Genomic DNA, 288,358 nt, shown 5'->3' on the forward strand with positions numbered 1-288,358 from the left:
TCAAAAGTAGCTATCCAAAAATATCTCATTAATCAAATAGAGAATATTCCAATAAAACTATTTTGTTAAAGAAAAGTAATGCATAAATATAAAAATATAAAGAATTGTAAATTTTCACTCTCAAAATAAAAATTAAAATCGTATAATTTTAGGCTTAAATATGTTTTTGGTCCCTTAACTTTCAGCGAAAATTGGAATTAGTCCCTCTTCAAAACTTTGGATTAATTTAGTCCCCAAACTCTAAAAATGTGTGAATTTAGTCCTTTTAACCAAATTTTGTTAACTTTATTTGATGTTTCAAGTGCGTTTCATGATAGCATTTGAGTTGTTTACACCGTTTGACACATTTTTGCTTCAACGTTCACTGATAAATGCGTTTGAAACATCAAATAAAGTTAACAAAATTTGGGTAAAAGGACTAAATTCACACATTTTTAAAGTTTGGGGACTAAATTAGTCCAAAGTTTTGAAGAGGGACTAATTCCAATTTTAGCTGAAAGTTAAGGGACCAAAACCATATTTAACCCATAATTTTAAGTAATATAAACTTGTTTATGAAATTCTAAAATTTGGATTTCTGTTGCATAAATCATAACAAAATAATGAATTTTGAAATCCTCCTATCCATTTCTTTGAAATTAAAAGTTATGTAAGAGATACAGTTAAGATTTCAACAAATTTTAAGCATTAGCCACGCAAAATTATACAAAGAAGTTAATTTGAAAAGGAATTTAAAGATTACATTATTGAATAAAAAGTTATTTCACAAATTGTTTAAATTATTAAATAATAATAACAATAACAAATATGATAAAGACTTAAATATGATTTTAATTATCAAAATTTTTCAAACTTTGATATATTTTAATTTTAGAACTTTAAAAATTATTGGATGTAGTATTAGAATTTGTTGTTAATTTTTTAATGTGACAAAAGATATTATACGTGTCTTTTCTATTGTTTACACATATTACTATTGTGTTTGTGGGTTTTTTTATTTTGAAAAATCAGGTCTTCATAACCATCGCTTTTGCCTTTCTCTCTTATTTGCTTTTTAATAATAAGAATTACATTAATTATTTTGAAATGTCAAGATCAAACTGCACAAAAATCTGAGACTGAAATAAATTTCATTTTGATATTATAATTTTAAACTAAAAACATATTTAATTTATAATAAATAACAATAATAAAAGAATGAATAAGCAACTTTGCATCCAGTGAACACTCTTACTAAATTTATATTCTGAAAATAAAACATGCATGGGTGTTTTGGAGTTTACGTATTGGTTAAATTATTTTATAAATTCTACCAGTTTCATTAAATTTTCAAATAGGTTCTCAAGCTTTGAAAAATTTATCATGGTTTTGATATATCTTAGAAAAAATAAATACGTTCTTACCTGTTAATTATTGTTGTTTTTCGTAATTTGCAGTAAGTTAAACTCATTTGGATCACCTCTGAAACGAACCTTTCTACTTTTATAACTTAATAAAGCTTATCAAACTCTTAATAATTGTCAGCGTCTTTGTTAATAAGAGTAATTACTGGTAATGAAGACTCATTTATTTGTTTCTTAGAAATACAAGACTCTCCTTGAAAGTCTTTAAATCATAGAAACCACTTGAAATTCGAGGAAAGCAAAATTTAAATTATGGAGACTATTCATAATTTTATTTTTTTACACAATTTTATTAAATTTCCGAATAATAGTGTAGTATAAAAAAATAATAATAAAAGAAAACAGGGAGATGCACATGTCGTGTAAGTTAGTACTGTATTTGGATATAGAGGTCACGATCCAGGCGCCACATAAATCCACGGTAATCTATAATTCGCGGGTTATCAGCATTCGTTAATCCTAAACTCTGCGTTTTGATTGGACCACATCGACAAGAAACTTGCTCATTATTAGGAGCCAACCGAGTTTGGCTTTTCCACGTCGTCGTTCTTTAAATACTTAATATTTTCACCAATAACAACAGCGCCTTACAATTTCATTCAGGAGGATAGTATCGTAATGCTCGTTTAGATTTTTTCCGGAACGCTTGCTTTTCTTCTTTCGTCAAATTCTCTTCTTTCTTCAAATTTTCTTCTTTCGTCGAATTCTCTTCTTTCACGAACACTGAGTTGTTTTCTGTAGCATCATTCAGGTTCGTAGATCTCAATTTTCACTTAATTGTGTATTGTTTTCTTTCTTTGAAGGCTCGTGAGGTATGCTCAATTAAGTGGTGTTTTCACCCTTAAAAGCTCACGCGGTAATCTTTGTTATAATCTTGACGCGACAAATTTAGGGTTTTATTTCTTTTCTTTTCTTTGCCTTTTATTCGTTCCGAAGTTAAATTTATCTCAATTTATGGGAATTGGACTGTGATTAATTCAGTTGCTGAGAATTTGTCCAAAGATAAAGATTGCAGTGATCTGTTCAGTTTTTTTTTTTGCTAATGTTATTGTTTGTTTTCTTGCAGGTTTTTGTTTTCCGTGGACTTTTGAAACGTTTCCTTTTTTTTGTAATTTGGTTTTTGAGAACCCGAGGCATTGGGTTGAAAGGGAGAACTGGCTTTCAACTTCGAACTGCAATTTCAAGATGGTCTGTCCAGGTTCAACGCAGCTGTCTCATGACGTTAGGCTCAACAGTAATACTGGATTCTGTGGTTTTCATCGTCATGTACGCGGATATTTAGATATTTTTCTACAGTTTCCTCTTCAAATTCAAGAAATACTGAGTTTCATTTCAATCATTTGACAGAATCGGATGGGGGTTGGTCGATTACATTTGGTCACCATAAATCTTTCACCGGGTAGCTTGGTATGGTTCTTGTGAATTAAAATTTTCATGCATGGTCTCTTTTCCCTTTCCTCCCCTCTTTCGCCTCTATGTTTGATGGATGATTTAATCCTTTCTTGCTTGATTTCCTCTGTCCATGGGGTGCTCAATTGCACACGTGCATAGTTAATGTGGAATAGTATTCTGATTTGATTAAATTTTTAGACTTAAGAATGACAGTATGTTCGGACCCAAAATTTAGGCAAAATGTGCACCTTTCGATACTATGCTGGCTAAGGCCAAAAGTTTATATGTGGAAAAATGGCATTTTAATAACGTGTTTCGTCAAATAAATTATTATATCAATGAGAATGCTATCTACTTATCTTGTTATGCGTAAGACATAAAGTCTAGAAATTAGTAAGCTTGGCCAACTTAGGGTGTTTTTGTAGTAGAGGTGTCAAAATGATCTAACTCGGCCAGCTCAAAGGGATTGCAAAGCAGGCTGCGCCAGTTCAAAAAAATGTGGCCTAAACTGATCTGAGCGACTTTTGGCCTGACTCGCGTAGTCTGCAGTCCATATGGGCTCAGGTCGGGCCATTCTCTAGGCATCGGCCTGGACCAGGTCTAGAAGAATCATAGCCCGTTTAAACTCGTGCCTGATTGAGTCGACACCTTTTACATCTTAACCTGTGGCCCTAGCCGAGTCACCTTTTTGACACCGCTACTTTGTATATCCGATTAAGTTCCCACATTCCAGAAATAAACTTGACTGGATGTTTTTTTCATTTCTTTTCAATGAAATTTAAGTACTTAATGAAATACTTGTAAAGAGTGCAAAATATATCAGGTTTAAATTTTAGAATCCAATTCCAGCCCAAAATAAGCTGAGACCGGTTGGATGGGTCATTGGCCAAAATTTGGTCGAGTACCCCTACACTTTTCATATATTTGGTGTTTTTCTTTCGTATGTGCTAATATTGATTGTGTTCATTTTTCTAAACCTCTGGAGATATTTCGTTTGGAAATAACAGAAGCAAGACTCTTCGGCACTCCATCTTTTAAGTAGACTACATGCTCCAATAAGGCACGTGCCTTCCAAATGTAATGTTTTTATATGTCGGTCTGTCCTAAAACCGGGTGGAGGGAGTGGAACTCTGATGAAATCTGCTGGTGTTATTTTAACAAGGTTGGCTTCTCTCTCCTTGTTAATTTAGAAAGGTTCCCCAATTCAGTGGATATGTATGCTCATACCTGTATTTGGTTTCTCACTTGTTCACCTTTTTCTTTTTGTCGTATAACTTATGTTAACTTGTTACCTTGATGTTCTGTTAGCCTTTCTAATGATGTCACGCATATGTACAAAAATATCTGAATTTTTTTGTAATAAATTTCATGTTAATGAATCAGCTTGTACTTATGATTCAGAGGTGTATAATTAGAGAAATTCTAACAGCAGCCTCTTTCATATTGTTTGAAATATGGTCCAAAATCCTATTTAGTGAAGTTCTGATAATCGTCTAGTTTCTGATAAATTTCAACTAATGAGAGTCTCGGAGAGAGTGTATGTCCAGACTATTATGTTAGAAAGTGTGTTCCTAGCTCTCTTCATAATTATATATCATATTGTGGTAAATAATTATGTTCTCTTTTATTTCTTAAATATTTTTTTCACTCTGCTTTAAACCACTGTTTTCAATCTTCTAGTGCCTAATAAAGCTGCATGGTGGTTAAACTGCCCTTCTGCCCTGTCTGTTTTTGGTTTCTATTTATTTAGGTTGTGAACATATGTTCTGGAATAATGTCGACTTGTCAAGTGATATGTTTCTATTTTATCTGCAAGATGATGTTATAATATTTCTAATTTGTATATCTGAAGGACAAGGTTTATGATTTTCTACTATTCTTGTTGCTTCTCTCTCTTAATCTGTTATTTAATGCATAACTCTATGGAAATATTATTTATTTTTAGATATTTATTCAGGTCATATGATGCTTTACAAAGGAACCCCGTTTTGCTTCAATTGATCCCAGCCCTTGGTATCATTGCCTTTGCTGCTTGTGGTCTTGAGCCACTCATTCGACTTAGCAGGGTTTTGTTCCTTCAAGTAAGTTTCCTTTAATTTTTAATTATTCATTTATCCCATATCTGATTGATTAATATGATCAACACCTTTTCTGATTATGAAAAAAATATTTTCAGAGAACTGACAGCAGTTGGAAGAAAAGTAGTTCGCGATGTATTATGACATCTTATTTTCAGCCATTGTTGTTATGGATTGGGGCAATGCTCATATTCAGGTTTGTTCTTTGTCAAGCATAGACTGTAGAGTTTGAACAGATAAAATAGAAGATTTTATATAAGAGTTTTGGGATTGAACCAGAGTTTGCAGAACATAACCGTAACATAGGCCTAAGCCCAAACAAGGAGTCTCTGCCATCAAACAAACTTCAGAAATTTAACACAATAATCTGGAAACTGTTGCACATCCTGTTTAAGAAAAGCGCACTTAACTTCCGTACTACTGTATTACAGTTGTCAAACACACATAACTGTCCTATCAGCTGACAACTATATCTCCCAAGAAGCTCTATTGTTGTTGATCATAGAATTATTTGTTTCAGGGCATTAGATCCAGTAGTCCTACCATCTAAGTCCTGCCAGGTTGTGAAGCAGCGGCTTCTGAATTTTGTGAGATCTTTGTCAACGGTGATTTCGTTTGCTTATTGTTTATCAAGGTATTGATCATTTGTTATTTTTTTCTGTTTATACCAGACCAAAAAACAGTGTTTTTCAGTACTCTCTCTCGCTCTTTTAATTTTTAAGCGTATTGGGTCCCACATAGTGGTTAAATTATAATGTTACAAGGTTGCATTTTTTTTTTCAGTTTAATTCAACAAGCACAAAAATTCTTTGTGGAGGCAAATGACTCCAGTAGTTCAAGAAATGTATGTCTCTATTACATATTCATTTACTAGTATTGCTTGTTCTTGTCATATTTTAATTGTTACATCAATAACATGATGGACTGATTTTTGTTTAGGGCATTTGAATGAAGCCTTAGTTTCTTTTTAAATATAAATTTAAATTAAGAATATACTCAATGTATAAGAAATACATAATTGTTTGTTTATATTATTTTCACTTTTTTTTGTAGTATATGGATGGAATGCATTTTTATCAAGTCATTCTTCATATCCTGTTTGGATCTTTTTGTGTGGGAACCAAATTTTTTTAATTTCAACCAGCTTCTCATTTAGGAAAATTTGACTAACAGGTGGCCTTTGATTTTGCTGGGAAGGGAGTATATGCTGGTGTTTGGATTGCTGCCGTATCATTGTTTATGGAGATGTTAGGTTTCTCCACACACAGGTGGTTAACTGCTGGTGGTTTGGGCACTGTATTGCTCACTCTGGCAGGTCGTGAGGTACAACATTGTTTTTTTTCGCACTGCCTACCAGTATTGTTTTTTGTTCATTGTATGTTGTGAATCAATAGATATGTCAACTTGATCAAGTTCTGCAAGAATAAGTCTTCATAGTCAGTACCCATATTCAATCAGTATTTTGCATATAAAAAATGATTATTTAACACTCTTGTTTGCTATTGTCATTCTAAGTTCATGTTTGCGATTAATCCAGATATTTACAAACTTTCTGTCAAGCATGATGATCCATGCCACTCGGCCATTTATTGAGAACGAGTGGATTCAAACGAAAATTGATGGATACGAGGTTTCTGGCACAGTAGAGGTTTGTATCTCTAATCTACTTAGAATGAAATTTTACAAATATAAGTATCTTGGTGGTCCGATAGAAGAACTATTACCATGGTAGAATTTCTTATTTTGCAACTCCAATTCTCTGGAATTCAAATTTGTTTTTTCTCTAGCATGTAGGATGGTGGTCACCGACCATTGTTAGGGGCGATGACCGTGAGGCAGTTCATATTCCTAACCAAAAGTTTACTGTAAATATTGTGAGAAATCTGACCCAGAAATCTCATTGGCGTATCAAGAGTTACATTGCTATCAGTCACTTGGATGTTAACAAAATTAATGTGAGCATTATTGGATCACATGCTTAAAAAATATGTTCTGTGACTCTGATATGCAATGAAAGCTGATGCTATCTTGGTACCCTTTTTCTTAACGCAGAATATTGTATCTGATATGCGCAAGGTTTTGTCAAAGAATCCTCAAGTAGAGCAGCAAAAATTGCACAGAAGGGTCTTTTTGGAGAATGTTAATCCTGAAAATCAGGCTCTTATGGTTTGTGTCTGTTTTGTTGATTTGTTTATATGGCACGAGTCTTCAGTTTTTAATTTGCAAATTTTGATTTTTTTCTGCAGTGTCTCAAGAAACATATTTTGTCAGAAGTTTCCTTTTTAACTTTTTTTTTCTCAGTATATATTCTCTTACTATTGGTCCTTTTTGTTTCAGATATTGATATCTTGCTTTGTGAAAACTTCTCATTTTGAAGAGTACCTCTGTGTTAAGGTAAAATGATGCCAGCAGTAATTACAGTTGCTTATGGTGAAAACTTTTTTTTAAATGTCAGGAAGCATGCCATTAATTCTATTATTAGATCATCATCATTCTTTATGAACAACAATGTTTTCTTTTTGTAACACTTTTTGTATGTGAAAATAGGAGGCAATCCTTTTGGATCTTCTCAGAGTCGTCGGTTATCATCGCGCCAGGCTAGCCACTCCCATCCGCACAGTTCAGAAAATATACAGTGAGGCTGACTCGGACAATATACCTTTTGGGGACTCAGTTTTCACTAGATCTAGAGCTGCAAATCGCCCATACCTACTGATAGAACCAGCATATAAAGTTCATGGTGAAGATAAAGTTAAACCCTCAACCGGTGCAGCTCTCACAAATGAGGAAAAGGATTCCAAGATTGATGAAAGCATGGCATCTGACACCAAAGGAGATGAGAATTTTGGAGCAACATCTACCTCGTCAGCTGATGTAAACAACTCCAGGGATAAATCCCAGTCATTTTCTGAATCACAGACTAAAAGCGAAAATTCAGTAGATGAACGAAAGGGAAGTACAGTTCCTGTATCTAGAAACCAGGCTCAAAGTACTGAGCTTGAATCCTCTCCTGTTGCTACCATGAGACCATTGCTGCTACTTCACAGTCAAAGCAAGATGAAGAGAAATCTTCCGTCTCTTCGTCATCGGTTAGACCTTCCCTGGAAGAGAACATTTTTCTTGGGGTTGTCTTAGAAGGTTCAAAACGAACACTTCCAATTGAAGAAGAAATGACTCCATCTCCCATGCCCACGGATTCACAAGAACTTGCTGTCCAACGGAACGGTGGTGGAACTCCTGCTAGCAAGGATAAGAAGGATGGTCAGTCTTCATTTCCAATTGATAAACAGAATGACTAGAGTAGTGGCTGAATTAGGCCGGATTAGAAATTGATATTTCAGTATATACCTCCGATAGAAGTTAAAAATGATCCAGCTGTCTTTTTATAAGTTGGAATTGTGCATTGTATTCTCCCTAATTACCCGTGTATGTACATAATTGTCAATTCATGGTTCACATAACTTTCAGAATCTATGAACAGTTCTGATTGTGGCTTGTTCCCCACTCCGATTATAGGCCATAAAAGGTAAAATGTATCACTGGCATTTGATTTAGATTATGGTTTATGGTTCGTACTTTTACAAATAAATTGATTGAAACTTTCGTACAATCAAACTTTCTTAGGTGGAAACACTTGTGGAAGGGTAATAAGGTCGAAATTAGCCAAATCAAGCTCAGTATTGAAAATGGTTACTCGATAGGCTCCTTTGGCTTGTGTACACTCTTAGACAATTAAGCCATTGGTTTGGCTTGAACAGGACCTCCAATAGATGGTCATTTATAACTCTTTTCCATGTAGAGGCATTTTGAAAGAATCCAATATTGCTTTGTAGTCGCGATGATAAAAAGGTAATGATTGTTGTGGTGAACTTCTCAAGCATGTATGGGCATTTTATCCCATTTCCATCATCTATATTCATCCTGACTAGTGAGTGACCTTTTCTCTAAGTCGATTGATTTTATAATATACCTATTTTGATTATTCGTGAGAGTGAGGTCCTATTTTCATGACATTTTATTTTAACAGCTCACCATTTTAGATTGGACCCGTGAGCTGAGAATAAGGTCGACCAAAAAGGCGACTTGCATTGGATGCTTTCCAGAATATTAGACATGTGGTGGATATATCCCAACTGTACGACTTTCCAACTACCTTATGATCATTTTAGAAATAATTATTTGATTATTGATTATTAAAGCTATTGGAGTGTACTGTCTGTCAAATTATTAGTCAGCCAAACCCATACATATCTCATTCAATATGAAAGCAACCCATTTCCTATTATTTGAGCGTGTGGGTTTTGTATGTTACTGTCGCTGTTGGGGAAATTTCGATTCATCAGAACACTTATGAATGTGTTTGTCGGTGAAGAAACGGAAATAACTTAGAGGAGTTTTTTTCTTCATAAAAATCATTCATATAGTTGATAAATAATCTCATCTCTAAAAAATGTCAGCTTGTTACTTAATCTTAGAGTACGTGTAACGCGAATGGTGCGCACATTGTTTATCCATGAACCAATATTGCACTGTTTGTAAGTACCATCCTTATATCAGCAATGCTATATAAAAAATAATTGAAAGTAAATTATTTACAATATTACCATGTATGCCTTAAAATTTTAATATATATATTTTTTTGTATTATAAAAGGTCCTAACAACAGTCACATAATCTCATAATTTTTAAAATTTCATTAATAAGATAATGATAGCTTAATAGATAAATTAGGTAATAAAATATCAGGATGCGAGCTTTAAGGTGAGACCCACTTAAGAGTTCAAACAAAGGTATTGAAATGGAGATAATAGACACTGAGAAGAAATATATATATATATATATATATATATATATATATATATATATATATATATATATATATATATATATATATATATATATATATATATATATATATATATATATATAGACACACACACTAAAAAAATAATCTAAGCATCTAAAAGGATATTCCTTATTCAATATACTCTCAGACATTCGCTAAAGAATATCTTAATTTGATAAAAAGAAAACTATTATCATATAAAATTGATTGATAATACTATTTGATAAATTATAATGTACTAAAAATTTGTAATTTTAATATTGTGTACCAATCATGAATTAACAATCGCAAAACTAATACATTTTGTAATAGTTATTCTGAAAGAAGATATTTAAATTGATTTCCAATTAGTTATAAAAGGAATATAAAATTAAATAACATATTTTAAATGTTTAATATGAAGTTTTTTTAAAATATAAGTAAAAAGACACATAATAAAATCACTGCTTGCTACCAATTCTTTGTATAAAATATTATTAATCAGAGAATATAATAGGGAATAACTCGTGATTATATAACACTTTTTTTAAAGGAAAAAAAAAAGTTTATCGCTAAATTATTGCTGACTGAGGAAGGTTGTGTGCTGATTTTGACTTGGAAGTATACAAATTTGCGTTTCTAACAATTCGCGATTCTTCCGTTACTGAGAAGAGGATTATTTTCTTTCTTTTCTCCCACGTCTTCGGAATATTGTCAGTATCAGACATCAGCGTATCTCTCTGTCCTAGTCCCTTAGGAACATCATGTATGCATTTGCTCTGAGAACTTCTAGTCTCTTCGCTTCTAACATTACCGGGTTTGTCTCTCATACAGGTTAAGTAGGCAAAAGTTAAAGTAGTTTCGATTTGTTGGTAAGATGTTGTGCTCATCGCATAACCTTGGACTTCATTTCACTTCAATTGGACTGTCTCGCGACGTTAGGCTGTACAATAATCATGGAAGCTGTTGCTTTTATACGGTATGTGGTTACTTAATTTATTTTTTTTTCATGAGATTTCCTCTTAGTTGTAGGGCATATTTGAATAAGTTTCTCCATTACAACTTTTAGGCTTTTAGGATAGAAAAAAAGTGAAATGAGTTTCTCTGACGCATGATATTGTTTGTAGAAATTTTCTCATTGAAATATTCAAATCTTTATTTTTAACTTTTGAAAACGATAATTCTAGACTGCTGCAATTTTTTTCTTCTGCGAATGTTTGTGGAAAAAATCTATCCAAATAGGCCCTTACGATGTACAACGTTTAGTTTCAATTTACTTGTCTCTTGGCATAAGCGCGTCCATGGGGATAGATTATGTTTTGTTGCCATTAGTCTTTTACCACATGGTTTGGTATGGCCTTCATCTATGAAAGTTTCCTGTTTACTGTTTTTTCCTTCCAAGGATTTAAATTGTGGTCGCAATTTTACTTTGTTACTTTATGTTATTGAATATAACCGACAAAGGAGTGCCACAACTGTGCTTGTAGACACTTAGGTACAATTCTTTAGGTGTTGATTGTACTATTGTCTAATCAAAATGGAGTTTCATCCTGGTATTAAACATCAATTCTATTTGGAGAATTAAACGAACAGCATCTAAGGAACTGTATTTAAGTTTTTCTTTTTCTAAAACCTTGGTTCCGTCCTGGGATAGCTATGTTTGCTAGTTATCTATTTGTCTTTGAATTTTTTTTTGCTGGCAGTTTCATTTGCAATTTTCCATGCTTCAGTGATAACAGTTACTGTCTTAGATGTGTGTTTTTCTTTTATTTATAGTCTATATCCATGGAGAGCTTTGTGAATTGACAGAGGCTAATGGGAGTAGTAAATAAGGCAACAGAAATCAAATATAAAAAAAAACGTTACTTTTAAATCAAGAAACTATTATTGACTGGTAATGTGTCAATATACAAAACCAACCAACCAACTAATACATTATTTATGAATGACACAGGTATCTCCAATTCTATTAACCTTGTCTAATTTAGTTACTTCTCTGATCAAAGTTTCTGCTATGACGAGCGTACACAGCACTTATCCTATACACTCAGCAAAAGATATAACAAAATGAGCCATTCCTTAATTCACATTTGCTAAAAGAGTGCAATTCTCCTTGGTGAATATGAGGGTAACTGTAGCAAAATGATTCGATGCCATCACATCACTGGGATCACGACAACACATAGTACTGTAAATTTTTATATTAAGCATTAAAATTAAAAAGCAAAGGGTAATTGCAGGACTAGTTACATTACTCAGAACCATGCTTACCATATTCTTCTACTCTGTGAAGAGCATCAATGAGAACATCAGTTGTCCAATCCTTTACATCCTCCTTTGCACAGCACGTGAGGATTTCGTTCAGTCACTCGTAGTGTGTTTGGATTAGGTTCATGGTTAAAAATTATCAATTAATTTTTCATGAATAAAGTAAAAAAACAAATAATTCTACTTTTTCTTGGTATCACCATGATTTCATAGGATGATAAGATAGAATTGATTTGTGTTATCTAAACACCTTGTAAATCTAAATGTTTCCTAACTCCAATGCAAGTACTTTTGCTGATTCTAAAGTTAAGTAACTTTAAAATAGCATTAGAACAAATGAGTTCTTAAAGATGTTGCATATGTAAGAAACTACAACTAACAACATTGCTTAGCATTAAAAAAACATTTTTTCAAGTCAAAGTGAAAATCTTGTGAGCAGAGAGGTAAAAGAAGACTTACTAAAAGCAGCTTAAAAACTCAGGTTCAATTTTATTATGGTAATTTGCATTTTATTAAATACATTGCATATTACTAAGGGAAACTCTACCAAACAAATCGACGAAATTAATCATCTCTCTTTTCTTCCCCCTCCTTCCTACCAAACAAACCTTTAGTCATGTTTAGTTTCTTATAAAATGAGGAATCGGTTTTGAAAACACAGAAACAAAAATGTTTCAGAACCCATTTCTCTCTTTTCAAGATACTAAACATGAATGGGAGAAATTGTTGGATTCAGAGATTGAACAGTTTTGCAAACACTTGCATTGAAAATGCTCATCTAAGCAAGTGATAGTTGCCTATATCATGTGCGATGAAGAATATTTCATTTTACCTTTCACTTGATAGATGTTGACAAATCTAATTAAAGTATCAGAGAAGTTAATTTCAGCCATGGTTATAAAGTTCTCTATTCAAGATTTATTTCATTTGAGAAATATGTTCTCATGGAATATAAATCCTACACATATAAAGAGAAAGAAAGTATAGAATGCAGTTAGGTGAGAATGATTACCATCCAAATTGAGTCCGGGGCTTGATCTCTCAACTTCTCACACTCCTCTCTGGTGATCATCATTCTAACAGTGCCTTGACCTTTAGGGACACTCTTTATCTAATGCTCCAGCAATTCTTTGGTCAAGATTCATTATACTGTCACCAGTTACATCCATTAGTCACAACTTCATTTCATCAAACACGTGATGTGCAACTAGATCAATCACTATACCCCTCACATGCATATATTTGTTTGTGTTAAACTCTAGGGAAGAGAGAAAAATTGAGATGAAACTATGTGTTTTTGATACAGTATGAGTGCTTTATTTATATTGAGAAACAGTAATCAATACAATAAATAGGAGATTTGATATCCTCTAATAACAAAGACATGTTAAGTGAATAAATAAAAATGTTCCTAATAATACATTCATAATCTAAATATTCCTGGTTATATATTATTTCTATGATTATAACTGTTTGTTTATGTTGTGAAGTTTGATGGTGGCATACCTAAAATCATGAGGAGATTGACAAGGAGAGCAATCATGAGGAGTCTGACAAGGAGATCGGTCCCCACGATGGCGATGACCATGGACATGGTGGCAATGTCAAGGTGGGACTAGGAATTACGAACTGGGCATAGTAGTAAATGTTGTTTTGCTTTATTATTATTAGGTTAAATTAAACTTTTTTTTCACATTTTTATATTCATATTATTATCTTAATTTCTAAAAGATTCAATTTAATCTTTTAAACTTTTATAATGCTTTAAAATGATCTTTTTGTCAATTTATTATTAACAAGTTAGAAACACCTATGTTGTTGTATGTGTTTGCATTTTAAATTATTTATGAGTTGAAATATTTGGTAATATTTGTAAAGAAAAATAAAGGAATTTACAAAGAAGTAGGTGAGGTGATGTTCTGAGATTTTTTACTGATTAATAGAACCTCAAACCCTATACCTTAAATTGTAAACCTCAAACAAATATCTTGAAAGCTAAAGCTACAAATTGTAATTGTTTTAAACTTGTTAATTTTGAATTCTTTTAGAAAAGTTTGTATATAAATTGATATAGAATTGATCTAATCTATTATATTTAAGAATAATAAATTGTGGAAACTCAATATGAACATCCTAATCAATTATGTCTACAAATAATGGTTTAACACTATTCAAATTCTTAAGTGGACTCTAAGTCTAACTCAATCCAATAAAATTGGTTTATAATGTGAAGTTTGCACCTACTTATATAATTAAATTTTCTTTATTTTTAGCCGATATGGGATCTTCAACACATCTCCTCACGTCGAGGTATATGCATCTCGAGCGTGACGCTAGATATCTATGGATGGTCTGATAGTAGCCTGATAGTGGGTGACATTATAGGTTTAATAAACAACAAACCTCACTATGATATGTTTTTAAATGGTTCTAATACCATCTTAAGAAGTAAATTTTAAGACTAACTCAAATTCTACAAAACCGGCTTGTAAGTTGAGTTTTGCACCCACTTGTATTGCTTAAATTTGCTTTATCTCTAGTTGATGTGAGATCTCCAACACAAATAATCAATTATTTATAGGCATAATCGATTATCAATGAATTGTATACCTGAACCAGGCTCCAAATAGTTGATTACCAACTAAGTTTGTATTTGAATCTAGATAATTGATTATCTCATTTATGATAGTAGATTATTTGTGAAAGCACTATAGTGTAATCATTTATATTTTAACATTAACTGATTAATATGTTACAAAACACTTTTGAAAAGATTTTCGAAAAAGATTTAAGTTCTTCTCAAAGGCATATTATGAATATGAATCACATAAAGGGATGTGAACTTAAACTAATGCATAAATCACACACATTTTCACATGAAAGCACAATGACATTCATAATAGTTTCAAAGTCTTATTCATATCTTTCGTTTTACATCTATCTATTTCTGAATAAATGTCTAGGGTAATTTATTTTTTAAATCAATGTAGGTCATATAATATAGCAGGAAAACCAATCGCGATTCCATTCATCCCTGCCCTTGGTATTATTGGGTTTGCTGTTTTTGGTCTCAAGCCTCTTGTGCGCCTGAGCAGGAAGATGTTTTGCCAAGAAGTTAGCATCTTATTGCATATTTGTCAAAATCATTTGAATAGTATTAATTTCTGATTTTCTGTTCCATGATGTTTTCAGAGTACTGATAGAAGTTGGAAGAAAAGTAGTTTATATTATATTTTGATATCTTATTTTCAACCTATGCTGCTGTGGACTGGAGTGATGCTCATCTGCAGGTATCTTTCTGGACTAACGTTTTTTCCAGTGGGAGTTTGCCGTTGTTCATGAACACCTTAGTGTAAAATGTTTCAGGGATTTAGATCCACTAGTCCTACCATCAGAAACTAGTCAGGCTATGAAACAACGGCTGCTGAGTTTTGTAAGATCTTTGTCAACCGTGCTTACTATTGCTTACTGTTCTTCAAGGTAGATTTAATTTCTGGCATAATTATATCTCCCATTTGTTCAATAAACTAACAAAGTTACTATTGTGTTTTGTCAAAACCGTGGCGCTCAGTGTATATTTAAGGAAATTTTATTTTATATTTTATCCTTGCTGTAATTATATTCTTTATAGAAATTGTATCTCACAATTAATACTAGGTTTATTTATTTAAAAACAATACCATAATCACAGGAGTTGTGTCCTTAGAATTAGCTGTCCATATTTCCTAAATAACCAACAGGTTCATGTATTTATAGTCCCAATGACATGATAATTGATACAGTAAAGTAGAATATTGTTCCTTTAAAATTTGAGAGTATTACAGTTTTTCGTATTAAGAAAAGCTTTTTGTTTTCTTATTGTTGGAAGTAGAAGTAAAATACACAGCAATGTAGATTGATATATGCAAATTATTATCTAAAAAAAACAGGAAGAAGAATAAACTACGGTGCAGAACAATATAGAGTTTGCTATATAAGATGATTTTGTTTATTTTATTTTAATTATTCAACATTTCAATTATATATTTATTTGAGACTTTTTATTTATTTATTCAAATAATATGCAAATAAAATATCGAATCCTCTTTATTTATTTTTGTAAAATAAACATTGTAGTAGTTAATTTCTTATTATTATGGGTTTGGAATCTTCGTATCTTGTTCAACATATAATCCAATATGCTTCTGCTGCCTATTTTCAGCTTAATTCAACAGGCACAAAAATTTTGTATGGAGGCAAATGACTCCTGTGATGAAAGAAATGTATGTTTCTGGTACAGATCCTTGTCATGTTTCCATTTCTGTTTCCATAACATTTCGCTTCAATAAAGCTTTAGGTTGATATCACTTAAATAAGGGTTTAGATGTTCCCAATGAAAATTAGAAGAAGGTAGTCAACATTTAGGAAATAAAAAATCAACTACTGAATATGATTTAGCAAATTTGAATTTGTGAGTTGCATATGGTATCGTTATAGAATAATATTCCTTGTTTTCATGTTGGATATTATAATGAAGTTGTTAATTTAGTTTGTTGATCCCTGAGGGCATTCCTGAAGTGTATGAAAACACAAATCTTATTCAATATGTTGCCAATGAATGACAGATGAGCATTGATTTTACTGGGAAAGCTGTATACACTGCAATTTGGGTTGCTGCTGTGTCATTGTTCATGGAGTTACTGGGTATCTCCACACAGAAGTGGTTGACTGCTGGTGGTTTGGGCACAGTATTGATTTCCCTTGCAGGTCGCGAGGTATGTTATAGGTTCTTTAAATCTGTCTACGTGAATAATCAAGTCACATTTGTCATTAGATTTTTTATGAATCCTCCATAACATCAAATTCTCAAATTCTGGTAGAGTAACTCTACAGGGTATGAGCATTACCAATTAGATAGGCTCCTCTTTGCTGTCATTCTCACTTCATTTTTGTGGTGTCTTCAGATATTTACAAACTTCCTTTCAAGTATAATGATTCATGCAACTCGGCCATTTGTTGTGAATGAGCGGATTCAAACAAAAATTAAAGGATATGAGGTTACTGGTAAAGTTGAGGTATGTATTTATTATATAACCTGCTGAGAAGGTAGTTTAGGGGAGCAGAAAATAATATAAATGAGTTCCATTATAGGTGATATTTTTCCCAAGCATCTTTATAATATTTCATTGTAATCAAATTTCATATTTTCTCTAGCATGTTGGCTGGTGGTCACCAACAAGAATTAGAGGTTCTGATTGTGAAGCAGTTCATATTCCTAATCACAATTTGAGTATAAATGTTGTGAGGAATCTTAGTAAGAAATCTCATTGGCGTATAAAGACTCACCTGGCTATCAGTCACTTGGATGTTAACAAGATTAATGTGAGTATTCTTTCCTTTAATAATTGTTTAGTTACTATTTGATGACTATCTCATCATTTGAAAACTTAAGTAATCTCTTTCCTGATTTCTTTATGCAGAGTATAATAGCTGATATGCGCAAGGTTTTGGCCAAAAATCCTCAAGTAGAGCAAAGAAAATTGCACAGAAGGGTTTTTCTAGAGAACATTGATCCAGAAAATCAGGCTCTTATGGTTGAAAATCTTTCTTATCTCCCCTTTTATTCAATTTTTGCTTCGAAAGGTTTTTTAAAGGTTCCTTTTGAGATGCTGCATGTAGCGTAGTTCTGAGAATGAAAATGAGCTTGTTCAAAATCTAGAGTCTACTTTCGTTTGACACTTATATTGGTCAATTGAATGAAATCTGGGGCATATTTTTATTCTTTGTGGTATTCTTTATCATTTAAGAACTGTAATTTTTACTATCAAATTGTCATGAAATCGAGAAGTTTGTTATAATTTTTGAACTTCTTTTAGAGAACAAAATATATTAAAAAGTTATTTCTAAAGAAAACTTAAATTTATAACTTCCGACATTTAGCTTTATGCATGATCATTACAATTTATCTTTGTGTTAAAAAAGAATTCTCGTCCATTAGAAAATTATCTCCAAAGTATATATGCAGAATATTCTTAGCACTGTCTATTTACTGCCTTGCCTGGTGATGGATTAGCTATGCCCATGACAGGATTAAAGCATTTTTCCTTTAACATTTTGGAATATGTAGAATTTGAGTTTCTGCATTTTGATTTCTCAGCCACCATTATCTTTTAAAAGCCTTTTTATGTTACAGATATTGGTGTCCTGCTTTGTTAAAACTTCACGTTCTGAAGAGTACCTACGTGTAAAGGTGAGACTAGATTGTTTATAATACTTGTTGATGCATGGAGCAATGATTCATACCTCCTTGTTATGGAAGACATATATAGTAATGCTTATAAATATTTACTTAAACAATTATTTCAACTCATTTGTATTAGTAATCTCCTCACCCATTTTTATGTTTTGAAACTCGGAAGTATTTTTTAACTGTTTCAATTGTGGATGCGAACATATAAGTTTCTCTGTTTTTGTGAATTGTGCGTTTAGTGACACAAACCTTTTATTAGTTGTACAAATGATGGCGATCATCTTGACAGTATTGAGGTTGCCTAGCCAAGACGAGCAAAAAAGTGTGGTCGCCGGTTGGAACTAAAGCTTCAATGATGGTGTTGGTGGCGGTAGCAACTCTAACGACAGTGGCAAGTGTAGTGGATAGGGGCAACGAAAATTTTTCAAAAGAACCTTAGGTTTTAGATACCATATTGAATATAATGAAAAACTATAAAATTAATCTCCCTTGTATAGAAAATACACATAGGCTACGGTATTTATAATAAAGGAAATATGGGCTAAGCTCAAAATACAAATAAAGAATAATAACAAAGTAACTAAAGATAAAAGATAAAGATAAGATATCTATATAAGATATTTAATAATCTAACATATCTAACAACCCAAAGGATTGAATAATGTTGCTGAACTTTTTGAACAATCTAATATATCTAACACATGTGGAGATTGCTTTAGATCATAGAGAGAGTGGAATAACTTATCAACCATGACTGCCATCACATTCTCCACTAAATCCTCCATTGCAACAACCACGATGAGAGGAGTGTTGGAAGTCTCACATCGACTAGAGATAAGGCCAATTTATAATATATAAGTGGGTGCAAACCTCACCTTACAAACTAGTTTTGTGGGATTGAGTTAGGCTTAAAGTTCACTTCTTAACATGGTATCAGAGCTATGGTTAGAGTCTATCCTAGCGATATTTGTTATTTGTTGGGTATGTTGTTCCACCCGCTATCGGGCCGTTATCAGACCACCCATTAATGTCTAGTCTTACGAGATGATGTCTATTATACCTCAACATGAGGGGGGGTGTTGGAAGTCCCACGTCGACTAGAGATAAGGCCAATTTATAATATATAAGTGGGTGCAAGCCTCACCTTACAAGCCGGTTTTGTGTGGTTGAGTTAGACTTAAAATCTACTTCTTAACAAGGAGTAAGAGACTAGGGTAGATGAATCCACGATAGTTGTTGAAGTGCTTTCAAAAGTATAAGGAGTGGGGAGTTGTAAGAATGGATATTGCAACAACCACAATGAGAGTAGTAAGAGACTAGGGTAGATGAATCCATGGTAGATGTTGAAGTGCTTTCAAAAGTATAAAGAGTGGGGAGTTGTAAGAACGGATTTTTGAACCACATCCTAGATTGGAACAATAGAACTCGATAGAATCTGATTACGAACTATTTCACGGTCTTGTGGAAGTCCAATAGGAGCAAGTACCATGAAAATTGGACATGAGAGTAGAATATTCTGCAATCAGGTGTTCAAAAGTTGATGACTGCATTGTAGAAATGGTGAAACGTTTGAATAATTTTTCTTGTCCTTTGTCCATACATCATAGCAAGTCAAGTCATAAACGCCTGGTAATGTGCCTGAAGTTTGGGGGCAAGTTACAACCAAAGGACACTATATAAAGAGGCATCAAGAGGTGTCAATTTGCTTCCAACAAGGTTGTCAGAGTTGGGAATAATGAAGGTCAGAGTTGTCAAATGAAGATCCTGCCTTGGGCTTGAAACCTCTTAAGTGATGTAATCTGTTGTGCGTAAGTGTTTTTTGTATGGTATCATGGTAAATTGGTGAAAGTCACCAGACATTAAGCAAAGCTCAATTTGAAGAAGTCATATAGTCAAACAGAGTCAAACGAAACCCAAAACTATTCATTGAAGGAGATGCATGACAAGGAGGTAGCCAAAATTTGAGGGCGGTGTGTGAGACAAATGTGTCAAAGATAGGAGGCTGGATGGTGGTGAATGGAGGCTGCTTGTTGCTGAAAAAAAATAGGACAAAAATAAGGAAAAGCAAAACCTAACTTTATGATACATAATAAATCTGTTTGTGAATTGTGTGTTTAATTACAAATGTAAATCCTTTATTCATCTGTACATACTTTCCTAGTTACTATATCAAATCACATCTTTTACATAACTAGATGTTTTCAACTTTGTGGATCTTTAAACTGTTGACAACTATATTGACCCAACTATCCAATTTATCAAGTTACTGCTTCCAAGCAATTCTTCATTAAAGATCATTATTATTTAATGATTTAATTACGTTTTTAGTGCCTGAAATTTAGAATAATAGCCCCTAAATTAAAGTTTTTAGTTTATCAAAGTTATAAAAGTATGTTTTTAGTCTCTAAACAAAGTTAGACTAGAAGTAGCTTCAAAACAAATCATTTAGTTCTTCAAATTTAATGTATTAGGACTAAAATAATATTTTCCAAATTCATGGTATTATAATAAACTTTTTAAAATTTGGGAGGGTAAAAGGATAATTAAGTCTTATCTATTTTATATTCAGCATTAGCTTTTGTGAACAATACTTACTATTTTATAAAACAGGAGGTAATCCTCTTGGATCTTCTCAGAGTTATAAGTCATCATCGAGCTCGGCTAGCCACACCCATCCGCACAGTTCAAAAAATGTGCAGTGATACTGATTTCGATATTGATCCATTTGATGACACAGTTTCTTCTCGTTCCAGATCAACGAAAAACCGTCCTTTTGCACTGATAGATCCACCTTATAAAGTTAAACCGTCATCTCATTCAACTATTACAAATGAGGACAGAGATAGTAAGACAGATGAAACCTTGCCACCTGACTTCAAAGTAGACTCTGATGAATTTTCTGTGACACCAAGTTCGGTCCAGAAGACCTCCAAATCCAAAAAGTCCAAAAAGGAAAGAACAGGAAGCACTGCAAAGGAAACATCCAAAATTTTGCCAACATCCAATGAGTCTGGTTGTGGAGAGACTACAACACCATCAAAGCTAGATGATGAGAAATCTGTTGTTTCAGAGCCTTCATCATCATCATCATCATCACTTAGTCATTCTTCAGATGAGAATATTACTCTTGATGCTGCTCTGCTGGGCACAGAGAGAAGAACTATTGCAGTTGATGAAGAATTGGTTGATTCTATCCCTTCAGAATCACAAGAAGTTGCATCCCATCAGAATGGGAGTGAACCTCCTATTGGCAAGGATAAGAAGGATGAGCAGAATAGATGTTGATGTTTAAATAGAGTAGCTACTTTTTTGTTGATGTTAACACAAAAATGATCTAGCTGTCTTTTTTTAAGCTGGGCATTGTGCAATGTATTATCCATTTGTAGATTAGTGGGAAACAATTCTCTTTTGTACATCACAAATTATGTTCATACCTAAATCTATCTCTATAATATTTTAAACCGTCCAACCTATTTATTGTCTATAAAGAAAAAGACAAGATTTAAACATGAGCTTGTCACATTCACTAAGAGTACATAACATAATAGTGGGTTTTGTAACCCCCATTCTGAATCTCTGAACTGCAATAATCTTTCTTGGCTTTATTTGTAGTTGAAGAATTATCTATCAAAAAACTTTCCAAAGGTTCAGGAACATCAGCTGGGCAACATCATGGTGGGAATTTAAGTATGAATTGAATATAAATGTGAAAGTTCATATAAGAAAAATAAAACTCAAAAACATTAAACCTTGATGAAAGTAATGTCAGATTTTGTAATGAAAGAAATGTCAAGTTTTGTGATGAAAGTAATGTGAATTTCCAACATAGCGTAGAGGTCATGGTGGTGTTTTATTGGTTTATTTAGATGAAGTATTGTTAATTTGTTTGTCATCTCCTATCAATTCTTATAGTTTTTTATGTCATAACTGAACGATATCATTTTCGAATTTAAAATAATTTATTGAAATGCAAAAAATATTAACCTAAATTTAATAAAGCAATTTGCAATATAAAAACAGAAACGAACTCAGTCAAATTACAATAGACAATAATAAGAAAAACATGAGTTTGTAATCGTGTGCCCCTTTTCCTTCGTCCCATGTACATGACGAATTTCAAGTGAAAATTTAACTTTTTTGAATCTCAAGGACGAAATTCACTAAATTAAAAATTTAATAAAAATGCATACCATTGTATTCAATAACAATAACACTATAACAATTGATAAATAATGAGAGAAACTATTTTGATTAGTAAAAACATACCAACAAGACATAATGCAAATAAAAAATTAAATAATTGATATAATAGCAATTTAACACCGTTTTAATGTATTAATATCCATTATAGTTTATGATGTTCAACTATAATTACTTTTACAAAAAAAAAAATCTTTTAAATAATTTATTCATTGAAAAAATAATTAATATATAAATTTAAAATATGAAAATTTATAATGAATATATAAAAATATCATTAAACTAAAACTTAAAACAACAATTTCCCTATTAATAAGTTTGATTATACTATAATTTTAAAATATAATACAAGAATGTTTTTTTATATTTAATTGATTTCAAAATTAAAAAAGTAGATAATAAAATCATTTTTGAACAACAAACATTTGAGAAATCAGAATTTGAAGACCCAACTTCTCATCGGTACAAAACAAAAGAACACTACCTTGTAATAGGGAGTTTAAAAAACACTTCGGTGTCTATCTTAATTTCACGAATTGGAAAACTACTGGAACATATCTGCAATTAGAACTTGAGAGAGAAATAAATGAATTTTGCAGAAACTAAATATGGAAAATTTGTAATAAAGTTAAAGATCAATATATAACTGCCAAAACTTGTTTACATTAAGCTCTACACATGCAATCAGGAGCAGGATACGTATAAATTGATTGCTTCTCCTTCCTTAATCTTATTTGCCCTTGTCTGTTCTTATGTCCATTAAGAACTGCACCTTGAAATTCTGTCCAGCTTATGCTTTTATTCTGAAATAGATGCCCCAACAATCCCATGCTTGGTCTGATAGTCTTCAGATTCATATAAGCACGATGCGCCACCTAAAGAAGAAAAACATGTTCCGTCGAAATGATACATTTTGGGAATTTAATTCAATTCTTGAGAACAAATATAACTAGGTTCCTTTAAACCTATAAGTCGTTATGCAACAAATTATTTATGACAGTGCAGTTTGAAATAGAATATTCAACAATGATTCTTTTACCAGAGCATTGTGCATATTGCCTGGAGAAGCAGAAATGAAGATGTCACTGTGCATGCTCACGTAGTAATCAACAGAAGCTAACATTGATGCCTTTCCTTTAACTTTGGCCAGTTCCTCTGTGGAGGCTAAGCTCTTCTTATCTTCCATAAGAGGAAATAACTTGCTTAAGGTTGCTAGCCTAGCTTCTCCACCATAAACCTGAAAGCATACAATCAATCCAGACCAAGGCATAAGTCAAAGCACGGTGCCAATCGGTGAAAGTATCAGAAGGTATTAGATTGTTAATCATTATGCATAATTACAAATATCAGAATGAAATCTATGCTGTGTAATCACAAGCCTTCCCATCATATGTTGTTAACGAACCTTGTGGGAAGCAAGATAAAGCCGTGTTCTATTATTGAAACCCAAAGCTGCCAGGAGCAATCCAATTTCTTCAGGAGTCAGTGGGCAGCGCCCCTGACTTCTCAACTCTTCATCGGTGAATTGAGAGTTTAATACCCTTCCCTGCCAAAGCACCTGCCGGTACTTTGCTAGAGCAAGCTTCTCAGCTTTACCCCCACCAAAATCACAGGCTGAATGAGCAGCCATATCCTGCATGGGCAATGTGGAATCAAAGTGTTAAGGACTGAGATATGTAATGATGACAAAAGCAATAGATACAGGATCTTAGGTACAAGAACTCAAGGATAACACTCTGAAATTGCAGAAACAACAATGGAAAAGAACACAGACAAAATAACAACAGGATCCGTGACACCAAAAAAAGGCACCAATCAAACCTACTTTTCTCTTAACACCCGCCTAACCCCACAATCCTTTAGATTTTCCCCACTCCATACCGATTCTAAGTCATTCTTTATGAATCTCCCATTCTTAGTCCTGTGAAAAGGAAGAATGAAAGGGTGATCAAGGACATCGGAAGAGGTGGTTACAAAGGAACTCATGGTAAATAATGTTTCTTCATTTGGTCTTCAACCAAGTTGATTGGCGTCAAGTGACCTCACCCAGTGGGACAAGACTTTGTCATTGTAATACAAGGTTACATGGAAAATTCAAGATGAAATATGCACCTCCTTGCAGTTAATTTAAAGGGCTTAATAAGATATCACCCCTTTTGTTCAATAGAAATGTGTTAACTAGTAGTGCTTAACTACAGAAGGATGAATCATAATTTAAATATAGGAAACATACTCAGACATCCACGTTGCACACATACAGGCAACATAAATATATAGTTCCTTGAAGCCATAATTGCCCTAAAAGTTCTACACAACAGAGTCAACATAATTTCTATATATGAGCATGCATTATTGGCAACTATAATATAGACGCATGGACTATCATTTCATTATTCAAATAAGTGCAAGAGCAATCACATTAACAAAGGAAAAATATTTACGTGTTAAGGATATTTGAATCAATCATACTACTTCAAAGTTCAAAAAAATAAAGCACTTAGTCTAATACCTGTTAATTAATTATCAACGTATACACAGCATAAAAGATTGTGTCCTCAATGCAATAACTAAATAATAATAAGTGACCTAGAATTTCAGGAAGCTACAAGCATAAGCTTCGACTCATAATAAACCACTCAAACTAAAAGGAAAACTGTACTTTGTCAAAACGCAGATGCAACACAACAAACTTTCCAGTTTGCAGTTTTCCAACCATGCCAGTTTCCTCCAGTGGAAAGTCTTTCACTTCAGCTTGGTTCACAACAGAAGTGTGGCGCAGACGATGAATAATGGCATCTCCTAATTCCTTGATATGTGGAACAAAGATCAGTGCTTCAAAGTTGACCTTGCAACGGAGGCGCTGAATGTCTGATGGCAGGTTGTTGAATGTCAAGCGATGAGAAAATGGTGCAATAGCAGCAATTCCATAACTGTATCAACCAGAAAATCTACAACAATTGAAAATAGATATATATGTAAACAGTATATCTTATAGGAAGACATTGAATGGTTTATGGCTCCAGTGAAAGTCAAAGATTCATGCCTGCTACATAGGTTTACTGCTCATGGAAAGAGTTGGAAAAAAAAATGTTTTATTCAATCTTAGGGTTCGAACATGTGTATCCATATATATATACAAATAAATTTCTATCTTTCATCTATGGGCATAAAAATTAAAATGACTATCTTTTGGTTTATCTTATATTGAGATAAACTAATCTAAAAGATAATTTTTTCTATCCTACATATCAATTATATTTTCAACACTCCCCTCTCAAGTTGGGGAATGGATATTAATTGTCCCCAACTTTCCAATAAACCCCTTTAAACTTGTTAAAGGGAATCTTTGGGTGAACATGTCTACCAATTGGAGTCCCACACATACATGATTTGTACGTGACTAAAGACCACAATCTAATTTTTCTTTGATGAAACGTCGATCAACCATTATGTTTTTTGTCTTGTCATGCTGGATTGGATTGGACAACATTAATAGTTGAATTGTTTCCACAAAACAGTTTCACAAATATCATGCCTCCGCTGAAAATCCTGCACTAGCAATGGACTTAGCAACTACATTTTGCTTCTTATCCCTCCATGTTACAAGATTTGCTTCCAGAAACATACAATATTCGGAGGTGGACATTTTTATCTACAACTGACCTACTTTAATCTGTATTTATAAGTACCTTTATGGACAATGTGCCCTCTTCCCTTGAACAAAAAATCCTTTTTCCTAGACTTGCCTTCAAATATTGAAGAATTCTATCAAACTCTCTGCCGGTGCCTTTCATTGGGATCATGCATAAATTGGCTTCCCACACTAACAACTTCCCCTCCAATCTCTAGTATTGAGAATTTTCTTTTGTTGGACTTTCTTCACTTCCAATCTTGTGTCAAGTTGGTACTTCAGATGTCTTACATCTAATTTCCTTATTTCTTTGAGAAGATCAAGTATATACCCCCTTTTAGGAGATAAAGATACCCCTTTTGGAATATCTCCAGAGAAGTACTTTAGCTTTTCCAACTCCTTCATTTCAAACTAGGTTGTCAGCTTCTTTTTTCAGAGCTCATTCTTCTATCTAATCATCACCTAGGAGGATGATCATATCATCTAGATATACCAGGAGAAGAGTGACTTAGCCACTAGGGGTGATAGGATATAATATGATAAGTTATAGTGGGTAATAGGTGTGCAGGAGAGAGAAAACAGTTTAGGAATTAATTGTTCAGTTTAGAAATTAATTGTTGTTGGGTAGTTAGAAGTGGGTTGCCTTTATAAGAAGGCAAGGGGGGCCTGGTAGAGGGGACAGTTTTTTATATCAATTGTATAGACAGGAACCTTGATCCTGTGGAGGGGGATTATGCTCCCAGTTATGGTTGTACACGTGCTTCACTCCTTCCTCCCTTGCAGCCACCATTCGGTATTAGTGTATATACCGTTCGGTCTATACTTCCCTACTCCCTTCTGGCTACCGCTCGACATCTACTTCCCTCCTCCTTCCAGCTACCGTTCGGTACTTCCCTCCTTCCTTCTAGCTAGGCCTTTGCTTCCATCCTTCCTTCCAGCTACCGTTCGGTAGTTCCCTCCTTCCTTCCGGCTACCGTTCAGTATTCCTCCTTTATTCCTCCGCTCATGTATTTTTAACTTCCTAACAAATTGGTTGATGTGAATACATATTTTCATTCTTTTCTTACCATTTGGGTGCTATTGTGTGAGTGTGTGCTGTGAGACAGTTAGGTTTCATACCCAGAAACCTAACAAGGGGAGTGTTCTATACAAAAAGGGTGTGACTACCTTGACTCTATTGTATCCTAGGGATGTCATAACCTAGGTGAATCTTCTAGACCATGTCTGAGGAGATGGTTTGAGCCACACTTGCCCTTTTCACCGTGAGTATTGAATCATAGAGGAGTCTTCATGTAGATTTCCGCTTCTAGATCTCTACTAAGAAAAGTATTTTTAACATCAAAGTGCTTCAAATCCCAGCCAAAATGGGTGGCCAGGGAAACTATAATCCCTACCATATCCATCTCTGCTACCAGGACAAATGTCTCCTCATAGTCTATTCCATAGATATGAGGGGGAATATTAGCATAAGTGCCATGGAAAATAATAAACTCTGTTATGCTAGACTTGTGCTGGGTCGACTATATTGTTACTGCACCTATTAGGTAGATTAGTTACACGATTAGCTCCCTCCTAATTCTAAACCTACAAATGAACTCTCCCTAGTTTGTATTCCATAACTAGCTCATTTATTCAGCCTTCTAATTTTCCACAAATATAATTCTCACAAAGTCTCCAGACCCTCTCTGAACATTTTGTTCCTTTTATCCCTCATTCTAACAAGCTTTCTAGTGCACTATAGATTCGTCTTACACAAAAATAGCACTTATCAATTGTATTTTGAAAAACCCTCTGATAACTAGTGTAAAAAGCGGTAAAGTCAAAATTACGTAACACAGAAGCCATCTAATGACATAACATAACAAACCAGGTAAAGCAATGATTATAGTGGTAAAACCCAGGTCCAATACGGCAAGATCGGGAGCGAGAAGAAGGAGCACATCAGAATCTGAGGTTAAGCTATGTACATACCTCCGAAGTACAGGCAAGACATTTTCTATGTACCAATCAGCAGTAGCATGAATGGGTGCAGTTTTAATTCTAGTCGCTCTTATGCCTGTGGCATAGTACTCTCTTGTGCTCCAAGAATAGTCACTGGGAGGTTCCTTCACTATGGAGACTTCATCACGGAGGGCATCAATAAAGTGATCCAAGTCAAATATATCTTCAAATGAACTGCAGAAACAAAACAAATTCACTTAAGCAGAAACTTTCCAGTTTGAAAATTAAACATATAAAGGTTGAAAAAATAGCAAACCCTCTGGATATACCTTGAATCTTGCCAGACAGGGTTCACTTCAAAATGTGGGACAACCAACGTTGCATTCAAAATCTTAGCAACAGCAACAGCATCACATATCTTTTACAGAGAAAAGGGGGGAATGATATTAGACAAGTGTCAATTTGACTTTTTAGGCAAATGCCAGTGAAATACATGATAGAACACTATTCCTTTCCCCCCAATTTATCTCTTTAATCAAATTATACCCTTTCAAAACAATATCATCATTCACATACCCCCATCTTCTGCTGGTTCAACCCTCCATCAAGGAAAACCTGGATATAACCGCTTGACTTTTTAGGTAGTGCTGCAAGAGATTATAAGCATAAGGAAACATGTAAAATACCAAGCACTAGTAAGTAACACACAATACAGCCCTCATTTTCAAGATAAATAAATGTCCAACGTCTAAAAGAAAATCAATTCAATATACTATATGAACTCACAAGATGGTTTCGGACGCTCGGTACAGGGTTTCCATCCTTGGAAGGCCAGGGGAGACCAGAGACTAGTTTGAAGTTCAACAGACTGAAAACAATAAAAAAAATGTTAATCTCGAAACAGCTAGATACACAAAAAGCATGTCAAAATCAACCTAATCTTTAGCATTTAAACATAATTAAGATTAACGTGTACTTGTACTCACAGTTTGGCGTTGCAAAGCACCCTCTAGCAAATCTACGTGCATAGGCCTCGGAGCAATCCACTCCTGCAATGGCAATTCATCAAAATTGGTTCTTCATCAAATCAAATTCGGCTTTTCTTTCTTTCAATTTTCCCACATGAAAAGTCACAATCAATATGTCAAAATTTAAGGAATTGAAAGAAGTTGAAGATTAGAGTTATACAGAGAACATAGAAGGTGAGGCACGACCAAGAGGTTGGAAAAGATCGGGAAAGAAAACTGGCAAGAGAATGACGAAAACCACGGCGAAAGCGGATTTTTGAGAGTGGTTTAGTTGGGTGAAAATCTGAAGCTTCATTGTTCACAAAGGAGAGCTTCGCCGTTGATGATTTAAACGCTGCGTTTTTGCACCGATGAACTCAGAAGACAGTGTTCCTTTAACTTCATTGGGTTCATCTTCATCTGCCGGTGAAGGATCCAATTCTTGGTGCTATAGCCTTCAGCCTTTAATCGGTAATAATCCAATTTGTGTATTTACTTTTATGTTTCAAAGTTTATATATATAAACTTTTTTCTAAAGATTGATAATTATTAGCTTTGAGATCAAACTGTTTTCACTAATTGGATCATTTATCTCTTGCAAGAATGAATTGATTTTGCAATGATAGAATTAAGGTTTTCCTATCTAATTAAAATTAAAGATGTATTAGTTTATATCCATAACAAGAAAACTAAATTCACAATACTATTTAATAACACTGATTTTATTGATCTCCCAATACTTTTAATAAAATGGGTTTTTTATTAATTTTGCAAAACAAAACGTAGATATGATAGTGATCTAACAAAAAGTAAAATGTTAATCTAATTAAAATATTTCATTACGTAAAGTAAAAACGAAAAAAAACACTTATATTTTAAAAATTATGTATTTTTTATTATATAATATATATAACCACGCATACAATGAAATATATGAGAATGTTATATTGGATAGTTTATGTTTCATCCATGTCTATACATGCATTTTGTGTCATACAAAATATTTCATATATATTTATCTTTCCTTCTTTAAATATTACCCTCATTTCTATATTACCAAATTTTCAAGACAATAGCTACTTACATTCTTTTTCATATTTGATTTTGTTTGTCATTTAATTGCATGAGGGTGAAAGTGTTGGAAGTTAACTATATAATAGTTATGCACTGGATTCACTACATAAATATTTCTCTATGAATAATGATTTTGACATTTTAACATCATTCTTGTGTCATTTTGTGATTGGTCCAAAATTACTCTATAATTAATAATAATAATCATAAACAATAACATGGATCAATCACATAATGATACATAGATGATGTTAAAATGTTATCAAAAGAATATTGTTAAATTATTGTTATCCTTCTCGCATATTTAGACTACTTTACAAGAAAATTAAAATATATTTGACACTCTCTTCACTTCTTATGAAGAACTCACATATTATTGTCTAACAGTACACCCCTGACTACTAACTTTTCCTTTGTTGCCACCTTATCCAGCAATACCCTCCACCCTAATATTAGTGCCTTCGGAATAACCTTCACTCCAAAATTTAATTTTATCACCTTCACATACTCTCCACATTACACTATTTTCAAACCAATTACCTTGCTAGTTGCACCCACTCATCATACATTGATCTTTCCACTACCATGATCCATTTTTATCACTATTTACTCCATTTAAGTTCTTCCAAGATTCATACTTAGACTCTAACACCCCTTTCCACATACCTTAGTTTTTCACACCTAGTCTCCATTTCCATTTTGCTAGAAGGATTTTTGTTAAAGTTTTATATATCTTTTATACACAGACCTCTTCCTTCTTTTGATTTGCATAGAGTTTTTCATTTAATTCAAGCTGAAATTACAAATTTGATTAGTCATACACGGCCAACGAAGGACAACAATCTACCTTTTCAATTAAATAATTTATTTTTCTAACTTAGTCTACCATTTCTTGCCAAAATTGTATTTTTCTTGGATTCCTCCCTATTGTCATACCTAAGTACTTAAATGGCATTTCATATATTTGTAGTTTAGAATTTTAGAAAATTGTCACATTATCAAACTTCAACTTTATACCTCCTATTTTGATTTTATAAAAATTAACCCTAAGTGTAGACACCATCTCAAAACTTCTCAAGATAGCTTTTATAACCATAACATTTTCAATGGTAGGTTAACATACAAATATGGTGTCATTTGCAAATTGTAAGAAGTCAATTTCAACATTCTTATTGGCCATTCTCACTTCTTAGTATAATTTTTTCTTAGTCGTCAGTCTCACTATCTTTGCTAACCATTCAGCTACTATTAGGAGTTTCTTTGGTACCAATACTATAAATGATGCATTACAACTGGTTGGAATATACCCAAAACTATGAAACCATTTTATTGCTTGGATTACTTCATTCTTTATTGACCCCAATTATATTTAACGAAGTAAAAGTTAAACCCATTAGGTTACTTTATCATCCATCTTATCGAGTTCACTAATCTTCCTAATTATTTGTTGTTTTTTGGTTGTCATTATCCCGAATACATCTTTGTTCCATAGCTGTAGATCATGCTTCAGCTTTTCCAATTAATCATTCAATATCTTTTACAGATTGTTTACATTCAGGTCACTTTTTCCAACCACTTCTACGATACTAAGACTCTATATCTATTCTACTCTTATTTTCATTTCTAAGTTTGTCCAATGCTCTCATAGAGTGTCCTGTGTCTTAACTTCTATCCAAAAAGATAAGTACATACTAGATAGGTTAAGAGTTATATGGTCCATAGATTTTATAGCTAAAATATTTGACTGTAATTTTAGTAATAATATAATTTGAGACGATAATATTGTTAGTATTTAAAATAAAATATTCATTTCTATTATATTCAAATAACAAGAATAAATATATGCTTAAATAAAAAAAAAAGGCATCAAAATTATGTAAGAGTAAAAGTTATCCAAATAATCACCTAATTTTAATTGTAATTTGTAATTAAAAGAATATTTGCATAGATGTATATAGTACTCAATTATGGTTTAAATTGAATTAGATGTATGTAGCTTTTAAGTAAATGTTAACAAAATTTAGGACGTGTCATGGTTCCTTTTCTAGAAAAATTATTTTCAAATATATTAAAAAGGATGATAGAAAAACCAAGGTAAATATTAATGTATGACAATTAAATGTTGAAGGGTTAATAATATTAGGTCGGAAAAACACCCATCCTTTAAGGTGGCTTTATCGTTAGGGTGGTTCCCTAAATGGTACTTAAATATTGTGATTCTTATTTTGATTGAGTTGGTTTCACAAAAGTAAGTCAACCTCTACATGTGTGAAATTGAATTTTAGCTATTACAATTTGTTGTCAACGAATAAGATAAATATTAATATTACTCATAATTCTCTAACTCATCATTTACTCATAGCTGAAGTTATTAAAATATCATAAACTTTTATTAGTATTATATATATATATATATATATACATATATAATATTTATTGGTACAGATAAAATAATTAAATTGATTAATTTCACATTATAATTTTAAATTTTATTTCTCGAAAACTCAACATTAAATATTTTAAAGAATAATTAATTTGATGTCAATGCTCATATTTTAAAATTTCACATAAAAATAAGATAAATAATTTATAAGTAAAATAACCTGTAAATCTACCTTAATGTTTAGGGTTAAATGTAGTGTTTTGATATTCTTATGAGTTCTTTCACAACTTAAAAATTTAGTTCATTTTGTTGACTATTGGTATAAGTATGATATAAAGTGGATAGGTAAAGAATCCTTGTATTGAGAGTCATCCATTCCAGAAAAGTATGTTTCATTTTGAATGTGTGAGAGACTCACTTTTGAAGGGTTTTATATAGAGTTGTTTATGACTATGTGTGGAATTCCTCCAATGTCTCCACCACCAGAAAATCTAAGACATTTAATGATGCATTCCTGACAGCTATAAGGATATGTGAAATGTGCATAAACACAGACGTGATGAACTTGGATTTACTTCTCACATTGGATTTACTTTTGTTCAATTTTTTAACAGGTTTCTTTTATATTTTCTTTTTGAAAATTTGAAGTTGGTCAACACATATGAAAATGAACTAGCATTGCGGTCTCAACTACTTCTGTAATAGCATGCAGTTTGTAGGTAAAGCTATAATAGCTATTGCAATGGCTAACCTAAAATAAATTTACACATTAGCTAACGTGCTCATTTAGGTTCTAACTTCTAAGCTGGGAGAATATGAATCATACCATGAACATTAATATCGCCTCCTCTAGCCCCTATCATCCTCTTTACCTGGCCACATATCCTTATATCGTTAAGTTCTTGAACTTGATCTGCCAATCTATGCTAAATAGATTAACCATTTACCTAATCAAATCATGTACTTGATCAGTTAACCTGTATTTTAACATCAGAATACCTGTATTTTAATCCAACTTGTTCAATATAATAAAAATTATGTATAAGATTAATTTTTTTTATATTAAATATACATATAACTACTCTATTTATAATAAAAAATATAAAATAAGCTTAAAATATAAATAAAAAATAATAAAAGATAAAAATAATATATCTATTAACTATTATCTAATAACCTGATTAAGAGGGTAAACATCTGCGCAACAAAATCGATAATTCACTATCCAACAATCTGAAGTGTGATTTTCTTATGAACAGTTAGAAGATACACTATCTTCTACACCCCTCACTTTAGAGGGCAAAGGCTTTAAATAATAGAGAACTCACAATAATGTAGACTGTGACTTCACTTTTAGCCTGTACACTCATCTATCATGGAGCATTCGCCAAGGTTGCAGTATAGATACACCCAATGAATGCAGATTCGAAACGGAAAATAACCAGAAAATCTTCCTTCCAAAATTGAAGTACAAGGGGAGCTATAATTCACAAGAGAAAAGAATGCCAATTTGTAAGGATAATCTGGCTTGGCCTCTTGTGTACTTACAGTTAGTGCCTTGGGATTATTAATTTCAACATACTTGTCCTAAGCTAGTTCAACATCAGTAAAACAGGCTCAAATTGTAAAACTTGAAATACAGAAGAAATCAATTGGAAAAAATTGTTTCCAATACCTAAAATGAATCTCAATCTCAGATAAGTGGAACTACCCAAAACAGCAAAAATTACAACGAAACTGATCCCTAAAAACGCTTGGCAAATTAGCCAAGGTATTCAAAATTAACTCCAAAACCAAAATAACGTGGCAGCCTCAACCGAACGACGATGACAAAAGGACGCAAATGCGCTTCCAAAAAAATCTTTGAAGTTGAGTATATTCATATAAACAATAGAAAAACGTTTCCCAAATCCATAAACGCTCAATGAATTGAAAGAAAATAAATGATACGGAGCAACATTAATCTACTTTGAGATTGAGATATAGACATCAGAGAGCTACATTAATAACATGAACCACCAGAAAAAAAATTATAACGAACAAAAACTAATTTAGGTTAAACAACTAAAGAAAACGCTACCTCCATGGGTTTCTGCTTTTCAATTGCTCTAAGCGAAACACAAGCCAAAAAAACTCACACCCCCTTTTGAGGCCTTCCCTGCTTCCGCGCAGAAAGAGAACCCAACTCCGAAGCAGCCCCATTCGAAACAGCATTCGGGCCATTCTCAGGCACAGACCCAGGCCCATTGGAGCCCAAAGTTCCAAACACAAAGCCCATGGGCAAGCACCCCCAGTTACAATAATAGGCCTCCTGGCCCGGCACGAGCGGAGGGAGCGACGGAATCGAAAGCCCGTGGAACGACCTCTCGCAATTCTGGCACCTCAGGCAACACCCCTCGCAATCCGCAGGGTACTCGAAGAGAAAGTAACAGTACGGACATGCGGTCCAGAAACTCGCCGTTTCGACCGAACCGGCGACCTCTCCGTCGTACAAGGCTTTCTGAACCGGGTCGGATAAAACGGCCCATGCATCGGTGACAAGCTTGAAAGCGTGGTCGGCGAGGGAGAAAGGGTTCTTGTCAGGGTGAAGGAGAAGACCGAGTCTGCGGTACTGTTTTCTGATGAGATCGAGGTTCTGGCACGTGCGATCCACTTGGAGAATGGCGTACCAATCGAGTTGGCTGTTGTGGATCGGCTTCTCGGCGGCGACGAGGACGTCGACGATGGCGAGGATCTGGTCGGAGCCTTCGAGGAGCGGCTCGGCTTCCTGCGCGAGAATGGCGAAGTCGCGGGAGCCGCTCAGGTCACGGCTCTCGAGCAGCTTCTCACCGATGGCGAGCAAGCGTTCGGCTTCGGCTCTGTTTGTGTTCATTTTTTATCTTAATTTTTTGTTTTATTTTATTTTTATTTTTGTGAGGATGGGATTGAACTGCTAGGAGTAGCAGCAACAGCAGGAAGAGCGAGCATTAATGGCTTATTAAATATTGACTGCTTCTTCCGAAGACAAACCAAACACGGTCTTGTTATCACTAGCTAGCCATGCGCACAAGTGTAGATGTTAGATTTGTTTTATCTCTTTTTAGATATCATAACAAAGTCACGTGATTTTTAGTCCTCCCAAAATTGCCTTCTTTTATTAAATTCGATCATAAATGTTTAAATGTAAGTAAAGATTATAACTACTTGAAAAATAACTGATTACCGTCTATCCTTTTCGTTATACATCATCGTCTCTTTATTCTTCCTTACAAGTTTAATTATCTAATTTTTTGAATTAAATAATGTAATTAAACGTATTTGGAAATACTCATTAAGAGAAAAATGTAGTTCGAACCACTTTTTTTTTTTTTTTATAATAGGTTTTCACAGCGAGCTCTTAACCATGAAAAAAAAAAGGTATTTTGAAATACATTTTCAAGCCTTTCCCTTATGTTGAGTAACATCAGTTCTCGTAAAGAGGAAAGGATCATCATCACGAATAACTGGAAGATCCGAAAAAAATAAGGGCGAAAAAAAATAAGGATAATAAAAATAAAATAGTTTTAAAATTTTGGATTTTTATTTGAAAATTAGTGTTTTTATTATAACATAATTGTTATATTATTTTTATATTTTTTCAAAGGGTAAAAAGATTTTTTACTTTTATTTAATTGGTGTAGAAATTAATTAAGGAGTGATCTAGTGTTTAAAGATTTTAAAAACTCTAAATCAGAGGAAGAAAACAGAGGAAGAGAGAAGATTGACTTTTTGAGAGAAGAAGAGAGTGACGGGAACTCTTAGTATAAAGGAATATTAGTGGTGGTTTAGGGTTGTAGATAAAGTCTTATGATTGACCAAAGTATGTGGAAGCTTACCTTTTGTTTATGGTTGTATAATATATGTGTTATTGATTATCTTGATTGGTAATTGTTTTAATACATGTTATATGATTATGATTATTTGTGGTTTTTGTTGGGTAAGAGTTTGTATGTGAATGGGCATAGGGTTTATGTAATATCTGTGATGAGATTTCCCTATGAATGTATTATGTATGTTTTGTTGGGTTATCCTAACAAAGAGTTTGATGATAAGGGAGAATAAAGTTATGATATTTGAGAAGTTCCTTGCAAATATATGTTGTAAGTGGTGGGTTATTGAGCTTCTTTCCCAGGTGAAGAATAGTCCAAATAATGTGGACCATTATGTCTCACTTTGTTTTAGTGTTGGGTTATTGAGCTCCTTCCTATGTGGAAATATGCTAAATAATGTAGACCATTATGTCTCACTTTGTTTTAGTGTAGATGAGTTAGATTAGTAGGGCACATTGGATTCATTTGAAGAAAGGGAAAAACCAAATGAGAGAGAAAGGAAGAGATGAAGTCATTCTCGCATAACATAAATCCTACACTGGTGTTTTCGTCGTTGTGAAGTTGTTCACTGTTGGATCGAGTTGATTTTTGGGCAATGGGTTTCATACACATGGTTCTTCATTATAACCGTTTGGATCGTAAATTGAAGGTCTAGTTTGGGAGAAAACAGTATCGCATTAGCAACTCTGTTTTGGAGAATTTCAGAAAACCTATACTGATCTTTTCATCGTTGTGAAGTCGTATACCGTTGGATCGGGCTAATGTTTGGACAGTAGGTTCCAGACGTATGGTTTTTCGTTTTGACCGGTCGGATCATCAATGAGAAGTTTAGTTTAGGAGAAAACAACTTCACGTCAACAACTCTGTTTTGGAGAATTTTCATTTTATCGGTTCTCATTTGTAAACATTATGCTTAGTTTGTTTGGTTGATTGAAAACCTTATTTGGTGTTTTTATCGGAGACTCTTTTGCACCCTATTATTGGGGGTATAACATGTCAATGATTGGATTTGGATGATTCAAGTGATGTATTATACGTGTTTGAGTATTTTTACATGGGTATGTGATGCTTGAATGCATGTATGACGTGTTAACTATGTTTCCACGTGATCTAAGAGATATGTATGTATGTTTGAATGCTTGAATAATGTCTAAGATGTGTTTCGATTCGACAATAATCAATTATCATTAGTTATAATCGATTATCTGCGCATTGGTTTTAAGTGTGGTATCAGAAATAATCGATTATCTGGGATGATAATCGATTATCCCTTTCTGCGTGATGTTTTTATCACATTGCATTTTGGTGAAAAATGACGAATTTGATGAAGAATGGACGTGAACCGAGCCTGAAGAGCTGTGGACATGGTGATAATCAGATATTGAAGTTAGTGGTTATGTTTAGGGTCAGTTTGTTTTGTGGTTGAGATTTGAGCATGAGTGAGTGTTGGAATGTACCTAAGTATGTGATTGATGAGCACGAGGGTGGAGGATAAGTTTACTTGTGTTATCTCGTAAATCCTGGTTCTATCTATGGATAAGTGCTTCCTTTTGTCTTGTGTGCATTGGAAGGAGATGATCTGTAGGGGAGACTACAAATGTCCTATAGGAGAGGCTACATGTGGGCTGTAGAAACGGCTACCGTCGGTGAGGTAGGGTACAAAAGTGATATGGATTCTTTCCACTATGGTACTTGATGCTCATGGTGTTGTTCATGACTGGGATAATCATGATGGTGGTGCATCTATGATGATGATCATGGTACTTGAGATGTTCCAGATTATGTTATGTTGATAGTGATGTTACTATATAGAATTATTATAGTAAGTAGTTAGCATGCATGTTAATAAGTGGATAGACCAAGGGTCTATGTGTGAGATGTTAGTGATTGAATTTTTTATGTTAGAGGATTATGAATCCTATTGTTATTACTACTATGTATGGGATGTTTGATTATGATTGATATAATAAGAAGGTATGTATCTTGTGTGTTTGATTATGATTGATATAATTGGAATATTTCGTTTATTATTTTATTATTTGAAATAGTATAATTGGAAAAAATTGTCTTTTATAAGTTTTTGATAAATTTTAAATTTTATTAATTTTTAACAACATGTAACACGTCAGAAATCGAGTGTTAGAACCACTTTCAACAATGATAATGACCACCCCTACAATCATGCAAGACTACCATCAAAACCACAAATACATCACAGCACTACGAAGAAGCATAGGAAAGAAAAATGAACCAGAACGAGGGAAGGAGTGTAATAATATTGAAGAGAGGTTGGTGTCAAATCTGGTTAACATTCAATATTAGTCACCGATATAATGTTTTTTCTTTTAAAATTTCGGGAAGTACTGAAAGAAACACTCGTATATCTTTTCATTTGGGAAAATTCGTGGAAACCATCCATGTGGAGTGAATTGATAGCTTTCCATGTCAATGGAAATTCATTTATAAAAAGACTCACTTTTGTGTTTTTTTGGGGGGAATACAAATTACAAATTTCTATATATAGATCTCACTATATATAAATATAAAGAAAATAATATAAATATAAAGAAAATATGATATGCTGCATGACTTAATATACAACAGTATGCAACGTCTTTTTACATGATTGCAATATATTTTAATTATATTTATCATAGAATAACAAACATTTACATGTTGATAATACTATAAAGTGAAGAAAAAAATATCAAACGAAATAATGTACTGTAAAAATAATTATTGAGATGTAACAGTAGGTCAGACAGACAGCATGCTCACCATGTACGAAAAGCAATACTCCACAGAAATATTGAAAGTATTCATTGAAAGAATAAATAGAAATGAAAATTGTAGATAACAACATACCTTCTTCACATTATAAAGTGGAAAACAGAGCACTAGTCAATCACGCGTTAGTTTGCACTTAAAATGGAAGAATAATGTTCCACTTCAAGTTAATTAACCATTTAAAAAAAATAATAATATTTTCATAATATTTTTTATAATATTTTAATATCATGTATCGTGATTGGTCTAATAATAATAATAAATACTAATATAAACCAATTACATAATGATATATATAATGTTAAAATATTGTCAAAATATCATTTTTTATTTTAAAATAGATGCCACTCCCAACACTTCGTTTTCTATTTCATATTAACAAAATAATGATTTTACTCTAAAATATAAAATAATTTAGAATAAATCAATTAAAATACTTATTAGGTATTATATAAAAGTAAAAAAATGGAGAGGTGTTAAATGAACTTTTTTTTTCTTTAAAATATTATTGTGTGGTATGGTATTTAATAATATTTTTAAGTTTTATCTTAGAGTACATTTTACTATATTAGAATAAGGAAAACACATTTATATATTATTTTTTGTTTCAATTATTAAGTCATGGTAATGTATAGGAACAAAAATATCAAAATGACACGGACGTGATGTAATAAAACAAATGAAAAATATTATGTTTAATATATAAATATGTATATATTATTCTCAATAACCTTTCAATATTCTAATATTATATATGATTAATGATTTATTTTTCTTTAAACTATTTCACGTTTTTCATATTTTTATTTAGATTATTTTCCTTTGTTTCGATAGGGTTGGGAGATTCTTGCTAAAACACTCTTGTCTGTACTTAAGACTGGATGAACGTTGAAGATCGGGCGGACTCTATTCGAAACGCTTCAGGTTGAAGACTGGGCGGGCTTTGCTCCAAGCGGGCAGACGTCACTCGTTCTCGCTAAGACCGGGCGGGCTTTTCTCCAAGCGGGTGGATGGGCTTCCTAGTTGTCCTCGCACTCCAAGTTGTTCGGTCTCCCTCCTCCTTCTCTAAGCCGAATGGGCGGATACCTGTTAAAGGCACTCCGACGCTCAAGTCAGTAAAGTGACCGAGCGGTCAACACAACAAGTAATGTGTGTGTATTATGCATCATGTGCAGCATGGTCCATAAATCATACCTAAGACTCTTATTTATACTGGTTGTAGTGGACTTTTACCTTTCGTCGACCTAATGACGGGCCAATCACACCTTAATCTTCATTAGGGGCTTTAATGAGCTATTTATCATTTGCAATGATAGGACTGGTGGTTGGTCGGCCAGAATGATCAGCCGGCCTGAGTGGTCGGCCTGGTGGTTGGTCAGTCAGGATAGTCAGTCGTGTGGTAGGCCGGCCGGCCTGAGTGGTTGGCCGGGTGGTACGATACACAAATCATTAATTTATTCCTTTATAATTAAGTCATTAGTTTTTTTATTCAATAAACTACCGTTTTTAATTGGTAAAATGGGTAAGACGTATGTTTTATATTGGTTTAATTGATTTGGAGGTCCCTATTTGTGCAGTTTTTCGTCAATTAGGTCCCTGTATTTTGAAATAACTCAATTTGGTCCCTATTCATGAAAAATTGAAACAATACAGTCCCTGCTGTTAAATTCTGTGGATGACGTCAAAGTTATTGTTTGGTGGCTAGATGAGGTGGCATTTCATTTGAAAAGTACGTAGCACGTGTCATCCCTTCCCCACCCAAAATTAGGGTTTGCCAAATTGGGAAAAAAGAACTTGTGCCGTCAGGAAGTCTCTTCGCGAGAGAAAGAATTCTGCTGATGGAGATGAGGTAGTCACTCATGGTGTTTAGCTGGTTGCAGGTTTGGTTGTGCGATTGGGGTTTCTTCTTCATGGCGGCGTAATTCTTGGAGGGTGGTTGTTAGGTCTCTCTGTTGTTTGGTTTTCTTCTTAGGTTTTCCTCTCTTTGCAGGTGCGAGACAGAAGCTCATGGTGGTGGCCTCTTGCGGATGGCAATTCAGAGTTCGAAGTGTTTCTTCGAATTGGGTCTCTATGTGTGTGATGGTTGTTGGTCCTTTAGTTTTCTGAGTGTAGGTGGTGAGGATGGCGGCACGAAGCGTCAATGCAAGATGGCCATGGTTGCGCGTGAATGAAGAAGTGGCGCTGCTCATGGTGGTGGTCTGATGCGAGCTTGGAGGATGACGAGGTGTTGATGGCGACCTTGCGATGATGGTCTACGTGAGTGAGACTCGAAGCTTGCGCGATTTTGGGTCGTGGTGGCGGAGTGATGTGGCGACGCTGTGGTGGTTTTGCTGAAGAAGATGAAGGTGCAAGATGGTGGTTCTGCGACGGCGATTTGGGCGTTGATGATGCGTTGGAGAGGACGGCTGTCGGCGAGGATGGCGGTGACGGCGCTTTGGGCTATCATGGTAGCTGGATGAAGAAGCTTGTGTGTTGATGGTGATGAGAGTGGTAGTCGCAGCGGCTAGGGTTTTGTTTTTGCGATTCTGTGTGCACGTTGGGGTGGCTCTGCGACGGGGCGGCTTGGTGGTAGTGCGGTTTGAGTGTGGCGGCTTGGTGGTAGTACGGTTTGAGTGGCGACTCTGTCACGTGCTTTTCAAATGCCACCTCACCTCGTCACCTGGCAACAATTTTGACACCGTCTACAAAATTTAACGACAGGGATTGTATTGCTTCAATTTTTCATGGATAGGGACCAAATTGAGTTATTTCAAAGTACAGAGACCTAATTGACGCAAAACTGCACAAATAGGGACATCTAAATCAATTAAACCTATTATATTTATACATTGATGAAATATTTGGATAACTCAATAAAAAAACTCAGGTAGTCTAATAAGATGTACGGAGAACTTAAATAATTCTATAAGAAATTAAGATAGCTTTGTAAGATGTATGGAGCTTAATTGATTCGGTAGAAAGTTTATATAATTTGTTAAGATGTACTAATAATTTAAATAGTTCGATTGATAGTGTACCTAACTCGAATATTTTACTAAACTATTTAAACTTTCCACTAAATTATATATGTTCTCTGTACCACTTACCAGACTATTTAGATATTTTCTCAACTTAAAACACAGTACACTTACCTTATTAACCTTATCAGCCTGAAAACGCAACACATTAATTGATACCGAATTATCTGGCCAATTTAAGAATACAATACATATGTATTAAATAAGTTAATAACATAACACACTATCACATAAAAAATAATAATAACGTTAATCATAAATTTGTTTAGAAAGAAGACCTCAATAATAAATGTGTTAGTTAGAGAATAGACAAAAAGACAAAATCATAATTAACCGTATTATATATTTAAATCCCCTATTGTTTATCATTGAGCGTGTGTTCGCTTCTACGGATGTTACTGTAGACAGGAATTATCGAAGACGAAATTGAGTGTGACGTTGTGTTCGCTTCCACGGATTTGACACGATGGAATTGGGTGAATTTGCAGGATATGTGATTTTAGTATCACTCGCATATCTGAGATGATTTGTGCGGATTGTAAAGCAAATGTCATGTTTGCCCCTTAGTCTTACCCTCACTGGGAACCCTCCCTTCATCATCAACGTCAAAGAAAGCAAATGCGCTGGACACGTGTCTCTATCCACTGCCTCAATCTCAAACTTTTCCACCACTGAAGCTGCAATGGACTTCATCTGAACGTAAGCCATTTGGACCGGCGTGAAACACCGGAAAACGAAATGGACTCAGCGAACTCGTCGTCGTCGTCGCGAGTGTGATCCTTGGCTTCCAATCTGGACCGTACAATGGAGTCAGCGAACTCGCGGACGGTGGTGATTGAATCTCGGAGCCTCCTTTATGATCCAAAGCTGAACAAATTTTTGTTTTCCACACGAAACGTGTCAAGCTCAGGAACCTCTCTGAAATCAGCCTTGTTGCATCCTCGAACGCGCTCATAAAATCAGTAAACTTAAAAAAAAAAGCTTTAACCCTTGCGGTTAATATAGTATTTTCAAAGGTTAACATATTTTATTAAATATTAAATTAATTAATTGTTATTATTATTATTAGTATTAATTAATTAAAAACGTAAAAAAAAACCGTAGTTAGAAATACTTGGTAGTAAATTATATTACAAACAAATACTACATTTAAAAATAAATTCATTTTACTACATTAATTTTTTTTAATTTTTAAAAATTAATTATAATTATTATTTATAATTTTAGTCTTTTTATATACATTTTTACAATTACATATAACATTAATAAATAATATTTTATATTACTTTAATACCTAGGGATATTTTGGTAATCTTTAATTTTTACCAATAAAACAAATTTTTTAAATCTATCACATTAATCAAATCATCTACCCAAATCATATCTTCCAAATCACTCTAAGAGAACAAAGTCAGAATGAGGGTAGTTTTAAAGTTATTTTAATTAAAGCATTACAATTATATATTTATACACAAATAGTTCTAATTAAATGAAAATAACAATTTACATCATGTGCGGGGACCAAGGCACGTTATGACGTGGGGCCTATGCCCAATGACTTTTCAGTTCATTTTTTATGCACATGTTATTTATAAATAACGTTTTTATTTATGAGGTAGATAATAATATTATGCGCTATTTTCATAAAAATGGTTTTTTTTAATATTGATTATAAAATACTTACATTGTTTTTATTTTTTAGTAGTAATTTTTTCTTATATCGATATATTTTCTTATCCTTTTAAACAAAATATTTGAATATCATATATTTATTTTAATATTATTTTTATCATCTATTTTAAAGACTGTAAAAATTGTACTTACAATTTTTATTAGCTTTTTTATTTTTACTTATTTGATTATAATTAAAAAAATATTTAAACTAAGTGAGCTTAATTACAAAAACTGATAAGAAACCGATGGTTTAATTTTTGAAATATTTTCTTTTCACTTCCATCACTTGTTTATTTATTTTTTTCCCCTCTTAATTTTCTTTTATTTGAGAATCCAACATAATTTTTATTTCAATTCAAACATAATATAAATAATTATCCGAAAAACAAATGAAATATTGAGTTGTACTAATAATTTATCAAACTTTAGTTTTTGGTACGTAGTCACGTTTATATTAATATTAATATTATACTGACATTTAGCTATCTGAACAATAATTTTCATCAATTATTATTTGATGAATAAGACAACTCATTCAATTAAGTACATTTTTAACTTTTCTAATAAATTCTTTTATTGCAGATACTATTCATGGATTTCTTCATGATATATGAAATCGTCATTCAATTGGATCTTTAAAAATATTAACTCCAAAGTATTTTCTATTAATATTTTAATAAGCCATTAGTATAATTATTTACATATATATATATATATATATATATATATTTATATATATCTAAAAATTTATTATAGTTTGTAGATATATATATACTAACTTATTGTGCTTAAAATAAACAAACGTGTAAAAGACTGAACTGAAATTCCTTTCACATCGATCTCTGAATAGCCAATGGCGTTCTGAAATATCTATATCCGATTTTGACTACTAGTCAACTTCATTATTAATTGTTTAAAACGAAATTGAGGTAAGAAAAACAAAATTAAAAAAAGAAGGGATAAGATAAATAACTAATTAGTAATGAAAATAGAAAGAGCTGAGCATATTTAGCTATCTATAAAGGGAAGGGTTTCTTTCCTTTCTTGATACGAAGCCAGCATCCCAATCAAGGTTATCTCTCTTTCTCTCTCTTCTGTGTCTCTCCCTGTGTTACTGACTCCTAAAAGTTCTCCTTCTCTTCACACTTTCTTTCTTTGTTACTAAATCTGATTGGAGCAACATTTTCTTAGTTTTTCCCCTTTCAGTACAAATCAAAAATAGTGCTACATACACTTCTCCACTAGGTTCAAGCATATCAATCAACCAGTTGAAATCAAAACCCACCAATCAAAACCTCTCAAATCTTGCATGTTCGCTAACTTCCCTTTGGCTGGTAGGTTCCTTTTTCTGTTCCCGTTATCCAGATCTGAAACTGGGTGTGCCTTTTATTAGGGTTTTTTTTTCTTGTTTTTCCAAGTTGTGTTCATCATTCCATATCCTTGTATATGTGTCATGTACAACTATTTTTGTGTTTTGAGACAAGTGTGAGAGTGTGTACTTTAAAATAGTTCTTCTAATTCAGTTTTGTGCAGCTGAAAAATGACGAGGGCGAAGATAAAGATAAAGAAAATCGACAACATAACCGCTAGGCAAGTAACATTTTCTAAGAGAAGGCGAGGGTTGTTCAAGAAAGCTGAAGAGCTTTCTGTTCTGTGTGATGCTGATGTTGGTCTCATAGTTTTCTCATCTACCGGGAAGCTCTTTGATTATAGCAGTTCCAGGTACATACGGAAATAATATTGTATTACAAAACTGTGACTTTTCTCTCAGTATTTGTATACATACATGTATGTATATACATGTATAAAGCATAATATTCTTACGTTGTTTTGATTAATACGTACATGTGTGTTTCTCTGTGTGTTTGCTCTCCTTCCTATATCCTAATTCCTGGCTAAGCTAGAGTGCCTGTAGTTTCTGTACGGAATGTGTTAGAGAGAGAGAAAGAGGGACAGTGTATTAGGTGTGATCTCATGATGGGTTTGGAACAAAAACCTCGTTTCACTCGCTTGTGTTCTCATTTTATGGGAATTCAATAGTAGTCTATTGAAGTTTCCATGAAACGTTGTGCTGATGAGAGGAACATAAAAGAAAGTGCAGCTGCATAAGTTTATAGTAATTCCTAGACTTTTGTTTGATAGGTATAGTTTGGACTATCTTTTGATGTTATAACAACTGATTAATAATAGTTTAGTTCACTGAGTGTCGAATGTTGTATTGTTGTGCAGTTGATGCACTTTTCCCAAAGAATCATGTGTGTTGGAAAGAAACTTCAGTTTCGACGGTTATTTGAAGCTATGAAAATATCTGGTTGCTTAATCTAACCCGTTCAAAGAACTCGTGTTTCTTTTCTGACCCTTTGAAAGAAGCACGAGTTTATCTTTATGTATTTTTTTTCATGTACATGTATATGAAAAATCATTCGACAAACACCAAAGAGGCAAGAAATGTTATTTCAAAATTAGTATAGTTGTGCAAGAAAAACAAATTCTCTTGATTGGTAATCTCTAACTTGTGTATCAATGTAGCACATTCTTATTATATTAACGACAACTTTACTTAATACAATTTCTGAAAAACGGAATTGGTATTCTTGTTATATGTCTCAAAGTATAAACAAACGATCAGAGATCTAAAGAACTGTAAGCCTTTGTGTATATGGTTTCTCTTTTTCTCTTGAACTTTTGCTAATGTCAGACATTGATGCTCATTTTCCGGGTACAAACAGAAATTATAGGATATAAGAGGAAAATGCTTTGTCTGAATTCGAAATGACACAATGAGTGTGCTTGGTTGGGACAAACAAACTGGTCAATAGAGTGATAAAATAATATTTGGACAAAAGGTTAAACAACAATTTTCTCCCCACTCATGAGTGAGTTTTGAGAAAATATTACAGTCAACTTTTTCATTTAGAACGATATTTTATTTACTTTAATATTTTTTGCTTATTACCTTATATATATTTTCCTTCATCACATGATTAATCTTTTTCGCTTCTCTCTCTATATATTTATCCTTATCTGTAAAAATAAAATTTGAGTAGCACACATGGTTGAATATGCATCTCCATTTGCAATCTTTGACATAGGTTTTAGGAAGCAAGTGAGGGCTACGGTTTCAGGAGAAGTGTGCCATATATGACACAGACATTTTTATGTGTTTTTTCTTCTATTGTTTTGGTTACTTGGTCCTTAATTAGAGGTCGGATTAGCCACTCTATTTTGTTCTTTTGTTAATTTAAATCAAATCAAAATATAATAAACTAAAATAATAGTAATGGAAACTATACAGTATTTAAATAAACATATAAATATAACATAAGAAACTGAATCAAACATATTATATTATATGATAAACTAAATAATAATAATAATTGAAATAACAACAAATTTCACAATTAATAGCAATTATCTCATTAGTAGTTCTGGGGCTGGTCACTTTGCATTGTGTATTACTATTGAAAAGGTTTATAACAACTATTATTTATAAATGGATTGGGATACCTTGTATAACCTTATCTAATGTTATGTGTCTTTATTGTAGATTTTACTATTCAAAATTGATAAGTATTATGTATTGCTTCCATATGTCAACTATATCTTTCCTTAACGATGAAGTTGAAATTCAAGAATTTAGAATAAAAAATATATATTCTACTATAATTTTAATTGTTTTATAAGCTAGAATCTTGGAACTTGGACGACATGCATGGGTGAATTGAATTAAACATGTACTTGAATAAGAGCCCTAAATTCTCAAAATATTTCTATTGGTGAGGGAATTTTTTCCTAAGTAAAACTACATGTCAGTAATTTCGTCATTATCAGAAATGAGCAGTGTGAGAAATATACATTTAGTTATATTGATTTAGAAAATAATATAATTGCTTTCTCGAAAAATTGTCTTTTTCATGTTTGGTTGAAGGGAAATATGCCCATACTATAATTAACTTTCTGAAAAAATATTTCTAATAAAATTCAAAAAACAAGTAAAGTATATATGTAAATAGTTCAGAAATAAATAAAGAAACTACATCTTGGTACAGTGACATTTACAGTAAGAACAGAATAATCTCTATGTATCTAAATAAATAAATCTTGTGTATTTGAAAACATAATAATAATCACTAATATATAAAAGTAATATAGGTTGAAGTTGCTTTACTCAAATTTGAACGTGAAGGAATTCGATATGAGGTTTAAATTGGTTGAAGCTCGTGAAAATAAGTGAATAGAGAGACTGTGTCAAACGATAGATAACTTATGCTGCATCAATTTTGCTTTATGATAGTGAAGATATATATAGTGTTTCTCTTATGTGTTACTTTTTCAATAGTTATCAAATGTGCAACTTTTTATATTGATTAGTTAATAAATATGTATAAAAAGTTTAGATTATACATAAAATATTTTTCTTTAAGTGAACTTTTTATATAAGTTAACTCATATACTTTATACATATATATTAATTTAAAAATTGATATATAAAAAGTATTTTTTTAGTTGTATAAAAAGTTTTTTCTTGTGTTTAGCCTCTATTTTTCAAGAGAAAAATCACTTTTTCCTGCATTGATTTATCATGTTCCTCCCAAAAGACAAGGTCTTACTTACAGGCTCGTGTTCTTTAAATACTTCTTTTCTTGGGTCCATTTTCATGAATAAAGAAAAAGCATTGGATAAAGTTGTCAAATGAACGTGAAGCAGCAGATAAAGGAAGATAAAAGAGAAAATTTAACAATTTAACTTGTTCCTTTTTTTTATACTTATTGGATTAGACATTTTTAATAGGTGGTCCAATAACGGTCCGATACCATGTTAGAAGCTAACTCAATCCCACAAAACTGACTTGTAAGATAATATTTGCACTCAGTTATAAACTATGAATTGACATTATCGACTATACGAGACTTCCAACCGTGTCCTCAAAAGTTTTACTCTCAGTACAATTTTCTCCCTATTTCGTAACTTTTCATTCCTAAATCTGTTTTATGCCTAATAGTACCTTTTTTGCTGCTTATATGAAATTAATGTAAGAAGATTTTATCCCTTTGTTTATGTCCATAAATCTTAAAATATTATTGATTCTGGCTACCACCTTGCTCATCATACACATGGTCTAACTTTACGAGTTATAATTTTCTGAAACACTAGTGAAAATTAACGCAATTCATATATATATATATATATATATATATATATATATATATATATATATATATATATATATATAATTAAGTCATATGTGAGCATCGTTCATTCCAAATATGTATACTAATTACTTTATGTTTCTGTGTTATGGGAAGATTTGTTTTCTTTTTTGCTAATGTGAATATCAGGAATAAACTTTCAGAATTCTTTCTCTATACAGATAAGATATTTTTCATATGAATGTCGTGCTCCTTCTGCAAATTGCATAATGAATTTATTATACGTATGCATGGATTAATTACGTAAACCAGCCAATTCACCCATAAAAATCAGTCTTCATATATGCAATGCCAACTTGTATATACCTATATCCATTATTTCTCTCTCGAGAAAATGCATTTTATTTAAACTTCTCTGCTAACATTTTTTTTTTCTGTCTCTTCTTGTTTTGATCTTGTACAGTATGAATGACATAATTACCAAGTATAATACGCATTCCCCTGGCATGGACAAATTGGACAGGCCATCACTAGAAATGCAGGTTGTACAAAAAAATATGTTCTTATATTTTGCTTTTCTCTTTTTATTAGTTGCTATTGTGCAGAGACTTACACCACAAAACTTCTTGGAGAGCAAAGCATATATATTATGTAATTGATCTAATTATTCTTATATACTATGTTATTATTATTATTACTTCTACATTTGAAAGAGGTTCAAAATTATAGGCTGAAGTAACACTAATTGCTGATAAGTAACTGCACGAGTTTAATTGTTGATTTCAGCTAGAGACTGCCACCAAATTGAGTAAGGAAATTGCAGAGAGAACCCAAGAACTAAGGTATATATATATGAATTTTGTGAAAGAGAAAAAAGAGTTAAAAAAAGGAAAAAAGAAAACTTGAAGAATAACTGGATGAAGTAAAATACATTGTGTTTATGTTTTGAACGATTAGTTGGATGAAAGGCGATGATCTTCAAGGACTAAGCCTAAATGAGTTGCAGCAACTGGAGAAAAAACTTGAAAGTGGACTCGACCGTGTGATTGAGATAAAGGTAAGCACATAATGTCATTTGGTTAAGGTGCATGTTTTGATGAATGATTCATATATACCAACTCATCTCAACTTTTTCCTTCAGGAAAAGCAGATGATGGGTCAGATTTCTGAACTTCAGAAAAAGGTTTTTTTGATATAACTTGATGATGCATGTAGTTAGTATCTTCACTCAAATTGAAATTAATACACATATTAGTATAATTATCTGGTCCTCTTTAAGATAATCTTCCATAGTTCTTGCTGCATGAATATGAATATCAGTTAGTCCTTCCTTTTAGTGAATACCAAGAATTCGATAACTTGGTCATGTTATATTAGAATTCTCACATTAATTAGAGATAAAATCAATTTAGAGTATATAAATGAGTGCAAAATTTTATCTTACAAATTAATTTTGTAAAATTGAATTAGATTTAAAATTCATTTCTGAACCTGCTATAAGCATATAACTAGAAATTAGTGTTTTAATTCTATCATAATGTTCGTACTTAAGTTAATTTAGGACTAGATTTATCAAGGTTTTATAAAATTGAATTAGGTTTAAAATTTATTTCTTAATATGCTATAAACATATAATTAAAAATTAGTGTTTTAATTCTATCATAAGTTGATACTCAAGTAAATTTAGGGCTAGATTTTTCAAGGTTTAGTTAGTAACTTTCGAATTTTGAGGATTGTTTTGCTTTCTTTTCTGTCTGCTAAAGGGAATCGTGTTGGAAGAAGAGAATAAGCATTTAAAGAAAAAGGTGAGAACTCAATGACTCACTCAATTTCTTTTAATCTGTTTACATAAGAAAAACTCAAGATTATGAAATAATGCAACGCATCTGTATCCTGTATAAACAATGTTATAATTTCACTCTCATTTATGATAAACGTGCTAAAAACAAAACTGAAAAGATATATATAATAGGTAATATTGTCTTAAGTTTTTAATTTACAAGTAGATAAATAATTAAAGTTTTGAAAAGGGTACTACAGATGTTTTAGGTTAATTAATGTAATTACTTTCTTTTCCTATGTTTTTATTTTTTCTGAGATAAAATGTTACATTAATTAATCAGCTAGCGGAGACGGAGATGGAGGCTGTGCTGCGTAAAGCAACAATGCATTTTTTGATGGAGTCAAACATGGGAATGCAAGAAGAAGGTGTTTCATTAGAGTCTACAAACAACGTTAGCAGTTGCATCAGTGACCCTCCTCTTGAAGATGGTTCCTCGGACACATCTCTCAAGTTAGGGTAAGCAAAACCACCAAACACTAACAAGTATATATATTAAAGAAAAATGTTTTTTGACACCACGAAAGTATTTCAGTCATTAAAATAGTTCGTTTTTATATTTATAAAAAAAGAAAGAAATTGAAAGATAACATAATCAATGCAAAATATCTGTAAAAATTTATTGAGTGTGAAAATAATACTACTAAATTTGCAAATACCGTTACTTTGAACAAGTTCTTTGTTGTGTTTTTTTTCAGGTTACCCTTCTCTAACTGAAGATATGTAACATGGTGAATGAGCCATGTTCGGCTTCAAGTTTGTAAGAATTTCTCTTGAAATCTGTAACCACTTGTTTTTCTTGAATATTTCGCAAGTGAGAAATGTATGGTTAGCTATCAAAAATCAATGAAATATATATATATATTTTAATAATATATAAATTACGATATCTTTTTATCTGTATTAATTGGGCATGATGTGAATAGTATGGTTTTGTGGCTCTTGTGGAAGCAACCCAAAAGCATAATTGTTTGTATCCTTCGTGATGAGATGAAAAAAATGATTTTTGGAAAGTTATATATGAGTGAAGACTTCAACAAAAGACTCGTGTTGAATAGAGAAAATACTTCTATTATTAATGGTATAATTTACTGATTATGTTTCATAAAAATGGTCCCTCTTCATAACATCATTATTATAGTTTGTTCTCAATGAATTTAAATTTGAAATTCATAATTATTTTAGTGTAAAAACTCTTAAACTTAATTTCCAGAATTTACTCTAGAATAGAATGAACATATTATTTGGAACTCACGTTTCTTGGTTTTTTTAGCAGAATGAGAGGACAAAATCTTTCTCAATCTCATTCTTCATTCACATATGTATTCAATGGTAAGGAATTGAGATTAAATATATGTTATTATAGTGCAAAATCTAAAAATACCCATATTTGAATATTTCCATTTATCTAAAAACTCTGAGATATGAATAGAAACATTGTTTAACCTTATTTATTTTTTCAAACAATAACACTATGGTAATTAAATGAATATTGGACAAATAATGCTTATTTTATTTTATTCTTAAAATCATTTACAAATCCTTATAAAATTTTCTTTTATTTTTCTCCTCTTCTCTTTATTCTTTAATACAAACAATCTTATTTTACACTTTCTCTCTTCTTTTCTCTCATTTTTTTTTACTCCCTCACTTTCTTCATGCTAACAAAGACTTGATGTGTAGTTTGTCCACGTCCATATACTTGAGATCATTTATAAGGTGAGTTCTTCAAATGCAAAGCCATGAATATTTTCACAATAAATTAAAATATACTTTTTGAAAAAAATCATAAATACTTTTAAAATTTACAATATAAACTAGTTTATATATAAATTAATCTATAAATTAATACTGCCTCAATTAAATTTCTTATAATAATTTTTTTTAAATTACGTATAAATTAGTTTTAGTTTATGTAAAAATTATTCAAACTAGCGGTCTTTCTCACATTTTGCTTCATCGTGTATTTTGAACTGCATATGGTTGGACATACCTAAGCAATATGAGTATCTTTATCCTAATATTTTCAAATGAAAAAATTAAAATCACATTTTTACACAATAAATTTATCTGCTTAGCCTATTTAAAGTAATTATACGGTATTATTTCTCTATTTCTGTTTTTTAGTAGAAAACCTCTTTATATGTTTGTATAAACAAAATATATTTTCTGGGTTGTCAATACCAGTTTGTGTATATTTAATTATTTTTATCTATATATATATATATGTGTGTGTGTGACAGTAGTTTACAATACGTATAGCTGCTATTATAATTTACTTAATTATAAGTTTTGAACGTTTTCCTTAAGTTGACTATAAGTTTACGTGAATATTAAATATTTAAATAAAAACTACAAAATTTAAAGCATGCAAAAACATTAGGCCAATTGAGAAATGGAATAATTAAAATAAGATTATTTTGGAGTCACTATAGTGTTACTATGGGTTTATAGTTAACGGATCGGGTAAAGTAACGAATTGGATGAGAAGGACCGAGCGAATGTCGTGAAAACATCTCATGACCGTTCCGTTCCGACAACCATTGAGACAACATTGAGCAGAGTTAAGACGCAATTAATGTCACAATGTTGTTAAGTGATTAAGGTTTGCATTAATGATTATTAAGAGATAAATTAATTGGTCACCCTTACACCGATCGGTTACCAGAGCAAGGAGTGGAGAGACGTTCGGCACCCCGAACTTTCAGACAGACGATTATCCTATAGAAAAGGATAAAATTAATTTAGGCGTGACAGGAGGTGTTCCTAAATCTAAATTTCATTTTATAGTTTCTTGTGGTACTATGTTTTTGAAAATCATAATTCTCTTTAATGATTATGCTTAAATAATTTTGTTCTAAACAACTTTAAGAAAAGGTAAAATGAAAAGAGAAAATAAGTTTTTCAAAAATTAGAAGTAATCCATGTAAAAAAAGAAAACAAAACTGGTTGTAGGGTGAGATTTGCACCCACTTTATAAATTATAAATTGGCTTTATCTTTAGTCGATGTGAGACTTTTAACACTAATAAATATATTTAATGTTATTTTATCATTATAAAAGTTATATAATGTTACAATTCTCATATGAACTAAAAATAAAATTGAATTATAAAGTATAAAATATAAGTACAATTTTTATATTATAAATCAATTTTATAAAATTAAATTATATTTAAAATTATTTTTTTAATATAATTCAGAATTATTTAGAGTTCATTTTCATTTTACAATTTCTTTTATAAAATTAAATTAAACTTAGAGTTCATTCTTTTAAGATCTAACAACAAATCATAAAATATTAAAACCTCCCATTTTATTCTCTTGAACTTTCCTTCTTTATGTAAAAGTGTTGACATAATGCATTCTCAGTATTAATCTACTTATAACATGTTTTTTCTCATCAAAGAATTATTTATTTAAGAAGAGACTCGTATCCAAATATTTTCTTTTCAAATATCATACTACACGTAATCTTTAATTACCGATTTCAATTTTAGAATAATATACCAGAGAGTGTCCAAATAAATTTGTTAAATTATAGGAAATTTGATGTGATTTAGAAGTATTTAGATAATTTCTTTTAATAAAAGTTTTTATGAATTTGTTTTTCGTTGGAGGATACAAAAAGGGCTGTGATTATTGAAGAATAGAACTTATTTTCAATATTCTTTGTATTTTTGTTTGAATAAAAAAAATTCAATTTTTTTATGAAAAACATAAAATTTCAATATTAAGTTCGTATTTATAATTTTCCACCAAATTATTGACAATTAAAAACGATTTTTTTTTTCATAATAACATGGGATATTAACATATTTTTATGTTTGGATGATTTCACTGTGAATAAGTTTCATAATTCTTTTTTACTCGTTTTAGTGAATATTGATTTGTCATGCGATGGATGTATCATTCAAATATGTCTCATTTATTTGAAAGTGTTGTTACGGATTGGTTAAATATCGAGTAGGATTTTTTAATCTACTTCCTTTACTTACTTTTTTTTTTTTTTGAAATAATACAAAAATTTATACTTTTTTTACTATTTTACTCTTTGATTTATATCAAATAAATAAATATAAAAGTGTGTTATTGTGTATTCTTACTTATTTTAAACTGGTGAAACGAAGGTGTATAAATAAGAGGTGTGCATCTGTGATTTGTGGCAGTGAGGCAGCAATCCCTATCAAATTCAATCATAGAGGAAGTTACCGGTGTTTCGTCTGAAAATGAACGACGCAGATGTCTCTAGGCAAATCCAGCAGATGGTGCGGTTCATCCGCCAGGAAGCGGAGGAAAAAGCCAATGAGATCTCTGTCTCCGCCGAGGAGGTATCTATTCATTTGGCCGTGTTTTCTTCTCATTCGCTCTTCATTCATGCTCTTAAACCGATTCGTACTTTTCCTTCGGCAGGAATTCAATATCGAGAAGCTGCAGTTGGTTGAAGCCGAAAAGAAGAAGATCAGGCAAGAGTACGAACGCAAAGAGCGCCAAGTCGAAATTCGGAAGAAGATGTAACTTCGTAATACCTTTCTATACTCTTTTTTATGCGGTTTTTGTCTGAGTTTGAAATTCGCTAGGATTTGTCCTCCGTTGAGATTGCTTAAAATTAAATTCTGGAGACCGAGTTCTACTCGCATAGATCTTGATATTTGATTCTTACGGAATCGGATTCGGTGCAGTTATTTTGTCATGTAATCACTCATTCAGTGTATTTATTTATGATTGAAATACTGTGACAGAGTCTTTTAAGTAGTAGAAGATGATGTTTCGGATCTATATCGAACTGTTCCGAATTGCTGAATTCCCTAATGCATTCAAGTCAGATCAATCAACGATGAAAATCAGTAATTAATGTTAGAAAATATGACTGTAGGTTTAGTTTAGTCCTTTTTTGTTAATTTTCTTTGTTTGTGTTTGAATACTTCGGTTTGATGTTCAATTTCTTTCAAGTTGTTGACGTACTCAAGTATATTGCCAAAGTTTGACGGAGGGAATGGAGGATTTAGTTTCTGAGATGCTTTTTGTTCAGTTATGTGAAGTACAGAGCTGTGCGTTGTACTTCAAAGTGACAAAAACAGTGCTACTTGAGATGGTTTATGTTTTGAGACACAATTGATTGTTTGTTGCAGCGAGTATTCAATGCAGCTGAATGCTTCTCGAATTAAAGTTCTTCAAGCTCAAGATGACGTCATCAGTTCCATGAAAGAAGCTGCTTCCAAGGAACTTTTGAGTGCGAGTCATCATGATCATGTGTACAAAAACCTTCTGAAAGATCTCATTGTTCAGGTCCGTTAAATATTTTAATATGGTACGTCTACTTATGAATTGATAATTTGATTTTGCTGTTTTGCTAAGTGATATCAGATTATTCTTTCCATCTTTTTCTAGTAACAACTGTTTTTAATGATATTTACTTATTGTATTCTACTTTTGTATTATTTAAGATGATGGGCACAACATTTTATCTATAACTAGTAATTTTGCTGCAAATTGCTATTACCCAGTGCGCCATTGTATCAACATTGTTGATCGTTTTTGTGATAGGAACTTGGGTATTATGGGGGTGGGTGGAGTATTTAACTGTTTGGTTCTCCCCTTTGTGGTAGCTACTTTTATAGAGTTGGTTCCAAAGTGTTGGGTACTTATCAATTATTATGAGAGCTAGTTGTGTGTCTTGTAATGGGCATCTTCGTAGGATTCACGGGCTCACATCAGTATGGAAGTGGAGTGAAGTGTCACCATATGAAGTGTTAGAATGAAACCTGCCAAGATGTCGTCTCTTAGAGATGGTATTATGGTAAGAACTTGGGTATTATGGGGTGTCTAAGTCCCACATCAAGTAGTATCGGATCCTTGGTGGAGTATTTAAGTGATCGGTTCTCTCTCCTTTATTGTTAGAGCTTTTGATAATGGGTTCACCGAGTGCTTGGGTCCATATAAATCATAACTATCTCCCAACATGAGGACCTGTGTTCAAAGGCATGGGTTCTATCTCCTTAATAGTTAGCTTTTGAGGATGGGTTCACCGAGTGCTTGAGTTCATTTAAATTATAACTGTCTCCTGACATGAGGATCAACCTTTGTGTCCATGGTGTGTTCAATCTTTCTTACCCTTACCTCTTTCCTTGCTTAACATGACCCTTTTAATCTTTTGTAATGATATATATATATATATATCCTTGACTGCTGTTTATAGACTTCCTTCCTTCTATGCGTAAGTATGTGGACATGCAGTATAATGTTAGGACTCTGTGTTACAGTGTTTGCTAAGACTGAAAGAAACTTCTGTCTTGTTGAGATGTCGGAAAGAGGACCTGCACTTGGTAGAGCATGTGCTGGATTCTGCTGCACAGGAGTATGGTGATAAAGCAAATGTTGAACCCCCAGAGATCATTGTTGACAACCAAGTCTATCTTCCACCTGGACCCATTCATCACAATGATCATGATATCTACTGGTAAAGTTCATATTACAACAATTAAATCTTAACTAATTGTTTGGCCTGGCCAGTCAAGGATTTGCTTTATTTTTTCCTCTTCGTTAATTGTAATTCAACATTATCTTCTGAGAAAAGTGCAAATTCAAATCTTCTGTGCATAGTAATTCTTTCCCACAACAATTGAGGATGCTTCCTAAAATATTATTAACTGTTAGCTGCTTTGATATTTAAATTGCAGTTGTAGCACACTTAATTATTTTTATTGATATTCAGTTCTGGTGGGGTGGTGCTGGCTTCTCGTGATGGAAAGATTGTGTGTGAAAACACTCTTGATGCACGACTTGATGTAGTGTTCCGTAAAAAGCTCCCTGAGGTAAATTTTTTATGCACATTAATTCTTACTCTATGATTTTGAATCCTTTGTTAGATATATTCTACTGAATTTCATATTATTTCCAAGTAGGAAGGTGGGTTATTTTTTCGATAGTGAAACTTTGCCATTGAAATAAATAAAAAAAATACTACAGTAAAATTATATCTGATGGGCTACTAGGACATGTAATGGAATGTACCAGTGATTTTAAGAGAAAGAAGAAGCAGGACTTAGGACTTGTTTAACAGAGAAGAAAACGCATATTAAAAGAGAAAAAAAAGCTGGACTTTCATTTTTTAATATCAGAAGCATTACCATTTTTAAAATTTAATGAATAACTACCCACTAACACAGTAACAACGTGATCCTTCGAATAAGCTATGTAACGGACTCTTTAAGACTAGGACAGCAGCAACAAACAAAAATTACATAAACAGACCGTGGAGTATAGGGAGTAGTTAACTGATGCTCAACTCAATGCCATCTTCCTCACAAAAAGAATTAAGTTTTTCCTTGCTATTATCAAATCTTCTGAAATCATCAATAAAGGCAACGTGATAACAATTCCCTGCTAATGAAGGAGTTCTCTATGGACCAACTGTGTGACTCACTTAATGAAAATAATAACAAATTAGTATTAAAATATAGAAAGTTAGAAATACAAAGGAGACCAAAATAAAATGGAAAGGAAACAGAGAACGGATAATATTTGATACTTCGAAAATTCTGTGATAAGTAGTCTTGTAAAGCAAATAATTCATATTTGATTAATAGATATACTAGATTAGAATATACACCCACATATAATGACATAAAATTAAGAATTGACAGTAATTATTATGTTAAGGGAAGGAGAAGCTGTTAAGATTTGTTAGAGCCAGGAAAAAGACAAAAGTCTTCAAACTAAACTATGAACTTGGACTATTGCTCTTACTCAAATAACTTGTATGTAGAATTTTGATTCACATCCACTTACGTGTTTTATTGGGTTGTTCTACCACGATATTATACTAGTATATACACTTTCTATTGATTGCACTGAAGTAATAGCCAACTATAATCGATTCTTAATTTAGTTCCAAATTCAAAAAGTCGTTTTGTTCCCTGTCTATTTCTCTGTGCCTTTGTTTTTCTAGACTAGTCTAGGAATTCCTTTTCACTAATATTTTCTCACACTCTTTCTCCTTCCAGACGAAATATATACTGTAATGTTCCATTATGGGCAACTTTCTGTCTAGTATGTTTACTTCAGATATTATTTAGAATGATAAATTTAGTAAAACAGTGGAGTAGTCGAAGTTGTGATAACCCCCACATTCTTCTTTATTTTCTTTCTTCTTGGGAAAGGGTGGAATTGTTTTGAGATGATGAACTGGTTAATCACGTCAAACCACTAGATTCTTATGAAGATTCTTGCTCTTTGTTGCAGATTCGAAAGCAGCTCTTTGGACAAGTTGTTGCTTGAAGGTTTCAAATGTATTGTTTCCGTACCCTAGAATGTTTGTATCCCGCAGCATAGGCGTGTCTTGGACCTGAATAGGTTTGGTGCCGTTGAATTATAGTTGTTGTCTTTTGAATAAACACCATTTTTCCGTAGTTCAGCTGCTCCCGTACCGTTTATTATGGGCCACGTGGTGTTCTAGAACTTCTCTGGCTCATTGCCGCATTTTGTTCATTGGTAAAATATATATGCATATATACTGTCGACAGTGTGAGGGAAATATAAGCGTTCTGCATTGTCGTGTCTGGTGCAAGTAAAAAAAATAAATTAAATGGAAATAGTGAATTGTGGGGTCCATGTGAAGGGAGGGGGATTGGACCGCTTTCTACGTGTAATTACCATGGATTTGGTCTCCTGACTGACGGACAAAAATAAATTTACTCGTCTTGATGATTATATTCAAATAGTTATTTAAAAAAATCTTTAATTAGAGGTAAACAAGTACAAGTTATATATAGTTTTAATAAAATATAGGAAATAAAGATATAAAAATGAGTATAATAAATTTATAATATAAACTAGATTTAGTTCAGATTGGTTTTCATAATGAAATCTGAAATTCAATCCAATAAAGGAATTGGATTTTCTTTTTGGTTTTTTTCGCTTTCTATTTATTCAGTTTCATGGTCTTGGATTGATTTATTCTTACCTTGTTACACAGGATTGAATTAATTTACGAACATACCAATTTGATATTAAATAGAAGAAAAATATTTTAATAAACTGTCATCAAACAAAAATTTCATACATTATAAACTTATTTATTGTTAAGAAAAATGAACCATATAATTAATTTTATATAAATTGTCTACTTGTAATTACACTTTGTCAAATTAAAATAGATACAAAAATAATGTTTTTTTTTTCACTAAACAAACAATTCCCAACAAAATTAATCAAGCTTGAATGAGCTTAGAAAACTTGATAAGATGAGAATAAGTAGGCTTAGTGAAAATAGATAAGAAATAAACTGAAAATTTGTATTGTTTTATTGAAGAGAAAAACAAAACTGAAGAAACATGAAGAGATTAATAAGAATATTTGGAAAAAATACTGCGAACTCTATCATTTTTTATAAATAATTTCAACTAACATTGTTCACCAAACCAATATTAATTCTTTCTTCATCTATTTTCTCTCATTCCTTCAACTAAACCCAAGAATTTCAACGAGATTAAGGGTCACATTCCTCCGAGAATAACCTCGATTAGTTTTAGATCCATAAAACCAATGTGGACTTAGCAGAACATTTTGCAAATCCCGATCACAGTTCTGTAGTATTGGACCCTGAGTGGAACGAAGGAACAATAGAAATCGTTCTACACATTTCAGTATACAAAAAAAGACGAGTCAATATCTAAAAGTGAGAAAATGTATTTCCTTACTATAATTTGGAAATAATCTTTTTCGGGTTTTCGATAGACACCGCAATTAAAGAAAATAAGCGTAAAAGTCGTGACAACAAAGAAGTTGCAAAATGTTAAGGGACCTAGAGACAGCGAAGCAAGAGCACATAGACCAACAACCACGCAAAAACAGAGACTCTATAAAAAGGTTAGATGTGCAGACAACTGCAGAGACGAAAGGATAAATTATACATGAAAGGTTTTAGGAATTGTACGTTGCCATAATTGTCCGATTTTAAGCCATTATCCATATTCATTTAGCCTGCTTAAACTATTGATTAGTCGTAGCATAATCCATAGCCAAACCTAATAACTGATCTATTGGGGAAGGAAACCCACGATTAATGTGGCCGACTAACTAACCTAGAAATAAGTAGTCGTGTATTGTGCTTTTGCTTTGTTTTTTTTTTCTATTTTAAGTCCACTTTTTACCTCAGTTCGTCCCTTCAAATATATTTTTATTGTATTTCTCTTAAAATATAATCCATACTTTCCATCAAATGACATAGTTTCCCAAATCACCAAAACATGAGGAATGTACCTGAATGCGTGGGCGCCGACATTTCACTGTTTCCACTTGCCCCAGACACAATGGAAGAGAACACTTTATTTCTGTCACAATGTTCACAATAATGTACTTATGTTCAATATATAAATATCTGCTACATGATTTACCAATAAGCTAAAAGCAGGAATGAGAGAGAAATTATAGCACACCACATGCCCCATCATAAACGGTATGGGAGCAACTGAACTACAGAAAAATGGTGTTATTCAAAAGACAGCAACTATAATTCAACGGCAGCAGACCTATTCAGATCCAAGACAAGCTTATGCTTCGGGATATAAACATTGCAGGGTACGAAACAATACATTCGAAGAAATCTTCAAGCAAAAACTTGTCCAAAGAGCTGCTTTCGAATCTGTAACAAAGAGCAAGAAACTTCATAAGAATCTAGTGGTTTGACGTGATTAACCAGTTCATCATCTCAAAATAATTATACCCCTTCCCCCTTTCCGAAGGAGATAGAAAATAAAGAAGAATGTTGGTTATCACAACTGCAACTACTCCAATGACTTACCAAATTTATCATCCTAAATAATATATAAAGTAAACTGTTAGGGTACAAGATATATGAGAGAAGAAGATATAGGAGAGAAGGAGAAGGACACGGTGGAAGATGGGTCCCCCGTTTTCGGCCTGATCGCTCTCTACCTTCCACCGGCCTGATCGTTCCTCGTCTTCCACCGTTCGGTGCCCTTCTCCTTCTCTCCTATACCTTCTTCTCTCATATACCTTGTACCCTACATAAACATACTAGGCAGAAAGTTGCCATTAATGGAATATTACAGTATATATTTTGTCTGGAAAAAGAAAGGAAGTGTGAGGAAAAATTAGTGAAAAGGAACTACTCCCAGACCAGTCTAGAAAATACAAAGGCACAGAAATATACCGGGAAAGAAACGACTTTTTGAATCTGGAACAGAATTAATAGTCGATAATATTTGGCTATTACTTCAATGCAATCATTAGAAAGTGCAATCAAATGGGAAATGAAGCGATCATATGCAATAGCAAAAATAAAAAACAAGGGGAAGAAACCAAGCTTGTTGATCAAGACAAGGAGGCTCTACTCTGTGGCTATGTATGTGTTTTGCAAACCGTGAAGTAAGATTTGGCTCAATGACAGTGGTTGCACTAATCAAATGACCATTGATATGGAACTTTTCAAAGATTTAAAGACAATCAACATCACCAAAGTCAGAATAGGTAATGGTGAAGGCTTCAAAGTTGCTTTTGAAGACAATCTTTGCCTGATTAGAGATGTAGCTAGTCATGATATCTTTAAAGGAAAAATGGAAAGGAAAAGTTTTGCTATAAATCCATTAGAGGTAGAGCAAGCTGATTTTCCAATCAAGGAAAATATCACAGATTTTTGACAAAAGAGGCTCTGGCATTATCACTACCAATGGCTGCTACAAATGAAGCCCAAGAGGCTGGCAGCTGATTTCCAAGAGCTTGATGATTACACACCAACTTAAAACACTTGTCTATTTGTGAAGCAAAACAGAAGCCTTTTCCGAAGTCAACAAAAGGAGCCACTTGTAAGCTGCAGTTAGTCCACACAGATATATCTAGACCTCAGAGAACTCCTTCATTAGCAGGGAATTCATGTTATGTTCCCTTTATTGATGATTTCACAAGTGGCAACCAAATTCAGATTCTGACATTTGATAACAGCAAGGAGTATACCTAAGAAAACTTCAATCTGGTTTGTGAGGAAGCTGGCATTGAGCATCAGTTAACTACTCCCTAAATTCCTCCTGCTTATGTAATCTTTTGTTTGTTGTTTCTGCCTTAGTCTTAAAGAGTGTGTTAGGAAATCTTAGATACTTTGTTATTCCAGTTTGTATTCACAGCTTATTCCAAGGATCATATTGTTAGTCAGTAGTTATTCGTTAAGCTTTATAAATTCTAATGCTTCTGATATTAAAAAATGAAAGTTCAGTTTTTTTCTCCTTTAATATACGTTTTCTTCTCTGTTAAGCAAGCTCTGTTTCTTATTTTCTCTTGAAAATCACTGACACATTCCATTACTTGTCCTAATAGCCCATCAGATATGATTTTCATGAGGATTTTTTTTTTATTTCAATGTCATAGTCTCAATATCTCAAAAACAACCCACCTTCCTACTTTGAAATAATATGGAAAGTTCACAATCAATTCAGCAGAAAATATCTAACTAAGGATACAAACCAGACTAAGAATTACAACGCATAAAATTTTTTACCTCTGGAAGCTTTTTACGGAACACTACATCCAGTCGTGCATCAAGAGTATTCTCACACACAATCTTGCCATCACGAGAAGCCAGAACCACCCCACCAGAGCTGAATATCAAAGAAAATAATCAGGTCTGCCTTAACTGAAATTTAAATAACAAAGCAGCTAAGACAGGTAATACGATTTTAGGAAGCCTCCTATTGTTGTGGATAAGAATTGCTATGATCATAAGATTTGAATTTGCACTTTTCTCAAAAGACAATGTTGGATTATAATTAACCAAGAGGAAAAAGTAAATTGTAGAGTGAGAAAGCAAATTCTTGATTGGCAGGGCCAAACAATTAGTTAAGATTTATTTTTTGTAATATGAACTTTACCAGTAGATATCATGAGCATTGTGATGACTGGGTCCAGGTGGAAGATAGACTTGGTTGTCAACAATGATCTGTGGGGGCTCAACATTTGCTTTATCAGCATACTCCTGTGCAGCAGAATCCAGCACATGCTCTACCAAGTGTAGGTCCTCTTTCCGACATCTCAATAAGACAGAAGGTTCTTTCAGTCTTAGCAAACACTGTAACAAAAGCCCTAACATTATGCTCCAAGTCCATATACATACGGATCTAGGAAGCTCTGTCTGCGCATTGTAAACCCTAAGACGGCAGCCTGCATTGCTGCTGCATTTTTCTTAACCCTAAGACGGCAGCCTGCATTGCTGCTGCATCTCTCATAACCCTAAGACGGCAGCCTGCATTGCTGCTGCATCTTTTCCTATATTCATTACATTTTTTTTCCCTTGCTATTGCAACCTTCTCTATCGCTCAATCTTCTGTTGCTGCTGTCTTCTCTGTGCCTTAATTGCACAGCCTTTCCTTTTTTCCGCTCAGCCATCTTCTTGCTATGATGTCAAGGGAAGCGGAAGTTGTGAACCCAACCCCAGAAACAGGGAATTCCCATTCCCAGCTTCCTGGAGAACTGCAGAATATCCATTCTGCATATCGACTCAATGGAAGAAATTATTTGAAGTGGGCCCAACTTGTTCGTACAGTGCTGAAGGGAAAGGGGAAGTTGAGTCACCTGATGGAGTCTGGACCCAAACAGGAGGATCCCAAGTTTACTACATGGGATGAGGAAGATTCAATGATCATGGCGTGGCTGTGGAATTCAATGATTCCAGAAATCAGCGACACATGCATGTTCCTTAATTCGGCAAAAGAGATTTGGGATGCTGTAGAGCAAACCTACTCTAAAGCCAAAGATGCTGCTCAAGTATATGACGTAAAGGTGAAAACTTTGGCAGCAAAACAAGGGAACAAGACTGTTACAGAATATGCCAATCAGTTGAAATCATTATGGATGGAGCTAGACCATTATAGAGTCATAAAAGCCAAATGTACTGAAGATTCAGCACTTCTCAAGGAATATATCGAACAAGACAGAGTTTATGATTTCCTTGTTGGTTTGAATCCTGAATTTGATCAAGTTAGGATTCAAATATTGGGGAAGCAAAAGGTACCATGCTTCAATGAAGTGGTGGCTATTGTGAGAAGTGAAGAAAGCAGAAGGGGTCTCATGTTGGAGAGTCCAGCAGTAGTAGAGAACTCAGCAATGGTGGCTGACCATAAAGGAGAACAGACGTTGGCCATGGTAGCCGAACAGAAGAAAGGAGGATCAGCAAATGTGGAGAAAAAAGGTGATGGTCTCTGGTGTACCTACTGCAATAAGCCTCGTCATACCCGAGAGAAGTGCTGGAAGTTGCATGGGAAGCCTTTAAATCGAGATCGAGAAGGGGGACACAGAGGAGGCCCCTCAAGGAAAGGAGGACAAGTTTATGTTGCTGCTGGAACAAATGAAGGAAATAATCCAGAAGCTGCTGCCCATCTTAATCAAGAGGAGATAGAAAGGGTGAGAACCTTTCTTAGTAAGCTGGAAAAACCTACAGGTGTGTGTTCTTTGGCATATTCAGGTAAGTTTCCACTTTCTTTTGGATTAAATGTCTCAGATACACCCTTTAACAATTACTGGATATTGGACTCTGGAGCCACAGACCACATGACACCATTAGCCAAATACTTCTCCACATATTCCCCATGTCCCAGCAACAAGAAAATTGCCACAGCAGATGGAACCCTTATAACTGCAGCTGGTCAAGGAAATATCCAAATCAATTCTTTAATAACCTTAAAAGATGTTCTCCATGTCCCAAAGCTGTCCACCAACCTAGTCTCTATACGAAAACTTATAAAGGATTTGTCATGTAAGGTTGTTTTTTACAACGATCATTGTGTATTTCAGGACAAGGATTCGGGGAGGATGATTGGACATGCTAGAGAATGGAATGGCCTTTATTATCTTGAAGATCCAAATCTGTCCAACAAAAACAGAATCTCTCATTCCTTCATATCTGAATCTTTGATGACCAACAGAGAAAAAATCATGCTTTATCATTGTCGGTTGGGACATCCCTCCTTTGGAGTGATCAAAATTATGTTTCCCTCTCTGTTTACAAAGTTAGATGTTGAGAGTCTTCATTGTGAGGTGTGTGAACTTGCTAAGCACAAGCGTGTATCTTTTCCAATAAGTAATAAAATTAGCAATTTCCCCTTTTATCTTGTTCATACTGATGTATGGGGACCTTCTAATGTTTCAAATGTGTCTGGTGCTCGATGGTTTGTCACCTTTATAGATGATTGTACAAGGGTCACTTGGGTTTTCCTACTTAAACAAAAATCAGAAGTCAGTTCTGTCTTCCTAAACTTCCACTCCCTGATAAAAGGTCAGTTTGGTGTTAATATTAAGAGGCTTAGGTCAGATAATGCCAAAGATTACTTCAATCATGTCCTTAATTCTTTTTGTCAAAAAGAAGGTATAATTCATGAGTCCTCTTGTGTCAAAACACCACAGCAGAATGGGGTCGCAGAAAGAAAAAATGGGCATCTATTAAATCAGACTCGGGCATTGTTGTTCCAACATAGTGTTCCAAAAAATCTCTGGGGGGAAGCTGTTCTTACAGCAACACACCTTATCAATAGACTACCCTCTAGAGTCTTAGGATCAAAAAGCCCTATGGAAGCTTTGTCGTCTTTCTATCCAAACCTATCCACTACAAATAATCTTAAACCAAGAGTTTTTGGGTGCATCTCATATGTCCATATTCATAATACAGACAGGGGGAAACTTGATCCTAGAGCCTTAAAGTGTGTCTTTGTTGGTTACTCACTCACTCAGAAAGGGTATAAATGCTACCACCCCCCATCCAAAAAATTCTTTGTGTCTAGGGATGTTACCTTCAATGAACAAGAGGGCTATTTCCATCAACCTTATCTTCCGGGGGAGAGTTTCAGGGAAGATAAGGAAAGTAGTAATTCTGGTTTTCCCATTCTTCCAGACCTGATATTTGAACCTAAACTAGATCAAATTGAAGCTGTACCAAGTGAAATTAATTGTGAAGCTGATCAAGGAGATGTTGAAGCTGGAAAATTTGGTAAGAAGCTGGTATACTCAAGAAAGACTAAGGCCATTCCAGGATCAAGCAATGTTCAAGAATCCAACTCAAATCCACAAAAAGAGGTAACAATTTTTTCTCCAGCTGTGCAGGCTGAAATTGAAACCCAAAATGATCTTGAAATTGAAACCCAAAATGATCTTGACCTCCCAATTGCCATTAGAAAAGGGCCAAGAAAATGCACCAAACAGCCAATCTACCCTCTCTCAAATTACCTGTCCTTTGAAAATTTCTCTCCTACCCATAAAGCCTTCCTAGTAAACCTAAACACTACACTCCTACCTAATACCCTATCTGAGGCATTGTCTGACAGAAAATGGAGGCAAGCCATGGATGTAGAGATGGAGGCGTTAGAGAAGAACAACACCTGGGAGTTAGTCACCTTACCAATAGGAAAGAGGCCAGTTGGATGTAAGTGGGTTTATACAGTGAAATACAAGGCTGATGGATCAATTGAGAGATATAAGGCAAGACTAGTTGCCAAAGGGTTCACCCAAACCTATGGAGTTGATTATTTGGAGACCTTTGCTCCGGTTGCCAAAATGAACACAGTTAGGGTGATATTGTCTCTTGCTGCCAATTATGGCTGGAACTTGGAACAATTTGATGTTAAGAATGCTTTCCTACATGGAGACCTTGAAGAAGAAATTTATATGGAGATACCTCCGGGATACGGTAGAGACGTTGTAACCAACACTGTTTGCAAGCTGAAAAAGGCATTATATGGGCTAAAACAGTCCCCCCGTGCATGGTTTGGCAGGTTTACTAAAGTTATGACAGGTCTAGGTTACAAACAAAGTCAAGGGGACCATACTTTGTTCTTTAAACATTCCAAGTCAGGGGGAGTAACAATATTATTGGTGTATGTGGATGACATAATATTAACTGGAGATGATAAAGAAGAGCAGCGATTGTTGAGCCAATGCTTGGGCAAGGAATTTGAGATCAAGACCTTGGGAAAACTAAAATATTTTTTGGGAATTGAAGTTGCCCACTCCAAGAATGGGATATTTATATCCCAGCAGAAGTATATCACTGATTTGCTCAAGGAAACTGGCAAGGCAGCGTGCAAACCTGCTAGTACCCCATTAGAACCAAACATAAAGCTTGGAAATGCAGAAGAAGACGTTGCTGTTGAAAAAGAGATGTACCAGCGATTAGTGGGCAGACTTATATATTTGTCTCATACCAGGCCAGATATTGCCTATGCAGTGAGTTTAATTAGCCAATTTATGCATAGCCCAAAGGAGACCCATTTACAAGCTGCCCACAGAATTTTACAGTACCTTAAAGGAACTCCAGGAAGAGGGATTCTATTCAAAAGGAATGGTAATGTGAAGCTTGAAGCCTATACTGATGCTGATTATGCAGGGTCAATTGTGGATAGGAGGTCAACTACAGGTTATTGCACCTTTCTTGGAGGAAATCTTGTGACTTGGAGAAGTAAAAAGCAGGGTGTAGTGGCTCGGTCCAGTGCTGAAGCGGAATTCCGAGCCATGGCACAAGGTATATGTGAGTTGCTATGGCTTAAAATCATCTTAGAAGACTTGAGGATAAAATGGGAAGAACCTATGAAGCTCTATTGTGATAATAAGTCAGCAATCAGCATAGCCCACAATCCAGTGCAGTAGAAGGTACTCTATAAACAGATGTCAAGGAGACTATCTATATCATTACAAAGGATTTAAAAGGGTCATGTTGACTAGGAAAGAGGAAGGGCAAGGAATTGATCCCATGCCATTCAATATACCATGGAGACCAAGGTTGGTTCCCATGTCAGGAGATAGTTATAATTCAAATGTACCCAAGCACTCAGTGAACTCATCCTCAAAAGTTAACTTATAAGGGAAGGGAACCAATCACCCAAATACCCCACGGAGGATCCTATACCACTTGATGTGGGACTTAAACATCCCACAGTACTCAAGTTCTTATCATAGCACCACCCATTAGGGGCAACTTCTTTTCAACTTTCATTCCACGGCACTTCATATGGTGATACTTCACTAACTTTCCTGTTAGTCAGAACCGTACGTAGCCCTTTCCATGATGCAAACATCCTGCTCCAATAATAGTACCCAATCACTTGGAAACCCACTCTAAAAAAGTAGCTAGCACAAGGGGAGAACCAAACAGTTAAATACTCCACTGCAACACATAATACCCAAGTTCCTATCACAAAACGAACAACATGTTGATACAATGGTGTCTGTGGGTAATAGCAAGTTGCAATGAAAATACTAGTTATATATACAATGTTGCGCCCATCTACGCAAATAATACAAAAGTAGGACACATTAAATAAATAACATTAAAAATGGTTGCCTAGCTGCAAGGATCTAACTAGAAAAAGATGGAAAGAATAATTGACAACTACCTAAGCACTTGCTATCACAAAAAAATCGCCAATGTTATAAAAAAATGTCTCTATGTAATAGGAATTTTCAATGAAAATACTGGTTATAGACACAATAAATAAACAGCATTAAAACAATTTTGTATGAGTAAGGGTCTTACAGAAAAAAGGAAACAACAATCTGACATCGATACTTGGCAAAACAGCAAATTCAAATCAAATCATAAGTAGGTTTACCATATTCAAAGTTTAACTGACCTGAACAACGAGATCTTTCAAAAGGTTTCTGTACACATGATCATGATGAGTCACAGTCAAATGATGATGATGACTCACACTCAAAAGTTCCTTGGAAGCAGCTTCTTTCATGGAACTGATCACATCATCTTGAGCTTGAAGAACTTTAATTCGAGAGGCATTCAGCTGCATCGAGTACTCACTACAAACACAATCAATTGGTTGTGCATCAAAACACAAACTATCTCAAGTAGCAGTGTTCTTTGCCACTTTAAAGCACAACATAGCCCTGTATTTCAGACTATGAAATAAAATACATCTCTGAAACTAAACCCACAATCTCCTTCGTCAAACTTTGAAAATATCCTTGTGTTCGAGCACTTTGCCACAGATGTCAACAGATTGAAAGAAACTGAACACCAAACCAAAGTACTCAAACCCAAACAAAGTAAATATAAAAGAGAACAGGTTAAACCTCCGGCCATATTTTCCAAATGCAAAAGTTTGGAACTATCATTAACTATAGATTTTACTGAAAATTATGACAAGACAACAAGGAGTTGGTAGACTATCTCATAATTGATATGAATTGCATGCATTCGTCAATGCAGAAATACAGATCCGTCCTAATTCATAAATTTAAAAAGAACTATTGCACAAAAGATCATATTCTAGTACTTAAAACACACAGAACCACAATCACAGAAGTTCAATTATAAATACACAGAATGAGTGATAACATAAAAATAAAATAAAATAACTGCACTACATCCGGTTCCATAAGGATTCAAGCATCGGCGGTACCAGTAACCACAGTCAATAGGCATTGCCGCATTAGCGTACGGATCAAGATCTATACGAGTAAGACTTAGCCTCCAGAATTTAGAGACATCTAACGACAAAACCAAATGAACTTTGAAGTCGAAGAGACAAAGAGAAAGGTATATAGAAAGTTACATCTTCTTCCGAATTTCGACTTGACGCTCTTTTCGTTCGTACTCTTGCCTGATCTTCTTCTTTTCGGCTTCAACTAACTGTAGCTTCTCGATATTGAATTCCTGCAGAAGAAAAAGTAAGATTCGGTTTGACAGCATGAACGAAGAGCGAAAGAGAAGAAAACACGGCGAAATGAAGAGATACCTCTTCGGCGGAGACAGAGATCTCGTTAGCTTTTTCCTCTGCTTCCTGGCGGATGAACCGCACCATCTGCTGGATTTGCTTAGAGACATCTGCGTCGTTCATTTTCGGAGAGTCACTACAAACTTTCTCTGAGATGGAACTTGATATCTTGCCCCACTGTAACAACTCACTCCAGCACACCTCTTATTTGAGCACATTTATGCTAACATCTTAAAATTACACATTCTGGTTTACGCGTATAAAATTTATTTCTTTATTTCAGGACATGTCACCCTACAAAATAATCTCACAAATTATAGAAGGAAATGAGTTTAATTTACTGTCATAATAACTTAACTGTTATTTTATTTTACAAGGAAACTTCAATACAAAACACAGATAATATCTATACAAAAATTGAAAAGAAAATTTTGTCAGAGAAATATTAAAGGGTTAATGTTTTATCTTGACTCATTTAATTTCAATATTAAATTTTAATACTGTCCATTATTTTTAAAGTGATGAATTTTGTCTCATTATTCAAATAATGTTTTTATAAATTAAAATCACTTTTAAACTTCTAAAATATTGAATATAACTTTAAATTTTTACATTAATAAATTAATTTCTTTTATTAAAATTATTGTTTTAAACGCTAAATATTTAATGACAACTATTTACATTATTAACCGAATAAATTAGCAGATTTTATCAAAAATCTTATAGATATATTTTGATATAAGTTTGGATGATATTCATCCATTACATCAATAAATTAATTAAAAAAAGTAAAATTAAATAAATTTATAAATATTTTATCACATATTATACTAAAAATCAAGAGAAAAAATATGACTTACTAGATTTATAAACATTTTAGAACATCTTTAAATGCAATATCTTATTTTAAGATCTTACATTATTTTTTGTATAGATACTTCCATTTATTGTATTCACTTTAAGATTTTAAGTAGCTTTTTTTTTATAAATCCTACAATGATTTTTTTTTTTATTAAGGGATACTGAAATATAATATTATTTATCATTTTAGGTATTTTGATAGCTTTTGAGGATTTAAAATACAATATCATGATATATGATGGAGATTTTATCTCTTTTCAGTATAAGATATTGTAACTCAGATTTTGAAAAAAAAAATTGTTTATTTTCAAATTCTACTATTACACAATTTTTTTGTGCCATGGTAATTTAAAAGTTTTTTCATTTTTCAATCAATTGAAAATTACTGCTGAAATGATTTTTAAAGTAATTATAAAAGTTACACATTTATTTCAAAAATTACAATTAAGAATTTTTGCTTAAAATTGAAATTTATATCAGTTTAATAGATATTTTATCAATATACGAAAATTTTCTGTATCAATTAGATAAACGAACATTCATTAGAGGTTGAGACAGCTGTCACATTTTAATTGGCAGATTTCACTACTATTTAGGTCACTCTTCAACGCAGATACCCCCAATTGCGAGAGTGCCATTACAGCTTGGATCAATTTCGCGCTCTCAACCAGCTCCCTCAAAAACCCTTATTGGAGACCATGAGTAAGTCTCCGAGCAGAGATCTGCAAGTCTTTGATTTCAATGAAGAGGATGATGCTGCAGCCTCGGACAAAGATTCCCATCACCAATCCCTATCCCACCACGATCCTCACGGTAAGACGATTCCCCTAAAATTCTAATTCGCCAAAACAAACGTTATCTTCAATGGGAATTGTTCATCTATAATACACGTTTTCCTTTAAAATGTTAATTCCAAAACGTTAACTCGGTAGGTGTCGCCATTGTGTTATTCGTGTTTGATTATTAATGGTTTTGATTTTAAGGTATAGTGTATGCTTCCTAGAGAGTCAAATTGAAGGAACTGAAGGAGAAGGATGAAACCTACAGTAGATTTTTTCCTCTTAACGTTTTTTTGTTTGTCTGTGGACTTGAGGTTATCAATAATTTTAAAACTATGGTATCATGATTGTTGGATATGTTTTTTGACATAAGTTGGATTGTGTTGAGTATAGACATTATAGTTTTGATTGTAGTATGCGGATGAACTTAGGGCGTGTCATGGTTGCTGGATTCGGGCAGGGAAATTGAACTTTGTGTTCTTTAATAGATGGATAATGAAGAATGACTATCTATAATTATTATCATGTGATGAAAAAGGGTTAAAGACATACTAATGCTTACCAGGGCACTCGTTAAGGAAATATAAGTGTTAAGGAAATATGCCTGTCATGACTTCTTGTGTTGTTTCCATTCATCTCAAAGCTGGTATTTAATTAAATTGATTATATATAGCCAATGATATATTGACAGATTCCCAGGTGAGCAAGGTTGGCATAAAGAATGTTGCCAGTGTACCTTGTGTTGGCGTAGCTGGTGCTATTTTTAATTTGGAAAAGGGTGGTTCTGACCCTTCTCCTGATACACCGGAAGATATGTATGATAGTGAAGAGAAGAAATATGTGTTGGAAGCTGACAAACAGTCAAATTTGGGTAGTCATGAAAATGATCATCTTAAAGATGTTGATAACTATAACAAGCCAGAGAAAATGGATATATGTGGCGAAGTATCTTCACCTGAAACAGGCCACATTGAGCCTTCAGGGACTTCATACAGTGTACTGTATCTTCAATTTTGTCAGATTACAGTCTAAGGAATTGATTTAATTGTGAAACTTATATCTATGTTCAATTATTTTACAGAATGAATCAATTGATGTCAATTCAGAAGCTGATGAGAGTGCTCCAACAAGTCCTGCTTCTGATATTCCAGAGAATGGTGCTGTATATTTTATAATCATGGAGTCCTTATAATTCTAGCACTTTCAATTTGAAAATTATATTGCAGTTTTCTCACTAAGTATTCATTATTTCAGTTTCATTAAATGGTTTTGGATTGAATGGCACAGACAATTCTGATATGGTAAAGTTTATTTAACGACATTGACATGATATGCAATGTTTTTTCACCTTTTTTGTTTTTTTTAGATTTGGTATTTCTTTAGTTGTTTTTTTATTGCTGTTCTTTTTACTTTTTCATCATTGATACATGCTATTTTTTTTATTGGTTTGTCTTTCTCCTGCCGCTGGTGCTTCATCGAATATACCTTTTTTACCTGAGAATATAAGTTGTTGTAATATCTCTTTATTTATTATTTTTGTTCTATATTATGTTGCTTTACTTTTTATTTCGTGTTGTTCACTATTATTTTCTTTGATGTATTTTCAGGATGACACAAATATGGAAGTCGTTCTTCATCCCGATTATGTCATATACCAAGATAATCATTATCTGGGGCCAACATTAACCTTTTCACCCTTTTCTGTCAAGATCAATGTTTCAACTTCTTGTATAAAGCAAGAAGCCTTTGATCTGGAATGGGCACTGGATGATCTCATTGACATTAATTGTCAATTGTTTCAAAGTGTGAGTTTTGTATTTCTATTGCTTTCATTACACTATATGTGTGTGTTGTGTATAAGTTCTATAATTCTCCTTTTATGCCTTTTCTTCAGAGTGGAACCGTCATTATTAAGCTTAGAGTAATATCAAGTAATGCAAGCCAGTCAAATCATGTAAGCAATGCTTCAGGTGAGTGCAATTACTATGGTTGATTAATGGGGAATGATATTCTTCGTTATGACTTGCATATTTGACATAACTTAGTATTTTTATTCAAACTGTAGCTATAAAACTATGTGGGTAAATTCTGGTATTAGGAGTTTGTAGACTGTTTTGCATATGATAACTTATCTGTTACTTACTGTACGTGCATTTTTGTACATATGCTAGGCATTGAGGAACTGAAATTTGCGCTTGTTGATTACAATTGGTCCCTGAGACATAGGCAAATCATATCCCTTAATACAAAATACTTGGCTTCTTGGAACATTGCGCTTCAGTAAGTCATTAAATTGTTTATAAACCAGTGATGTGTGATTTCATTGTCATGGTAAAATTTATTTGGAAGATCTGGTTCTCTGAATGCCAATTTGTGTCATTTTTGTGAAGTATTATATTCATGTTTGATATTTGTAGTGCGGATGTAGAAGGCAATGAAACTGATTCACATGCATCAAGATGCTACTTCCCAAAGTAAGAATAATTAATTTTCTTTTCCTTTCAAACAAGTTTACCTTTATGTATTGATGCTGTAGTCCATATCTTTTATTTTAAAAACATTTTCAGGTTTAGTGCTTTATGGTATTCTATTTCCTTTGCTGTTGCATGGTATATGTTGTCTTTTTATTTTCTTTTCCCTTTATTCAATAGTTTATTCTATATGGTTTAATGTGTGTCTGTAATATGTTTGGCTTAGGATGATGTAGCTTTTGGGATAGATGGTTCATGGCATGGTGTTAGAAGCTTTATGGCCATGGTCTAGGGTGGGTGTAACTTTTGCAATTCATTCTTCCAACCGAGAGTGTACTTGAGATTCAGAACAGAGAGAAAATATATGTTTAGAGGGCTTGAAGGACTCCTCTCGTAATCTTCTATTTATATTGAAAAACTGATACAAGAATCCATGGAAGGTTGAGGGACTACACTAGACACCTAGGTGCAGAACTAGGTACAATTGTAGGTACGGCTGATAGTCATTTCCAACACTCTACTCCCTGCACTTAGACTTGATGATAATACATAGATGTAATTATTCTAACAAGTGTCAAAGATATCATTTATTGGAAATCAAATTCTGTTATGGTTACATTTTCCATAGAATTAAGTAGAAACTTCACAAAATCTGTTATGTTGAGGAAATCAAGTTTGCATAAATCTACTGATTTTTTATACTTTTTTAAATCTTTCTATTAGACTGGGTATAAAAGATCATGATATCTTGTATGAAATCATTAGAGCCTACTACCTTGTACTATAATTTTCTTGTTTTCATATTTGTGTGTTTTGGAAGGGGAGTGTAACTTTTTATAGCAGTTTAACTCTGAGAATTTATGATCTGAAACAGTTTTGAGGAGAATTTTGATGATGTTATCTATCCAAAAGGGGATCCAGATGCTGTTTCCCTAAGCAAGAGAGATGTGGATCTCCTGCAACCAGACACATTCATTAATGATACAATTATCGATTTTTACATCCAGTAAGTTTTCTCTTTCTCTATTTGTATACATATCATTCTTTTGTTGCATTTTTTGTTAAAAATTATTTATTCATCATTTCTGTACGATAACATTTTTATCTTGTTCTACCTGTTTGAACCGTGGAGCTTCCTCTATCTTCTCTTTTTTTTTTTGTATACTTATGTTAAAGATCCATAAAAATTGTAGGGTTAAAATCTATATTTTGATTCTGGATGGAGTTGACAATTCACAACTCTCAATCTTCGCAGGTATCTTAAGAATCAAATACCGGAGGAGGAAAAACCTAGATTTCATTTTTTTAATAGTTTTTTCTTTAGAAAGCTGGCTGATATGGACAAAAATCCATCCAGTGCTTCTGATGGAAAAGCAGCATTTCTACGTGTTCGGAAATGGACAAGAAAAGTAAATTTATTTGCAAAGGATTATATCTTCATTCCTGTGAACTTCAAGTAAGACTTTATTGAAGTTTTGGTTCTCTGACTTTCTATTTGTATTAAAGTGCTGATCAGAATTTTCTTTTCATGTGATGATAGTCTTCACTGGAGTTTAATAGTCATATGCCATCCTGGTGAAGTGGTTAATTTTAATGGTGAGATCTCAGTTTATATTCTTTCTTGTGATACTCTGTTTTCAGAAATTTATGTTATTCTGTGTATTCCAGACAAGGAGATGCACGATTCACTTAAGGTACCCAGTATATTGCATATGGATTCTATAAAAGGAAGTCATAGTGGTCTGAAAAACTTGGTGCAAAGGTAGACTAAAACTTCTCACTTTCTTTTGTTCCCCTCTTAATCTCTTTCCTGTCCCAAAAAATGTATGCAGATTTTATGATTTTATTGAAACTGATTCAGTGTTATATATGAAAGTGCAAGTTGTCTCTGGCTTCATGTTTGAGACCTTTGTAGACTATGCCCCTGCAGCTGAAGTTTGCAATTATTGATTTGGCCACTTTGTTAAATTGTGATTTTATAAAGCAATTGATAATGAATCTCCTGGTGGTTAGTGTGCTTGCTTTAATTATATTATTAGTCTTGAAATTTGGCTTGACCTTCATTATAACCAAAATTTGTAAATTATAATTTGTAGGAGCTTTTCAGGCTTTAGAACAAAAACTGATATTTTAAGCTAGTATTTGTGTATAATTATTCACTTAAACGATGTCTATGTTGTACTCAACTTTTGGCACAGCGTTACACATAAATCTGAATAATAGAGCTCAGTTGATCATGCATTTTTATTTATCAAACTGTAAGCGATTCTTGTAGATAAAATTTGTGTTATTGAAACTCTTAGAATTTGGGCTTAGGTTAGGACTTAACTCATAATACAAATAAGAACCAAAATTAATGTACTTATGGATGCTGCTTATGTGTATTGCCATTTTCTGTTACCTTTTTTCAATTTTGACATTAATATCACTTATTTATACTGTTATACATGTTTATTTCCATTGCAACTGTGCAGATTCCTTATATTTGCATTGTCGATTAAAAAATTGAACTCAAGGGAGTTGTATTTGTTCTTTTGTCATCTGATATTTTCAGTTACTTGTGGGAAGAGTGGAAAGAGAGACACAAGGATACCTTGGAAGAAGACCTTTCATCAAGATTCTTCAACATGCGTTTTCTTCCACTTGCGGTAATGTCTGCTAACATTTTGACGATTTTTACCAGGGCAATCATTTTTCTTTTAGAGACCCATTAGTGTTAAATGAAACTAATTTCTGTTTTATCATTTGCTGGGAAGTAGATACTACATTGTTTTGGAAACTGGCTATATTTTTATGAAAAATTTCTTACTGGTTGGTTTTACTGGCTTAATTATTCATATATAATATACATATAATTGTTTCAATCCATTATGTTAGGAGTTGTTTTCAGTAGACCCACAAATTAATCTAAGATTGAATGGGTGAGACATTTTAGATCTTGAGATTTTAAAAGCTGTTAATCCATGGTTTTGCAAAAGCAATACTCATTTTAATCTTTTTCTACTTTGTTTTCCATTGATGTTTTGCAAAGTTAAGCATTTTAGAATTGAGAGTTTTGAAAAATCTCAGACTAAAGTGCCCTAGTCATTCGATCTTGTAGATTAATTTGGGGTTTACTGGGTTTTTATGCAAACCTTGTGTTACATACATTTGAAGAGGAAAATCCCATCACTTGATAATTTCAACTTTCCCCTTTTTTTTTCTACAAACAAATGCATACCTTTTGCATTTGTATCTTTCTTTAAATGTCTCATTATTAGGTGGGTTATTCAAGGAACACGGATCACTTGGCTTTATTCTCTGAAATGATTTTTTAAATTTTATAATTGAATGCTATAACTCCATGGTAGTTGGCCTTTTTTTGCTTAAGACTGGTCACTTTTTGCCTTTTCTGCTTGAGTTCTCTTTTATTGTTATGATTGAATGCTCTCACTCCATGACAGTTGCCGCAGCAAGAAAACTCGTATGATTGTGGCCTATTTCTGCTTCACTACCTTGAGCTGTTCCTTACTGAAGCCCCTCTTAATTTCAACCCTATCAAACTAACCAAGTTTTCCAACTTCGTAAGTGATCTACTTATTCTTGTAGTTATGGTGTATTTCACACTTTTTGTTTGAACAAATGAAATCATTGGCAAAAGTTTCCATTCTAAAATCAATTATCTACTAGATTGGTTATCAATTTACGAATAGTTGTTTTTACTAAGAAATGCTGGTTGACTTAATTACTCGAGTGGTTCAATATTTATAAATGGCATCTTAGTAACGGATTCATACGGATTCTTATATGAGTTTGACCTAATATAACTTGTTATTTCCAGCTCAATGTAGACTGGTTTCTGCCTGCTGAGGCTTATCTCAAGCGAACACTGATCCAGAAGTTAATCTTTGAACTTGTGGAAAACCTTGGTTCACACGAAATCTCTTCCTCTGACTGTAGTGCTGACAATGAGTGCTTAGCAAATAATGATAACAGAACTGGGATTGATCACACTGAAGTCAATAAGGAGTCAACAACTTCGCATGTGGGGCAGGGAATAGAAATCACTCTATTGTCTGGTTCGTCATCTTTGGATCATCAATCTTTTAACAGTTCAGGCTTGGTTCTTAAAGAGCTTTTTGAGCCAGGAGCTACAGCAGGAGCTATGTTGGGACAGTGCCAATCTTTTGACCAGCGTTTCAATGGTTCAATATACACGATGGAGGTACCTACTTGTGTCTGCATTTTCTTTCTTGAATATGTTTGAACCATACAGAAGCCTGTTTTTGTCAAATAATTTATGCTGTCTGCTGTACATTATACAATGAAAAATCAACTTTCGACCTATCACTTTCTGGAGCATAGTTTCTAAATGTAGTCGTTCAGTGATGAGTACATTTTTTATTAGTGCCGTCAAAATGGGTTGAAATCCGTGAGCCAACCCGGCTCACCACGGGTTTGAGCCGGGTTGGGTTGAAAAAAATGCAAAACTTTTTATGCGAGCCAATTTTGAGCCGGCTCACACGGGTTGAACCCGTGGTGGGTTGGGTTGGCTCACTAATCCACCTATTTTTTTAATTAAATCAAATTAATTAAATTAATTATTCAAATTCTATTTTTTTATTGAAATCAAATTAATTAAATTAATTATTCAAAACGCACAATCTTTACTTAGCAATAGAGTCTTTTGCGTTGCTGTCCAAAAGTTCCGCTATGCAAATAAAACCCTAAGATTATAGATTGGATAATATTATAGATGGAGATAAAGAAGAAGATACTTCAAGAAAGCATAATAATGTGGATTTATCCATTCAAGACTCCAATTTAATAGATGGATAAATATTATAGATTGGATAATTCAGGAATATATCATTTGTTTTATCTTGTTTTTAGACCTATCTACAAGCGTGACAATTTTATCTTGTGCTATATATTTTTGTTAATGGCTATATGTAGTTTCTTGGTCAAACGGTTGTGTATGTCTCATTAAACTTAATTGGCAAAATTTTATGCTTGATAGCTTAGAATATATATAACAATATATTTTTTTTTTCATTTTCTTTTATATCAATTGGTCCAATTATTACTTTTTCAATTTAATCGATCAAAGTAACATGTTATAAGAATCTCAGAAGAAGAGGGTGAAAAAAAAGTTAATTAAGTGAGCCAATGAGCCTACCCGTTTAACTCACCAACCCGTGGTGGGTCGGGTCGGGTTCAAATTTCTTCGACTCGCTAATAAATGAGACAGGTTGGGTTGGCTCACTAAGTGGCCAACCCGTGTCGGGTCGGGCCGGGTTACTCGTTTTGACAGCTCTATTTTTTATGTTGGCAAGATATTTATTTTAGATCCCATTACATTCTTTTACATTTATGTTGTAAAACTAACCTTTCATCCCTCTTTTTTGTTGTATTATAATAGGAAGACAGTGATCTTGGGGAACAGTTTATGTACCTGCCTACAGATCCCAACTTCCAGCAAGTGGCTGGAATTATTCCTCAAACATGTTCTTTGCCATATCTTCCCAGGGAGTGTGGAGATGATACATGTCATAGACCACAAATCTCTCTTCAAGCGAACCATGATGTGGTTGAGTCATCTCTACATTCATCAAATGGTGCCTTAGATGATTCAGAAGACGTAAGGGTCACAGAAAACTGCCCTTCTCTGAATGAGCCCAGGTCATCTAATGAAGCTGAACAAGCGGAGAAAACTTTTTCGGCAATGGTAAATGCTGAGCATGTCAGAGATATTTCCACCACTATTATTGGAAATTCTGGAGACTCAATTATGAAGTGTGATGATAACAATGGAGATCTCCACTCTACTGGTCAAGAAATTCTGACAATACCATTGCAACAAGTTTCTCATGTCCCAGATTATGGTGAAACTCCCACGATAACATTGCAACAAGTTTCACAGTTGGCAGTTGACGAGGACACTCCCACAATTCCATTGCAACAAATTTCTGATACAGTAGATGACGGTGAGACTATTGATGACGTGGCACCTGATATGTGTGAGGAACAAGCTTCAAAGAGGCGGCGACTTATGCCTGTTGAATGTAATGGTGAGGGCACTGTGACAAATTCCGATCTGTAGATAACTAGATGTAGATAGATATGGCTTCCTTACATTACTTTTGGATTGTTTCTAGGTTGTACTTTACCAATGTGAATACTAAAATAGTGTCGTTGCTGGGTTGTAGTAGTTAGTTAATTCTGCGGCCAAAATTGGAAATTACCTGCGGACTTTAGATACAATTCATCCTGGCATTAGCAGGATTTTTTTTCCTTGATGAATTTCAAGTTCCCTTCTTACATCTTAAGCTTCATACTTAATTTTACTATTGTTCCTTTTGATTTTGTTTTTCAATAGGGTTAACATGTTTTCTTACAAATAGTGAAGTGGAAACCAATAAAAAGTTAATTACCAATGTTCATGGTGGATGTAATTTGAAAATAACAAATATGGGTTGCGTGGAACATGTTGATCCTTGTTTATATTTCAATTCAACTACTAATCATACTAAAGTAACAATACAGGAAAAAAATCTAATATGATAATTAAATTAATATAAACATTTAATTTTAATTTATTACAATTAAATAATAAAATATTAGACCCACAAGTGCAACCTTGTATGCGATTTTGTTAAAAAAATCTTAAAATTGATATGATTATTCTAGAAAAATGTATTCTAATCAAAGATGTTTAATAAAAACATAAAAAGGCTTGACTAAATTTATTCTCATCCTTTTCAAATTAACCAATCTTGAATGTTACTCCATAATTCTTCAATAAATAAAAATCATGCTTAAAAATAGATGAAAAGAAAGGAAGCTTTTCATAAAATCTGCTACAATACATGCTAGTATTTCATAATTTGATTTTTCTACTTTATTGATGGAAACACATGAAATAACAAAACACTTGAATCAAATGTAAGATTATGAAACAAAACAGGAGAGTTAAGTACAAAACAAATTAATTGTTGACAAACAAGTTTTTAACTTTTATCCATTATATTATAACTTGTTTAACCCTCGTCGTATTTTTAAATAATGTTGATCATGTTTAAATAACGTAAAAAATGTACACAAAAAAATTATAAAGAATCAACATTATTAATTGTTATAAACTATATACTATAGAAAAAATAATTACTAAAATAAAAAATATTAATAAAATTTATATTAAAGTTAAAAAAAAATAGATACACAGAAAACAGTTATAGAATTAATTTACTTATTAACTTCTGTAATATTATAAAATGCTTATAATATTTTATCAGATAGTTATTATTTATTTAGGTATTTTTTAAAAGTTAATAAAATTTATTATGTTTATTAAAATATAATTAATAAGAAAATGTGTAAAAAAATCAGTTTAAAAAAATAGTTAAAAATTAAATTGACTGAAAAGAATGGAATAAACCCAAATGTAAACCAAAATAACATAGCGTATTTAATTTAGGAAAATGTTATTTGGACAACAAAAGTTTGACACAATTTTGACAACGGCGACGTGGCAGCTGTGCATTGGCTCAGTGAATTGAAAACAAACCAGAAAAAACCCAAAATACCCCTCACCCCGGTTCACTGAGCCAATGCACAGCTGCCACGTCGCCGTTGTCAAAATTGTGTCAAACTTTTGTTGTCAAAATAACATTTTCCTTTAATTTATTCATTTCACAGGGTGACCACCACCACTGGACACCACGTAGAGCTAGAGAGGTGCAAAATGGGAGAAGTGGATTATGATTTGATTTTATGTGCATAGTTTAACCTTTATCACCATATGCAGTGTTAGTGAGTTCAACAGTGGGGAGATGCAGAAGCAGAAGGAACAGCCAAATCAATGCGTTTATTGGTTCCCAGAGGAAGAAGAATCGTCAGAAGAAGCATGACATGTCTATGCCTTACCCATTCACTCACTCAAACCCATAGCCCCTTCCCTTCTCTACACAATAACAGAAACTCCCTCTTTCAGTTTTTCTCGGTAAGAAAACCAATTCCCTTTTCTTCTCTCATAAATTCTCTCCATGTTTTTCACTGAAATCTTCGCGTTTCTGTTTCGTCTTTTCTTTCAGGGTATTCTCCGACCTTCAATTCGCCCTTTTTCCGCTAACTTCAACGGTGGGCCCACGCCTGCTGCATCTTCTTCTGCAATAATGGCCGATTTCCACGCTGATTCCGTCACTTACCTCACACAGCGAGAAGCCGCTGAGATTGATGAGACGCTCATGGGTCCTCTCGGCTTCAGCGTCGACCAGCTCATGGTCTTTCTTTCTCTTTTTTTTTTTTTTTTTTCATTTTCGTGTGTTAATGCAGTTGGTTAAGTTAGTTAACGCCTTTTGTTTCTAACTTTTAGGAATTGGCTGGTTTGAGCGTCGCTGCTTCCATTTCTGAGGTACTTGTTTTTTGTGTAAATCGTCTCAATTTTCCACGGAGGATTATGATAATTGTAAATTTGATTTCTGCTACGCAGTGAAGTGTTCTTATTGGTGTTTTGTTGCATTAGGTGACTAGAATGAAGTTTGATAGAGGAAACATCCTTTTGCTAAAATTTGTTCTTTCTCTATGATTTTTTTTTGTCTGTATGTTAATGTTGGTGAGATTGTTCTTGAATTATTTTTATCTCACAGGTTTACAAACCCACTGAGCATGGTCGGGTTCTTACTATATGTGGACCTGGTAACAATGGTGGTGACGGTCTGGTGGCTGCTCGCCACCTGCATCACTTTGGTTATAAGCCCTTTGTGTGTTACCCAAAGCGTACCCCCAAGCCTCTCTATTCTGGATTAGTTACTCAGGTTGGATGGAACTCATCTTGACAGTTTAGAACTCCACACTTTTTTTTTTGTCTAATGAGTTACTTCAAGTCTCATGAATTGTTGTTGCCGTAGCTTGAAGCACTGTCTATCCCTTTCTTGTCAGTGGAAGAACTACCGTCAGATCTTTCAAATGACTTTGACATTCTTGTGGATGCGATGTTTGGATTCTCATTTCATGGTAGGTATTTTTCTTTTTGGGATTTATTTGCGCATCTAGAGCATCTATATGTTTCTCACCTATTGTTTTGCAAACCAGGGACCGAACAACATACTGTTACCACTGTTTTTATGCCGCTAATCATTAATTGCCTTTGTTTTCATGTATTCCCCCTTGTTATTTTGATGCTTACTGTTAGAATCAATATCATTACAATTATAATCTGCAGCAGCACTCGGTTAAATTAAATAACTCTTTCTTTTATTTTCAAAGTCTTTCACATCCCATCACATTGGCTCTGAATTCTGAACTACTGTATGGATCATCAACAAATAATTCCATTTTAATTTTATATGGCTATACTTTGTTGTTTTCTGTTTCTTCAGGTTCTCCCAGGCCTCCTTTTGATGATTTAATCCAGAGACTTGTCTCTTTGCACGATAATGATCAAATTGATAAAAAAAGACCAGTTATAGTCTCTGTAGATATTCCCTCTGGTTGGCATGTTGAAGAGGGAGATGTTGATGGTACAGGCATTAAGCCTGATATGTTGGTATGTTTCAGGGATATTTCTGTCTCATTATTTATTTCTTTAAATGTTGAAATTTAGATATAATATCGTCAGATATTTATTTCCACACAAACTGTGTTTCTATCGAGATACCATTCCTCCGTTGTGTTTATTTTTTCTGTAGGTTTCTTTGACAGCCCCAAAATTAGGCGCAAAGAAGTTTGGTGGTCCTCACCACTTTCTAGGAGGTAGATTTGTCCCACCAGCTATTGCAGAAAAATATAAGCTTGTGCTTCCACCTTATCCTGGAACATCCATGTGTGTTCGAATTGGAAAGCCTCCACAAGTTGATATCTCAGCTCTAAGAGAGAATTACATCTCACCAGAATTTCTTGAAGAGCAGGTGGAGGCTGACCCAATTAATCAGGTAACTTTCATGTGAAACAATACTTTGTTGCAGAGTTGTTCTTTTACCCTTTTTGTGGTTGTCAAGGAATTTAGCACTTTACCATGATCTCTTTCAGTTTCCAAATCTGAGATTTTAATGACTACAAATGATTTCCATTTTACAATATTATTTTTGTTATCTGCAGTTTCGCAAATGGTTTGATGATGCAATGGCTGCTGGTTTGAAGGAACCAAATGCCATGGCCTTGTCAACTGTAGGGAAGGATGGAAAACCGTAAGATTTTCTTAATGTTAAAATGGTTTTTGCCTGAATATAAGTGGGTCTTGTAAAATTAATTACTTTTCCATACTTCTGAATAATGTGTAATATCTGAACTAAAAGTTACAAATTACTCTTCTTGATCTGCCTGCAGCTCATCACGAATGGTTTTGCTAAAAGGGTTGGATAAAGACGGATTTGTGTGGTCAGTAATGATCTGTTATTTTTATTTTAGACCTGTTATATTTGAGCAAATGCTTAATTGTGTTCAGCTACTGCAATTGATTTGCACAGGTACACAAACTATGAAAGTCGAAAGGCACGTGAATTGTCTGAAAATCCTCGAGCATCTCTGCTTTTTTACTGGGATGGTTTAAACCGTTCGGTGAGTATTGCTTACATTCTGGCCAGCCACATCTTCAGATTGACCAATTATTCATGGAATTGATGAAGTTTAGTTTCAATCCAATCACGCCATCTTGGAAACACGGTGCGTCATGCCATAATGTACTTTTATATGGAGGGATAAGAAGGATCAGTATGATAATTGGTAGTTACAATATAACACCTAAGAGACTTTTTAGGATTTGGATTACTAAAACCTCAGGTGGTATAACATAGGGGATTAGAATATCTACTATCGGTATGGCTTCAACTTTTGGAGGCTTGAGTTGATTAGTGTCGGTAAGATTCAGCTGGGATTCAAAAGGGCTTGATATGTTTGGTGATCCATCGATGTGGTTTTAATTTTCTTAAGCCTTGGTAGAGAAAAGCTGATTTTCCATGTTAAAGTCAAAACAGACAGCTAGAAATTTTAGTCATGATAAAACTTGAACACGTGAAGTCTGTGTCCTTTATCATTGTTGTTTTCTCTCTTTTATCTAGCAAAATAATAATCCATATTGATCTTAATCCAGTCTGTTTATTTATCTATATTTGTTGCATTAAGTTTGTTATTAATACTGTTAGAATATTTACCCTATTTATCATAATTGTATTATATCTAGATTACCCTATTTATCATGATTATATTGTGTCTAGGATACTCTATCATGATTATATTGTGTCTAAGGTTACCCTAATTATCATGTACTCTTGTATCAATTTATTTTTATAAATAGAAGATTATGAGAGGGATCAAATCAAGCCCTCAAGAATTATTTTACAGTTTAATTCTCAAGTTGGTATCAGAGCAGGTTGTTTGAGTCTCTGTCTTTGTTGCCGCGGTGGCAGCGCTGGCCACTGGCGGCCTTAAAAATTTCATCTTTTCTGAAATACCTCAATGAGCAGTCCCTTTCTAATTTCTCTCTAGTCTCCAAACCTTAGTTGTTGTCCGCAACTGTCCAGCACCGTTTACCGTTGTCTAGGCGTCGTTTGTAGTTGTTCGACATCGTTTGTCATTGTCTGGTGCCATTTGTAGTTGTCCATCTAACATTGTTTTGCCACTGTGAGGAGCTGCCTACAGAAGTTTGTCACCATCAACTTCTGTTCTCGACGTCGTTCGTCATTGTCCTCCACTGTCCGCTGTTTCCCACCGTCCGCAGCTGTCCGCTGCCGACCACTGTCCGCTGTCGACCACCGTCTATTGTCGTCTGTTGCCATCTGCTGCCACAGTTTAGTCTAACTAGTGATCTGGATCGCCTCCTTGAGCGAGAGGGCTAGTTCTCATCCAGGCGCCGCCATGTGCGCCACATTTGTCCGACGTTCGTCTCCGCAGTCGTCACATTTTCTCTGTCGAAGTTAGGAGTTTTGTGCGCCTCGAGGAGCGCGAACCATCCCTAGTCGTTGCCTCATTCTCATCTTGTCACGCACGACTTCTCTCCGATAAGCTTCCGGCGCTTGTTTGTCACACGCCACCTTTCCGGTGTCGGAATCACACGGCGTCACTATAGTTCGTCTCGCTCGACCAAATAAAAAAAAACTCTCTCTTTCAGCATTATACCTCTGTTTCAGCATTGTTCCTTAGCCTCCTTTCATAATATTTGTTTAGCTTTGCGTATTGTAGCAGCTGTGATGTTCCTGATGACTTGTGTCATTTATTTACAAGTTTCCAAGGAGAGTCAGTGCTATTAGTTGGTTAGTTCCAAGGAATTTCAACACCAAAGTCATAGGTTGAAGGTTCCTCATGGCATGATTCAGAATCTTAGTCAAACAATTTCACCAGTCCCTTGTCAGATCTGTTTTTGGATGCTTTGATGAATAAAGGAGAGCATTATGATCTTCCACCTTCACGATTTGTCATCGGCGGCATCGTCATTTCCGTCGTTTGTTGTGAGGGGAGTATGCTTCCAACCACTGCAATATGTTTCCAGCCACATGCTCCATCAGTCAATGATGGCAGTCCCTGCAGTTTTGTCCTTTCAACCGCTGTAGGCCCCCATCACCTCGTCAGTCAGTGATGGCAGTCCCTGCAGGCTCCATCAGTCAGTGATGGTAATTTAGTCCCTGCAGGCCCCATCAGTCAGTAATGGCAATTTAGTCCCTGCAGTGAGGGGAGTATGTTTCCAGCAACTAGTCAGAGATGATAGTCCCTGCATTTTTGTCGCTTTTAGCCATGCAGGCCCCATCCTTACTTGATGGCAATCCAGTCTCTGCAGTTTGTCGTTGTCTACCACTCATCATTCACTTTTGATGAAAATCAACTTTGTCGAAGTCATCCTACTTGAAGCTTGATAATGCTAGATGAAGTTTCGTGGTTGTCCAATATTATTCTTCATAAGCTTATGAGGAGTCTTTTTGGTTATGCTGGTTTGTGAGTCCAATTTGGTTTATAAACATCCTCTCCCAATGGTCTGAAGTATATGTGCATCTTGTTCGGAGCCAAAGTTACCACGTCTATTGTCTCGACATTTTAGACAAGTTGATTTTGTTGGATTGAGTCTATTTATTCCAAGCTTGGCACATACAATTTGTATGCTCCAGCTTGAGGGGGAGTGTTAGAATATTTACCCTATTTATCATGATTATATTGTGTCTAGATTACTCTATCATGATTATATTGTGTCTAAGGTTACCCTAATTATCATGTACTCTTGTATCAATTTATTTTTATAAATAGAAGATTATGAGAGGAATCAAATCAAGCCCTCAAGAATTATTTTACAGTTTAATTCTCAAGTAATACCACCAAAACTTCCTGCAGTTGCCTACCTGCATTCGTAGTCGAATACCTTTTTTAAACCATTTTGTTTCTTGAAATGATCATATATTAGGGAACCTGCACAAATGATACAAGATGAACATCAGTAATATTGATGAACATCAGTAATATTTCGGCTAGACAAATTTAATTTGCTGTTGTTGTGTTCTATTGCATTTGCTGACTTGATTTACATTGGTGAAGAACAATGGTTAGCGTTTCAATTTAACTTGATACATACATACATTTTGATAATGCAAACTGTCACTGCATTTTGGATGCATGCCTCAACTATTGGATATTCATGATATTTTAGGAGTGTTGGATACGCTCACTCAAAGGGATCTAACTCCCATGAGGCTACATTTTTCTCTTTATCAAGCTTTCCGTCATCTAACTCATGTCACTCAAGGGCTCTCTTTGCCGAGATGCCACATCTTCTTCTTTTCCGGGCTCAGACGCAAACCACTCATGAGAATCTGAAGAATGAGAGCCTTATTTCGAGATTCGCAACAATGAGATCAAGCAAAGGAAAGACTGACCTGTGTAGTGTTAGGTAGAGGTATTGCCTGGCACACCTCTCCTAGTGTTCTTGTTGCCTTCAACCCTTAAGGGAATGAGCAGCTAGCTAACTCGAAAGATGCAGTTAATGCAGTCATAACTACACCCGGAACCCAGTTTGGAAAATCTGAAGCAACTGCCAATTGTGATTGACTGATTCTGTTTTCGCAGGTCCTTTTAGTTGGACCAGCTGTAATCAATTGTTTATCTGTATCTTAGGGAAATGATTTTTTTTTCCTTTCTTATTTAGGCTTCTGAAATTGTGTACGGTTTTCATAATTTATTTCCTCCGTAATTCATATTTATTGTTATCCATTACTTTTTTTGTTTATTTCTTTTCCTAGGTACGGGTAGAAGGGCCCGTTCAGAAAGTCTCTGATGAGGAATCGGAAGAATATTTCCATAGCCGTCCTAGAGGAAGTCAGATTGGAGCAATAGTTAGCAAGCAGGTCTAGTTCTGCCTCACTTTAAATTTAATTGTTATATATGGAAATGGTATGACATATTAACTTATAATTTCAATTTCTTGGATCATTAGAGTACTGTAGTACCTGGTAGGCATGTTCTTTATCAGGAGTACAAAGAACTGGAACAAAAATACGCCGATGGGTAAGTTATTGAACAACTACTTTTGACTCAATGTTATTTGTAAATTATGATAAAATATGTTACTCTCTCGAGATGGTCTATAACCCCATGGATTCTCATTGCTTGTACTTGGAAACCTGAGTAGCTAACCATCTCATTTGGCCACGATTATACTTTTCTCCCATTTGTTAACTCTAGGGAAGATGTAAATAATCCTCATATTTTCTACTTGCAGAAGTATGATCCCTAGACCTAACTGGGGAGGATATAGACTCACACCACAACTTTTTGAGTTTTGGCAAGGACAGAAATCTCGCTTGCACGACAGGTGGTTGCATCCTCGTTTGTGATAGGTTTTCTTGTTTTTAAGTTGCTTTTTTTCTATGAATGGATGAAGCCAAACAATATGTACATAATAGTTTTTTAGTAACGTGTATTGGGTTTTCAAGCCACGGCTTAGGTTCAAGATCCGAGTCGTATGCCTATCAATTTGAGTTTATCTATATCCTAGTCTGCCTGCTTGGTTACGATAACGTTATAAAGTAATCTGCCATATCTACAACAATATATGACATTTTTACTTTAAAGAGTTATTCATTCTATCCCCACAAGAAAAAATTGAGTTACTTAAATAAGTTTGAGATTTATATTGAAAATCAACCCTTACAAGCTTTTGCTGCATCCCCTCATCAGTCTAAAATAGCTTGAATGTCGAAGCTTATCTTGACATTGCTTAAAATTTGGATATACTTGTCCTTGATGAGCAATTTTTATTTGGAATTATTTTTTATTTAGGGACGTTGTTCAATTTTGAATTATTTTATTCTGGTGTAGAATATGGTTATCTGGGTGTTTTGTTACGTTTGGTCTATAAATAAACCGTCTACAGGAACCTGGTATTTTATTAGGAAGAAATATGGATATCCTATTACAAAGATAAAGCATTGGAAAACTTTAAGGGTACGCGCCTTCCATTCCCAGACCTGTGGCCCCAATTCTCTCAGAAATGAGACTAGTTACCTCTCCCTCTGAAACCCTGCCTATCCATAGTCAAGATGCATTATTTTTCTTTTGTCCCAATTAATTTAACTCCCTCACTAACAATTACTCATTGATGCTAAAGATATCTAGTGCCCCTAAACATCATGGGGAACAACTTTTTACCATCATGGGGAACAACTTGTGATTTCTGAAAAGAGTTCCACTGAGGTCCTATTGTCTGATGTTCCCCATAAGTGACTAGTTACCTTTCAATCTCTACTCTTCTTGTTTATGAGGGAGATGCCTGATTTCTTCTAAATATCCCAGCCCAACTCCCTGTCTCTCACTCACTAAAAGATATCTAACACTGACACCTAACAGAAACATTTCACAGACTTCCTTTCCTTATAAGATTTGTTTGAAACCCTAGTTAAAGGAGTACGATGTCCTAGACCATCATTCTGTGCCAGAGCACATTTTCATATACAGTGAAGTAAATTTAAACACAATATTTTCCTGAGATTGTGTGCATGTTTTATTCACAGGTTGCAATATACTCCCCATGAGATCAATGGACAGCGGCTGTGGAAGATTGAGCGGTTGGCTCCCTGATAATATTTTTTCTGTTAAATATCTCAATTTGTGAAGAGCAAAGGAAATAAAGTTGTATTTAAATGTCAGCCTCTTTTTTCTTTCGTCATGTTGAATCGTGTTCTACCTATTTGTTCATATACTTGTACTTTTTTTATATGACATTCTAAGTAGACTTGATCGCAGGCATACATTCCAAGTAAAAAATTTCCCGAACGATAGCAGTTCCTTTGGAAATTGTTATAGCTTGCGATTCCAATTCAAGAAATGGCACCTTTCTTTTTCATTTTCTCATTGAATGTAAACCGAGTAATGCCTTTCATTGAGTTCGTGTGTTGATAATACTAATTTTCGATCAAAGTGATTCCTCAGAATAAGTTTTAAGTAAGCGTGCGTTTAAATTAATTTTGATTTTTGTTTGTCCAATAGATAGTAGAAAATTAATATTAAAACCATGTTTGAAAACTTGTAATTAGGGGGTGTGTACTAACAACTATTTGTCACAAAAAATAGAATAACATATAAGTATATAGCTACGTGTTAGCAAAACTTATTTACTTTCAACTAATTATAAATTACTGTTATTATTATTAACATAACTCCACCTAATTATCATAAAAGTCCATAAACTCGTAATTTGCATTTGTTGTATGAAGCATGAATTTGTTTGTCATCATAAATTTATCTAAAATAAAACTATTTTGTGGTAAGAATTTCAAATTACAACGCTTTTAACTACTGTTATGATATTTAAGAGAATTTACATATAAATGACAAAAAATTATGGGTTTTTCCTATTTAAATATTTCAATTTAGAACATCCACAATATGATTACTTAAGTTAGTCGTTTATTTTAATATTATGGATATAAAATTAAGTATTTTTCCCAAAAAAATTATTACAATGAGGTTGGTAAGATTGGGTGCTTTAACTTACCAATATTAGTACCTAAAACATTATCTCTATTAATTTATTCAGGCTAACGCCTAATTTTTCTCAAACAATTTTGTTATTAATCTTAACATGTTTACCAAAAATATGTTTTGAATAATAAACTCTACTTATTCACTTTTGTTATTTCTAATCCCAAAAATACAGTATAAAACCATATAATAGAATGATCACATATAATAATATTACTGCTCAGTTCTTTCAAAAGATAGAACGTACGATTAAGGCCGAACGTCCTTACAAAAATAGTAGGGAGTTAAAAATGTGCAAATAAGCAATCTAGACCGAACGATTTACAAAAGGCCTATACCGAACGGTCATACAAAAGAAAAAGGTAAAAGATGATCGAACGGTCATCGTACAATTAAACTGACTACTGACCGAACGGTTCTATTATTCGGTCTTAACTTCTACCTCGACCAAACTTTCTTCTTCCAGCGCTTCTTCCAGCAGCTCTTCTCCTTCTGCTCACATCCACACGGATGATCATTGCGATGACAAGGACGAACAAACGGGAATACATGACATGACAGGAAATAGGGCAAGTTTATGTAATTTAATTCATGTATCAGCATATATTTCACACAATCAATTAAACCAGATAAAATCATTAACTCTTTCATGCAAAGCCTAATACTAGACTCTGACTGTCCGGACTGTATGAATTCTGTGTAGCTACGACATTCGTGCACCTGGGTGATGTAGTAACTGGGATACCCTCAACAGCTGCCATCGAGGTTAGTCCTATCTGTCCAAATTAACCATAAGAACTAGGACCTCCTGTCATTCTCACACATGACTTACCCTTCTCTACGTGAGAAACGAGTAATCACGGAATATCAGGATGAATTGTCAGCTTCGCTTTATCCACATTCATACTTTACCAATTTCCAATATCCATTCATGAGATATTCCTCCCCAGAATACTCTTTCATAATCAAAGTCATTTCATCCATATCATATTCCATCACCTTTCATCATTAAAACTTCAACTTAACCAATTTGAATAAAGATCTAGTAGGATACCAAATACCGAACGTTAGTTTTTAACCCAGAACGAGACTGAAAACTTGGAGTGAGACCGAGATGTCTCCAACTCAAAACTAATCAAATCGAGAGAGTTACTCACTTGTTGTGAAAGGGACCGAATACAATAATACTTCTTAGAGACCAATAGAATCGAACGTTATTTTCCAAGTGAGCCAATTCAATGAACTGACTCTTGAGATTTCAAACCGAACACCGTAAAGCCTAGGCCGAGTCTTAAGACTCTAGGCCGAAACCAATTAAGACAGATACTGTAGGACATCAAATAATAGCACTTGACGGAATCATATGAAGAAACCGAACGCCAATAAATACTTAGCTTCTTAATGAGTTAAACATCAAGGAAACCAAATGTCAGTCGAAGACCGGGCACTGTAGAGAGCGAACGCTATTAAGTTTGGACGAACGCTCTTATTATAAAGATAGATTACGGAAATGGGAACTAGCGCCTGGTGTAAGACCGAGCACTTACTTAGTACGAGCGCTTGGTGTAAGACCAAGTACTACTTAGTACGAACGCTTGGTGTAAGACCGAGCACTACTTAATTTATAAAATAAAAGCTTGATAAATATAAGATATCATTTAACTAATGTTCAAGAACGAACGAAATATACAAATACATATAGATATACTCGAGTTTATAATCAAATACCAAGGAATGAATATCCTTGGTTGAACACTTAAGTACAAATATTACAAAACGAAACGAAGACGCTAGTCTTCAACTAGAACTCTCTCCAAATGAAAGAATCCAGTTCCAACCGAGTCCACAAGAAAACCGAACACTATATCGAACGAGCGCTGGTAGAATACCAAACACTTATTAAGAACGAACGCTGTTGAGAACGAACGCTTGTATAATTGAATGGTCAATACTGAGTCTTGAGAACATGGTCTAATACCAAACACTTATTAAGAATGAACACTACTGAAAACGAACGCTTGTATAATTGAATGGTCAATATTGACTCTCGACAACATGGTCTAATACCTAACACTTATTAAGAACGAACGCTACTGAGAACGAACGTTGGTATAATTGGATGATCAATACTAACTCTTGACAACATCCCTACCCATTTCATGGCTTTCATTAATCATCAATACTTTTAAACGACATACCATATTTCATCATCAACCAAATCATCAAACACAATATCATTCTAGTTCCTCATACAGTCAACAATGCAGTAACAACCATTTTTCATATTCATTCAAAAATCAACGAACATGCATCCATACAAAGCAAGAATCTAAATCAAATTATATAAGCTTCCCTTACCTCTTAACGTGACCGAACGCTCACAGATATGGATACTGGTTCACCTCTACCAATCCTTCTACCCTCAACGCTCGACAACTTCCGAAACTAAATCAAGTAAAGATCAAAGCACTATCAGAATCACTCTTTTTAGAAGAATGATCAACACATGAAACCAGAACTTGGGTTGCATGTCCAGGAAACCACACGGCTAAGAGAGAGATGAACTTATCAGCTCGAAATCAAAAACTGGTCGGTTCAAACGAACGCCCTCGTCGCCGGGAATACTCAGGTGTGGTCTGTTTGATGATCGGAGGAAGGAAAAAGTAAGATTTCGTAGAGAGAAGATGAAGAAATCTTAGAGAGAAGAAAGAGAAGAATGGAGTTTCAGAAGGTTGAAGAAGATGGTTGCATGCAAAGAGTGGCGTGAATTTTTGAAAACTTAGAGTTTTACTCCTACCGTCAAAACCGAACGGCTACTCCACTGCTCACACCTGTCTTCTACTTTCTGTTTTCCAGCTCCCCTTCCTCGACACTTGTCTTCCACTCAGCTGGGGTTTTGGTGGATTTTTAATGGGTTTGACATTATTCTTTAAAAAAAATTATTCTCCTTATTCGTTATTCTTTTAATCCTAATTTTGCACCACATTTATACCCTTTCTTAAAACCTTTGCATTTTTCCCCTTTTTTTTCCTATAAAAGATAATGGAATCTCATTATAATTTCAGGTCGGTTTTTCCTACATCTTTCTTTTTTTTACTCCACCTGATAAATTATAATATTTTTAATTTATCCTCCTAAATTTATAATAAAATAAGAAAAGTGCATATGTCCTCTCTTCAACTTCACCCTTATTTATTTTTTGTGTTTAAATACTTTTTTGTTGTCTAATTTGTTTTGATAATTCAATAACACTCCTAGTTTTTGTTTTTATACTTTTAATCCTTCACTTTTTTAAAATTATTCAATTTGATCCTAATTAGTGATGACGCTAAAATGATTAACGGGAGAGTGAGTAGGATTGAATATATGTCATGGTTATGTCAATGTGTACATGAAGAATTCTTCAACTTGTACATGAAAAGTTCTTCAACGTGAACGTGAAGAATTTTTGAGATATTCAGGCTTATTGTGAAAATATTTTCGTCATTGATGTTCAGTGAGAAAAAGTGGAGAGATTTGAGTTTGTGATAATCGGGATAACAGGTGTGAATACGTTCGAGTTCTTCAGATGTTAAGAACATTTTTGTTATGTCACCTCCTCCATTTATACAAACCATTTTCAGAAATGTGCTACAATTCCATTACAACGTGCAACCTCATCTCTATCAAAATGGTGTTAAGTTTAACATGTGAGGGACAAATTGAATGATTTTGAAAAACTAAAGGATCAAATAAACAAAATAAAAAGTAGTGGTCTTATTGAATTTTTAAAACAAATTAAAGGACAAAAAACTATTTAAACCTTTTTGTTTTCTGGTTGAGAGTGTTTGGGATCGGGGTTTTAGTTTTTAGAATGGTTTCTAATGGTGAAGTTGTGAAGTTTAGAATGTATTTCTAAATTTGAAAATAAATTACGGATTATTTAATTCAAAATATATATTTGTAAATGTATTATGAATCATATAATTTATAATATATTTTCAAATACCAAAATACAGGTTTATGTTTTAGATTGTATAATCCAAAAATATGTCATCTTTGAAAGTAAGAAGAGAGAGTAAAATGTTAGATTCGGTAAAAATTATATAATTTTGTAATTTGTTTTACTTTCCTGTCTATTCTAGAAAATTTTAAGATTTTTCAATCTGTAGTATTTATAGATTACCAAGAAAGAGGAAGATAATGTTAATGTAGTAATTTAGAAATCATCTCATATATTAGAAAGCTTGTTTCAAAAAGTTTATTTTAGAAAACATCTCATTTGTTGGAGAGCTTATTCGGAAAAAAGTTGTTCTATAATCATCTTATATGTCCCGAAAATCTTATTCCAAAAATTTAATTCTGAAAAATCTCGTTTAGAAGGTCCTATTTTAAAAAGGATCTTATACATTTTAGAAAACTTATTTTAAAAAAAAATATTTGAAAAGTCGTTTCAATAAGCATTTTTATATATTCTAGAAAACTTATTTTGGAAACTCTATTTCAGAAATATGTTTCAACGAGTTTGTTTTAAGATATGTACCATAGAAGTGAACATTAAAATATCATTTTAAAAATTAGGGAGATGTAAATAGTAATTATGTGGTGCAGGAAGCAAAGAAACTTGAAATACTACTGTTGAAAGATGAGTAATGGGCTGTAACAGTGAAAGCATGCTTTTTACGGCTTTCTTTTTGCAAACCATAGTGTTTTCCAGCAAAGCAATTCCATAGTATTAGAGTGTAAATGACGAAAATGCCCAAACAAACATCGTAAAAAAAAACACGGGCAGGGGAGAGAGAGTAAAACGGGCAGATCCAGAAAGAGCATTGAAAACATGAATTGAATCTTTTAAAACCAGTTTGACGATTTTGGCAGATTTTGACGTTTGAAATTGAAGTCCCACACACGTGTACTCTTCCTCCTCCACTCTCCACTGCGATCGATCGCCTCTCTTCACCGATACTCCGATCCTCAACCAAACCGAACCTAAACCAACAACATGAGTGCCGACGCCCCCACCCAAACCCAAGCCTCCGCCACCAAACCTCCCGAAACCCAAACCCAAACCCAAACCGTCGAAACAAAACATGAAGAATCCCAATCTGCATCTCCTCCTCACACCGCCGATTATGCTCCATACCCTAAACTGGACCCAGACGACGTCGTGCCACCTCCTCTTCAACAGCAAGAAGCACCCCTCAATACTGAATCTCGTGCCCCAATCTCCGGCGATGCTGCTACTACCATGCCCAAAGACTCCAATCCCTATGTCACTCCTGCTCCCGTTGCCGCTTCCTCTTCCAAGAGTAACCAACTCGTCACTTTTCTTCTCCTTTTTCTGATTTTCCTTTACACAAGAACACTCTTTCACAGCTTATATTATTTTCGCAGCCACTTTAGATTCCGTGAAAGACGTTCTCGGCAAATGGGGCAAGAAAGCCGCCGAGGCCACCAAAAAGGCGGAGGATCTCGCCGGCAACATGTGGCAGCACTGTATGTATTCATTTCCTGTCATTTCTTAAAACCCGTCTTTTCTTTTCGTTATTATTTTTTGTATTATTGCTATTATTGGAAAGTAGTTTAGGCCCGTTTTAATTCTTTAGAATCTGTGATTCCCAACAATTATTATTTTTTTTAGGAAAATCTAATTAAGGGTTATAATTGATTATTGTTACGATCAAAATCTGTTTTGTTTAGATAAATTGACTGAAAGGTGGTTTAATTGCTTTCGTTATTATACAATAACAAACCAGCTTGCACATAAGGGATTTATGTGTGTGTATATGAAGTTGAATAAAAAAACTAATGAAAAATAATCATAAGCGATACATATTCAGATTCATGAAAATAAGTTATTTAAAAGATTTTAGCTGCAACTTTTAGTTTACAAACAATTTATTGTTTTGTAAAGCAGCTGAACGGGAGGGAAAGGAAAACTTACCCGAAACTGTTAAAAGGAGAATTTTTCTTTTGGGATGGGAAATATTGTGTTTCTCCGTGATTTCTAATGCAGTTGCTCTGTGATATCTAAAGAAACAAATTCCTTTTAATTTCTTCTTCAATGCCTGAGGATATTGGTAAACGTGACTCTTGTTAATATCATTATTATTATTTAATTGTGTGGAACAGTGAAAACGGGTCCAAGTTTTGCGGATGCAGCTGTGGGGAGAATTGCTCAGGGAACTAAAGTTCTTGCGGAAGGAGGGTATGAGAAGATCTTTAGGCAAACTTTTGAGACAGTTCCAGAGGAGCAGCTTCTGAAAACGTATGCATGCTACTTGTCTACTTCAGCTGGACCTGTGATGGGAGTCTTGTATTTGTCAACAGCGAAGCTGGCGTTTTGTAGTGATAACCCACTTTCTTACCAAATGGGTGACCAGACACAATGGAGCTATTATAAGGTATTGCTGGAACCTCCTTGCTTCTTATTGATCTACAATAGAAATTATGATATGCATATGCAATTTCCGTTTGATTTGATGATGTTAATCTGTGAATGGCTTCATTGTCTATGATTTGTTGACATTTTTGCTTGTTTATTTACACTCATATATTTACATTCCATTTCTTGAATTCTGATTGTAATCAAAGAAATGAGGTTTGCTATTTTTTTTAAACTATACACTGGTAACGCTGAGTGAGTATTTTCTTTAGATTGTGATTAGCTACATGGCCGGCTCAATGCCTAAACTGGTAAAGCCCTTGGTTTAGGTCTTCAAGAAAAAAGGGTTTCTTTAGGCCTCTAAGAATAAAAGGCCTCAAATTTCTGTTAGTACTAAATGCTTGAGGCCTTAAGAAAAAAAAAAAAAAAAACCTAAAAAAAGTCTCATTCTTAAGTTTGTTTTAGACCTCCTAAATCCTTGAGCCACCCCTGATTATCTATTATTATTATATAGTTTGGCAATGTAATTTTGTTTTGAACTATTGGCAACGACGATGATGGTGTTCGGTTGCTTTGTGCTCTGTAGTCTGTTTGCCGGGGTGCAATTTGATTGGCTTTAAACTGTGTGCTAGTTATGCAGAATCGAGTAGTATATTTAAGAGTTATTGTGGTATGTGTTAATTACTTTTTCATAGTAGAGAAAGGTAGTATTATATTAGATGTTGAATGATGATCAAGAATACTTCTAATCTATTTCATCGTTTAGAAGCTTTTCCACCATTGAGATTACGGTCATCATGATCCCATGTTATTTCATCATGAACCCATCTTTTGTTAGGTGGCCATATAATTTATTTCATCTTTTAGATTATGGTCATCATGATCCATGTTATTTTATTATGGAATGACGATTGAGGATATGTGCCAGCATTGCTTTAGTACCCTTTCAGGTCCTGGCCAATTACAAATTAGCAAGTAACAATTCGGTTTGAAACTATTTTAATATTTATTGCCGAAGGTATTTCCTAGGAACTTATTGGCTATGGCATTTAACAAAATACGAGACTATACTAATAAAGAATTGAAGTCTTGACATTACCATGTCCAACGTTTTCAGCACTCATCCACATAAATTGATATTTTGTAGGGGATATTAAACATACTAAACTACACCAAATCATTTTCAATGTTTAAATATTTAGCTTTTGGACAAAACTCTTAAGATTACTTGTCCCTCCCTTAATTTGGTCCACTTTTTAGATTAAACAATGTAATTTTCTTCTATTTGCTGATATTCTTAGAAGATCTAAGGAAAATGTTCCACATGAATTTATATATTTATATTCATTTGCAACTAATAATTTATAATTTTATTATTAGAAAATTGCGTAACATTTTTTGTAAGAACAAGTTCTGCAAGTGAATAACATTTTGTAAATGCACAATTAAAGGAATGATAAACGGAAGATTAAACATGAGAGAAAAACCTTGCAAGCATTTGACTTTGCAAAATTAAAGAATAACATCATTTTTCCACGTGTCCTGTGTGGAATGTATCAAGTCCGTCCACACCTCAAAATATGTAATACTTTACTCAAGAAAAATTAAGAATCCAAATCTAAATGAAACATCAATTACTAATTTCACAACATCTAATAAAAAAATTGATCATAAATTGGATTTCCCTCCATAAAAACAAATAAATTCCCGAAACTTAAAATAACTTTGATAATAAATTTAAAAAACGATCATTTGTCCAGGACCATTTCCAGAAACAGTACTACTTTCATCTATTTTCTGATAATCATAGAAGATTCTCAGTAAATTGTTAAACCACTTGTTTACTTCAATGCATTCATACATATATAACGTATATATAGACACATTGTCATTAATGTATTCATACATACATACATGTCATGAATGTATTATACTTTTATTAATCAAATGCTTTTGTTCCCATGCATTAGGTGGTCATTCCATTGCATCAACTGAGAGCAGTGAACGCTTCAACAAGCAGAACCAACTCGTCTGAAAAATATATTCAGATTATCTCTGTTGACAACCATGAATTTTGGTTTATGGGGTTTGTGCACTATGACAGCGCTGTTAAAAATATTCAAGGAGCATTGCAGCCTCATTGACACACAAAGGATTGAAAAACACCATGGATCATTTATACCAAAGATGAGGTTTGTATTCATAAATTATGAAACATTTTAAGTTTGTGGAGCTGTTATAGATTGAAACTCATGTAGTGTGCATTATATATTTTTTACCTGTTGTTCTCTGAAAATGAAAGTTAATTCATTTGTTGTAAAAGTTGAATGGATATATAGTTGGTGGATTTACATTTTATTTTATTAATTATCTCTTTTATTTTTCTGTATATTTTGGTGATTTAACTACTTGACTAATCTCTACTTTAGGAACACCTTATTCTTACCAAGCTTTAGAAAGCTGCTACTATTGAGGACAATTCAATCATGGTCGTACATGTCTGTTACTGTTACAAGCTAAATGATTCTAAAAGAAGTGACGTGGCAGAATACATTTTCTAATACACTCTTTTTTATCATGTGGGTCTTCCAGTACGATATTGATAAGTTGAGAAAGACATTATAATATCGTTGGTTTACATGTTCTCAATAATGAAGAGACAGTCCCAAACATAACAAGCTAGAAAAGGTATGATAAGAAAATAAAAGAAAAAGACAAGGACTTACACTGATGAGGTAGCAAAAACTGTATCCTTGTTTTGAACAGCTTTATTTTATTTTTTCAGTAGGGCAGAATAAATTACATCTAAATTTTTCTCAAAAAATTATAAAAGTGGACTATTATTGTCATGTTCTTGGTGCAGTATGCTAGGTCATGATCTGCTCTTTAATGGTGGTGAAAGCTAAAGAAAGTATGGTGACGTTTGTAACTTTATTTTAGAATAATTATGCATGTTTAACATTTAAAGACTAAAAAAATTCAAGAATGAAAAATTAAAACGGAAGTATTCAGTTTTTCATTCATCGAAAAACTGGTTTTTGCAAGACTCAAAAACTAATGTTGTGTTTAGATATTAGGGAGTACTGTTCATGCGGACGGACAGAAGAACACGGTCATTAGCAAAAGTGAGAAGAAGGAAAGACAAAGTCATGCCAAACAGACAAAATTACTTATTTTGTGATATGATTTTAAGTGAATCTGATGTTTGTGAGATATGTGATGGAGATGTATGTATTTGTTCATGGAAATCACGAAGACGAAGGCTGGAAATGGATTCTAGAAATGAGAGAATCGATCATCTCATGTAAAATATATCAAATACCTAACCGCTGAATCGATTATGCTCTCAGGTAATCGATTCACTTCTCTCAATTAAATATTTTTCACAGAACTGATTTAGTTCTTTTATATATATATATATAATCAATTTTTTATTTTTTTACTATATGTAGTATAAATATAATAGTAATAATAAATAAATAATGATGTAATTAAAATTTCTTCTTATAAATCCTTTTTAACTTCAATTTCATTTTTTTCATTTGAATTTTTTTTTATTTTGAATAATAACTTCATTTTCATCTTAATGTAATTTTCACTATTTATATTTAATATATCACAATTTGTCTTCAAGGATAAAATAATCATCATCGAATTTTATCTATTCAAATATCTTTTTAATATCCCATATTCATCATATCATTTATAAACTTTTATCTCAAATCCATTCAAATCATATCATCTTTCTCTTAATTCAAACATTTCTAACATCATCTAATTTTCCTATCCAATCCATTTCTCCAAATCTATCTCCAAATCTATCTTCAAATCTAAACACACAAGACGAGTATGCAACAGTGTATTATCATATAAACTAATTTTTTTATAGGGCTCCAACATGTGATGAACATTCTGTTCCACAGCATTGGAGTTCTCTATTTTACCACTTAAAAGAATTCTCATTCTTTTTCGCAGAGCCCAAAAAGGAGTACATTCTGAAATTTTGACAGGATACCACTTTTCGAATTTTAAAACGTGAAAAAATTAACCAAATATTATTCCACTGAATGACAAAAGAAAAATTATAATTTATAAAAATATTAATGAAACTTTTACCTAATGGTCCCCTCTTATTTTGGATTTGCATACAGAGTAACTAAATGGCCTCTGACATGATCTGACAGTTGGTCAGACTAAGATAAGGTAAAAAAGAAAAAAAGGTTCTCTCGCTCCATCTTCAGTACTGTTGATGTGTTATTGTTGTTATCAAGTAGGTCACTTTGGCCCATTCTCTAAATCTCAATTTATCAAAAAAACCCACAAGCCTTTCAATTATTATTTTTCAACCATCACAATTCAGAATCTAGTATATAAAAAAAGTAAAACAATTTCAAATTCCCCCAACCCCGGCAAGAAAATAACATTGGCTCAAAAACATAAATTACAGCAAAGCAGTTATTGGTTAAAAGGAAAAAAGGTAAACAAACTTGCCATCTTTTCAAATCCATTTCAACCTAACATTCAACTGCGTTTTTGTATTTTTATTCAAGCCAACTCTACAGTTATGCATGGACCACGTTGTAAATACATCCTTAATCATAGATATCATGTTATGATAATATCTTATCCAATAAAGATAAGAATATTTTATATTGTATAATTTTATATTTAAAGTTTATTTTTTATATTTTTGATATCAGAATGTGTCAGAACTCATTTTAATAAAATTTAATATTAATTAAATCTATTATTTTATTCATTATCATACTATTATTAAATTATTTATTAATATTTAATTATATATAATATATTCTAATAAATTAGATATGTTAAAAATTTTATATTAACTAAAAATAAAATGAATTTAGGATCTATAAAAAATGTAACGATAAGATTGAGTTAAATTAAATATTATTTTTTTATTATAAAAAATTTATACACAGAAAATAATGTGGTTGCATGCAGAGAAAGGTAAAACAAATGTATTAATTATATTTTACTTCTCTATATTTATTGACATTGGCAATTGTCAAACACTTTATCCTAATATGCATGCTGAGAAAAAAAGAAACATATTCATTAAAAATGATGCTGACATGCTTAAATAGTTTAGGTGTGAAGATATATAAATTAAGGATAAAGAAATATTTAACGAATGAAAATTTCATCTCGTAATCTAATTTTATAATAGCAAATTAAAATTAAAATTCATATAGAATGATCCAAAATCTATGATGGCATGTCATATTGTAGAGAGTGTACGTAGAAAAGAATAAGTAAAAGCTGTGTCAGTTAAAAAAAAGAAAGAAAAAAAAAAGATAATTATATTTTAAAAATATTAATTTAATAATATTTTAATATTATTTATGTGTTATAATATAATTAATTTAAAATTAATAATAATAATCACAATGAAAAACAAAAAGTGGTAGTTTTGATTTGACCAACTGGTGTAGAATAGTATCACCTTGAAATTGGAAGTCAAAGTAACACTTCCATTTAATGCATGCACTCAAATTTAGAAATCAGCGCAAAGTATTTCTCTCTGTATTGTCTTGCTCCTTCCCCGACATCACATTCAACAACAAGAGCTTCTTTCGTTGACTTTGACAGACACATGTTTAGTTATACAAATGCACCAAAATTTTGAACAGTCTCGACAAAGTCAGCTTAAGCTATAAAACATGGCGACGTAATAATAACTATTGCCAGAGATAACCAAAAAAACCTTTAGTCAAATCATTTTTGGTTCGTCATACTTGCTCAGTTTGACATCTTAAGGATTCTTTAAAGTTCATTTCATATAAAAATTTATGTTATAATCAAAACTCACATAAGCATGCATTTCCATCGGAATACATTTCTTTTGTCAAATATATTTTTTAATTCTGTGTTTTCTAAATTATCTCTACTTGACTACGCTATATTGATTCTTAAAACTGATTTTAATTTTAAGAATTTCATTTTAGTTTAAAAAATCCATTGCATTAAGAGCGTATAAATATAGTACACTTTTTTTCTATCTTATGTACGTTCTTGAAGGTAGAATACAGAAAGTAATGTAGTTAACTTTTCTTCCATACGAAAATCATTTATAACTTTTCAATGTTATTTATTATTTTGATTACTAATATTAAATTTTCTGTTTTAATGTACTACCAAAGAAAATACTTAATTAGTGCTACCATAAATTCTTAAAAGTAAAAATTAAAAAAAAAATGTATGAAAGTTTGTAGCATCTTCCTGAGAAACAAGGAAGTATGGAGTTAAGCATTTATTGCTATTGCTCCTTTCACCGATGTTGCTATGATAGTGTTAATGGTTCTGAGTAACTTTATCCTAATTAATCATCTGTTGTTGCACGTTTTCTTCTTTTTCATTCATTTCGAAGATAGTTTATGAGGATTTGAAGTTATTATTACAAAACTTCGTCTCCTCTGTATTTTCCTGCTTGCCGCCTATTATACATATAAATATTGGAAGTCTCACACGCCAACTAAAAATAAGATTAATTTATAATATATAAATGAGATGCAAACTTTATTTTACAAGTCGGTTACATAAAGTTTAAAAATCCACAACTTAATAATATATATATATATATATATATATATATATATATTAAATAAACTCAAGAAATGAATTTTTAAAGGAATTTTGTAAGAAAAATCCTATATGGTGTTATGCATTTAATGAATTCTGAACGTGATGAAGTTAAGTAAATTAATTTGTCTGAAATTTTGCACAGAGCATAAAAACGATAGTGATAGATATACTTCTTCATGCATGGTTGGTAATCCTCCTTATTGAAGTTTTAAAGAGTTGTTCAACACATGTTGCTAAGGAGATGCTTTCCGTTATTTATTATATTTTATCCACAATAAAAATTTAATAAATTGAGATCATGTATAAATATCATCCCACCGAGCATTTGTTATTTATTTATTAAAGGGTTAAAAATATTTCTACTTTTTAAATTTGAGTTTAACATTAAAATTCGTCAATGAAATATTAATATATTTTTATTTCTAAATTTTAAAAATAGAAGGATGTAATACTTTTAACACGTAAAAAAAATTTATTAATTAAATTAAAAGAGTTATATCTATTTATTTTTAAAGATTGAGGATCAATATGTATAATTTATGATAAATAAATTTTAATTTTGTGTCTGGACTACAGAAACACATTTAACCATATTAAATGTTATCTTCATTTCTCTGCCTTATATGCAGAATCACATCCACCACGAGAGTTTTTTTTTTCTCCCTCCATAAAATTTCCTTACGAGGACAACATGCTTAAATGTCAACATTCATATTTGCTTAAGAAGAAAAACAGATAGCAAGAGTGTGTTTAAAAGATAGTTGAAATACATGATAAACCTTTTCAATTTGTGTATTGTCGTGTTTAATACTTCTTTTAAAACCCAACATTCACTTTAAACATTAAGATTACATTCAAACAAAATGGAAATAATTTGTGTGCTTTAATTATGCTATAGAATTAGTAAAATGTGGTTGATTAAAACCAATAATCAAAGCATATATAAATGAAGTAAAAAATGATGGGGGTTTTAACTTTGGTTATGAACCAAAGCATAAACTTTTGGTTCTATAACTAAAACCTTTTTTTTTTCTTATTTTTCACTATTTTGAGTCTTCCCTCCATCAAAACATTATTTTTTCAATATACTCCTATCTCCAAAAAAAAAGGACATAAGACATCATCTTTATTTCTGAATTGAGAACCAAAAATCACGCGGCAAAATTTTGAATCTACAAAAATCAAGACAACGAAAATTATCAATCTGCAAAAATTAGGACAACCATAATTCAACAAAAAACATAAACTGAATGAAAAACGCACCAAAAAAAAGTAAAATAGAGAAGAAAAAAATTGACTCAATGTTCACTTGACATTGAGCAGCATCTATTTGGGTTAGCCAACATTAGGTGGAGGTGGCCAATGATCTTGGTGAAAAAAAGAAGGAAGAATAATGGTGGTCATAGTGGCAAAGGAGTGACGCAAGCAACTTCTGCAAGATGAAATCATTGGTGTAAATGAATTTTTTTTTTAAAAATAACCTTAAGAAATCTTTAAGCTTATATTATTCGTAAAATTGAAATCTAAAGTCGTTTCGACTTCTGCTTCAAAAAATAATCGAATCCTAAACTTTTTATCTAAAAATTAAATAAAAAATACCAATGATATTTTTTAAATTAATGAGAACTTTTAAACATGGATTCTCATGCCAAAACCTGTATATACTTTGGCTTCTACTAGAACTTAAGTTTAAACATTCTTAATAATTTTAAGAATGACAACGCACTTTGATATGTATGACTTTTCCTAAAATCAAAGCAAAATTAAATGAGTTTTTTGTGTTATAATAACAATAAGTAAATTTTAAACTTAACTTAAACTTAGAAAATCGATTTGTAAAACAAGACTTACGTCTACTTATATTTTATACATTAATATTATTTCTCTTCCATATAAAACTCCCATCCCATACCTTTCATGTGAGGACATATACACATGTAAATAAAATTAGATATTGATGGATTATTTAATAATAATTTAATAATAAGTATAACAATAGATCTAATGATAGATTTTAACTTATATTAAAAATCAAATTTTAAATCTAATTAAAATACAAAATTAATTATAAAATGAAATTTTTACATATTTATAAAATATAGATTTATATGTTATTTGTAGTTCATACGTAACTTTCAACTGTGCATTACAAGACAACCTTAAGAAAAAAATAATTTGGCTGGAAGTGTACATAGATGTCCTGTCAATTTAACTGGATTGGATTACTGTACTCAATTTAAAGGGGTAGCAGTCAAATTAGTTGAGCTTTACATATGGTAGTTAAGTTGATTCGGCATTACACTTGGTAGTTTTGCCTGACAGTTGCATGTCCCGAGAAATCAAACTCCAGAGATATTACGTTTTACCACTATAACATCAAATTACATCAATCCCAGGCGTATGCATGTGACTGGAAAATTGTACATAAAATCAGCTTTTAATTATAATTATTTTGAAATTTACTCAATAAAAAAGACTATTGTATATTAATTGAATTTTTTTTATGCTTTTTACAGGCCACAAAGGAAGAGAATCATGTGCTACTGAAGTAGAACCACACACTGTGAATAGTGGAAGACTATTTTGATCTGAATAGTTTTCATAGATGACAGTTATATTTAAAGAAATTTAAAATCAACCAATCAGAAGGTTCTGTTTAAGAGAAGAGCATCAGAGGGATAAAAGCTCATAATGATGCATCTAATTTGTCTCAATGTAATTAAAATAAGTAAAATCAATTACAATGATTAACAGTAGTTTTAGTGTTAATATTCTAACCTATTGTGAATATAATACATGCATTTGATTCTGAAGAAAGGATAAGTTTAGCAAATTTGATTAGTTAAATGTTAGACATTATAAAACTGAGGATATTTGTCATGGTTAAAAAAGTATCTGAATTTATAGTCAAAATTTGGTTTTATTATGATTGAATATTTTTATATTATATCTTAAAATAGAAAAATACTAATGGGTGATTTCATCTAAAAATATCAAAAAGAGCTTAGAAAAGTACTATTAGTACAAATATATTTTTATCCCTTAATTTTTAATAATTTTATTAAAAAATTATATTCAATTTAATTTCTCGATATTTAATTTTTTAACTAAATTTTGTTAAATTTATTTAATATTTTAAATAAATTATTTATATAATTATTTAAATTATTTATATAATTAGATATAGTTTTCTTTTATTAATTTAAAAATGCACGGAATCGTAAATAAAATTTGATTAAACATATTAAATTAAATGAAAATATTGAAAAATAAAATAACTTTAACTTTTTCTTAAAGATAAAAAATAAAAACATATTTAATTTATTTAAGTATTTCTGAACTAATAAATAATTCCTCAAATAATATTTATTAAGGAGACCGTTTAAGATTGTTTTTGGGTATGAAATACAAATTCGAAACTCACCAATAAAGTTCTACAGGACCATTCAAAAGGAATCAGAAACCCAAAAGAAATTTAAAAAAATTGTTTTTGATAGACTTGTCTTGTCTATTCTCATTTCAGAGAGCTCCCAGTAAAAAAATTGTCTATCATATGTTCAATATATTAAAAATAAATACGGCACACAAAAAAACAGTAAATAGACCAATCAAAATAAAAAATTACTTTCACACTTTGGCTTTTCATTTCAAAAGAAGAGGAAAAACAGCATTCTGAAAGGTGATCTTTAAGCATAAAAAAGCTTGCCAACGGAGGGAATTATCCGCATATATAAACTGAAAAGAAAAGAAACAACAAAGAAACACATATGGTAAGAACTTATTACAAACAAGTTATTCAGTCTCGTTAATGTCTGTACTGGCACTACATAAAGATGTAGAATCTTTTACTGCATTTTCAACTCTTAGAACTGAAAAGATGATTATCATGCGTAGAAATAGTAACATTTATATATATATACAAATATGCAGCCAGTTTAGTGATTAACAGCGTTCGAATATAAACCTAAAGTTTTGTGTGTGGTTAAAAAATGGGAAATGGTTGAACATAGTTAACGAGAAAGTTAAAGAAAAAGAGGAGAAAACAGTAGTTAAGGAAAAGTGCACAGAGCAGCATTAACGTGGTGCAGTGTTATCAAAATCAGAAAAAGTCTGCATGTCTGGTCTGCAAGACTGTGATCTGCGACGCAACAGGCAAACAGTGTACGAGTTTGCCGCGTGAAACGCCCACTCGTAGTGTTGGGATTACTTTTCTCGCTTTTTCACACATGCGGAATAAGATTTAAATTAGTATTCCGAATGATATGATAAACGGAGCAAACACTCTTTTTAAGCATTGTTAAGAAAAAAAATACAGATTAAGCAGCAGAAATGAAGTGAAAATACGGTGAAAAGGAACATAAAATATTGGAAAGATATAGGATGAAGGTTGAATAAGAAGGTTAGAGTGATTATTAAATGGTTTGTGAAGTTTGAGGTCCAGCAATGAAGAAAGAAAGAAGAAGAGACATTAATATGAGAGAGAAAGGAGAATAAAGGTAGGGTGGTGTTAGGAGGAAAAACAGGAAAAGAAGACGACAAATGTGAAGAAACATAGCAAAGTAGTAACTTAAAACAGCTTTGCACTTGCATTCCACGCACGATAAATACAACCAGTGTTGCAAATTATTCTCTGCGCTCATCCCCATACTTCCGTTCGATACTCCCCTACCTCACCATCACTGATCATTCTGATTCTGATATCATCAACAATTGCAAACCCTTCCATCAACTTCCAACTTTAGTTCTTTGTCTTTATTTCGTTAATCTCCCTTAGGAGAGTTCAGAATTCTCAATTACGGTGGAGCTGTTCAAGTGATTCGATCCATTCCCAGCTGAACGTTGCTCTGAATTAGCTAGAAGACACACATAACAACCGCAAATCACCAACAACCACAATCTCATCATCGTCACATCATGTGTGTGTATATATATATATATATATATAATATATCAAACAAAAAATAAGCTTGTTGGGGGAAGAATGAGTGTGAATTAACCCTAACCAGATCTCCATTAGCTAAACTTATTTTAGAATACAAATTAAATAATAACACCACTTTGCTTCCCTCTATTCAGACTAAAATCTAGGATATGGGCCTAAAAACTGAAAGAGAGAAATTGAAGACTGAAAATTAGGGTTTCTTACCTAGAGTGTGTTTGTTATTGTGCATCCAGACCTTCAGCACGTGTCTCTTCACACAAGTTTCAGCGCAGAATTGTTCCACGGCAGCTTCGTCGTGCTTCTGAATTCTCCACCCTAGCTTCTCCGCAAATGCCAGCATCTTATCCTTCTGCTCCTGCGTGAATTTTGTCCTAAACCTCTTCTTCGTTCCACTGCCGCTACCACCACCACCAAAACCGCCACCTCCGCCGCCGCTCGAGCTGGGGTTTGACATGTCCTCCTCTTCTCTACTGAACACTCCTCCCGAAGCCAGCGGTGGTAGAGCCAAAGGCCGATGCTGCGACACCGGAGTGGTTAACAGGTGGTGGGGGTGGAGGTATCCCGCGGAGGAAGGTGGTGGCCCGCGGTGGTAGTAAGGGGAGAATTGGTGGTGATACTGAGGATGCAGCGGTTGCGGCTGGGGCTGCGGCTGCGAGCGCAGTTGGTAAGAGCTGATTTCGCCGTCGATCTCCTTGCGGTGAAAATTGCGGTGGCAATTACAGGCCGCGCAAATTACGGCCTCCAGCGTGCCGTCCTCTCCTGCGGCCAAGAACTCGCAGCAGCCATCGACGGCGTGACCGCCGATGCTGACGGCATGATTCTTCTGACATTCTCTGTATCTGCTCGTCCCCGCGGAGCCGCCTTTGCGACCGGAGTTAACGGTGGCCGGAACTCCCTCAGCTGCGCTCATTTTAGACCTGGGCGCCGCGTTTCCGAAGGAATCGTAACCCGGCGCCGCCACTGAGAATCCCATTTCCTCTTCCTCCTCCTCTTCCTCTTCTTCTTCCTCCTCCTGCTCTTCGTGGTCGTCAAATTCCATATCGCTCTCCACTTTCGTAAAAGCAGAATAAAATAAATTTACTAATAAATAAATAAATTTTTGTGTTTTATTTGGGATGTTTGGTGTGTGCTGGAGATGGGAGTAGCAGAGAAAGATCTACAATCAAGTATTGTAGCCGAGAGAGAGGAAGAGCCGAGTCAATTGAATTGAATGATGAAGTCATAACCCACCGCAATGGATAATAAGTATAAGTAAGATACTCCTGCTTTTCTTTTATCATTTTATATTACTCCTAATAAATACTAATTATTAATTAATTAATTGAATTTAAGAGATTTTATATTAAGATAGTAATATTAATTTGTTTGAAGTCGCAGTTGAAGATAAGAGAGGAGCAGAGGATGTGGTCATCAATGACCCGTCTGCAGAAAAAGAGGTGTCTCACTCTCGAAAGCCTTTCAAATACTTGCCATTACATTAACATCTGCATCTATCATCTTCACACACACATTCACTTTTACTTTAACCCCCTTTTTTTATCTTTTACTTTTTCCATATACATTCTTCCAATATACTTTTTTTCAGTAACACCAATATTTTTACAATCATAACAGAACAAAGAAAATAATACATCATATATTTTGGATTTATTGGACATGTAAAAAGACACATGGGACCTACCCGTTTTTCAAAGAGGTACATTGAAAATACTAATTTTTACTAGAAATAATATTTTATATGAAATCTTTTTTTTTTAGTTTTTTTTTTATTTTAAATCCATATATTAAGATGGTGAATCTCACCCAGTATTACATAGTAAGAGTTTAATGGGAATAGAAGAGTGGAAAAAGTATGGAGTGGTGCATGAAGAATAATTATAGTTGAAGAGAAAGGATGAGAGGCCCCATAAACTTAGGACACCGACCTGTCATCGGAAAAATTAATCTGTCGGCATTCATGGGAGCTGCCTACGTGCCCTCCTCTTCCGACATCACATGACATCACTCATCTATCACCATTTTCTATCTTCTCTTCTCCTATTCTGCTAAATATTAAATTATTATTTTTAATTCATATCTGTATTCCTTAAATTTATTACTATCATTTTACACTGAGTTCGGTTGTAAAATAGATAATAGAACTAGGCGTCATAAAAAAATTCTCATAGTAATCTCATGTTATATAATTTCTTTCTTCCTTTTGTTACTGATCACTGTTCCAATTATCGATGAACATGTGAGCTTATTAGGTTTCGTGAGAGTTAATATAAATGTATATTTGTTTGACATTTTTGGTTAAAAAAGTTTGATTAGTGGTTTTATTGAACCACCATTCACCACATAACACGTGTAATTTTACAATAAATACACGTTTATCGATTCATTTCAATATGTATATTTATTTTTGATAAACCTAATAGTCTTATCTTCTTTGGAAATTGAGATAAAAAAAGCATTTTAATTTTTTTTAGATTTTTTAAAGTCAAAGTTGTAATAATTTTTAAGCTCTAAATAATAATATCCTAAATACAATTATTGACTCTAAAGATATTATCTTCAGGATACTAGTTGGAATACATGTTTATCGAAATTCAATATATATAACCTAATATATTGCATACTATATCCTTTTGTTGACACAATCACTATATTGCAAGTATTATTATAATAGTAAATAATTATTATTGTTGTAACTATTAATTTTATACTGTTACGAAAGCCAAATGCATGCATGCCACCCCTACAATACAACTTAATGAATAAACATAAACCTTTATCTAACAAATTACCATTTTCTTCTTCCCTCACATGCATATTTCTTCAAATATGTTGGAATTTTTAGATTAATTAGGCATTGTATAGTTAAAAAATTGCAAATAATTGGAAATGAATTTGTAGGAGTTTCAGCTGTAACTTGTGGAAAGCTGGAATCTATGGCGATGCACGTGAATGTTAACCTGAATTTAGGTTTTTAGATAGAGTTCGATCATGCAAGAGTGGTTCTTGAAATTATTTAATTGCTAAGATATGGTAAATGTGTGAGCTAGTTAGAGAAGAAGCCTCACAGAAACCTAGCACTTTATTTCACACACCTAACTGTATCTTGACAGAATGGGGTCAACAATATAATAGTAGATATCCTATGACTCTATTCATTTCATATCGAAATATGTGACATCTTTCATCACTAATTATTCTCACCTACAAAAATTCAAGATTTCCCTTTTACATAGATACCTTCTTACATGCAATTATGTGTGTGTGTGTGTATATATATATATATATATATATATATATATATATATATATATATATATATATATATATAAATTTAAAAAGAAGTCCTTGTCACCTTTTTTTTATTGCTGTAGTTCACGATTCTAGGTTCTTACTATATTATTAATTTAACAAAGAGTATGTATGCATGTAATTAAAAATAAAGAAGTTGCATAGAATCATGTATTATTTTTTATTTTAGTAATAGCTGTTTTTCTATTCTTATTTGTTAATACATATTTTTATTACAATTGGATAAAAATGAGGACTAGCTAACTTGGAACCAATAATTTGATTTTGTTCGTAATCAATTATATCTAGATTTTTCATAATTCTCAATTAATTAATAGGCCCAATATAATATATCATTATAACCTTCATATTAATCACTTGTATATTTGGATGAACTCAATAAAATGTGATGTACTGAGTTTATTGTGATACCAACATATGTATTTAATGAGCTAAAATTAACTTAGCCCATTGTGACAGTGAGAACTTTAACTAGTATTAAACAAAATTGTTGGAAGAGAAAAATATAGTAGAAAGTGACATAATTAAAAAATAATAATATATATATATATATATATATATATATATATAGAGAGAGAGAGAGAGAGAGAGAGAGAGAGAGAGAGAGAGAGAAACATGTGTAAATAATAATATAAGCACTCTTGACAAAAAAAAACTATAAAATAAAGGAGGATTCAGTATATATAAAAATTTGTTTACCCCATGGTTTAATTTTTTGTTTTTAAATTTTCCTATATTAACAATATAAGGATAAGAAAAAGGTGGAAGTTTTTGATCCACTCATCTTACTGGTTTCCAAAATTTGTCCAACCAAAGGTAACCTAAGGATATTCTCTCAACCAGTTTACCGTTAGAAGCTATGTGCAAACAAAAAGTGTAGTAAATATTAGATACAGCCTGTAAAATGAAAAAGACAATTCAAGCTGTAAAATACATCATTTTTTTTTAATTATTAAAAAAACAGTATATTATCAATACGGTTTTTATAGTACCAACCAATTATAAATTACCTCATATTTTTTCTTTTATTCTGTTTAAAACGTGCCAAAATAGATGAAAAAAAATGAAAACAAAATTTCATGTTTAAATTAATGTCTCCACTAAGATTAGGTAAACTTCGTTGGAGGAAATCTTTTACCAAAAATTATTCGTATCTTTTTTGTTTTATATATAGAGGTTTTAAAGACCAGCAAGTCAGCTAACACCATGAATAACATGGTTATAAAAACTTATAAATATTTTTAATCATTCAAAACTATGTCGTTAGAAAAATATTTAAACATAAAATCGTATGGTTTTTAACATCTTCATTTTGCACCTATTAGGTAGAAAAAGGAGAGTAAAAGATACAATTAATAAGATTAATAGTACAATTTAAGTTTAATTCATTTTAATCAAGGTATCACTTAACTATATAAATTTTGTTATTTTTTATATATTATAAATTAATCGTATTTAAAGTGTATAGTTAAAAATTTAGGTGTAAATCTATATTTATTACAGTAAAGATAATAAAATCAAATAATATACAAGTGAAAAAAAACCTAAAAATTAATTATCTTAAAATTTTAATTTTGAGTAATGTTAATTCTTTGTACATAAATCAAAATAATATATTATTAATAAGTGTTGAAAATTCCACCTCCATTAATTAGAAATAAATTAGATAGATTTATAATATATAAATACATGTAAATTTTATTTTACAAATCAGTCTGTGAGTTTAAAATAATATCAAAATCATCGAAACTTTATTTTTTATTAGGTTTATTGTATAATTTATTATCTGATCATTTATTAATATTTTTTTTATTTTTTAAAATATAAAAAACTAATTACAATTTATAATATATAAATAATTACAAATTTTAAAACTTATAAGTTAAGTTTTACTGTTACTTATACGCATAAGATTTGTAAGAAATGAAGTTTAAGGAGTGAAAAGAGGAAAAGAAAGAAAAAGAAAATGCAGTTGTGTCACTCTCATGTCAGCTGGCTGGAAACCAGCTTTCACATCGATCCATTTTCCCAACAAATAACACATAACACACGCACGCCCTCTCAACTCCTTATCCTTTCATTTCAATCTCACTCACTTCCACTTTTTCTGCATCATTTCTTCAATGTCCTTTCCTTCTTTAACCCTATAATCTCTATTCACTCAACCATCAATCTTAACTTTCGTGCATTTTCCTTCTATGGGTTACTTTCCTTTTCTATTAAAACATCTAAATTCAACATCAATTTCATATCAAAATATTCAATGCCTTTTATTTAATTTAAATTATAATAAAACTCATTTTTCTATTTAAATTTTTAATCAATTTGCTAATTTTTTTTATATCATTTCCAAAAATAATTTGTGGTGAACATTTGATGCGTTCTTCTCAAAAAAATAAAAGCTTTTGCGGATCAAGGTGACGAAAAATAAACACTGATCACTCAAAAGAAACGTGTTTAGTTGGGCTTAGGGCTCTGTTTCAGTTTACAATTTCTTTTCGTCACCTTTTTTTCTCTTCCACCTCAATGTTGTCAAATCATAAAATAAACTTTAGAGATGGCAATATAAATAGCATTGATGTTTTTTTTTTCTATGACTGTAACTTTTATCTTTATTTTACTAAAAAGGAACATTTCTAAGAATGGTGTATGTTAAATTTGATGATAAAAAAAAAAATAGGATATGGACGTTGATAAGACTATAAAAGAAGTCGAAGTTAGGGTATGGTGAAAGAGAGTCTAAGGCAGCTTCATTTCCATACTCTCTTTATGGGCTTTTACTAACATTTTATTTTATCCAATCTAAACCACAAACACAGTTAACCATGTGAATCAAATCACAATTCAACATATATAAATCAACTACCTTAATTTTCAAGTACTATTAATGTTAACATTTTATTATTACCAAGAACCTAAAAATAACTCTATCACTGAAATTAAAATTTCATTCAAAATTACTTTTAAGGCCATTGTAGCAGAAGTTGACAAATTTAAGTGTGAGAATATATAGACAGACCATTTTGTAATTTTATTATTTTCACTTTTATGATTTTAATCATACGAAACATAAGTTTTATTTCTCTACAAAGAATACATAAAAAAATAATGATATTATTTTTGGAGGTAAACAAATTTAGCTAAAACAAATTCTTCATGCACCTGACTTTAAAAGAATTCACTCTTGAAGTCATTTATTTAAAAGAGATAATTAAAAGTTTTCAGAATGAGTTGTCTTGTCAAACAAGTATTATATTTAAGTTTGATTATTTAACATCCCAGATTATATAGAAGCATATAATATAGTGAGTCAACACTTATATAAAAGAGGACGGTTAAAGTAGACTGTAAATAAAGTAGTTAAACTTATAGTCATCTCAAAATGAGACATGATTTAAAACTTAAACGCAAATAGAGTATTTCAGAAGGATAGAAATCACCAGGAAAATCCTCAACAACTAAATAGTAATTCAAAATAAATACTAAGAGAATCCTAAAGAGACTAAGCAGCAGAATCGTCTTCCTCCAAAGCCTGCTCTAGAGGCACCTCATCCGCCTTTGCTCACATCCAAGTGGATGATCATTGCAAAAGAAAAACATACCCAAGCAAACACAAACACACAAGCAAGGGTGAACTAGATATAAAAATCATGTTATAGTAGTCACAGACAAAATGAAATCAAAGACAAATATAGTACACTACACCCACATGACTTGTTGCACTTAAACTTGACTTATCCGGACTTAGAATGATTGTCGAGCTATGGCGGGTCATGCACTCGTGGTGGCCTCTACTGCTTTGCAAAGCCATTGTCAATGGGTTTCACCCTACCACACTCACGAGGTTAGTCCGTTATCACTCACCTTGGGCCATACTGGAAGCACCCAAGACTAGGACCTCCTGCTACTACTCACGACATGATTCAATCCTCTCTACTTGAGAATGATTGACCATTGTAATTTCAGGATAACCCCCAAGACTGAGCTATCATGCAAATCATTCTAAACACTAAGGGCACCACCATGTATCCCCCTTGAGGATCATGGAATTACGTCCAATATTGATACTTTTCACTTTAACACCAACATGATAATGCACACATAAGCCCTTAAAGCAACTAGAACAATTAAGTAAAATAGCATACTGGAATAAATAGGAATATAGGCTGAACGGAAAACATCAACACATAATGAGCAAGACCGAACACCCTGTGAATGGTGGAGACCGAACGATATCTCACTTCCCAAAGGATAGGACCGAACGGTCCATAAAAGGTAAGACTGAAGAAGTGGCCAAACACTATTTAGGACTGCCCACTAAGAGAGACCGAATGCTACTACGACCGAATGCTACCTAAGACCAAGCACTATCAAGACCGAACGCTACCTAAGAGACCGAACGCTACCTAAGATCAAGCGCTATCAAGATCGAACGCTACCTAAGAGACCGAACGCTACTTAAGAGACTGAACGCTACCGAGACCGAACGCTACCTAAGAGACCAAAGCTCAACAGCGCATGGTCGAACGGTTATCAGTTCACTTTCGACGAAACTGCATAATTCTGCAGAATTTCTGCAAAATTATGAACAACACCTAACATAACCATTCCTAGACATTTTACTAACTTCTAACACCCTTAATTCTTGTTTTATACTTAATTAAACTTATCTAAATGATTCTAAGCATTCCTACTACCATTCTAAGTGATTAAGACTCAAATTCAACTCTAAAACACCAATTTTCCCAACTTAGGGATCCAAAACCCATTCCTACTGCTTTGCACCTATTTTGATCAATTTAGTGACTCAAACAAGTCACAATACACTAGCTAAGACTGCCCCAAGAACCCAATTGCACGTTAGGCCCCAAATGCCCAAAATCACTACCTCATTCCCCCCAATTTGTCCTAAAACACCATAATTTCACTTAACTTTCCATTTCATTCAAGCTATAACAGATTCATCACTCCAAGCACTTCCAACACGCCCAATTATAGCAGCTAGATTCAACCAATTCAGTTTACAGACCTCACGCTATAATTTCATACATCACACACATCAACATGTATGACCTACTTACTTTAGAGCTTAAACAAGCAAACCAAACAGCACACCCATTAAGGAATTTAACATACATACAAATACTGCAAGAAAATTGAAAACAATATCTAGCTCCCCTTACCTTGGAGTTGAGCAGTACACCCCACTAGAATGCTCTAACAGTGTCTCACACAGCAAGAACCCGACCAAACCCCGCTGAAGAAGGAAAATCTAATGGGATGGTTGCGAAGCTCACTGCGCCGCGTCACTTGAGCACCACCTAATCCAACATGCAATGGCTGAATGTGAGGGAATGATAGAGACAAGGCAAAACAAGGTTAGGGAAAATAAGAGTTCTAGAAAGAGAATGGAAAGTTGGTTAATGATGTCCTTAGTTTTACGGGCCTGACTACCTCAACCTAAGGTCCAATAATCTTACATTTTCAGGCCCTTACAGATTCTCTATCTCGTTTATAATTTCATTAATTATGTTATTATATGAATTTTTTTTTTTAAATTGTTTGTTTTCCACATAGCACCTATAGGTTATTTTAATACTAATTTAATAACAAAAACATCTATAACTTTCTTTTCCTCTAAGGATATTGATATAACAAAGAGTTGTTGAAAATAGTATAGCGACCTAATAACAACATAAATTATTGTACCTTTCTCCCAAACTAATTTACACGAACAAGGTAGCCAGTAGTCTTTAAATTGGAGCCCATAAGACTATGACCAAACCCATTTTTAGTCCAAAGTTGATAAATCTTACCAAATATAATTTATTTAAGTCCAAATATTTAGCAATAGATTTTAATAAACATTAATATATGAACTTTTTCTTTATAAAAATTTATTATTGAAACTCATCTCTTACCGAAAATTTTGTATTCTTCACTGTAATTCAAAAAAGAATAAAAAAATTAAAAAATATTAAACTTTTTGTTTCAAAAAAATAATTAAAAAAATGAAATATTTACTATCGAAGACTAATCAAGATTCATCATTATTAATTAGATTTCACATGCATACAATAAACCTAATTCATCCAACCAAATCCAAAAATACATACACAGGTTGGAGACTATGGAATTAAAAAAACTACTCTAACCAAAATTTCAATCAAATAAACTCTTTCTGCTTTATATATAGCCTTTTTTATATCTATAAAGGTAAATCGGATTAAAAAAAGATGTGAAATTTTCTACGAAGAATAGAGATAATGTTAAGATAATATAAGAGATATAATTAAAAAGAGAATATAGTTAAAAGTGTATGCTTAAAATTTAACGTCAAATTAACATTCATCATTCTTTATCATCTTATATAAAACTCAGGTTCTCTTACATATTTTATTTATAGAAATTTATTAAATGTTGTTCATATAAAAAAAATAAAGTCATGAATTGTGGATTAGATCTCTTTGTTAAGCTTGTGAACTTTTTAAAAATAATTCTGGTCATAATGTCTAAGTACCAAATAGAGATATACTTAAAAAAATAGTTTTTAACATTCAACTTAATAAGAATACAAAATCATAATAAAAGTATGAAGAGAAGACAATTCAATAAATACTTTCTCTAAATAATGTTTATTTTTACAGTCTTTGAATCACCATAAATATAACAAAAGACTAGATATTATTTTGTTTTATCTTTTATTGCACTCATTTTTTTACTAGATTGTTTAGTGGTTAAGTGTGAACGAGAGAAAACGATAATTGAACATTATGTAATATTTTTTATTTATAAAATATGTTCATATGTGATGTTTTTATTTATAAAAAAATATAAAAAAAATGTACATGTGGTATTTTTTATTTATAAATTTGTTCGTGATTTATAAAAATAAAAATTACATAAGATAGACATTCTTAAATTAAAAAATATGACTTATTTTCCTGCAATTAGGATCTAATATTAAATCATTCGGACAGAATAACACATTTGATAAAAAGAATATAACATATATGATGCATATTAAATTATTTCAAAGAGAATATTACACACACAAAACATACCCACGTCACATGTGGTGTACAACTAGTTAAATGATATCAACTTAGTTTTATTGTCTTGATTGTAACATGAATATTTTTAATTTTGAAAAATACATAAAATTAATCACAGTAACTTAAATTGGTCTTCTGAATAAAAAAATCTTGTAAAAATGTAGAAACTAAAGTAATTTTAGTTTTTTTTAATGGGATTGGAATTTGACAAATACTACAATTTTTATGTAGGACACTTAGAAGACAATAGCATCTGCATGTTCAGCGTTGTCTGAATAAAAGGGAAACAACATTTCTTATCAAAATTAGAGGAAACAAAAAGGTTACATTTACGAGTTTAACTTGTTTTTTTCTTTTAAATGCTGAAATGACTTGAAATTTTATTTTTTCAATCTGTTTTGACTGATCTTAGGTAGAAGAAAATAAACTGTTGATAATTTAAAAGGAGTAGATATTTAGATAGAGTGCCATAAGAGGAAAAATACATCAGTAATAAGATTAATGTGATATGCCAGAAATTAATAAACAGAGAGAGATGAGAAGTATGAAATGAATGTTTGCAGGTTAATCAATAATGACTACTCTCCTTCAAATTATAGATTGAGATTAAATAATTTGTCAATCTTTTAAAAAGAACACTTAAATATTATTAAAATATATTTTTCCACTTAGCATTATATATATATATATATATATATATATATATATAACTTTTTTCATTTTCCATCACTATATTCAATTTCTATTTATATCATTCCATCATTATTTAAAAACACAAAAAATAAATAAATGAATTTCTTATTGATATTCACATAATAAAGAGATAATTCAATTAATTAAATGTATTTGTGAAATTAATCCACAATATAAATAATTTACAAATAATTTTGTGTTAACGGTGAAATCTTGAATTAAAATGTTTGGATTTAGAATGAAAAATAATTATTTACTAGTCTAGCTATAACAAAGAATCAACATTAAATTGATTTGGCTAATAAAAACAAATCAAACATCGAACTGGAATTCTAGAAAAAAACAACTATATAATATTTAAAATACAAATCTTCTTCGTTGTCCCATAACTTAATATTTTAATATAATTAAAGTATATCATATGAAATTCTTAATGACTTAATTCACTTAAACTATGAATTAAATAAGTTTGAGTCAAGTGAGAGTTGAGTTTACTTTTAAGTAATCCTTTTAATATTTTTCATTATAATTATTTAATAAGTTGACACTTAATATTTTCTAAGTCTACATAGTGCTATTTAATGTTAAACGGTTTGGATATTTAATATATTTGTTTGTCAAATTATATAAATTAAGATTTTATTATTTAATATTCGTACATATTCAAAAGGTATCATACAAATAATTCAACTATAAGAACTTCTCAATTTTTGTTCTCCAAAGTGTTCATCCTCCTCCTCTTAAGTATTCATCCTTTCTAAGATGAATAAGAGTATTAAGTGTAATTAATGAGAACATTAATAAAATACCTCAATATTTGTGTTATTTATAATATAATTTATTATGTTTATGAGCTCTTACATGGATGGGCTTGGGCTTGGACCAGAGTGATCCATTTCCCTTGTCTGAGTCAATGTTTGATCATATTCTAATAACTTACAAAGTAGTTTGTATACCATTAGTTATGGTAGACCGACAAGTAAGCGACTAAGCCTCTTAATGGTAGTCACCATGCGACCTCGACCTGTTTGGGTGCAAGCATTTAGGACACATTGGGTTGTGTTTTGTGTCAAACTGAAAGGTATAAAGTGTCATTTGGTTCATGAACATTCTAAGGTGTTCATCAGGGTTAGTGGAGCCATCATACTCGTCAAAGACAAACATCCTCCAATTGTCTAGCAAAGACACCTCCATTATCCATGTTGTGCATGGAAGCATCTTGATCGTATTCACTGTTGCGATTAACGGGTGATCCTTACTAGCTCCTGAGCTACCTTCCTTGGCCGTTTGGTCAGGTTCCTCATGTTGCTTGGTTGGTAGTGGAAGAGGTTGTGTGGAAGGGACCGAGTTCTTGGTGCTCAGCCCCTCTTACATCTCATCCATCTGTTTTTGCAAGTTCGTCATTATATCCATAGGATTCAACGGGTTGTCAGAAACTTCTCCTACAATGACATTGTTTGTTGTGTTCTCTATGATCACTATGTGATTACTACAAATACTTGATCGATGCTACAATAGGTGCCAAAATATTTTGATATATGGAATCAAACCTTTTTTTTTTTAGTAAAGGGTTTTCCACATTTTATTTTAAATCCAATTCCAATTGATCAATACCAATCGGTGATACCTGTCAAAAGTTCTTAAATACGAAAGTTAATTTCGAAAATAAAGATAATAGATATATAATTAATGTGTAACTTATCACTTGAAACTTCTATTTAAAACTTTTATATTACATTTTTTTTATTAAGATCTATCTAATTACAGTCTAAATATAATTAATTGTAATTAAATCTTTAATCAAAATAATTTTATAACTTAATATGTTTTGACCTCGACCATTCTATAATAGATAGATTAACCATTTGACTATCAATTAATCCGTCAGTACATTTATTAAATTAACATTTCTTAAAACTCTGTTTCAATCTTCGTATTTATGTTACCTTGAATCTCATTGTTGACAATGAATTATTCTTATGAAAATTCTCAATCAATTTAAACATTGGAAAAAAAAATCTTTATGACAGCTACCGGTCAAGTCTAAGGTCATAATACTATTAAAATTTATAGTGAGGTTGACCAAGCGGCTTATATTTAATGTTAAAAATAATTCCTCACAAGAAAAAAATAATTTAAATATAAATACTAAAATCTTTAAAGAAATAACATTTAACATCAGATAGATGTTCCTAAACTTCATTTTATACAAATTACAAATATTAATTTTCATCCAAAAGATGTAATATTGGATCAATAAAAACGACCAATTTGAGAAATCTTCAATTCAATTAAAATGAAAATTATTATTACGTGTTTTCAATTAAGAAGTACCAGATGAATTATAAAACTCGCTAAAGCTGATAGAAGTAGAATTTTAATAGTACAATTTAGAATTTTAATATCTATTGTACAAAACATAATCTAATATGACAAGGTTTGGGGAGAATAAAATGACCGTTCATCTTAAAAATTTATCTGCCATTTTCATAGAAGAGAAACATATATGACACTCCACCACAACTTTCTTTTTTAAATCAAAGTTAATAATGTTCCACTAAAAATAACCTAAAAATCAAAGTTGATTAATACAAACATATAATATTAAAATTCCAAAACAACCAAGGTTTCTTCTAAAACTAAAATTTTAAAATGGAAGAAGTATTGTATTTAGACTAAAATTCCTAGAACATAACATCAATGTTTTGGGATAAAAATATAAAAACAAAGGAAGCAGGTAGTTGATTTCCTAGTTTGCATATAGCCTATACTAACATAACACTGGAGACATTTTTTGTCAGTAAGTTTAATGCTCCACCATGAATCTATCATTCATGGATTCTTAACTTTACAATCCCTCTAGTTGAAATCTCTAAGCTAACATTTAGGATTCTAGTTAGATCATTAAGGATTTGTCCTTTCATACATTTCGATTTATTTTTTACTATTTTTCCAACAACCAGAGTTAACCGCTCACCATAATTGTGTCTTCAGTCGTACCTGTTTTTTAGAATTCATTCGTAAGAACTCATGTGCATGTAAGATGGACCGTAAATCAAAGACGTAAAAGTAAGAATATTACTAAAGACACAGAGTCCTTCAATCTTAATCTATTTATGGCAATCAGGTTCGGTAATATTTTTGATCTCAGAAGAATGAATGGTATTAAAATGTTAAAAAAGAGATTAAGACAGCATTGTGGAGAAGAAAAAAGAAAGGACAGGAAGAGTTGTGGTGTTTTAGGTGTAATATTAATGGGAGAAAATCAGAGTACAAATGTGGTTGAATGATCTGTAGTCTATGAGGTAGCTTGGAATGGAGGGAGTGATTGAGTGAGGAGAAGGATCCAATGCAAAACATTGGTCCTTCTTTTCTCCAGACACAAATAATTAGTTTGAAACCCAATCATGCAACACTCACAGGCACAGCAGGTGAAACATCAAATATCTCATTACCTTAATCTCCTTTTCCACTCCCACATGTGCTGCCACAATCCAATCCAATTCAAATCACATTCCCACTCTCATCATGCAATTTCACTAACGGCTTTTCCACCATTTTCTTTTCTGACTTATCTGTAACAACCAACTTCGCCATTGCACACCCAATTACTACTGATACATCATCGCCATTATTCTTCTTCTTCTTATTATTATAACTATAATAACTGTTATTATTCTCACTGTAATGTGAAAGTACAGAACCTTGCAAAACCCCCAAAGATTTTGACTTTTTTAACCTCACCTTCCTCCTCCCAAATCCCTGCTCGGTTGGCTGTGGCTGCATTTTAACCCAGCTCCCTTTGACCGAACCAGAAGAAGAACCAATGGACTTTGACCTTATCACTTTATTATTATTGGACGCTTCACTCCCATACCCTACACCCCACACACTGGATACTTTCCCCTTCCTTCTGCTCCCACTCCCACCTTTCACCATGCTCACAAATTTCTCACTCCTATCACAGTCATTAATACTATTATCATCACACTCCTCCCACGCCACCACCGGCACCGCGCTCTCCATACGCGCCACGCGCCGCCGCAGAGACATTAACACCGGGGACGCACGAATCCTCTTCCTTGCCAGATTCAGACACTCCACAACCTCCGCCATGGACGGCCGCTTCTCGGCCTTCGATCTCACGCATCTGGCAGCTAGCACCGCGAGCTGCCGCACCACGGCGGGGTCCGTCGGCGTTCCGATCCGGCGGTCACAGATTCCGGCGAAGTCGCCGAGCTTGATCAGCGGCACCGCCCAGTCCACAATAGAGGGAGGGCTATAATTGACGTCGATGGCGTTCCGGCCGCTGATTATCTCCAGCAGCAAGATCCCGAAGCTGAAGACGTCGCTCTTGGCGCTGAGATCCTCCGGCGCCAGATAGCACGGGTCGAGGTACCCTAACGTCCCCGCGGGCGGCGTGCACTTGACGCGAACGTCCTCCACGTGTCCCCTTAACGCAAGGCCAAAGTCACCGAGCCTCGCGTTCCATCTCTCGTCGATTAAAACATTGGAAGACTTAACGTCGCGGTGAATAACGGGAGGGTTGGAAGAGTGCAATTCGCGAACCGCTTTCGCAACCTGAACCGCGAACCGGACCCTCCGGTTCCAACCGGGAGGTTTTCTAACGGAATGTAATAGATCGTGGAGCGAACCGTTGGGCATGTATTCAACGACGATTAATTTGTTACCGTTTGGGTCGGTGCTGAAGCCGATGAGGTTCACCACGCGGGGGCTCGGAACTTGAGAGAGGATCTCGATTTCGTTCTCCACTGGACTGGTGCAGTTGCCGCAGCCGGTGCATTTAGTGGAGTGGTTCTTCGAAGCAGAGACCAGTTTCGTTGTTTTGACGGCGGCAAGGAGCTTTCCGCCGTCGAGGGTAGCTTTGTAGACTCTGCCATGGCTGCCTCTGCCCAGAAAGGTATCGGCGGAGAAGCCAGAAGCGGCGGCGGAGATTTCGGCGTAGTTGAAGTGGCGGATTGGTTTGGCAGGGAGGGGTTTGTGCTTCTTAAAGTGAGGGTCGCAGGTGGCGATTGCGGATTGGGCATTGCAAGAGAGGTAACCCATGAGAGTGAGAATTGGAATGGGTTTGAAGGAATGAGAGAGAAAGAGAAGTTGAAGAGAGAGAGGTGACGGTGGAAAAGGGAACACATGGGGCGCCAAAACCCATAACTGGAAAGAAAGGTGTTTTCAACTTTAAAGTGGCAAAGTGATTCCCAGCTTTAGGACGATGTGAATGCAATCCAAACATGGACGCACACTTCTTCATTTTTTTTTTTTACCTTTTTCTTTTTCTTTAATTCTGCTTTTACTTTTTTATTCCTTTTTCTCCATTATCTCTTATAATACTCTGTTCTTCTTCTTCTTTGCTTTTCAATAATTAAATGAAAAAATGCAGCGTAACAAAACCCTAGTATTCGAAAACTAATTAATTTATATATATATATATATATATGATTAATGTGAATGGTATCTCTGAGTTTAATGAAATTAAAGTGGATTTCGATATAAATTGGATTTAATTCCTAATGTTGACATGTTGCGATTGATGAATTGAGATAAAGTTCTTAAAATATAAGTAGATACATTAAAAAAAAACCCACTTTAATGTTTAAATTGGAGACAATGCCTCTAGAATTGAAGATTTATATTAAACATTTATATATAACGTTGCAATTTCCGACTGGCCTCCTGAGATTTATAATTAAAATGTGACTTTCATAATATTTACTTTGATCATTTGGAGTTTCACAATATTTAGGCATCAGAAAAGTCTAATATCTGACGGAAAATTTTGTTTACTCGAATAACTTGTGACAATCTATCATAGGAATAAAAAGATGATATTAATTAAAAATAAGGTTAAAATATTTATTTAATCGGTATTTTCGTTCAGGTTTTTCGGTTTAATTTTAATATTTTTTTAATAAGTTTATAATAGTCATTTTCTAAGATAATTTAAATAATTAATAGACAGTTAATAATATATATTATATGTAAATTTGTGATATTTTTTTTTTTATTTTCTTTAACTAAGAATTTCTTTTACTGTGAAATCATTATTATCTCATATGATAACATCATTTATTAATATTTTATATTCAATATCATTCTATATTTAGTATTATTTTCAATTTAATCTTAATTTTTTAAAAATAATATAATTTTGTCTTTTTTCGAATTCAGATCAAATTGCTTCATTTTTTATTTTAACTAAACTTTATTTCATAAAAAAATTAAATAATTTGTCGACGTCTTAGATTTAATTACCCCTGTCATCTTTCTGTACGATAACTTGTTGAACCAACGAAATTCAAATTTTTATCCAAATTTTTAGATATATCAACTTGTAATAGGGGATTGAGCATAGAATAAAAAAAGTATTTATTTTAAAGACTGGTTTGATTAATTATGCTAAATATATTATTCTAAAACCAGACGTGATTTCTGTCCATTGACGTGTACTTTTCCAGTTGCCAGAAAGAAATGGGTCAAAAAATTAAAAGTCTTTAAGAAGACAATCTCGATTAGAAAATTAGAAGAGAGTGATTGATATTAAAGTACTAATATTTATAATAAGAATGATTTTTTTTTTCAGATAAAGAAAAGTTATACGTCTCTAGGTGGCAACAGTGGGGGGTCTTAAGCCAGAATTAAGGGGTATTGGTTTTTCCAATTCTTTTTTATATATACAAATTTAAATATAATTAAAATATATATATTATTTAATTTTAATATATTTGATTCCTTAAATTTATTCACACTTGTAAATAAAATTTTGGTATCCCAAACCATTTGTTGAAAATAAGAGTTTACCGAAGAAGAAAAAAGCTTCACATAATTCATGCTATCAAATGAATTTCGATGGAAAATGAGGCTCATCAGTTTGGTGATTGCTGGATTATAACATTGATGTTAGCTCCTTTAAATAAATTTACATAAAATGCAAAATGAAAAAAAATGACATTTATTTTTCCTCTTGCCACCTACACATTCTTTTTCACCTTTTTCTATCATAGCTCTAAACAAAATCTTATATGGAATAAAATAAAAAATAAAATACGTAACATACATTTTTTAGTAAGAGATATTTTAAAGTAATGTCAAAAACAAATTCGTCAAGATTTAGTCAAACAATATCTTAATATGTTTAAAAAAATAAAAAATGTAAATTTAAATATTTATCTTTATTATCTTTTATCCTAAAATTTCATTTAAACAAGTAAGGAAGTCAGGATTATCTATAAAGAATACAAGTTAATAAAAATTTTAAAATTCTAATAATAAATAAATATTTGTAAATTTTAAAATGAATTTCATATTGACATATAATTATGATACATGGGATATTAATCATGTTTTATCATAAATTTATCCGTATTAAGTTTAATTATTTAATCATAGTGATTATGTTTGTAAGTGTTTAACCATTTGAACCGTCCATTCTAAAAATAATAGTCATATGATTATATATATATATATATATTAAACACAGGAAGATTCTACACGTGTGTGGGACGCATTCTCTGTTTTTGATTTTTAAATTGTTAAAAAAAACTACTTGTTCTGTTGTTGTGCACGATACAGTTTTGCAACCACTAGTCTATGATATTATTTTATTATATACTCTTATTAACTTTTTAATATTTTAAAATAAGTATTGGATTCTCCTAAATTCTAGGTTATACTTGGTTGAATTCTACAATTATCATACACTGTCGCTAAACACGATAAACAGCTAGAAGTGAGACAAAATTTCCATTAATTGACTCTTAATATACAATCTGCTGAGTTTATGGCATTGATTGGCGAGCTTTAAGGCTAATCTTTTACGTTCACTTTGACAATAGTTCCAACAACTTTTAAATTGTTTTTTAATAATCAGAAAATACAAAATGTATTTTATTTAATTTTTCGTTCATTTGATAAGTAAAAGGAAATCATTCTATAATAATATTCATCATTTCACTCATTGCAAATCAAATCAAATCCGCGTTGAACCAATGATCGGGATCGGTCTATCTCAAATAATTATCAATAATTTTCATGTAGTTGTAATTGTACACAAACTGGAAAGTTTGTAATTGTAAATATAAACAGACTTATCAGGGTTGGCATGGTTTAAGAATCAGTTGGATTATCTAGGTTTACACTTTCCAACGCACAATTTCACGCTCCTAGGTCACCAAACGTGATAGTTCTTAACTTACAAACAGTTTAACTTTTTTTTACACTTATTTATAATATTTAAACTTAGATTAATTCTTAACATTTAGGTTGAACGGAAAAAGGTTAATTAATTTGTGGTAAAAAGAGTCAAGCTTGACCAACAAATATAGTAATTTGATAGAAAAAAATAACAAATTGAGATCAAATTTTTAACTCGACAACCCAATGCAACTCGACATATCAATTTAGTGAATTCGATAACCTGACATCATTAAAAATATTAAATATATAAAGATTTGTCTTTATTAAATCCGACATATTAGTTTGATCAACCTAACAGTTCGATAACTTGATATGAACCCATTTCAGTTTGATTAACCTAACAGTTCGATAACTTGATATGAACCCATTTCAGTTTGACAACTAGTTATATAAGTTATAAAAGTCAACCTATTATTAAGTAAATGAACAATCTAGTCCAACTTATATTTGATGGATCAAAGTCGAGTTAAGTTAATCCGTTTTGTTAAAAGTTTTATCTTAACTAGAGATAAGGTCAGTTCAGAGTATATAAGTGAATGTAAATTTCACCTTACAAGTCGATTTTATGAACTTAAGTTAAGTCTAAAATATATTTTTTGTATTTATGATTTGTAAGATATATTGTTGGTTATGAAACCGCGTTTCTAAAAACATTATTTGAATAATAAGGTGGAATTATATTTTTGAGCAAGAGTGGATGAAGGTGAGTGAAAGAAAGAAAGTGAGTAGCGACAGAAGGGAAAGAATTGGGTAGTGTTTGGCTTAAACAACACTCAGAAACGTGCGTTGGTTGGTTTTGTTTGTAGTATTAGGAAGCGAGTGTGGAGTTTTGTTGAGCTTTTGACCATCCACTGTCTGTTTGTTTGTTTGGATTTTGAGAGTGAGAGATGTTGAAAATCAGCTTCCACTTCTCAATATTTTCAAACGCTAAATGATTCTCTTTGCCTTCTCCACTTATCTTACATCTCACCTCACAATTCAAATTCATACACCATCTTCTATATTTAATACTAATTATATATACAGTTAAATATTTTCAAACGCTAAATATTTTTAAATATTTTCATTTTTAAATTAAAATATACAGTTATTCAGAAAATTATTTTCTATGTTTAGAGTCTTCATTTCACGAATAAAAAACATTTTAACATTGTTTATTGTATATAGAAAAAGGTGTTACATTACTATATGAAAAATAGAGATTATTAGTCCCTATCATCTAAATTAATTAATTTGATTTTTATTGATAAAAAATATCATAAGTGATTTAATATTTTATAATTTTTTTTTACTTAGATTTTTTGTTCATATAATAAATATGGTTTTATGTTTTGTAAGGTATAATTTTTATTATAAATTTGATGTACTTCTCCATATTTTGTATTATTTTTTTTTCATATTTTTCTCTGACAAAAATTTAATGGATTTTGAAACGTAAATATAATTGATATGTTAAAGTTTATAGTGATATCCAGTACGAGTTCATTTAAATAAAATAAATTTATATTTTGATTTATCATGGTTTTGGTGTGGTTCTCTATATTATATATATAATTTTTATGTAATGACAAAAAACTGATAAACTTTGGGATGTGAATATAACTTATATGTCAAAGTTTATAGTGATATAGCATGAGTTTATTTAAAAAAATTAGCTTATATTTTAATTTATCATAAATTTACGTGAATCTTCATGTTTAATATTTTTTTATTTTAAAAAAAAAAAACTCATGTAATAACAAAAGATAGGTAGATTTAGAACGTCAACCTGTTAGAGTTTATAGTGATATCTATGATTCAAAATGATGTCCAGCAGCATAAGTTTATTTAAAAAATCAAGATTCTGTTTTAATTTAAAAGTGAAATATAATTTGTATAATGATTAAATAAAATCATTTAACCCTTTAATATAAAGAAAATAAAAAATAAATAGAAAGTTAGAGAATCTGTGTAATTAATGACGTGAAGAAAATGAGGATAAGTTGTTTCATTAATGCAGTTTCAAAGCTGAGCTAATTTGAGATTATACAATTACTATATATATGTTGACAGCAACTATTTCAAAATTATTCATGTTCCAATTTAAACGAGAAATAAAAGGCAAACATTTGGGTCTTTGAAAAATTTAAACTGCAGTGAGTTGAAGTTTTTGCTTACATGATTGTGACCCATAGTGGGAGCAGATTTTAATTCTGGAAGAGCAGAGGAAAACGATAATCACGGTCTTTGGAATAATCGCGTTTGAAATGTATCTGTTAAAAGTTAAAAGTTGTCAAGGGTCAAATATTAGTAATTGTTTTCAAACTGCGAATAATCGCTTTTGACTTTTGTTTCACCAAATCCCACCACCACAATTGAAACATGTGAAAATGCCGCCAAACACACTTTCAAATTCATCATACCATCATAATAAGTCAAATCTTGGTGGATATACTTTTGAAGATATAATAATACAAGCTCTAATATGTGTATATTTTATATTGATACAAAAATATTTTTATTAAATTAAAACATTAAGATGTTAATTATAATTTAAACTATTTCCATTTTTTTAAATATCCCTTTTTATTTTTATTTACTCAAATAACTTATCTTTCAATTTATTTACCAAAATATATCATTCTTTGGACGGGAAAAATCGGTTAGCTGTAAATCCACTTCACACCACCATCAAACTCATTTCTTAACAATACGTGGATTAGAAATGAGTAGGATTTCTAAATTAATCTTTTTAATTTAATTTTTTGTTTTCTTTTAATTTATTTTAATTTTTTAAAACATAGATATTTTTAAATTAATAATTAATTTAGTTATTTACTTTCATTCTATAAATACAAATATTTTAATATTTATAATCAATTTAGTATTTTGATTTATTTAATAAGTATACATATTTCAATAATTCTAATTATTTAATTTTTATATAAATATTAAATAATAGCATTTTATTTAATTTTTTAGAAAACAATTTTAAAATAGTGATTATTTTATTTTTAACTTAAATTTTAAGTATAGGTATTTTATATTTTTAACAAATTTAAGTATTTATATTTTTTTCAATAAATTCACATATTTTTATATTTTTAATTAATTTATTTATTTAATTTTATACAAAGAATATAGATATTTTATCATTTTTAATTAATTTAAGTATTTATGTTTTTCAATAAATAAAAATATTTTAATTAATTGAATTATTTAGTTTCTAATTAGGGTTTTAATTCAAACAATAATACTAATGAAGGAATTTTTAATATTGAAATAAATTTTAGTAAAATAACACTGATTAATAAAGTTAACATGTATTTTTAATTATTTAAAATAAACAAAAATAATGTTGTGCTTTTTTGTATATAAAATAAATTAATAATATATTACTTTAAAAATCAATCATTAATTGTATTAATATATTGGATTTTTAATATGTATATTAAATTTAATGATTTAATTTAATTATATAATCATTAAATAATAATAATAATAATGATACATCTAGTTATAGGTGAAGGAAACTATGAAACTGAAAATTCATAAACATAATTTAGAAATTCAAAAGGGAACCAAAATACAAAAATCCAAAATTATGATTGAGGTTACATTTCTATTAAAAATAACAAAAATACTGGTGTCAATTGGTAACAATTGTTTTAGAATTATAACAATTTAAAAAATGTTCGTAACCACATATAAAGAACTATTCGAGAATCTAACAAATTTTATTTGTTGGATTCCGAGAATCCGAAACACTACTGAGTAGTAACAAAAAAAGTTGTTCATAATGAGTACACACCAAATATATGTAATCTAGGTTATTTTGAAAATAAGTAATCCTTATCATATATTCCTAGAAAATCAAGCCAGCACCTTACAATCAACAATCCTGACTTCCAATGAAGACATCCAATATCCAATATTGTAAGACATTTAAATTAAGGAAAATGATACTTGAACAACCATTTTTGACAACATTTAGACACGCGCACACGTGTCAAAATCTGAGTGGTCCATTTTCATTTAATTTTTCCAACTGGACCACTCAGATTTTGACACGTGTGCGCGTGTCTAAATGTTGTCAAAAATGGTTGTTCAAGTGTCATTTTCCTTAAATTAATTACAATTTCACAATATTAGCTTAAAATTATCTATTTAAAATTAATACTAATCATTCTTAATATTCCAAAACTAATATTTTTTTAAAATTAAATAATTTAAAAAATACTAAAATACACGTACTTAAAATTTAAAAATTAAGAATAAAATAATTTAAAAGTAAAATAATCATTAAAATGCCTTTTTATCATAAAATAAGATAAGCTTGTACTATTTATAAAACATTTTTAAAAGAACTAAATAATAAAGATAATCAAACGTTCTTTATTGGAAAAATTGAATACTTAAATTAATTACAAAAATAAAAGATCTATTCTTTAAATTTAAATTAAGATTAAATTAATTTAAAGTAAATAACCATTTAAAAATATTGTTGTCAAAAATAAGACAAGATCGTATTAATTATAAAATAATGTTGTAAGAATCAAATAATCAAGAATAGTAAAGTATTTATGGTTATAATAGAAATTAAATAATTAAATTAATTAGAAATAAGAAAACATTTGTAGTTATTGAAAGTAAAACAAAATATCTATATTTTAAAAATTAGAAATATTTAAAAACAAATTAAAACAGAATTTTAAAAATTATTTAAGAAATTCTATATTTTAAAAATTATAAATATTTAAAAATAAATTAAAACAGACTTTTAAAAATTATTTAAGAAATTCTACCAATTTCCCATTCTCCAATCTTTTAAAATTTAGTCTGAGGATGATTAGAATCTTTCAGTAAATAAATAGTTACAGAGGCATCTGAGTAAATAAAATTTAAAAAAAAAAGTCAATATTTCAGCAGATCATTTTACTATACAGATATTAAATCGAATAAAATGCAATGTTTAAAATGAGAGACCACCTTTAACTGTACAGACTACCATTACAATGTCAATTTTTACAACTCTTTCCATTTTCTTTTTGTTTTTTTCGGAACCATCAACAGTCCAGGAAATAAATACAGTATACCTTCTGAGCAAAATCAAAGGATTTATTTTCAACTCTCCAAATTACCCAGCGCATCCATAAAATGCCTGCTTTACCATCGATCACTGATCCCCATCGATGTCAACACTTACCAGTCAACTGAATAGAGTACCCTACAATCATTGTAGTACAAAGGTACTAAGGATTAAAGCTTACTCGTATTCCAGTCAAATACAAACACACGAGCCCCATGGTTCCATATCAGGCCCAATACATTTGGACAATTCATAAAGGAAAAAGTAAACGTGATCTCCGAACAACACCTTCGAATGAGATAGCCTAGAGGTGAAAGCTTCAGAAACACGGCAAGCTCATTCTAGGTTTCTAAAAACTGCTTAATTTAAAAAATTCTGGAGTTTGAGGACCACGGGATTACAGGTCAAGTAATTTAACATGCGATATAAAGGCATATGAAATACAAGTTTAATAAATATGATTGATGCTGTATCTGCTGCGAACATATATTTTAGATGACATAAAACATTTTAATGCAATAGCGCTACCATCTTTTTTTTTTTTTAAATATAGTATAGATGAGTTAGCAATATAACCATAAATGAAACTTCAAGATATCATATCGTAAAGAAAATTGCAGATTTTGGTAATCTTATTATGTTGGTTGATTTGCATTGGTTGAACCATTAAGTTAGCCAACTGAATCATTCAAAATCACACAACCAATACTCAATAGATTGATTTTGAAACATCACTAATGCCAAAAACTGAGGCTTTTTTATTCAGAGATCGAAGTATTTATTGAAAACTTTATATAAACAGAGAGACTTGTAAAGGAATCTGAATATTATTTTAGATGCAAGAGAAGTGAACAGAGAAGGACTTACCAGCAAACGAAAATTAGCAAACCTTTAGCTTTGAGCACATTCAAATGGACGCAAGCGTAACGAACCCTCAGGAAAGTCGTGCATTCTAAATGGTTCCAAAAGCTCAAAGGGCCTGCGGATAACAAAATCACTTAACCAAAAAAATATCTAAATAGTTTATTCCTTCTGAAAGCACTAAGGGATAAACCAATATAGTTAAACATAATAACACAAATAAAAAACTAATAATGGATCTACAAATCAAGCCCAATTCAAGAATAATTACAGACATTAAATCCAACCCTCCTGACCACCTGGGCGCACTGTCAAAGATGAGACGTGCAGCCTGCCTATTTCATAACATTCGGTTTAAATGAAACTCTTGTCAAATTAATGATCTCCAAAGTTAGAGGTGATGCCTAATGACCCACAACAATAAGACGGAAACATTAGGCTAGTTCAGTTAATATAGAAAAAAGGGATATCTCAGTAAGTATTTTAAAAAAAAAAGGCTCCCAATATTAAGAGAGGAATGACAGACTAAAATACAAGTCATGTTCATTTTCAATTTCAAAAAAATGAGGTCTAAAATTCTTACAATATAGAATTGCGGCTACGGGATAACTTTTGTTGATTGCTCTCCATAGCAGCCAACACATCACCAGTTTCTGGTCCTGCTGAGCCATCAGCTACAGAAGATGGAACAGGGGCACTTGGAGTCCATATCTAGAATAATGTACCCCCAGAAAGCTTCAGAGATTTAAGTTTTTATTCCATTCAAGAAATACTATGCATCATATAGTCATCATTCTCACCTTTATTGTGCTATCAATCCCACTGGTTGCGACAACAAAATCAAATGGATGGCATTGTATACAATTTACAACTGTAGCAACACGAGGAAAACAAAGCTACAGACAGCCAAACAAGAGAAGACTAATAAAACCTGAAACTCTTAAGGAAAACAGTGTTTACCAGATCCATCACCATTTAGAATTTTTATAAGTCTACCAGTACGCTTTTCCCAAATAAACCATCTGCCATCATCACTTCCACTGGCAACATATTCTCCTACAAATAAACATGTGAGATGATCTTGAACAAATTTCCGACTATGCCAGCCCAACTATCAACTCAAAACTCACCACTTATGTTAGGCACGTACCTCAACAACAAAATAAAGTGCGAAAGGTGGACAGAGAGGAATAAAGAATAAGATAGAGATAATTAGTCTATTTTTATATAATAAGGGGTCAAGAGGACTGAAGGGAGTCTTTACTAGAAAGCATTTTGTGGAGAATACAGTAGTGGCTCCATTAGAGAACGGTAAACCCTTGTATTCTGACTGCTGTCAGTTCTTAATTAAAGTAAGAAATTCGTTAAGAAAATTAGAAGGAAAGAAAAGAAAAGGCCCATATCCCAAAACATACGACGTAGTATATTTTCCATTGTGGCTTAAGCTTTAAAATCTGTAGGACCAGTACTTGCAGTAAGGATATTTATGGATTCTGTATGTTTTCCACTGCATCGATACACGGATCTTTTATCTTCCCATTTCAGCAACTGATATTAAAGTTATTAAAGCCAACTGGTTTTAGTATATATATTTCTCCTGTGCAAACAATATAAAGCAACCAAAAGAGAATGGAAAAAAAAAAAAAAAATATTTGCTTGGTATATGAGGACTCGCTGTGCACAACCAATTATAATTAGGAAAACCACATACGAAAGAAATATCAGACCTCTTTGACCAAGAAAATTGGCCTGTTTTATGTCCGTCCCAATATTGCAATGGCCAATAAATCTCTGTTTCATATCAACAGCTGGTTCAGGCTGCAATATTAACAATAGAAAAAAAAAATTATCCAAAATGTATAACTTAATATTAGCTCATTAGGTTGCATACCGAAATATTGAAGGTACTGATGATAAGCAATCAAAAGGCTTACAAATAAAACCTAACAAAAAAAAAACACATCAAATGTTGTTGCACCCTTTCCACATAAGACTAACCATTACGTTCTTGGATTGTACATTTGAACCAATACAAAGGAAGAAAAATAAAATAAAATAAAATAAAATAAATTCATTTAGAGGTGCTAATTTGACACATGGCCTATGGGTCAATCCCAACTCACTCCTGAATAAGCCCCCTCTTAAAGTGAGTTAAGATCAAGGTCAAAGTGAGTTTGATCCCACTACAAAACTTTAACTCCTAAACACCAAACCTATTGCTCGGGCCGAAGTTCAAATCAAGTCAACTAGTATTGAAGGTCAACTCAAGTCAACTAGTATTGAAGGTCAACTCAAGTCAGCTCGGACCAGCTCAAGTTAATCAGGCAAACTTGGGTTCAGCTCAACTAAGTCGACTTGGTTCAACCATCAATCTTGGCCAATTCGTCTCAGAACTTCAGCTCTTGTCAGCTCAACATGAGCAAACTAACTCGGTTCTTTGGCCCAAGCCAACTCAACTCAATTCATTGGCTTGAGTGACTCGCCTCAACCTCCAACCCTAATGGACTCAACTCGACCTTCAACCCAGGTCAACTTAGGTCGACCTTTGGCCTTGGTTGAGTTGATTTTTCAGCCCAACTAATTTGAGCTGACCACAACCCAGACCAACTCAACTTAGCATGAGGTGTATATAACTCGACTCAAACTCTATCAAGCTTGGTTTGACCTAGACGCAACTTGACCTAGACCCAACTTAAATGACTTATTTTAACTTTGTATCAACCCAACCTATTATTTTTGGATCATAGTGATGAGAAACCACCAACAATAATTGAATTTGAAGGTAGAAATATATACCAAATAACATGTTCTACTGCTCTGTGACGAAGATGAAGGTGAATCGCTTGGGCCACTAGCACCTGCATTGTCTCTAGAGTCACCCCTTCGGTGAATTCTAACATTTAAACTTCCATGAAGAATATTTGAATCAAGATCTTGTGCCTCGTCACCAGATATTGATGTTTCAAAGTCCAGCTCCAATTCCTCATCATAATCAGAATCATCCCTGTCTGATCTAGAACCATCTTGTGGAACATCACCATTAGCCTCGGGGCGATAGAGTATGTCACTTAATGATAATATTCTTCCACCTCGAATGTCAGACCTTGATGCACCATCATTGGCCTTGCTATTTTTTTCAGCTTCAGCTGTTAAATAAACCAGTTTGATCCAACATAAAATGGTAAAAAAAAAATAGTACATAATTTCCAATTATAAAGAGCAATATTTGGAAAATAAAATTTTTCTGTATCCAATTTTAGGCAGTTATGAAATGAAGTAACTGTTAAATACCCTCTAATATCTTTTGTCAACACAAGAAAAATATAAATCATGTTTCAGGACCTCAATGGGTCACATAGTTCTTTAGACAACAAGGGTAATCCAAAAATTTCACTAACATACCTAAGGCAATATCCTTCTTCACATTCTCCACTCTCTCTGCAACTTCAGATTTGAGTGGGGCCAGTGAAAGGGAAGCAACAGCAAAATCCAAAGCATCTTCATGTCTACCCAACTGCAACGAAATAACATAGTATAATGGGTTTTAAAACTAAGGCAAGTTCTAACAGGGTATACATGACAAACAAATGGTATGAAAAAACCCCTATATAAGTCCCTCCAGCCAAAAGTCAAAACATAAATTCACACATACTGTAACTGTTTTGTCAAACATTCCTTCAATCTCGATTTTCTTTTAATCAAAACTTTTTTATATCTGCACAAATATTCCCTTAAATGTTATCAACTTGAGCTTGATACCTCCTATAACTTCAATTAGAGATATCATAGATAAACATATCTAGATTTGATACTCTTTTGTTTCTCTTTGTTTCCTTCTGGGTTTCTATAGGGTTGGTAAAACAATTCATTTATCAATCATCCATGTTGTTTATCCACACGTAAATCCATCCCTTTCATACACTGGATCAAGTCCATCCATTTAATTTTATGGATGGATAATGATCCACCTATTATTTATCAGAATCCAATGAATGTCCTATCAAGACGAAACAGATTAAAATTAATCCAATCAATTTTTTCACAATTAAGTCTATCAAAAATGTAATTTACCTAAAACCTTAAAAAAAACTGAATTTTTCAATCAAAATTTATTTATTGAAAATTTTGTTAAAATATGTTTAAAATTTTATTTTAAATTCCTAAATTTTGTATGTTTAGATATACATCCATTTGCTTAGATGTATTGGGTTGAATCTTTTATTAGATGAATCAGATTGTAATGGATCAAAATGAACACTAAGATTTTTTTCCGAGCCTTCCAGTTTGCCATGTTGGTTCAGTAATGGATTCTCCCTCTCTTTATCATGCTCAACTGGGTCTTTCTAGTCTTGCCAAGATGTAGCAACTTGTTCTAAGTTTGTCTGTTATCCAGTTTTTCTTGAGGGTCATGCTAATTAGGAAAACAAGGTCATAGTTATTTCCCTAGAAGTGTCTTACAACCTACTTTGTCTCCTTTTTGCCTTGGTTCATTCTGACATTTGAAGACCAAGTCGTGTTAAGACAAATTTAGGGTTTCAATATTTTGTCACTTTTATTAATAATTATTCAAGATGTACTTGGTATTAAAAATTGTTGAGTTGTTTTCTATATTTCAAACATTTTAAAATGAAATTAAAAATCAACTTGAAATTTCTGCCCAACCTTATGCAGTGATAATGTCCATGAGTATCTTTCTCACTCTTCAAAATTTTATGGCTTCTCATCACATTCTTCATCAAACCTTATGTGTTTATACACTTCAACAAAATGAGGTGACTGAACACAAGAATTGAAATCTTATTGAAACAACTCTCCCAATGTTAAGCCATGGTGAGGTTCCTCAGCATTTTTGGCTCAATGCATGTTATCTCACTAATTGCATGCCATCTTCGGTCTTGGATAACAAAATTCTGCACTCTATTTGATTTCCTCATGAACCTCTCCATACTTTACCTCTTAAAGTTTTTTCATCTACATGTTTTGTTTATAATTTTAGTCCTGAACTTGATAAACTGTCTTCAAGATCACACAAATGTGTTTTTCCAGGATTCACTATATCACAAAAAGAATATAAATGCTTCTCTGCTTCTTTTAACTGTTATTTCATTTCAGCAAATATCACATTCAATGAGTCTTCTGTTTACTTTAAGTCTTCTTCTCCTTGTGTGTCTCTATATGCTACAATCAATATCCCGGTTAGTGATGAAATAAGTGTTTTCAAAATAATGAAACATAGGAGCTTGTCCTATTACAGTTTGGAAAATGTGGTGTTGGTTGTAGTGGGTTTTTTCCATTGAAGTTGTTTATGATCGTACTATCGACCATCTCAAGCCTTACCTTGTGGCCAAAGGTTAAACACAAGTTTTTTAGATTGGATTATGATGATATTTTTTCTCCAGTGTTCACTTATTTATAATCATGGTTGCTCTTCAACAATGACCTTTTTACTAACTAGAGGTAAAAAATGTTTTCCTTAATGAGCATTTGCAGGAAGAAATTTATATAAAACAGCCTCCAAGTTTTGTTGCTCATGGCAAGTTTTCAGGATTGGTATGCCATCTTTGCAAATCTTTGTATGGCCTAAAACGGTCTCTTAAGGCTTGGTTTAGAAAATTTAGCCGTGTTCAACAATTTAATATGACTCACTTTTACCATCACTCAAGTTCTGGATGTTCTATTCAATGATAACATTGTCCTTACATATAGGACCACCATGGTATCTCTCAAATGAAACAACACCTTTGTCAACACTTTCATACCAAAGATTTTCACAAACTCAGATATTTCTTGGGAGGAAGTATGCATTGGATATTTTGGAGGAAATTGGGTTGATAAACTCAAAATTTGTTATCCTGAGAAGTAAAAAAGTTTTGTTAAAAATTTAACTATATTATTGTTATTCATGCTAACATTTCATTTGCAATCAATGTTGTGAGTCAATTTCTCAATTCCTCGTACGTTAAAGGAGGTCCTAGAAAAAAGTTTGTCATATGGTCACAATAATCATACTAAAGTGGTCTTTTATTAAGAGTTGATTGCACATGATCTCCCTTTGGTAGAAGTTTCACTTCGAGATATTGTGTCTTTATTGGTGATAACTTGATCTCTTGGAAGAACAAGAAACAAATTGTTGTAGCAAGATCTACTATAGAAGCAAAATTTAGAGCTATGACCTCTGTCACTTGAGAACTTATTTGGCTTAAACAATTCCTTAAAGAGTTGCAATTTGGATATGTCACTCAAATGATACTTATATGTGAAAATCAAGATGTTCTTCATAATAGCTCTAATCTTATCTTTCATGAAAAGATCAAACACATTGAGGCTGGCTAACATTTTATTCGAGAAAAAATCATATCTAGAGACATTAGAATTGAGTTTGTTAACTCAAGTGATCAATTAGATTATATTATAACCAAGTCTTTACTTGACTTGGAATTGATTATATTTGTAACAAGTTTGGTACATACAATTTATATGCACCAGCTTGAGAAGGGAATGTTATATATTGTTAAGATATCATTATATATTGTTAGTTACAATATTATGTGTTAATTTTAAATGTACCCAACTTAGGTTCTCTTTTATTTTCATATCTATAAATACAATTTATGCGAGGATTCCATATTAATATCAATTTTAGATGTTTCCAACTTCACTCTTCTAATACCCAAGTTTTATATCCCCTTGCTAGTCCTAACCTCAACCACCCAAAGACATTTATGATAATTGATAGTAGTAACAAGTATTTCTACCTCAACTATCTCTCCCATTCTCACTACTACGGCAATCCTGTGCTACCAAACACAATTTTTTCCATGAAGATTAAAAAAACATAGAATACATGTGCTCAAAAAATCCTTTCATCATCAACTTCATTCATATAAAATTCCCTTTTTCTCTTTTGTTTCTGCTAACAAGCAAAAACTGTATGACTCTCATAATTTATCATATTTTTGAGACTGATAACGAGTCTAAAGAACCAGTATAATGTATTATTTCAAAGTGAAAACATTTTCAAATTTGAAGTTCATACAAAAAAAATTACCTGTGACAGTGCTTCTGACATGCAGAATAGTGCTTTATAGGAGGAATTATCAATTTTTCTAGCAGCATAGCAGTCTCTTATAGCCATATGAGCATCGTTTTTCCAATCCCTCTGGATAAAGAGTGAAAAATTAAAAACATGTCAAGTCCAGCAAAAAGGATATAAAAAAAAAAATACTAAACTGAAAGGAGAACGAAACGCTGAGACCCATAATAATAATAACCTTGATCAATAGTGCAGCACGAGTGCACAAGCATTCATGTTTAAGCGCAGACCCAATGATATGGCTATAGCCATTCAAAACCTCATTACATGCCTCGATTCCATAATAGGGTATCCCATTGTCCAATGATTTCTTAGCATATTTTATCAGTTTCCTGCACTTGTCAAGCTGCAAAACCCAATTAGTCAAGAAAAATATTATGAGAAAGCTAAAGTGACATCTCTTAGATCCCCCAAAAAAAGTAAAAACTTCGTACCTTTGCAGCAATGTTCTTTTTAATAGGAAACCCGTTTGGGAAGACATTAGACACACAAGACTGCAACTCTATCCCATTAACTATAGGAGAGTAAGTCATCATCTTTGATACGTCACCTGAAGTATATTGCATCTCATTCATTCCAGCTGCACAACAAAAAATATTAAGTACTATCTCACCTTTAAAATCTACATAAACATAGAAACCATAACATAACAGAATGTAAGTTACTGCAGTAACACAGTCATAGATAGTTGAGAATATCCAAATCCACACGATAATCAAAACTTAGAAAATAACTGACATATCATCAGAGAAAACCTGTCAGCAAATGAAATAAATACTTCCTTCCAAAGGAATATTTAATAAATTGGAACTCTGATAAGGTCTTCAAAAGATGTACTGTGAGTTCCAGTTGAAAAAGCTAAACAAAGAGTAAAAGATATGCAGAATTAGCATGTGCCACACATCATGGAAACATCAAAGTGAAATGCAGTATAATTGGCCTCTTCAAAACACGAGAAAAAAAAAACAAAAATAAAGGAAATTCACTATTCAAGCTTCATTACATTATTTAAAGTCTCAACACCTTCTAACCAAGAGTTCATAAAAAAACACATTACACTTGTGTATCTGATAATGTGACTTAAAGGTTACAGCTAAAACAAGTACAGCGTAACCAAATAAAATGACAAGTAACTGTCAGGAAATGAAAGAACTTCTATAATTTACCCATATCCCAAGTTGAACAAACAAAAAACACATTATCTTATACTACTTGTGAAAAATAAATAAACAAGAAATGAAGAATCAAGGTTCAATGCAATACACTTTACCATGATTTACATTCATCAGGTAAGCATGCTCTCCACTATAGCTGAGGAGAACCTCATGTCCATCAGGACTGAATGTAACATGAGTTAAGTGTAAGCTTGGATGTCCCTGTAAAACAGATACAATTTGAGAGAAAAAAACATTTGGCCTGAAGTGTTATAAAGACTTACATGTCCAAAACACACCATATACCAAGGGGGGAAATGAGAAAATCAATAAAACATAAAGCACGTAGGGCATTTGGTATGAAGAATGGAAAATTAACATTACAGACTCACTTTATTTTGGTTTAGAGATTTGGAGAATAGAGATAGGAAATACTAATGATATTTGCAACCCAAGTATTTTTTAATGTGTAGACTACTATGTATCTTAGGTTCTTTTCCAAAAAACACTTGTTTAAAATCAACATCACCAATATCCCAAGGAAAAACTGCCGCCACCATAGTCACAGCTGTCATTTCCCTCATGAGACATTAATATTTCCCTGAATACCACCATCTCCTAAGACACAAATATGCCCAACCCAACAGTGGATGTTGGTGTGTAAAATTACTGTTGTTTTATGAGGATACCCAAAGGGTAAGTACGTGGAATTCAACACAGTACCAATCCCACTTAGCCCTCTAGGATGAAATAGAATTCCCAATATTGAGGTAAATTGTGTTGCCTTTCAACATTAATGAAACATGTAAGGTTGTCACTCAAAAGTTTATGTAAACTCATAGATGCACTTCAAAAGGGTTAGCTATATGAGAGGAAAAAGATCTTGATTGGATTTTAAAACAGGGCATACATACACACATGCATATGCATATACACACATATGTATGTATATATACACATATATGTAAGTATATACATATACACACACATATGCATATACATACACACACACATGCATATACACACACACACACACAAATATATATATATATATATATATATATATATATATATATATATATATATATATATATATATATTGGTTGTGGTTATACACATTAGAGGATTCTATCACATGAATGTGTCATTCCTTTCTTCACCAGCAATATAAACACTTAAAGAATTGATAATCACATATATGTAAAGCCAAGGACTCACACGATCAGAAAGATGCATTGGACAAAAATAATTAACACAAGGAGGAGGAAACATTCTTTTTCGACATGAGCTTAGAGGTGGCAGCATCCTTCTATCATATAACCGTGCAAAGGCATCACTGCAAGATATAGAAAGTCTAAAATCAGTTTTGAAATAGAAAGGACGAATTAATTAACACAATTAATTACCAGAAATATTTACCTCCCACCAACAAGGAGCAAATGCGGCCTAGTTGAACTAATATCACAAGACTTTAAAGAAAGGACTTGTTTAGGAGGATCAGCAAGTGATCTTTTAGAACCACTTCGTAAGTCAAGCTGACATTACACATGAAAATCAGTTAATGAGAAAAAAAAAACAACGATTCCAACTTTTGAAAACAGTGATCATAGTTAACCAGCTTCCTGACTAACTTGCAGTACAAAAATACAAAAACTACACTCTGCAAAGATTGTAAACATCCGAATGTTTTAAGAAAAGGCAATAATGATAGCATCATGAGATCAAGGATGCAACCAAGATCACAAGCTTAGAATTAACAATTCCCTTGAGATGCCTTAGTCATATAGGTTTTCCATGCGGACTTATAATTTAGGATATAAATTAGCTACCATAATAACTTGTGACAGTTTGGAAAAACAGGACAAAATGTCAGAGAAGTGATTTGAATTTTGACTACTTCTACAATCACATTAGTGTAAAATGCATAATAAATAATATAAAAAAACATTTCCGTAATAAAAAAACACGGCGTAGTTACATTCAACATTATTGCAGGTAACAATATACTCCTGCAACCTACCTTGGTGAAAAGACTTGAATGGGAAGTTCTCATTTTAATGAAAAAGAATCAGCTCATTGATGAGACCAACATAAATGGTACATGTTGATTCAGATGCTCTGGATAGCAGATGAATTATTCTAAGCAAACCAATTGGAAATTTGGCAAAATCAAATATTACAGAAATGGAGGATATTCAGTTTTCCCAGATCACATATATGCAAGGAAGAGCTGTAAATTTTAAATTTACAATTCTGCTCAGATGTTCATGTCAGACAAGGTTCAAATGCATTCAAAATCGTATGTATGAATACAACTGTGTTAAACCACTTACAAGAATATTTCGACACTCTTGGTGTGAAGACCCAGCTGGAGGACAAGAGGTACCTTCCCGAAAATCATGTTGTCTCAAGGTCCCATCTTCACTAGCACTCCAAACTACATTAGGGTTGCCATTTTCAACCTGCAAAAAGGAATAAGGAAGACGTGAAAACTAACATTATTTAGCCTAAATTAGGCCTTCCTACATAGGTTTTGTTTTATTTCCTTTAACCTCATTGATCTAATGCTATTCAAACTATGCTAAATTAGCAAATTCTTAGACCACATAACTTACAGCCAATTTCTTGACTCTTCGAGCATGGCATTGGTAAAGTGCAGATGGAGCAATGATTGAATTGTCGCTAGATCCACTTCCACTTAGGCGAGACAAGTTAAATAAACGGACCTAGCAAAATAAATAAATAAATAATTGAGAATTAAAACTGCATTACCCATTAAAAATATTCAAGAATCACAATACTACTTCAGCATCTCCGGCTCCAGAGGCTACAAGCTCATCAGAAGTTTCTGGTATAAACTTAGTACAGAATATATTTGCTGTATGTCCTGTATCAATTGAATGTAGAAGTTTTCTACCAGAATAGCTCCAAATATTGATCTGAAAAATTTCAGGGAAACAATTACTGCCTTGTGTTGCTGGAGAAGACCATGAGGAAGTTATAAACCAAAAACAGAAAGTCTAAATGCAAAATTTCAGGTAAACAATTAGTTGCCTTCTACTACAATAGAAGATCAAGAGGAAGTTATAAACAAAAAACAGAAAGGCTAAATATTGATCTGCAAAATTTTGGAAGCAATTAATTGCCTTCTGGAGAAGACCGAGAGGAAGTTATAAAACAAAAAGGCTGTAACAATTTTCTATGACTCTATCAGTCTGTTTGCTATCTTTTGACAGTTATGACCGAACTTATCAAAGGATCATTCTAAGTAGTTCGATGCTTTTCTTATCATTCCCTATTTTGTTTGAAAATAAGTCACAAACAACTGAGAGAGAACTAGATGCAAGCATAATATAACAAAGAGATGCCAAAGTCTTTAGTAGTAGACGTAGAGTGCAAAAGGGGAGTAATAGGCCAATTTAATCATGGACAAATAAAACTAATTGTCGTTCCCATTTTGCTAAATCTTATAGCTACAATCTAGTATATGTAGATGAGATGGCAATACAAATTACATTAAAAATAAGTGGCTTACCCGAGTATCATCTGATCCGGATATCAACATTGTACCTTTCGAATTCCAAGCCACCGCATTGACACAGCCAAGGTGGCCCTATTCAGACAAGGAGAAACACGATACACAGTGAGGTCAAGAAACAAAAATAGGGTGTATAGATTATTTGTTTTCGAGGTAATGAGGGACATAGAAAATGAAGCAATCAGCTACAGACACATGAAGATCATGTTCGTTGAAATGCATGGGTAGTACCAACAATTTTAAGAAATTCGCGATGACTGCCTCCCTTTTTCAAGAAGTCTAATCGATATATGTATCATCATATAATAAAGGTTTTAAATTGCGGGATATTGCTAACAAGTGTATCGTATGTGGCCAAAATTGTGATTGTGCTGCGGTTGTGGTGGCCCAGAAAACTAAATGTTCCGTCCAAGATCACAATTGCAGACCGTTTTCAAAACATTAAATATAGTGTACAACGATTTGTCAAAGACAAGATGAGTATAAAAGGATTATATGCCTTTACCTTCTACGATCACTTGAGGCACTTCAAAATATACACTTTTTTGTGCATTCCTTCAAGTATTCAATATTCTGTAAACATGCGTAACATAGAGTGCTCGAATTGCCTAAACCCAAACGCAAGTTACGATAAAAACAAGAAATCAAGATGAAGATAAGAACACCCAATTTCGCGTTACTTAACTTAAGGTGCCTACAAAAACACACAAAAACATGCATATGATCGAATAACATTTCGGGAGAATATTCACACGGACGCTATTCCAATTCAATGCTCACATATGACAGAAACTACTACGATGCTTGAGTAAATTAAGATACGTTACCAACCTCTAACTCCCTTTCTTGAGAAAGCCTCCGAATGAGAGAGGAATGAGTCTGCAAAGTGTGATTAACATCCTAAAGAAAACAAGAGGAACATTCACGGGGTCAAGAATCATAAGATACGGCAAAAATCACGAACGAAAATCAGAGCACCCAACGAAAATCGCCATGCACGAGATTGAGAATCGGAATTGGCAAGATTCTTAATCGCGTAGTATGGAGACGCTTTGAATTTGAGGAAGAGAGAAAAGGAAGAAGAATACCAGTGGCGAGTTGAGATATCGAGAGTCAAGAATCGCGTGTATGTTGCCATCGCGAAAGGGAATGGAATCCATGGCAGAAGGCGGTGTTTGGCTGCGGTGAGAGAGAGCTAGAGCAAGAAATTAGTCCCTCACTGGGTCACTCCACGGCCGTGGCGTGAATGTCATCAATTGGAGCTCATGCGGTTACACTCACAATCCTTCCAAACACTTCTTTTCTCTTCTCTTCCAGGTTTCTTTTTATTTTATATATTTATATATAATTTATACTACAGGTCTTGAATGAAAAGAAAGTGTAACAGTGTCAGCTTAAATAAATAAATAAATAAAAATGGTAGGTTTTTATTTATTACATTATAAAATAGAAAAATGGGAGGAGCATGAGGTTTGTTTGGGGAAATGAAAGAGTGAAGGAGTGAGGTGTTGCGTGATATGTAAGCGCCGTTCATCGTGGTGCTGGCGAGGGATGATTGGTTCCTATTGTGTTCTGATTTTTCTGGAACGGTACAGCTTACATGTCCAATGGGCACCTTTTCCGCACTTTTAAAAGCACTTTAACGTGTATAGTTCGGAGATTAAATCTCGGTGCTTTTCTCTTTGTTTAAAAATTTAATTAATTTTCAGATATATACTTTTTATTTAACAAAATCTTGATATTTTAAATTATTATTGTACTGTATTTGTATTACCGCACAAACACACAGAATTATCTCAAATTGATCATTTTAATTAAAAGAAAAAAAAAATTGATTGGTATTTATTAGAATCTGTTAATCATTTAATTAAATTAAATAAGTCAATTAGATTAATTCTAATCAAAAGTCTTAAAAAAATATATAAACATATTTCAAAAATATAATTGTTAAAGTTTTTATCAATGTATTTATTATAATATTAATTACTTAATAGATTAAATATAAAGTTACTTAAACATTGAATAATTTTCAAGAAATACACTCAATCGATTCAAACATACCAATAAAAGAAATGAAAAGTAAAAAAAAAATTAAATAAACACTCAGTCTCATGAAATTAAAATAATTACAATTAAAATTACTTGTATATCATAACTCAAGTAACTTAAGTTTTATTTTGGTTTATATTTAGAAGAAGGAGATAAGTTATCAAATGTTGTGGTTTAGTTAAATATTTCAAGTTTTAATTTTTTAAATAATTAATTAATTTTGATGTAAATTAGACATTCTCACTCCATAATCATAAGAGTTTTTATAGAAAAATATTGTTAAAAGTTTACTAAGTAGATTCTCATAAAAAAGATATATGAGTCACAATTGATAGACTTAAGAACTTGTCTTACCTAACCAGAGTTTTTCTCATATCCTACGAATTTCCTCATAGAAATTCTCAAATACACTGACACTCAATTAGATAATATCACTCGTACTTTATCATTTTTCTTTTTGAGTGTTTGGTCGTACCTTGTGTATATAGTTGATCATTTACAATTCTCTCATCTCCCATCTTTCGTCTCCATTTTATTACATAATAAAAACCTGAAATCCTTTCATCTCCCACTTTGTTCTTGTTACTACTCTCTTGTGTCATTGCAACATTTTTCTACCATGTCTAATAGTCTCACACTCTATAGGAGTTGAGGTTTAAGACAATTTAAACATTCATTTCTCTCTCTACACCTTTTGAAATACTTTTTGAGAATAAAACTATGACTGAATACAAATTTCAAAGCGAATAATACCTCAAATGTATGGTGATTGACTCTAACAATGTCACTCAGTGGACTTAGGATCATAACATTAACGTTTGCATGGGACCGATAATAAGATTCTAAGACGATTCATCAATCCCTTAAGTCATCCATTGGGAATGATCATTCATTTATCTTAGACCTCAATTAAGGCTTATATTCCTACTACACTTAATACTATCATATCACTTAGGAATCGAGATCAAACACTGTTTAATACTCTTTCATTCTTCTACCCTCTTAAACACTTTTTAAAGATAAAATAATGACGAAGTTTCAGAGTGAACAATACATCAGATATACAATAATTGATCTTAACAATGTTATTTGACGAACTTGAAATTAAAACAAAACTCTTTCACCCTCTTCACCTCCATCAGCATAGTATCAAAAGCTCTTGAAGATGTTTTTTGCCCTTGCAAGGAAGTGTATCATGTTAGATCCATTGAAAAGATTAGTGTTGATTTTTTTTTTCATATTTGCCATTGGTGCTTTTAGAATGAGTGTTTTTTAATTCATAACTTTTTTAGAATTTTTAAATGCATTACGTATTATACAATCTAGAATATGTTTTTATTTGAAAAACACTTTAAATTATATAATCCAAAATATGTTTTTTAATCCAGAATGTATTTCGAAAAAAAATTCAAATGGTTTAATTTAAAATATATGTTCAGGATTACATTTAAATTGCATAATTTGAAAAATATTTTTTTGAAATATATTCTGAATTATATAATTTAAAATATAAATTTGTGGTTCAGATATACAAATCAAAATATTAAAATATAACATTTTTTTTTCTTTACTTGATAAAATATTCACGAGTTACACAACCAAAACTTTGATTGAATGCAACACAGACCACAGACACCTCCCACCACCACCAACAGGCACCACTACACAAACAAACCATATCACACTCCACTTTTATTTATTTTTATTAGGGTTATTTTAGTATTTAGGAAATTGGGATGCTGGAAGAAAACATGGGTACAGGAAGCAATGGTCCTAGATCAAATATCTACTGTTACCATGACCCAGCCCAGTAATATGTAAATTAACTGTGAGTAGAAGATCATAAAAAATAAGGCTTTTGATAAAAAAATATTAGGTTTAATTAATTGTTTGAATCCATTGTAACGCTCCCATTTACTGTATAACACTGTTATTAAAATGTAACATAATATATATTATCTAAAATATATCGAAATTTTACATAAACACAGTAATAAATATAATATAGAATCATTCAAAATAGATTGTTTGTCTTATTTATACGTAATTTTTGGACGTTGTTGATATAATAAGAGTATAACTTTCACCATAGGTTAAATTTTTATTCATATCAAAGTTTACTTCTGCATTCTGAATAACCCACTACAACAATCGTGCTAGATTGAGAAATGAATGTAAAATTGATTAAATAACTTGAATTATTACTGAAAAAAATAGAATATATATGATGATTTATTATTATTATGACACGTATAATTCGTTTGTCATAATAAATTGACTGATGACATTTTGGTAATAAAAATAATAATTATTATGAGGAGTAAAAGGAAATATGTTATAATAAGTTGATTGACGGCATTTTCATAATAAAAAATGTCACTTATTATAACTTGTATAAAAGACTTATCATAATAAGTGAAACATGTTATGATTGGTGTAGTTAACTCGTCATAGTAAGTGAGACGCGATAACAAGATTGAAATTATGTTCAAAATTTATCATAACAAGTTTAGGAAAATTTATAATAGTAAAACTTTATCACAATTATTAGTTCAACATTTGTCATAGTATATATGTTTAAATCCGTAATTTTTGTCTTGATTCAGTATTATTCCATGTAATCCTCTTCTATTTCTCCTCATGCACAGTCTCATGTACATTATTTCTCATCATCCACAGTTGTTGCCTCCTTACACCGTCGACACAAGAGGCCATTACCTCTCACATCGTCAACATGAGACGTTGTCATCTTCACACGTTGTCAAACAAGAAAAATAGAACAAGAACATGGAACATATACACCACATTCTTGAAGACAGTATTTAGTCTAAAGATATTTGTTCTCGGACACAAGTGTTTTATATAAGAGTAGCAATTTCTCTAACACATTGCCATGAATTAACATTCTTACCGTAACAACGCAACAACAATAATCAGTTAAATAGAAAATACACACTAAGAACACAAAGAATCATTTTTTTCTTAAGGGTTGATGGCTCGTATTAATATCTCACCTGAATTGTGTGAAACCATTTGGCTGCAACTTTATTGTCTTTTCTCTTGTTTTATTTTTCAAGAAAATTAGTGTAAGTAATTCCTTGTCTCATATATATATATATATATATATATATATATATATATATATATATATATATATTCTGACTTTCAACATCTTATTATTTTCTTCTGGGTATAGAAACTTTGTTGGTAGATTTTAGTTGATGATCAAATCAAAAGTTGTTTAGTTAATGACTTTTCTTTAGGAATTCCCATGTTATAGTTGTATGATGGTGCTTTATGAAAAGAATTTTTGTTGTTTCACTTAGATTAGGAATGTCACTTACTGGACATGGTGTATAAAAATACTAATCTTCTTGTTATAATGAATTAGGTGTTGTACATGATTCTTGAAAGAGCTTATTTAAGATAGTTAAAGGATCAAAATGTTGATCCTTAGATAATGCCATGGCAACCATAGTTAGTTGTAATCTTGATTCATGTTAATGACTTTTGTCGATTAAATTCTAGCAAATTCTATAATTACACAATGAAATTTCTACAATTGCCTTTAATTCAGAATTGAAAAATGATATATCAAAACACTTCTAATACTAAATGAGACTTAGAGAGATTAACAATAGATTTGAAAATGTTGGTTTTTCATGTAAAATTGCTTTTTCAGAATTTTATATAGGCGGTAACATAACATTAAAGACATGTGAAAAATTTGCAGAAATATTGAAAATTCCTTTATTGATAGGAGGAATATTTTTTGTTCTGTTCTATGAGTATGTTTTTCCATTCATGTTTTTGTCCTAAGAAATATTGAAAAATAATATTATTTATAATGGATGTAAAACCTAATATTCTTTTATCGCAATAGAGAAGTAATATAAAGCAAAAGACGGCGAGAAAAGAGGTGTGATGAAGTAGTAGAGGAATAAGTATGGTTGAATTTGAATTTGAATTTGATAATAAATAGAAGAGAGAGATATGGAATATGAGAATATAAATGTGTGATAAGTGATGACCACTCGAGAATTGTCTATTTGTACATTTCCTTTCATTATCTTTTTAGAGTTTTATTTGATTCCCTTCCCACTAACCATATAATGGAGACTTTACATACAATGTGAAGCACGCCTTCTTCTCTTAAAATGTGATGGATCAAAGTATTCAGACCACCTATGTCTTTTGACCAAAAGTAATTTCTTGTTCTGTCTGCAAATAAAAACCCATGCATTTTCTCATGTTCTTTTTAATTATTTTTATTTTTATTTTAAATTTAAAACTGTCAGATAATATCATTAAAATCAATCACAAGTATTATCCGTTTTAAAACATAAAACTCTATTATAGTTTTGATCGCATTTTAGAAGATGAAAAGAAAACGAAAAATTTAAACAGTCTTAAATAAATGTTGCTGAAAGCAACGGTGGGCATCTGATGGTGTAGAAGATAAACCAGATTCAAAAACACTGTACAAGAGTCTTTCTTTTGTTTGATACTTACCCATGCATGACTCATGACTATTCATTCATCACAACCCTCTCTCTCTCTCTCACGCACACATGAATGCACTCTTCTCCCTAATAATTCAACCCTGTGGTCCCTCCCTATCCCTTTATCACCAAGGAGCAGGGCATAAATTCTCATCACCATAAGAATCATCCAAATAAGAATAATAATTACACGAGCAACAGCAGTAGCCATATTTTAAAGTTTTTCCTAACAATCATGTAAAAAAGTACTGATTTTCAATGTGTTTTTCTCCATATTTTTTAAGAGAAACTCTTCACCACTTCCTTATTTGGTGACAAGGCCGACAACACTTTTTCATACCATAAATGCTTGCATGCGACGTAAATACCAGCAAAACGACAACAGTAACACCATCCATAATAAATAACATGCAAAAAAGAGATACATGAATAATCCAATCCTCTTCAAGTAGTCCATACTCATGCACCAATTACGATACACACAATGCAACCCCATAAATGTACTGAACACAATTCAAAACAAATATCTGTTTCATACACTGCTGCAGCCATCATGTGGAAACTTGTGAACCAGTTTCCTGAATCTCTCACAGCCACTGAAAATTTTCTTCATTTGATTACAACCTGCAAAGGATTAAACGTGACAAGGATACAGAAAGAGGAAGCAGGTTTTGGGCCCCATATCAGCATGCACTCGTTTTATGGAGACTTATTTGGAACAACCAACCACCCTTCTCATTCAATGATTCAAAATGCTTCACTTACCATGCTCTGGTGTGAGTGCTACTTTTCTCTTAGACTAAGACACAGACTAATGATTCAAAGTCCCTTTATTTTATTGCGCTTGCTACACTGAACACTTCCCGTCTTTCCTTGCACAATGCCTAATGTAGATTACACTCGCTACATCAATGGTCTTTACAAGACAGATATACTTAGTATTTCAAACTTCATACCTTGCAACGGAACTAATACTGTAAAGTACTACTTAGTGATAGACAAATGATATGTCTGGGAAAGAATTTTCCAACTTACAAGGCATCAAGTCCGAGTGCCTGAGCCTTCTGTTTCAATGATTTCAAGCTGCGTATTGCATCATCGAGGAGCATAACCGGGCCTTTGTCTTTCCCTCCAGGAATTATGCTCTGCAGAATGCTGAGGACATCTTGAATCTTCTCCTTTTTCATCTTCTTGTTGCTAGACAAGGATCCACCATTGTTGTTACTCGAACATCTTGATTCTGAATCATCACATGTGGCCGAAGATTTGTTCATGTTCTGAGAACTGGCAGTATCAGTGAGTTGTATGTCATCATAACAACCATCCAATAACTTCCTCTTCTTGGTTTTCTTTGCAGAGCTTGCAACTTCATTCACAGTTTCATCCCTAGAGGTCTTGCAGTCATCATGAGTGGTCATTGTACTAGGAGAGTGCCCAGTGCTTGTAACTTCATCATCATCATCATCCTCCTGGGCAAAATAGTCATCACTGTCCGAGTAAAGCAATGCATTAATTTCTTCAGTGTCTTCATGCATCTCGCTTTCAATGCTAGTTTCATGATTCTCATGAACCTTGTCAGCCAAAGTTGGCTCATTCATACTATTCAAATTCAAATCTCCTTTAAAAGAAGGTTCATCCCCCCTCCAATTGTTACCACCATGTAGTTTTGAATGCCAAGAAGCAAGGCACTCACAAGGACTCCCAAATCTAGAACTATAAACAACAGTTGTTTGATCAGCAGTCTGGTCAATGACGAGAAATTGTTTTCGTGGTGAGCTAGACTCCCCAAATGGAGCATTTTTGTCCTCAAAACCTCTCACATGGTCAACAGGGGTTTTTCCCTCAACAGTGAAGTTCGGAGCAGGGGAAAATTCTTGCCGAAAGCGAGGCAAACAATAAAACCAACCACGTGGATCACTGGAACATCCTAACTGCAAACGAGGTTGTAGCGCTGAGGATGCAAAAGCTGGTATTGTCTCATATGCAGAAACCATATTCACCGCTGGGTTCATGGCTGCAGAAATACCACCTAGCTTCCCTACATCAAAGGGATTCAAATTTGGTGATTGCCATCCTAATTGCATATTTGGTATCCAGGTTCCGCAATCTTCTCCCATTTTATCAGAACAATCACCTAACATCTACGATATACCATAAAAATCAATACAATTAAACGACATACAATACAAGACATTTTTTTAATGAATGAATGACTGATAACAACAACCATGTAAAACATACCTGAAGAAAAAGCGATTTCAACTCAAGAGCTATTTGTTACAAAAGACACTTTGTTTCACGAACAAGGAAAACAACTAAAAGAACCAGCTTAACCCACCAAAACGGAGAGAGGCAAATTACGTGACAGGTTTGAGCAAATGACGGAAATATTCAGCCTGAACAATAGCCAAACACATAAATTAACAGTTATTAACATGTTTCTTGGCAGAACATGGCATGCGCAAAGTATAACGAAAATGTTGGCCATTATACAGAGGGGAATATCACATACCTGGCATTCTCTGAGAGGTTGAAAACATGCTATAACTCTAACTATAATGGTGGAGTTCCCGGCAATTCCACTTTCATGTTTTAACGCCCGAAATCTCGTTTGACTTGCTGCTTGGCACACCATAACTACTTTCCAACCTCTTCAATTCAAAATGCAAGAACCACACTTTTGCTGACAACAATTGATCTGATCAACTCCACCCAGTGCAACAGGTTTTCAATTTGATTAAACAAATAAACTATACCCAAATCACTAGACAAACACCAACAACTAAATACTGCAACAAAAAAGGAAGGAAAGGGTATTTTAGGCTAATTTATCCTCTGAAAATTTTGCTAATACTACCCTTTAGCTGATCTGACGGAAGTAGCAAGAAAGAACAACAAATAAATTGGATCCCATGAAAACTGCTTGAAGAGAATATGGAGAAAGTTTAGATCACACCAAACAAATTACAGAATCACTTTACAGTACAGATTCAACGAAATCCCTTTGCGAAACACATCAACAGAAAGACTAAGCCACCACCGCATGCTGTTGTGTCCTTACCCACACAAAGATAAAGTCTCCCCTTCTACCCAACCTCACACGCCAACCTGCAACAACATAATTCTCAAATCAAAAACCGTCCACGGATTTCTGTCCTCAACATAATAAAAACAAATCACCAAAATGTTTAAAAGTTCCAAGGTAGCAGTAAGTTTCCATCATTGAACTAAAGTTTTTTCTTTTGAATTAAGGGGAAAAAAAACCTTAAAATTCCCAAACACTAAAGTTGAAAAAGAAAAACAGCCCAAAAATAATCCTTTGTCCTGGGAAACAAAAAACTATATACAATCCGAGAAGAGTTGTCAACAAAGAATTATTCAAGACAAGAGAAACAAAAGCACAGGGTATGCAGAAAATGAAAAACTTACTTAGAATAGAGAGAAACGATAAGAGAGTGAAAGTAGAGTTGAATGAAGAAACTGAGAAATTAGACAGAGAGAAGAGAGAAGAGGAGTGAAAAGGGTTAAAGAGTGGGTGAGGAAAGACAGAGAAGAGAGGAACAAGCGTGAATGGGTACAGTCAAAGTGGAAAGTGGATGTGGAAACTCCAACCCACAAGGTAGCACGGGAGTTGAATTATATAGAACATGCATTGACATATGTGTCCTTGATTGAAGTGCATCAAATAATTAACTATTAAATTAATAATAGAAAGCCAAAAGAGGGAAAAGAAAAAATTATGAGAAGAAGAAAACAATTGTGCTGCCTTGTGTCTGTGTGTCCATTGAGATTGATTCATAACTGCGTGCGTGAGGGTGAGAACTGCACGCAAGGTATTAAGTTTACAATGATGAATAATCACAATAACTTCAATTTAATTCAAGCTTTGTAGAACAATGAAGATAAAAGAAAAGTGTGTCTATAATCTGTGTTCAATATACATAAAAAAAACACAACTTGCATGTTTCATATTTATGTTTCTATTACTCTTCTTTGTATGTTATTTTTACCTGTGGCAAAAAGTTAACTGTTCTTAATTAATTCAACATTTGAGTCTATTGTCCATGTCAACAAGGATGTGTTCGTAACACACTTTGCCTATTTAAAAAACCCTCATAGTTCAAAATGTGACATATTCTGTCCCTGTAATAAACAGAGACATAATCCCATGAATCAAAAATATATAAATCATTATATATGACATAAAAAAAAATCATAGATTCATCTCTCATTCAAAAACTTTAAAAGATATATATTTATGTTTTTTTCCACCTCACTTAACTTTATACATTTAATTGCACATGTAAATTTCTCAGGTTAATAAAAAATCAACAAATTTTACCTTGACCAGTTAAACAAGGAATCATATAAATTTAATTGGAATCCCTTTTTAGAGATGGTATCCAGTCTGTTAAAATCACTGCAATCTTATGCAACTTTTTTTAGTAGAATATTTATAATTTAATAAAAATGGATAAATCATGTTATAAGACCCGTTTGACTTTTATTTTCTTTAAATGAAACTAAACAATAGCATAGGTATGTATCTTTTATTATGATAATATAATAATAAAATTTTAGTTGTTTTTATTATTATTATAATTATAAAATTAAATATAACTTTTTTTATAACTTTATTATAAATATTTTTTATTTATTTTATAAGTAGTTTTATAATTAAAAGAAAGTAGTTAAGTTTAAAAAAATATTAAATTAGAAAAAAACAGTTAAATTTATAAAATTAATAAAATATTATTTAAAGGATAAATTTGAAAAAACAAATTGATATCAAAAGTGGAATCTCACATATAATATCTTTTAAACTATAATTTTCATTTAAAAAATAACTGACTTTTTAAAAAAAATCAATATATTTAGAAATAAAATCATATTCCAAACATAAATTTAATAATGTTTTAAGTTTTTTTTAAGAAAAAAAAACTATATTTCAAAATGATCATTTTATTAAAATCATATTCTAAAAGTAACTTATTTATAATTGATAAATTTATAAAATCTACTCACCGTTTATATTTTTCTTTCAATTATAAAAAGTCTTAAACAACACAATTTGATGAACCATCAATGTCTAACTTTAGGATTTGCTTGAAAAATTAATAGTTCAAATTCAATTTTCCATTTCTCTAAGTTAAACCATTTAGACCATCTCTGAATCAAAATGTCATACTGACAATGTCAATAATTTTCATTTAGTAAGCATTTTAAAAATTCTTTCAAAATTTCTCACAAAAATTACGAGACATTATAATTTTCTTTTTATTTTAAATTGATCTTTAGTTCAAACACTCAAATCTAAATGACAAAATCTATATACTCATAAACACATGGAAGTACAATCCATTACACACAAAAAGATGTGTCAAGATATTTTTGTTCAGCAAGTAGCTGCAACTTTAATTAGTATATGCCTTTAATTACATAAGTAAAAAACAATTATTATATATATATATATATATATATATATATATATTTAAAAAAATGAGTTTCTTTTTCTAACTATGCAGAATAACTTAATTCTTGCAACCTTCTAACATGGCTGAATGACGGTCTTATGCAGCACTTTGATGAGAAACTAAACATAAAAGAAGGTATCTTATATTAGAGTGAATAAATAAGTACATAAAAGGAACCAGACAGGGTATGGTTGAACCCAATAACAAATTTGAAAATTGTCTGACCATGATTTGATGACCTGAAACAAATCTTAAGCAGACACCCAATTAAAAAGGCATTTTAGGAGAACCATTATTAAAATAAAAATAAAGTTTTAAATTTTTTATCTTATATATTATTCAATTTTTTCAATGTTATTTAATCTGAACTTTAAATCCATACTTGAATCCCAATAATACCATACATATTATCATGCCCTTTTGTTTGGAGTGGAGGAAGCAATAAACCAGCCCAATGAACTCTCCTTTCAACTTCCATTACTTGTTGCAAAATCCATTTTGGTTTAGATAAGTTAATCAATAATGATTATATTAAATTAAAACAATTCCTACGCACGTCTGAATGTTATTCTATCATCATGTTCACTTTATTTGCTTTTTTTTCCCTTTAAAATAATCCTCTTTTCATATGATGTCAATTAAACCAGTAACACATTTCTAATGTGAGGAGCATGCTTCTTGTGGACCCCTAAACACCAGAAGCAAATCCCCAAGTTGCAGCTCCTTGGCATTTTTTTATATGCTAATAATTTCCAGAATACATTGACTATTATAAATTATTTTTTAACGAAAAACTCTATAAGCATGCATCCTTCGTCACAAACCACCAATAAAAAGAGAGAGAAAATTATTCTGTACAAAGCACTAATGTATATATAATATAGCACTTACTGTTTGGATATATGTATATACACATTAATTTCAACATCTGTCCTTTTCTTTCTTTTTTTTCTTCATGACATGTGATGCATTTCTCTTCTTTTGTTTTTTTTTTCTCTACTCTTCCTGGTTCAGTCAAATCATTTTTTATGTTTAATTATGAAGTGTATAGCCAAGTTAACTAATTGTTACAGTTGAAAATCTCAATACCACAACACTGTACAACCAAAATGCATAACACGACAAAAAGAGGTCCCAATGGAAGGGAGCTAAACGAGGTTTAAGCCATTAACAAAATCTCCTGTTGTTTCTCTCTTTGGATCCCTGTTTTCTCGAACTTATAATATATGCTTTTTCTTCTATTTTTATTTATTTTTTAATTTGGATTTCCAAGAGTCAACTACAATGTATGTATTATTGTAATTTTGTAACCAACAAGAAAGATAAAAGACTGTTTCAATGGTGACAGAAAATTGAGAAACGAAAGTGAAAAACCTTTAAGAAGAATGGGAAAGATGTATGAAAAGAAAAAGTAAAAGACGTGTTCTACAAGAATTAAGGATTAGGAAAGAAAAGAAATTGGTTTGTTTATGGCGCAGATAAACACGGTTTTCCATGTTTCTCCGTACATGGGTCACGGTTAAGTAGATTTAGTATGCTAAAGTTAAAAACAATTCCATTTTTCAAAATTTTCAAATATAAAATTAAGATTTTTAATTCAACGTCTTATTATTTATCTATCTCTATCACAATGAAAATTTAAAATATTATCTGAGTTTGTCCAACAAGTTTATAAACTCGTTAAATACATATCGGTTTAGCACACATGTAGCCGAAAACATGTATGCGGAAGACCTAAATCAGTTCTGACCAGACAAGCAGTTGATGTAGGGCCAATTTTTCAGGAAAACCTAGTTGATGTAGCGGTCTTTTTTTTTTTGGGATTTTTCATTTAATGTATATTTTTGGTTTGTTTGCTTTTTATTTAGAATGGGCATTGCATTGCATTACCCATTAAAATGATGCATTTGAGAATGGTGGGACATGAGACCATGGAGCCAATATGGTTGTGGATTCTCCAACAAAAACATCCACGCTTGGAAAGTTAAAACAACCAACATCCTCTCCATCCACCTCCCCCACTAAAAAGCTTAGTGTGTTTTCCTTTTTTTTTTTCTTAAAAAAAAAAACAACCACAAACCAATGCAAAAGTTAGACCAAAAGGCAAGGAGGAATCCATGTCCCCTTCCTCCTTTGTTTTATATGCCAAATCCCATTCGCTTTCTTAGACTTTTATCCCAACTAATCTTTTTTTAATGTCAACACCTTTTCTCCCTTCAAACAAAATGCTTCATTACATCTTTCAATCCTCACCTTCTATATTTTACAAAACCAAACAATCGGCTAGGTTTGGTTGTGTTTAACGTTTTAATCATCTATGTACATGTGCGACAGGTATACTATAACTTGTAATTTTAACAACATAAATTTCATGTTGCATGTTCTTTTCACGATAAGTTTAAAATAATATTTAGTACAAAAAAAAAGGAAATGAATATCTATTAAGTTATATATATATGTACTTTTCTTTAATATTAAAATAATTAGAACTAGTGTTGAAAATGTCTTTGCTTAAGTGGGAGGTGAACAAAGGGTAGTGGTTGAAGATAATTGAGATATGGGAATGTTTGTTTCCCTTAGATGGGAAGGAAAGAAAGTATGGTTGATAATATAAACATGGAATGTTAAAGGCAATAACTTCACATTTCTTCCACCATGAGTGAGGCATTGAAGTGGTGGGAGAGTTTCCTTTGGCAAGAAATCATATGGTTTTTAAAATGTTTTGAATACGAAGGTGCTTCTCATAATGTCAGTTCGAATTTCATAGAATCATGCACTCTAGGAATGCACCTCCTATTTCTGGCAAGTCAACCCAAAAAATACAATACATGTGACTTTGTTGTGTTGTACAGTGATTTCAAACGTGTGTCTTCTGAGAGTGTGGAAAAAAAGTATAGGGGATGGGTAGAAAATGGGAGAAACGCAAATAATGCACGTGCATGATGACATATATAGTAGAAATAATTTTTTTAACCTATTAAATATATATGTTTCTACCTCATTGTGGCATATACTCCTTTATCAATAATCTTGAGTTATAAATTCTCCTGTGTTCTTCAAGTTCCATAATATTTTGGGGTGTGTAAATATTCAGTAGTAAAGGGATCTGTTACCATTAAATCATATTATATAAAAATATATATATATATATATATATATATATATATATATATTTACAAACTTTCTGTTTTAATGTTTTATATTAGAGTGATGTCAAATTTTATATAGTCTTGATTTATATTTCATTGTTATTGATTTTTTTAATGAATATCCTCTTACAACAATACAAATAAAGGTCACCAGTGAGGTGCTCATAGTTATAAATAAATATTATAAATGTGAGGGAACACCATGTGAGAGGACACACTAGAGAAAAACTATTAGAAATTAAAATTTAAGTCTTACATTAAATAAAAATAAAAATTTCGGTAACTTATAAAATAAAATTCACAAATAAGTTAATGTTTCAAAAATCATAATTTGATTAAGTTATTATGAGAATTTTAAGTGTTCTCTCAGAAGTTTCAATATTAATTATCTTCTTAACTAATTTAAAGAGTTTCATATATTTTATAAGTTGAAGTCAAAAACAATTTAAATGTACATTTCTTTTTAATCATTTGAGGTACATTTTAAGGACAAACTTATTTTGATATACTAGGTAGTTTCACATTATTTAGGACTTAAGGTCACCCTTAAACCTTTAAAGCATGTCAAACTGGAAATAAAAGTAAAAAAATGAAATTACTATATCAGTTATGTAGTGTTCTTGCAATACTAGAATAATTCTATAAGACCATTAATACTAACACTTTCACCTACCGCTACTAGTGGTCGTCTTCACTCTCTTTTTCGGTTTCTGTAGATACAAAAAGGAAGGAATGTATCTAAAAAAAACACTCAAACACTTGAGTCAGTATTTAGTTATGTCAGTCATATATACTAAAACTTGTCATTACAACTGCATGTATTTATAGGACTAATTGATGGACCTGATATTAATCTTGACCCAAACACGATTTAATCATGCTTACCACTAATTATCTCTGCTTAATATTCTTACACTACTATGGTGTGGTATCCAACTATACTCTCTTACCAAGCTAAAAATTGAGACTGGTAAAGTATTTGAATAATTGCTTTTGATTCAGTTTAATATATTTGTTGACTATATACTTGACTCGAGATCCAACCAAAACGCTTATACAACTTTACTTTATATAATCAAAATCATACTTAATAATTTAAATCACACAAAATCATATAATGCAAAATCGTCTACAAAATTAAAAGTCTTACACAAAAATTATTGTTAAAATAAAACTTAATATATTATGTATTTTTTTTTAACTTTTTTTCTTATCAGATACTGCAAACAATTCACAAACTTATAGAATTAAGTATTTTTAATATTTTATTGTTGATATATGAAATTTAAAAATCATTCCGTCTGTATTTAACACGATTGATGTTAAATAATAGTCAAGTGCTTTTAAAAATAAAAAAAATTATCTTCAACAATAACATAGATTTCAAGTAAATTAATTTAGTTTTTTAAAATCTAACAAATTTCAACAACAAATATAAATCTCCAAAATATTAGAACTCAATAAATTTATATTTAAAAAATATAATTTCTTATAAGAGGATAAATTAAACAAATGATGTGATACAGTTATACTTTAGTCACGTACATTTAGCACGAGAAACAAATTATTTTTTCGAATATTTGTCAAAATTTATATTTGATCTCAAGTATATATTACTATGTCTTAAGTCTTCTTACCTAAGAAAATGTGTTATATGTTTTGTTTTTGTTTCTCAAACAAGTGATTAAATCTAACTCGTTCTTACAAACGAGACTAACGAGACAGACAATTAATAATGTTTTTTTTTTTACTTTACAGAGATTAAAATAATATTTAATATGAAATATATTAAACAAAATTTGTTTATTAGATGTCATTAAATAATAATATTCAATATTTAATACTCTTTCAAATTCTTATCATGAAACATATTTTAAAATATATTGTTATTTTTATAAGACGTTTTATAATTTTCACATAATCTTGTATTAATTTATTTTATTTACTTTTTTATTAAATAGCATTTGTATTTTAATATTAATCAACAGCTACAAAATAATTTTAAAAATCACTAATAATCAAAGTTAATTTATTATGTTAGTAATATTAAAAAACATGTGATTAATTAGAAACGTGACATGTTAAAAGCACAATAAAGCAATCAACATCACACACAGATATATCTCTAAATGAAAGAGGTTGCACAAATCTCACTATTATTATTATTGTTATATCGTAATTAGTGTTGTAAACTGAGGTCATTTGCATTAAAAAGTCAAATATAATAACGTGATTCATGATGTGCCGACGTAATTAAATTATGACCAAACAAAAAGACATAAGAGCTGAATTTAAGAAAAAAATCTTTCAATCCGACCACCATATCTAAAGCACAGTTCGAAGCAGAAAACTTTAGTAAGAAGAAGTGTCACACCCGACTTCACTGAACTTCTTAATTAAACTATTAAAAAATCTTAATACAAAAAATAGTAACTAGAGTATTAAATCCAAGATGTACATGTCAAACAAACAAATAAATTTAAACAGGCTAATTTTGTAACTCACAAACAAAATATATATTACCTAATATACAGAGTCCCTTTCCCTCATTTTATTTCAATTTAAAACGAAAAAATGTTTAATTTTAAAATAGAAAACCGACTGAATTGACACAAAATAAAAATATAGATCAAATTAAGACTAAGATAATGACATGAGACATAATAATAACACTTGATATTGTTGTTAGCCATTATCACATTACACTCTCATAACCATGTAAACACAGTGTAAATTTGACACATGAAAATTATTTATTTATTTTAAAAATATTACAAAAGAATTAAAGAATTTTAAAAAATGTTTAAAAAACCTAAAAAAAATATAAATTGATACGTGATGTTCTCTTTGACAATATTAGTACAATATTAACATAAATTATCTGATTGCATCATTTTTTTCTCAATTAAATACTCAATTCAAAAAAAGAAATAGAAGAACCGATTTGTAATTTAAAAAAATGGAGACCATGATTAAACCAAAATTATTTTAAGATAAATAAATAATTCAAATATTTCTACCATTTTTTTCTATTTTGTAAAGATTAAAAATAAATTACATTATTTTTCTTTTACAGGCTTTTTATTGTTAACGTGAGAATCTGAACTAACATTCAGATTTCGTTATAATGTATTCACGCAGGCCCTTGGCTCAAGTTCCTAAGTTTATACAGATCAGTGTAATACGATATAGAAAAATATACTTTATAACTTAAGTTATAAACTATTACGTTATACTTTTACTTAAATAATAAATTTTGTTTCATAATTCATAGTTTTAGATTTTTAAAATAGATGAAATTTTGCATTATTAAATTACATTTTTATTTTTAATTTTGAAACGCGAGTCTATTCATAATCTCCTTTAAAAATGGGACTTTCACATATTACACATTATATATGGATAATTACACATGTAAATAGGATTTTTTTAGTTTTATTAAAATATTATAGTACTATTTAGTTTATTGAGTATTGAAATGTGCATTGTTATAAAGTAAATAATACTGTAATATTATTTAGTGTTTTTTTTCTTTTACTAGTTGTGAACTTTTCGAGTGGACTTACATATATATACTTTGCTTCTATTTAATTTATTTGTTATAATATTTTTAATATTTACAGAATTGAATAAAAAAAATTGCTTACATTAAACGATTTTTGAATCTTTATAATGTAATGCGTCTAATTAAACTAAAACGCAATAAACTAAATACATGAATGTTATTTTTTTTGTCTTCTATTTAATCATTTTTTAATCGTAAATTTAAAATCAGGGTTGACAAAACAGATTTAAGTCCATTCAAAGCTAAATTCATTCCTTCTAAAAGAAAATTATTGAAGTAAATACATTTCTAATGTTTTATCAAGTATTCATCAAAATCTTTTTTTTTCTATCAAACTTAACCAATCCAAATCAACAAACCAATCTTTTTATAATTAATTTTTCTCCAATTTTTCATTGTAAAAAACGAATTAATGATATATGTTTTTAAAAGGAAATCATCAGAAAAACACACTAATAATATATAAGTCTGTTTCATATATGAAAATAACACCACTTTTAACTTAAACCTTAAATAATAAGTGTATGTTTATTTTGTCTCCTACGATTCTCAACTTATTTTTTTTTATATATTTATTCAATACGAAATTTTAAATTATTAGATATATATTTATGAAAAACATTCAATGAATAAATTAATAAATACTTGTTTGTTAAATTGCTTATAAAAGAGAAAAATGTTAATGTATGATTATGGTAACTATTCCACTAATGCGATTACACCCACGGCCAATACCCACTAACCAATAATGGGGATATGATCTGATGCTCTTTTAGGAACACTATTATTACTAATTATCAATTGCTTCACCTGTATTATCATCAACAGATTAACACACACACTAAACTCCTTTTTAATTACTCCACTTGCTAAAAGTTACTCTTCATATTTAAGCTTTACTTCTTTACATTTAAAACATGATTTAGGATTTCCAACCATAACATGATATTTTTATATGTGTAAATCTTTTTATATTTATTTGATAGTATATAGATTTTTAAATATAAAAATTTATTTATTTATAAATATTTTTTTATTATAATGTATATCTAAATATATGTGATCTTATCATTATTTCTAAAACATCACTTTATTCTGAAACACATCATATGCTTCATAAATTCTATTCCGAAAATGTTCTGAAAAATTTATTCCAGAATGTTATTCCATACATTATGGAATGTTTTCGGAACTTATAACATGAAAGTCGCTTTTCTGAAGGATAAAATAGTTATTTCAAAAATTTGAGGGTGCGTGAAGAGATGATAAGATGCAGGAAGTAAGAGTGCTGTCCAGATTATAGGAAATAGGAAAAAAAAAAGCCTTTTTGATCATTATTTAAGTTGGGTCAATATGGATTCGTTTCTTCTTACTCTTGGGTGTTTCTTTTTGCACCCCTGTAACTTCCATGTGAACCTCTATATATGTGCGTAAAATATCAAATTGCTTCTAAACTTACTATTTGTTCTTCGTAACTTATTCTTTTCTCTCCCCTACTTCCTATATTACCCCATTCAATAGTGTAATATAGGAAGTGATTTTGGATTATATAATTTATAATTTTTTTTTAAAGTTCGACTTCCAATAGTGTATCAAAATTCATCTCTCAACACCTTTACCTATGAGTTCTCCACAACAACCTTAATTAAAACTAAGAATGGTGTTCTAAGAAGAATACTATGTGATGTTTTGAATTTTTGGGAGGTGAAGATACAAGTTATGGGGGTGCAGAAATAAATACCGCTTTTGTTGTTGTAATTCAATGAAGTCCATGTGGTTTTTGGAAGCCCAAGTTCAGAATGGAAGAAAAACCCACGAGGAAAGAAAGATGGATAATTAATAGTTTTTTACGTTAATTTCTTTATATTATAATTTGAACTCCATTTTAATCATATAAAATATTTCAAAATTAGATAAAGAAAAATAAAAAGTCATACGCCAACAAGAATTGAAACGTATAAAGTTGAAAGAAATGTTTAATTAATCTTTGTTTATATCAAAATTATATTTATTATCCATCGTGTATCCAATTAGCTTGAAATTATTTTAGTTTATTTAATTTGCGCCTTAAATATATAATTGTATCAAATATTCAAAGAGAAAAATTTACTATATTTAATATCTTTATTCGGTTAAAATAAGACTTTTTGTTCATTAAACTTTTCTTTCACAACCGAATGAAAAGTATTAAAGTTATATTTTATTATTAAATCTTTTATTTCTTCATTTATTACACTATCATTTTATGTAAATTATTTCCATCTACCTTTTGAAAAATATATAACTGAGAAATAATAGTTTCTTTCATTTTATAATTTAAAGGATAGATAAATATGAATATTTTTTTGAACCAAACGCGAGATTAAAAAAAAATAAAGTCAGTAATTAAAAAAGAGTGGGCTAATTTAATTTTGTTACCTGTAACTTTTAAAAGGTGAGATAAACAAGAATATTTAAAGGAGGATATATACCAAGAAAAATAAACAGTAATCTAAGCATTTAATAAAAATGCAGTAATTATCCATAGAGACGCGTTTGAAAACCTTTATTTTCCTCAATTTTCTTTATGCAGTCATGTGTTCCAAAAGTAATAACTTTTGTTTCCATGTGCTTTTGAATGTATAATCCAATAATTACGTAAAGGATCTAACTTATGAGAGTTTTTATAATAAAAAAATCCTAATAAGCATTAAATATACTTTTATTATATACCTCTTTCACGTGGCAAAACTTTAAAACGCAATTTAACCCACAGATTGCTTAAATTAATCTAATGTTTGCAAATATTACTTGTTAGATTAAAATTTCCAAAACGCAGAACAAATACACTCTTTAATTTCAACTAGCAACAAAATTGAACATATTAATTAATTCTTTAAAACTTAGCCGCCCAAGACTGAACTGAAGTCGCAGTAGTTGTTTGGTTTTTGTAGTTTGTCTCTTGTTTTGGTCGTGTTCTGTTTTCTCCATTACTGAAACAGTGACATTTTCTGAACAAATTTAAATTTACAAAAAATACTTTTCTTTTTCTATATGTATATGCTAAAATAACCAAACAAATGAAACGTAAATGCGTGTAATCAATGTGAACGCGTAAGGTTAATTATGTAGAAAATAGATGAATGGTGATTCATGCATGTTGTGGTCATGATTCAAGTTTTGTCCATCTATGGTCGCCTCCAATGGAAGAAAATAGTTTTTTTTTTCTCTTTTTGTACATTTCTTTCTGACCTACCCTTTGGTGCATGCGCAGCACGACCAAGGTTATCAACAACAAAGCAATGTTGTAACAGTGAAAGTGTCTCTTTGAAATGCTAACAAAGGTTTCTCACAGAAAGGGAGGAAGAATCTGTTCGGTGGACACAACAGTAGTCTTTTGAAAGAAAATAACAATCAGAAACTGATTTAATTAAATAGAATAAAGATAATAATAATCATAGATAAAATATAAAATATAAAATATTCCCGCAAATTATAACTTTTTTTTAGTTTGGTTTATTTTTTCTCTCCGGTTTAACAGTAAAAAAACAATTGAACAAATGAAAAAGTCCCCCAACTGTACTTACACATACAGTACTCTAATTCTGCTTCCTAGCTGCTGTTAAGAGATCTAAAATATTTTAACAGCTGGTGATTACTCAGTTCATGCCAATAGCATGCAATGTATAAGAATGTTCACTTGATCACCCATCTTCCACACATGACCCACCTCACCTTATATAGCTTTGGTATTTTTTTACACCAGGGTCTCTTTTTTTTTTTCTTTTTTTTTTCTTGGACAATAAAAAATAATTTATTTGTAGCTATGTCTTGCTGCCTCATTTTGGTATTGCTTTGATGGGGGCACCTTCCATAAAACACACATAATGTCCATTTTTTGGAAAAGCATCCTATGGATGATGGAAAACTTCACAGTCCACATCCCTACAATAGCTCTGCTCCACAGGTTTTGTTTAACTTCCTCCTTTTAGCATCAGGAGTACTATGTGAAGAGTTAGCACATGAAGCAGCATTTGTGTCATCACTTTTGTGGCTGAAGCACAAAGCATCTAGCACACCTATTGGGCTTTGTGGTAGGCAAGTCACAGAACCACTTGAATCCTTCGCACACCCACTGTTTGATGACAACTCTTGCATCATTTTAATGCACTTCAATAGTCTCTCCTGACCAAAAAATAACCAAATCACACAGTGTTCTTAGCATCAACTAAGTAAACAACCACCGTTCAAAAGTAGTCTCATCGATCACAGCAAGTGTGATCAACAAAAAAGATCTCAGGATAACAAAGTAAAACCATCATAGTTGTGTATTCAGTTTTTCTATGATGTTTGGTTTGGACCACCATGCTTACCTTTTCTACGTGTTGAATCAGCACAGAAATTGCTTTCCCTGTATCAACCGTTTGGGTTTCCTCCATGACATTCATGGCCACTGCTGCAGCAATCTCTGATGGTTTGAATTCCAAGAAGTCAATTCCTGCATTGAATCCACACCATCCAAATTACCATCACTAATTCCACCCATTCACAGTTATTATTCACTGCACAGACGAGCCTCATTGCGAAAACAACCCAATTGTGCAATGAAGTGTGGGGGGAAACAGATCGCTACCTATTGCAGTGCTTGATATTAGTTGGATAGATCGCATGATTGCAGACTTCAATGGACTCTGATCACCATTGATCTTGCAAAGGAAGTAATCAAGGAAGGTGAAAGGAGTGATTGCTTGCATTCTCCACTTCAATGTGCTTAGTACTAGAAGCTCCATTCTCTGGATGGTCTTAGCCTCAAATACAAACTTTGATTCACCCACCTGAATCAAAGACAACAAGGATTAGCATTTAGGACATGCAACACTAATAATGCATTGTCTCAGGTACCAAACATTGAAAATAAAATAAAACATAAAGTTTCTACCTGTAAATCAAGAGACACTGGGACTTCTGTCTCATCCACTTTGGCTGCAAGAGTTAAACACGCCACAGCCAACAATTGCATTGTCCAAACTCTTCCCTTCTGTGAGTGGAAAAAACATTAGATCACAACTAGAAGATAATACAATGACATAATAATAATAAAAAGCTTATCTTCTTTTCAATCGAGGACTTACTGGTAATTCATACGCAGAAAGGAATCGATCCAAGTAATTTATAGATAGATATCCACAGAGAGGACCAAAACCGAAATGCGATCGGACCTATAAAACAATAATACAGGTCTGCTAGTTAGATCATGCTAAAAGACAATCGGGTAAACAAGAAACAATAATCAGTTCAAGCTAAATCCAAGTTCTGATCCCAGTTTCAAACATCTTGAAACGCATCCAATAAAAGATTTCCATTCAATCAGCTTCGGGACATGCAAGTTAAGGCACAAAAGATGCCAAGGGAATCATCAATTCATGATCAATCACTGAAATGTGAAATTCAAACAAAACGCTTCCGAAAGTTCGGATTTCTTTTCAGGACATTAGAACGGCAGATGTTTCTATTTTTCACAAGAAAAAGACCAAAACCGGGATGGTGAAATAAAGATCAGAGCTTTGAGTGATAAAGAAAGAAGAAGAAGGAAAAGTCTTGAACCCACCTTGTGAATCCAATCAATGGCCTCCTTTCTGGCACCACAGTCCAAAATTCCAGTCTGAAGCCTATTGAAGTAACGCAAACCAGGCCAGAGTTGGCACTCTCTTTCCACCATCATCGCCAAGCACTCATCACTCAGCAATGGCAACTCATCCGGTTCATCGAAGCGGTGCCTCCGGGAACTCCACGTGTCCTCGCACCCCCCCATCATCGTACCCCCATAATGACTCTCGTCGAAAACGGTGCTGTCCTCTGAGCAAAGGAGACTCGAAACACAGTCAAAACTGGGTGCCATTGCAAGACCTCAAAAACAAAACCCAACCAACTCTTGCTCCAAATTCACAAGAACCAATCTTTTTGTTCAGATTATTGATGGGGTCTGTGTGTTTTGAGTTTCTTTTACGAAAATTGTTAAAAGAAAGAAATGACAATCTGTGGAAATAACAACAAAAGCACTATAGAGCCACACAATCCTTTGTTTCTCTCTCTCTCTCTCTCTCTCTCTCTCTCAACACTCAGCTGAAAAGAGTGCCGCAGGAGAGGGCCTTATGAAGGAAACGAACACCCCTTTTTAGGGTAAAAGGCAGAGAGAGAGAGAGAGAGGATGAGAGTGGAGTTGGCACAGAGGGGTCCTCCATAGTGTGAATTTCTTCTATATGTTTAATTCATAAAAACCAATGCTAATTAATTACCATTTTCTAATCTCACACTGTAAATACAACTATATCACACACACACTTCTTAATTAATGAAATAACCAAAACAAACAAATTTATTATCAGTTAAATCTATGAAAAGCTGTAATGATAAACATACAGATTCATTTGTAACAATTTTATTTTTGATCTGTCTGTTTCTTACATTACTGTTTTATTAATTCTGTATTGGAATATCAATATTCTCTGGAAAATATTTATTAGAGAGACGTTGGGAGGTGCACCTGAATATTAAAGGCAAGTTTATTACATTTTAAATATTCAATTTTTATTATTTACCAAAAACAAAGACGTTTCTGTCTCCAATCTGATACAATTTACATCTCTGCTGCAGTTTACACTGTTACTAAATATTAACAGAGAAACGTTAATTTGACCAGAACAACAACATTCCTTCCAAACCCCAAAGGATCTGTCATCAGTAATTCAATCCAGAATTAACATTCTATAATGTAGTTTCTAAATATACCCAATTCTGCAAATGGTATACCAACCATAAGGACATCCATTCATACACTGAAACTTTTGAATCGCATTCATCATTCATCATTTACTTCTCCATTCTACCAGTGAATTTCAAAATTTTCAAAATGTGAGAAAGACAAAAAATTTCAAAAAATAAAATAAAAAAGTGAGAAAATTTAGGAAGAATTTAGAAAAAAATGAGATTTAAGGGGGTAATAATAAAAATAAAAGGAGTAAAGTGTAAAAGTGAAAAGGTGCAGAGTGTGTTGTTTTATCCTGAGCCGACGCGTGTGCTTCGCTGACATTGGCTAAGACCGGAAGCGTTGGTTTCGGTCTCAAGTCACTTTAACGTACTACATACATACTACAACCTGTCATTTCCCTCCAACCTTACCCGCCAAATATCACTATTTATTCAGTTTATCAAATCCAATAAATACCAACACTTAATTTTAATTATGACCAAAACAAAATATTGACTTAATTTATACCTTTAAAAGTACAATTGGACAATAACACAACCTCTCTACTTCAAATTAAATGTTTAGTCACCACCACGCTAAAACTAATTTCCAAACTTTATTTTTTTTCAAATAATTCATTTAAAGTTATTTATATATATAATTAGTAAAAACATATGCATGTATGATAATTATTACAAAAATTAAATAATGTTTATAGTTTTATTATACATGATTTTTAGTTTTTTTAGATAATTTTTATCATAAATGCTTGTTTTAATTTAAGAGAATAATTAATTAAAAAAATATATTTTTTAAGAGTAAAATTTATAAACTAATTATTTTGATTTGGAAAAATACTTAAAATAAAAAAATTTAAACTAAATATGAGAGAATTTTTTTATATGATAGTATAAATATCTAAAATATAGACAAGACGTAATTTTATTAGCTTTAATAAATTTAATTTGTGAGGCTAAATTGTTATCCTAAGAAGTAATGAACATAGTTAGATGAATTTGCACTTATTAAAAATCTTGCTCTCATAGCTTGTGCTATTGATGGTGGTGGGGTAACAATTAATAGTAGCCACTATGTGTAATGGAAATATTTTTTAAGAATATTTTTTTCTGATATTTTTAATTCTATATATATTTAAATTATAGATAGAATCATTTTTAAATTGATAAAAGTATCATTTTAAGTTATTGTATAAATATAAACATAATATTAAATTCTTAAATGATAAAACACCAGATTAAGTATAAGTGAATTGCTAAAAATCAAATACATAAAAATAAGTCAAATTTACTTCAAGAGATAACTTTCTTATCACTTATATTAATTTGAGTTTTAAAAGAAAGAAAAAAATGTTTGTAAAAGTTAGGAGAATGTTTTCGCGAACAGTTTATAGATTTTATATTTAGAAAATTTTGTCATATTGTATATTTTTATTAAGGGTAGCAATACTTATAATATTAATAGAAAAAATTAAGTAACTTTTATGTATTTTTAGAAAATTTAGGATGTAAAAGGCATTAAAACTGTTTTCTTTAATGAAGTTATAAGATTGATGAAAAGGAATAGATGAGAAAGTAGTAAAATGGAAAAATAGGAAAGAAAAGCAGGATAGGATGGTAGGAGACCGTGCAATAATGTAAATGTGAAGTTGTATTATTTTTTCAAACTTCTTTTGTTGTGTGTCTTTAGTGTTTTAGATTATTATTATATCACTTATCTTATATTTTGATATTTAGTTATTGATTGAAAATATTATCTAAGTCACATTTGACTCACTGAGCTTGTTATTCTATTGGTTAGGAATTTGATTAAATTCATGTTCTTAATACAAGACATATATCTAATTAATTTGATGATTAATGTGAGATTTCACACTAAATTAGTAACATTTTAAAAGAAAATGTATGGAAGACTCTTGGATTATGTGTTTAATAGTGTTAAAGTTAGTTGGTTGTTAATTAGTGTTGTGAGTAGATTACCTTCCAGAATTTGAGTTTGTTTCACGTGCATTTGTACGTATGGTGAAGTGTACATGTATATGATATATGTAATCATTTTGTGTCTATGTATATGTGGTATGCATCATTTAGTGTCTATTGTAGGGATGTGTACAATTTTTTTTCTCTATGAGTAGAATGTTTATTCTTTTAAACTCCATGACAGTGTATAATGTATAACATTTTAACATAATTATATATAATTTTAGTGTGTGTTTAGAAGAGATTATTTAATTGAGTATTTTGTTATTTATTTAGTGAATTTAAAATTTGTTGGAGTACAATAAGTTGTTTGGATAGAAAATTAGAAGAATATTGAAATTACATATTTATTAGAGCGTTTGGATCACTTCAACTTAAAAGATTTTAAATTTTATCTAATGAATGAGAATTTGAAATTCTTTATATTTAGAAATTTATATTTTGATTTTAGTAGTTTGAGTTGAAATTATTTCGTCTTAGTTTAAATTTGGACAAACTCAATTTAATTTCACACAAAATCGATCAAACTTAGTTTGGCACAGTCATGACTTAATGTCTTAATCCAACTCAACGTAACTAGATGTAAACCAACTTTTTTTCAATGCCTAAGCCTGGGTTAACTTGGACTCGGCAAAAGCTCGATTCGACTGAACTTAACTAAACATGGCCTAGTCCAACTCGATTAAACGAGATCGCATCCAAACTCAGCTTAATTTGAATTTTAGTTGACTTCACTCGACTTCACTTAGTCTTAATTTGATTACATCGTACTAGTCTTGATTAGATTAAGAGAAAGACACAATTTATGGAAAAAAAAAACAAATTGAGACATGACCACTAAGTTTGGAGAATGATATTCATTTGAGAAAATGATATTGATATTACATTTAAGAATTGTGAGTAATATGAATGATAAATCATGGAATTGATCATTATAAGTTATCGATCAAATTTGGATTTAAGTAACTCAAAACTCTGAAAAAATCATAAAGATAAATTTCATTTTTATTGTCAATTTTTTTTATCAATATTATATTATAAATGCATCATTTTATACAATCAGTTAGACAACACCTTCTTAAATCCATATTAATTCTCAATAAAAAAATATTTAATATTTACTAGTAATTAACTATTTCTTTGTCTTTAATACTACAAGATACAAATAAGACTTGAGTTATTATATGTAACATCAATTGTCTTGTGATATATCACATTAATTAAGTTACAATTAAATTGTAAACAATTGATTGTTATTCTTTTAAATATAAATAATTACAAATTGATAATTATGACTTTTAGAGGAATGAATTTTAGGAAAAAAATGGATGAATTTGAGATGATTTAAGAATAAATTAAGTGTTATTTTTTTGGAATTTAGAGATAAGTGAGAATGAATTTCTAATGAAAATTTATAAAAATTAATGTAAAACATGACTGATGTGATAAATAAAAGAATTATTTTAATTAATAAAAATACCCCAAATAATAACAGTAATATAAAATAATATTTATAAATAATATATTTAATTATGAAAATTATTATAAAGAGAAAAAAAAGAGTTGAAGTCATGGAAACCGAGTCCTATTCATACTACAATCAATTAACCATGTCTTTAGAATCAATGCTCTAATCAATTATACGAACCTCGTAACATACTACAAACTCTTCTTGATTTCTCATATAAAGTGGAATACTATATGACAGTCAACTTATACATTTTCACACAATTACATATATTAAATCTTTGACTTATTTAAATTCAAAAAGATATCGAAATCAATAAATAATAGAAATTTCATAATTAAAATTTTGAAAATAAAATAACGGTGAAATGAATAACTTCAAAATTTATTTATTATTAAAATTTAAATAGTTTAATTATAAAAATAATTAATTTATATTTTAAGAACAAGACTTTTACTAACAACCCTAGTTAATCTTTAATTAAAGGCTTGATTAGTTTTCTTTTTTTCTTTTTTGGTAGAAAAATGTCAAGTAAGTCCCTTTATTTATTTTAATTAAGTCTTAATTAAAAAAATATTTAATTAATTTTTTTATGTTAATAATATATCAACAACATTAATATCGTGTTACTTGTTAATTTGTAATATTTTTATTTATTTTTTATATACTTATTATTTCCGAGGCATATAATGTGATATATGTCACGTATAAATGTTAATATCAATTTGAAATTATATTTAATTTAAGGGTTAAATATGTTTTTAGTCCCTAAACTATTGGCCGTTTCTGGTTTTCGTCCCTCTTTCAAAGCAAGGTACAATTTGGTCCTCATTCTTTTCGAAACGTTCGTTTTAGTCCTCGGAACTTTGGTTTTAGTCCTCATTTTGTTGCTAAATGAGGACCAGATTTTTAAACGATGTTAGTTTTCGAGGACTAAAACGAACGTTTTCGAAAAGAATGAGGACCAAATTGTACCTTACTTTGAAAGAGGGACGAAAACCAGAAACGACCAATAGTTTAGGGACTAAAAACATATTTAACTCTTAATTTAATATTTATATTTATTTTTTATTCAATTAACTTTTTATATTATTTTATTCATTCAATTCAGTCCTCTTTAAATTGAGATATTTTATATATATAAATATTATAATTATTTTTTTTTATTTTTTTATTTTAATATATATATATATATATATATATATATATATATATATTTATAATATTTTAAAAAACATGTAATCGTACCATTGTTTTATTTTTTAAGTATTTAATGAATTAATTAATATCTTTAATTAAAATAATTATATATTAAATTACTTTACCCTTATAATAATAATAATTAAAAATAAATTTTTACTACCCTTTATTGTATCTTTGTATTATTTTACTTATGTAATAAAAATATAAAATTTTAAATTATTTTCATTTTAAATTTTAATATTTTTAAAAAGTAAGTATTTAGAAGTACTAGTAATTCATATTTTTTATAATATTAAAAATAATTTTAAATTTAAATAAAATTCAATAATATCATTAGGGTTAATTTAAATAATTTCTTAGATATTTAATAAAATTAATAAATTTAAATAAAAAAAAGTCAATTTTAATAAAATTATTAGTATAATATTATTCAAGTAATAAATTTGGTTTCAATTTGACATATTATTTCAATAAATAAAATAAATGAGATTAAATTAAAAAAGTAAATATAAAAATTTAATTAAATATAATTTAATGACATTTAACACTAATACTAATGATACTAATGTAGGGTATTAAGAATAATACATGTCTCCATCACTTCCGTAAACTTTATACGTGAATAAAAATATTAGAAAAACAAAGTAAAAATAAAAAAAAAATTATAAATTAACACGTGGATTATTTTTAATGTCATTGGTATAGTATTAACGAAAATGACATAATTAAATCAATTTTTAAAAATTTAAAATGATTGAAAAAAAATTAAGATGTCATACTTGAACATTTTTAACCAAAATCAGAACTACGAGATTAATTAAGCCTTAATTAAATAAATACAATTTAATTTTAAATTTACGAAAAATTTGAATGTTTTTAATTTAATTTATATTATTATTTTTTAATATTGAGTACTTAAACTTTTATACTTTTTATTGAGACGTAACTGTTATTTATCATATTACCTACTTATTTTTACGTATTAAGAAATTAGGAAGAATTTATGGTAGAATATAAAATATAATCTAATTGATGTAAGTCAATGAATGACTTTAATTACTTTAATAAAAAATATGTTAAATAATTAGATTGTTATTTACTCTCACAACTTCAATATCACCATCTACAATTCTTAAGAAATTATGAGTCTTACAACTACTGATGTAAGGGACGATCCTTGTTACCCAAAACGTTTTCAACACAATAATTTATAATGTTATACTAACATACTATCATTTTATGTTAAATATATAACATCACAATATTTAACATAAATAAATCAGATAATGAGATGAAATAGTGATTACATTGCTTACTTAACGATAAACTTGAATTATATAAATTCAATTAAAAATATACAATCTTTGAATGTTCAATAAATACAAAATCTTAAAATATATAGTAGAAATTTAATTTAAAATACTCAAACTTATGATAAAATTAAAATTTAATTTAATTAAATAAAGCATGTGATGTTTTTGTTAATTATAATATATTTGGATTTATTTTATAATAGTAATAGTAATAATAATAATAATACATTTTGCATTAACAAGTAACAATAAGTTTAAATTTAACTTTATAATAATTACTCTCGCTGTGTACTTATTACAGACCACGGCCATGAAAATTTTCTTATCTTTTAAGGAACCAACATACAGTAGTGCTATATTAAACACACATTCAATACATTGCACTCGAGTCTCCACCACCCTTCACATGTGCCAATAATTTTTTTTGTCTGAAAAGAAAAAGGAAGTAAAATAATAAAGAAATTTCCCCTTTAAAATAAGAAAAATAGTGAACTATAATTTTTTCAGTGAGAAACAAAACCCAGAAAAACTAAAGCCTCACAAAATATTAATGAAAAAAATTTAATTCACATTCTCTTTCATTATCTCTTATAACTTTTAAGGTTAAATATGTTTTTACTCCCTAAACTATTAACCGTTTCTGGTTTTCGTCTTTCTTTCAAAATAAGGTACAATTTTGTCCTCATTCTTTTCGAAACCTTAGTTTTAATCCTCGAAACTTTGGTTTTAGTCCTCGAAAACTAACCTCGAAAACTACGAAATTTTTAACGGTGTTAGTTTTCGAGGACTAAAACCAAAGTTTCAAAAAGAATGAAGACCAAATTGTACCTTATTTTGAAAGATGGACGAAAACCATGACCAATAGTTTAGGGACTAAAAACATATTTAACCCTAACTTTTATCGTTAATTTATAATCACTAGACTAAATAATAAATAGACAATAATAAGTGATGTATATTATCAATTTATTTTATTTCGAAATCCGAAAAAGCGAGTCAATAATAATTTGATTGAGTGACAAATGAATATAATATAATTAATCATGGACAAATAAATAATTTTTATATTAAAAGTGTTTCTAATGCTAAATCCATGTATTAAGATAAAAGTTTAATTGACAATGTGAAAATCAGATCGGGTGTTGATATAAACTAAAGAATGCGCGAATTAAATGAAATGGATAATTCGCTCTTAAGTATAAGTTTGAGTTAAAATTTTCCACCGACAAACTATAACCATTTTAAATATTTGGAAAAATAACTCTATTATATAGAAGGCTTCCAACTATTTAAGCCGAGGTCAGCTACTATTATTGTACTGAAAAAACATTTAAAATGTTGTGTTTACGAGAAGTAAAAAAATAAGATTAAATATGTTTTTTAATTTTTAAATTATAAGTAAAATTGATTTTTTTTTAAAAATTTGGATATATTTTGATTTTAAATTTTAAAAGTAAATAAATATAATTATTTGAATTTTATTATTTTAATTCTTTTAATGTATTGTTTAAGTTATTTATACAGTAACACGTTCCAATTTAGATGTCAGTTTAATATATTTTTTAAAAAGTTTAAAAAATTTAACACACCAAAATTAAAACAATTATATTTATTTATTTTAAAGTTTAAAAATTAAAATGTATTAAAGTTGGAGATATTTAAATTTCACATTTAATTTGAACTTAAAAACACGTTTAACCTAATAAAATACTTAAATAAAATTATTGTTTTGGGTTGGGATTATTTTCTTTATTTTTTATTGAATAAAAAAGAACATTTGTTATGATTTGTTGATGATGAATTCAAACAAATTTTGATATAGTTCAAAGTTATAATTATAAAAATGGTAAGTTTGAGCACAATATATGAGTTGAAATAATTCATAAGGGATAATAAAAACATAAAATCTAAAATTTCGTATCGTGAATTAACCAAGTTACTCTAAGTGACTAATGATCAAAATAAGTGACTAAATTTTGATATATGATGTTGATTATCTTTTATGTTTGTTTAGTAGCCAATTTATAGAAATCATAAAAAATATGTACTTTTGTTTTTTTGGAGTTCTTCTTTTGGAATTTAATAATTTTCAAGTATGAAATTGTTATTAGCACTAAGAATTGACTCTCTTTTGTAAGAGTGTAAGATTTCACACAAGTAGTAACACCAATTACAAAAGGACCATAATAATGTGAATTACCAACTTCCTGTGTTACAGATGTAATAATTTGTCTTAAAACACAATCTTAACTAAAAACTACAAACCTATTTTGTAGGCAAATATGCAACTATTTTTAACCTAAAAACTTAAGACATTAGATTTATGATTTTTTTTATTTGTATGACATTTAATTTTATCATATTTATTCAATGTGAGACTTAAATTCATATTTGAATTATTTTCAACATGACTTAACTGTGGTCCACATATAGATGCATTTCTAAACAATTGTACATTGCAACTTTTTTTTTGATTGATGAGATATCATGTGTGTGTTTGTGTTGTTTGATATAAGGAAAGGTGGGGGTGAGACTTCAACATGTTTTTGAAATATGAAAATGTAGAGTTTTTAAGTGTTGAGATCAAACCAATTTTGAACATAAAGTTGGTCCAATCCAACATGATTTTGGTTTTGTATGATTCAATCCCTCATATGCATCTCGGCTAGGCAATATGGTCGCCCCTTCTAATAGTTTTTCGTCTTATGCTTTTTGATCATTGTTTGTAGGCAAAATAATTTTTTTTACCTACGTTATGGTGTTCTATGACAAACCACCAATAGAAAGATTTCAAATATAGTATATAAATGTTTTGCTAAATTCATTTCCCAAGTTAAAGTTGTTGATATATAGTTTGTGAATGCAAACAAAATTAGAGTACTCAATGATTGGATGATAGTGTCATCCTCACAAAAAAACTAGAGAAATTTGTAAAGGGAGGAACAATGCTGACATTCACGTCATATCTTCAAAATTTTCAATCTCTATTTTGTTTCTTATAGTGAATCCAAATTGAAATTGACTCACTTACCACCTGGTGGCCAATTTCGTAACAAATTATTATTTTTTTAACGAAAATTAAATAATTTATATTTAATTTCCCACCACATGTTTTGTTTCAGGTGTATGAGATCGAGTGTACACTTAAAGCATTTTTTCCCACTTTGTTCGGTGTGTACATATACAGTACACAGTCCCCTCAAGCCTAGAACTTGGGCTAAGTCAATAAGCAAAAAAGATTTGTTAATATGATCGTTGGAGATTGAAAATTGTGTTGCTCCACAGATCACGTTGATGCATCATTAATTGTTACACTAGTTCGGTTCATCTTTAAAAGTATGGATGTTAGGTCATATATATGTATGTTAGGTCATATATATGTATGTTAGGTGAGATATATGACCGTTAACGATGAAGAATTGCATCACCTTGTTAAGCATGTTATCAGCTCTGACGTCGAACGTGAAGCGTTGTCTGCCCTTTGTCGTTGGATGATGCCAGATTTGACAATTGTGAAAGCGTCACGTGTCCAAGTGGTTCCGTCATTTTAACTATTTTACCTCTGACATCAAATTCTTTTTGCTCAAGGTAATAATGTTTGTCATCTAGATTCTTTCAAAATGTTCTTCTGGGTGAGAGGGCAAAGGTTATGCCAATAACATCTCTGCAACTTCGTTGTCGCTCAAGTCATCATCAAAGGATTGATGGTCATCCAAGCAAAGTCTGACATATGTAAATAGTGTTACAACACCCATTTATGTTGTAAATAAAGGTCAGGTCGAGGAATAGGGTTCGAGAGAGGAGGTTGCAAGGGAAAGCAGTGGTGACACAATTGGGGAAATCTAAGTGGATACAACTGTTGAAGGAGATAAGCATAACCTACCGAAAGTTCCTGAATGGTACTTTGACATCATTTCCATGCTCTTGGCATCTGCTGCACCTTTCAACGAATCTTTTGCAATCAACTTCGTCGGCCAAAAGTATCTAGCTCATAAAACTTGCGTCTTCATAGCTCAACGATTGGTGTGCATGCCACATACACTTTTATGCATCTCCTCCATAACATATTGTTCCTCTTCATGAGACAAACACTTGAGAAGGGACATGAAAAATCTTCTCTTGTATAAGTCGTTACCAATCATAGCAAACTATTATGATAAATTAAGAATGTGGTCATGCATTCACAATTGAGTTATATTATAATTAATAAAAATAATCAAGATGTTAAATTGATAAAGACTTATCAAATTATCTTCTCTCACACATAACTTTGAAGTTAAGGTTAAATAATTAAGCTTGATTAAAAATTATAAAAAAACACACTACATCTGATAAGTATCCCCTTGGGACATATTGATTTAAGAAAAAAATATTTATTTTGGAAATTTAGTTTAAAAAACTAAAGAAAATATAACTGTTTTTCTAAATTAAGTTTTCTTTTTGTTGATATAAGACAACAATGTTTTAGATATTCATCTGTTAGAAATCGAAGTTGGTGGAATAGAGTCTGAGTAGTCCCTTTCTTTGATATAGAAGCTAATTTTAAATGAGGCCACGAGGGTTTTTCTTTTTAAAATTGTTTTAATATAACATTAATCTCAAGCATTCACTTTCACTTAGAAGAAAGGATATTTGATTTTGAAAGAAAATATCTGCTATTGTTTAGCAAAAACTTTGACTCTCACTATGATTTAGTCACAAATCACGATCAGTCGTGAATGTTCTACCTCGAATCAGAAGGAACACAAGGTGACAATGTGGAAAACTTCGACCAATAGTTACTCAAGATCCTCTCTTTAACGTAAGTGTTGGAAAATTAACATAAGATCCTGTCTTCACTGTTTTGTAGCCGTTTGACCACATATCATCATTTTGGATGACTAATTATGAACGGTGAAAATTTGAATTTGAATATTGGACCACAAACACCATACCAACCCGAGTTTAATTAGTTTCACTTAGGATGCTTGTTTCTTGGATTCAACACATAACCACAGACGTGCCTAAACATAGATTTCTAAAAAGACACTTTAGGACACAAATTTCTAACCCTTTTAATCTTTGAAATTCTCCTTTTTCTATATACTATATGAATTTCAACTTTTTTCTGCTTTTGCAGTTTCCCTCTCATGGTCGTGCACTACCAAAACACACAGAGAGAGATAAACACTCTTAATCTTATTCCATCTCTGCTTCACGCCAGTGTTTGTGCACATTTCAAAGCCTATATTCCTCACCTTTTATTTAGATTTTTTAAGCAAATTACACGACAGAACACAAAGACTTTTCCCATGGTTGAATTTCAAAAGACAGTGTTGTTCACTGTTTGAGATCCGAGCTTAACAGGGTGTCATTCAAACCCAGTGTTTGGTTTTTTTTAACTCATTGCGGTAGTTTCATGTTTGTTTTGTCTTGGTTTGCGTTATTTTTTTCTACATGCCCGAGGTATAGTCAAATGTTTGTGCATATGATCACACACAAACACACACTGTGTTCGATTCTGACACACATTAACAAAGAACTGATCCATTATCGTGCTAACCAATTCCTTCATTCTGATGGGTACGTAATTTTATATACATCTTCGGTGCTTGCCTAGTTGCACATCGTGTGCAAAACTATTCCTTCTGCCAAAGGATACCGTTTTACGCTTTTGCCTTTGCTGCTTATTACATCCTCACGTTCAAACATCACGTGGCTATTAATAAGCTGTCACATTTCACAACAAAACTCTGCATCACAATTTGTCACATTGGATCCAATTAATCCTAATTTTAAAACAAATAACCTTTCTAACACTACCCACTATTTTAAAAATTAAACAGCTGGATTAAGTAGTCATTTTACAGTTTCTAAGGTGTGTTTATCATTAAAAATGGATAAAGCTGTGTTGAGATGATCATATAGTAACGAAATAAGCAAAATGCCAAATTCCATGGCACTAGGAAGTAAAGTGTTTTCTAATACAATTTCTAGGATCGACATGTTTGGCTTTATAAAAGGGGTAGAATTTATTAGCTAATTATTTATTTCTTTTCGAACTTGTATTCTTATGTGATGCATTGTGAGTTGGATCATCGTTTATATGTGCATTATTATGCAAATTAATGTGTAATTGATAAAGTGTTGGGTAGTTGTGGTGGGATTAAGTAACCAAAGGAAGGGTTGTGCTATGAAAAAATACAATATCAATGGGTAATAAAAAAATGGTATTTCTTTTAATGGAATTATATGAATTTTAAACGTCATTATTAATCAACATAATAAGAAACTCGAGGTTTAATAAACTTAATATGAGTTATTCTATCTGTTTTTAAATAACTATTCGACATTTCTAGTCAATGGTCACTATTTATAATTATCATTGTTATAGTTTTTTTTCTTCATCCCAACATTAGTGAAGATGTCATTATGACAATATGGTGATGAAAGTAGAAATAATAACATTAACTTGAAATTAAGTTTTATATATTAATTCTGAAAAATAAATGGTACAATTGGTAGCTTCATGCATTTATATTTCTAAGCTCACGTAAATAGCCGCTATGATCACTCTGATTTTGCTCTTCTTTTGTTTATAATATTTGGTAGCTGGATCACACAGAATTTAATTCCCCATTTATGAACATAAACTAACTCCAGAAAGTGGAAAAAAACATGTCAACTGAGTGAGACAAATCGAATTGTCTTTTTTAAACAAATGATTTCCAGCTATTCTAACAAGTCGTTGAGATTCATCACTTCATTAAACTAGTTAAACACCAAAACCATGTTTAGAAACATAAATGAGTACACTAAGATTAAACAAATAAAACTAATTAGATCGTTTAAGAGTGTGGAAAATTTCATGTCAATTAACATTAAAATCAAATTATAAGAAATACAATTTTTTTTCGTAGATTATCTTTATAAAATTAAATTAAATTTTAATTTTTATAGATTTTTTTTTAAAAAAAAGATTATCAAAATGATACAACACTAATGATAAACAAATTTAATTTATACATAAGAAATTGACACCATTCTTAATCTAAATTGTTAAAACAATGATTTTATCGGTTTTCATTTTCATATGCTGTTTAATTTTATTATTATTATTTTTTATTTTAAATTTCTTTAACAATTTATAACTTCAAGTAAAAAAAAAAGAAAAAAAAAAAACTTATTTTGTGAAAATTGATTGTATGTCTTGTTGATTTTCATATGATAGAAATGAAATAATGCAACCAAACCAAATCAATCCAACGCCGCGTAATGGCACTCACTGTCTAATGTGCCTCGTCCTCGGCTACAAGCTTCCACAACATATGCCGTATTTTCTGTGTCTCCACGAGAAACCCAAATCTTGCAACAAGAAAAAGAAAAGGTAAAAAATGGCACTATAAATTAGTATCTACTAATTAAGAAATTATTAAAAATAGCACATAGGTTTTGTTTTTAATACTCAGAAAAATAGGATCCCACGTGGAAGGAGATTGGGTCCACGACTCTCATGCATCTTGATTCTTTCCAAACAGTCCTGTCTTTTTACTTCTGCTTCGTAATTAAGTAATGTTAATCGCCAACATTCTTAATTAAAAATAAAACTGTTTTATTTGTTTAATTACTTTCTTTCCCATGACTAAAAGTAGTTAGAATCCACAACGAAAATCCATGTGTTTTCACATTACTCTTACCTTAATAACGGTTACTTTCCTTGAAAAGAAACATTAAACATGAATCCTTAAAATCGAAATTGTGAACATAATTAGAAGGAAGAGGTTTGGAGAAAGAGCAGTAGAGAGGTGGCAAAGTGGTTTTGTCTTGGCTTAAGCATTGTCTTTATCGAAATCCACACGAAAATGGAAACGAGAGAGGGTGGTTTGGTTCACTCTCTGCCTATCTTATTTTTCTGGTCCCCTCCTCTTTTTCTTAATTACATATACCAATAAACAACTAATCTCTATTATTTTGTGTTTATTAGTCAAATCCAATATTCAGTCAACCTAACTCCGTGGACTGTAGACGGCGCATACTTATAGAACAACACATAGCATTAGCATATTCAATGAAGACAATAAATTATAAAAAAAGTGAAAGCAACTCTCTTATGCAATTGCAATTACCAAGACTCAGGATCCTCTGCCACGTAGGTTTTTATTCTTCTTAACCCTCACATTCAATAATTCTTACTTAGTGTTTCAATTCATGGGTTTGAGGTTAAGTATATCTTTACCGAGTTTCCAATTTTTAAGTTTAGTATAAAAGTTTATTTCTAATATCTTTTATGTGGTTTGGTATGATTAGAATGTTATATACAGAAAACAAGTCGGTGTTTATTCAAATATTTTAGCAATGTATAGTAAAAATAATAATTTATTTAAGTATTAAACTTATATTTATAGACTTTGGAATAAACTTTTGATTAGCGTTGACTTAGTTACAACAAAAATAATAGTGATCTTCTTTAGTTTTAACAAATTTGTATTTATAGATTTTGGAATGAATTTTTGTTTAATATTGGTGTAATTATGACCCAAACAGTAATTATTTCCTTTAGTACTAACTTTGTCCATATTTTGACCGATCTATGACCGTTTAATGTGAAATCAAATAATTTATTGAGAACTCGATATACATATTATATAATTAGTAATCTAACTATGCTCTTCTTATAAATCACATTTTAAAAATATTTTAAATAAAGATGGATATTTAAAAATGGAATTGATCTCAAAGACTTCGTATCAAGATGAAATATTGAAACTATTAATGAATCTTTTAAGAAAAAAATATATAAATATTTACCATGGATATTTTAATGAATTATTGAATTTATACTTCCATTCGAAACATCTAAATACATTCTGTGATACTTTATATGAATATTTACCATGGAGAGTTGAGATAAACTTTTTTTTGTTGGTATTAGTTTTATTTGATTAAAATAAATTATTAATAGATCAATTTTAATATCACGAAGCTTTGGTGAAACGGATTTTTGGAAGGTACGGGTCTGGTATGTACGAGAGAGGCCGAGTGTTTGGGCCTAGAGATTTTTGTTTCTTTGGGCTTAGGTGACATCTGTCTGTAAACTTTGGGCTTTTTGTGTAAAGGTTTTTGACAAAAAACTATCAAAGAATAGAGAGACAGGTGTCAGAAGAAGAGCATGATACTCAGCTTGTGAAGGTAAGCAAGAGCGCATCAAGCAAGGGAGCAGGAGTGACGTTGATAGAGATGCGCAGCAGCATATAAGAGTAATTCAATCCCCACTTCCCAAAATGGCTTCCACACTCTGCTCCTCTTCTACTTGTGCACCAACACAATCGTCCCTTTTCTCCTCCTTCACGCTACGACGTCGTTTGCCCATCGTCGGAGCCTTTTGCATGCTTAGTTTGGGACTCTCTAATCTCTACACCCCCTTCTATTCCTCTGCCCTCAAAACGGGGTGCGTTCTGTCTCTCTTGCGGTATTCGCTGTTCCGTCTTCGTAACGTAATCCACTTTATCTTCGTTTCTCTCCCCATTGAGTTCAATTCATTGCCTTTGTTTCAGATCAAAATTGGGTGTCCGCAACCACTCCGCCATTAGAATGGAAGCAAATACCACTACTGTCCCCAGCATTGTTGTCTATGTCACTGTTCCCAACAAAGACGCAGGTACTGGGCTTGGCTACGAACATGTTCGTTTTTTTTCTTTTTTTAAATTTCTCTATCTTTGATTTTTACGTGTGTTGGTGGTCGTGCAGGTAAGAAATTGGCTGAAAGTATTGTCACGGAGAAGCTTGCAGCTTGTGTGAACAGGGTACCGGGTGAGAATTTCCCACTTGAGATCTGTTATGATCACTTACGGCACACTGTACCTTTTTCGTATCTGGGGTTTAAAATTAGTAATATTTGGGAGGGGTTTGGTACTTCTAGATATTGATTGTTGTAACAAAGTACTTCTTATAATTATGCTTTTCCCTTTTGTGATTTTGTCCCTGGATTGGAATTTGTTCTGATAAATAAATGATTCTGGACAATGAGGACGAACCACAGATTTGCTTGCCATTGCATCACAGTTAGACTACTAAGAATGTCTTGAGTTAGATTATTTTTCAATGAAAATGCAAGAACTGGAATAAAAAAATTTGCTTGTATTACGGGTTATTGTTTGCATCTAGCAATGTAGACGTCCCTCCTTTTTTAGGCTTTATGTTCACTTAATCACTTAAATTGAACGTGATTCTATTAATTCAAATGAATTCCTCTAATTGAAAATATTTTGAATTTTACCACTTGTTTCGCTTATGGTGTGTGTGACCATGTCCACCAGTGGCATTGTTCTGGTAGGGTGGAAAAGGCCAGTCTTGACATGGTCTTGACTGTTGAGTCAATTCGTTTTCTAACCAAGTTGATTACGAGTCAAATTGGATAAACTTCTCAATGGCTATAGAAGAAGAAAATAACTTTAGTTAAGGAGGTAAAACGAATCAAACTTATCTCATAAGTTAAATTTGAATAATACATCTCAACTTTTTTAGAAGCCTCCTCATTTAATTTCTTCATTAGTTGGGATACATCAATTGGCTTTTATTAATAACAGAAGTTTGATTGGTTTTAACTTCTTGATACTTTTTTTTTTTTGTTTCTTTTAAGTGTTTCTTGAGAATTTATCCAGATGAGCTTTATGTAAGTTGCATGCCTCGTGCGACTTTTAAAAGCTGAATGAATTATGCCTTCTGCAGGTATTGAATCAGTGTACCAGTGGGAGGGAAAGGTATAGCTTCAATATCTCTATTTACAATGAATGCAATGAATGCAGTTTGATGAGTAATGATTTTTTTAATCGGTGTTTGAATACTAAATTACTAATAGTAAAAGAAACTTGTTTAAAATGTTTTCATCTTATCATTAGAAGTTTCTATTTTCCAGCAATCATTAAAACTCTCCTGAACTTGTTTAAAAAAATATATTTGAAGGTATTGTTGTAAATTGATTATTGTAGATTTGTCTTGCAATCTCTAAAGCATCCACTTTGACGCATTAAAATATCAGAGTTGCTGCATATGGCTAATGTGTAAAATATAGGACACTGTTGCTGCATACACAGGCAGAAAAGGGAGGTTGAGAGGGAGAGAAACCCGAATGAAATGAAATATCAGAGTTGTAAAAAAAAGATATAAAACGATAATATTTGTATATTCATCTTTGCCCTGTGATAATGAGTCTCAAAATGTTAAGAGACATTCTTTTACAATGAGTCTCACAATACTTATTCTTTTTAACAAAAGAATCCCCCAAAAAGTGAAATTATTATATCTTTAAGAAACGTATACACCTTCCAAACCGACTTGCTAAGTTTTAAATGTTTTTCTATGATAGCAAGCCTCAGAAAACAATAGAGGAATTACTTTCAATATTTTATATTGTATTTCAGGATTACTTTTGTAGAAGTAAAAAGTTAATATTAATGGTAATATGTCTCCATTCATATTAAGGTGTTGACTCAAGTTTTTGAGTTGCATGGAGGTGTCAGTTCAAGTGTGACCGAGTTGGCAATTTTTTTTATTAGATATTCATGGTTTGTTCTGTTGGGTGGGGAAGTGAATAGAGAGGAAAGGAAACACATAATGATTTTCTTTCTTCTCTCTGGTTGACAAGAAAGTAGAAAGAAAAGGAGAAGAAAAGATAACTTCTAGAAACAAAATTCAATTCTAAACATCTCCCTCCCTCGTCACTTTTTTTCCACCCAAACAAACTTAGATTTAATGAAGAGTGTCCACCATGTATAAAATAAGTGTCAAAAACACATCCAACACCGTGACAGTTGAACACTTTTAATTGTTTGCAAATTGACAGATCCAAATTGCCAGTGTTTAAAAACATTTTCATCATTACATTGTAAGTTCTTATACAATGCATTGTTTTATTTGAAACTACTGTTATAGCCTGATTTTGCTAGCTTTATGTTGTAAATTGACAGATCCAAACTGATTCCGAGGAGCTTCTTATAATCAAGACTAGGCAATCCCTTCTGGAGGCACTGACAGAGCATGTCAAAGCAAATCATGAATACGAGTAAGGGCAATACATCTAGTAAATAAGTTGCCCATAAAATTCAATTTTGCTTCATAAACTGTGAACTTTAAGTTGCATTTCAGTATTTGATCCTAAAAGAAAGCTTGGTGAAAGGAATTCTTATACTATGTATCTGTTAAATTAGGAACATGGGCACTAAATCCATGTAAATGAACTGAGGGGTGTAATTGTGGAAAACAATAGTGTGTATTCACATGCTTCTTACCTCGTCCTTTTTCAGTGTGCCAGAGGTGATTTCCTTGCCCATCACTGGGGGCAATCTTAAATATTTAGAGTGGATTAAAGAGAGCACAAGGGAGTGAATATAAAGTTTATATCCAGTGTTATGGTTTCCAGAGTTCTTCTGCTCTTGTGTGTTAAATAAATCCGGCGGCATGTCATCTATGTAACTTGGCAATGAGAATATTATGTAAAGGATGATATGGGGTCCGTCTTATTGCAAATGACTGTAATGGGTTGAATATGATGTTATGTGAATAGACCTTTTCTGGGTGACTTTATTCGCATTTGGCACTTTGTTTCTTATTTGTCTGATTCGTGTGTTTCCTGTACCATCCATTTATCTGTTTGTGGGTTTCAAAATCTTTTAAATTTTCTGCATAAATTATGTATTGGTTTTCCATCCACTCTTCAAGCCCCATCATTCTTTGGTTTCCACAAAACAGTGAAACACACCTTGTTAAATTCATACAAAAGTTATATGTGAATTCGTCTTTGTTTAGTTTGTTTATAATTTATTTTAAATTATATCGTGACCTTAGAATTTATTTAAACATTACTGTAATCCTAATCAATTTTGATTTATTCTTGTATTATAAAGACTACATAATTCATGTATTATAAAATAAAATGATAATATAAGGTGTTAGTTTATGGCAGAAACAATGGAATAAAAAACAGAGAATAGTATGCTTAATATGAGAAAAGGAGATAAAGGGAATACTACTTTTATTCATCCGCCAAGAATAAAGAGTTGCACCATGACTAAGAAATTAAAAGAAGCACAAAAGCAGCATGATCATAGAGGTGAAAGAAAAATATCTCACGTTCATTAATATCTCAAAAATTGCAACATTCACTAAGAAAAATGACCCTTTGTTAGACAAGTAAAAACCATCATTTATTTGAAGCCTGAATCCTAATCATAATCAACTTCATTCATTCTTTCAGTTTCTTCATTCCTCACTGCGTAAAACACCTCCATTAACCCAGGAAGTTTTTTGTTGCTCAAAATCTTATCCCTAACATCGTTGTACTCACAATTCAAGCCACTCAAGAACTTAAAGATTCTATCTCGGTCAACGGACTGAGCGAATGTAATAGCTTTAGCATTTTTCTTCATCTTCAAAACTTCTATCCTGTCCCACTCGGCCCACAACCCTTTCAAGCTGTTATAGTAATCTGTCACTGTGAGGTTTCCCTGTGTAGCATTGATGATCTTGCATTGTAACTCATAACATTCAGCGTGATCGTACCTATCAGCAAATGATTTAGCAAGCCCTTCCCAAATTTCTCGAGCAGTAGAGAAGGACATGCAGTTGCAGCCAATGTTTATAGCCATGGATGATAATAGCCAGGTGATAACGCGGGAATCTTGAACATCCCATGTATTGAAATTTATATCAGATTTTGGAGGAGGATTACCTTTAATATGATTCAACAAGTTAAAACCTTTGAGAGTAATTTCAACAAATTGTGCCCAGTGACGATAGTTACGACCATTGAGTCGATATGAAGTCGGCATCTTTGGGAGGGCATTGGGACTCGGAGACGATGAGGAAGAAATTCCAGAGGCAGCCATGGTGGAATTGGGAAATGCCAAAAAGATTAGGGAAAGAAACCTAATGCCAACAAGAAAGCAAGAAGAATAAAGAAAGAAGAAGAGAGCCAGAATTTTTGTTCAGTTTCATGTTTTGCAGAGTGCCAGCACTGGTCTTATTTGTAGGGTAAGGTTATTCAAGAAAGATAAATGAAATGTTAAAAAATTTAAATATAATTTCATTTAGAGGAGATAATTAATTAATTATTAGAGGAGATACATTCTTAATATTTTTTAAATTTAAATATTACAGTTATAATGTATTAATATTTTTAGTAGGAAAAAGAATGGTAATTAAACTATGTATATTCTGTTTATTAAAAGATGAAATTATTTAATTAAAGACTACAGCAAGGATACTTAGAAATATATATGTATATATATGATGTGACTCTGGTCATTTTTAAAATATCATTTTTTAAAAGAAAGTAAATATATAAAATTTATTAAAAAAGATTGATAAAAATCTATCTTTTTTATGTAGATAAAAAAGTATTTTAATAATATAAAAAAATTTGTAAAATGTAAGAGAAGTTTGTACAAGTTTAATAGATGAATTAATGGAACACTTATTTTTAAAGTTTTACATTCAACATGAAGTACGTCTAATTTTTTAAATTCTTAGATAATTCTACTACTCAATTTGGTTATAAGTATTTTTTATATTACTCCTTCTAACAACAAGTATATAAATTTATTGATGATTATTCCCGTTATCATCTCATAAGATAAAGAGAAAATATATTATTTAACATTATGATATTTTTGGCTTTCAACTAATAATTTATTAGTAGTATCACCTATAGTTACAACAAAAGAATATGTTTTAAATAAATAAAAAAATCTCAAGAGTGCTGAAAAATAATTTTACAAAAGTGATTTTTTTGAAAGTAATACATTCTTTATTTACTCAGTCCGTCTATTAATATAATAACTAGTATATGAAGTAAAAACTAATGCGATAATGTAATTTTACTTAAATTGTCTATTAGTTCTACATGACAAGGTCTTTATTTATAAACATTTTAAATAAGACATTTATTATACCTTGCATGCAAAATATTCAATTCTTATATTGAAACTGTAAAAGATGTTGGAAGTCTTTTTACAGTTATTATATATACTCGTTTTAAGTTTTACATCTTATGAGATAAACTTGCAGGCAATATATCATTAGAAAATAGATGGAAGCAAATACGGTGGAAGGAAAATATCTTTCAACTTACATTCAGTTTTCAGTAAGCAAAAATGACGGCTTAAGGAAACATTGCACAAAGTGGTGTGGATGGTGAATCCTCAACAAAAATCAAGAGTATTTGTTGGCATCTTTGAAAGTAAATGAATTTGATATTTTATGTTTGCAAACAATATATCTGTCACTGTCAGCGTCATTCGCCATCATGGCTGTAATGAAAAATGTTCTCAGAGAGAGAATAATGTTGCTACAATGACACTTCAGGTTCTCAGAGGGGATCACATGCCTGAATGGCACCTGACCCAGTTTTTGTTAAATAGGTCCCACTTAGGACTTATGACCCTATGTTTTGTGGGACTGTGCAAGTAACACGAATCAGAAGGTAAAGGGCAGATTGCAACAGATATAATTAATTCGATATCCCATTATACAGTATCATTTCCAATTTTCATATCATATGACACATAAAAAAGAAGCATGGTCTCTGTTCATACAGCATTATATCACAGATTGCCAATCATTTTATATAAACTAGGCCGATTCTTAATTTAGCACAAAGAAATGATGACATTCAAAGCCCACCTCCATGAGAGGAAGAATACCACCCATCAACCTTATCAGGGCTCATCTAGCTGGTCCTGCAGGCAGTTAAGTGTGTAGATAAACTCAGATTATGATATGAAAGGGACAATATCATTAGAAAGAGAAAATATGCTGTAAAGGGTGGGTTACGTAGTGATGTTTACCTGGACATCAGAAGTCCAAAGGGTAAGGTTGTCTCTTAAAAGCTGCATTATGAGCGTGCTGTCTTTGTAGGATTCTTCTCCCAATGTGTCCAGCTCAGCAATTGCTTCCTCAAAAGCCTTTCAAACATGAAAACGGATACGGTTAGTGGGTTTCAGAATCAATATAAAGATGTGCTCCTGTTGTAGCTACTCAGAACAGTGGAAGCCAAGCATGAATGCAAAAAAGAGAGACAGAATATCAGAAAACAAGGAATCATGTAAACCATGTAAGCCAATACGGATAAGCCTGGATTGCTAACAGACAAATTGAGGTGTATTTTTCCAAAGAGGGAAAATCCCATTCTCGGTTGAAGTTAACACTTCCAGGTCATCGAGTTCGGTACACAACTAATTAACTATATGTTACAATTCAATAAAAAATACAATTTTTGTTCCGATGAGTTATTAAATCTCTCCAATTTTGCTGCTTTGCTGCAGCTGAACAGAAAAATTATCAGTTTGCTTCAGAACATGATTTTGCAATGGGGGTAATCATGATACATTGCGGATGACCAATAAATAACACTTTATCACTGAGAAAAAAAAACTATTATGAACGAGATGAAAAAAATTTCATTGACTTGCTTCTGACTGAAAGTTTCCCCTTTCTCTTATTAGTTAAATTCAAATGAAAAACCTACCAAGCTTCATGACCAGAAAAGGTTTATAAATGGGCAAAATGCAATTTATTGCTCACCCACCTCAACTACTATGAGTACATATATATATAGGTAAGAACCACGATCTATGTTAGCAACCTTTTTCTCGCTTTCCAGCAAGTACAGAATAACGTGCAAATTGAAATCCTCGATAAATTCAAGGAAAGAGATTCACATAATAAGGCAAATAAGTGAAATTCACGAAATCACCCATCTTCTTTCAAGATACATCTACTGAACACAAGGCATATACCAAGTCAAACAGGATTCCAGATAGTAAAAGTCCTTCCCGAACATACCAGCAAAAGAATAAAAAATAAATAAAGTTCTTATTTATCCAAAAATGTTAAATGGAAGGGGAATCTCACAGTAAAGTAAAATGAATTGACTGACAGACGAAGAAAGTCAGAAACGTTGAAATCAAGTTGACCTGAAAATTTCAATGTAAGAAATCATGATTAACCCTGACCTGTTTAGCCATGCCACACGCTTTATCAGACTGGTTGAGGATTTCATAGTAGAAGACCGAGAAATTGAGAGCAAGGCCCAATCTTATAGGGTGGGTGGGTGGAAGATCCGCATAAGCAACGTCCTAACAATAACAACAACAGCCATCAATTGTACTGTAAACGATAAAAACAGAGAGAGAGAGAGAGAGAGAGAGAGAGAGAGAGAGAGAGAGAGAGAGAGAGTGAAAGGGGGAAACTTGATTACCTGGGCAGCCTTGTAAGACAACATGGTATCCTCAGCTGCAGCCTTTCGCTCATCCCCAACCTTAAATTCAGCGAGATAGCGGTGATAATCGCCCTTCATCTTCAAATAGAAGACCTTGGACTCGGTGTTGGAGGCAGAGGCGACGAGGTTGGAGTCCAAGAGGTTTAGGATGCTGGCGCACACGTTCGAGAGCTCCGTCTCCACCTTGGATCTGTATTGCTTGACGAGCGCCACGTGCTCCTCGTTCTTGCGACCCTCTTCCTTCTGCTCGATCGAAGAAACGATCCGCCACGCCGCACGCAGGGAGCCGATGACGTTCTTGTAAGCGACCGAGAGTAGGTTGCGCTCCTCCACGCTAAGCTCCGTCGCTGGAGTCCACCCCACCACCACCTTCTGCATGAACTCCACCATCTCCTCGTACCGCTCCGCCTGCTCCGAGAGCTTGGCAAGGTACACGTACTGTTCTCTGTTCAGCCCTTCCGCCATTCTCTTCTCTCTTACACGTAACTGTTGCTGCTATGTTCTTCTATTGAAATGCAACGGTATTAAATAACACTAAAATTTCATAATACTCCCAATGAGAATGAGTTCAGACATGGTGTGCGTGTGTAGGATTGAGCTGTCTCTCCCACCACTTCTGAGTTGGATTTTTATTCAACTTTTTCTATTTATAAAGCCCGTTAGCCCATTCCCTTTGGGCCTCAGATATTTTCTCCAGGCCCTTTCTTCATTAAATCTTTTATTTATAAGAGACTATTGTAATAAAAACAAAATATCCCTTTAATTTCAAAAAAATTAAACAACATTCGTTAATTCGATTTTCACAAGTGATAATTAGTAAAATTAGCGAGAATCATAATACCGCAAATAAAATTAGGTTATAATTTAGTATAAACAAAGGGATGTGAAAAGACTGCTTTGCCCCTTATGAGTTAGACAGTATCGTTTTGGTGAGGTTTTTGTTGATTGGTGTTTCTCCTCAGTTTCAAATAATCGCTCCTTGTGCAACTTCCAAATGCGACGAACTTGTGAGGTAGAATCTTCAAACTTCATCAAATTATCCGCAATTTACCGTAGCAAGCACATCTCTTCTGAATCCTCATCGCTCCCATGGATATCTCCTCTCAAATTCACCAAACCCGCAAAACCCAAACCGGATCCTCCGCCGGAAACCGCCGCGGAACCTCCGAGGAAGCGGAAGTTCATCTCTCACGACGGCGCCATCGATTTGATAAGACGCGAGAAGGACCCGCAGCACGCCTTGAAGATATTCAACATGGTTTCACAACAGAAGGGGTTTCAGCACAACAATGCCACCTACGCCACCATTCTCGAAAAGCTCGCTCGCTGCAACAAGTTCCACACCGTGGATCAAGTCATTCACCAAATGACCTACGAAACCTGCAAATTCCACGAGGGTATATTCGTCAACCTCATGAACCATTTCTCCAAATCCTCCCTTCACGATAAAGTGCTCCAAGCTTTTTTCTCCATTCAACCAATCGTCAGGGACAAACCCTCCCCCAAAGCCCTCGCCACTTGCCTCAACCTTTTGCTCGAATCGAACCGCGTCGATTTGGCGCGAAAATTGCTCTTGCATGCCAAACGCGGTCTAACGCACAAGCCAAACGTTTGCATATTCAATATCCTTGTGAAGTATCACTGCAAGAATGGAGACCTGGAATCTGCTTTTGAAGTTGTAAAGGAAATGAGAAACTCTGAGTTTTCTTACCCTAACTTAGTTACCTACTCCACCCTTATGGATGGACTTTGTCGAAATGGAAGACTCAGAGAAGCCTTTCAATTGTTTGAGGAAATGGTTTCGAGGGATCACATTGTGCCTGATCCTCTTACTTACAATGTTTTGATCAATGGGTTTTGCCGTGAAGGGAAACCTGACCAGGCTAGAAATGTGATTGAGTTTATGAAGAGTAATGGGTGTTATCCGAATGTATATAATTACTCAGCATTGGTGAATGGTTTGTGTAAAATTGGGAAATTGGAAGACGCAAAAGGGGTTTTGGCTGAGATGAAGAACGCTGGTTTGACACCGGATGCAGTTATATACACTAGTTTGATCAGTTACTTGTGTACGAATGGACAAGTTGGTGAAGGTATTCAGTTGCTTGAAGAAATGAAGAAGAATAAGATTCAAGCTGACACTGTTACGTTCAATGTGATACTTGGGGGGTTGTGTAGAGAAGGTAGATTTGAGGAGGCTCTAGATATGCTTTGGAAACTCCCTCAGCAGGGTGTGTATTTGAACAAAGGTAGCTACAGGATTGTTCTGAATTCCTTGACTCGAAAAGGTGAATTGAAAAGGGCAAAGGAGTTACTGGGGTTAATGCTAAGTAGGGGTTTTCTGCCCCATTATGCCACTTCAAATGAATTGTTGGTTTGTCTTTGTAAGGGGGGGATGGCGGATGATGCTGCCAGGGCACTATTTGATTTGGTGGAGATGGGTTTTCAGCCAGAACTTGAGACATGGGAAGTTTTAATTGGGTTAATCTGCAGAGACAGGAAGTTGTTGTATGTTTTTGAGCTGCTTGATGAATTACTGGTCACAGATACATGATATATATTGGAACTGTGAAATGAAGTAATGATATTAAGAGGCAACTGGTGCTCAGAATCTTTCGTTGGAGGGAAAGGATGACGTAGAGGTTTTTTGTTCAGCAAGAAATAGCAATGCCATCGATGAAGTTCAAATGTGGCAAGGCATCCGATATAAAATTTTCAAGAGGAAATCTGTTGCATCAGATGTAAGTTTTGGGCTTGTCTCTTTACTTTTTAAGCTGGATCTTCCCAATCCTCACCATCAGAACCCTAAATTTTTTATACAATTTTCAGAAGCAATTGGTGCTCAAAATCTTTCACCAGGAAAGGATCGTATAGAGTTCTTGTATTCAGAAAAATTATCAATGCGATGGATGAACTTACAATGTGGCGAGGCATTCCTTATAAAAATTTTGAGAAGGAAATTTGTTGCATCAAATTTTAATTACATTTAGGAGCTCTGTCCTGCATTTTGTTTTAATTTCTCCATTTCTTTTAATTAAGTTTAGAGTTCTTCTTGCATCAGGAAGTAGCCCAATGAACTCTATGTCTGCCTCCCTTAATTCTTCATCTGTGTTAGTACCATGTCATGATCAAGTGGAGCCCCCATGAGTCAAATTTGATGCGAACTTGACCAGACATCGTTGTCAAGGGGTCTTAATTTTTTCTTAGGATGGATCTTCCTTGCTGCTATATCACATTTTCTTCTGTATTTAGTCTAGATGCTTCAATCCCTCGAGTTAATGAAATATCAGGATCTGACTTTTGGATTCTGCAGGTTCATCAAATAACTGGTATGGAAATAAGGTAGGCACCGACCCAAACACGTGAGTGTTCATACTTGTTTAAGTGTAGTATTGATTAAAATGAAAATTTTAGCTTGTTTAGGTCTGACCCAAACCACTGTCTGTCAGAGAGATAGATCAGTTGGTCTCTTGTGATTTAATTAATTTGTTCATTATTTAATATTTTATGTTTCTTTATTAATTTCGTCTATCATCCTTATTAGATGCCAGGGTTGTTTACCGCTCGATTTGATTAATTTTTTAATTAAGCAGTGTGAAACAAATATTGGTATACTTTAAACTTTAATGTAAAATTCAAAATTCAAATAGGTGTTTTGCGGTTCGATATGAATTAGTATTTTGCCATTATAAATTTGTTAAGCAATTTTTTACAAGAAAATTGCCAATAGAAAGACAAGGTGGGAATTACTTTTGTATAATCCTTACTAATAGTTTCAACTTTTTTCCATTTTTATGAAAAAATTATACAATCTTATAGTAAAAAGTTATAACATAAATTTGTTAATTTGATTTAGTTTGGTTCTTGATTTTCAATCCAAGATTTAAATGGTTTAGAAAAAAGTAAAATCAAAGAAATATAATTTTAATCAATTTTTTATATTTGGATATCAGTTATCTTTTTGTCAATTAGATTTTGAGCATTCCTATTGAGAGTAGTGTGCTATAAAATCACCTCACTCATGTTTACAACTATTTTCTACCATCACTCGATCACTCCTCGAGTTACATGTCGCCACTACATGTATTATTTCTTAGATATTTCCTTAGATTAAATTAGCATTGAATTTCATATTTGATAATCAAACTCTACTAATAATATTTAGCATAATTAATATTTGATTAATAAAACACGTAATATCGCAATTTAATTTAATATGCGGTGACCAATTATAGCTTAATAAATCAAATGTTTAAATAGGATAGTTCAGTTCGCCCTCTAGTATCTTGAACTAATTATAAACAAGACAAAGCAAAACTGAGTGAACCAATCTATGTTATCATCCTCTTAACATTTTGTAAAACTATATATTTATGTTTTGATTTTATGTGAAAGTTGATATATTTTGTTGATTATTAACTATTTGAAAAACAAAATCTCTAAGATAAGACTGGCTGCAGAATTTGCGACGGGTAAATTGTGTTTTAAAATTAAAATAAATACTTTATACTATGATACAAAATTATCTTTAAAAAATATTTTAGTTTGTGTAATGCACATAATACATTTTTATTTTTAAGTAACTAAAATTTAAAATAAAATATTTTAAACATATAAATTATATTTTAAATGATTTATCATTTATTTAAGAAAAATAAAACTAAATAAAAAAACACAAAAGGTACCTTTGGAAACATGATTCATGTTTGAAGGAAAAGAACTTTGTGCTCTCAATCTCACTGGTGACAGAGACAAGGCCCCGTTTGGTTGAAGCAGTTTTAAGAAGAAGAAAATAAAAACATTAATAATGGATGCTAAATTAAAAAAAAAAATGTATATATTTTTCCACATGGACTGCGATGTGATATCAATATCATATGATATACCTTTACGATGATTATTACAGATATGAAAGTAAATCCCTTGGACCGTAGCACGTGTGAGTGAAAAATGTGTTGAGTTTATTTTAACTGAAGAGAGAAGCTGAAGAAAATGAATTTAGCTTCAGGGGCCAACATAGGAAGTGCCACTACACTACACAACAACCGGCGCGTGCGTGTGGTGAATATCACAAAGAAAGCACACAGAACTACAAAAACAACTTTTTCAAGTTCAACGAAAACAAAAACCACTCTCTTCTTCAACAACATTTGTTTGTTCCATTCTCCCAGGTATCATGCTCCTAACAACCTTAACGTGAACCCTTGTTTTCAGCTTTCAGCTTTCAACATTCATCCCAAAACTATGGCATCATCAATCTCAGGCATTTACACCTCTTCCCCCTCTCTCAAACGATTCCCAAACCAAACCCCGCCGTTGACCCAACCTCTCCGCAAAGATCACGTCTCCTTCCACGCGCGCCGCGCAGATCGCACCCTAAGCCTCGCCACGCCGCGCGCAGTGGCTCGGGAGGTTTCAGACGGGGCGGCGGCGGCAGCGGCGGCGGAGAAGGGGTTGGAGAAAGATCCACGTGCGCTATGGCGGAGGTACGTGGATTGGTTGTACCAGCATAAAGAACTGGGTCTTTACTTGGACGTGAGTCGGGTCGGGTTCACGGACGAGTTCGTAAGGGAAATGGAGCCCCATTTTGGAAAGGCGTTTGAGGCGATGGAAGAGTTGGAGAAGGGTGCGATCGCGAATCCCGATGAGGGACGCATGGTGGGGCACTATTGGTTGAGGGACCCTAAGCGCGCGCCCAACTCATTCCTGAAGACGCAGATTGAGAACACCCTCGATGCTGTTTCCAAATTCGCTAACGACGTCGTTAGTGGTAAGGTCAGTTCAGTAGCTTCACCTTCCTCTCTTTGTGTATCTGAAGTCTTGGATTTTGTTGAGGTGTTAAGGTTTTGGGATCAATGTGTACTTTGGCAGATTAAACCTCCTTCGTCACCGGAGGGTCGATTTACTCAAATACTGTCTGTCGGAATTGGAGGTTCTGCTCTTGGACCACAGTTTGTTGCAGAGGCACTGGCTCCTGATAATCCTCCACTTAAGGTACCTATTATTATTGCATGGACCAAGAACACTGAGGTCTCGACTAATCTTTACCTCACATATATTGATTCTTTCTCGTAAATTGAAAAGCTTAACTGTGTACTATCACATGAAAATTGGTTGGAAACTATGATGCCTGGGTGTTCTAAGATTTTCCGATATAATTTGCTTGTCATTCGTGAATTTGGTTTTTTCTGTAAGCATTTAATGACGGTTTTTTCTGTCTCACAGATAAGATTTGTTGACAACACGGATCCTGCTGGAATTGATCATCAGATTGCGCAGCTTGGGCCAGAGCTAGCCTCAACACTTGTGATTGTGATTTCAAAGGTTTTGTGGAGACTATGCATTTTATTTACTATGATGCTTACATCAGTGCGTGAAAGGTGTATTCTGACTTGAACATTTCACTTATCTTTAGAGTGGAGGTACCCCAGAGACTAGGAATGGTTTGTTGGAAGTTCAGAAGGCCTTTCGTGAAGCAGGCTTGAATTTTCCGAAACAGGTTTAATCTCAGGTTTTCACTTTTTTATATAATTTTTATTTCCCCATATTATATAATACACTATTATGTTTGAAACAGAAGTTCAGATAGCTTATAGTATTATTGTGCTACAATCGTGATAGTTTTGAGTTTGAAGAAACTACTTGTGTATGGATTGATCTGCAGTTACCAATATGTGGATTCTCAAAATTTCAATTTTCTTTCAGCTATACTTACTATTTTCATAGCTTTGCTTACACTGTCCAGCAATGGCTCAAACTTCCGGAGTTGCTTTAAACTTTTTTTTTTCCTGAAGTTCTGGGAAAATTTGAATGCTGTTGACCCTGCATCATTTGCATATCTGCTGTCAGTTCAGTTTCAGTTCTGTGAAATTATTACAATTTGCTAATGTATGCTATAATAATGCAGGGTGTTGCTATAACACAAGAAAATTCTTTGTTGGATAACACTGCCAGAATTGAAGGCTGGTTAGCTAGATTTCCTATGTTTGATTGGGTGGGAGGCAGAACGTCAGAGATGTCTGCAGTTGGCCTGCTTCCAGCAGCCCTTCAGGTAAGTGTCCATAAATGTAAATTAATTGTTTATTTTTATACATTTGATATTATGTGTTTTCTTACAATTCTTTTAATTTAGGGCATTGATATCAGAGAAATGCTTGCTGGCGCATCATTGATGGATGAAGCAAATAGAAGCACTGTGGTATACATCAATTATTAATCATCTCTTTTCTTGCTGTATTTCATCTAAATATTAGTTTCAGTTTCATAATTGTGGGTCAGATGATTTTCATGTATGATAATACTTGTACTCTACAGCGACTTTGCTCATACTTAATAACTTGCCAATGCCATACCTATGTTACACATATTGATTCTTCATGTTACAAATACGTTTATATGTTTCTGGAGTTTGAAATTTGTGGAAATGTGTGAAACTAGTTACAACTCTGATTAATATATGCATTTGTGCAGTTAAGGAATAACCCTGCAGCTCTGCTGGCTTTATGTTGGTATTGGGCTACAGACGGTGTAGGATCTAAGGTGGGAATTGTGATATTTTACCATCTACGTTCTCTTTTATTTGACTATCTCATTGTTTACTTTTCCTCCTTATTCTGTAGGATATGGTTATTCTTCCATACAAGGATAGTCTGTTATTATTCAGTAGATACTTGCAGCAGCTGGTCATGGAATCTCTAGGCAAGGAGTTTGACTTGGATGGTAATAGGGTATGTCCTCTTCTTATGTGCATCAAACTAAATAACATTTCTGTGCTCTTTCGTGCCTTTTTGAGTTAATTTTTATGTCTCTTTTAATGAAGATCACAGTTGTGCCTGCATGAGGAAGTAGCCTAATGAACTCTATGCTCTGTTATTTTTAATTCTTGGCTTGTGTTGGTGTCATGTATACATTGTTATGCTTTCTTGTGGAGCCCCCTTTAGTCACATTTGACATGACTAACTTGACCAGACATTGTTAACAATTGATCTTAATTTTCCTATAACACTGGATCCGCCATGCTGTTGTATCACATTTATTGTTTCGATCCCTCACAAGTTAATGATATACCAGAATCTAACATTTGGATATTACAGGTTAATCAAGGAATTAGTGTTTATGGAAATAAAGGAAGCACTGATCAACACGCGTGAGTTTTCATATTTAATCATTATAAGTTTAGTTTATTGATTTCTTTCTACTAAACATTTACCCCCTTGCAGCTACATCCAACAATTGAGGGAGGGTGTACACAATTTCTTTGTTACATTCATTGAGGTGCTACGTGATAGACCTCCTGGTCATGACTGGGAACTTGAACCTGGTGTTACTTGTGGTGACTACTTGTTTGGTATGCTACAGGTACGATCTACTAATCAAAACATAATTCCTTACCGAATTTTGTAGTGTTAGGTTGTTTTCCACCTCATGTTAAAATTGGAGTTTCTATAGGGAACAAGGTCAGCTCTGTATGCTAATGACAGAGAATCCATCACAGTATCTGTACAAGAAGTGACACCAAGAACAGTTGGTGCTCTTATTGCACTCTACGAACGAGCAGTTGGAATTTATGCATCCCTTATCAACATAAATGCTTATCATCAACCTGGTAAAATATAATTTATTTGACCTGTCCTAGAAGTTTCTGTATTTCCATTGTTAAAAAGTGGACTTTAAACCTAACTCAATCTCACAAAACCGGGTAAGGTGAGGTTTTGTACCCACTTATTCACTCTAAATTGGTTTTATCTCTAGTCGACATAGGACTTTCAACATTCAGTAATTGTTATTTTGACAATGTCGGATATAGAATTTCTTACCCTGTCCTGTATTGGGGGGATTGAATGATTAATGATTTGAAATTGAGTCAAGAATACTGAATTTATATATGGAAGTGTATTATGTTGTTCGTTTTAGCATTGAGCCACATCTAAGTCTGAACTATGGCAATATTTAGGTGTGGAGGCTGGTAAAAAGGCAGCTGGTGAAGTACTGGCACTTCAGAAGCGAGTGTTAGCAGTGCTAAATGAGGCAAGGTATAATGTTTGCTAAGTACCAAGGTTCTTTGGGTCTTAACTAGTAAAATATACGAGTTGTTTTCAGTGGATTTGATTTTCCATTCAGTAAGATGGCCAGGCCACTCTTGTTATGGTGAGCACGAAATGGCCATCCCACTGAAAATGTCTGCAATTATTTGTGAAGTATAATAATCAAAGGGCCAATATATGTCTAGAATACGGACTCTATTTGTTTTTGCATCCTGGTATATATATATATATATATATATATTTAGTAAGCTATATCACTAGATAATGTTTTATTTGTTTCTGTTTTCAGCTGTAAAGATCCCATTGAACCATTGACACTAGAAGAAGTAGCTGACCGTTGCCATGCTCCTGAAGATGTAAATATATGATCCCTCCTTACTCTGTTTATTAAGAATCATAGGAGAAGTTCAGTAACATTTTTCACTTGTACGCAGATTGAAATGATTTACAAGATTATTGCGCACATGGCCGCCAATGACAGAGCACTAATTGCTGAAGGCAGCTGTGGATCACCTCGTAGCATCAAGGTTTTTCTTGGGGAATGTAGCATTGATGAATCGTATGCTTGAGTTAGACTAAACGAAATTCATCATGTTACAGTTGGTTGGGTTTGAATACGGATCATTAGAAGAGAAGTTGCCTGCAATAATTTAGTTTCAATGTTCAATCTCTATCATTAACGGAAGTGGAGATTTCTGTTAAGACATTCTTGATAGTGTTGAGTGCTGGTGTGCTGAATTGAAACTACATGTAACCAGCTGGAGACCCCAGTGGGTAAATATAATTTAATAAACTGTTCTTTTTGCTGCCTACATTTTTGGTGATGGGATTAGGGCAGCTCTTTGGAACAGTCTGCTAGCCAGTAACAAAATTAAAAATATTGTGTGACCAGTAGCAGTAGCTGGTTATGCAGACTTAAAGGCATGATCTGGAAAAGAAGGGGAGGCCAATATTTCGTGCCTGGAATAATATGAAATGATTTTATTTTGTTATTCAATTATAGTTTACCATCGTAATGACTTTAAGGTAATCATTACTACATACGGTATGCAAAAGTATTTTATAGTGGCAGTTTTATTCTGATCCGGCAGTATACAATAATATCGTATACAGAAGATCAGCCAGATTCATCATGAAATAGCTACTTGAAACAAACGTACCACATTTTCGGTTTCTCAAATAGAATATTCAGATCATCAACCTATGCCCCATAGCACCTGATCCGGCAAAAAATCAAACACCACTACCAAAAGATCGAACTCCTAGTTTTTATCCTCATTCACAGTTTAACTTTCTAATCTCTTTTACTCTTTCAGTTCATTCCTAGTCACATTTTAAAAGAAATTGCGGTTATTTAATAATAACTTTTAAAATTTAAGATAATATTGATCAATCGTGTTACTTAATTTTCCACTTAATTTTTAATTAAATTACACACACATATATATATATATATATATATATATTATGATGTAATAATTAAAAAAGATAAGTTAAAAAGTTATAAATGTTTTATTAAAACTAGTTGAAAAGCATGACTAGTATAAAAATTCATTCTCAATTCTATTTGCACGTTAAGGGTGGAAGTAAAAATTCATTAAAGTTTAAGGTAGTTAGTAATTTTAGTTTACCTAAGCTTAAAAAGTAAAGAGACCTGCACAAGTATAAAAGAACTTGCCATATTTAGAAAATCATACAACTAATTGCTAATTAAATGTTAGTTGCTAAGTCATAAGAATCGATAATTTCACCATAAGAAAATTTATTAAAAAAATATACAACCCATTTTTTAATTTAGAAAGCGCCATGCATTGCACACGATTTTAGATTATACCTATTAAAAGCAATGGGACTAGAGATTTAATGCGCCGAGACAATTTCAAAAAGGAAAAAACATGATTGAGGATAAACAGCTCACATCTCAATCTCGTTCTTTGAATTTGCAAATCACAACCAAACATGTTTACGGAAGCAAAATTCTGACATAATTCTTACGAATAACGTTCTATAGATTGCTAGAATCACATCAGTTCAACGAAGTTGTTGGAAGTCCCACATCGACTAGAGATAAGGCCAAATTATAATATATAAGTGAGGTGCAAACCTCACCCTACAAGCCGGTTTTGTGGGGTTGAGTTAGGCTTAAAACCCACGAGATGTCTATACCTCGGCGTGAAGGGGGTGTGTTGGAAGTCCCACATCGACTAGAGATAAGGCCAAATTATAATATATAAGTGAGGTGCAAACCTCACCCTACAAGCCGGTTTTGTGGGGTTGAGTTAGACTTAAAACCCACTTTCTAATAGAAGTTAAAGCAAAAAATAAGGTGTGGCGGAATATGGAATGAGTTCAATTAAAATCGGCGAGAAAAAACATAAGCCAGGCTCTCAGACGTGAAGGGAGATTATGTTTAAGGTTTTGAACTACAGGCGGAAACATTTGAATAGAAATATTTACAATGTCAAACTCTGTTGAAATCAATTGATATTTACAATGTCAAACTCTTCTAAATCAATTGATTTGTTGTGCAAAGAAATTGATTTTGAAATCCGAGGCGTCAAGTAAATTGCAGCGAAACAAGAGTTAAATTACTAACTACATCACAACTTTGCTCCAAGCAGCAAATCAGAGAAGCTTCGATATAACATGGCAAGAAGTCCAGAATGCTTTTGTTGCGGCCGAAATAATAACAGGGTTTTGATATATCCTGTAAAGAATTTCAAATGCAAAAATGAAAATATCAGCCCAAAAAAAGAGGACAAAATTAACTTAGAACGACTTTCTTGTTATACCAGATGTAAAAAAACAACTATGATAACTATAAAGATAACACACAAGGCAATCTTTAGGTACAGCAGGTAAATAGAAGGGCAATATATGTTAAGATTATTAATGCAAGTCATTCCTTAATTATGAAAAAAGGATGGGGTTGGAGTAACCACCTACCCTATGGCCGTAGCACCCCACGATGCAACGTTATAAATAACTTTGCTCCCATCCCAAGCCTTTCGTAGCTTTCCCTTTTTCTTTTTCGCTGAAAATGTCTTGCTAAGCGCTAACAGAACATACAAACCATAAATAGTCAGAAATTATTTACCATTGTTTTAGCTAACTTACAATGAACTTGTCTCAATAAGATCATACAAAATTATCTCAATATGATAAAGGGTTATTTCTTGCTTATCACACATACATATGGAAGAATAACAAAAGTAAGGTATATACTAAGAAGAATGCCAACAAACTCACCGTCCTGGAGTTGAATCGGTGTTAAATCCTACAAAGAGCAAAGAAATCAATGAGAGAACAAAGAAATTTCAAATCCATTAGGTAGAATATGTTGACTGCAACTGATTGTAGATGGATTTCATAAAACAACAATATTCCCAGCCAAAGAAGAGAAAGACATTCCCTATTACAAAATGCAAGTGATTGTAGCCCAACACATGAATAAGAAGGGCTACAGAGAAGCAGACTATGGAAAAGGCCTGTAAATTAAGTAATTGAGACTATTCGAGCACTGCCTTGCTATTTATTTTAGTATAAAAAAAAGTTGACATGAAGTATTTTATTTAATATACATCCTCACTGTATCCGTATCCATTGTTTTTTAAATGTTTTCTATTCCCATTTCACATAAACATAATCGACTTGACATGATTTGTACACGTTTCTGCACAACATGAATGACAACACATACAAAAGAGAATTTTAAAGATGATCTGAAAAGAAAATTCCCCTAAAGCTTTCGAGAAACATACAAATCATTTCCCCCAATTGGAATTCGCATATTTGGAGGTATAAGCAGATACAGCAAAGAAAAAAGTCCAGTGTACATTGAAGTTTGGAGCAAAAGAAAAGGATTCTCACAGTTTTCAAGAGAAAAGCAAAAACACGTACACACATATCACATACCTTAGTCTGCTTAATTGATAGCAAATATGCAGCCATGAAGCATGCGATGCCCTCAACTACATCCTCTTGTCTAACAAGTACATAATCTTCTTGGTCTAAGTCATCACGTTGGCCTTCCCAGAGATCATTTTCACCAACCAAATCCCAAGAATTACCTTCTTCTGCCACAACCAAGCACTTTTTTCTTTTATTATCATTCTAAATTTGAAACAATGGAGAGAAAGCATTGATTTAAATCACCAAAATGCAGAAGATACCATATATATTCTGCGAAACTGATGCCTGAGCACACTCCAACTTTTGAAGAAAGGCAGGGCATTCAACTCTTGATTTGAGCATATCACGTAACTGCATTGAGACACATGGGCTGTGGTGTTAGGAAGAATAATCAGCTCAGTTATATCCATAACTACCCATATTAAGGTGGTTCTAAAATCATACTATTAACAATTATTCCGTAACAATATCCTAAAGTCTGTAATGAAGAATTTCTAAAACAAAACTTATACGCAAGTCTTTAGTCGCTTTTGGCGTTAATCTAGTAAAATTAGAGTTTCACCTTTGTAACTCAGGTAATAAAGGTTTCCCTTCTGTCGTGAGATATACCTATGGAAGTGTATCTAAGTTTTTGTCCCAATTTTCTATTCTATTTTTAAATACTAAAAAACTAATTTTGTAACTGTCCTTTTGACCCCGTATGAACACTACTACCAAAGCATCCAATGACCAAATCAAAGTCCCAAGCAACACAACACAACACGGACTAGAAAATCCACAATGATAAAGCGCTTGTACCACTAGAACGGTATTAGCAAATAAACGTAAATTCAACAACACAAATTTTTGTCATGAATGCTGTCAACAGCAGAAGAGTGATATTGATATGCCATGTCATATTGGAAGATAAGAAAAATAAAAATTCCGTACAAACCGAAACCCTAGAAGGGAAAGAAGAACTACCTGGTCGTCAAGAGGATCGGTAGACGCAATGGCCTCAGCTTCGCTGTCAGCCAGACAATCCTCTTCTTCGACTTCAGCAGAAGCAGAAGATGAAGGAGAAGCAGCGTTGATCAATTCGAGAGCTCTCTGACACTGCAAGAGCACAGCCTCAAGGGTCTTCCTCTTGACGCGAAGCGGGTCCGGGTCCGGATCCGCCGAAGCTTTGAGATCCATTTGCGTAGTTTAATGAAGAGAGAGAGGGTTGGTACCCATGGGATTTACATTAAATGCTTCCAAACACGGTCTTTACTTTGGATTCGTTGTGCCGTGTTTTAGGAGGCGGCGACCACGACGGTGACGAACACGGCGGCGATAGATGGCGACGGAGTTGAGGGCCGTGCGTGGTTTGTCAATGAAACCAAAGAAGAGATTCCATTTGAATACAAATACAACACAATTCTACGAAGATGGGTTTCGTGTACTCCAATTGTTCCGTCTACTCATTTGCGTTACAACAACAACAACTGTTTTTCTAATATCTAGCTTTTTAACTTTTATACACGCCTTTTTTACATTTATTCTTATTGTTTATTTTATTCGGTTTTATGTTTATATTCAATTGATTTTTTTAAAACGTATTAATATGATAATTCTTTTTATTCCTTCAACAGAAAAATAGTTAGTAAGTAAATATTCACCATTTTATTTTACAAATAATATAAAGATGGTAAAGAATTACAGTATTGTGGTTTTAAAAGTTGAAAATTTTGAAACGGTTTTATTAACAATGTTTAAGAAACTTGATTAAACAATTATTGATAGAAACCTATACGAAAAAAATTAGTTTTTAAGAATTCGAAGCTAATAGCTTTATTGTTCATGTTTATTTGTAATTTTTTTTAAAAGTAACATTTATTGGAAATTCTTTTTTTATTAACTTTCCCATAAAAGTTTTTAAGGAAGTGAGAATTTAACTTTTCAAATTGATCTGTTACCATGATAAAATCCTTATGTTACTCTTATTAAATGGTGTAATATGATATGTAATAAAAATATATGATAAAAGCATTATGTTATTCTCTAATTTTCATATTGATTCAACAAATTAAAATAAACTCTATTAGACTTGATTGAATTAAATGATATAAATAATCTAACTTATTACGAATGGACATCATATTTAAAATATATTTTTGAATCTCATAGTTATACTTTGTGCAAACAATTTTATTTGTAAAGAATTCAGTTTCTAAAAACTATATTAGTATATGAATTTATTATAACAACTTTTAAATAATTCAACTCATTTCAAATATTTTGTACAACTCTACTTTCTAATTAACTAAAAATTGTTATTTATTATTTGAAATCATTATTGTGAAATCAATACATCAACCAAATGCTATAATAACAATATGGAAATACCTTGGCAGAACATTCTTCAAATTCTGTTAGACCATTGGATCTGGTTGAAATATTACCTATGGATTGATTTAATTTAAACTTTGATGAAAATGTTTTCAAAATTAAACTGATTTATTAATTGAGTTTTCATTTTCTTCAAGATCGGATCAAACAGGCCTGTAAATATGTTTTCAAAAGGTGCTGTATATTTAAAAAATAGAAACGGCTTGGATAAAAGAAAATATTACCCTTTTTAATAGCTTCTTAAAATTTCTGTTTAATTATAAAATTTTCAAAAATTATTGACTTTATTTAAAAATCTCACACCTGAAAATCCAACATTGCTGTTATTATTAAGTTTAAGTTAGTGTAATTTATTTATATACCAGTAAAAAATAATAATGAAATTATAATTACAAAAATAAAAATAATATTTTTTACAATTTAAATTCATTTTTTTAACACTCCCTCTAAATAAATTACTCACCATTTTTTATAAATTTTCTTCTTGTCTTCTTTATTTCTCACAATCTTTTTCTTAATAAAAATAATATAAGTTTCACCTTTTTTTTTCATCAAATATATCCTAAAAAATAAAAATAAAAAAATAGTATTAAATGAATGTAATAAATTGATATGTGTGAAATTATCATTTTTCATATCCGAAATGTTGAAACGACCAAATAATGAATTGTTATTGGAGCTTAGCTAATGATTTCCTTTCATTTGGTTCGTGTTTTAAGGTTAAGTGTCCATGTGTTACAGATTAGAAGACTCGTTCGCCATTGAAGATTTTGGTCTTTGATTAACCACCCAAACATTTCTCGCCTAACTTTCCATTTGGAGAAGAGAGAGAAACACAAAACCAAAGACAAAGAAAGATCCAAATACTATTTTCACTTTCACGCTTTTTCTTTCTTGTTTTTTCCCTCCAACACCTCTTAAGATGTTCTCCTTCTTCACACTTTGTTGCGTTTGATTGATTTCAAAGCCAGGTATACTGCATTTTCATCCAAATCAATGTTTTTCTTTACACTTTTTCGGTTGGTAATGTTAATGTTAATGTTAATGTTAATGCATGTGATTATCATCAAACTGCATTGTCATTACAGGGTCTGATTAATTGAATGTGGTGATTTCTTCTAGGTAAGCATCTTGGATATACTTCTGTGATTTTGGAATCACAGATATGGCCAACACAAATGCAGAATTGTCCCAGGTGAAGGGTTTTTAAATTAAATATTATTAATATCTTTTATCGCATGGAACTTTTTGTGTTTTTTATATATTTTTCACTTATTGGTTTTGAATTAACTAAAGAATGAAGATTGTTGTGCCTCAAAAAATGAACTTTTAGATACATATGTGTCATTATATCTATATGTGAATGGAGAAAAAGACATGTAATAATTACTTGTTCCTTTTGTAGGGAAATGGTGGTGCTTCTTATTCTTATTCCCAACCTGGGTCACAAGAGCATCAACAACGTTCTCAAGGTGGCACTGGCAATATGGTAATAATTGTCCTTTGCAAACATGTGATTTTGTGTGAATTTGGATCAACTCAACATTTTCTTGCTTAATGGAACCATGATTTGACAATATTAATTTTTCTCCATGTTCATCCTTTACATGGGTATGCTTTGTTGTGACAATCATTCTTCTCAAGACTTTTCTTTTATCATAGTTCAAGAATATTGTATTTTTAAGCTTATCCAGGTGATAAAAGGCACAAAAAATTGAAAAATAAAAATCTTTTTGATTTAGCTATTTTGAAGTGAATAAAGTTTTCATGTTCATGTTATCCTTCTGTTAAGTTTCTGTAATTTCTTCTTTTGCAGATTTTCAAGAGTGGACCACTTTTCATTTCATCCAAAGGTATGCTTTTCTCTATTAACTTGCATATTTTCTTTTAAGAAGCTAAACACTTATCTCTAGTTAACAATTTTGTTAGGCTTGAGAGCATTTTGGATGTAATTGTAGCATGTTTTTACCAAAGTTTTATATAATTTTTTATCATAAAGGGGAAATTCGTATAGTAAATGGAAGGGGGTAGTTAATTATCCCAAGAAATGAGAAAATAAATGTTACAACATCACTGTTTTTCCTTTTAGGCCTTTTACAATTAGCATTAGCATTTTTTTTCTCTAATGGCTCCTCTTTAAATTCTTCCAAATTTGAATTGTCGTGTTTCTATAAAATTTATTGTATTATTGAAATAAAAAACTAGATTTCTACACTTGGAAAAAGGTTTGAGGAGTTCGTGATCTTATTTATTATGTAGCATGTATTTCTTAATGTATAGGAATTGGATGGACATCTTGGAAGAAAAGATGGTTTATTTTAACACAAACTTCACTTGTTTTCTTCAGGAGTGATCCAGTAAGTAATTTCTTTAGCATCTACTTTATTCACGTGGTTCAATTGATTGCCGGATTCATTCAATTTTAGAACAAATGCTTTAGTACTGGGTTTAGTTTTTCAAGTTGAAGTTACTTTGAGTAAGAGTATATCAGTAGATAATGGAAGTAATTATATTTATTATCAAACTCATCATTATCTTATAAGAGTCATAATATTTTACAATTATTCATGAAGAAAAATGGTGATCATACTTTTTACATAATGATTTGGCATGATATTGAATTTTTTATGGATATGTGGTATCCTCCCACTTGAGGCACTATTCCATTATTAATTGTTCTGATTAAGCATAAATCATAATAGAATTGTCTTGCACTTGAAATTGATATCTATTGTGATAACAAGAAACTAGAAATGATAAGTAGAATGTTAACTAACTATTGTATAAAGTTATACTTTCAAACTTTCTTGCTTATACTTTTTGGATAGGATTTTGAACTTGTTGCGTTGCCAAAAATGGATTTTTTATATCATTTCATCATAAATAGTTTTAAGTGAGTCGTGTGAAATAAAAATGAACCTTATAAATATAACCAAACATGCGAACTAACATGTTTATTAAGATTTCTTCTGTTTCTAAATCATATTCGTATTTGTTTTTTTTTGCTCTGCAGAATGCAATCCCTCAAAAGGGAAATGAAGTTAATTTGACCCTTGGAGGCATTGACCTCAACAATTCAGGCAGGTGGGCTTGTTTTTCACATCTACACATCTGTAATTTTTGTTTAATCTTTTATGTTTGTATTGTCAAAATAGCAGTATTGTAAAGTTTCGTGACCTCCTGCAACTTTTCTTGTAAAATTTTGTAGTGTTGTTATCAAAGCAGATAAGAAACTTTTGACTGTGCAATTTCCTGATGTTCATGATGGAAGAGCATTCACACTTAAGGTGCTTTATTTTTCTTTTTTTCATTAGAAAGATAGCTTTGTTTCTCTTCAATTTTATGTTCTCTATATGCATGATATGTATGACCAGTATTGATTCAACACAAACAAAGATAAACTCAGACAAAGAATGTTGGTGTTGTAGGCTGAAACCATGGAGGATTTATACGAGTGGAAGACTGCACTTGAGAATGCTTTAGCACTGGCACCTAGTGCTACCAATGGAACGGAGCAAAATGGTATCCCCAGGAACAAACAGACTGATTCAATTGATATTTCTGTGAACCAGTGTATGCTCTTGTTAAAATTGTGCTTTACAAATGCATTTTGCCACAGAGTTCATACCCCGTGGCTCATAAACTAAAAATGTTGTTCAAAATCTATACAAAATGATTTAATAAACAGTTTTATTATCATCACGTAAATGTTTATTACAACAACTATTGTTAAGTTTGTTTCCTTTAATATTTGATCCTTGACATGAACATTACACATATATCTCTACAGTGATGGTGGTAATGGTATCTGATTGAGTCTCTTCTGTCATTTGGGTTGCTTCTATAATATATATAGAGTGTCTTGGTTGTGAATTTTTGTGCGATAATACTTATGCTTAATACAGTAAAAGACTATAACTTCTAATTCTCTTTTATATGATTTTCCTGCACTTCTATAGTGAAGGATAGAGAACCAGCTAAATCTACTGTTATTGGTCGACCAATTTTACTTGCTTTGGAGGATGTTGATGGAACGCCATCATTCTTGGAGAAAGCCCTAACATTCATCGAAGAGCATGGTGGGTTTTCTTTCTCTCTTTATCTGGCTTTATATATATGTATGTGTACAGAAAATTTATTAGGTGACAACTTAAAAGTAGTTTAAGTTAATTATTTTTCTTGAGCCATTACCAAGACAAAATAGTGCTTCTGTTTTTGGTAAAAGGTTAATGTGTTTCATATGATGAATCTAATGAATGTTGTAATATAGGAGCAAATGTGGAAGGAATCTTGCGACAAGCAGCTGATGTTGATGAGGTTGAACGTCGAGTTCGGGAATATGAACAAGGTTTGTGTTTTTGCTTTTGTTCATGGCTAATCTTTTAACTACATATTCTCATATGTTTAGCCATTAAGAGCTTCAATTATATTTCAGGCTTTGTAAAATAAGTACTTTAAGTAATATGTTGAGCGTTGTATACGAAGAAGAGAACTCCTTATCATATATGTAAACTAATAAAAGACTACTTCATTAAGCTAAATTTTCTTCAACATTTTCACAAGCATTTAATATGCATGGGTCTATCTTTCAAAAATGATACTATAGATGAAAAATATGAAGGTCTGCAGTTTTCCCTTTTTCTTGGTCAAAATGACTCATAAGATCTCATGCTCTTGGCTATGACACATGGTTGTAGGAAGAGTTGAATTTTCTCCAGATGAGGATGCACATGTTATTGGAGACTGTATTAAGGTATTTTCACGATAAACCAAAGTGATGATTCCTTGTTAGTAATAGATTATTGTTATTATTTCTTATTTCTATAAATTTTTAGCATGTACTTCGCGAATTGCCATCTTCTCCAGTCCCCGCATCTTGTTGCAAAGCACTGTTAGAATCTTGTCGTAAGTTTTATCTTGTTTTTCCATCTTTACTTAGTTTTGCTCTTCCCATTGTTTATGCTTCTGTTTGTAAAGTTTATTTTCTCTAATTGTCGTCAAATGAAAAGTTTTTCCATTGAAATTTGACAATCTATTCAAAAGAAGAAATAAGGTCTTCATTGTTTAATTTTATTTAGAAAATATCCCAATAACTTTGTTTTTAATTTTATAGATACCATGATGAAGTTTAATTATATTTCATTATTTAAAATTGCCGCAATAATTAGGAACTGAGCGTGGTAGTAGGGTTGCTGCTATGCGTGAAGCAATAAACGACACTTTCCCAGAACCAAATCGCCGCTTATTGCAAAGGTGTTTGATTGATAACTTTATATTATTTTCATCTAATTTCGTTTTATTTACAACCCATTTGTTGCTTCTTCTTTTTGTGATCTTATATGCTTAGTTTTAAGGTTTATAATGAGTACTCTTATTATTTAGTTATTAGTTTAACCATCGAGTTATTATTGTTGATTTGGTGTAGTCTTGTGCAGTCAAAAACCTACTAAATTGCAAAAGTTAATGAATCAAATATCTACGTTGAATCCATGATCTATGATAAAGTCGGTTAAACAAAAAGGACAAGCATGCTTGTAGTAAACATGTCTTTTAAATGTTTGATTATTGTCCAAAAAGCACTGCAAAAATTCCAGGTTAACCTGCAAATTGAATATAATTATTCAAGTTTGGACTTGGGGCCATTTGCCCACCTCTAGTATTGAATACCCTTAGTCTATTTTTCTGGTCATGTTTTGGTAATGTAAGTTATTGATTTCATTTTTGTACAGAATACTCATGATGATGCAAAGTGTGGCTTCACGCAAAGCTGTGAATAGAATGAGCTCCTCAGCTGTGGCAGCTTGCATGGCGCCTTTACTTCTTCGACCCCTTTTGGCCGGAGAATGTGAAATTGAAAATGATTTTGATGTAGGTGGTGATGGTTCTATTCAACTTTTACAAGCTGCTGCTGCGGCAAACCATGCTCAAGCAATTTGTATAACCTTATTAGAAGAATATAACAACATATTTGGGGTAATTATGTTTTTATTTATTTTTTCATGGCTTCCATATACAAATTATGAAACTGTGTCGTATTCATACGCTCTCTTGAATCATTGTTAGACGTTTTATGCTTGCATGTTGATTGAACTTGCCTCTGGTACAATTTTTTTCTTCTAGTTAAGAAGTAGAGCATTGCTTACTTATTGGTTGAATTCCTTTTCATTAGAGAATACATGACATGAAATATTTCTGCAAATATTTCAATATTCATGCAGCTGACTCCGCCTAATGAGCTAATGCTTGATTTTTGTTGCTATTTTCTCTTCACATTGCTAAGTTCTTAGTGTTCTAACAGGAAGGTTCCATGTCCCCTGACATATACACTGACTCAGATGAAGTGAGTGGATCTGAGAGTGAGGACGAGGCAACTGATGATGAGGTGTCTTATGATGATGATGAAGAGTATGATGAAGAAGAAGATGATGACGAATCAGTACATGATAGTGAAGGAGAAGATGATCTTGTCAGTGAATCGTACAGTGGAACTGAAGATTCAGAGGCCGATTTTGAGGTTCAAACCTGATTTTATTTATTTCGCGATCACTGAAAAAGTATTTATGTTCAAAATTCTTTCGGGACTTTTCTTGTTATTTGGTACTATTTCATTCAAACGAATCTACGATTAGACAAGAAGTGACATGGTTATCATTAATTATTCATATAAATGCAAAAAAGATAAACTAAAAGAAGTATTTGTACTGAATTTCTTAATTCCTAGAAGGAAAGATATGTAATCTCTTTGGCCTAATGAACATCGCATAGTAATTATAATTAATTTACCTTAGATCTTTCCACAATTTCTTCTTTCAATGTTCACTTCCTATCTTCAGTTGGGCCCAACCCCAGCTCTAAAACTACTTCAATATCCTTGATTATTATTTGAACTGATTTTATAATGTTGATGTGTTCATTGAGCATCCCTACATTTTTTCCTCCAAGACTTACTTATGTGGCTGGATTCGCTGTTATGTGGAGATCTAGGAGGAGAGAGGAAGGGCGAAAATTCTTATTTAATTGTTTTTGGTAATGAACAGGAGCATGACCATGCTAGTTCAAGTTCGAAATCCTCAGTTTTGACTGAAAAATCTAAAGCCACTCGAAAGTTATCATCAAAGTCACTAGAAGTCTCACTGCCTGAACAAAAAGATATCAAAAGCTCGGAACATCTCACGAGTCCAAAGAAGACTGACTACGGTGATCAGTCCAATAAGCGTGTTGATAAAGTAGGAAATGCTATTGATGAAGCTGCATTGCAAAATTTAAATTCTCCTGGCCCTGCTATAAAGAAATCCAACACCATGTCCAATGGCCCAGCACCTCGTCATCGCACCACATTGGGGCGCACCTCAGTAAGTAATATTTAAAAATTGGTGCTATGATTTTTTTTATCTTGCCAGTTATGTCTTTGGCACTAGCCTTAAGTCGGTTAATTTTATTTTCTTTTAATTTTAAATTTTACTTCCGTTTAGTTGCTTTTCTTTGAGTTAAATTAGTTAGTGGTTTCTCTATTCTTTTGCATTCTTCGCAGGCAAGGAAGAATCTTTCCATGGAATCCATTGATATTTCTATAGAAGACGAGTAAGTAATTGACATCTATCAATTGTATGCAATTATCTTGCTCTTATATTGTTCCTATTTTTTCTAATTTGTAGTCTATATATGCATCTCTCAACTACGCAATTGAAGGATCTAACGCTTCTGCCTAACTGATTTATCACATATTTGTATGCTTGAATTTATATCAACAAGAATCTAGTATTATACCCATACGGAAAGATCAAAATCCGTTAGTTTGTTTTCATTCTTACGTTAAAAACTAGGAAAGTTGAGTAGGCAAGAAAAAATTCCTTCTTCTGACTATCTTTCTGCGTCAAAATCTTTAATGTTAGAGTAACCTCGTCCATAACTTCTGGAAGTTTACTGCCTCTTAAATATAAATTCAGAGAAAGCTAATCTTAGTGGTTCTAAATGTTTATCATAACTTGCTGTTAACACTTTGATTTAAGGAGGAGCATAGAGTGTGCATGTCTGTCGTTAGTTTCTTCATGTTTTTGTGTAACTAATTTATGTTTCCAACGGTAGGGATGAAATTGAAAGGCTTGAAGCTGCCAGGTCAGAATTACAAACTCAAATTGCAGAGCAGGTATGTTCTTGAACTCCTTTCTGAATCAGATTGTTCAATGTCTATGAATTTTTTTCAAGTCAATTGATGAGTTTGGGTTGCCCTTGTAGGTGAAGGCAAATGCAGAGCTGCAATCTCAAGTGGATAATCAAAAGAAAGCCTTGGACGAGCGTCGTCTTTCTCTTGAGCAGGAAGTATGTGCATTATGAGACAAGTTACCGTCTTCCTTCATGCAAATAAATTGAGATTTTGTTTTCTAAATTTTCTTTTCGCAGGTTGCTAGACTACATGAACAGTTGAATAAGGAAAAGAATTCTCGGGCAGCTCTCGAGGTAGGACTCTTATGATTTACCCAATATTGGTGAAAAGTCTTGCCAAATTCAGTCAAAGACGGTTTGAGTTTTGACCATGCAACTCTTTCATGATATCTGAATCTTATACAGAACAAAGCAGAGCTTGAGGAATTAGCACTGGTAGAAGCAGATCTTGCCAGTTTAGAGTGGAAGGTTGGGGAACTTGTGGCTAGGCTTAATGCACAACTTGAAAGGAATCTTGGGACTACTTCAGAGTTCTCGAATCAACCACGACAGATGTCAAATCAGGAAAGAAGATTGTATGTTTATCCTTACTCTTATGTTTGATATTGCATTTCTTCTTCTTCTTTAAAATCTCGAACGCCTAATTGCTTCAATGTTTATACAACTTTTTTTTGTTTCGCACGACTGTGTGGAAGTCCTTTTGGCTTTTGACTGTTATATTTGCTTGGTTTTTTGTTTCCACTTAACTGTTTCTTTTTCCATAGAAATTGTATGGATAATTAAATTTTACTTGTATTAGCAGAAAATACAAGGCAGATGCTGAAGCTGCTGCCTCAACACAATCTGATAGATCAATAAGTAAGGTAATTCTACAGTAACGATGTAGGATTTATTCCAAAGTATCTGCCACTTGCAGAAATTTCGATCTTTAAGAGCAATATTGCAGGGAGAGTCCATAAACTCATCGTTAAGTATATGATTGATACTTTCAAAACCAAAAGTAACTCAATAATATAATAAAAAAGGCTCAGGTCTTGTTTTGTCTTTCTATACTGTCATAGGAAATCAATATCCCACCCAGACATGCTTTATCTGGTTACTCATTTGAACTCCATAGAACGTTTTGTCTTTCTCCCGAACATATTTATTTATGGTGTTTATAGTTGCTTGCTAGACCACAATTGCATCTTTCTTACGTTGTTACCTCTAAGCTTTTCTCGTTTTAAGGCCAAAGACGACCTTTCATTTATTTTTCATGTGGCTTTATACTAGAAATAAAGTATATTTGCTAAAAACGATGATAGTAACTTGCATTTTATCATTTCTTAAACCAAGGGTACGGTAATGGCCCAACAACAGGACACTCATACTGTCGGAGCAGAAAGTGACACTGAAAGAAAGCCAGAGTCAACACCTTTACCAAACAAACACCCACCAAGTAGCTCCAAGCGATCAAGTTCAAAGGGCGAGGTATGTTTCGTAAACTTGATCTAGTTCCAGCGATCTAGTTTTGATCTAGTTCAAGTAGCTCCAACATTTTCTTCTATGTTATCAAGTTTCAAGCTCCTATTCTAACAAATTAATTTCAGATGACATTTTTCATGGAAAGAACGTAATAACTTTTTATCCATGTTATTTTCTATTCCAGCATCATTTTCACTTCTTATAACATTTAGTTATTTAATGCAAGGTAAAATTTGAGTTTCTATGGAAGATAGCTACCTACCTTTTAGCCTCTTAACTAAATAGTTTCTCATGTACTTTTCACTGGGATAAACCTTGATACTGCAAATTAATAGGACTAGAGATAGACTAGATAGACTTATTTATTCAAAATGCTTTCACAACAGGGAGGAAATTCCACTCCTTCTGCACTCACAAAACTGACAACCAGACTGAACCTTTTGAAGGTGGCCCGAAATCAGATTGCAAATGAACTCCAAAACTTGGATAAGGGGCGAGACTCAAGTCGCTCGTCACACAATGCGGAAAAAGGAAAAGGGTCTGAGCGTCATCAAACACTTCCATCACCCAAAACATATGGAGGGTCTGAAGCTCACTCTGTGCCAAGCCAAGAAAAAGGTAAGGGGTCAGAATCATCAGACAAAGGATCAAGCAAAGGAAAATTATCTCAACACAGTTCATCAGACAAACTTAAAAAATCAGACAGTCATCCAGCCCACCACACTGATGGATGGAATCAACAAGCAAAACACTTGGAAAGAGGAAGGTCAGATGGCCATCAGACATATAATGTGGACAAAGGCCGGTGATTGTAAGGCCAATCAGTCTTCTTTTCTTCCAAAACAAAATCCACATGCATTCAGTGTTATTGTTGTCCATGTTGGGATTTGCTTATGTCTTTCAACAATGTTTTGTGTGATTTATAAAATACAGTGAGAAGACTCTCTTTGATAAGATTGTCACACGATCCCTCCTTATTCAAACGAGAGAAGCATTCATTTTCTCCCAAAAGCACCATGTGCAAGGCATACTTAAACCTTTCCCGTGACATAAGCCAGACTGTTTGTAACCTAGCATGCTGATTTTACTTGCTCATTGAGCAGCATGATGATTTGCATTTACATTATCGTATTTGTATCTGCAATAACGTTTGAGTTGTTTGGCATAAGCTGGCAAAGCACTAGGCAGATAAACTTGGTCCTAATTCCTTTGTTATACCAAATTTTTTAATTCGGAATTTCATTGTTGTGTCTACATATAATCGGATTCAATGAATCTCTTAAGAAGGAATATGAAAATACGAATCTAAAGAAGGTAATCCTCCATGTTCCAAAACCTCAATAACTAATCATTAAATAAAAAGAATCAAAGGTTACAAATGGTTCGTCATCATCTGAATATGCATCTCAACCAATGAATGAGTATTGAATAGGAGGTGAATATCAAAAGTCAAAACTCCTTGAGCAGCTTCCTGACTTGTTCGAGGGTGACAAAGAGCACGACGGTAAAAGGACCCTGCCTTGAGATTGTAGGGATGAAACCCTTATAAAGGGCAAGAGGTCCTTCAGCCCTAACAGTCTTCAGAGCACAATCGAAGGCCCCATTGTAAGCCTCAACCTTCATGTTCATCACCCTTGTCTTTATAACATCAATAGGATTCGATGCAACAGAAGCCACAAAACCCGCCGCAAAGCTCGCTGCCACGTGGGTCCCAAGCCCATCCTCCATCCACCCGTGTCCGAGGATAGTTTCCTTAAACTGGTCGTACGACGCCAACTGAGAAGCCGTCACGATCATCGCGCGGTTCACCGTAAGCGCTGAGCCGCGCCACAGGCTGCCAACCCCCTCCTGGTTGCTCATGCGCCGTATCGCGTCGAACACACCCTTGTAGTTGCGCCGCTCAGCCGCCGGAGCCCGCCCATCGGCCTGCATGCGCACCATCGCCACGTCGGCAGGGTTCCCCACGGCTGCGCCGATCCCTCCGGCGATCAGGCCCGCCGTTATCTTTCGCGAGAGGGGCATGGTGCCCTGCTCGGGGTCGGTCCAATGGCGCTTGAGCACGTCGTAGAGACCCATACGGGTGGTGGAGTACAGCGTCTGACGGAGCATTGTGGCGGAAACGCCGGAAAAGAGCGCGGCGACGCCCTCCGACTGGACGATTCGGACGCCGACTGATATAGGACCGGAAGGAGGCGGAGGCGGCATTGGAGTGGACGCGTGAAACGCAAACGCGGGGCGGAGGTTGTGCGTTTCTTGAAGCTGCATGCGAACTTTGATGAGGTCGAGTGGGTGGGTGGAGCAACCTGCAACGATGGAAGCAACGCCACCTTCAAAAAACCCTTTTACAGTCATGCTGAGTTGGATAGAAAGTAGTTATGTAGGGTATATGAGGCGTATGATCGAAAGTAGCAGAGAAAGTGGAAGAAGAAGAAGAAATGAAAGTGTTTTTGATTTTGGTGTGGAATGAAGAAAGGGTTTGAAGATGATTATATAGTAGTCGGGTTATCTGAGCGCGTAAGAGAGTCAAAGAGGGAGACTGAGAAAGACGCGCCGGCACAGTTGGACTCTTTCTTTCACACACCACCCTTCCTTAGGGTATCTGTCTTACAGATACATTTATTGGTCAAAAAATTAATAAATCAATCTCATAAATTAAAAATCAAATATATTAAAAATCAAATATCCACAAAACTATGACAATATTATTTTGACACCTAATCAATTTTTACATAAACTTTATATCTACTATTTTACCTTTTACTGTTTTTCTTTCTCTATAAATACAAAAAATAGATTTGTAATGATGAAAATAAAAATGGATTATTAAAAAAGTCAATAGGTGGAGTTAAAAAAACATTTTCAGGAGGCCTACAACATTCAAATTTCAATAGACTTTGTTTCATCCTACTCCTCCAAGATCTCATCCTGCACCTCCAAAAATTTCACTTTTAACCTTCTGACATCTCATCATTATCCTACACCTTTAACTTTATAGAAAATTTTATTTTTAATTTTAATAAATATATTTTTATTTTCTTCTTTTTCTTGTTAGAAAGACTCTATATCACCTTAATAATAACTAAATTTAAAATTCAAATGTTATTTAATATAATTTCATATTTTAATAATTATTAAAATATGATTTATGTTATAATAATAATTATATTAAAAATATAAAAATAAAATAATTAAAAATAAAAATAATAACAAAAAAGTAAATTATATTAAATAAAATATTTCATATATTCAAATATATTAAATTATATTAAAATATTAAATTAAATTAAATAATTATTAAAATTTAAATAATAAACAAAATTTTAAAACAGTTATTTAACAAATAAAATTATATTAAATAAAATATTTAAATATACTAAATTATATTAAAATATTAAATTAAATTAAATATATTAAAATTTATATATAAAATAAAATTTTAAAAACTCTTTATCGGATATGGATATCCGATTTATAACTTATCGGATATCTATATCCGATTAACAAATTTTTCAAAATTTTGTTTTTTTAAAATTTTAATAATTATTAAATTTAATTTAATATTTTAATATAATTTAATATATTTAAATATATTAAATATGATTTTGAATATTGTTTTTATTTTTATTTTTATTCTTATTTTAGTTATTATATTATAATTTTTATTTAAGTTTAATATTTATTAAATTTTAAATAAAAAGCAAAGTATTAACATATTTTATAGATTTTAATATATAAATAAACTTTTTAAAATTTTCATTTTTATTTAAAATTTAATAATTATTTAATTTATTTTAATATTTTATTATAATTTAATATATTTGAATATATTAAATCAAATTTATTTTTATTATTATTTACTATTGTTATTATTTTATTTTTATGTTTTTAATATAACTATTATTATAATATAAATTATATTTTAATAATTATTAAAATACAAAATTATTTTAAATAATATTTAAATTTTAAAATAAATTAAATTAAATTATTATTAAGGTAGTGAAGATTATTTTTAATAAAAAAGAAAAGAAAATGGAAAAATATTTATTAAAGTTAAAAATAAAGTTTTGAAAAAGTTGGAGGTGCAGGATGATGATGAGATGTCAGAAGGTTAAAAGTGGAATTTTTGGAGGTGCAGGATGAGATCTTGGAGGTGTAGGATGAAACACTCTTAAAAAAAAAGAGCTTTTAAAAACCTCCTTATATTCTAAAAATACTTCTATGATTTAAATACTTAATTTGAACTTTCAAATATTTTAAAATTCGGACCACTATTATTTGAAACGATTTTATCAAACTATATTTCCGTGTATTTAGAGAAAACAAGACAAATTATAGTTACTTTGTTACGACAAAATGCTACCAAATTACGTGAATATAAAAAGGATTATAAAATAATAACATTAGCATACTAAATTAAATACTTAATTAGAAAATATAATTTTAATTACAGTAAGCAAAAAGTATTATAAAAAATAAGTAGAAAAACCAGAGTCTTTTAAAATTTCAAGAATGTTAAAATATATTTTGTTATTCTTTGGAAAAAAATTGGGTTTTTTTATGATTGAATCCGTCATGACGTTAGCGACTTCTTACTAGTTAGATACACGAATGCATATATTCAATTCAAACTCGACTAAATCCAATCAAAACCTAATAAACAAAAATAAAATAATTATATTTAATTTTTGATATTTTATTACTTAAATGTGTATTTATGAATTTTTAAAATTTCAACATCAAGCAATACAATATATTTTTTGAATATTTTAAAAATAAATATTTTTAATTACAAATTTTATAAAAAAAAAAGTAACCAAATAACTAATTTAACAATCTATAAAATTGTTTAAAAGTATAAATGATTTTCTAAATGATATTCAATTATTTTATTATTAAAAATTTAAATTAAATAGAAATTTGTATTAGTTGAATTTCATTTTATAAAAGTCATATTTTAAAAAAAAAATCTAGATGTTTTTCTCTAAATCTTTTTCGGTCTTCTTTTTAAGATTATGAATCCATTTTTCATCTCTTTGAATATTTAAACTAACCTTAGAATTTTTGGTGTAAAAGACAATGCAACCAACCAATCAAATTTGTGATTAAAGGAAGTTTCTCTTTTACTTTATTTCTTGAGTCACTATTTGGTACGTGACTCTAGATATCTCAATATGAAACTATGCTCTTTTGTGATTATGAGAGTATATTCAAATTATTAATCTAAGTTTTGTTTCTATAGTTAGAGCTATTTGTGAGAGTTAAACTTTGTGGAGCACTGGTTGTGTGTGATTTATGTATAGGTGTCTATTTATTTATGCATATGTGTTTATGTTTATTCTATGTTGTTTTTTCTTTAATATTAAATATGTAATGTTCTAATTAGTAGTGTAATATTAATAATCATGCTTAAATCCAAACCTTTTTTTTATTAATTTAATAATCAATTTTTGATGATAAATCATATTCATTCAAAAAACTTGTAAAATTTTAATTTAATACACGCCTTAATTAGACTAAATTTAAATATCACCCTTGAAGAAAATTAAATAATAATAATATTTCAGTTTGAATTTAGATCTACAAATATAATGTCTTCTTAATTTTAATAATATGTTTATAAGATTTATTACTTTACTATTTGCATTTTATATAATGGCACTATATACAGAGAAAGAAATTAAAAACTAAGTTAAAAGTATAAAAGAATTATTAGAGTATTGTTGAATTTTGAAAATAACAGTGTATTTATCCTGTTTAATAAACGTATTAAAAAATATAGCTCAATAAAAATCAATAAACCTCATTATTTTTAAACAAAATAAAATATGTCTATCGAAACAAATACTTACATATAAACTATGATCATTATAAATATCATTATTTTGATTATATCACGTGTTATTATTATTTATAGTAAAGTAACACATTATTATTTTTAGGTTTAAACCCTTTAATTGTCCTTATTTAGGTGGATTTTTTCCAGTTTGATCCCCGATTTATTCGAATCCCCAATTGAATCCTTAAAAATGCTAATTTGAATCAATTGAGTCCCTACCATTAAATTTACTTAACGGAGTTAAATTTTTGCACAGGTGGAAGGTGATGTGTCAATTTTTGAACACGTGGCTCTCTGATTTCTCTGCCTCCTCCCTCACGCCCTTCCCTATCCCTCGGCGTCACCTACTCCGCTCCCAGGGACTCCTCCAACCACCATTCCCAGGAGGTGGGGCACATCTCCGGTGGCCTCCGGCGGCAACTGAAGGCGAGATCCTTCAATTTGCCAAAATGCTACACAAATCATCGAGTGACCTTTTCAAGTCCTATGCGAGTTATTTCATTAATTGGGAAAAGTTGTAATTTTATTTTTGAGGAAGTGAGCATTTCTCCAGGATGAAGTTCGATAGCCCCTCTATTTTATGTGATAAAGGTATTTTTGTTCAGAAGTTCTGAGCACGTACTCATAGGTTCCTTAAACACAAAATGTCGATTCTCTTTATCATTCAAAAACTCTTCACTGCATCCTAAACACTACAATATTTAACTGTTAAACAAAATGAACAAGATAGTGGCAACTGAACATTTTTATATAATTGAATAGTGTCCCCACATCCAAGAAAATAAGATGTTCATTTCTTCTGGCCCTGTCAAAATCACCACCATCTCAGTAGAGCACTACACTGCCCTGTCATCCTTGTTCCCAACCTCAAAGGCACAGTTTCAAGAAACCCTGGGGATCACACTCTTCGGTCTGCTCCTCCAATTCTTGCAGGATACAAATTCCTACTTCTTGATCAACCTCTAGCCTTACAACCTCTACCCTTTGAACCCCGAGATCCCCCTCGACATCGCGTTCTTCCAAGAATACCCTTTCAACTTCTGCAACGACTTCACCACCGGCGTCCACTACCGCAACCTCTTTGACGTCATGGTCGACGTTGTCATTGCCCTCGCTGTCGTCGGCTACGAGACGATCTGAGTCACAGTGTGGTGTTCAATTAAATGGCCTCATATTAGAGAGTGAGCGGTTGAGAGAGGGTTTTGATATGAGGAATTGGGAAGAAGGAGAAAATGGACGGCGTGGTGAACTTTCTGTTGGAGGAGAATACATTCTCACCGCATTCAAGCTTCTTCACGAGCTTCTCGACGACGGCCGAGACGACCAAGCCATTCGCCTCAAACATTACTTCTCTGATCCCTCTCTCTTCCCTCCCGATCTAATCTCTCGCCTCAGCTCTCTCCGAGGTTGTTTTTCCCTCTTTTCAATTTGTTCTAAATGAATTCTGTAAGGCACTTAGGGTTTTGCTGTTTGGAGAAGATGAGCTAACGTGGCAGGAGTGACGTGACAAAAATTTCCACGTCATCGTTTCAGTGTATCAAAAATTTAATGGTAAGGACTCAAATGATTCAAATTAGTATTTTTATTAGTATTTTTAAGGATTCAATTGGGGATTCTAATAAGTCGAGGATCAAACTCGGAAAAACCCACATAAATAGGAACAACTAAAGGGTTTAAATCTTATTTTTACTAATACTTATCTGATATCAGTGTTTATTTTATTGATATTACATTAATTATTTTATAAAGTGGACTTAATGCAAAAAAATTTTTATAAATATATATGGTATTTCTCAATCTTACACTCATACATGTTCTCTCTCACTTAATAATATCCAAATTTTTTTTAATAACTTAAGTGTTAAGAAAGTCTTTTATATGTGAATCTCTCTTAGTTCTAACCATTAAAAGTATATATCAGGATTTTTCAAATTATTCAAAATTTTGTCACAGGTCTAAAGATTCACCTTCAAATTTAAGAACACTAGTTAAATAAATAAAATATTTTAAAAAATGGGAGACTTGAAAAGGAATAAAAAAAATCATCAACTAAAGTTATCTTTTAAATGGTATATTTAGAATTAACGGATCACTTTAAATCTGAATTTAAATCAAAATGGTGACCATGAACTTAAAAAAAGAGTGAAGTATCCATCCAAGTCATTTAGTTAGTTTTGTTATATTGTTTTTTTATGCGTACTAATTTGGATTTTATTTTGATAAATTATATGCAATTACATTTTTTATGTTAATATTGTGGCAATAATGTTAGATATATGTTATATGTCAGTTAGTGAGTTCTTATTTATTTTTTTTACTTTTTTCAACTTTTTTAATTATTTATTTTAATTTTCTTAAAAATAAAAATTTATTACTTATCAAAGTGATATCATATTACGTGACAATGAAAGTGTAAGGATGTTTCATTATGCACCTCCAACCTTTTCACCGTGTATTTCTAATTTTTTAAAATATCCCTAATTAATGAGGTGGTTATTAATTAATTTTATGTTTATTAAGAAATTCTGTGAAACCTTACACCCTAATTTCCCTTTCAGGAAAAAATGCATATGTAAAAGTTTCGTTACTTTTTGAAGATGTGATGCATATAACTTTTAATATATTATTTAGTATTTCATTTCATTACTTAAATGTATTATTTAATGTTTTATTACATATGATTTTTACAATTTCTCAATTTCTGTTTCATTAGATATAAAAGTTTGTTTTTTTAAATAATGAATGTTGTAAAGCCATGCATACATATTGTAAAAGTTTGTTTATTTTAAATCTTTTATTATATTATTTTAAAATTTAAAAGTTTGTTTATTTTGAATGTAAAACTTTATTACATTAATTTAAAATGTTTAATTATGTTATTTATAAATGTTTAAATAAATAATTTATATAAATAATTTGTATGAATATTTTAAATTTATTAAAAATATAAATATATTTAGAATTCATGTAAAAAATTATAAAAATTATTATGTAGTTTTAAGTATTATTATGTTTTTAGTGTTTTAATTTTTATGTTTATTCGATTATGTTTTTGATTTTATAATTTAATTATAAATGTTTAATTTATTTTATTAATTTTTAATTTTGTTATAAAATAAATTGTATGAATTTTTTTAAATTTATTTAAAGAAAATTGTATGTAAATTTAATATGAAAAATTTCAATGAGATGTGTGAGAGAGAAATGAGATGGGAGAGAAGAATATACATGCACACTAAAAACATTAAAAAGAATCTTTATTACTTCATTTTTTTTTAAATATTGAAAGCTTTTTAGTTATGAGTAATTTACAAAATTTTGGAAGTATAGGATGAAAGGATTCAATGAAATACTGAAAATGTAATGTGGTAGTGTCCTGGGTCAGTGTCATTTCAGATATCATTATTTTAATCTCAATTTGACTTTTGCATTTTTATTTTATTTTAATTCGTTTCCATTTTTTAAATTAAACTATTAATCAATTTTCAAATTAAAATTTAATTTAATTTTTTTTAATATTATAAAAATATTTTTATTAAAATTGATATTTTTATTAAAGGTTATTAACTATTTCTGATAATTTACATTAAATTTTATTCAAAATTGTTTTCCAATTTTAAATTTATAAGCACACCCTTACTTTCTTAGAGTTATGTTATACTGTTTTTTTGTGTATTAATTTGGTTTTTATTTTGATAAATGGGATGTAACCAGGTTTTTTTATGCTAATATTGTGGTAATAAGATTATATATGTGTCATATGTATTTTTTTTCCAATTTTTTTAATATTTTTTTCTGGTTTTTTAAATAAAAATTAATCACTTGTGACGTCATGCCACTGCACTGCAGTGGTAGTAATATGATAATTGCAGTGTCATGTGTAATATTTCATCAAAACTAAATTTAATTTTTTTTCTAAATGTTATAAAAATACTTTTATTAAGATTGATATTTTTATTTAATATTTTAAAAATATTAAATTTATTTATATTTGTGATTTACATTAAAATTTATTTAAAATTATTTTCAAATTTTAAATTTGTTTGTTTTAAATTTCTATAGAATTGTTTAAAATTATTTTAAAATTTTATATTTGAATTTATAGAGTTGTTATTTTTAAACAAACTCAAAAATTTATATAAAAAATTATTAAATTTTTCACATTTTTTAAAAACATACAATTATTTAAAAGAATTGAAAAAGTTAATAAATTTATTTTATCTATGAAATACAATTGATAAACAATTTATCATATTTGTTAAATGACATTGATTTTAAAAAAAATTTCTATTTCCATTATTTTCTATTAACAATTTTAAAATAATTTTAAATAAAATTTAATGTAAAATATAAATTAAATAAACTTAAAAATATTAATAAACATATTTGTATAACATTTATATAAAAATTTAATTTAATTTTAATTTAGAGAGAAAAATTTTTTTAATTTGAAAAAAAATTAAAATTGAATTGAGACAAAATACAAATATAAAAGCCAAATTTAGACTAAAGTAATGACATTTATCTGTCATTATTACATTAAACTATTACTATCATCACTTGATATGTGACAATTCTTTTTAATTTAAAAAATAAAAGTTAAAAAATTAAAAAAATCACCAAGTGATACGTCAAACCTTTTTAATGTTTATAGGAAATGATCTAATTATATAAAATTTCCCAAAATATTGAAACACACAAAAAGGAAAAACGATTTAAGATTTTCTACAAAAGTGTGAACGAATAACATGATTTGACCTTTATATAATATTATATATATATATATATATATATATATATATATATATATATATATATTGTATCTTTGATATATATGTATTTTATGTGTGTGTTTATGACTATTGTTTGCTATAGGTTGTATCTTTGATAATAAATAATCCCAATTAGTTTTTGACATTTATAATTTAGAATCATCTCACTTAGGAGAATAAAAAGTACATTTTAACTTCAGTTTTGGAATCCGATGCAGATATTAGCAATGTAATAAGTTTAACTTTTTTTATATCCATTCTACAACAATAGATGTAACATATGGAATTAGAAAAAAAAAATACATATAGTCCAATGCATTAACTGCCTAGCAATCTTAACTGGAAAATAATAAAAGCATCTGCAATATCTACTTTAATAAATCACAATGGTGTCTTTGTCAACTACAATATATATGGTCTTTACAATTGGTACTTAATACAAAAATTCACATACTAAATGAATTAAACAGAATCGAAATCCAGCATTGAGATCCATATAGCAAAATATTTTCTACATGAATTCATAATTAAGCACTTAGAGAGGGACATTTTAACATAAGATAATCAAATCAAAGTTTTAAATTTTAAATCATATATTAATCTCACCAACAACTCCTTATGATATTGGGAGCTCAAGGTTTATTCAGACATATAAATCTAATCACATGAGACATTTTATTACTCTTTATCTAAAATTTTAAAATAATGAGTTAATAGACTGTATTTTTACTTTTTTGTTTTTGTATTATACGGTGTATCAGTACATGTTTAGGCCAACTGACTACAGATAGAACTACGCTCGGGACAGACAACCATTAAAGATAGTTAAAAGTTAATTAATGTAGTATAACAGTCTTTAATGAATAGTTAACAGATATCTTAACAACCAATAATAATCAATTAATAAATTTGATTATTATAAACTCTATAAATATAGATTTAATATGATAGAATAGTTTTTACATATCAACTTGGGGTGAACCGGAATAAAAACATCGAAATTCAACTAAAACAAGACTATCTTCCATTGACCCAATATAACCGAAACAATTTTTATTCGATTTAAAACTTAAACTCACATTTTGAATTCTAAGACAAACAAACACACATCAATGATAACGAGCAGCAACCAGAACATCAAAAAGCAGATCTAACAGCCCAACGACAAGAGGAGTAGATCAGCAGAGTGGAACACCACCGGCACCAAGTGGAACAAGGTGACTAGCGCAATATAACTGGCGACGAGCAATAGTTTCAGACAAAACGAAAATGCAAAGATGAATACGAAGAGGAAGGAAGTTGCGTTGCTAGAGAGGATTTTGGACTTCAAAACAGGGAGAGAAGACTTGAAGAAGAAGAAAGAAGTTAGGGTTGCATAGTGTGGAAGAGTCTTTTGGGATTTTTATTACACTACTACATCGGTTTTAATATCAACCTAACATGTATTTCTTTTATTACAAAATTATAATTGCGTTTTTTTGTTACATTATTATTAATTAAATCGATGTAAAACATTGTTGTAAAAAGGTCATTTTGCACCAGTCTTTGGTTTCACTCTATCAATTAAAACTTCACTTAAAACAATTTTCAAATAAATATTTTGATCAACGACTTCCAAAGAACAACAAAATAATTTGGATTGGTACCAAGGTAAATAAAATTAAATAAATTATATGTAACACAAAGTATGTTTTTTTTTTTAATTTTAGTTTAAAAATAGTCACGTATAATTAACCATTTATGCATTAGAATTGATCCAGATGGCCACGTGTAAGAAATCAATAAAGGCGATTGTCCCAATTTGAAGTATGTTCTAAATTTCTACTTTTTAATTAATTTGACATATTTTTTTTGGGGAGTTCGGTTTACCTTTAAGATGTTGTTATTTGTGATGGCAAAATTATAAATTTTGTTAGATACCGACAAAATACATACAGGTAGATTCACCTTGTACACCCGAATATATCAAACAACATCGTATCATTATTACTAATCGAATCAAATTTTAAGAAGAAAAAGTTTTTACTTCTTTTTATTATTTTATTTTTCTTTATAAATATAAAAATTCACTTTTATTAAGATTATTTTACTCTTATAATATCGAATGATAATTATTAGAGCTAAAGAATATTTTTCCGGTGAAAAAAATGAATTATAATTAATTTTTCACATCAATAATTTAGGAATATGTTCCTTTGAGTACTGATTTTGTAGTTTGTACATTAATTTTTTTTATTAAAATAAAAGAAAGCATGAAAGGAGAGATAATTAAATTTAAAGAAAATAAAGAATATATCTTGAACTAATTGAACATCAAACGAACTTATAAACCTAAAACAACGTGGCAGGACCAAAGCCATCGTCATGATGCACGTAAATAACGCATGAAACGCAGAATTTTAGGAAGAGATAAACCTAAATAACGAACGGTGTAACTGGATTGTCGTAGTGCCAACCGTTTTGTTCCATGATATCCCCTCCCATATAATCCCTCGTAACATTTGCAATCAAAAACCCACCTTCATCCACCAAAATAACGTTCATTCCTATTCCCTCTCCCTGTCTTCCTTCTTCATTGGATCGATGAGAGTTGGTACAGTTATGTTTCCGCTACATCGATAACCCAATTGTACCAAAACATCGATCTGGGTTCAAATCCAAGAAATGGAAGTTCAGCGCATGAGGGAATTATTGGCACTTTGGTCCTCCTTTAAAACCAGCAGAATTGCCCTTGTCGGTGGAAACCACACTGCTGCCAGATTCTGCACTCGCTAATACACCTTTTTGCCTCTCCCTCTCTCTTTCTCTCCCCCGTCTTTTTTCTTCATTTCCCTCTACACGACATTACTTTCTATACCTTCTTATTCACCGTCTTTTTCCTCTTGCCTACCACCATGAATTCCAGACGTTATGCCTTGCCACTTCTTGCATTCTTCATACTGGCTTCCTTTGTATTCACAATGAGATCACCCTTGCTTGAAAAAATCTCCCGTGCCAACACCGACGAGGCTCTGTCACTTATACTCCACCAATTAACCCATCAAGCGCTCGTGAATGAACCACAGCAGAAAGCGGTTAACGAAGCTGAGTCCCTCGTTCCGGCTGCGCCGAGAAAGATGTGTGGTTACACGAGCGACATGAAGAAAGCGGCGCTGCAGAAACTGGAGGACGTGCTTCTTGAGCCGCCAAGAGCGGCTTCTATGAAGTCGCGGAAGTACTCGAAGCGGACGAGGTTCTTGCCGGATTTGATGGGTGACTCGTTGGTGAGCTACCCTCGGCGCGTTTTCATCGACGTTGAGTTGTCGGGGAAAGAGGGCGGAAGTGGAACAAAGTGGTTTATGGAAAACTACCCGACGAGGAACATGCCGTTCGAGATGTACGATGTGAAGACGGTGGCCGAGGAACTGCAGCAGAATGAGGAGATAGGGATGTCGGATTGGCTGAGGAAGAATGTGAAGGAGGAAGAGTTTGTGGTGATGAAAGCTGAGGCTGAAGTTGTGGAGGATATGGTGAAGAGCAATTCCATTGGGTTAGTGGATGAGCTTTTCTTGGAATGCAAACCCAACCTTGGGAGAAGCAAAGGAGGAGACACTTCCAGAAGAGCCTATTGGGAGTGTTTGGCTTTGTATGGACAATTGAAGGATGAGGGTGTCGCAGTGCACCAATGGTGGGGTTAGGGCAAACACAAAACTGCGTATTAGGGTTTCTGTGCTCATGGAGAGAAATAATCAAGAGAAACAAATTTCTCATTATTATTTTATTTAAGCCTTGTTTGAGAAAATATCTCAATTTGAAAAGGTTTTATAAAATAATAATATTTTTACCCACAATTTTTTTTATATTTATTTGACATTAATATTTATTATATATTATTTTTTATATGTCAAATAAATATAAATATATATATTGATATGTGTTGTTAACTTAATTCATGATCCATAGATTAATCCTAATTCACATTTTAAAAAACACAATTTTAGGAAGTTCCTAAAATGGGGTTAAAAAAATATCTCAACCCCTATAACTCTTTTTCAAGTGAGTTAGGATGAGGGTTAAGGTAGTTTTAGTCCCAACCCACTATAAAACTTTGTATTCCCTTACAAGGATAATTAAATATCCTTTTCTATTTATATATGATTTATATGTTTTTCTAAAAATATTCAATGATTTTGGTATTGTTTAGATACTATGTAGATATAATCTTTTACAAGAAAAAAATGTTTGACCATATTTATCAGAAATACTTTTTTATTAAAGAAGTAAAAATTTAACTTTTTTTCAATTAAAATAACAACTTTTATAAAAAAATCAATATTAATCTTATTAAAATATTTAATATGATACTAAACTAAATTCTTTAATAAAAGTTATACACTATTAAATGTTTTTAGAAACCTATATAAATATTGTAAAAAATATTTTTCATAAGCAAATAAAATTCATTTATACAATAATTAATAATGTCCAGTAATTTTGTTTTAATCTATCAAACAGTTGTCCATCACTGCTGAAAGAAAAATAAAGAAAATAAAAAGACACTAGAATTTGAAGTTCGAGGTAGTTTCTAACTGGGGAGTGTTTAATATATAATTTATAATGTAATCATTGAACATTATTCAAAACTGGTGCCATCATGATAGCTGAAAATACCACCACCAACTCTTCTATCAATTTGTTAAAAAAAAAAATCATATTGAATGCTTAAAATAAAATTAAATAAAATATTTTCATTGAATAATTAAGCTAAGTGAATACTATATACGTACCTTATATAAACTCCATTTTTTTAAATTTATCTCACTCTATTAATTAAATTAGAAACCCACCTGAACAAATGCAGTAAAAAAAATCTGTAAATTAAATCTGATATACATATGTAACCTATTCCTAACTATTGTATTATGCTCACATGAACTTTGAAGTAATAAACTATATCTAACTACCTGTTTTAACAATAATACTATATCTAACTAATAAAAATAAATATAAATAAAATTTTAAATCTGTTTATAAACTATACTGTGATAAATATATATTTTAATATGTTATAATTTTATTATATGATTTGATAATTTATTATTTTGTAATTTAATTTATGTAATAATTTAATAGTTTAATATGTTATAAATTCTTATATTTAAAATGAATATTTTTTCTAATAAAATATTTTACGAGTTAATTTGATTCACATAATTTTTTGTAAATATTTTGATTTTAATTCACATGACTTTTTTTAGATATATTTTGATTCTGTAAATCTTTTTATAAAGAGTTTTCTAGTCATGTAAATTTTTCTCATCTAAACTCAGATGAACGAGTGTCAAACCATGTAATAAAGGCCATTCACGGGTTAGAAAGTAAGGAGTCACGTATTCACAGATTCTACAGTGAACGAATTTACACTTAAGTAAAAAGTAACGTAGGATCGCATACATACGAGTAAATTATACAGAAAAAGGTTTACTGGGCCACATCCTTCTTCCATGATTTAGTTTTGTCACTGTTAAAGATCAATTCATATGTAGGTTTTAAAAGTCCTATTATGAATTAATATAACATTCTTTATTATTTATATTAATTTTATTATGGAATTGTTTCTGGTTTTTTACTTTTTGCTGTAAAAAAAATTAAAAGAAAAACTACTACAGGTGATTTGTTTGTGCCATTCGGCCTTGTGGTTGAACCATATGGATGGTCGATGAGAGGGGTACTTATCGTTGTTAGATATCAGTTGTGGAACAGAAGAATATACAGGAAAAAGTTTTTTAACAATTTTTTAGATAACTTTTTTACAATTGTTCACATGGTAGTTCGTGATTGATCTGTTTCAAATATACAAAACAATAAAATAATAACACATAGTTTATTGTCAAAAAATTTGTTAACTTATCATGATCCGAATATATAACTATTATGAAGAATATAATTATGGATTGCTAGTTTTCGGTCTTTTGGTTTTATTCTAGAAAAATGTTATTTTAACAATTTTTTTGACAACTTTCTTATAACAATCTATGTGGTAGTTTGTAATTGGTTCATTTCAAATATACAAACTAATAAAATAGTAACACATAGTTTATTGTCAAAAAATTGTTAACATGTCATAATCATTTATTCTAACTATTCATGGTTGAATCAATCGGCACTTTTTCTGTATTTAGACTTATGCTACTTCTTCTAATAATTTTTAATGAAAAATGTTTCTTTAACAACTTTTTTGACAACTTTTTTATAATGATCTATGTGCTAGTTTGTGATTGGTCCGTTTCAAATATACGAATCAATAAAATAGTTACACATACTCTTTGTGAAAAAATTGTTAAAATATCATGATCTTTTATAATATATTTTATTGGCTGATTGAGAAATGACTCTTTATAAAATCAATTTAAATATTGCGCATTAATTAGAGTTTTTAATAGTCTCATGTTTAGTGAATACATTAATGTTGGGAAGATAAAAAATTGGAATCAAAATTCAGTTCAATAATTTATTTTGTTTTTACAAGCTAGTTTCTCTGTATAGGTTTCTTCTTTTTTATTTATAGCACTCACAATTTATGTCTATATGTTTCTTTTCTAAAAACGCGTTTCATAATTTAAAAACTGGTGTATAAATAAAAATATTTTTTATTAAGTCAATGTAAGTCTAATAAATTATACCAATATATAAAAGATTTTCACATATTAATTGAAATTGTATCTCAATTTAACAACGAAACATATTCGAACAAAATAAAAAGTAATAACTTATCATGTAAAACATATTGCATCTCAATTTACCAACATGTAATTTTTATTACGAAAATAATTTACCAACATATGTAATTTTTATTACAAAAATGACATCACTACATCTATTATGATAGATTTTTTAAAATACATCATAATATATCTTTGTTTTATTACAAAAATACCACTGATCAATGTATTATGATGAGTAAATTTCACCTACTATAATAGCCCGTCATAAAATCTTCTTTTTTCCATTAGTGTATGAACTAAAACATAAACTTGGATATTAGACCTCACTTCAAAAAAAACAAAACATAAAACCAATAATAAATAATAAAAAATAAAAATAAGGATTATGCTTAAATTATTTTAATAACCAAAACCTTAAATTTATCTATATATTAGGTTTAGTTCTCTAAATAGCCGAAGGATAATACTCTCAAAATAAAATATTTAATTTAAATAAGAAAGGGATTAATCTTCATGTTTTATCAGAATTGAAATCTAATACTTTTCAAATTAAATAATATTATATAAAAAAATATTTAACCTCGGTTTTTATCAGAATAAAAAACCTAGTACCTCTTTTACGGTCAGTTGGTGATAATTAAAGCCTATTTTAGGTTTTCTTTTAAATAACTTTTTTATATTTTGTTTCTGCTTACATATCAAATTTGGACATAATCATAATTAGTCTAATACAACAATATAAAATCAAACAAAACCAGCACATATTATAAATGATATCCAAAATTTGTAGGATAGACTAACATTGTAAAGTTCTAAATGAATCACAAGTAAATGTATATTTATTACCCTGAATCACATGTGTTAAATATTATTGTGCATTTTCATTATGTATTTTGCACAAACTATCCTGGAATATTCAATGGTTGTGATCCATTATATTAAATAGTAATTGAACTCATATGAATACACAATACAAGAAAATTAGTTGTTGCTAATGAAAATCTAACGATTTTGTAAAAAAATTTATTATTATCGACTGACTTATTAACAAATATTGTTTTTTAAATTACCAATAGAAATATTCGTAGATACGCTTAAATAAGAAATGGTGAACCAAATTTTCGTTGATAAAATAATAATTGTTAATGTAATATTTAATTGTAAAAATATTTATTATGAGTAAAAAATTAAAAATAATTATTAAAATTAACTTTTAAGATAAAGTGAGTGTTGTTTTATTTTAAAAGACTTGGAAGTGATTGAAAAATCAATTTGCAAATAAAATTTGTAAGAAATTTGACTGATTTGATAATAAAAAAATATATTTTAATAAATAAAAAAAATAAAAATTATCAAATTGGTTTTAAGAATAATTATAATATAAATTGATATTTAAGAATAATATAATTTTTTGTAAAAATTATTTAAAATTGTAGAATTAAAAAATAACAATAAATAATTAATAAAAATATATTTTCTTTAGGATAATGAAATTTTTTCTTTAGTATATAATTTAACCATATGGTATTACGTATTAATAAATTAGTAATTATATAATGAAAACAATGTACTCATTTTTTATTTTATATACTGTTTCACTACACTTTTCCTTTCACAACTATCATTTTTCCCTTCTCTTCAAAGACTTACCTTCACTTTCCACCGTGTATGCAACTAGCCCAATGACAAAAAGGAAAAACAAAAGAATAAAAAAATCAAACAGAAGAGGTTTTTTTCCTTATATACTCTCAAATCTGAGTGCATATTCTTTCACATGATTTGTTTAAGGGGCATATTCTTCTACATGCTCTGTTTAAGGGGCATATTCTTCCATATAAGTAGCATCCATACATGCCGCTTGTTCCATCAGCAAAATGTTTCTTTAAGAAGTAACTTGGCACCCATATCTGGTAGTAAAATGCCATTGAAATGCAACTGAATCATTGGGTACCTCCCCTTTAGCTAGTCACCTCAATCGTTAGAAGCAACTTCGGTTACAATTGATTTACTCTGATGATGTTGTCGGGCGTATAAAAGAAAAGTAAAGTAGCAGAGGAGAAAAAAATGGAACACAATGGATATTTTTCAAAATGAAGGAAAAGAACTTAACCTTTTCAAAATGTGTGCATATATGTGCAAGAACTTAACTTTTTCAAAATGTGTGCATATATGTGTAATACATTTATAATAATTCAAATAAAATAGAAAGCACCACGTAACCAAGATTTTAGTAAAATGTGGATACAAAACTGACTTGCTTCTAAAGTGTAACAACCACTTATTGACTGAGTCCTATTTAATAAATTGAAATAAATTAAGACAGTTACAAAAGCATAATTTTAACACTCCTGCCTTTTGAACTGCAAATTTCAATCTTCTGTCTTAAAAATTCAAATTTGTCGATTGGAAGTGTCTTTGTAAGCATGTCATCTAATTGATCTTCAGAGTAAACTAAGTTTATTTCTCCATTTTGCTGCATTTCCCTCAAGAAATAGAGCTTGATGTTGAAATGTTTAATTTTTCCATGACACACTGGATTGTTTGCAATTGCAATTGCAATTGCAATTGCTGCCTGATTGTCAACAAAAATCTCAGTTTTATTCTTCTGTTGAATATGTAAATCACTTAAAATCTTTTTCAGCCATAAAACTTACAGTTGTTGTTACTGCTATGAATTCAGCCTCTACAGTGGATTGTGCTACAATCTCTTGCTTCTTTGTGCACCATGAGAAAACTCCTGAACCTAGGCTAAAACAATATCCTGAAGCACTTTTCATGTCATCATTGGATCCAGCCCAATCACTATCAGAAAATCCATACAACATGAATTCTTTACACTTTTCAAATTTAACACCATAATCAAAAAGTGTCTTTTACATACCTCAGTATTCTTTTTGCTGCTCTTAAATGCATTTCACTAGCACAATGCATAAACCGAGATAAGAGACTTAGAGCAAATAGAATTTCTAGCCTTGTTGCAGTGAGATATGTTAGACATCCAATCAAGCTCCTAAAGTATCCTTCATCAACTTTATCAGCACCATCTTCCTTGGTGAACTTCTCCCTTTGATTCATTGGTGTGCTAATTGCTTTGCACTCCTCCATTTTAAATTTCTTCAATATTTCCTTTGCATATTTTCTTTGACAAATGAACACTTCATCCTTAATTTGTTTGATTTCAAGTCCAGGAAAATAGGAAATGAGACCAAGATCTGTCATTTCAAAGGCTTGCATCATTTATTGCTTGAACTCCTCAACTAGCTTTATGTCTTCTCCTGTCACCAAAAGATCATCAACATAGAGGGAAACTATGAGAAGGTTATTTCCCTTATGTTTCACATAAAGAGTGGACTCAGATAAGCTTTTTGTGAAGCCTAGGTTTAGTAGGTAATCATTTATCCTACTGTACCAGGCCCTTGGCACTTGTTTTAGGCCGTATAGGACCTTCTTAAGTAGATAAACTTTATCTTCTTCACCATGCTTCACAAATCCCTCTCGTTGCTCCACATATATTTCTTTTTGTAGAACTCCATTTAAGAAGGCTGATTTGACATCTAATTGGAATATTTTCCAGCCCTTTTGCGCAGCTACAGTTAGCACTAGTCTGATTGTATCTAATCTAGACACAGGAGCAAACGTGTCAGAATAATCAACACCAAAAATTTGTGCATACCCTTTAACGACGAGTCTAGCATTATATTTGTTGATTGTGCAATCTGCATTAAGCTTTGTTCTGAAAACCCATTTGATTCTAATGACTTTTCTATTTTTAGGCCTGTCAACTAGTTCCTACGTTTTGTTTTTTCTTATCATAGACATCTCCTCCATTGCATTTTTCCATTGTGGGAGTTTTAGTGCTTCCTGATAGCTAGCAGGTTTACAAATCGCTACATTACATCTTCCAATTCATTCTGCAACAACTTTGTGGTTTGTTGTTCAGGATTATTATCTTGTATATTGTGAAAGGATTCAGTTGTGCTTTGTGAGTTCTTCCATTCCCATTGCTGACCTTCATTGAAATGCACATCTCTAGTGATAGTCATCTTTCCGGTTTGAGGATGATACACTTTGTAGGTTTTTCAAACTGTACGATATCCCACAAAGATGCTCGAAATTGCCTTCTTGTCAAGTTTATCACGCTTAACCTGAGGAACATGTGCAAAACAAACACAACCAAATACTTTAAGAAAGGTTAGAGAAGGCTTATACTCATACCAAGCCTCAAATGGAGTTTTGTCTTTGAAGACTTTAGTTGGAAGTCGATTTTGCAAGAAAACTGCTGTATTAGGCGCCTTTGCCCAAAATGTTCTAGGTAGCTCCTTCTCATGCAACATGCATCTAACCATCTCCATTACCGATCTATTTCTCCTTTCACTAACTCCATTTTGTTGAGGAGTGTAAGGAGTTGTTAATTGATGCTCAATCCTGCTTCTTCACAAAATTGATTAAATTTTGTTGATGTATATTTCTTTCCATTGTCTGATCTTAGAAATTGAATCTTGTAGCCACTTTGAGTTTTTACCATTTTCTTGAACTTCATAAATACTCCAGCCACTTCATGCTTGAATTTTAAGAAAAAAATCCAGCACATTCTTGTAAAATTATCTATGAATAGAACAAAATAGAGACTACTTTGTAGTGATGGTGTTCTTTGAGGTCCTGCTACAACAGTGTGAATTAGCTGCAACTTTTGAGAGGCTCTCCAAGCTTATTTGGGAAAAGTCTTTCTGTTTTGTTTACCAAATTGACAAGCATTACAGTTTGGCAAATTATCATAAAGTATTGGTACACCTATTGACATGTCATTCTTCTTTATTTTTAGCATTCTTTCAAGGTGACAGTGACCAAGTCTCTTATGCCAGAGTTCTGTGGGACTGAATTGAGTGTAATAGGCTGTCTGCTCCTCCTCTATTGGATTAAATGCGAAACTTTTACCTCTCATTTTAATCCATAGAACTTCCCGGCCATCAATATCATAGATAAGGCAATGTTGATGTTCAAAGGACACTTTAAATCCCTTTTCCATCAACTGACCTACACTTAGCAAATTTTGATCAATGTCAGGTACATAAAGAACATTGGAGATTGTTTTTGTACCTGAGCTCGTTGAAATTACTATGGTTCCTTTTCCTTTTGCAGAAATATAGCTACCATTTCCTATTCTGACCTTCGAGACTTTAGTGGGCTTCAAGTCCTTGAATAGAGTTTTGTCACATGTCATATGGTTGGTACATCCACTGTCAATCAACCAATATTCTGAGTTACTCTTTGCTGAAAAACACGCTGCAGAAAATATATGATCTTCTTCATCTTGTTCAACAACTTGGGCATTGTCTTCGTGCTGTTGAAGTTTGCTTCTACAAATTACAACTTCATGTCCAAGCTGATTATATTTACTACACTTTGCGTCTGGTCTCTTCCAACATTTAAATGGTGGATGTCCCATTTTTCTACAATGTTGACAAGGTGGACAATTTTTCTTTTTATCCTTGCCTTTGTTTGTGATGTTTTCGCTGCTTGTTGGCTGATTCTTCTTGAAGTTTTTCTTCTTACTAGTTCCAGCAACGTGATGCTTTGCTGGTAAAGCACCTTCAACCACGTGTTCCTGCCTCATAAGCCTCCGTTGCTCTTGGGCCTGCAAGGCATGTAACACTTCCGCTAAAATGATCTTGGACAGATCCTTTGTGTTCTCTAGGGTGGTTATGGATGCCTCATATCTTTCTGGCACTGTTACAAGGATTTTTTTTGATAATTCTACAATCAGAAAAATTAGTGCCAAGTAATCTTACCTTGTTAGCAATGCCAAGTAACCTGTTTGAGTATTCTTTAATTGTCTCATACTCTTTCACCCTTTGAAGCTCAAATTCCCTCATCAAGTTCAACACTTGCATGCCTCGAATTTTGTCATCTCCGACATATTCTCCCTTTAGATAATCCCATATTTTTTTTGTTGTATTTAAAGTCATGATTCTAGTGAAAATGGTTGTCGAAACACCAGCAAAGAGACATGATTTTGCCTTTGCTTTCTGGGTTTTTTTCTCCTTATGAGTTTTGATCTGGGCCAAGGTGGGATTGTCTGGCAGCGGAAGTAATTCAAAATCCTCTTCAACAACTTTCCAAAGATCCAAAGCCTCAAGGTAAGCTTCCATTTTTACAGCCCAGAGATCATAGTTTTCCCGATAAAAAACAAGAGGTGCTGCTTGGGAGAAATTTGTTTCAGAACTCATTTTCACAGGTCCGTAAGATGATTGCTCTTATACCAATTTGTTGGGCGTATAGAAGAAAAGTAAAGTAGCATAGGAGAAAAAAAATGAAACACAGTGGATACTTTTCAGAATGAAGGAAAAGAACTTAACTTTTTCAATATGTGTGCATATATGTGCAATACATTTATAATAATTCAAATAAAATAGAAAGCACCCACGTAACCAAGATTTTAGTAAAACATGGATACAAAACTGACTTGCTCCTAAAGTGTAGCAACCACTTATTTACTGAGTCCTATCGAATAAATTGAAATAAATTAAGACAGTTACAAAAGCATAATTTTAACATATGTTTTATCTGTAAGTCAGGCCCAAACTGCAGTTCGGCTAAACATATATCAGTAACAATCATTTCTTTAGGTGATCTTTTGAAGTATTATTACTTGATTCATTAAGAAGTGCTTTATATGTAGCATGGAACCGAATACTCCCTGTGCGCAATTTCTTCAAACTAGTGGAACCGGATATGCGAGATGGAACCGAATATAAGAACATGTGCATTTTCTTCTCACCACTAGAACCGGATACCCCATTTATGGAACCAAATACACGATCCTGAACAACATCAAACTCTTCTTCAATCCATCAACTTGTCCTCAACTGGAAGCTTCTTCTTCGTCATCAATCAACCTCGTTCTTCATCTTCTCAAGCACATCCCTCCAACCTGCAACAACCACATACAAATCACAAAAATAAATTACCTCTCAGCACACACACAACTCTAAACACTTGTGCACAGCTGCTCAAAGCTCAAACATTTGCATAGTGTATCCTTCGTAGTATTTGACAAATAGTAGAGGACACATATGTCATTTTTGAGTAAATCAACGCAAATCTCCTCGTGATAGCAAGATGGTTAAAACACTCCCATCTTGCAAATCACCGCATTTCAATGATCGCAAATCAATGCAAATGAACAACACTTATCCCGCAAATCATCGCGCTCTTTTCTTTTTAAACAATGAATACCTTCAAGTGAACACAATGTAAGTGTTGAGTCATTAAAGAATCATCCTTATTTTTCAAGTTTACTAGCTTTCTAATAAAAAATGTATTGTTTAAAAAAAATTTAGACTTAAACAACCTGCTTAATCTCTTTCACAATTAGTTATCAGCAAAAGTCTCATTAATACATGATTTACTTATGATAATAATGGATTGATTTATCCATCTGCCAATAATCTTTCTATTTATCTTTTTTAATCTTCCTTAAATTAATATGTTGGCTAACACTTTGTTTATTAATAAAATCATACAAGTCTTTGTAAAATAATAAATATTTTACGTAAACATTAAATAATTGGTATAATCTAATTTAACCTCATCAATCTCATCACTCTCTCCCATATTGAGAGCATAAACCAAAAATACTAGTTGTTAAAATGTTAAAAAGACAAAAAAATAATAATAATAACAACCAGAAATAAAACCCAAATTAATTCTTCTCTTTTTTTTGCAAGTTAGTTTGTTTGCACGACTTACACACAGGGTACAATGATTGCTTTTGTTTTCTTTTTCAATCTTTCGGTGGCTTCTTTATTTTCTCACCTTATCACCATAGACACTTTCTGTCTATCTATTTTCCTCCTAAACACATGCAAAAGACTTCGTAATTTTAAATTGCATAGTAAATTAGTAACCCATAAAGAATTTTTTTTTAATTGAAGAAGTGTGAAATATATATTTTTAATTAAATCAGTGTGAATCAATAATGATCATAATCTACGTAAAAATTAGAGCATAGATTGCAAATATATAAGAATTTTAGTGAAAAAAAAAAAAACTATTTGCACTTTTCATAAGGGTATTTTCCGCCTCTCTTTTTATCATGACACTGGCAATCTGTTTTTACTTTATTTTTTCAAAATAAAAAGGTGTAAATTTTTATTTCTCAATAATCGTGAATCGATATTCATCTCGTACATTACACCAAACAAAACAACTGGTTATTCAATGATTTTTTTGGTAAATATAATAGTGTATTTATTTGGCCTCTTGCGTGAGTCCAGAATAGAGATAAAAAAACAAGGTGAACCAAATTCACGGATAGTCACAATTTCCGTGCCATATTATCACGGGTTCCCATTTATCACGGGTTGGAAGTAAACGGTCCCATATTAGCCAACTAAACAAACATCCTTAATTACTCTCGCATTATTAACTTCATCAAACATCAATATTACAATCATCAATTGGTCCCTTGTTAGGACAAGGATCAATGTAAGACAATATATAGTACCCCTATTTCACATTGAATAACTTCCAAAGCCACACAAGGCAAGCTTATTCACCTTTTTCTAAACACAAGGAAAGATCCAAAACTAGCTACCCAAACAAGAAAACCACTGCCACAATAAAACAAACAAAAAATACATCCAGCTAATTAGTTACAAACCTCACGGGCTATGCCAACCTTATTATTCACGGTATCAAACAAAATTCTAAGGTTCTGTTGCTGAAAGTTCGCAATCACGTTCAACACAGAGTTCACGTTATCCGGGGCCGCCGCCATCGCAAGGCAAGCCAGCGACCCGGCACTGCTGTGAATCAAGCTGTTCTCCAATGGCAGCTTCAGGTCCAATCCTTCGAAGTGAAGGGTAATTGGCGGTGCCAGATTTTCGTACGTCTTCACAAAACACGTGTCGAAAGCTCCAATGCTTGAGAACGTGCCTCCCACCTGCTTCCTGAACTCCTCCCTCACCGCGTTGTACACGGGCTCCACGAACCGGGTGATCACCGTTCCCGAATCAATTATGGTTCCGGATCCGGTATACGGGTTAAACTCGAGATACTCGCTGGGGAAAGACACCAGGACGCGCCCCACGCTGATTCCGGTGAAGTTCACGTAGTAAAGAGAAGGCCGGTGGGGGTTGCGCAGAAGCGGGGTGGTCCGGATGCTCTTGGGCTGGCCCACGGGCCCGAGTTTGAGCGACCCGGAGAAGTAGTACGATTTGAAGCTAGGAAGGCAGTAAGAGAATACACCGGAATAGTTTGTTCCGGACTGCGAGAGAAGCGACAGTGGCCCGCGGCCCAGACCCAAAAGTCCTTGGGCCGGAACTGAGGCCCCGGAGATGGTGTTGACGCAGCCGAAGGAGTAGTTAGGGATAACATCAGCGGCTAATCTGAGAGAGTCTTGGACGAGCGTGGCGGAGAAAGAGGAGCCGGCGTAGGTTTGGTTAAAGGAGCAGGCGCCGGTTCCTGTGGCGGGGCAGGAAAGCCCGCGGACCTGACCACACTGGGGTACGGAGCAGTCCAATGGGCCGTAGCTGGTGGAAGCTTTGGGGGAGAACGTGGTGTCGGAGCAGCCCGTGCAGCCGGAGCATGGGACGAAGGCCTCGTCGGTGCTGGTGTCCAAAACCATGAACAAAAGTTGACCGGGGGTTCCGAGTTTTGCCCTGACGATGTAGTTACCGATGTTGAAGGTCTGACCGGAAGCTATTGGGGCAGCGGAGACGGTCTTCTGGCCCAATAAGGTGGACAGGTACCTGACCCGGAGAGGGTCTTTTGAGGCCATATCCACGATCCTGGTGTCCCACGAGTCTGCCTTGGGTGGCCTGAACGGTGAGCATTTGCTGTAGACGGGAATCACGTTGAGGTCCGACTCATCCGGTTGAGAGCCACAAGGGTCAGTGGCATTGCCACTCATCACCCAAACTACACACAAAAATAGCCCAATGCCCAACTTAGCATCCATTGTTGATGACTTTTCTGGATGTGGACGAAGGTAGCTACTGCTACTAGTAGTAGCTATATTTCAGTGGTTGATGTCCATGCATGGCGGGGAGTGAGACCATTTATATAGACGCGGGAGCAAGTGGTTCTTGTAAATTTACGTAAACATCCTTCCCGATAGATATTTAATAATTGGGGCCTGTTATTTTGCTCTCTTTTTTTTGGTACACTATTCTTAACTTTGATTTTATATATGAATTTCTAAAAAGCTGTAGTATGAAAACGTTAAGAAATAAAACAGTGTGTACAGGTTTAGTTTTTAGTATAAAAGAGGGTGTGTAATATATGTGAAAAGCTGATATTAAATGCAGAAGAAGTACACTAAACAAAAAGGCTTTGTATCACTGATGTGAAGAAAAGGGAGAAACTGTGGTTAAGGCATATTGGAATTCAGTGCATTGATACTCTAAAGTGTTGCAGAACACTGTTGGTTCGCCAGGTCTGGAGCGTTTTTAGTATTCTCATAAAAGTGTAAGATTATATATATATTTTTTAAGAAAGAAGAAAATAAAAAATAATTTTTTTAAGAAAAAAGAAAATAAAAAATAATTAAAGATAATATATCAAATGAATATTAAATGTGTCAAATAATTATTTTTATGTAGCAGCAAACAGATCTGAAATTATTGAACCTTTTAATGTGCTTTCATTACCGTTGTAATTCAATGATTAATGAGTGATTAAGGTAACCTTTTCTGGAAGCAGGAGTGAAAGGGTAAGAATTATAAAGCTAGAAAGAAAGTGGTGGTGATCTGAATAAGTGTCGGGATTAGAAATTGATAGTTGATATTTTGTCCGTACATGGATAATGCAGGAGATGCGGTCGGTCACGGGCACTGGAAGACTTTTTTGCTCAAATCTCATTCATTCATGGACCTTCATTTCACTTCTGCCTTCACACAAATCTACTTCAAAATAAGATATCATTAAACATTAATGCCTTTAGCTTATAAAATATAAACAAGTTGCTCAACTCAACACTTTAAGCTCTAATTCCTCTTCTGGCTCTTTCCCTCACTCACCTTGCCAAAATAATTAAGATAATAACAAATAAAAAACATGCTGATTAAGATCGTCACGTAGAGTGTTTCAATATATAGTAAGACCGAAAAACGCATCTTGTTGTCTTTTTTTTCTCTTACTTCTAAACGACTTACTTTTACTTCTTCAAATCCAAATCTAACGGTGAGTATCTTTTTTTCTTTTTTACTTGAGTGGATTTGAGGGAGAAAAAATAAATAAATTTGAGAGAATTTGAAAATAAATTTTTTTATTGTTTATTTGAGTGGATTTATAAGTCAATTTTTTTAATCTGTCATATCAATTAAATTCTACACTAATTCTCACAAACATTGTTTTCAAATTCACTCTCACTTATCTCCAAATTCACTCAAATAAACAATAAAAAAATCATCTTGAAATTCACTCGATCACTCTCCCCTAAATTCATTCAAGTGAACAAAGTGTTAAAGATACTCATATTCTCAAGTTAGATTTTTATATATGAACTTAATTCACAATTAAGTATATGAACACACTTAAATATATGAACTCAATTAAGTTAATCTTATCTTTGTAGTTTATCCTTATATTTATAGGTATTTAATGGACCTTAAATTGACGCTGGCTTAATAACAAATATTTTGTAGACCTTAATTGATATTGGTCCAACAATATTAATATTCACTCTAACCCAATACTCACAAGCTCATTTCACCGACTTAATCATTAATTTAAAGAACATACTTAAACCACCTTGAATCTATAGCGTTCAGTTAACAAATCAGGTCTATTATTAGTGTTATTTATTACCTAACTTACCATTCGGATTAGATTACATACCATATATCATATATAATTGTCTTTCTCACATAAATCTAGATAGAAATAAATGACAAATGTTGAAAAGTAACAAGGCCATACCAATGTAAAAAACATGTTACGGATGGTAAGTTTAATGCACACGTGACAAATGAAAGAAATAATGATAAAGCGAATGATAAAAGGACAGAGAATAGAAGCAGGATGCTAGTTGAGATTAGGTGATTAGTCCATTGATGGCTGCAACTAAAAACAAAAGTGCAGAAACACAGTGTAATATATTACAGAAATCACATGTGGGAGAAAAATTTAAATATATAGGCCAACAAACACACAACGACGTTGAATATAAAGTTAAGGACACTGTCTTTCTGAATTTAATCTGATTAACCTAATTTTATATTTATTATTTTATAAATCTATAAACTACTCCCAGATTTTTACAGTTCATGATAGCCCCTATTCATGAATAGTAACATAATAAATAAAAAATTTTAATTTACAATTTGTTTGTTTAAAAATAAACTTAATTCAATTTTACAAAATTAATTTAAATGATGTTTTCGTTGATTTACTTCTTGTACATTAATTTTATATATAAGAAATGAAACAATAAATCCAATAAATCACAAATATAAATCCAATAAATCACAAATGTTATAGAATATACTTTAACTAATCACTTTATATTATATTAAAAAAATAAATTTTAAATTTAATTCAATATCACAAAATTAATTTATAAAATAAAATTTGTATTTATTTATATATTATAAATTAATTTTATGTGTAATTTATGTAAGACTTTAAAAATTTGTTTTATTATATATATATATATAAAGTGAAATTTGAAATTTAAGTTTGAAACGACATTTCTTCTAAAAGAAAGAATTCTTAAATTTTAAAATCCTCTATACGAAAAATACCTTTAAGATTTTTTATTGGATACAAAGTGCATGTTTAACCTCAACTCAAATTCTAATGCAATCCTACGTGTGATAATACAGTGTTATACTGTGTCTTTTATGTAACGAAATATGATGAAAGACCAACATAATCGAATTACAACAGTATATAATAAGAATCATTGTTAAGTCCATTTGTTCAATTAACAAATTTGTCAACTGACAATTAATCAAATAATCAAGTTTCTTAATCAATACAAGTCAACAAAAACTGATGATATAAACAATTAATAATTACAAAATAATTAGATTATGGTTTAGAATTTACCAAAGATTTATATATGGTTATTCTTAACCACAAGATTTACATCTGGTTTTCAATTAAACTGACTGTAGTTTTTCACTAAAATTTACTTAAAATATATAACTAAAGCCACTTTATTGCTTTCGGATGCTACACTCTGAAGTGTCTGAATTCCTTTTAGAACATGATTGTTCAATAACCAACGAACAAACTTGAGGAAGTAATTCAACAAAATATCTCTATTGTATCGAAACAAGTCGAGTGTTTATTTTATTTTATTTTATAATAAAGGATTATGAGTTTTTAAATGGAAAGTGTAATTATTTATTCTCGCACGTAAAGGTTTACTTTTTTTATAGGTTTCAAGGTTGTGTATGAGAAGAATAATTTAAATTATAAAATCCATTATTAAGATGTTCCTATGATGTAAGATAAAAAGACAACAACAAAAATTTCATATATATATATATATATATATATATATATATATATATATATATATATATATATTTCTGTTTTTATTCATTTATTTATTTCTGTGGTAAACCTTGTGTAAGAGATTTTTTTGTCTAAACAAAATTCGTATTGAGTTATGATTTATTATTAATCTTGGAGGAAGTGCCCCCTATCTCTCTTATACATATTGATAGAAAACTTGAGAAGATAAACTCAAATGAATATATTTAACTATAAATAGACATTCAAATTATAAAAAACAAAACAGTAGAGTTGGGAGAAAGTTCAAATTTTATAGAAAATTAAATCTTATAAATACTATATAAAGCTTGTTTTTCATTCATGAGATCGATGATGATGCAAACATTAAAAAGATTTATGTCATGTGAAATCATGAAGAACAACTATAAAGGGATGCAGTATATTTTTGAACTATTACACATATGGAGAACAATGAATATGTAGAATATACTTCATAAAAAATATAGTTGCTTATCAATTAAGTGAAGTTAAAAGTGGTGAAAGTTGTAAAAATTGTGGAGAAAGTCCTTTGATCTCTATCACGAGAATTTGACATACTGTGATAATTGAGAAATCAAAGAATTTGTATAAAATGAATATTAAGAATTTCAAACCTGATAAAAAAGTCCCAATCTATACTTGAGATCAAGAGTTGGTGACAAATAAAATTGCTCAAGTTCTTAAAGCTTATGAATTGAATAAAGGTAAAAATAATAACGTGAGAAACATGAAGGATTATAGCAAAGGTAAATCATACAAATTAATTTAAAATTATGATTAGAAAATGAATAATTCCAATCAGAATTTTGAAGACAACAACTTTATAAGAGGGACAAAAGGTGGAAGAGGTGAGAAGGAAAATTTGACCAAAGAAAAAAAATATTTTGCATGCAACAGTTATGGTTATTTTGCATATGAGTGTTGATATATACAATAAAGGTTCCAAAAATATTGATGGAGAAGTTGAGTTTACTTAAGATGGAAAGTGTTTTCAAATAAAGTTACTACTCATGATTGCAACACCAATTAATAAATCAAATGTCAGTTTTTATATCTTGTTTCAAGATGCTCAAACTTAGTGATTAAAATAAGAGATTGATTCGTTAAAATAGTTTAAAGTATCAATTGGTAAGGTGAAATTTTTATAGATGATATCTTTATTTTTGCATAAGGGTTAGAGAAAATAACTTAGAAAATTTGTATTCATAATATTCTTTATGTTTCAAATATGAATAACAATCTTTTAAGTTTGGATTAATTTTTAGAAAAGGATTACTCGATGAGGTTAGAACATGAAAATTTGATGTCATTTAATCTCAATTAATTTCGAAAATTTGTATATGGAGGAACTTTTAAGATTGATATCCCAAATACAAATGCTTGTCAAAAACTACAAAATGTATATTTAATTCAAATATTTATAAGATCCTTCAATTCAAAAGTTCAATTCAGATTTTTTTTTATTATCCATTTGAATAGGCAAACTTTAATGTGTGTGGTAGTGAATGTTACAACACTTAAAGGAAACAAACATTTTGTTTTATTGGATAAGTATAGTAGAAAAATGCATGAATAATGTTGTTGAATGTGTTTATAAAGTTTAAGGTAATGATAAAAAAACAATGGGGAAAACAAATAAAGATACCAAGAATAGATGATGATGCAAAGTCAAAAGGTGAAGGTGTGCAAATTAAGAAAGATTCTTTGTGAGTTAAAACAAGCATTGTGAGTGTGATATAGAATGACCAATTCGCTCTTTTATTAAAAATGGATTTGTAAAATGTACTAATGAGGTGCAATGTATATCAAAGAAGTAATAAATATAATAACTTTCTTGGTATGTGTACATATGGATAATTTGTTAACAATGAGAGAAAATAAGTAATTGAATGCAAATTTTGAAAGGTAAATGAAAAAAAAAAATTGGGATGAAAATAAGTACTTATACTTTTTTGGTTTTGAAAATTTTACATATTGATAAAGGATTGTTTCTTGGTAATATATATATATATATATATATATATATATATATATATATATATATATATATATATATATATATTATACATGTGGTATATTAAATAGATTTGACTTACATAACTACAATACACTTAAAACTAACAAATTTTGAAATTCATCTGGTAAAACATGTGAAATAAGAGTATGTTAACTTACAACCTTTAAACAATTTGTAGAATGTGGCATCCCTATATCAATAAACTAAATATTTCATATGTTACAGACTTAGTTAAAATGTTTAAGAAAAATTAATAAAACATGTAAGTACAAAAATCTCAACACATGTAAATTTTTTTTTTAATATATTATCACATCTAATTCAAGGACAAAGTTGTTGGTTTTAGAAATTCAAATTGGTACGATGATAAGAAAATTATAGTTCTTTCACAAAATTATCACGATATTTAAAAAAAAAATTATAGATCTTTCATCATGTAGCTTTATTGAGATTACACAGGAAAAAATTCTACAAATTTTTTTCCCTTTTTTTTTTTTTTGTCTAATAGGACTTAGCAATCCTCTTACTTAACTTGAGTCAAAATGTGACATCCCAATTATATAGAAAACATATATATAATAAGGACGTCATCATGCGTAATATAGGAAAGCAGTTGAGAATAAATAAGATTACAGTCATCCTCAAAATAACTTCAAAATTTAAACTTAAACTCCAAAGAGATCTAAATATAAGCTGGAAGGAAAAACGATATCCTAAATTTCAGGAATAACTAATAACACCACCGGAGACTAGGCGGCAGCATTGTCCTCAACATCCAAAGCCGTCTCCAATGAAACCTCCTCGTCATCTGCTCCCATCCAAATGGATGATCATCGCAAGAAGAAACATACACAACCAATAAAAACAAGCAAGGGTGAGCTAGATATAAAAATCATGTTATTTAATCACACACAACATGTAAAAGCCACTTAAACATGATACATTGACATCACAAGACTCATTGTTTTATAGACCGACTCGTCCGGACCAGAATGATTGTCGAGCTATGGCGGGTTATGCACTCGTGGTGGCCTTTACTACTTTGCAAAGCATTTGCCAATGGGTTCCACCCTACCACACTCACGAGGTTAATCCGTTCCGCGCCCTGGAGCATACTGGAAGCCTCCAAGACTAGGACCTCCTGCTACTCCTCACCACATGGATCAATCCTCTCTACTTGAGAATGAAAGACCATTGGAGCGTCAGGAAAACCCCTAAGACTGAGCTACCATGCAATCATTCTACACTAAGGATCTCACCAAGAGATCCTACACAGATGGAACTTGATTTACAACTTGGATCATACTTTCATCACTTTGTAATCATATACTTTCTGCCACAATCAACATATACACAACCTCAACAATATATATATATATATATATATATATATATATATATATATATATATATATATATATACATACTTATATATGGATCCTTACTTTAAATTCCAAACACATAGTGACTGATTCCCTAAAATTATAATTTACTAGAAATTAACACATGATAACTTTATGCATCTATAATCAACTTGTTTTATTTTATTTTCATCCTAGTAGAGATCTTTCTTTACCCCAATTGGTCACCGGAGAGGACCCAGATGTCTGAACGCATCAAACTCACCTTCGACGCTAGCACATATGACTAGTCACAACTGACTGGACCAGGCCAGAGCTGCTCTATGATCAGGGATATGCCAACTCAGGTTTTTAAGGTTTCTCTATCCTACCAACAAAGAAAGGCTCTCAACAATTAACAATTAATTTATTTAAATTATCTACCCTGTTCTCTTATGCTCTAAATCTGAAATGCCTAATTTTAATATTTTCACTTCCTCTCACAGCAACCTCAAATAGTACCTGTACATCTATTTAATACCCATATACATGCTATTATAGAACCCTTACTCCAGACCTTCCAACAAGATCAATTTCAGCCAACAAACTCATTCAAAACAGATTAAATTCATCACATCACAACATGCACAATTTCACAGTTTCATTTATAACACCCAATACAATAAAAGTCATAAAACAGTTTCACAAGAGCACACCAGTTCAACATTCATATGCATATATTTTTATAAAATAAATTCATACAAAAATAATTAGCTCCCCTTACCTTGAAGTTGAGCAGTATAGTCAACTAGAGTGCCCTAACCGTGCCTTCATAGAGAAAACCCAAACAGTGCCCTACAACCACCTAAATGATGATGGAAACAACTCTTAGAGCTAGAATAGACAGAGAATCAAAAGGAGCACCATGCAACCAGTAAAGTTGCATGCCCTAAGTTCAAGAAAAAGTGGAGAAACTGACTTACCCGTCCAAATAGAAATCTGATCGGATAGAAGGGAAGCTCTCAACTCCGTGAGCGAAAGAACACCAGCTATTTGAAATTTCAACAGTTCAAATGAGTGCAAGGGTAGAGAGAAGGTAGAGCAAGAAGGAGAAAATAGAGATGAATTTAGAGAGAGAAAGGGGAACTGGAAAAATGAAATCAGAGCTGGAAAAATGAACTCAGAGCTGGAAAAATGAGGCCTCTTCTGAGGTCCTAGTGCCCTTAGCTTCTTGGATCAGGCTGTAGGGCCCAATAGCCTTACATTTTGAGGCTCTTACACAAAATGTCTTAGTCATAATTGAAAGTTCATATCTAACAAAAATCAAATATATTATTAAATCAACATGATCGTTAACTACAAACCTTAAAAAATTCATTTGAAAATAAAAAAAATCAATAAAACTTGTTATTAACAATATTTCAACAATTAACCTAGAAAAAGTGTAAGTAAGAGTGTTATGAAAACAAAGTACTGACAAAATATATGTAACTTATTCACGACATGTCCCTCATTTTTTACAATTCACATATAATAGATGTTGGCTTTATTTTTCTCCACTCTCTATGTCAAGTATCTCCATCTATAAATAAGTATCTTTCCTCTCTTCAAATCACATATTCAATCATTCTTTTCTTTTTTCCTATATTCTTTTATCCTGAATTCTTTATTCTTATTATACCTTACTTGGTAATTATTAGTTTTCCTGCATTACTTATTTTTTTTTTTGTTATATCTTGAAAACTTACATAACACTTAAACAATAGTCACCCATATATCACAAAAATTAATTTTATTTATGTTTTCAATCAACATTTATTACAATGAGCACTTATATGAAACCAACTTGAATTTCATTAAAGGGTTAAATATGTTTTTAGTCTCTGAAGTATCAGACGATTTTGTTTTTAGTCCCTACTCAGAACTTTGATGGTTTTTAGTCCTTATTGTTTTGAAACTCTAACTATTAGTCCTTAAAATTGGACGGTGTTAAGTTTTAGTGGATGTGGCAAACGGCGATGCCACGTGATCACTGATCTGCTCTCTTCACTCTCTGCCACGTTGGATGTTTAAGTGTTGAACTGAGATTAAGTCAAGAGCACTTCATGATCTTTTATAAATGAGATTTGAAGAAGTTGGGTTCTTCTTCGTGGCTGCAGCTGGGGGCAAAGAACTTGGGTACATCTGAAGGTTGGAGTTGGTGTTCTTGAGGACGTAAGTTCATATGTTTTGGTTTTGGTCTTCTTCTGTTCTTCGTGTCAATATGAGGATTTGGGATATAGGGTTTTTGTAGGCAGGAAAGCTGATGAAGGGATTGCTTTCTTGTAGTGAAATGAAAGATGAGAGTGGAGGAAATGGTTGGACGCAAAGGTCAATTGGTTCGTCTAAGTCGCAAAGCTGTGGATCATCTTCACGGTTACCTTCTAAATTGTGTGGTTGTGGTGAAACATTATTGGTTTTGAAGGCAACTACTGTGAAGAACAAAGAAAGATTGTTTTATAGATGTAGAAATTGGGCAGTAAGTGATTAAATCTTTCATTTCATTTGCTGAATTTTGAATTAATCTTGTGTTGTTTTGATTGCAGAGTAATTCAAGTTGTAATTACTTTGAATGGCATGATGAAGGAGTTTCTGAAATTGAAGGAAGCTTTGAAAGAAAACGTGAAGAACTTCAAATGTGTTTGGAAAATGAAAAACTTGTATTGGATCTAAGGAAGAAGAACGACAAGTTGAAAAGGAAATTAGAAGAAGAGAAGAAAGTTGGAAAAATGATGTTGTTGTTGTTTGTCTTGTCATGGGCGTTAACAATTTTCTTTTGTATTATGTTTTTGTTGAAGATGAATTGTAATTAAGAATTATGGTTGAATAGAATGAGGTTTGTCTGGAAATTCTGGTTGTTGTTTGTTTTCCCTTTAACATTTCACTGTTACTGGTATATTGATTTATGTTAATAAAGAAAAGAGTTCACAGCATACGAAAGTACAAGCAGAGTATCTGTAAATGTGGACTTGGAATAAATAAAGTTAACTTGGCATTATGCAAAGATGGAATACAACACGAAGTTTAGTGGTCCCTTTCTGTAAATGAAGTGGTCCCATACTATTAAATAAGATAAGTTTAGTGGTCCCTTTCCACTACAAAAAATATTAAAAGCAACCACAACAACCACTTTACCCACTACTACAATTGTTCCCTGAGTGGGTCACTATGACTTACAAAATTCATTAAAATAAAGGGTTGGCTACACTAAATCTTCAATTGGTACTAGCTTGGGACCCTAGATGTTGTGCAGCTAGTCGTGAGGATGTTCTTCTTCCACCCTGGTGCCTTGATGCAGGTCCTGCTCCACTACCACTTCTTCTTCCCCGTTTTGATGTTCCTCCTCCTTGGTGACTTGATGCAACTCCTGCTCCACTGCCACTTGTTCTTCCCCTTATTGATGTTGCTCCTCCTTGTGACGTTGATGGAGCTGGTTGTGGTTGAGAACCTCCTGCACTGGAAGTGGCCCTTGTGCTGCCAAATCCTCCTGCACTGGAAGTGGCCCTTGTGTTCTGTAAATGGAAGTAAGCAACATTGCAATTGTCATATTGTAAATAAGTTTGAATGTGTAAATAAGTGAAGTTGTAAAACATTGATTTTGTACCTTTTTGTTTCCCCTTTTACATGTTCTTACATTATGACCAAATTCATTGCAGCTGCTACACTTCATAACAAGATTTTTCTTTGACAATTTTGTATGAGTCACATATTCATCAGCCTCCCTTCTTCTTAGTTTTTTAGGCCTCCCAAGGGGTGTTTTATAAATTGGAGGCAGTAGGAAACCAGATTCACAACTCCTGTATATGTCTTTGCTTTTTCTCTAAGTGTTGCAAACCTCCTCATAATGTAAGTTCTAATCAATTCCATCATAGTTATGATAGGTTTGTCTCTAGCTAGTAAAATTGTTCTATTAAATGACTCAGACAAATTATTTAACAAGACATCGCATCTAGGATAACTACTAAATGCATGTTTACACCAACGATTAGTTGGAATAGATAGCAACCAATTGTAAGCATCAATGTTAACATTGGACAACTCACCCATTTTCTTTTCCCAATCCTGTTTAAATGTGGCCTTCGCAGCTCCCATCATAAGATCTCTAATAAGCACTCCTCCACCAAACTTCTTCTTGTAATTGTTATACAAGTGCCTTAAGCACAATCTATGTTCCACTCCTTCCAAGATCTCATCAAAAACTGTCATTAGGCCCTGCAAATCACAAAAGTTTGTCATTAGTCCCTGGAAATCAGAAAAGGTCCTACTCAATAGTAAATATTCCAATTGCTACGAAATAAAAACAGGGAAATATTAAAATGAAGATACCTTTTGTTGATCAGAGATGAAAACCCAACGTTGACAATCAATGCCTCCAATATCATCCAGTAGTAGTGTCAAAAACCATCTCCAACTCTCTTTGCATTCATTTTCAACCACAGCAAAAGCTAGTGGGAAATATTGGTCATTCGGGTCTCTGCCCACTGCCACCAACAGCTGACCCCCATATGTTGTCTTCAGATGACAACCATCTACCCCTATGAAGGGCCTGCAACTTCATAAGAAGCCTTGCTTACAACCCTCTAAACACATATAGAATGAGCCAAATCTTGGAGGCAAACTTGGTTGGGGTTGATTGACTTTAATTTTAAATATTCCAGCCTTCACTCTTAGCAATTCACCCACATAATCATATAGACGACCGTATTGTCGCTCTCCATCACCAACCAAAGAATCCAAGGCAATTTGCTTGGCCTTTCCAGCTTTCCAAGCAGTTATTCCAACACTGAATGACTTCTTAATGTCATCAATTATTTGGTTCACTGTCATGTTAGCCACATTTACAAACCTATCTACTAATACTTGTGCAATCCAGTTCACATTAGCACTTTTGTTTCCAAAGACCCTTCCACAACTGTGTCGTCCAACCAAGGTTTTCACCCTAAATGTTTGCTTGCCTCCTACCTTGCTAGCCTTAATCAGAAAACCACATTTGTTTTTACAAACTACACTTACTCTGTTGAGGTCATTCTTCACAAACTTAACCTCTTTTCCATTTAATACACTATGCTCCAATAGTGCATTTTTAAATTCCTTTAAAGAACAGAACTCCATCCCCAATTCAAATCTGAAGTTCTTGTTCATATCATCTTTTCTATACTTTTTAAATTTCCCCTTTGAAAACCTCACATCCTCATCACTATCTACATTTGAATCCAATTCATCACTATTGTATTCTTCATTCATCTCATGATCTCCAACTTCTTCATTCAGTATAAATGAACCTTCCCCAACATTGCCTCTTCTAGTCACACATTTATTCTTCTTTTTCATTCTATTCCACCTATCCAAAACTGGATTAATGTTTCTCCGAAATTGGTCCACCCTATCATTCTGAACATCAAACCCATCATCTTCATTAGCCATTCTGTCTTCTTCACTGTCATCCATACATTCTTCAGCTGAAGTTTCTACTTCCCCCTAACAACATTACCCCCTTCCTCTTCTTCCCGAAGATAATCATATTCATCACCACCAACAAACTCTTCTTCTTCCTGACCCATTTGAACCTCTTCATGTTCATCATCACCATCACACTCTTCTTCTTCCTCACCCATTACAACCTCTTGTTGTTCGTCACCACCATCACACTCTTCTTCCTCACCCATTTCAACCTCTTGCTGTTCATGACCACCACCAAACTCTTCTTCTTCCTCACCCATTTCAACCTCTTGCTGTTCCTCACCACCATTACACTCTTCTTCCTCATCACCATCACACTCTTCTTCCTCTTGCTGTTCATGACCACCATCACAGTCATCCTCACCCTCTTCTAGACCCATTCCACCCTCTTGTACAATCTCATCCACTTTGGAAACCACTTCCTCCATGTCTATGTTTCCTTTTTCAACATCACCATCTTCCACTTCCTCAGCCACTTCACCACAACTAAGAAAGTGAACTTCCACTGCCTAACTAGGAACATGTTGAACATAGATTTCTACCTCTTCCTTATTCTCCTCTGCATAATTAGCCAAGTACAGTGCTTCACTGTCATCACTCAATAATCTCACATTATTCATCAGCCTTTGTTTGGACCCCTTCCACCAAAGTTTGAAGTCTGCATCATACTTAAATTCTTTAACTATTCCAACTGCTTCAAAATACGACCAATGATCCGGATCAAGTCCTTTGATCACGTGTATGTCTCCTCCAACATACTGTAGCCCCTTATTACTAACAAACTTCCCCATGTGATGCAAACAAATGTCGAAAACCATTTCTAGACCTACATTCACACATCAACGCTTTACGCACAAATTGGAACAACCATAACCGAAACAGAAAACAATAGCTTAGCTTACCTTTACGCTTGTCTTTACGCTTGTCTTTCACGACCACCGCAACCACCACCGCAAGGACCACCAAGATACAATGCTTCCTGTGAAAGGTTTCGACTACAATGCTTCCAGTAAAACTACTTTTTCCCCCAATTCAAAAATTTACTTTGACAAATTGTGAACCCTATATCTGATTTCAATCAACAACGTAATTAACTGACTTAATCTTAGTTTAACACTTAAACATCCAACGTGGCAGAGAGGGAAGAGAGCAAATCAGTGATCACGTGACATCGCTGTTTGCCACATCCACTAAAACTTAACACCGTCCAATTTTAAGGACTAATAGTCAAAGTTTCAAAACAATAAAGACTAAAAACCATCAAAGTTCTGAGTAAGAACTAAAAACAAAATCGTCTTATACTTAAGGACTAAAAACATATTTAACCCTTCATTAAATAATGAGCGTGAAAAATTAATATATATATTTTAAATATTTTTGATACAATTAAAAGAATTTAAAAGACCAAGAGCCACGTCACAAATGTTAAATATGTTTTTTAATTAAAACTAACATAGTTATTAAAATTAATATTTACTTTTAAAACATGATAGTTATAGGTGTTTAATGTTGTTTATGTGTAAATCAGATCAACATTATAAAAAGAAAAGAAAAAGTCAAATATTTAAACCTGCTTTTATCATTTTCTAACTATTTGACTGTACTAGACCGTCAAAAAGATGTTTGATTGCACTTTACTGTACTGATTTGTCTATTTCAAGTCCAAAAGGCAGAAAAACTAAATAAAAAGAAATTATAAAATCTAATTTAAAAATTTATAAAATTTGAATAGAATTTATATAATCTAATTTATAAATTTTGAATTTAAAATCTTATTTAAAGAATCTCAATTCTATACCAAAAGAAAAAAAAAGTCAGAATTTACTCTCTAAAATTTATTTATTTATTTATACCCATACAACACTACTTGTTAAATACAACCAATAAATATGGTAACAACTTGAATTACTTTTCTGCCTAATTACTAATTAATTAGCATTTCCCTGTTAAGTTCTCTTTGTCAGGGAACCTAAAAGTTGGAAAGGCATGCATAATGACGCTACATAATTAACATGTTGGAAAACCTCTACAATTATTAGTTTTTATTCTACTAAGTAATGTCTTTAAAGACATTATTTACGAAATTAATAATTAAAATATCTATTAAAATACATTCAGAATGCATCCAAATCATATAAAAAATATAATAATAATAATAATATCAATACCAATAATTTTTTAATTGATATATCATCAATGTTCATTACCATTTACCTTTCCATTATGATACATGTCAATGTGTAATAAAAAACATTATTGGTTACTACATCGAGTGGGTCTTTACAATAGTTCGTGCATCTTATTCAATCAATTTTCTTGATATCTATGAGGGAATTAAATTCAAAGTTAGACAATATACTTTTTACAATTTCAAACCTGCAAAATAGACAATTCAAAGTCAAAAAACAGCGATGAAAAAATATTGAACATTTAAATCCATTACAAATACTACATTTTTAATGAAAATAGAAGAGACAGTTTTGAGTGATGAGTTGATGGTTTAAGGTTTTATAAATTGTAAAATTTCTTATGAATAAAGTCAAGTATCCTTTGCTTACAATGAAAAGGCATGTTTGGGCAGTAGCACCGACCCACACCTACGCTGATAATTACTTGCGAAATGGTTAATTCCGTGGAATCTCTTCCACCAAAAGTAAGAATTAGAATGAAGTCATTTTTACGACCATCATCTGGGCCCACCCGCACCGTCTCGTGCTCCAATCTCAAACCACAACCATCAATCGAAGCCCCCACATTCACGTGCCATGCATCTATTACACCAACCCAAACCCGACCCGTTTCGAGATTCGAGAACCGAACCAAGGAATAGTATTTGAGATGACGACGAATTCAGCGAACCAACGCAGAGAATTCACGCTTTCCAACGACCAAATTCCTTTCCCTCGACAAACTATCGGTATCAATAATTAATTAATTAAACTAAATTAAATTAAAGGAAACCATCTTTATTTACATTTACCGCGTTTTCTCTCGTCTCTTTCTTCCTTCTTCCTGCAAACTTTTTCCTCATCCCAACCTAACAAAACAACAAAACTACCACCAAACTGAGTTTGGCTCCGTTTTCAATTTCCAGTGCTATACCCACTTTGTTTGGGACTACGATCCACATACATTTCCAACTCACGGACTCCAATTTCCTCGTGAATTGCGTCGTCACGGGTTGCGGAGTATTCCTCACTGTCCAGACGTTGGGATTTGGTGGAGGCTTTCTCGGGGTTTTCCGCGCAGCTGTTGGACCAATCTATGTGTGGTCCTCGTGGTAGCTGCTTAGGGTGTGTTATTGGTGCTGGATGTGTGTGGGGAGCAGGATAAATGCGTGTCACCGGGGATCTAGGGTTTTCGAGCCTGGTCCTTTTGGTGGTTTGTCTGGTGGTGCCGGTGATCGGCCTCGTAATTAGCCGTAGATGGCAGATTTCGGAGGATAAGAAAGAGGAGATCAGGAGACTTTTGGTTTTGGCAGCGGAGGAAACTGCCAGGGCCGAGAAAGAAGCATACGGCACGGCTGTTACTGCTACTCCAAGCAATCAATGCGCCGTGTGCTATTTTCCCGCCACCGCGCGCTGCGCTCAGTGCAAATCGGTTCGCTACTGGTGGGTTTTGAAATTGTGTTGAATAGTTTAATTAGGAGTATTATTTTTAAGTGGCATGGGTTGTGAAGTTCATTTATTCAGAATCCAACAAGTTGGTTAGCAGTGCTTTTATTAATTATTGTTGGAAACTGGGAATACTATTTTTGATCTCGTTTTCTGGAATTCCGTCTCTTGTGGTTTCTAAAACAAACTCTACATTATGTTAAATCTGTGTTTACTTGTTGTTACATGCCACCAAGATAAATACACAAAATATCTTGCTTTTAGTTAAGTACTATCCTAGAGGAGCTCTTGTACAAGTTTAGCTCATTCTTGGACATAGTTAACGACAGTGAGATCATGAGAAATAAAATTGCTAGGTGCTTTAGATTGTATTTTTACATGTTTACGTAGAAACCTTTCCCAAGAACACTTTTTTTTTAGATATTTTTTTTAGTTGGGAGAATATTATGCCGTTGTCACGATCCCATTTATGCACTTAGTTGAATGATGTAGCTGACTGACATTATGTATTACCGTGGTTCCAATTAATTGTTTTGGGTCTGCATATTTTACAGTCTTCCAATTTATAATATTGTATGCTTGGTTTGTGGTGTTTCAGTTCTTTTCAGTGCCAAACTGTTCATTGGCGGCAAGGTCACAAGTTAGAATGCAGTCCTTCCAGCACAAGCCACCGGAGTTATGATGTAATAAGTGATCTTGGCAGCAAGGTGGTAAAACAAGGCTACTCTGGAATATATGATGAGAAGTCAGAAAGTGAGAGAACAGAATGTAAATCATCTTTTGAAAAGCCTTCAATTTCTGATAGCTGCTTTTCTCCAAAAGTTTCATCTCGGAAGGATGAAAAACTCAGATTTGAGTCCCTTGCAGAGGGGAATATAACAGATTCTAATTCGGAATTGTCCAGTAATTCATTTTCTGGATTCTCAGCTTCCATAGGCTCCAGTGATTCATCTGATGATTCCTCTGTCTGTGAGAGTGTCATTTCTAATGAGCATGACAGATCGGAGGGACATATTTTTGTTGATTCCACCCTTGACATTGGTGACAAAACTACTGACAATAGTGAGGGGGTAACCATGTCTTCTTCACCTAAGTTTGCTGCTTTGGTTGATTCAATAGATGGTTTTTCTACAATGCATAAATTAAATCATATCGGACCTGGTTTTAGTAAAGAAGAGAGTAAGTTTGGATCAAATGGTAATTCAGGTTCAAATGTCTATAAGGGGAAAACAATTGATCCTTCTGAAGTGTTTTCTGGATTCTGGGATAAAGCACTTGATGGGATTAAAGATGATTCTAAGAATGATACTCATACATCTTATTCTGATGAATCAACAGGTAAAAGGACTGTTTCTGAATCTTCATTTCACTTTTCATTCAGTCCCATTCCTCCTGCACACGTACGAGATACCAGGACCAAGGGTTCTGAATCTGATAATGCATTTCCAAATTGTATTGGGTCGGAGAATGACAACATGAACTCTTCAAAGGAGAGGAATTTCTCATTCTCCAACAGCAAAGCTTCCAATATTAGGAGTTATGTTACTCTAAGTGGTTCTGAATCTGATCATTTGGAATCTAAAGACAGCTCCAGACCACCTTTATCATCTTTCTCCCATCAATCCTCCTGTGTTGGCAAAGGTTCAGTTTGTGCAGATGCTTTAAACATCCATAACTTGCAAGCAACTGGCACTAAGGTAACAAATCATGTTGTGGAAAACCGCCACAGCACCGTCAGGTCCACTGGGATTGGATGCCTGAAGCATAACCATGCTGATTCTAATTTAGCTTCTGAAACTAAAGAAAATTCTCATGCCAGTACAAAACACAGGAATAATGATGATGAATATGACACCCGGCTTGTCACTTCCTCTCATGTTGCTAGCTGTTCTGCAAATTCTGGAAGTGGTATAAAAACTTCTGTTTTGAAAGTTGTTGATCAGTTTAGAGGATCAAATATGTCAAAGCACTTTCCATTCTCTGTTGGGAGTGAGGTTGGTGAAAGACACAATGACAAGGTTCTTCTATAACAAATTTTTTTTCTTTTTGCATTATTTTTGTGCTTTAAAATATTGTTACCTTACATTTAAAGTTGTTGCAGGTTTTTTTTTCTTATGAAATGTTTGTCAAGCTTTATAACTCAAACAAGGTGGAGTTATGCCCATTTGGCCTTATAAATTGTGGAAACAGGTAATTTCAAATGATTTAAGATAAAACATTAAAAATATAATTGGTTCCATCTTATATGTGGATTTTAGGATTGCAATATCGCTTTGTGGTGTGTATTATTATCTACTTGCTTTGCTGATAAAGATCACATATTTTACATTATCATTAAATGATTGATTTGAATAGTTAGGTTGTAATCAATTACTCCTCCACCATGCTTTGTGAAAGATTCATGCTTTTCTTTTCAACTTTGCAGTTGTTATGCTAATGCTATACTTCAGTGCTTGGCATTTACACCGCCTCTGACTGCTTATTTGCTTCAAGGATTACATTCTAAATCATGTATGTATACTATCAGAGGTTTCATTATGGAATCTCACCTACGTTGTTTATTGAATATTGTGTTGTTATTTGTAACAATTTTTGTAGCTTAAATATCTCCTATGCAAATTTTAGGTGCACATAAAAAATGGTGTTTCACCTGTGAATTTGAAAGATTGATTTTGAAGTCAAAGGACACAAAATCTTCCGTGTCTCCTATGAGCATAATCTCTCATTTACAGAATATTGGAAGTCAGCTTAGTAATGGGAGAGAAGAAGATGCACATGAATTTCTTAGGTATTTTATACACCTTTGAATCCATGTAAAATAACCTTAGTATTGTTTTGTATTTCATTTTAAATGAACGATGACACACTTGACACTTGACACTTGACAGGCATGTTATTGACACAATGCAATCTGTTTGCCTTATGGAAGCTGGGGTTAATGCATCAGGCTCCTTAGAAGAGGACACTACTTTAATGGGTCTAACATTTGGTGGTTACCTTCGATCAAAGGTAATTTTTATTTCTATCTAGAAAAGTAATTCACGATTTTCTTTATGTTTTTCCTTTTCTCCTGTCATAACTGTAATGCAGTGTTGGCATGTTTATTGTGGAAAATAAGACTGATTTATTATTCTTAATCATAAAAAATACATTCTGATACTCTCTATTTGTAATAATCTAATTCTCCTAAAAAGAAAAATAGGGAAACTAGGAAAGTAAAATAAAATAAAAGATTATATATCTATTTCCTCTAATTAGGAAGATTCTAAAGATATTATCTCAAATTACAACACTTCCCTTCAAGCTGGATCATACAAGATTGTATGAACCAAGCTTGAAATAGTCAAACTCAATTGTAGAGAATGTCAATAAACCAAGTTTGACAGCAATGGACAAGGACGAACTAGCACCATGAAACTTCAACTTGGACAGCAATGGACGAGGGCGAACTAGCACCATGAAACTTCAACTTGGACAACAATGGACGAGGGAAATTTCCATAAAAAATGGATGGTGACTTGCAGTAGCAAACAACAACAAACTATAAGGACTGGATTGCCATCAATAGTGGCGAACAATAACAAAACTTCAAGAACATGATTTCCATGAGTAACATATGGGAGGCCTTCAAAGGCTAACAACCACAAACATGTAGGGACTTAACCACCCTGAACAATAATGAACCTTTAGGAACTTAATTGCCCTAACAACAACGAACCTTTAGGGACTTAACTGCCCTAACAACAACGAACCTTCAAGGACTTCACTGTCCTAACCTTTAGGGACTTAACTGCCCTAACAACAACCAACCTGCAAGGACTTCACTGTCCTAACCTTTAGGGACTTAATTGCCCTAACAACAACGAGCCTTCAAGGACTTTACTGTCCTGAATAGCAACAAACCTGCAAGAACTGAACTGCCCTGCAGCGGCTAACAACAACAAACCTATAAGGACTTAACCACCCTACAACGGCTGAAACTTTTCTTCCCCTCACGATTGAACACATGTCAATGACGCGAAGGTGAAAGAACAGGTGAGAACCGATCCGTACTTGGGGACAAATCTGAAACCCCTTATGGCTAGGTCAGATTGAACTCTGGAAGTATAGCTTATAGCTAGGTCAGATTCAACTCTCTGGAAGTATAGCTTATAGCTAGGTCAGATTGAACCCTGGAAGTATAGCTTATAGCTAGGTCAGAATAAAATCTGGAAGTATAGCTTATAGCTAGATCAGATTAAAATCTGGAAGTATAGCTTATAGCTAGGTCAGATTTTAACTAGAAGTATAGCTTATTGCTAGGTCAGATTTTAACTAGAAGTATAGCTTATAGCTAGGTCAGATTTTAACTGGAAGTACAACACAACTGTGTGTAGCTGTTATAAAAAAAACAAATGTATTTGGTAATATTGGAGAAAGGCCAGAATTCTAAGCAGAACTTGACTAGGGCAATTAGAGCCCATTAAAAACATATGTTAAGGAAAAGACTTTTAGGGGGCCGCCGGCTGACAACAAAGACAACGGAAGCGAATCAGAGAAGCTCTGATACCATGTGGAAAATAAGACTGATTTATTATTCTTAATCATAAAAAATACATTCCGATAGTTTCTATTTGTAATAATCTAATTCTCCTAAAAAGGAAAATAGGGAAACTAGGAAAGTAAAATAAAATAAAAGATTATATATCTATTTCCTCTAATTAGGAAGATTCTAAAGATATTATCTCAAATTACAACATTTATGTAATAGATAATTTTATCATTGTTGTCATCGTAACATATGCTTTTTGTAGGTAAAAAGAATAAATGAGCATTCTCCTCATTTGGCAGATAAAATGCATGAAATGTGGAGCGAAGTCTGAACATGTTTATGAAATAGATAATGATATTATTATTGTCATTATAATTTGCTGATTGGAAGTAAAAGGAACAAATGAACATTCTCCTCATTTGACAGATAAAATGCATGAAATGTGGAGGGAAGTCTGAGCGTCAAGAAAGGATGATGGATCTGACTGTTGAGATAGAAGGGGATATAACAACCCTGGTGGAGGCTCTTCAACGATTTACAAGCACTGAGACTCTGGATGGGGAAAACAAGTACCACTGTGTCAGGTTGGTTGATTTTTTGGGTGCCTTTTGATCATTATCTTCATAGGGAGAGTCAAGTTACTACAGATTTTTTAGTGTAGATTAAATACAAAATTTTAAAATTAAACTGTTAGCATAATAGGATTATGTAGATTTTGATAGAACTCTCAAGGTTTATGTTAGGAAAAAGGACAGATAGAAGTTAAGAGTCAATTATGAGGGGGTTAGACAGTTAACAGAGGGTTAAGAGGGGTTATGTTAGAAGTTAGGAGGCGGTTATAACGCCTACCGTGGGTTATCTCTTAAGGGGGAAAACATGTCTGAGGTTGGGTAATATAAACATCATCTTACAAAGTTGGTGTAACATTTGTGTGCATTTTTCTTAATCTGAAAGAGAGTTTTGGTTTCTTGTCACCAAGAAACTTAACAGATTTGTTGCTGTGAAGTTCTGCCTGTTTTGATGATTTTTATCATAAACACTTTCAGGTGAAAAAATGAAATAAGTTACGCTATCTTAAAAGTAGCTTATGCATTTATCCTATCAGGCCCCTTAAATTGGTTAAGGGAAGTTAAGTCTGGGACTTCTCCTGTCAAGGGAAGAACAGCCCCAACCCATAAAAACGCCTCTTAATTTTATCATCTTTTTATGTGCCATTATGAGTAAAGTTTTGTAAGTTATGTCTGTTTCCTCTTAATAATCACCTTGGTATTAAAACAGATGTTGCATAAGTAGGGAAAATGTTTAGGCATGTGCCAAATGGAAATTGTTATAATGGTTTGCACATGGCCTACCTTCATTGAGCCTATATTATATGGATCCTAGGCCATTAGCAGTGGGCAAGTCCTTTTAGTGATCTTCAGTTAAATTAGAATTTGAAAATTAACGCTTGTGATTTTTGGTTCAAATCTTTTCTCTGACGGATTCACTAATTACTGCATTATTTTTCTTTGATTTTGGCTTGGCTGTACATAGAAGAAAGCATTCCACAGTCCTAATGTCACAAGTTTACAAAGCCTGTGCCATAATAATTGACATGAAAGATAATCTGTCAAATCAACCTTGTAAAACTTATTTTATAGTGGCCAAGTTATGACTCTAGCCTTTTACAAAATTATGATTTATAGCATCCATAAAAATGTTATCGTCTCTCCTATTTGGTCTTTTAATGTTGTGCAAATGTTTCCTTATCTTCGATTTTAGTTGTTAGAATTTTGTTTGGAGTACTTGTACTCAAATGCTTTTCCTTGTGTTAATAAACTATTTCCATTTGAAGATGTAAATCTTATGAGAAGGCCAAGAAGAAGCTGACAGTTTCAGAGGCACCCAATGTTCTTACTGTTGCATTAAAGAGATTTCAGGTATTTCATGAATTCAATTCCAAGACAATGTTATTTTACCTGCACTATATGCAGATTTTCCTTATTTGTTACATCGTATTGCAGTCTGGGAAATTTGGGAAGCTCAACAAACCTATTCAATTTCCTGAAATACTTAACTTGGCGCCTTTCATGAGTGGGACTAGTGATAAATCACCCATATACAGATTGTATGGGGTAGTTGTCCACTTAGATACCATGAATGCTGCCTTTTCGGGTCATTACGTGTGCTATGTGAAGAATATACAAAACAGGTGGTTCAAGGTTGATGACAGTGTGGTAAGTCCCTTACTTTTGCGTTTGTTCCCAATATTAAGAGCAACTTTTGGTTCTCAGATGTACTTTTCTAGATATGATTTTCTTAATTTGTAGTCCATGGTCCTTTTGATAAACTGAATATGTGGTAAAACTGGGTCACAATATGGGATTAAGAATTGAATGCATTTGATAGAAACATCTGCTGCATCTTGACCTAATTTGAAGACTAGAGATACTAGAGCAGAGGTGAGATGTCAATAAAGATTCCTCCAGGTGCCGGAGAGATCTGGACTCTACCTCCCAACTACAGTTAAAAACTGAATATGATTTCTACTCTCCCTTTTCGTCCTAGTTATACCCTATTATCCTTTGAGTTCTTTAACTCACTAATTGACAGTCTAACTGTTGGACTAACTAAGTTCATTTTTCTAATATTCTAAGCACAACATACTGTTATTTATATTGCTAATTGATTCAAGTCCACTGGGAAGTGAACAATGTAGAACCAAAATTTATCAAGAATGCTTTACAAATTACAAATATAGATAAAGGTCAGAGATTTAAGTAGGAGGCTATAGCGCCACTACAGCTGCAGAGCATCCCCTAGCTACTACAGGGGCTGCTGTAGTAGGGAGGTTAAGAGTGTATTTGGGAAACATTGAATTTCCCCATTTCAGTGGTCTACCTATATATTTCAGCTGTTTATTAAAAAAAATCTTGTTTGGGACAATCAACATCTTAAAAAACTTGACCTTTCAAAACCAACTTGAAAGATGAGGTTTGCACTTACGCATAAATTATAATTTAATTATAACTCTAGTTAATAAGGAATTTTTAATACACCTTGTGCTGAAAACTGAACATCTTGAATGTGAATAAATATTTATGGATGGTTCAACAATGGATGACACGATAGGCCTAACAATCTTTGTTGGGATTTGATGTTATTTTAGAATTTAACCTTACAAAATTGGCTTAAAAAGTAAGATTTAGGTTTGTTTATATATTATTAATTTGCACATATTTATAGTTGAAATGGGATTTCAAACACAACTTAAAGTCCAAAATGGTTTTTTTCTTCTGAAAGGTAATATACTTTGTTGCATCTTTGGAGTCCAGTTGTTTTCTTTTAAAGGTGTAATTCCCAAACTTCAAACAAAACTGATTCTGATTATAATCTAAATAATCGATTATCAAGATAGTCCAATTCTCACAGCTGTCCCAAATTCATAAAGTGTAGCCAGCTGTTGTGGATGCCATAGTAGTGCTGTGAGGCAGAGGCTATTCCAGAAAAAGCCCAATGAACTGAGATATCCCCATGTTTCTCTTGTCTCTTCTCAAACCTCTCTCTGCCTCTCTTATGTTGATGTTGCTGTTGCCTCTGTCTTCTCTGGCAACTGTGTCTGGTCTCTTTTGTCTTTGGCAAGTGCCTCTGGTGAGTGCCGCTCTTTTATACTGTTTTACCTCTGGTGAGCCACCTTATTGGCACAATTAAACTGAAAGAAAGAATATCAGGCAAAGTTAGACGAATGACAAAGGTGGTGCAAGAGGTTCAGAATTGAAAGCTCTGTAAGCCAATTTTGTTCCAAAATCGTTTTGTTCTGGGATGAAAGTAAAAAAGTCAAGTTCAGTGGATGAATGTGTCCTCAAATCACTGTTGTATTACTAAATAGAAGGAAATTTACAGAACATTTGTTGCGGTTTTTACTTGTATTTTACTTGGTTTAACAATCTGCTGTATGTATGTCTTGCAGGTGACTGCTGTTGAATTGGAGAGAGTCTTGACTGTAGGAGCATACATGCTTTTATATGCAAGGTAACTTAGCTTTTTTGCTCAAGTCTGACAAGGGGAGGGAGACATCGAATCATTCAGTGTTTAACACATTGATGGGTGGCTTCAATGATCCTTCTAACTACATTTTCTCTTGTTGGCTTCTCTGACTATCTGAATCGCGTTGTAGGTGCTCGCCTAGGGCTCCAAGATTAATCAGGAACAGAATACTATCCTCGGAGTCAAAATGTAAAGTCAGCGGAAAGACTTTTGCAACGCAAGCAAGATATATATCTACAAATTCTGGTGTTCCTGAACATGTCAACAGTTCCATCTCTCCGGATGGCTCACCTGCATTGGAGTCTTTCTATTCAAAGTTTCACCACCTGAAAAAGATTTTAGAGGAAGACTCGTCCAGTGATAATTCATCCCTCATTAGCAGCAATTCTGATGAAGGTTCTTGCAGTACTGATAGCACCTGTGATTCAGCCAGTACAGATGACTTCACAGATTATCTTTTTGGTGATTCGGGAAATGGGTGGAGTAGTGTGTGGAGGAATTCTGATTCTGACACGTCCTCGTCGTCCTCATCTTCCCCCTTAAACTGTCGACATTCCCCACTCTCTGATATGGACAGATACGATTCAGTTTCTCGTGCTGCAGCTGGTTTGTGCATTTCCATAGGTTCAAGTGTGGAGAAAGACAATCATGCATACAGAAATGGAGCAGTGAATGTTGAAAAGAGAGGGGTGGGTGTTTCTTGTTTGCATTCTAACACAACTTCACAGCATAGAGGGTTAGGTAGTGGTAGGATTAGTAGCAAGATTAGTAGTAGTAGGGAGACTGACTCTTTTGTGAAAGTAGGATCTAACCTTTGTAATGATACAGAATGTGGTGTATTACGTAGAAAAAGTATAGAACGGATTAAAATTTAGTAAAACCAGGAGCTCTGGAGTTTGGAGCACTAAATAATGAGTGAGGGGATGCTCAATGTATAATGTACCTACTTTGAGGCGGCGTCGTTTTCAGAAAGGAAAATTAGCCACATCACTTTGCCAATAACTTAACCAGCTGTAGATATGCATACCTCCAACTTTGTTATAAAACTTTACTGGACTCTATTCTGTTATTTTAAATAGGGATACTTTAAATAAAGGAAAGTAACATATTGTTTGTCTTGTTATACTTGCATTTTTTTTTATAATTGTATTATACCTGTTTTATACAGCAAATCCCCAAATCTAAATCACTCACAATTCACCAAGTTTTATACTTTCTGTTTTTGGATGTTTTTAGAGGCAAAAAGGGATGACATTTTTAAGTTAAACCCTTCAACCCTCTGCAACCAAACCAACTCAATCACTCTGCCATGAATTTGCTTTTTCTCTGTTAACATAACAATTGGGTCAACCCCATAACTCTTCACACTTCTAACGGACCTTTTCTTCCTGAACACCATATCTATACCCTATAATTTCTAACATAACCATTAACCTTTGTAAAAGTGACTTCTTGATTATTTGTTTTGGAAATCTTCTAGAATAGGTTTTACAAAATTTTTAGAGCATAATTTCTAAAACAAATTTACTAAAATATATGAGAATGAACAAAACTTTTAGAAAAAGATTTTCAGAACATATATAGTATCTTTTAAAATGAGCTTTTCTGAACTAACTTCCCAGAATTAAAATGAACTTTTCAGAATGAGTTTTCTTCTAGAACGAGTTTTCTTGTTTCCTTCTTCCTCTAGAGTAGAAAATGAAGATGCAGCGGAGATGGTGCAGTGAGGGAAGCAGAAGCAACAACGGAGGCAAAAGTAGTTTATATTCTTTTTATTAGTACGGAGTGCAGTCAATAATAATGGGTGCAAAAAGAAAAATCCCTTCTTATGACTTTCGCGCTATTTTATGTATTTTTAGTTTAATTATTTTATCATATTTTCTATAATTACAAAGAATAATAAGATTACTACTATTATAGTTATGAAATTAAATATAAATAAATTTTATAATTTTGTTGTAGATAATTTTTATTTATTTTGTAGGTAATTTTTTTTATTATAAAAGGTTGTTTTTGCTTTAAAAAATGATTAAATTTTTAAAAAAAATATTATTTAAAAAAACATAAAACGGATATTAAGGATGAAATTGAAAAAAAATGTATAATAGAAAATTAGTATAAATAACCATGGTGTCTGTTAATCATGATTTTTATTAGGAAATGACAAATTCAATTAGTTGATAAAAACATGATAATATCACATAAATCTTCTAAACTGAAATAATACTATAATATTTTTATTAAAATATTGAATTCATTGTCATATTAAATAATTTAAGAAGGTAATATTATCGTTTTTATTTCAATTAATCGAAAATGGTAAATTTAACCAAAATCATTGTAAAAAAACTTATTTAAGGGAAATCTTGGTCTTTAAAAAATATAAACAAGCATGATAAACATAGCTTCCTAATTTTAGATCCAGAAAAAATAAATACTTTTATCCTAGTAAGCAGTCTTCAATACTCATGTGATCTTAAAAATCCTTGAAAGTTCAATTATCTCACCAAATAAATTACCTTTTTGAGTGAGATTTTTAAATTAACACATACACAATGAAATAAGTCAATATTCAAAATTTCTACAAATAATGTGTTTGATTATTATGACCATAAACGGGTATTTCTACCTTCGTTTTAAATGAGTATTCTTTTATTTTCGTTTCATTAAATATAAGAAACTTTTATACTTATATATTACTTTAATATCTCTCGAAGCATTTCATTATCTTCCAGTTTCTTCCCTAATAATAGAAAGTGTTGTGAGAAACTTGATAAGAAATGTGTGTGCTTTTCCTTAATCATTTTTCTTTCTCACACGACAATTTTAATAAGAAATTTGCATGAAGATATCGAGAGGTTTCTAATTTGAAAATCGACGTGACACCGATGTGATATCTTAACAAATTATTGAATACATTATGTGTCAATCATTTCTTATTTTTTTAATGTCATTATTATTTGAGCATTTAGTGCCTCTAATCCTTTATATCATGCTAATCCTCAATTATGTATACTATATAATGAAATAAAAAATGTTTTATAAGGAAATGAACTTAAATTCATTCTAGTTAAATGTTTTTTTTTCTCTACTACGATGGTTAAACGAGCATTTATATGCACATATTCGAAGTTCTGCGTTAAGTTATATAAATAAACCATGCAACTAGGAAGAAATGAAAACTTAAGATGTTCGCGTTTTCTACCGATTTAGAAATAAAAGCTTTATGATTTATTGTTTTGTATTTTGTTAGAATCAATCTCCTTTTCTTTGCATTTATAATTTTCATTGAAATTTTACTATTTAACCATAATATTCTTTTACTTTACACTTTTCATTTAAATGATATTAAGCTTGTAGGTTGAAACATGGTAGTTTTTATTTTTAAAGTTTTAATATTCTAATTTACTTCACTAAATTATTTTTTATTGTATCAAACATCTTTAATATTAAAATTATACTCTAAAAATGAAAAACATATTTAATCTTACTGAAAAAGAGTCTAATTTTTTGTATTTAAGTATATATTTGAATTATAAAAGAAGAGGGTGGGAAAGAAATGGTAGAATGTGTTAGGTTTTGTGATGGTAGAGGATAATAAAGGGAGTAGTTAATGGATGATAAAAGAGAAGGAATGTGTATTATCTTGTAGACAATTTGATTTTGTCTTGCAATAAATCCAACATGGGTTTCTCACTTTGTACTTTGCAGATCAAACTTGACCAATACACATCATTTTCTGAGCCCCACCAACATGAACATCATCATCATTTTCGACTTTCATGGCGGAAAATCCATTCTTTCAATTTTTAGATATTTCTTATCTATTTATATTCTATAATGGATGCAATACCAACCCACTTGTACTTCCTCTTCGTTCTAGCACGTACTATGCAACTCCACGAAATCATTTATGACTAACGAATTCATTTTTCATCACATATTACTATGCTTGTGTTAAATATAATGAAAATTATATATGGAGTTAATCTTCCTTGTGTTAAACACACATAGGGTTCTCTATTTATAATAGAAAAAATATGGGCTAAGCCCAAAATACAAATAATAAATAATAACAAACTAACTGAAAGATAAACTGAAACATAAAAGATATAATATTTCTAACACTCCCCCTCAAGTTGGAGCATACAAATTGTATGAACCAAGCTTGAAATAACTAAACTAGGTTTTGAACTAGATGATTTTTCTTCAAAAGTGAGAAAATAAACACTTCAACTTTAACTTCAAAAGTGTATGAAGGAGAGCAGTGGAGAAGGAGGCAATAAACACTTCAACTTCAGAAGTGGATGAAGGAGAGCAGCGGAGAAGGAGGCAATAAACACTTCAACTTCAGAAGTGGATGAAGGAGACGCAGCAGATCTGTGCGGCAAATACAATAAGAAAGGAAGAACAGCAATACAGAGGCGAAACCCTCTACAGCAATACAGAGGCGAAACCCTCTACAGCAATACAGAGGCGAAACCCTCTACAGCAAATTACGCAGAAAGAAGAAGGAGGTCCGAAGATGCAGAAGCATGCGGCAAGAAGAGGACAGATTTCGATGCCAGCAATGACTGCTCTGGAAGGTCTAAACAGAGAGAGGGAGGTCCGGTCATTCAGAGGAGGCAGTGGTTTCGGTCCGGTCATTCAGAGGAGGCAGTAGTTTCTAGGAGACTTGTCTCTGATTCTGGATATTTTTAGGGGCTGCCGGCGACCATGACGGTCGGCCGCCGGCAGACAACAAAGACCACCGGAAGAGATCAGAAAACCTGCTCTGATACCATGTTAAATATAATGAAAATTATATATGGAGTTAATCTTCCTTGTGTTAAACACACATAGGGTTCTCTATTTATAATAGAAAAAATATGGGCTAAGCCCAAAATACAAATAATAAATAATAACAAACTAACTGAAAGATAAACTGAAACATAAAAGATATAATATTTCTAACAGCTTGTATCGATGTAGTCATCCAATTATTCATAACAATATACACCAAAATGTTCTAATTTCGATGTCTTTGTTTTCTAAGATAATTAACCTGAACGAGATTGAATGAATAAATTTAAAGAGATAAAATAAAAATTGATTGTTTGTTTTAAGGGAGGTAGAGATGAGAGTAAAGAGATTTGAAATTAAAATTTGTAAAACTTGGTGAAAGATTTGATGCATGTGATAGATATAAAAATGTTTTAAAAGGTAAAAGTATTATATTATAATTTTATCCAAATAGTTAAAATTCATATAAAATAAAATATTATTATTATTAATTTTCTCAATAGTTTTTAATTTATAATTAATATTATTAATATTAATATTATTACTATTGATTGGTGAAGAAATTTACGTATTTTTGTAAAAAATTATGTTAGAGTTGTTTTTCTCTTCTAATCCCTTCACTCATCTCAAATAAGCTGAAATAAGTGGAAGCAGATAAACAAATCACTTACTCTCACTCTCTCACATAAAGAGAAAATCTCTTGAAACAAACACATTGTGTGTTGAGAATTAGTCATTTAATAGTTTTGATATTGTCAGACCTCAATAAACGCACCCAATACCCCTGTCAGAATCATTAAAACGCACCCAAAATCCCTCTGAACGGACGCCAGGTGTCAAGCAACGAGGATCAGAAAATCAGATAGTGGGATGCAGGTGTCAGCAGGAGAGCGGACGCTCGTTTTGACGTGGGAAGAAAATGATTTTTCTGAAACTGTCGTCCCACCCTCTTCTGCATGCACCATTTTTCTCAAAACTCTGAACTTCTCATCTTCTCCTCCTTCTCACTAGAAAACTCTCCTTCTCTCTACCGAAACTCACCAATCCTTTACTCCGATCTTCGTTCAGGCACTGTAGGAATACTCCCTGCATCCCAAGCTTCAATTTGAACGAACATTTTCGAGTTCTGAAATTGGTAAGTTTTCTCGACCTTAGCCGTTCGTTCTCTGGAACATGCAACTCGAGTTATGGTTGCATGTTGTCACCTTGCATGACCCAATCCTGGTTTCTGTTATTTTGTTTTAGTTGGAAGAGTTGGTTGAGCGTTGAGGGTAGAAGAAATTTTAGTCAGGCAAATCATATTTCTGTCTCTAGGACGATCGTTCACACTAGAGGTAAGGGAAGCTTATCTAATTTAATTGTATGTTGTTTATACGTTCGTTAATAATGAATGCATGTTGTTGAGTGGTTGAATGTATATAAAGTATGAATACTGATATGATTGTTTATGTGGAATATGATTTATTAGTATGATATAGATTGTACGAAGTATGTAAATTGATTATGATATGAATTTTATAAAGTTATGAAATTATGTATTGAGAAATGACTTGAAGATAAATGAGTCCTGAAGATGAAATTTCCTATGATAATGTATGTTCGTCATTTAACGGTCTTTGATCGTTCGGTGTTTCTAGTAGACTTGTTTGAAATTGAATTCTTTCATTTGGAAAGAATTCTAGTTGAGGACGAACGTCTCCTTGTGATAGTACTGTGCTTGAGCGTTCGGCCAAGCGTAGTTGCATTTGAGTATTCGGTGATGAACCTGAATGTGGTAAATATATGTATTTGTATATCTTGATTATTCGTAAACCCACTCAAATAGTATATGATTATATTTATCAAACCCATTTTCTATAAGCTTAATAATGCTTGGCCTTATACCAAGTGTTCGTTCTAGGCAAGTATTTGGTCTCACCCCAAATGCTCGTACGAAGTAGCGCTCGGTCTTACACCAAGCGTTCGTACTTGTTTCTTTTATACTCTATCTTTACGAAAATAACGTTCGTCCAATTTCAATAAGAACTTCTTCTCTACCGTGCTCGGTCATTGACTGACATTCGGATTTCTTGATGAAAATTCAAATAAACTAAGTATTTATCAGCGTTCGGTTCCTTCATGTAAATTCTTCTAAGTATTATTACTGAAATGTCTTGAAGTGTCTGTATCGATTGGTTCCGGCTTAGAGTCGTAACACTTGGTGAGGCCTTTTCAGCGTTTAGTTAGAACTCTCAAGGGTCAGTTCCTCTAATTGACTCACTTTGTAAGTAACGTCCGTTTTAGTCATTCTTGTGATATGCAGTTGACTTCGATTTCTTTTCACAATCCTTTAGTAACCCTCTCGGTCTTATTCTATTCTAGAACTGGAGACCTCTCGGTCTCGTTCCAAGTGTTCAATCTCGTTCTAAATGAGGATCGAACGTTCGGTATCGAGTATCCGTAATAATCTTTGATCAAAGATGAGATTTAACTTATTGATAATGAAAGATGAATTGAGAAAAATGATAATGACAAATGAAGTTGAGAATGATTAAGAATGTGTTATGGATGGAGAATGTTGGATTTTGAACGAGCGTTCGAGGAAGGAACGACTCATGGATGAATATTGGAATTGGTAAAGTATGATTGTGGTAATGTTAAGCTGTCGATTCATCCTGATGTTCCGTGAGTACTCGTCCTCACGTAGAGGAGGGTAGGTCATGTGTGGGAACGGCAGGAGGTCCTAGTCCTTAGGGGTACTTTGGACAGATAGGACTAACCTCGGGTGGCAGCTGATGAGAGTATTCCAGTTACTACATCACCCGGGTGCACGAACGTCGTAGCTACACAGATTTCATACAGTCCGGACAGTCAATCTAGTAATAGGATTTGTATGTTACGAATGTTAAATTTGCCTTGTGCGTTTGATTGTTTGAAGTGTATGTGTATGCTTGAAATTAAATTACATAAGCTTACCCTGTGTTTTATTGTGTTGTCTCGTCTTGTACGTTTGTCTTGTCGTTGCAATGATCATCCGTGTGGATGTGAGCAGAAGGAGACGCGTTGTTGGAAGATGCGCTGGAAGAAGAAAATTTGATAGAAGTGGAAGTGAAGACCGAGCAGTAGGAATGTTCGGTTAGTAGATGGTAGTTTTATTGTGAGGTGATCGTTCGGTCACCTCCTCTTTTGATTTTATCTGACCGTTCGGTAGGATCTTTTGTAAACCGTTCGGTCATGTTTTCCCTTATTGTGTACGGTTTAAATGAAAACCTTTATGTAAGGTCGTTCGGCCATGAACTTGCGTTGCTTAGTGTAAGACTGAACTGATATATTATTAAATGTAATTATTTCTATCATATGGTTTACTACTGTATTTTTGGAATGTTACAGACATCAATTATTAAACTGATGTAGAATTAGAAATATTATATCAATTATAATAAAAACAGATGCAATATACGTCCTACAAATCAATTAATTTTTTGTTGAAAAATATTACATAGATTATTTTTAATAATTCATGTAATATGTTGTTTTTTTAATGAAAATATGATTATGTGTGTGGAAAATATATAAAAACTAATTATACTAAATTGTGAATAATTAAAATTCGATATTGATCTAGCCAAATAAATATTGAAATTATGTTTAAACATTAACGTTTACATAAGTACATCAAAGTTGTCATAGACCAATTTATATCTAATTAAGCATAACTATTAATGAAAACTAAACTAATTAGATAAAAACAAAATCCCTAAATAACACAACATTTCAAACATAACTAATACTAATTTTTAATACATACAAAATTAAAAATACATAAATATTTAAATATAACTAACATGTTGCAGTGATTACTTTACAGTAGACAACGATGATAGTATAAATAATATAAGTGACCTAACAAAGATCGAGTGTGGTGGTGGTGGTGGCTGGAACTTTCTTGTGGCATAAAATATGGTGAGACTTGTAGGCATGTGACACAATGGAAGAACATAGAACTTTCAACGACTTACTTAGTGGTGGAGGTATGTAACTTATTCCAAGAGAGAAACTTTGGACGAAAATGGAAGTGCATATAGAGTAAAAACACAAAAAATTAAGTTTTTATAAAAGACTATGATATATTAACAATTTTTTTTAAATATTTATAATAGGGTATGTGTCTGTTTTATTGGTCTGTATATTTGAAACAGACTAATCATAAGTTATCACATAAACGGTTACAAAATAGTTGTAAAAGAAATTGTTAAAAAAAATATTTTCCTTTTATAAATGGAAAAAACAATGACACAAATTTGTATAAAGGTTTTAAAATGATATACAATTGTTGTTATAAACAATTGATGTACAAATTTAATTAAAAAAGTAATTACATTAATTCTCACATTGAACCAATGTAATACAGTAATTATGCACATTTTACATTGGTTAATCACGTAATATTACATGTAATATTTATATATATTTATTACATAATTAGTTACATCTATTCTTAAAAATAACTAATGTACGTAATAGGTATAGGATCGATTTTACATATTTTACAATAATTATTTGCTAAATCGATGTAATATGTGCCCACATTTATTATTAAATTGTCATTGTGTTTTTGTTTATAATGGTTACATCAAAATTGATTTTATTTCTCAAAGAAAAATACAATTTTTTTCAGTAATGCACTATAATTAACATCTCAATAATTATTATCAAAATAACTATCAAATACAATTTTTATCACTCTATCATTTTTTCGTTATTATTATTAACATTATCGATATCACTTATTGTCAAAGTCATTAAAAATCCATTCAAGATTCGTTTTAGTGGATTTCACGTGTCAAGAGAGGGGCTTGACACTCAGCTGGCGGAAGACAGATGTTGGCAGATGAGCGGACGCTCGTTTTGACTTTGGAAGCAAAACTTTGATTTTCAGAAAATCTACTCCACTCATTGCATGCACCCTTCTTCTCCAGATTTTGAAAATCTGATTTTCTCCTCCTTCTTTCTACATCTATTCATCTTTTCTCTAAGAAAGCTTTACCTTTTCTTCCTCCGATCACTATTTAGGCACTATTTCCACTCTCCTGGTGTCAAGAGCTTTTGATTGAACCGATCGGTTTGTAAAACTGAGCTGGTAAGTTCTTCTCCTCAACTCCTCCATCATCAAGGATCACCTTCTCCGTGACTTCGACCGCCTCATCCAAACAATCCACGTCTCAATAGCCACCATGAAAAGTCATCACCAGTCTTCGAACCTGCAAACCGGTCTCACTACATAAAATTTCAAAATCCCAAGACTTTACTCATCGAAAAACAAATAGCTTTTTTTATTCTGTTTGAAAAGGTTTAAAATTTGAATTTCGAATTCAGCATTGACTTGAGAGTGAGTTCGAGAAGAAGGGGTTTTGAGTGCTGGGTTTGCAATGTCGGGCTCATCCAAAATTCGATGCATGAACTTCACAGTTGTCGACCCCGACGCGTCCAGTGCTCGTCCCGGCAGGTAACAAAGTCTGACTCGCAATCGATGGACGCAAGCCGGTGATGAAATTGACACCGGATACAGGATACAGAGAAGAAGCCAGAGACCCAAGACCATAGAGAATTTACTTTTCCAAGTGGAATTGTTGATTCTAGAAAACATAACCCATTAATTTAATACACAATGCCACACCATTTTAAAAAAAATACAGCTCAACATCTTTTAGCACCATTTGTCAAAACTTAACGGAGGGGGCAAAATTGGCTCAATTGTACAAGTACATAGACTCAATTTTGACAGTTTAAAAAGCGAGGACCCACTTGAGATTCACCAAGAAATACGAGGATCAAAAGAGGGTTTAAACCAAAATTATATTAGTGAGATCGTAATTAAGTCGATGTTAATGTGAAGTTCATTATAAAATCTATTTATAAATACAAGTTTTAGATATTATGGTAGGTTGGTTACATTATTATATGTTGTTAATACTATCAAATTTTTACTGATGTTGATATGAGAGTGTCTTTCCTGAGTAACTCTTTAATTTAACCGAACAATGTTATCGTAAGTAACTCTTTAATTTAACCGAACGTGAAGTGATGGAAAATTCTTGATTTATTCTTAAAGTTTGAAAAGTAGATTAGGAAGAAAAATTGACTTCAATCTCATAAACCGAAAAAGAAAAAAAATGTTTTACGATGTGTTTTATTCTTTGATAGACAAACGGTTAGATATCATTTAACAAATATGATAGAAACTACATAACACTATCAAACAAATTAGCAATTTGCAGGACTGATATTCATATTATATTTGAAGACAAAAATAAAATAGAAAGCTCATAAATGAGGAGGAATGTTACGGGTGATATGATGAAAGAGGTTCCATTTGAGCAATGTGTATGTGTGGTAGAATGATGTAAATATATTGAATTTAAGCGTAATGTTGTCCTGTTTTACTTGCGACCTAATTTGGCAATAAAGAGAGAAGAAAACTTGAAAGGGAAGTCTGTTGAAAGTTGAAAGGGGCAGCAAGAAGGAGACAGGAATTGGAGCGTGTCCCTGTTTATTTCCTTTTCCTGTTTTAGGTTTCAGAATTGCATCCATTCACATTATTGCATCTTCATTTGTTTGGTACAAAGAAAACTCAATAATGGTGGCTCATATAAAGTCAAATAAATGCTCAGTAATTTCATGCTTCCATCTAGTTTTTTTCTGTCTCTCTTTTCTTAGGCGTGCATTACTTTTGCTCTCCAACTTCTTTTCCTTCTTGCCGAAAAATAAAAAAGACAAAAAAACACCCCTACTTATTATTGTCAAATACATAACAACATACCAAAAAGACATGCATGCCATCAATCTCTTGAGCACGAGTGCAGAAAGTGGAAAATAAAAATGGAAACTTTATAGTAAATATTTTTCCAATTGAGAAACGATATATATTATATTAACATTTCAAATATATCATTTATATGAATTACTGTGTCAACAAAATGCGATAGTCTATTTTGTAGTGTGACATACAAAAGATTTTTTTTCCTTTCTTCTCAATATTGTATGTAAGTGTATATGTTGTGTACGTTATTACTTCTGGCACTTATTTTTCTTTATTTTAGATTTTTTGTCGAATAAAGCAGCAACAGAGGTGACTGGTTGAAATAATAAAACCTTAAAATTAACTACACTTAATTATGCCATAGTTCGCACTTTATCTTTTCGGCTCAAACATGTTTTTGTTATGTTTTGCTGCGGCTAAGGGAGTTCACATTACAATTTCGGCTTGCATTGGTAAATTAATTGTTTTGTTGAGTGCAAATAATTTTTAGTTTTGTTTTTAACTTTATGCCCTGAAAAACATATTTTAAGATATTACGATAATGTAACAAAGTTTGTGAGCTACTCAGCAACACAAACATATTCAAATTTCAGACAGTTGAAAATTTTTCATTTTGATTTAATTTTCGTCGAAAATGTTAGATTTATTAAAAAAATATTTATTAACACACAATATCAATAAAATCTAAATTTAATAAAAAATCTGAATTAATCACAAAAGAATTAACATTACTCTTGATATAAAATTTTAAGATAATAAATTCATATATCTTTATTCTTATATAATATTTTATTTTTTATTTCGACCTAACTTAAATTTATATTCCTAACAAATACATTTTTTATATAATTTTTATATTACTCGATAGTAAAAAGAAAATGTATAATTTGTGAATGTAATTACCAAAAGGTGCGGTGTCATTGAATATGTGTTTTGTAAAGGACTTGATCTTTGGAGACTCCACATATCTTTTACTCCTATTTATTATTTTTTATATTTAATTAATTTAATTTATATTTAAGTAAATAACTTTATTTAATATAATATTATTATTTACTCTGTTCGTATTGACGTAGAAGGATAATTGTGGTGTCAATCGCCTAAAGTCACGCCACGTTTCAATTTCAGTGACTTACGTGGCACACTCTTATATGACACATGTCTAAACAATTTCATTAAATAAAGTGGATATCACTTAATAATTAAACTAAATTTAATGATGGTGGGAGATTAGTTTCAGAAACTATTTTTAATTTTCACTAAAATACATATTAAAATAACAGGGAGTGACTATTTCAAAAACTAACAAAAATATTCATTCCCATATTTACTGATGAGTCAAAAGAATATTAATAAGCTAACTGAAAAAATTATTTAGAATAAAATATTTACTCCTAATATATCCAATCAATTTAAAGTTTTATAAGGTGTTTGGTTACAATTTTAAAAAAATAGTTAAAATTTAGTAGTGTATTTAAGATGAAATTTGATAATTTTATTAATAAAATGTAAAGTTTATAAATAAAAACTAATTGTTCAAGTTGTATTTTAAATTATTATTATTTCTCTAATTTTGTTTTCATCTTCTAACTTCTTTTTAGAGTTTTAAGAGATTTTTTTATTTTTTTGAAAATCATATACTGTTATAAAAATCTTGACAAGCAATTTTGTCTAATTATTAGAAGTTTTATTTGAATATGTTTTTTTTCTTCATGATTCATATTTTTAAATGTTTTGTTGGCATGAGAAATTTTTTATTGCATGTGACTCAATTGAATTTAAGATTAATATTCAATTTTTAATGATTGTTATGATATATTTATATTGTTGATTTGAATTTTCTATGATAAAAAATTGTATTATGTGAGGGTAAAATTTTTTGGAGTTCTTTTACAATCAAGAAATTTAATTAAGAAAAACTAGTTCGTTGTCCCATAATACTAGGTTAGATTATATGGATGTAGGAATGACATTATCACTAAATATAATTTGAGAAATTGGTCTATATTGATGAATTTTGAATTTTTGATGATTGTTGGATTATGATTGGTTAGATGCATTTATATGTTTTTGTAGTTTTATACGAATATTGATAAAATAATAAGATACATTAGTTTATTCAAATTAGTCGTTAAAATCATTGTGAACTAAGTTTATTATTTTTGGCATGGAGAATGGAGCATATATGTTTACATAGAATCAATTAGTTTATATATATATATATATATATATATATATATATATATATATATATATATATATATATATATATATATATATATATATATAATTTTTTTCCGTTTTTTCTAATTTTCATACGTGTAAAAATAAAGAAAAATTACGATATTTATGGAATTTTAATGGTACATATTTTTTTTTATTAAATCTCATTGTTTAAATTATAATTGTGAAAACCAATCTCATTATTGACTTTATTGAGACATTCGGTCAACATGGGATCGCTGGATTACTAATTTGTTTGTGGACTATATCTATGCTAAAAAAATAAAATAGAGATATTATGTATTTAATATAAATAAAAAATTAATCCAAATATAAAATTGTTATCATAATAAAATAACAATATGAAACAAAGAATAAAGTTCAAGATATGGTAATTCCACAGTTGAAATTTAAAAACAACATTATAATAAATAACTAATATCCAAAATAAAAGTCTTACAGCACCATAAATCCATAAACAATTTCAAAGACAATATATGCATGAAGCATATCAAGTGATGTGCGGATTTATGAAAAAGAGAGGGAATAGTTATTACATCCTCGCATCCTAATTTGAACCTAACTATAATTTAAATGTATTGTTATTATTATTTTAATTATACTTCTCTAATTAAATTATTTTTCTTCTTTTACAAAATTAAGATTTGATGAGATTAACTTTTTATCTATTTATTGATAATACTCGGACATTTTGAAAGGATCCCGTGAATAAATAATTTATAAAAAATTTTTATATTACTTAAAATTTTGATTTTTATTTTAAATTCATATATCTCCAATAAATAATAATTTTATATAATTTTTCCGTATATATATTATAGACGTTCAACCTTCCTTTGACTTGTCTAAGTTGTCCATTTCTTAAAAAATGTTTTTTTATAATTTATTTAGGAAAAATAAGAGAAAGGAAAAACCTAGTGGCACGTATTGTCTAGTCATGGGAAGATAAGGTCTGCCTGAGCAGTGCAGTCACCGCGATCAGTGTCCCCATAATATTTATTTATTCCACAGGTCAATCAACTCGATTCAATGAACCTCTCAATATTAACTCAATTTTCAAAATCTATTTATTTCCTTCAATACTTAATTTCTTCAATTTCAACAATTATTCTCTTTTCTTTAAATCAAAGAGTCGTCTTACTTCTCTTAATAAAAAATACTTTTTTATTTAATCTTTTAATATCATTAGTTATAAACATGTTATAAATAGTCATTAAGTAAAACGTATGCTTACTGAGGGGAGACACAAAAACTACAATAAAGCCCCCAAGACAATAAAACGAAACGGTGTGCAACTATTCATTGAATAGTAAACAATTCAATTCTTCATCAAACCCATCCATTCAATTTCTCGAATTAATCCATAACACATGCCATGGATGAGAATCTTTTATATGAAAAAGACTCGTCAAATAAATATCCAAGCCTACTTGATTAATTCCTACTATATTTCTTAATCCACCCATAAATCATTTTTTCCTTACAATAAAAAAATCACAATCATGGAAAAGAGAAAAAGAAAAGAAAAAACTTATCCATATATACCTTGAAATTATGCACACATATTTGTTTGTCTTTTAAAGATATAAATATAGATATATTCCCAATGTGGATGTGTGTTGAGGGATTTTGAGCAGCCTACTTATCCATGCATTGTTTAGTTTTTGTATGTGAATGTGCAGCATGGAGATGGAGATGGAGATGGAGATGGAGATGGAGATGGAGATGGAGGATTACATTACATGCATGCATGGGTGACAAAAACAAAGAGTGGTCATTATTAGAAGACAAAGAAATGATAGTATCAGAAAATAAATAAGGTCGGCAAAGTGCAAAGCCAAAGATGGAGGCCATAATAATCGATAAGATTATGCATGTGCAAAAATTATGGGAGAATTTGGATTGTTGGTGCTCGACACCTATAATTAAAATATTATATAATATTTCGGCTTCCAAATTGGATAATATTCATATCGCTATCACCCACCCACGATAAAAAAAAAAAGCTTCTCTTCCTTCTTTTTTTTGTCCCTTTCTTACTCTCTTTCTACCTTAAAGTATATAAGCCTCTCCCGGTATTGGACCATCACCTTATATACTACCTAATCAAAACCGCTCAGAAAAAAAAATATAGATATACACAAATTGCATGATTAATCAATTATGTTCATAATCTAATTAAATTTCTTCAAAAACTACACAAACGATTCAAACCTTTGAATAGCACCAGAATAGAATGAAAGTAATGTGGGTTGGAAAATGAGGAAATCCTTTAGCTACGTGTGGACACGTCCTTCCAAATGCAAAAGATGAGCGATCTTGTTTCAGAAATTCTAGGAATGATCATCAGCCGACACAGAAGCACCTTGGTCAACACAAAACATGAACATGAATCATTACGTCTGGTGGTATTACTATTATTATTCCTCCCAAAAGGATTCCAACTGTTTGATTTGGTACCGTGGTGGCGACGATTTGGGAGGATCCCATACTTTTTAAGATCATTATTAGAGCATGGAGTTATGATTTTATCTCTATAACTTATACTTCATAACCATTTTTTTGTTAATTAAGATACTGAGATTCCATCTACAAACAAATCGAAAAGTTTATTTTATTTA

The 288,358-nt window shown here is 32.0% G+C and overlaps 24 protein-coding genes and 1 pseudogene across 44 annotated transcripts; 13 read left to right on the forward strand and 12 right to left on the reverse strand.

Moving 5' to 3' along the window:
• Window positions 1-1,984: 1,984 nt before the first annotated feature.
• Window positions 1,985-8,427, forward strand: LOC124820860 (mechanosensitive ion channel protein 2, chloroplastic-like). The gene is given in 15 exon segments (XM_047292639.2): window positions 1,985-2,154; window positions 2,470-2,669; window positions 2,751-2,810; window positions 3,803-3,957; window positions 4,753-4,876; window positions 4,972-5,069; window positions 5,394-5,507; window positions 5,657-5,717; window positions 6,047-6,196; window positions 6,411-6,521; window positions 6,661-6,828; window positions 6,926-7,039; window positions 7,211-7,267; window positions 7,421-7,891; window positions 7,894-8,427. Coding segments are annotated over 14 exon segments (2,043 nt in total). The 5' UTR covers window positions 1,985-2,154; window positions 2,470-2,588; the 3' UTR covers window positions 8,173-8,427.
• Window positions 8,428-10,263: 1,836 nt separating this feature from the next.
• LOC124820864 (mechanosensitive ion channel protein 2, chloroplastic-like) lies at window positions 10,264-21,656 on the forward strand. 2 transcript variants are annotated; one of them, XM_047292646.2, is made up of 13 exons: window positions 10,264-10,411; window positions 10,533-10,677; window positions 13,457-13,575; window positions 14,957-15,080; window positions 15,159-15,256; window positions 15,333-15,446; window positions 16,168-16,228; window positions 16,571-16,720; window positions 16,910-17,020; window positions 17,160-17,327; window positions 17,426-17,539; window positions 18,139-18,195; window positions 20,806-21,656. In XM_047292646.2, the coding sequence occupies exons 2-13, from the start codon at window positions 10,576-10,578 to the stop codon at window positions 21,478-21,480; spliced, it is 1,893 nt and encodes a 630-aa protein (XP_047148602.1). In that variant the 5' UTR covers window positions 10,264-10,411; window positions 10,533-10,575; the 3' UTR covers window positions 21,481-21,656. The 2 variants fall into 2 exon arrangements, with proteins under 2 accessions (XP_047148602.1, XP_047148601.1); XM_047292645.2 differs by having other exon boundaries at window positions 10,283-10,430.
• Window positions 21,657-22,966: 1,310 nt separating this feature from the next.
• LOC124820859 (O-fucosyltransferase 31) lies at window positions 22,967-29,465 on the reverse strand. The gene is made up of 10 exons (XM_047292638.2): window positions 29,156-29,465; window positions 28,954-29,016; window positions 28,754-28,835; window positions 28,544-28,614; window positions 28,297-28,385; window positions 27,998-28,201; window positions 25,055-25,325; window positions 23,801-24,028; window positions 23,435-23,632; window positions 22,967-23,270 (listed from the first exon to the last, which is right to left on the reverse strand). The coding sequence occupies exons 1-10, from the start codon at window positions 29,288-29,290 to the stop codon at window positions 23,061-23,063; spliced, it is 1,551 nt and encodes a 516-aa protein (XP_047148594.1). The 5' UTR covers window positions 29,291-29,465; the 3' UTR covers window positions 22,967-23,060.
• A 3,626-nt stretch (window positions 29,466-33,091) lies between these two features.
• On the reverse strand, window positions 33,092-35,529 carry LOC124820851 (chaperone protein dnaJ 49-like). 3 transcript variants are annotated; one of them, XM_047292627.2, is made up of 2 exons: window positions 34,512-35,529; window positions 33,092-33,378 (listed from the first exon to the last, which is right to left on the reverse strand). In XM_047292627.2, exon 1 carries the CDS (start codon window positions 35,301-35,303, stop codon window positions 34,566-34,568), a length of 738 nt encoding a protein of 245 aa, XP_047148583.1. In that variant the 5' UTR covers window positions 35,304-35,529; the 3' UTR covers window positions 33,092-33,378; window positions 34,512-34,565. The 3 variants fall into 3 exon arrangements, with proteins under 3 accessions (XP_047148583.1, XP_087963071.1, XP_087963072.1); XM_088106945.1 differs by having other exon boundaries at window positions 33,092-33,408; XM_088106946.1 differs by lacking the exon at window positions 33,092-33,378 and adding an exon at window positions 33,569-33,911.
• Window positions 35,530-44,733: 9,204 nt separating this feature from the next.
• LOC124820852 (MADS-box protein SVP-like) lies at window positions 44,734-51,650 on the forward strand. 5 transcript variants are annotated; one of them, XM_088106947.1, is made up of 10 exons: window positions 44,749-44,829; window positions 44,949-45,091; window positions 45,291-45,479; window positions 49,371-49,449; window positions 49,694-49,749; window positions 49,865-49,964; window positions 50,049-50,090; window positions 50,671-50,712; window positions 51,031-51,206; window positions 51,446-51,650. In XM_088106947.1, the coding sequence occupies exons 3-10, from the start codon at window positions 45,298-45,300 to the stop codon at window positions 51,462-51,464; spliced, it is 696 nt and encodes a 231-aa protein (XP_087963073.1). In that variant the 5' UTR covers window positions 44,749-44,829; window positions 44,949-45,091; window positions 45,291-45,297; the 3' UTR covers window positions 51,465-51,650. The 5 variants fall into 5 exon arrangements, with proteins under 5 accessions (XP_087963074.1, XP_087963073.1, XP_087963076.1 ...); XM_088106948.1 differs by lacking the exon at window positions 44,949-45,091 and having other exon boundaries at window positions 44,734-44,829; XM_047292629.2 differs by lacking the exon at window positions 44,749-44,829 and having other exon boundaries at window positions 44,843-45,091.
• A 3,246-nt stretch (window positions 51,651-54,896) lies between these two features.
• LOC124820868 (V-type proton ATPase subunit E-like) lies at window positions 54,897-59,270 on the forward strand. The gene is made up of 6 exons (XM_047292649.2): window positions 54,897-55,077; window positions 55,160-55,260; window positions 55,879-56,035; window positions 57,010-57,206; window positions 57,462-57,561; window positions 58,991-59,270. The coding sequence occupies exons 1-6, from the start codon at window positions 54,976-54,978 to the stop codon at window positions 59,024-59,026; spliced, it is 693 nt and encodes a 230-aa protein (XP_047148605.1). The 5' UTR covers window positions 54,897-54,975; the 3' UTR covers window positions 59,027-59,270.
• A 1,787-nt stretch (window positions 59,271-61,057) lies between these two features.
• On the reverse strand, window positions 61,058-70,672 carry LOC124820863 (V-type proton ATPase subunit E-like). The gene is made up of 6 exons (XM_047292644.2): window positions 70,492-70,672; window positions 70,309-70,409; window positions 69,373-69,553; window positions 63,631-63,827; window positions 63,261-63,360; window positions 61,058-61,391 (listed from the first exon to the last, which is right to left on the reverse strand). The coding sequence occupies exons 1-6, from the start codon at window positions 70,591-70,593 to the stop codon at window positions 61,356-61,358; spliced, it is 717 nt and encodes a 238-aa protein (XP_047148600.1). The 5' UTR covers window positions 70,594-70,672; the 3' UTR covers window positions 61,058-61,355.
• Window positions 70,673-71,958: 1,286 nt separating this feature from the next.
• Window positions 71,959-80,883, forward strand: LOC124820857 (putative ubiquitin-like-specific protease 2B). 3 transcript variants are annotated; one of them, XM_047292637.2, is made up of 16 exons: window positions 71,959-72,144; window positions 72,802-73,106; window positions 73,192-73,267; window positions 73,365-73,411; window positions 73,718-73,915; window positions 74,005-74,080; window positions 74,282-74,390; window positions 74,528-74,584; window positions 75,456-75,587; window positions 75,837-76,037; window positions 76,122-76,177; window positions 76,250-76,343; window positions 77,136-77,229; window positions 78,025-78,144; window positions 78,402-78,785; window positions 79,983-80,883. In XM_047292637.2, exons 1-16 carry the CDS (start codon window positions 72,030-72,032, stop codon window positions 80,661-80,663), a joined length of 2,745 nt encoding a protein of 914 aa, XP_047148593.1. In that variant the 5' UTR covers window positions 71,959-72,029; the 3' UTR covers window positions 80,664-80,883. The 3 variants fall into 3 exon arrangements, with proteins under 3 accessions (XP_047148593.1, XP_047148591.1, XP_047148592.1); XM_047292635.2 differs by having other exon boundaries at window positions 76,122-76,343; XM_047292636.2 differs by having other exon boundaries at window positions 72,810-73,106; window positions 76,122-76,343.
• A 1,392-nt stretch (window positions 80,884-82,275) lies between these two features.
• LOC124820862 (pyridoxin (pyrodoxamine) 5'-phosphate oxidase) lies at window positions 82,276-90,886 on the forward strand. 2 transcript variants are annotated; one of them, XM_047292643.2, is made up of 14 exons: window positions 82,283-82,562; window positions 82,654-82,842; window positions 82,935-82,973; window positions 83,209-83,376; window positions 83,470-83,575; window positions 83,941-84,107; window positions 84,250-84,492; window positions 84,659-84,747; window positions 84,887-84,937; window positions 85,027-85,117; window positions 88,777-88,881; window positions 88,971-89,041; window positions 89,256-89,348; window positions 90,547-90,886. In XM_047292643.2, the coding sequence occupies exons 1-14, from the start codon at window positions 82,422-82,424 to the stop codon at window positions 90,611-90,613; spliced, it is 1,620 nt and encodes a 539-aa protein (XP_047148599.1). In that variant the 5' UTR covers window positions 82,283-82,421; the 3' UTR covers window positions 90,614-90,886. The 2 variants fall into 2 exon arrangements, 1 of the variants encoding a protein (XP_047148599.1); XR_015784378.1 differs by lacking the exons at window positions 89,256-89,348; window positions 90,547-90,886 and having other exon boundaries at window positions 82,276-82,562; window positions 85,027-85,222; window positions 88,971-88,989.
• Window positions 90,887-96,352: 5,466 nt separating this feature from the next.
• On the forward strand, window positions 96,353-100,269 carry LOC124820854 (FH interacting protein 1). The gene is made up of 4 exons (XM_047292632.2): window positions 96,353-96,804; window positions 96,890-96,991; window positions 97,628-97,899; window positions 99,851-100,269. The coding sequence occupies exons 1-4, from the start codon at window positions 96,498-96,500 to the stop codon at window positions 100,022-100,024; spliced, it is 855 nt and encodes a 284-aa protein (XP_047148588.1). The 5' UTR covers window positions 96,353-96,497; the 3' UTR covers window positions 100,025-100,269.
• An 8,598-nt stretch (window positions 100,270-108,867) lies between these two features.
• LOC124842323 (zinc-finger homeodomain protein 2-like) lies at window positions 108,868-110,638 on the reverse strand (annotated as a pseudogene). The gene is made up of 2 exons (XR_015784379.1): window positions 109,633-110,638; window positions 108,868-109,339 (listed from the first exon to the last, which is right to left on the reverse strand). The product of XR_015784379.1 is annotated as a zinc-finger homeodomain protein 2-like (transcript).
• Window positions 110,639-123,536: 12,898 nt separating this feature from the next.
• On the reverse strand, window positions 123,537-125,830 carry LOC124830444 (Protein kinase superfamily protein). The gene has a single exon (XM_047304152.2). The coding sequence runs from the start codon at window positions 125,550-125,552 to the stop codon at window positions 123,990-123,992; it is 1,563 nt and encodes a 520-aa protein (XP_047160108.2). The 5' UTR covers window positions 125,553-125,830; the 3' UTR covers window positions 123,537-123,989.
• A 7,794-nt stretch (window positions 125,831-133,624) lies between these two features.
• On the reverse strand, window positions 133,625-147,821 carry ASG2 (transducin family protein / WD-40 repeat family protein). 2 transcript variants are annotated; one of them, XM_088106951.1, is made up of 20 exons: window positions 147,499-147,821; window positions 147,242-147,310; window positions 146,408-146,485; window positions 145,677-145,811; window positions 145,488-145,598; window positions 145,206-145,334; window positions 144,292-144,407; window positions 144,091-144,208; window positions 142,989-143,094; window positions 142,153-142,298; window positions 141,897-142,064; window positions 141,674-141,784; window positions 138,028-138,139; window positions 137,422-137,771; window positions 136,353-136,443; window positions 135,586-135,681; window positions 135,426-135,496; window positions 135,209-135,336; window positions 134,632-134,743; window positions 133,625-133,902 (listed from the first exon to the last, which is right to left on the reverse strand). In XM_088106951.1, the coding sequence occupies exons 1-19, from the start codon at window positions 147,568-147,570 to the stop codon at window positions 134,656-134,658; spliced, it is 2,295 nt and encodes a 764-aa protein (XP_087963077.1). In that variant the 5' UTR covers window positions 147,571-147,821; the 3' UTR covers window positions 133,625-133,902; window positions 134,632-134,655. The 2 variants fall into 2 exon arrangements, with proteins under 2 accessions (XP_087963077.1, XP_087963079.1); XM_088106953.1 differs by lacking the exons at window positions 147,242-147,310; window positions 147,499-147,821 and adding an exon at window positions 146,916-146,948.
• A 5,517-nt stretch (window positions 147,822-153,338) lies between these two features.
• Window positions 153,339-156,578, reverse strand: LOC148204080 (transcription factor bHLH143-like). Its single transcript, XM_088106954.1, has 5 exons — window positions 156,391-156,578; window positions 155,474-156,069; window positions 155,203-155,357; window positions 153,997-155,102; window positions 153,339-153,845 (listed from the first exon to the last, which is right to left on the reverse strand). Exons 4-5 carry the CDS (start codon window positions 155,100-155,102, stop codon window positions 153,809-153,811), a joined length of 1,143 nt encoding a protein of 380 aa, XP_087963080.1. The 5' UTR covers window positions 155,203-155,357; window positions 155,474-156,069; window positions 156,391-156,578; the 3' UTR covers window positions 153,339-153,808.
• Window positions 156,579-168,580: 12,002 nt separating this feature from the next.
• On the reverse strand, window positions 168,581-171,365 carry LOC124834246 (cyclin-D4-1-like). Its single transcript, XM_047308901.2, has 6 exons — window positions 170,737-171,365; window positions 170,261-170,347; window positions 170,068-170,166; window positions 169,762-169,963; window positions 169,502-169,626; window positions 168,581-169,313 (listed from the first exon to the last, which is right to left on the reverse strand). The coding sequence occupies exons 1-6, from the start codon at window positions 171,025-171,027 to the stop codon at window positions 169,074-169,076; spliced, it is 1,044 nt and encodes a 347-aa protein (XP_047164857.1). The 5' UTR covers window positions 171,028-171,365; the 3' UTR covers window positions 168,581-169,073.
• Window positions 171,366-187,025: 15,660 nt separating this feature from the next.
• CUTA (Nitrogen regulatory PII-like, alpha/beta) lies at window positions 187,026-190,443 on the forward strand. Of its 2 annotated transcripts, none has more exons than XM_047308900.2 (6): window positions 187,026-187,284; window positions 187,391-187,494; window positions 187,584-187,646; window positions 188,565-188,596; window positions 189,803-189,897; window positions 190,139-190,443. In XM_047308900.2, the coding sequence occupies exons 1-6, from the start codon at window positions 187,118-187,120 to the stop codon at window positions 190,218-190,220; spliced, it is 543 nt and encodes a 180-aa protein (XP_047164856.1). In that variant the 5' UTR covers window positions 187,026-187,117; the 3' UTR covers window positions 190,221-190,443. The 2 variants fall into 2 exon arrangements, with proteins under 2 accessions (XP_047164856.1, XP_047164855.1); XM_047308899.2 differs by having other exon boundaries at window positions 187,031-187,305.
• A 2,895-nt stretch (window positions 190,444-193,338) lies between these two features.
• On the reverse strand, window positions 193,339-195,735 carry LOC124834240 (14-3-3-like protein B). The gene is made up of 4 exons (XM_047308891.2): window positions 195,091-195,735; window positions 194,846-194,968; window positions 193,679-193,795; window positions 193,339-193,570 (listed from the first exon to the last, which is right to left on the reverse strand). The coding sequence occupies exons 1-4, from the start codon at window positions 195,574-195,576 to the stop codon at window positions 193,550-193,552; spliced, it is 747 nt and encodes a 248-aa protein (XP_047164847.1). The 5' UTR covers window positions 195,577-195,735; the 3' UTR covers window positions 193,339-193,549.
• Window positions 195,736-196,027: 292 nt separating this feature from the next.
• On the forward strand, window positions 196,028-198,633 carry LOC124834248 (Pentatricopeptide repeat (PPR) superfamily protein). 3 transcript variants are annotated; one of them, XM_088106955.1, is made up of 2 exons: window positions 196,028-197,852; window positions 197,941-198,633. In XM_088106955.1, the coding sequence occupies exon 1, from the start codon at window positions 196,106-196,108 to the stop codon at window positions 197,663-197,665; it is 1,560 nt and encodes a 519-aa protein (XP_087963081.1). In that variant the 5' UTR covers window positions 196,028-196,105; the 3' UTR covers window positions 197,666-197,852; window positions 197,941-198,633. The 3 variants fall into 3 exon arrangements, with proteins under 3 accessions (XP_087963081.1, XP_087963082.1, XP_087963083.1); XM_088106956.1 differs by having other exon boundaries at window positions 198,173-198,633; XM_088106957.1 differs by having other exon boundaries at window positions 198,425-198,633.
• Window positions 198,634-200,112: 1,479 nt separating this feature from the next.
• LOC124834243 (glucose-6-phosphate isomerase 1, chloroplastic-like) lies at window positions 200,113-204,967 on the forward strand. The gene is made up of 14 exons (XM_047308894.2): window positions 200,113-200,886; window positions 200,983-201,105; window positions 201,337-201,435; window positions 201,527-201,610; window positions 202,019-202,162; window positions 202,244-202,309; window positions 202,582-202,650; window positions 202,731-202,838; window positions 203,205-203,257; window positions 203,331-203,469; window positions 203,560-203,716; window positions 204,065-204,143; window positions 204,445-204,511; window positions 204,590-204,967. The coding sequence occupies exons 1-14, from the start codon at window positions 200,356-200,358 to the stop codon at window positions 204,722-204,724; spliced, it is 1,854 nt and encodes a 617-aa protein (XP_047164850.1). The 5' UTR covers window positions 200,113-200,355; the 3' UTR covers window positions 204,725-204,967.
• A 1,592-nt stretch (window positions 204,968-206,559) lies between these two features.
• On the reverse strand, window positions 206,560-209,537 carry LOC124834244 (uncharacterized). 3 transcript variants are annotated; one of them, XM_047308896.2, is made up of 6 exons: window positions 209,031-209,537; window positions 208,328-208,418; window positions 208,071-208,228; window positions 207,405-207,432; window positions 207,102-207,210; window positions 206,560-206,862 (listed from the first exon to the last, which is right to left on the reverse strand). In XM_047308896.2, the coding sequence occupies exons 1-6, from the start codon at window positions 209,241-209,243 to the stop codon at window positions 206,781-206,783; spliced, it is 681 nt and encodes a 226-aa protein (XP_047164852.1). In that variant the 5' UTR covers window positions 209,244-209,537; the 3' UTR covers window positions 206,560-206,780. The 3 variants fall into 3 exon arrangements, with proteins under 3 accessions (XP_047164852.1, XP_047164853.1, XP_047164851.1); XM_047308897.2 differs by having other exon boundaries at window positions 207,098-207,210; window positions 208,071-208,231; XM_047308895.2 differs by having other exon boundaries at window positions 208,071-208,231; window positions 209,031-209,536.
• Window positions 209,538-211,602: 2,065 nt separating this feature from the next.
• Window positions 211,603-221,240, forward strand: LOC124834241 (rho GTPase-activating protein REN1-like). Its single transcript, XM_088107847.1, has 23 exons — window positions 211,603-211,632; window positions 211,843-211,926; window positions 212,254-212,290; window positions 212,718-212,794; window positions 213,451-213,521; window positions 213,646-213,724; window positions 213,866-213,959; window positions 214,397-214,516; window positions 214,708-214,785; window positions 215,135-215,190; window positions 215,273-215,342; window positions 215,606-215,690; window positions 216,167-216,410; window positions 216,736-216,951; window positions 217,475-217,789; window positions 217,969-218,018; window positions 218,523-218,583; window positions 218,673-218,756; window positions 218,838-218,894; window positions 219,006-219,175; window positions 219,403-219,463; window positions 219,936-220,070; window positions 220,451-221,240. The coding sequence occupies exons 1-23, from the start codon at window positions 211,603-211,605 to the stop codon at window positions 220,871-220,873; spliced, it is 2,697 nt and encodes an 898-aa protein (XP_087963973.1). The 3' UTR covers window positions 220,874-221,240.
• Window positions 221,241-221,391: 151 nt separating this feature from the next.
• Window positions 221,392-222,589, reverse strand: LOC124834239 (mitochondrial uncoupling protein 4-like). The gene has a single exon (XM_047308890.2). The coding sequence runs from the start codon at window positions 222,414-222,416 to the stop codon at window positions 221,514-221,516; it is 903 nt and encodes a 300-aa protein (XP_047164846.2). The 5' UTR covers window positions 222,417-222,589; the 3' UTR covers window positions 221,392-221,513.
• A 10,577-nt stretch (window positions 222,590-233,166) lies between these two features.
• Window positions 233,167-234,741, forward strand: LOC124834238 (uncharacterized). Its single transcript, XM_047308889.2, has one exon. It carries the CDS (start codon window positions 233,570-233,572, stop codon window positions 234,350-234,352), a length of 783 nt encoding a protein of 260 aa, XP_047164845.2. The 5' UTR covers window positions 233,167-233,569; the 3' UTR covers window positions 234,353-234,741.
• An 11,031-nt stretch (window positions 234,742-245,772) lies between these two features.
• Window positions 245,773-247,425, reverse strand: LOC124821828 (aspartyl protease AED3). Its single transcript, XM_047293776.2, has one exon. The coding sequence runs from the start codon at window positions 247,338-247,340 to the stop codon at window positions 246,030-246,032; it is 1,311 nt and encodes a 436-aa protein (XP_047149732.1). The 5' UTR covers window positions 247,341-247,425; the 3' UTR covers window positions 245,773-246,029.
• A 15,277-nt stretch (window positions 247,426-262,702) lies between these two features.
• Window positions 262,703-273,035, forward strand: LOC124846181 (ubiquitin carboxyl-terminal hydrolase 16-like). 4 transcript variants are annotated; one of them, XM_088106961.1, is made up of 11 exons: window positions 262,706-263,352; window positions 263,954-265,349; window positions 265,457-265,545; window positions 265,781-265,866; window positions 265,981-266,143; window positions 266,244-266,364; window positions 268,313-268,470; window positions 269,721-269,805; window positions 269,890-270,102; window positions 271,836-271,897; window positions 272,043-273,035. In XM_088106961.1, the coding sequence occupies exons 1-11, from the start codon at window positions 263,075-263,077 to the stop codon at window positions 272,785-272,787; spliced, it is 3,396 nt and encodes a 1,131-aa protein (XP_087963087.1). In that variant the 5' UTR covers window positions 262,706-263,074; the 3' UTR covers window positions 272,788-273,035. The 4 variants fall into 4 exon arrangements, with proteins under 4 accessions (XP_087963085.1, XP_087963084.1, XP_087963087.1 ...); XM_088106960.1 differs by having other exon boundaries at window positions 262,707-263,352; window positions 263,954-265,373; XM_088106959.1 differs by having other exon boundaries at window positions 262,703-263,352; window positions 269,721-270,102.
• The last annotated feature ends 15,323 nt before the right edge of the window (window positions 273,036-288,358 follow it).

Source organism: Vigna umbellata, chromosome 2, assembly GCF_029865625.1.
Source record: "Vigna umbellata cultivar VRB3 chromosome 2, Vumbellata_1.0, whole genome shotgun sequence".
NCBI lineage: Eukaryota > Viridiplantae > Streptophyta > Magnoliopsida > Fabales > Fabaceae > Vigna > Vigna umbellata.

What these genes read in the sequence shown, in the direction of transcription:
- LOC124820864 (XM_047292646.2), top strand. Translation starts at nt 10,576, where the DNA reads ATGTTGTGCTCATCGCATAACCTTGGACTTCATTTCACTTCAATTGGA. An exon ending in ACTCCTGTGATGAAAGAAAT is followed by an intron (nt 16,229 to 16,570) that starts GTATGTTTCTGG and finishes AATGAATGACAG; the next exon opens with ATGAGCATTGATTTTACTGG. An exon ending in TTTCCCTTGCAGGTCGCGAG is followed by an intron (nt 16,721 to 16,909) that starts GTATGTTATAGG and finishes TGGTGTCTTCAG; the next exon opens with ATATTTACAAACTTCCTTTC.
- LOC124820859 (XM_047292638.2), bottom strand. Translation starts at nt 29,290, where the DNA reads ATGAAGCTTCAGATTTTCACCCAACTAAACCACTCTCAAAAATCCGCT. An exon ending in GTGCTTTGCAACGCCAAACT is followed by an intron (nt 28,836 to 28,953) that starts GTGAGTACAAGT and finishes TATTGTTTTCAG; the next exon opens with TCTGTTGAACTTCAAACTAG. An exon ending in TGAACCAGCAGAAGATGGGG is followed by an intron (nt 28,386 to 28,543) that starts GTATGTGAATGA and finishes TCTCTGTAAAAG; the next exon opens with ATATGTGATGCTGTTGCTGT.
- LOC124820851 (XM_047292627.2), bottom strand. Translation starts at nt 35,303, where the DNA reads ATGAACACAAACAGAGCCGAAGCCGAACGCTTGCTCGCCATCGGTGAG.
- LOC124820852 (XM_088106948.1), top strand. Translation starts at nt 45,298, where the DNA reads ATGACGAGGGCGAAGATAAAGATAAAGAAAATCGACAACATAACCGCT. An exon ending in TTTGATTATAGCAGTTCCAG is followed by an intron (nt 45,480 to 49,370) that starts GTACATACGGAA and finishes GATCTTGTACAG; the next exon opens with TATGAATGACATAATTACCA. An exon ending in TTTCTGAACTTCAGAAAAAG is followed by an intron (nt 50,091 to 50,670) that starts GTTTTTTTGATA and finishes TGTCTGCTAAAG; the next exon opens with GGAATCGTGTTGGAAGAAGA.
- LOC124820868 (XM_047292649.2), top strand. Translation starts at nt 54,976, where the DNA reads ATGAACGACGCAGATGTCTCTAGGCAAATCCAGCAGATGGTGCGGTTC. An exon ending in AATGATCATGATATCTACTG is followed by an intron (nt 57,207 to 57,461) that starts GTAAAGTTCATA and finishes ATTGATATTCAG; the next exon opens with TTCTGGTGGGGTGGTGCTGG. An exon ending in TCCGTAAAAAGCTCCCTGAG is followed by an intron (nt 57,562 to 58,990) that starts GTAAATTTTTTA and finishes TCTTTGTTGCAG; the next exon opens with ATTCGAAAGCAGCTCTTTGG.
- LOC124820863 (XM_047292644.2), bottom strand. Translation starts at nt 70,593, where the DNA reads ATGAACGACGCAGATGTCTCTAAGCAAATCCAGCAGATGGTGCGGTTC. An exon ending in TGAAAGATCTCGTTGTTCAG is followed by an intron (nt 63,828 to 69,372) that starts GTCAGTTAAACT and finishes CTTTTGTTACAG; the next exon opens with TGTTTGCTAAGACTGAAAGA. An exon ending in TCCGTAAAAAGCTTCCAGAG is followed by an intron (nt 61,392 to 63,260) that starts GTAAAAAATTTT and finishes TCTTTGTTACAG; the next exon opens with ATTCGAAAGCAGCTCTTTGG.
- LOC124820857 (XM_047292635.2), top strand. Translation starts at nt 72,030, where the DNA reads ATGAGTAAGTCTCCGAGCAGAGATCTGCAAGTCTTTGATTTCAATGAA. An exon ending in TCATGTAAGCAATGCTTCAG is followed by an intron (nt 74,081 to 74,281) that starts GTGAGTGCAATT and finishes TACATATGCTAG; the next exon opens with GCATTGAGGAACTGAAATTT. An exon ending in CTGAAAAACTTGGTGCAAAG is followed by an intron (nt 76,344 to 77,135) that starts GTAGACTAAAAC and finishes TGATATTTTCAG; the next exon opens with TTACTTGTGGGAAGAGTGGA.
- LOC124820862 (XM_047292643.2), top strand. Translation starts at nt 82,422, where the DNA reads ATGCGTTTATTGGTTCCCAGAGGAAGAAGAATCGTCAGAAGAAGCATG. An exon ending in TCGCTGCTTCCATTTCTGAG is followed by an intron (nt 82,974 to 83,208) that starts GTACTTGTTTTT and finishes TTTATCTCACAG; the next exon opens with GTTTACAAACCCACTGAGCA. An exon ending in ATTCTGGATTAGTTACTCAG is followed by an intron (nt 83,377 to 83,469) that starts GTTGGATGGAAC and finishes TTGTTGCCGTAG; the next exon opens with CTTGAAGCACTGTCTATCCC.
- LOC124820854 (XM_047292632.2), top strand. Translation starts at nt 96,498, where the DNA reads ATGAGTGCCGACGCCCCCACCCAAACCCAAGCCTCCGCCACCAAACCT. An exon ending in TGCCGCTTCCTCTTCCAAGA is followed by an intron (nt 96,805 to 96,889) that starts GTAACCAACTCG and finishes TTATTTTCGCAG; the next exon opens with CCACTTTAGATTCCGTGAAA. An exon ending in CGGCAACATGTGGCAGCACT is followed by an intron (nt 96,992 to 97,627) that starts GTATGTATTCAT and finishes TGTGTGGAACAG; the next exon opens with TGAAAACGGGTCCAAGTTTT.
- LOC124830444 (XM_047304152.2), bottom strand. Translation starts at nt 125,552, where the DNA reads ATGGGTTACCTCTCTTGCAATGCCCAATCCGCAATCGCCACCTGCGAC.
- ASG2 (XM_088106951.1), bottom strand. Translation starts at nt 147,570, where the DNA reads ATGGATTCCATTCCCTTTCGCGATGGCAACATACACGCGATTCTTGAC. An exon ending in GAAGAAGGATATTGCCTTAG is followed by an intron (nt 137,772 to 138,027) that starts GTATGTTAGTGA and finishes TTTATTTAACAG; the next exon opens with CTGAAGCTGAAAAAAATAGC. An exon ending in GGATTGATAGCACAATAAAG is followed by an intron (nt 135,337 to 135,425) that starts GTGAGAATGATG and finishes ACATTATTCTAG; the next exon opens with ATATGGACTCCAAGTGCCCC.
- LOC148204080 (XM_088106954.1), bottom strand. Translation starts at nt 155,102, where the DNA reads ATGTTAGGTGATTGTTCTGATAAAATGGGAGAAGATTGCGGAACCTGG. An exon ending in GCACTCGGACTTGATGCCTT is followed by an intron (nt 153,846 to 153,996) that starts GTAAGTTGGAAA and finishes AATCTACATTAG; the next exon opens with GCATTGTGCAAGGAAAGACG.
- LOC124834246 (XM_047308901.2), bottom strand. Translation starts at nt 171,027, where the DNA reads ATGGCACCCAGTTTTGACTGTGTTTCGAGTCTCCTTTGCTCAGAGGAC. An exon ending in TTTCTGCGTATGAATTACCA is followed by an intron (nt 170,167 to 170,260) that starts GTAAGTCCTCGA and finishes TTCCACTCACAG; the next exon opens with AAGGGAAGAGTTTGGACAAT. An exon ending in AATATCAAGCACTGCAATAG is followed by an intron (nt 169,627 to 169,761) that starts GTAGCGATCTGT and finishes GATTCAATGCAG; the next exon opens with GAATTGACTTCTTGGAATTC.
- CUTA (XM_047308899.2), top strand. Translation starts at nt 187,118, where the DNA reads ATGGCTTCCACACTCTGCTCCTCTTCTACTTGTGCACCAACACAATCG. An exon ending in TTGTGTGAACAGGGTACCGG is followed by an intron (nt 187,647 to 188,564) that starts GTGAGAATTTCC and finishes TGCCTTCTGCAG; the next exon opens with GTATTGAATCAGTGTACCAG. An exon ending in TGTACCAGTGGGAGGGAAAG is followed by an intron (nt 188,597 to 189,802) that starts GTATAGCTTCAA and finishes GTAAATTGACAG; the next exon opens with ATCCAAACTGATTCCGAGGA.
- LOC124834240 (XM_047308891.2), bottom strand. Translation starts at nt 195,576, where the DNA reads ATGGCGGAAGGGCTGAACAGAGAACAGTACGTGTACCTTGCCAAGCTC. An exon ending in TGTCTTACAAGGCTGCCCAG is followed by an intron (nt 194,969 to 195,090) that starts GTAATCAAGTTT and finishes TGTTATTGTTAG; the next exon opens with GACGTTGCTTATGCGGATCT. An exon ending in TTTGGACTTCTGATGTCCAG is followed by an intron (nt 193,571 to 193,678) that starts GTAAACATCACT and finishes AACTGCCTGCAG; the next exon opens with GACCAGCTAGATGAGCCCTG.
- LOC124834248 (XM_088106955.1), top strand. Translation starts at nt 196,106, where the DNA reads ATGCGACGAACTTGTGAGGTAGAATCTTCAAACTTCATCAAATTATCC.
- LOC124834243 (XM_047308894.2), top strand. Translation starts at nt 200,356, where the DNA reads ATGGCATCATCAATCTCAGGCATTTACACCTCTTCCCCCTCTCTCAAA. An exon ending in TTGTGATTGTGATTTCAAAG is followed by an intron (nt 201,436 to 201,526) that starts GTTTTGTGGAGA and finishes ACTTATCTTTAG; the next exon opens with AGTGGAGGTACCCCAGAGAC. An exon ending in CAGACGGTGTAGGATCTAAG is followed by an intron (nt 202,651 to 202,730) that starts GTGGGAATTGTG and finishes CTTATTCTGTAG; the next exon opens with GATATGGTTATTCTTCCATA.
- LOC124834244 (XM_047308895.2), bottom strand. Translation starts at nt 209,243, where the DNA reads ATGGATCTCAAAGCTTCGGCGGATCCGGACCCGGACCCGCTTCGCGTC. An exon ending in CCGATCCTCTTGACGACCAG is followed by an intron (nt 208,419 to 209,030) that starts GTAGTTCTTCTT and finishes GTCTCAATGCAG; the next exon opens with TTACGTGATATGCTCAAATC. An exon ending in ACCGATTCAACTCCAGGACG is followed by an intron (nt 207,211 to 207,404) that starts GTGAGTTTGTTG and finishes ATGTTCTGTTAG; the next exon opens with CGCTTAGCAAGACATTTTCA.
- LOC124834241 (XM_088107847.1), top strand. Translation starts at nt 211,603, where the DNA reads ATGGCCAACACAAATGCAGAATTGTCCCAG. An exon ending in TTATTGGAGACTGTATTAAG is followed by an intron (nt 215,191 to 215,272) that starts GTATTTTCACGA and finishes ATAAATTTTTAG; the next exon opens with CATGTACTTCGCGAATTGCC. An exon ending in CCACATTGGGGCGCACCTCA is followed by an intron (nt 217,790 to 217,968) that starts GTAAGTAATATT and finishes CATTCTTCGCAG; the next exon opens with GCAAGGAAGAATCTTTCCAT.
- LOC124834239 (XM_047308890.2), bottom strand. Translation starts at nt 222,416, where the DNA reads ATGACTGTAAAAGGGTTTTTTGAAGGTGGCGTTGCTTCCATCGTTGCA.
- LOC124834238 (XM_047308889.2), top strand. Translation starts at nt 233,570, where the DNA reads ATGAATTCCAGACGTTATGCCTTGCCACTTCTTGCATTCTTCATACTG.
- LOC124821828 (XM_047293776.2), bottom strand. Translation starts at nt 247,340, where the DNA reads ATGGATGCTAAGTTGGGCATTGGGCTATTTTTGTGTGTAGTTTGGGTG.
- LOC124846181 (XM_088106958.1), top strand. Translation starts at nt 263,075, where the DNA reads ATGCGTGTCACCGGGGATCTAGGGTTTTCGAGCCTGGTCCTTTTGGTG. An exon ending in TGCAAATCGGTTCGCTACTG is followed by an intron (nt 263,353 to 263,953) that starts GTGGGTTTTGAA and finishes GTGGTGTTTCAG; the next exon opens with TTCTTTTCAGTGCCAAACTG. An exon ending in AGGATTACATTCTAAATCAT is followed by an intron (nt 265,867 to 265,980) that starts GTATGTATACTA and finishes TGCAAATTTTAG; the next exon opens with GTGCACATAAAAAATGGTGT.